Source organism: Monodelphis domestica, chromosome 4, assembly GCF_027887165.1.
Source record: "Monodelphis domestica isolate mMonDom1 chromosome 4, mMonDom1.pri, whole genome shotgun sequence".
In the NCBI taxonomy this organism is placed as follows: domain Eukaryota; kingdom Metazoa; phylum Chordata; class Mammalia; order Didelphimorphia; family Didelphidae; genus Monodelphis; species Monodelphis domestica.
The window spans coordinates 89,428,279-89,716,636 of NC_077230.1; the positions used below are offsets into that span (position 1 = coordinate 89,428,279).

The following is a 288,358-nucleotide window of genomic DNA, read 5'->3' on the forward strand; positions in this document are numbered from 1 at the left end:
CCAGGACATTTCTGTCCAGCAGCCAAAGAGAGCACTTCCTCCCTCTCCTGTCTAGGGTAAGGTGGGGTTGCCTATGTGGTATGAGGGTTGCAGTTTGGGCACTCAGTCTCTAAAAGGTTTGCCATCACTGGCTAGGTACATTCCATTCCTCCCTCCAATCCCCATCTTAGAAGAGTCAAATAGACCCATATAGAGGTAAAACTTTTGTTGTTGTTCAGCCATTTGGAGTTATGTCTGATTCTTCCTGACCCCATTTGGGGCTTTCTTGGCAAATATACTGGAGTGATCTGACATTTAATTCTCCAGCTCATTTACAGATGAAGAAACTGAGGTAAACAGGGTTAAGTGACTTGCCCAGGGTCACACAGCTAGTGAATGTCTGAGGAGGTGATATTTGAACACAGGTCTCCATGACTCCAGGCCCAACATCCCATCACTGAGCTTAGAACATTGGATTGTCCTCTTCTGATGCTCAATATACATGTGACCTTAGGCAAATCACTTAACCTGCCTTAGTTTCATCATTTGGAAAGGTGGGGGTTGGACCAGATATGTGATTTTTGAGACCCTTTATAACTCTAGACCTATATCCATTGAATATTGACCTTTCAATTAAAAAAGTTTTATTGATGTCTCTGGGTTTTTTTTTTATACCAGTTGCTTCCTGATAGACCCTTCCCCACCAAAGAATGCTCCATTATAATAAAGAAAACCATCTGAAATTAAATAAAACCATATGAAAGAAGGACCATATCTAAGACTATATCTAACGTGCAGTATCCAACCTTTCTCCTGAGAGATTTGTGTTTCATAATCAGAGTTCACTACATTTAATCTCCCGACTTTTAGTATTGATTTTCATTGAAATTATTGTAATCTTTGTGTATATTGTTCTTAATTCAAAACTTAAATGCTTTTAGATTTTCTGACAATGAATTTAAAATTCCTTAAATGACTTTAATGGATCTATACTAATTTCCTTTTTTTTTTTTAAGTGAAGCAGACCTCAATTCAACCTTTCCAAGTAGTTCCTTAGAGAAATTCAATTTACCTTCCTTGGAGTGTAACAAAACAGTCCAGGGCTCAAAGAACAACAGACAAAGGGAAATAGACCAACTGACCTGAGTTTAAGGAATTTCCTCCCCTAACTGGGCGCTCAAAAGACAGGAAAGAGCTAGCAGGAGTCTGCCTCTAAGCCATAGGCAGAAGGAAGAGGTAGAAGAAATAGACAGAACACAGAAGTGAGAAAGAGTAGAGGTCTTGTCCCTCCGGTGGTACGGTCAATATCACACCAGGTCTGGCACCAGGAAGACTCATCTCCCTGAGTTCAAATCTACTAGCTGGATAATCATTTATCCCTGTTGGGCTCAGTTTTCTCCCCTGTAAAATGAGTTGGAGAAATAGAAATGGAAAACCACTCTGGTATCTTTGCCAAGAAAACTCCAAACAGGCTCATGAAGAGTCGGACATGACTAAACCACAAGTAAACAAGAACAACTTATCTCTAACCCCAGTCTCAGATAGCTATAGACTAGTTCCCTCCATCTCTGTTTTGATGGGGATGCTGAGACTGCTAAGTGCCAGGCTGGACATTAAGAGTTTTCTCATCTAGACTATCTGCTCCAGATCCCAACCCTACCCCAAAGGGTGAAATATAGGTCTTCTTGAAAAGCCAGGGCATGGGGTTGCAGGCTGGCTCAAGAATCTGCTTTTTCTTTAGCTGATTATACATGGGAGCCAACTCCCAAGTTTCAGGGCTAACTTTGGGCATTAAAAAGGATGATTTCAGTGTCCTGTGCTTTTCAGCTGACTTTCAGCCTAAATGAAGATTCATTGCTTAGCTTCATTTTACAGATGAGGAAATAGATACAAAGATTAATACTGACCTGCCTCATTGGGTGAATTAACAATTAAATGACTAAAAATACTTTAAATTCTTTTAATCTCAAATCAATCCTCTCATGACTTTTGCAAATCATTTCTTCAAGCCTTTATCATTATTCTGCACAGAGGAGGGAAGCAAATGGCTAGAGTGAAGCCAGGAGCCTGGTGTCCAGGGACAAGTCACCCAACATCCCTGAGCCTCAGTTTGCTCGTTCGTAAAACGGAGACAGTAAAACTGTGGTACCTACCTCACAGGGTCCTCATAAAAATCAAATAAGCTATGTAAAAATACTTTCCAAACTTTGAAGTATTCGTGTTTATTAAATTTTTTTTATTTGTTCGATTCTACTCACCTGAACAGAATGATGGTCCTAGGCCCATTCTCCCATCCCTAGCCAAAGACTCAGGATCACAGATTTAGAGTTGGAAGAGATCTTAAAGGCCACCAAGTTATTTTGTTTTTTCTATTAAAAAAATTCATAACACCAATTAAAACCAACACTTCTCTCTACACAGTAGAACAAGCTAAGAACTAAGAAACTGTGACTCTCTTATGTATATAAGAAGTGGGGTGTAGAGGTGTTCAAGGAGGACTAGCACCTTTGGTGAAAGGGCTCACAAAGCCCTTTTCAGGGCTGCTCATCCACCTTGGTGTCCACCTGGCACTTAATTCTCACTTGTGGCTCCATTGGCTATACACCAGGAAACCATCTTCTCAGATGGACTAAACCAAGGTTGATGGTAACCAGTGAGTCACAAACCCATTGGTGTGTACGGGGTGTTTCTCCCCCAGGCATGTGAAGGATGAAGATTCAGGCAGAATGGATGGATAAATACAATTTGTTCCAATAGCTATGAAGGTGTCTGAAGTAGGTGCTGGGGAGTCAGCAGAGCTTGGTCAGACACCAAAGATGCCAAGATCTTTCACCACATCCCAGGCCATCACCAGGCTTGACTTTTGTCTTGTCTCTGGAAGAGAAAATGAGGCTGATGACTTTGTGCAATTCTGCCTCACTTCAATTCACCCACAGGTCAAGACATTCATTACCCTATGATGTCATTGGTCCTCTTTGAAAATGAAGGATGGGGGCAGCAAAATGGTTCAGTGGATCGACAATCAGGCCTAGAGACAGAAGGTCCTGCGTTCAAATGTGGCCTCAGACACTTCTTAGCTGTGTGACCCTGAGCCCCATTGCCTTGTCCTTATTGCTCTTTTGCCTTGGGACCGATGCACAGTATTGATTACAAGACAGAAGGCAAGCATTTTTTAAAAAAAGAAAGAAAGAAAAGAAAGGACCAATGATAATTTAATAACTATATAGATAAGTATAATATGTATGTAACATGTAAGTATAATAATATAAGTGTGTAATAATATATATTTACTCATGTATAAATTATATAATTTAACATGCAGTTTTCAAAGCTATCCTTTTGGTCCTTTTCCTGATGATCCTCTTTCTTTTCTATACATTAAAAAAGAATGCTTCACTGTCCCCTTTTTATCCTTTCTTTTTTTGTTTTGGTAGCCTTAATACTAACCCTCATGTTCTTCAAAAACTCTCTTCTATTAATGAGAGGAAAAACAAAACTTTTGTAACAAATACCTATAGGCAAGCCAAACAAATTTCTACATTGGTCACATCTGAAAATGTTTTATTCTACAACTAAGTCCATCATCTTTCTGGCTGGAGTGAGGATAGAAAGTGGGTAATAGATTTTATTATCTGTCTTATGGAATATTGTTTTATAGAAGAGGGGAGGTTCAGATGATAAATGATTGCCCAGGATCATACAGCCTGGTAAGCCTTTAGGGCTGGATTTGAATCTAGGTCCTCCTGAATCCCAGTCCAGTGAACTATTTATGACCACACCATGATGCTTCAATGACCTTATGAACATGTGAGAAAATATGAGGAGCCTTACATATAGAGAGGGGCTTGTGGGTGATAAGGTGGCTGTAGGGAAGTAGGAGATTTTCATTCCTTTCAGGAGAGGAAGCAGGAAGTTGGATCCTTAGGCTGCCACTTGAGCTTTCTTCAGAGAGGAGTACCCGGCTAGAAGAATATCTATCTGCTCCCTTAAAAATTATTAGTCTAGGGAATATAATTGGTTTTGCCTAATTTTTGATTTCTTTGTCATTTTTATGGGGAAGGGAACCCCAAGCACTATATCCTTCCCCATGAATACCAGTTCTACAATGACACAAATAGCAAAGAAATCCATTTATACAAATCATAAAAAAACAGAAATCAGAGAAGGTAATACATAGGAGAATAAATCCATGCTAGACAAAGTGAAGGAACTCTGCAATTGGAAGCAAGATAAGAGCTCAATCAGGAGAGAGTTCTAGATGTCACCCATGGGGAAACTCCCCACAGTCTGTAGTATAACAATAGGGACATGATAGAGACTGCTTCATCCTCTCCTGTTGACTTCTTCCCAGAATCTTTTCCCTCACAGCTAGAAGCCACCTTGACCCTCCATTGGAAGAAGACTCTCTTTTGGAGATCCTCAAAAGGAGATTCCCATTTGAAGGGTCCTCCAAGTGTGGACTGACAGAACTGAAGCTCTCATCTCTCATCAACTCTACGCCACCTGTCCTGCAGAGAACATGGCCTTTATCTCCACCAAAGAGAATCCTGGGTCAATGTCTTTGGGACAGGAATTACATATATAATTTATGTGTTTGTTTGTAAATGAGGGATTTCCTACTTATAAGACTGCATGTTTTCTCTACTAGCAGCAATGCAATGACCCAGGACAATTCTGAGGGACTTATGAGAAAGAACACTATCCACATCCAGAGGAAGAACTGTGGGAGCAGAAACACAGAAGAAAAACAACTGCTTGATCACATGGGTAGAGGGGATAAGATTGGGGATGTTGACTCTAAGCGATCACCCTAGTGCAGAAATTAATAATAAGGAAATAGATCTTGATAAATGATACATGTAAAACCCAGTGGAATCAGCTACGGGAGGGAGTTGAGGGGAGGGGAGGAAAAGAACATGGATCTTGTAACCATGGAAGATTTTTCTTAATTAATCAATCAAATAAAATTTTTTTTAGAAGACTACATTTTACCCAAAGTAGTTCTGGTCTTATGCCACTGTTGTGAAATAATTTCTTGACTTTTTTTCACTATCTTTACCTCATTCATCATAAGTAGCTTAGGAGGCAACTGGGTGGCTTAGTAGATTGAGGACCAGACCTAGAGAGGGAGGTCCTAGGTTCAAATTTGGCCTCAGACACTTCCCAGCTGTGTGACCCTGGGCAAGTCACTTGACCCCCATTGCCTAGCCCTTAACACTCTTCTGCCTTAGAACCAATATACAATATTGACTCCAAGATGAAAGGTAAGGATTTAAAAAAAAATAAGTAGCTCAGAGCAAGCCATTGAATCTGTATAGATGAAGGAGTTTAATTTTCCAAAGGGGAATTTTACTTTCTTATTTTACAAGCTTTTCTGGCATAGTGGATAGTTGTTCTTGTTCTTCAGTCATTCCAGTCATATCTGATCCCAGTAGGGGTTTTCTTGGCAAAGATACTGAGGTTGGTTTCTATTTCCTTCTCCAACTCAATTTACAGATGAGGAAACTGAGGCAGAGAAGTTAAGTGAAAAGATCAGGGTCACACAGATGATAAGTGTCTGAGGCCAAATTTGAACCCAAGTCCTTCTTACTCCAGGCCAGTACTCTATCAGATGTACCATCTAGCTGTCAGTGAATGGCTAGAATTCTGATTGTAGAAATCAGAGACAGGATTTGAAACCTAGAGTTCCTGACATGTCTTTGACCTTTCTGGGCTTCAGTTATCTCATCTGCAAAATGGGAATAATCATATCTCAGAGAGTTGGTGTGACTACTCCCATCAGATAACGTATGAAATATACTGAGTTATATGACCGCAGTCATCATTTCTTGTGAGGAGCCCGACGTGTCTCGGTTCTTAATCATTTGCCTCTGACTTCTTTGAGCTGTGAGCAGATGGCCGTGGTATGTGCGCAACCAATTATGAAGACTGAGCATATGCGAACAGTTTAGCGTTTTAATCAAATGAAACTTACAAGCCTCCATCCAACATTTAATGAGAGCCTTAATGGTTCTTGTGCTGTTGGTGATAATGCACAAATAGTTAGCAGCTCACGGAAATGATTGCAATTACTGTTAGGTTACATAGTCAAATAGCACTGCTGGGGTCAGCTAAGGAGAGAGGAGGAGCAACTTCCGCCAAGCCCTTGCTCGGACCGCTTTCACAGCCTCCAGCTGAGATTTATTGAGGGATCTTTCAGCTCACAATGTGTGTGTGGAGGCTCAGGACCAGCAAGGCCCAGCCTTCCTCATCCTACCTCGCTCCCTCTCTGCCTTATAGCCTCTAATCTCCTTCTCCACCCTAGTTATGCCCTTCAGTCCCTTCCACCCCAGTTCTTTCCCATGCACTGCTACGTAATCTGAACTCTGAACTCGCTCCTTCCTGGGGCAAAGTGATCATTTCATACCTCCCCTACTGATTGGCTACTCCCTCAGCACAGTGATTTCCCCAAACCTTTGCCTCTTCAAATCTCTCTTTGGCTCTGGTTCCCCTTCCCTCAGCCAACAACCTTGCTTGATCCTTCACTGAAAAACTGAGGCAGGAGCAGCTGGGTAGCTCAGTGGATTGAGAGCCAGGACTAGAGATGGAAGGTCCTCCTTCAAATCTGGCCTCAGACACTTCCCAGCTGTGTGACCCTGGGCAAGTCACTTGACCCCCATTGCCTAGGTCTTACCACTCTTCTTGCCTTGGAGCCAATTCACAGTAGTGATACTAGGGTAGAAGGTAAGGGTTTAAAAAAAGAAGAAGAAGAAAAAGAAAACCCCAAATGGGGTAATAAAGTGTTGGACACAACTGAAAAACTCTTTCTTCTCTAATCTAATATTATCCATTTACCATTTATTTTGTTCTCTTATCCTAAAAAGAACCCTCTTACTTGATCCATCTATCTGTGCTAGCTATCATCCTATAGGTCTCCTCCCTTTGTGGCTAATATCACTGAGAAAGCTATCTTCAGCTGGGGACTCCACTTCTCCTCTCACTAATTTCTCCACCTCATCACTCAATTGAGATTGGTCACTCTAATGTTATCAATGATCTATTAATTGCCAACATTAATGGCCATATCCTTCTGTCCCTTCAACCCCAGTTCTTTACCCTATAATAATTATCATAATTATCTTCTCGTCCTCCAGTTATCAGATCTGTGGTTTTACTTTACCTAAGAATTCCCTCCTCCAGACCTCATCTGGAATATTATGTTCAATTCTGGGTGCCACCGTTTCAGAAGGACCTTGATAAAAAGAGTTTCCAGAAGCGGACAACCAGGACAGGGAATAGCTTTAAGTCCATGTCATATGAAGATCAGTCACAGGAATTGAGGATATATAGCCTGGAAAAGAGAAACTGAGGACGAACATGATGGTAACTGCCTTCAGGTGTTTGAAGAACTGCTATGAATGAATGAATGAATGAATGAATGAATGTTCAAAAACATTTATTAAGCATTTATTATATGACAAGGGCTGTGCTAAATACTAGAGATACAGATACAAAAGCAGAGTCTCTGCCCTCAAGATTATCTTCTAGAAGGTGAAGACAACACCTAAAAGGGACTGGTGCCAGAGAGGAACATTTTAAAATTACACTGAATAGAGACATAAGGTGCTGGGACCCATCAAAGACCACACTGTTTGACATGGTCACATTTGGAAACCAGGGACTGCAAAGCAGCCTCCAGGAAGGATGAAACACCCACTGAAACCCTCTAAGTGACTTTCCTTATTAACATCCCCTTATTATTGGAATTGCTATGATTATTATTCTTACTTAGCCCCAGGAAAAATAGATGAGAACAACATTCTTGCAGGGTTAATATAGATGTAATACAAAATTAAACCTAAGGATTCTTATATACCCACTTAGATAGGACCCTCTTTTCTAGGCATAAATATTCTGGCAAATCTGTGCTCATAATACCCCAACCTAAATCTGGGTCACGTTGATTCTACCCTCTGACCCCACATTTAGCAACATTGTTTTTGTTGACTATCTCCTTAGGCTTTGCATCTGTTGGTAGGTTCTATGGAAACATGTATGTTCAGAATGAAATTGTATGCCAGAAAAGCATATCCTCACTGAAGCTATAAAATAAATGAAAACCCCATGCAATGCAGAACACTGAGTGATGCCTAAGCACAGGAATGAACACTTAGTCATCTCTTATCTCTTATTCACCTGACTGCTCCACCTAGTCAGAAGGACTCTCCATTTTGGAAGACTGTGGGCTTGGCTCTCAAAACTAAGAGAGTAGGAGGACATACCCTTTCCTGTAGCAAAGTTCAAGTTGCTTAGATCAGGGTTCCAAAACTGAAGGGGAAGGTAGGGTATATTTGGTGGCAAGTGGATGATGAGATGGCCAGGATAGTGGGGAGTAAAGTGAAGCATGGCTACTGCCTGAAATAGTGGGACAGGAAAAACACTTACTAATCAGAACAACAGGGTCTCAAGGTGGAAACTCTGGAGATGAAAGGATTAAAACTTTCAGCACATGATCTCTGGTACCAGCAGTGAGGCATCTTGTGAGAAGATGGCCCTAGGAGACATGTATGTGGAAGGAAATTAAATCTGTTCTGTTTGGCCTGGAGCAGTGATGGCAAACCTTTTAAAGACTGATTGCCCAAACTGCAACCCTCACATTGCATGTGAACCCCCTGCTTTACCTCAGACAGGGGAGAGAGGAAGCAATCCCAGTGGGCCGCTGGGTAGAAGGGCGGGTGATGGGAGAAATGTGTTTAGGCATTCATGAAGAGGGGGAAGGAAGAAGCCCCCCCTCCCCCAGTCTCATGTGCCATGGATTCACCAACACAGGCCCAGAGTATAGACTCATAAACGATGGATAGAAATCGCAGAATCAAATTTGAACTTGAGTTAGGAAAAATGCCATAACAATTATGGCTGTACAGAAATGGAATAGGCTACCTTGAGAATTGGTGGTGGGTTCCTCCCAGACCCCTGGAAGTCTTCAAGCATAGGCCAATTAATTATGCATGTTACAGTGAAGATCCCATTTATGCTTGGATTTACCTAGATAGCCACTGAATTCCTTTCTAATTCTCCAATTCTACAATTCTGTGATTTTCACATCAGCCTATCTGCTACAGGGAGCAGAAGCTGGTGAAACAGAATTTTGGGATAGAATTTTAAAAGTTGAGACCTAGGAATATGGGAGGGAGTGACTTAGTGGAGAATATATTATTTTTGATACTTCAGTGATTCTGCAATCTCTTCCATTTAGGGGCTGATTCTTCCTCCTACCACAATTTTGGCAACCCCTACCCTCATCTATCCATTTTGAGTCTCTTATTCACATCATCTTGTGAATTCTCCACAGAGGGTCTGCTCAACACACTGGAGATTTTTGTTGTTGTTGATGACCATTTAAAACCATTTTTGGTTATTTTTTTTCTTTTTTTCTTCCCCTCTTTTTTCTCTCTTCAATGTTAGTTAGGATTTGAACCCCTGTCACTTGGTTCTGATAGAGTTCCAAGTCTTGCCTTCTATATTCTATGTGACCTAGTCCTTTCCCCCAAGTCTCTTGAAATCATTAAACCTGTACTATCTCTCCACTCAAGATACAATTATGTCTTCCTGGATGTCTTTTAGCTCCTTTGCACAAGTTACTTCCTCTTCACTTCTTCTTGATCTCCCATCAACCTCAGTGACTTCAGCAAGCATTTGAAAAACTCTTCAGGCTACTAAGAATTATCTTTTCCTGCACTCAACTGACCTCCTTCTTCATTCCACGTTAAGCCGCCTATATCCTAGACATCTATTACAACTCACTACTTTACCTGAAAAAAAAATTGGGGGGGGGGGCCTTCCCCATCTTCCAATGTAATTTTCCCTGTCCCTGATCATACCTAGGTTCAAGTCATCAAAATTATGTTGAGGAGAAGATGGCAGCCTAGAAGGAGCAGAAGTTCAGACCTCTGAATACCCTTCCTAACCGATCACAAACTGAATGCTCCTAGGGGACTGAAAAACAAACTTAACAACAAGACAGAGCCAAGGAACCCTCCTGCTGGACTCAATTCAAAAGGTACGCCCCCCAAAAGCTGGAATCCGAGAACACTCGGGTTTAAGGGGAAGACAGAAGGAAGGTCCCAGGACCCATCCCCCCTCCCATCCAGAGCGCTGAGACTCCCAGACCCCAGCGGCAGCAGCAGTGGGAACTTCCGGGCGGGCAAAGGTGCTGGTCTGGAGGGCGTACATTGCAACGAGGGCTGTGATAAGTTCAGAGTCTCCAACACAGATGGCGGGGAAGGAGCTAGAGAGGGAGCATAGACCTGGCAGCCTGGCCAGAGCTGTGGAGATCCTCCGTATTTCCAGTTGTTGTTTTTCCATATTTCCTGCTCTGTTTCCACTTCTTGGCTGCTACATTAAGTCCTACTATATTTTGCTGCATATAGTATCTTTTTTTCATTATTTATATATAGAATTTTCTTCCAAAGCCTCCCTTTAAATAGTAAACCTAAATTGCTCAAAATTGTTACTTGCCTTAAAAAAACAAAAACCCATTTCTTCACAGGTTTATACAGGGTAACTAAAAAATCTCAATGCATTTTAAAGCCTGAATAGTGTAGAAGCTGTTGTTCATCCTCTGTTTTTTAAGATCAATAATGTCTTGACTTGCTCAGGAATTGGATTTAAGTGAGACAGAGCTGTATAGTCTTGACAGCCTCACTTTCTTCTGGTTATTGAAATCCAGTGGCAAGACAAAAGTCAGGATGACTGGCAACAGTCCAGGATACAGTAGGTGACCTTGGCGTCTTCAATGTCTGACCAAGTCTAAGTAATCCATAGCACGTTTTAGCTGCCTTCATGGCCTTGGAACACATGGTTCTCCTTTGCCTCAAGTTCTCAAGACTGCTGGGACAAGTCTTTACATGCTTGGGGTAGACATCCCTCTAACTCACTGACAGGCCTGAGGCTTATCTGTTACCCTCAACCCCCTAGTACCTAAGCTCATCTGCTGGGATGGTTTCATTGGAATGTAGCCACTGTGCATGTTAGATTCTTTGAGCCATAGGTGAATGTTGGGTGAAAGGTGGACCTCAAAGGTAGATGAGCATCCCTGAAAATGGCTTGGAAAGCCCTCACACCAGAGGTTTTTGTCCTCCCTGAACACCCCTCTTATACTGTATACTGCTCAAAGAATTGGAGGTATTTCTTTTGTAATTAACAAAAAAATGCCCTTTGTGAAACCAGTTTGAGGGTCTAAACTTGAATACCAAGCTCAATCCTTTTCCAGATGCTTAGTTCTAGCTTCTATTGTATTTCCTTCTCTGATCTGAGCAGGGAGAGACATTAAAGGGTCTACTTTTATATTATCACTTCTGCCTTTCCTTACACACCAATGTCAGAACCTGAACCAAGAGGGAGAAACAGATGAAGTGCAAGGAGAGGAGGAAGAGAGAAAGGGAAGGAAAAGAGGGAGTTAGGAGAGGGAGGGAGATGGGGGGGAGGGGGGAGAGAGAGAGATAGAGAGGCACAGAGACAGAGACAGAGACAAGTATGGAGGGATGGGGGAAAGAGAAAAAGGGAGAGATATAGAGCATTTATTAAGCATTTACTATGTGCAAGGTACTGGGCTAACTATTGTAGATACAAATACAAATATATGCAAGCAAGATATACCTGCCTTCAAGGAACATACTTTTATTAAATTTTATTTAATTAGTTGATTTTAGAATATTTTTCCATGGTTACAAGACTCATGTTCTTTCCCTCCCCTCCCTCCAACTCCCTTCTGTATTTGAAGTGCAATTCCACTGGGTTTTACATGTGTCATTGATCAAGACCTGTTTCCATATTATTGATATCTGCACCAGGGTGATCATTTGGAGTCTACATCCCCAACCATGTCCCCTTGACCCATGTAATCAAGCAGTTGTTTTTCTTCTGTGTTTCTACTCCCAGAGGTTTTCCTCTGAATGTGGATGGTGTTCTTTCTTGTAGATCCCTCAGAATTATCCTGGATCATTGCTGCTAGTAGAGAAGTCCATTACATTCGATTGTACCACAGTGTATCAGTCTCTGTGTACAATGTTCTCCTGGTTCTGCTCCTTTCGCTCTGCATCACTTCCTGGAGGTTGTTCCAGTCTCCATGGAATTCCTCCACTTCATTATTCCTTTGAGCACAAAGTATTCCATCACCAACATATACCACAATTTGTTCAGCCATTCCCCAATTGAAGGGCATCCCCATATTTTCCAATTTTTGGCCACCACAAAGAGTGCATCTATGAATATTCTTGTACAAGTCTTTTTCTTTATGATCTCTTTGGGGTACAAACCCAGCAGTGCTATGGCTGGATCAAAGGGCAGACAGTCTTTTATTACCCTTTGGGCATAGTTCCAAATCGCCTTCCAGACTGACTGGATCAATTCACAACTCCACCAGCAATGCATTAAATTTCCCTACTTTGCCACATCCCCTCCAGCATTCATTACTTTCCATAGCTGTCATGTTAGCCAATCTGCTAGGTGTGAGGTGATACCTCAGAGTTGTTTTGATTTGCATCTCTCTGATTATAAGAGATGTAGAACACTTCTTCATGTGCTTATTAATAGTTTTGATTTCTTTATCTGAAAATTGCCTATTCATGTTCCTTGCCCATTTATCAATTGGGGAATGGCTTTTTTTGTACAATTGATTTGGCAAGGAACTTACTTTCTAATGGGGGAGACAACATATTTGGGGAGTGGTGGCCAGAGAAGGGAGTTTTGCTCTGGGGAACCACAGAGATAATTTTAACTTAATTTTCTCTGCCTAGAGCATGAGGCAGAAAGGGGGTATGAACATGGCAGCCGGGCATACGGCAAGGTGGGGATAGCTAGATAGAATATGAAGCATTTGAGGCACTTAGATATAACAGTCTAGCTACATGTGCACTCACTCCTAGGGCATGAGTTTCAAAATAAAGTGATGCATAGATCTGTTAGGAAATCTATTCCAATATTCCAATAGTCAGTGACAGTAAAGACCAATACTGTGGTAATAGGAAGAGAAGGAATGTATAAGGCCTTAAGGGTGAGGAACAAGATAACCTAATATACAAACCTGGTAATCAGTCCAAAAAATGCATTTTTATATGGATTATACAGTATCCCACTTTGTGGATAGATCACAATGTACTGCAATCTAACCAGCAGGGGGAGTTCAGACTACATATCCTGACTAAAGCAACCAGCTCTGTTGGTTGTACCTAATAGTCAAAACGCATTAATGTTCCCTGTAGGCATGATCAACTACCTTAAATCAGGGACTCCCAAATTCTACTGTATTGATGGGCCAACCTTCATGTCCTCTTCTCTTCACCCCCAATATCCCCCAGGCTCAACTGTATGCCTATCAAAATGCTGTAAATCTTATGTGACTTAAGGAATGCAAGGAAAATCCATCCTTCCATGTACTCATGATATCTGAAATGCCACTATTCATGGATTTCCGTTAAGAGACTATGCCACTCAAATCTAATCAAGGGGGCAGCTAGGTGGCTCATTAAGAGCAGGACCCAGAGATGAGAGGTCCTGGATTCTGTGAAAGGAAATTTCTTGGTTCTTGGTCTAGTTTGAGTTTACACTTGTAAAAAGAGAACCCTTTATTCTCTTTGCCTAATTGGAGTTAACACTTTGGTTAATAATAACTTAAGTACCCCCTACTTAGTACCTTGCCAGACTGGACAGTATTAACTCTCCTTTGGCTACTCTCCAATCAACAAAAGCTTGAACATCCTACTTAGCACAAGGTGGAGGAGCTCTCTACACTTTCAACTCAATTAGCCAGGAATCTGTGAACCCTTTTGATGAGTATTCAACTCTCCAGGTGAGAAATGGTTCCCACAAACACTGCCCCATGGGCAGTGCTAGACAATTTGAAAGCTGTGATTGGCCCCTGTGAAGAAGGGAAGTCCAAAAAGGGAATGGGCTTCAAGAGTCATCTTCAGCTTGAGTCATAGTCTTGGTCTACCTCTTGGAGGGAACTTGGGTGAGTGAATGGCTGGCTTTCCTTTCCTGTCTTCTGGAGAGTTTAATCGCAGCTGAAGGTCAACAAGTCCTGGCTGAGTAGAGCACCAGAGTAATAATATATTTAAGATAGGCTAAATGTCTTCTCTAACTTTCTGTATTTCTCTACTTTCATTCTTTCCACCTCTTTTGTAAAAAGTTATTAAAAGTCAATTTGATTTTCAGCAATAATACTTTAATTGGTGACCATATTTATAATTTTCATGTTTTAGTCAAACCATTAAAATTTAATTCCTACAATTCAAATCTGATCTCCGACACTTCCTAGCTGTGTAACCCTGGACAAATCACTTAAATTCAGTTGCCAGAGTGACAAGGTCACTCTGTCACTCTTGTAGTCACTCTTCTCCCTTGGAACCAATACATGGTATTGATTCTGGATGGTAAGGGCTTAAAAAATCTAATCAAATTAGGGGCAAATAGGTAGCACGGTGGACAAAGGGCCAGGCCTGGAGTTGGGAAGACCTGAGCTCACATGTAGCCTTAGACACTTTCTAGCTGCATGATCTTGGGCAAGTAATATAACCCCAACTGCTTAGCCTTTGCTGCTTTTCTTAGAACTGATTCTAAGACAGAAAGTGAGGGTTAAAAAAAAAAAGTAATCAAATATGACAGTGAAAAGGACTTTGAAAACCTAGAATCCATAGCAATTATTTATATTCTACATGAAATTATTTTAATAAGATCTTAACCAAATAATATCTCTGTAAGGGAAACCTCATAAAAAGGAAGATTATTGAAAAACAGTATGCATCTGTAGATGTGTCATGGTGGATGGGCAGTGATGATGTAAAGAAGAGGTGGGAACACTCAAATGACTATTTTCTTCAGTTTGATCTAGGGTTGGTACTGCTTATTTTTTTCTTCTTCCTGGTGGTCTCTTGTCTCATCACGTTTCCCTTTTATTCTGCCCACCTAAGCCTCTCTTTTCCACTCTTCAACTAAATATATATTCCACTGTGGAATATTCATTCTGCTCTTCAGTTATGACCTTCCTCAGCAATTGTTTGCAATCATCTCTCCCATTCTAGTAGTCTATGTTGCTCAGCTGTCCTTTGGATAACTGAACTCTACATTTTATATCTTCCCTTCTTTCTTAGGCTACAGAACCAGAGTAGGACTGCTCACCCAATTTGATAGTCATGAATGGGAGAGGAGACATAGTACAGTGATAGTCCATCATCTCTAGGATTTTACGTAGTACTTTCTTCCTCACCTTACTTTAGATACCCCTTTCTCTTCCCTTCCATCACAACTGTTAGGTTTCCTTTGGTAACCTTTAGCCCAATTTCAATTCCATACTACATTACTTGAACCCTAGTCAATTGAGTTCTTCCTTTTAAGCTATTTTCTCACACAGTGGTAAGATAAGTGGCTCTGTGTCTATTCATCCTATATTAATGAGGGAGGGTTGGTCAGTTTGTACCTTTAAACACTGGAAATTTAGGAGAAGTAGTCCAAAACTGTCACACTCTTAACAAGACAAATCATTTTACATATGTAGCATCAAACCTCTGAACAATTGAAGAATCATCATCAAATATCTCAGATGGACAGTCTCATTTCCATTTCTCTGTCAAATATAAAGACCTACTACCATTTCCTCATAAGCTCAAACTTTCCTTAATTCTACAAAATCTGGCTGCCACCTCCATCATGACAGAAAATGTATTCTTAACGGTTACCAATGACATATGTATCAAGTTCAATGGAATTTTTTCAATTTTTTCCTGTATCCAAATCACAAGGTAAATTTGAATTTAATAATGAAACAGCTAAATGATGGACACAATTTACAAATCTCTCCTAATCAGGATACTTGTTCCCTTAAATATTAATTCTTTAAGATTACTAGATTTCATAAATTTCAGTGTCAAATTAATGCAATAAAAATTTTAGTTTATTCCATTGATAAATTAATTCCACCCATAATTTAAACTAATATAAAACACTCATTATAAAGACACTACATAAACAGAGCACAAAGTATCAAAATAACAAATGAAAAATGGACACACTCAGTTTTGTTTCCTTTTAGATTCATTTCTTCAGTAGACCAGTCTGTAAAGTTTTTTGTAGCCTAGTTATATTGGCATCCAATGCTGCAAGGCCATTTCTGAAGTCCTGTTCATCATGTGAGGTGAACGATGAGAGGGAAGACACACTCCAGTTAGACATTCTTGACATTAAATCAGTATTTAAAAAGCTGTAATCACAGAGAGTACTGTTTTTCAACAGAGAACTAGAATCTTGATATGTCATGGCACTCTGCTGACCTGAAACATTATCCCCAAAGTCAGTGGGGATCTTACTGATTACCTCCTTTATTTTCATCAGCAGTTGCTCATCTTCTACATTAACTGCCCTCATCTTTTCAGATATAACTTCTGTTTCCCTTTTCAGAGTGGAAGTACCAGGAAACATTTCAAAACCAGCCTTTGCATCTTCTGAGGATGCAAATAAAGAGATGGACTTTTCAGAAGTAGGGATTCCATTGTTGCTAGATAGTTTAGAGTTAGCAACATTGTTCTGTGGCAATGGACTTACTCTTTCAGGAGTGGATTTCTTTTTAGAGGAGCTTACAGCAAATGGAAGATAAATTGTCTCATCATTCAGTCTGGATTCATCATCTATTATTGTGTCAGTCTCACTCCCTGTTTCTGAAATGACTTTTGGATGATAAGGTAGAGTCCCTAATTCATGATCTAAACCCAGGAGTTTATGTTTACAGACTTCAGGGTTTAGGAAATTTTCATAAGACATAGCTGGCACTCTCCCTTTTCCATCTTCTTTTAAAAATGGTGATTCTGTTTGAGTATAAATTTGGTTGTTTTCTAAACTTTTAAGGTAATTCATGGAAAGTGGAGGTGGGGATGGTTCAGACTGTAGGTGTTCTTCATGAATGTCTAGAAGGGATCCGGTAAGCATTTTCTCAGGCTTATAACAAGCATTGTCCACACTGAAGTCTGTGAGGAATTGTGTCATGTTGTTCTGCAAAGTTCTGTTGGGAGAAATTGGGTATATTTGTTAGTTTTTTCTGGCCACTGTATATTTTTCTCTTGGCAATAGCTCAGCTCCATTTTGAATAAAATGTCACAGGTGGCTTAGGTTTAATGTTGAGCACATGGAATAATTTACTCCAAATACTCTAACCACCTGCACAAGTTAAAAGTATAAAGGAAAACACTGAATTTCTGGAATGTGTTTGACCTTGCTGGAGAAAGTAGTACAGAAAATGACTTTAGGCCAAATGTTAATTCACAGAAATTTTATATATTATATTTATTGACTTATTTATATGTGTGTGTATATATATATATATAGATAGACAGGAAGGAAGGAAGGAAGGAAGGAAGGAGGAAGTAGAGAAGAGAGAGGGAGGAAGGAAGGAGGGACGGAGAGAGAGGAGGGGATGTGAAAGTCAGCTGGAAGAGAATCCTTAGAGGTCATCTTGTTCAATTTTCTCCTTTTACACATTAGGAAACAGAAGCTCAGAGAAGTTAACTGATTTGTCCAAGGTCACACAGATGCTAAGTGGTTGAAATGGGATTTAAACTCAGGTCCTGGACTTACAGTTCAGTGATTGGCTTGTAATGATATATTTGGTTAAAATACAGAAAGTAGGAGGCTAGATGACAACTAGTCAGGTATGAGATAGAATTCATGCTTCAGGTAGAGGCTCTATAAGGTACCTTTCACTTCTAGGATACTACATATACAACTAATTTTTTCATAGCATCTCAAACTGAAAGCAAGTTCTTTCTTTCTACTAGAAGTATACATACAAAATTTATTGGCCTTTAGTGGTTATTATCAGAACAACATGGCTAGGGCTTACATGCAGGTGAACCTGGTTTTAACAAATTCCTATAAAAGTTTTTAACAATTAAGTCTTATTTAAATTGAAATATTTTCTGCTTGGTCTACATAATTTCAAAAATGCTTCTCCTTTAGCTCTGATCCATCAAAAAACAAAAAAACAAAAACAAAAAAAAACCCACACCTTACTTTCCAGCTTAGAATGAATACTGTGTATTGGTTCTAAGGCAGAAGAGCAAGAAGGGCTAGGTGATCGGATTGGGGTTAAGTGGCTTGCCCAGGGTCACATAGGTAGGAACTGTCTTGAGGCCACATTTGAACCCAGGACCTCCCATCTCTAGGCCTGGCTCTCAATCCATGGTGCCTCCCTGATCTATTTTTAAATAATAGTAATTTTCTTTTTCCTTACTTCATACCAAATGGTTAAAAATTTATAAAAAGGTAAATAAATTAGAGAAGCATATTTTTAAGATACCTTCTAACTGAAAAGGTTGGGCGTTTTGTACTACCCTGTTGGATTTTCTCAAAATAGGGAACACTTAATGTATATTTCCTACTAGTAGTCAAATGACAGCTTTCTAAACTTAAGAATCAGGAAGAGAGCAGGATACAGTCCTATCATTGAAAACAATTTATGGAAATATAATTTAATGGAAATCAGTAACGTTTTCTACTATGTAAGGTAACAAGAAAGAAATGTAAAGTAAAAAAATTCTATGTATTTAAAATGAAAGCCCCTAAATAATTGTAATGAAAATATTATTTGTATTTTTATCAACAGAAAAAGCTACAGATTTCTAAATCTAAAACAAACAACAAATGGATAATGGTCTGGAAAAAAAAAGCTCTTTCCATAATAAATCAATCCAAATCCTTCCCCCTACCCCCACTTATAAGAAGTATTACCATATAAATATCCACCAACAGGTGCAGTATTCAAGTGCTTAGAAAGAACACTTTCTATTACTACTGCTCCATTTCTTATTCCTTTTTGCATGATTTTAAACCACAGGTTACATAAAAAGAGTGATCATAATATCTGTAATTATGTAAAAGGTTATGCGGCACAGGAATAAATGAAATATGAGAGTTTGTGACATGTCCCAACCTTCACAGGTCAGTTTCTGATCACTGCAGACAAAGCTATGTGGTGTCATCCTCTATAGGTTAGTAAAAACAGAACACCTGTCTGCTTGGGGTCAGTTCTGACCAGAGGGATGGATGGAGGCTCAAGAAACTGAAAAAGGGTTTATACACTTATTCTATTTGACACACTTATTGCTGTTGTTCTGCCCATTTTTAATGTCTCAGTTTCCAAAAGTAAAACTGAAAAAAAAATCCTGATCATCAGTGTTTTTAAACAATTGGGGGGAGGAGGGTTGCAGCTGGGTAACTTAGTAGATTTGAGAGTCAGGCCTAGAGAAAGGATGTCCTGGCTTCAAATGTGCCCTCAGACTCTTCCTAGCTGTGTGTGACTCTGGGAAGTCACTTGACCCCCATTGCCTAGCCCTTACCACTCTTCTGACTTGGAACCAATACATAGTATTGATTCTAAGACAAAAGGTACGGGTTTAAAAAATAAAACCAAAAACTTATTTGTAGATCCAAGTCTCTTACCAAGATGACATTATAAAGTCACTGACACTGTTCTGAGATTAACATGAGTTAACCAAGACTCAAAAGACAAAAAAAGCTTCTCAGTCCCAGAATGACAAAACCTGCATTCAGCAACCTGTAATTTTTCTGGGAGTTGTGCCAAATCCTATGTATACCTGTACCTAAGCAGGTCTGCTAGTCCCTCGGGGTCATTAAAATGTCCAATTAATCAAATTAACATAGATTAACCTGAAGTCATGACGAAAATTTCATTAAAAGCAAAGTGCAAAAGGTTATTAAATATGAGGAAAAATAATTGAGACAAGCTCTGGCATCTCTTTTTGAGGTCTTAAATTCACAGAAAACTATTTCTGAGATGTTTTAAGTCCTTGAGGTTGGCTACGGCGGAGGATGGAGTGAGAGAAGAACCCTCATCTCCTATTAGGGGTATAGTGCCAAGGCAGTTATTGTGAAAAGGAGATGGAGCAGGCACAGAGACTGATTTAGGAAGAATTCTAGGAGATCTCACCTCCTTTTCTCGATGACAATACATAAGAAAGTAGAGGGCAGATATCAAAAATAACCTTGGATGGACTGAAGAGAAGGGGAAGGAAATAAAATACATGGAATTGGACGACAGAAGGATGCTGGGGATAGGAAAAGATATGCTGTAGGTATCAGACAGTCAAGATTCAAGATCCTTCTGAACTCTTAAATTTTGATAAAATTATTAGACAGGCATCACAACTTTTGTGTTAATTGGAATGTGAATGAAGCTTACCTGGTTAGTTCTTTTAGCCGGGTGATTTCAGCATCACGCTGATGTACTGTTAACTCCAAGATTTTATTTTCTTTTCTAGATGTTTCCAGTTTAAAATGGTAGGTTTTCACACTGGCTAAGGCTTCCTCCAATTCTAAAACATAAAAGAGTTTTAGTTTGAATTTTTAACAGAAATATGATCATTTCCTATAGTTTAAATACATACCCATTTTAATTTTTGTGGTCTCCATCTCAAAGTGCTGCTTATTTTCAAGGACTTTTTTATCTTGCTCTTGAAACAGTTTGACACACTTTTTGTACTCTTCTTTCTGGCTTTCAATCACTTTTAAGAGCTTGTCATTCTTAGTCTTCATTAGCTTCTGATTCCTTAATGACTCCTTCAACTGGGTTTGCAGGGACATATTCAGTGACTGAATAGAAATTACTGTAAAGACAAAGAGACCAAAATGTATCTCCTAAAGCTTAAACGGCATTTTGCCAAAATTATAATAAAACTTTAAATCCTTCCCACACACCAACTTGCTTCCCACTCCCTTGTAATAAAGATTAAAACCAATTGGTCTCTAAACCAACATAAATCTGGTCTAAATGCTTATAAACTTTATGTTATTCTCTTGGTTCTTACTTTTTTCTGTATTAGTACATGATTCTTCCCATGTGACTACAAATTTCCTCAGGTTCATTCTCTTACTGCACAAAAATATTCCAATATATTTATGCACTGCAATTTGTTTTGTTATTCTTCAATCAACAGGCATCTGGTTTGTTCGTAGTTGCTATCACCTGAAATGCTAACTTTTTAACCACAATTATGGTTTTTAAAAAAGTTATAGTGAAGGCCTCTTTAAGACCTTAGTCATTTCAAAATATACTCCCATATCACCCTCTCTCTGATGAACCAGTTCTTGTAACAAAAAAAAAAAGTTAAGCAAAACAACTGATAACAGTGACCTTATCTGGCAGCATAGGTAATATTTTAGAGACTTAGCAGTCCTCTCCCCAGTCTCCAAAAAGGAGATGCATTCCTTCTAAACTTTTCAAACTTGACAAATAGCAACAAATTAGAATATATAAATAAATTATACAATCATGAATCTCCACTATATGTCACTTTAACCTATAAATGTACACATATACAAAAACAAGTCTTGCTTATAATGTATCCTATTCTAAACTGCCTTCTGCTCTCATCTGTGTATTTTTAATATTTTGTTGATGTGCTTCCCTTTTAAAAAAAAAAGTGGTCAATATCATTACCTTTCCACTTCCCTCTGCAAATAAAAGCCTTTAAAAACACACACACACACAGACAAAAAAAAACCCTTACCTTCCATCTTAGAATCAATACTATGTATTGGTTCCAAGGCAGAAGAGTGGTAAGGGCTAGGCAATGGGGGTTAAGTACCTTGCCCAGAGTCACACAGCTAGGAAGTGTATAAGGCCAAATTTGAACCCAGGACCTCCCATCTCTGGGCTTGGCTCTCAATCCACTGAGCAATCCAGCTGCCCCCGGAAGTCTTTCTTTATAAAGACAAAGGTAAATAAGTTCACATATTTTTTGTCCAGAAATGTATGTTATATTTGCACCTCTCATCTGTTGTCTGTTACCTCTCTACCAAGAGATGGGAACCATGTTTCAACATCAGTCATTTGGAATCCTCATTGGTTACTGCTCTAATAAAAGATCTTAAGGCTTTCAAAGTTACTTGATCATTATAATATCATATTATGCATTTATTTATAAAAGTTTCTCTGAATTTACATCCCTTTCATCATTTCTGAAAGCAAAAATAATATCCCAATACATTTACATACTATATTGTTCAGTTGTTCCCAACAGATTTTGTTTCTTATTCTTTGCTAAACAAAAAGTGCTACCCTAAGTATTTTGTACATATGGGTCCTTTGCCTTTGACCTTTCTGGAGGGGATGCCCAGTAGTATCTCTGGGTCAAAATGTACGAGTATTTAGTGATAGACTGTTCCATCTCTTCTTAAGGGTGGTTGGTTATTATAAGTATTCAGTGTTTGACTTCGTCAATGTTCTTTTTATTTATTTTACTGTAGCCCTTGTGTTTTTTGTTCTTCTGTTTATCTTCCTCTGCATCAGTTCATATGAATCTTCCCATGGTTCTCTGATGTCAAAAACTTGTTGTTTCTCTAGCATGGTATTTCATTTCCATTACAGTTTGTTTGTCATTTCCCAATCACCACTTTATTTTTTTCTTTGCTACCACAAAAGTCTAGTCTAACTTTTTAAGAAACAAAAGTTTTATTTTTTTAAAATTATAATAAAGGAAGCAATTATGGATAAATTGGTATTCCTGTAATAATCTCAGGGTTTGATTGACTGCAACATTTATCAACTCATGGAAGATGTTTTTCAGCTGTATTTTTTTAGGACTGAAAAAAATCATATGAAATATGTACTCAAGAGATCAATATATACAAGTCACACACAGATGGTTATTGCCATTTAAATACTTATTTCATTACTTATGAATCAAAGACAATTCTTTTCTTTCAAAATCTTGGGACTCAGGCTTTAAGTTTGGCCACAGAAGCAATAGTCTTATCCAAACCATTTTATACTATCCAGGGCTTTACTATAAACAGGCTAGTAAGGATCTTGATTCAGATAAGACATAGAAAATACAGGAGCATTCTCTATACTTCAATATAGTTGGCCAATCACTGACTAATATTGCCAAGGTATATATAGTATTAAGAGATTGGAAAAAAAGGAAAATGAGAATATATACATATATGCATACAACTCTGACCTTGGAAAATTTACAAAGGATAAGACATATGCAAATAACTATAATTCAACTGAGAATATAGTAAGTACATAGTAAAACTCGAATACACATGACAGGTTTGAAGAGGTGACTTCTGGCTGAAAGATCTAGGTTAACTGGTTCATTGAAGAGTGTAAATCTTAAAAATTCTCAGACGCTACCTTAGAACATTTGGTTAGGACCATTCCCCATTTTAAAACAATGAAGGGACTTAGGTCAGGAAGGTAGGAACTCTAACATTACTCCACCCATACTTAGGCATACTTTAGGGGAAGATAAAGTTGTAAACTCCTTACTGAACAATGAAGAGTCCTCAACCCATACTTAAAGTGAAGCAAGAATCCTTAAGCTAGGTCTATTTTTAGATCTAATACAAAGGGGTGCTAAGTATCTATGAAGATCAAATTAATCAGGCAACTTGCAAAGGACAATATTAGTCTACTCAGGTGTGAATTACTCAAAAGTTTTAGTCTACTCAGGTGTGAATTAAGAATGGTCAGTCCTTAGGAAAACGTCTACTGTGATTGGTAGATGTGAAAACTTAGGGGAGGTGACATAGGAGAAAATTCTCTTTAAAAAGGAGGTCAGAAGGCCTCTGAAAGTTAATTTAGCTTTGGAGCTGAATTGGAGGTCAGGAGTCAGAGAAGGCTGCTGGGACTCTGAACTGAATTCAGCTTTGGTAGCTGAGTTGGAGCTCAGACTAGTTGGAGTAGTTCAGCTTGCCAAAGCTGAATTGGAGGCTGTTCTCTCTCGGTGGCTAAACTTGGTTCAGCTTCCTGAGCTAAACTGGAGGGTCTCTCTGAACACCAGAATCTTGCTTGGGACAAATCTTGTGGTGAGTGGATTAAAGACTGACTAGTCTCTCTTAAAGCTCAGACCTAGGCCAATGGCCTAGGCCCCTTTCCCATTATTTCCTCTTACCCTCTCTCTCCCTTTCCTTAATTCCTTATTTGTATTAATTAAAATCTCCATAAAAACCCAGCTGACTTGGGTATTTCATATTTGGGAATTTTCCCATGGCGACCACTTTATTTTTTAATATAAAATCAAGACACTAAAAATTATCTTTACAGTTTTGGCAATTCAAAGTCTTGAAACCATATTTTCATGGTCACAATTTAAGGCAACCACTCTTTTAACTGTTACAAGAGGGAGCATTAAGACTAGGCCTTGAAAGAGGGGAATGATTTCAATAGGTAGATGTGAGGGAGTGGAACAGTGAGCATACATAAATGAAAAGGCAGAAGAGTATGAGTCATGTTCAGGATCAGGAATGGATAAAAGTTAAGGCCAGCAGCAAAAACTATAAAACATCAGGTAATAAAACATTGTTTGACTTCAGTTCTGATGTCATTGATGTGGGGAATTGCTAGTAATGGAAATTCCCTCCACTGATTCAGATCAACAACCACTTTGTAACTTAAAACTCACAGGCTGGTTTGGGGCCCTGAGAAATTAAGTAATTTGCCAGTGGTCCCAGCATAGGACTTAAAATTGAGGTTTTCCTCCCCTCATTTCTAGTCCTTTATCTTCTATGCCATAAAAAAAAAAAACCTCTCAGACATGTTCTTAAAAATACGAGCAATTTCGAAAATAATCTGTTCAAAATTTTATGTAATTTTTTTTAAACCCTTACCTTCCATCTTGAAGTCAATACTATGTATTGGCTCCAAGGAAGAAGAGTGGTAAGGGCTAGGCAATGAGGGTCATGTGATTTGCCCAGGGTCACACAGCTGGGAAGTGTCTGAGGCCAGATTTGAAGCTAGGAGCTCCCGTCTCTAGGCCTGGCTCTCAATTCACTGAGCTACCCAGCTGCCCCCCTGTAATATTTTATCTAACAAATTATGTTTGATTTAATTGTGAACTTAGAAGAGTAAAAAAGAGAAGATACGGTGTACAAGTGATACAATCTATACAGATCTATATCAAATAAACGGATTTTGTGGAAAATTAGAAATTAAAAAGAACAGATGTTATTAATATTTCCTTAGAAAGTTTAACCCATTTACTATAACACAGAGTCTAAAAACTATCTTAGCTAGCTAGTAATCTTTCTCCTTGACAAATGGAAATGATAGTCAAAGACAATCTTTTATTTAGAATATAAACTTGTCTGTCAAACCTTACAGATGGAGAAAGCAGGTGATTATCAGTAGGCAAAACTTTATAAAACCCCAAGAAGCAGTAGGAAAATGTTGATAGAAAATTTGTCAAGAAATCAAATTAAGGCAGATGTCCTTTAAGGTACATAAAATGGAAAGTGGGAGGACAATAAGAGATAAAATGAAAAAGATATGAAGAAATTTTAAATCCTTTGATGGATCTGTGATCTCATCAATGTGGGTATTCCCTCCAACAGTAGAGATCCCAACCCTTCCATACCTTCTCATCCTAACATGTAACACCCAACATCAGGAGGCACAGCGTGGATAGCCAAGGGAATAGGCAGACTGTTGGCTGATCACCCTCTGATCTCTATGTTACTATAAGATTAAGCTCACTTCCTTTTCCAATTATATACCTCTTTAATGATTTTTTTTAATTTAAAAAATCATTCTCTTCTGTCTAAGAATGACTTCTAAGACAAAAGAGCAGCAAGAACTAGGTAATTGGAGTTAAATGACTTGCTCAGGGTCATACTGCTAGGAAGTATCTGACTTGCCTTGTACTCTATCCATTGTGCTACCTAGCTACCCATTTAATGATATTCTTCATAACACTGTTATGTGCAATTTTCTGATGGTAATTTTATACCCTACTATTTATGTCCACTATGCACCTCTCTATTGCCAAATGATTAAAATAATTATGATTGTGAAAAATATAAATGGAAAAAAAAAACTAAGAAGAATAATTAGATTCTGAGAGTCACTGTGAACAGTAGATATTCAAATTTTTGGACTGTTTTAATAGTTTTGGATCACGTGTAAACAAGTGATCTATTACATAAAGTGGTTTACAAGCAACACTTTGGAAATGATAAATGAAAAATAATCCTACCAGCATGGATTAAATATTCAAGTTTGCAAAAGCATTAAACCTTAAAATTTAAATGGACGATTCATACCTATAAAGGATTTATCCAACTGGTTATTTGAATGATAACAAAATGAGTGTAGTGACTTTTTTCAAAAGAGCCCAAAGGCAAACTCAGAATGGGTGAATGACCTGAATACAAAGAAGGAAACTATAAGCAAATTAGGTGAACACAGAATTGTATACTTGTCAGATCTATAGGAAAAGAAAAACTTTAAAACCAAGCAAGAGCTAGAAAAAAAATCACAAAATGTAAAATCAATAATTTTGATTACATCAAATTAAAAGGTTTTGTACAAACAAAACTAATGCATCCAAAATTAGAAGGGAAGCAACAAATTGGGAAACAATCTTCATTACCAAAACCTCTGACAAAGGTCTAATTACTCAAATTTAAAAAAAGCTAAACCGATTGTACAAAAACTCAAGCCATTCTCCAATTTATAAATGGGCAAGGGACACGAATAAGCAATTTTCAGTTAAAGAAATCAAAACTATTAAAAAGCACATGAAAGTGTTCTAAATCTCTTATAATCAGAGAGATGCAAATCTAAACAACTCTGAGGTATCACTTCACACTAACATGACAGCAAAGAAAAATAATGAATACTGGAGGGGGTGTGGTAAAGTTGGGACATTAATGCATTGCTGGTGGAGTTGTGAATTGATCCAACCATTCTGGATGGTGATTTGGAACTATGCCCAAAGGGCGATAGAAGACTGTCTGCCCTTTGATCCAGCCATAGCACTGCTGGGTTTATACCCCAAAGAGACAATAAGGAAAAGACATGTACAAGAATATTTATAGCTGCGCTCTTTGTGGTGGCCAAAAATTGGAAAATGAGGGGATGCCCTTCAATTGGGGAATGACTGAACAAATTGTGGTATCTGTTGGTGATGGAATACTATTGTGCTCAAAGGAATAATAAAGTGGAGAAATTCCATGTGAACTGGAACGACCTCCAGGAAGTGATGCAGAGCGAGAGGAGCAGAACCAGGAGAACATTGTACACAGAGACTGATACACTGTGGTACAATCGAATGTAATGGACTCCTCCATTAGTGGCAACGCAGTGATCCTGGACAACTAGGAGGAATCTATGAGAAAAACCACTATCCACATGCAGAGGGAAAACTGTGGGAGTAGAACACAGAAGGAAAATAACTACCTGAAAACATGTATCAAAGGGATATAGTTGGTGATGTCGACTCTCAATGAACATCCTACTGCAAACAACAACATGGAAATAGGTCCTGATCAAGGACACAAGTAATACCCAATGAAATTGCACATGGGTGGAAGGGTGGGAGCGAAATAATGTGATTATTGTAACCAAGGAATAATGTTCTAAATTGACTAAATAAACTAATTCAAATGGAAAAAAAAATAAAGGTACTGCCTACCTCACAAGGTTATTGTGGGGATCAAATGAAAAAATGTATGTAAAGCTCTTTATAAACCTTTAAGTGTAAAAAAAAGAGCCCAAAGGGTGCCAATCATCAGTTACAATTAAATTTCAGTGTTGGCATCATTTACATATCGCCCAACTTCTAACCGGAAAGGAAAGGATATATACCAGTGGTGTGACAGCAACACGTGACTAGAGGAATCAAGGATGACACTGAAGCCATGCACCTCGAGGACTAAAAGGATGATGGTACCTTTGACAGTAACAGGAAAAGTTAGGAAGAAGAAATGGCTTGGGGGAAAGATATTTCTAGTTTCTGTGTACTTTCCCTGAATTAATTAAACCAGCTTGTATGTATTTACTTATAAGAATATAAACATATTTATACATATGTGTATATATGTACTTTGTACTTAGAGTTATTTTGCATTTGCCATAAAAAAGCGACTTTTAGAGGAAAAAAAATTTTAGTAGTCAATAGATTCCACTAGCATGTTAGAGTGAAAGACTAGGATTTATAATCTAAAAACTCAGAAATTTGGTGATGAAATATAAATGACCATAGGAGAACATCTAATATGGGCTTTTGAATATGAGAATTAAGATTCCACATCTTGGTTAAGTTTTTCTAAACAAGAACTTTCTAATTAAGACAAGCAGAAAGAATATTGTAGGTATGAGTGAAAGCTAGACGCTTAACTTTATTTGGGAATCATTAATAGCAACAACAATAGTAATAAGTAATATTATAACAAATTATATAGCAGGCACTGCTAATCACTTTAAAACTATGATCAACAATGATACATGTAAAACCCAGTGAAATGTTGGCTATAGGGGGCAGGAGGGAGGGAAAGAACATGAATCATGGAACCCCTGGAAAAATATTCTAAATTAATTAATTTAATTTAATTTTTTAAAAAATCTATAAAGTTAAGTATCCCCATTTTACAGATGAAGAAACTGAAGCCAACACAGGTTAAGTGACCTGTCCAGATAGCTAATGAGTGTCTGAAGCTATATTTGAATGCAGGTCCTCTTGACTGGCTATATAGTATTCTATCCACTGTTCCACTTCACTGTCATATATACCTTCTACTGCAATTACCTTACCTTAACTTACAATTAATTTTTCTTATATGGATGTTTGGTTTGGATGATAGCATTAGGACATGGTATGTTGTACATGGATGAAAAGAGGACTCAAATGCTTAATGAGGAAAATCAGAATTTGAAAGGATACTGACATCACTGTGCTTACCTTCAGCTGATTAAAATTATATGATTATTGAGAATATAATCAACAATATATACTAATTTCAGCTCCCAATAATCTTCTGATTTGATGGCTTTTTGTTGCAAATAGTAATAGAGGAACATGGAAACTTATTGGTCTAAAAAGGAATTTCTCTGAAGAGGAAATTTATGTATACATAGAACTTTGTGTTTCTTTTGTTTGTATAGGCCCATGAGATACTAGGTATATGGTTCCAATGTACTGTTGATTATCATAAAAGGAATTACTCTTAATGGAAATAGAAATTCTTAAGACCTAATGAGAATCAAAAGAGGGATGGTGGCTCAGTAGATTATGAGCCAGGCCTAGAGATGAGTGGTCCTGGGTTCAAATCTGATTTCAGATACTGCTTAGCTATGTGACCCAGGGCAAGTCTCTTAACCCCAACTGCCTACCTTTGCTACTCTTCTGCCTTGGAACCAATACTTAGTATTGATTACAAGTTGGAAAGTGAGGGTTTAAAAGAAAACTGTGGTAGTAGAGATAGTTCTGCTCTGAGATAAATCTCCAAGTTGCTCTCCTTTATAGGAAAAGCAATGGCCTTTATGATTTTGGGGATAAAGGAAAATTAAAAAACCATAACACAACCCGTTACGAATTTTTATCTTAAAGGTGGGAAACAATAATATTAAAGCTGAGTTCAACAGATTTCACATGATGATAAGACAAAAAAAGACAATATGGGGAAATGATAAGACTATGGAAAATCCATGGTCCAGTCAAGAAACAATGAATAGAGATCTGAGGACTGTTGGAAAGCAACACTCTAAAATTTTTTGAGAACAAGTAATATTTAAAAAAAATTCTTTTTGAATTTTTATTTTTTATTAAGGTAATGCTTAGAAGATTGCACTAACTAGAGCTAGTCATTACTAACCGTCATTTATATAATACTTTAAGGTTTGGAAAGCATTTTATATTTATCATTTGAACTTAACATGACAACTTTGCAAAGCTGAGGCTATTAAATAATAGCATAATAATAGTATTTTACAGATAAGGAAATTAAAGACTTAATTTAATTTAAATGACTTGCCTGAAGTCAAACAACTAGTATTTTTTTTTGAACCCTTACCTTCACTCTTAGAATCAGTACTATGTATTGGTTCCAAGGCAGAAGAGTGGTAAGGACTAGGCAATGGGGGTTAAGTGACTTGCCCAGGGTCACACAGTTAGGAAGTGTCTGAGGCCAAATTTGAACCTAGGACTTCACATCTCTAGGCCTGGCTCTCAATCCACTAGGCCACCTAGCTACCTCCAGCTAATAAGTATTTTAGGCAAAATTTAGACTTGGGTAAAATCCTGACTCCATGTTTAGCATTCTTTTTCCTGCCAACTTAACTACTACATGCATATATATTATACATATACCTCAGCAACTTTTAGGGATGTGTTTTCAGGTCTATTAATTCTTGTTGAGGTTTAAAAACCCTTTTCTTATATCTCAGAATCAATACTAAGTATCACTTTTTTTTCTCCCTGACTCCAACTGAAAATTTTTAATTATTTAATTAATTTAGAAGATTTTCCCACAGTTACATGAATCATGTTCTTTCCCTCCTCTCCTCCCACCCACCCCATAGCCAATGAGCAATTCCACTGGGTTTTACATGTGTCATTAATCAAGACCTATTTCTATATTAATATTTGCATTAGAGTGATCCCACTAAGTATCATTTAAAGAATAGTGGGAAAGGCTAACCAATTGGGATTAGGTAACTTGCCTAGGGTCACATAGATGGGAAGTATTTGAGGCCAAATTTGAGCCCAGGACTGTCTGACTCCAGGCCTGGCTCTCTAACCACTGAGTCACCCAGTTGCATCCATGTCTTTTAAATTTTTGGAGCTGTTTGTCACATGATGTCTAGTGAGAAGGGGGCTACAGATCTAGACCAAAGAAAAAGTGATCATATCTTTGATGTGAGACTTAGGTAATTAAAATACTTCAGTAATTATATTCACACCTAAGAAAAAGTATCAGTCATGTTTCCTTTCTCTCCTCACTAAAAAGCAAGACGGAAATATCAGAAATACCATTTGCCTAGTTTTCATAGTATTTAGGTCAATTAAAAAACATGGAGGTGTATTAAGGGTAAAATTAGGGGTTATTGACTGAATATATCATATTAGGGGTCGCCAGGGATTAATTCAATCCCAATAAAATACTCATTAGTTTGGGATTTTTATGGTGGTTTAATTACAATAGAGGGAAGAAATTAAGAAGAGAGAGGAAAGAGAATTTAAACTGTTCCAGCCCAGGCTAAGCTAAGCAAGAATTCAGAGGCCTTGGCCAAGGGGCCTGCTCAATCTAGCTCCACTTCCAGCCAGGAGGCCTCCTCTGAGATGAGGGGACTCCTAAGAGGATAGCATTTTAGGAGGTAAAGGAAAAAGGAATCAGCCTAAACTACTCACCAAGCATGCTAAGAACTTCTCCCAATCACCTCACTGGCAAGCTGCAAAACACCAAAACCCAATAAGAGCTGCAACGCCAAATGCCACCAAGCACTCCCCAAGCTGCTGACAGAGACCAACATCTCTGTGGGTGAGAGATCTAGAGCCACGTCTCCATAAGAGGCCGGAGAGAGGAAGTGATGCAAAATATATAGACCGTTCTTTACATCACTTCCTGCGTCTCACATATACCAATGGTAGCTTAAGCTTGACTTAGTACAGCCCAGAGGGTCTGTCAGTTGATTCTTATTTGTCACTTGCTAGTACATGCCTGTCATAGACCATCCTCCTCAACACTTAATCCTTAAGTAGGGATGTGTATCCTGGTTGCTAGGATTTTAAAGACTAATCAGGTTGGAGAAAAATCTAAAATTCACAGGTGAAAGGAAAAAAAATAGGATGGCATGCTTCTTGCATAGTACAGATAAATTTCCTCTTCACTGTTAGCCCTTTTTTCTACTCAGAGAGTTATCTTATTAGTTTAGTACTTTGCCTAGATTATGCAATAGTCTCCTAATTGGTCTCTCTGGTTTAAGTCTCTATCCACTCCAATTCACCCATTGCACTACTGTTAAATTGATTTTTCTTCAGAGCAGACGTCTCCAGTCAACATCAGTGGCTCCAAAAAGTGCCTTTAAGAAAAAACAGAAACTTCTCTATTTAACATTTAAATAGGCCAGGCTTTTACAATCTTTTACAATCTGGCCCTAGCCATTTTTCTTTTAATGAAAACATTTTCAAGGGGAAAAAATAATTCATCTTCTCTATCTTTCATTGGGAAGGGAAAAAAAAAAGACAAACAGAAGCCTTTAACAAATATGCAAACAAGAAAATATTCTCATTAGCCTCATTCAAAACATGTTTTACTCTTCACTCAGAGTCCATCACTTTTCTATCAATGGGCAGGTAGCATGTTTTATCCAGAATCCTCTGGAATAATAGTGGTCAAGAGTTCCTCAAGTTTTACAAAGTTGTATGTTTTCAAACAATGTTTTTTGATGTTTTTTTTTAAACCCTTACCCTTCCATCTTGGAATCAATATTGTGAATTGGTTCCAAGGCAGAAGAGTGGAATGGGCTAGGCAATAGGAGTTAAGAGACTTGCCCAGGGTCACACAGCTGGGAAGTGTTTGAGGGCAGATATAAACATAGGTCCTCTCATCTCTAGGCCTGGCTCTCAATCCTCTGAGACACCCAGCTGCCCCTGATTTTGATATTATATAAATTATTCTTCTGATGGTGTTTACTATATTTTGGATCATATGGGTATTCCCAGATTCCTCTAAAACCATCCTCTTCATCATTCTTTACGGCAGAGTACTATTTATTACATTCATGTGCCATAATTTAATGTCATTTCCCAACTGATGGGTACCTTTTTAGTTTCCAGTTCCTTGCCACTATAAAAAGAGCTGCTATATTTTATTATACATGGCTGCTTTATTTCCTTCTTTGACCTTTTTGGGGTCCAGATCCAATAATGTTTTTGCTGGGTTGAAGGATATACACAGTTTATTAACTTTTGAGATATAGTTCCAAATTACTTTCCACAATGGCTGGACAGTTCATAGCTTCATGAATGGAGCATTAATGTATGCATTTTTCCACAGCCCTTCTAGTATTTTCCATCTTTTGGTCACCTTTGTTAGTCTGATGGGTATGAGGTAGAACCTTAGAATGGCTTAAATTTGCTTTTCTCTACTTATTAATGATTTGGAACCATTTTTTCAAGTCAATTGATATGGAAAGTAAGGAAACTAGGTCTAAAATCAAGAATCAACTACCAGCAAAACTGACTATATTCTTACAGGGGAAAGTATGGTCATTTAACAAAATAGAATTCCAAGCATTTGTAAAGACCAGACCTGAACAGAAAATTTGATGTCCAAACAGAGCTCAAGAGAATCATCAAAAGGTAATTAAGAAAGAGGGAAGAAAAACAAAACCATAAAGAAAAACAAAAAAATCAAACTTTTTTTTAAAGAGACCCAATAAGTTAAAACGATTTGTATCCCTATAAGAAAAGAGGTCATTGGTAACTCTTAAAAACTTTTATTACCACCTGGGCAGCTATTAGTAATTACACTTAGAGGGAAAAGTGGCAAACTGTACAGGATGAAATGCCAAGACGTAAATATGTAAATAGATATAGGTATGTATAAATGCATATATGTGTTGATATATATAAATATGTATATATGTACATACACACACACACACAACTAGAGCTAAAAAGAGGTTAATACTAAAAAAAATGGGACAAGAAACAAACGGGGTAAATTTATATGTCACAAAGAAGCTCATGGCAGGAGGGGGGAGAACATCAATACACTGGAAGGGTAAAGAGGTTGGAGACAGGAAATACTCAACTCTTATGTGCATTGAAATTCACTCAAAGAGGGAAGAACAATCAAATACACTGGGGCAAAGATTTGATTTGCTCCCTATAGGGAAGTAGAACAGTAACAAATGGATTGGTAGGGAGAGGAGCAGTATGGGGGGGAGGGGGGTTAGTTTAAAAAGAAAATAAGAGGGGAATAGGAAGGGGGGATAGATAGGGAAGTAAAATAAGGGTAGGAATTAGGGGGACTGATTAAAAACAAAACATTGGTGTAGAAGAAAATAGTGAAAGAAAAGGCAAAACTAGGAGTAGAAATCAAAATGCTGGGAAATACACAGCTGGCAATCATAACTCTGAATGAGAATGGAATGAACTCACCCATAAAACGCAAGCAAATAGCAGAGTGGATTAGAAACCAAAACCCTACCATATGTTGTCTACAAGAAACACACACGAAGAAGGTAGACACGCATAGGGTAAAAGTAAGAGGACAGCACCAAATCTATTGGGCATCAACTGATAAAAAGAAGGCAGGAGTCGCGATCATGAATTCCGACAAAGCCAAAGTAAAAATAGATCTAGTTAAAAGAGATAGGGAAGGGAATTTACATCCTGATAAAAGGCAGTAGAGACAATGAGGAAATATCAGTATTCAACATGTATGCACCAAATGGCATAGCATCCAAATTTCTAAAGGAGAAACTAGTGGAGCTCAAGGATGAAATACATAGAAAAACTATATTAGTGGGGGACCTGAACCTTCCTGTATCAGAACTAGATAAATCAAACCAAAAAAATAAATAAGAGGTAAGAGAAGTGAATGAAATCTTAGAAAAATTAGAGTTAGTAGATATGTGGAGAAAAATAAATAGGGACAAAAAGGAATACACCCTTTCAACAGCACATGGTACATTCACAAAGATTAACCATGTACTAGGGCATAAAAGCATTGCAAACAAGTGCAAAAGAACAGAAATAATAAATCCAAACCTCTCAGATCACAATGCAATGAAAATAATAACTAGTAAGGTTACATGGAGAGGTAAATCAAAAATTAATTTGAAATTAAATAATATGATTCTTCAAAATCAGTTAGTTAAGAGAACAAATCATAGAAACATTTAATAATTTCATTGAAGAAAATGACAATGATGAGACATCCTTTCAAAATCTATGGGATGGAGCCGAAGCAGTACTAAGGGAGAATTTATATCCTTGAATTCATATATAAACAAATTAAGAGAGAGCAGAGGTCAATGAATTGGGCATGCAAATCAAAAAACTTAAAATCAAACAAATTAAAAACCCTCAGATGAAGACTAAATTAGAGATCCTAAAAATCAAAGGAGAAATTAATAAAATTGAAAGTCAAAGAATTATTGATTTAATAAATAAGACTAGAAGCTGGTACTTTGAAAAAACAAATAAAATAGACAAAGTACTGGACAATCCAATTAAAAAAAGGAAAGAAAACCAAATTAACAGTATCCAAGATGAAAAGGGAGACCTCACCTCTAATGAAGAGGAAATTAAGGCAATCGTTAAAAACTATTATGCCCAATTATATGGCAACAAATATGGCAATCTAGGTGATATGGATGAATATTTACAAAAACATATATTGCCTAGACTAACAGAGGAAGAAATAGACTACCTAAAGAACTCCATATCAGAAAAAGAAATTGAACAAGCCATCAAAGAGCTCCCTAAGAAACAATTCCCAGGTCCACATGGATTCACAAATGAATTCTATCAAACATAGAACAACTCATCCCAATATTATACAAACTATTTGACAGAATAAGCAAAGAAGGAGTTCTACCAAATTCCTTTTACGACACAAATATGGTACTGATTCCAAAGCCAGGCAGGTCAAAAACAGAGAAAGAAAACAGACCAATCTCCTTAATGAATATAGATGCAAAAATCTTAAATAGGATACTAGCAAAAAGACTCCAGCAAGTCATCACGAGGGTTATTATTCACTATGACCAGGAAGGATTCACACTAGGAATGCAAGGATAGTTCAATATTAGGGAAACCATCCACATAATTGTCCATATTAACAAGCAAACCAACAAAAATCACATGATTATCTCAATAGATCCAGAAAAAGCCTTTGACAAAATACAACACTCATTCCTATTGAAAACACTAGAAAGCATAGGAATAGAAGGGCCTTTCCTAAAAATAATAAACAGTATTTATCTAAAACCATCAGAAACATCATCTGTAATGGGGATAAACTAGATGCATTCCCAATAAAATCAGGAGTAAAACAAGGATGCCCATTATCACCTCTATTACTTAACACTGTATTAGAAACACGAGCTGTAACAATTAAAGAAAAAGAAACTGAAGGTATTAAAATTGGCAATGAGGAGACTTCCACTCTTTGTAGATGATATGATGGTCTCCTTAAGGAATCCTAGAGAATCAACTAAAAAGCTAGTCGAAAAAATCAACAACATTAGCAAAGTTGCAGGATACAAAATAAACCCACATAAGTTATTAGCATTTCTATATATTTCCAACCCAGTTCAGCAACAAGAATTAGAAAGAGAAATTCCATTTACAATCATCCTAGACAATATAAAATACTTAGGAATCTATCTGCTGAGACAAACAGAGGAACTATATGAACACAACTACAAAACACTTTCCCCACAATTAAAACTAGATCTAAACAATTGGAAAAACATTGATTGCTCATGGATAGGACAAGCTAACAGAATAAAAATGACAATCCTACCCAAATTAATTTACTTAGTTCCATACCAGTTGAACTACCAAAAAAACTCTTTTACTGAATTAGAAAAAAACAATAACGAAGTTCATTTGGAAGAACAAAAGATCAAGGATATCCAGGGAAATCACGTAAAAAAATGTGAAGGAAGCTGGCCTTGCAGTCCCAAATCTCAAACTATACTATTAAAGCAGTGGTCATCAAAACAATTTGGTACTGGCTAAGAGACAAAAAGGAGTATCAGTGGAATACACTTGGGGTAAGTGACCTCAGCAAAAGTCTATGAGAAGCCCAAAGATCCCAGCTTTTGGAACCAAAATCCACTATTTGATAAAAATTGCTGGAAAAATCGGAAGACAGTATGGAAGAGATTAGATTTGGATCAACACCTCACACCCTACACCAAGATAAACTCAGAATGGGTGAAAGACTTGAATATAAAGAAGGAAACTATAAGCAAATTAGGTAAACACGGAATAGTATACATGTTAGATCTTTGGGAAAGACTTTAAAACCAAGCAAGAGCTAGAAAAAAAAATCACATAATGTAAAATAAATCATTTTGATTACATCAAATTAAAAAGGTTTTCTACATAACCAATGCAACCAAAATTAGAAGGAAAGCAACAAATTCAGAAACAATCTTCATAACAAAAATCTCTGACAAAGGTCTAATTACTCAAATTTATAGAGCTAAATCAATTATACAAAAAAACCCAAGCCATTCTCCAATTGATAAATAGGCAATGAACATGAATAGGAAATTTTCAGATAAAGAAATCAAAACTATTTATAAGCATATGAAAAAGTGTTCTAAGTCTCTTATAATCAGAGAAATGCAAATCAAAACAACTGAGGTACCACCTCACATCTAGCAGATTGGCTAACATGGCAGCAAAGGAAAGTAATGAATGCTGTAGGGGATGTGGCAAAGTTGGGACATTAATTCATTGCTGGTGGAGTTGTGAATTGATCCAACCATTCTGGAGAGCAATTTGGAACTATGCCCAACGGATGCTAAAAGACTTTTTGCCCTTTGATCCAGCCATAGCACTGTTGGGTTTGTACCCCAAAGAGATAATAATAAGGAAAAAGACTTGTACAAGATTATTCATAGCTGCACTCTTTGTGGTGGCAAAAAATTGGAAAATGAGAGGCTGCTGTTCAATTGGGGAATGGCTGAACAAATTGTGGTATCTGTTGGTGAATACTATTGTGCTCAAAGGAATGATGTACTGGAGGAATTCCATGGGAACTGGAATGACCTCCAGGAATCAATGAAAAGCGAAAGCAGCAGAACCAGGAGAACATTGCACACAGAGGCTAATACGCTGTGGTATAATTGAATGTAATGGACTTCTCTACTTGCAGCAATGCAATAATCCAGGATAATTCTGAGGGATCTACAAGAAAGAACACCATCCACATTCAGAGGAAAACCTCTGGGAGTAGAAACACAGAAGAAAAACAACTGCTTGATTACATAGGTCAAGGGGATATGGTTGGGGATGTAGACTCTAAATGAACATCCTAACGCAAACACCAACATGGAAATAGGTTCTGATCAAGGACACATGTAATAGTCAGTGAAATTTTGCATCAGCTACAAGAGGGGGTGTGGGGGGGAGGGAAATAATATGATTCTTGCAACCAAGGAATAATGTTCTAAATTGACTAAATAAAAAAGAAAATATTGTTAACTTTAATTTCTTCCTCTGAAAAAGGACTGTTCATTGCCTTTTACCATTTATAAATGGGGGAATGTCTTTCATTTGTCTTTATTGGAATCAGTTCTTGGAAATGAGATCTTTATGAGAGAAATTTGCTGACAAAATTGTTTTCCAATTTATCTTCTTCCCTCCTAAATTTAGCTGTATTTAGGGTTTTGTTTGTGTGAAGTTTTATATTTTATGCAATCAAAATTATCTTTGGTCTCAACCTATCTTTTCATCTTAATTATAAATTTTATTTCTACCCTGTAATATAGCTAAACTGGTCTCTTCTCTGTTCTTCACACATATCATTCGAACTGTCTTTATGTCTTTTACTGGTTATCCCTTAAGCTTGGAGTGTACTTCCTCCTCACCTGCATTTCACAGGATCTTTTTCTTTAAGATGTAAGTACTACATGAAGCCTTTCCTAATCTGTTCTATTTGAATTGCTAGTGTCCTTTCTCCCAAACCATCTGTATTTGTTTTGTTGTCTTTAGTTTTACTTTCCATAAAATGCACTTGCTGTTTCCCTTATGAGAACCTAAGCTTCTTTCAAATGAGGAATATTTCATTCCTTGTATTTCTGGCATTTAACACAGTGCCTGTCACTTATTAGGTACTTTATAATGACTAGTCTCATTTAATCTATTTGTAAGGCTGTATATATATCTGTTTTACAAATGATTTTTGAAAAATATTCTTCCTACCTACCACTAGCTATATATTTTTATGTTAGGAATCAATAAAAGCTAATAATTATATAGTTCTTTAAAATCTAAAATATGCTTTACATATTATCTCATTTGTTCTTTACAACAACCCTGCAAGGCAAGTGTTACTATTATCCTCATTTTATAGATGAAAAAAATCAAAGCACAAAATAGTTAAGTGATTTGCCCATGGTCACACAGCTCGTAAGTCTCTGGGGCGGAATTTAGACTCAAGATTTTCCTAATTCTAAATATGGCATTCTATCTAATAGTACACCTGGTGGCACTGATAAGCTATGTATTATTACTACACAACTTTATTTATTACAAATTCTTGCTGTGTAGGATATTTTGTAATAAATATACAATGTAACTTTTGAAATACAATTATATAATCTGCTCTTGTTATTTTGTAGCTTCTCAAATTTGGTCAAATAAAACCTATCATTTTATTAATAAAAACATATTCAAAGCACTGAGAAAAGCTACTAAAGAAGCAATTCTCCCCTCACTTTTTTCCCCTGTAAATGAGGTCACTTTTAATTCTTCAACACATCCAGAGACATACATATATCATTGGACACAATTTCTTAAAATCACACCACTTACATTCAAAGTTGCAGTCTAGGCAATTGGATGACTTCATTATCTTTTCTTGTTCTCTGAGTTGGTGGCTTAAAGATTTCAATTTTCTAGGTGAAATAATGAAAAAACATTTTGAAAAAGTCTAGGCTGGAAGAATTTATTTTTAGAAAAGAAATGAAATACATCTAGGAATATATGTGAGGCTGTATATGTCAACCCAACCCAGATCTACCTGGTTTGCTTTTAAGTCAGTCAGCCAGCCAATTGGTCAAAAAACAGTCATGGAGGTCCCACTAGATGCTAAGCCCGATGATAAATAATGAGGATACAATGAAAAGCCAAAATAGTCCCTATCTTTGGGGAGATCCCATTCTAAAGGACATGAAAATATGTGACTACATAGGCACATGTAAGATGTATACAGAACCCACAGAAAGAAATCTCAGAGAGAAAGGCACTTACTAGCAGCTCCAGGAAAGACTTCCTACAGAGGGTGGGGTCAGAGCCAAAGCTTGAAGGAATTGAAGAAAACTGGGGAAAAGTGAGGAGGGAGAATATCTCAAGCTTGGAAGGCAGTGACTGCAAAGGCAAGAGATGGGAGGCGGAGGGTCATGTATAAAGAACACCAAAGCAGCCGATGTAGCTGCATTAAAGGGAATAAAATATAAGAAGGGGGCATGCTAAAAAGAACTTTAAATGCCAAATGAGAGTAGGTACATAGTAGGTGGTCTACCAATGCTGAAAGTCACCAGAATTTATTGAGTTGGAGAGATGTCAAAGTCATATCTACATTTTAGAAAAGTCTTTAGTACTTGAGAGGAGATATATTCAAGGAGAGACCAATTAGGAGATGAATGCAAAGGTCCAGGCAAGAGGTGAGGAAGGCCTAGCAAAGGTGGTGGCCATGAAGATGAGAGAAGGGAATATGTAAAAGATGTTGTGAAGGAAGGTGCAAATAAAAAAATCTCACAGGAGACTGTTGAATGAACATGAGGAAACAGATGAAGCTAAAGCTGGGAGCCTGGGTGATGAGAGAATGACACTGCACTAAACAGTAAAAAGAGAAGTTTTGGAAAAGAGGAGAGTTTCATAGGAAAGAAAATGAATTCTGTTTTGAACATGTGGAGTTTGAATTGCTGGAACATTCACTTTGAGACACTGAAAAGGCAAAGTTGATGCTGCATGCCTGGAGCTCAGAGACTAGGACTTCAGAGAGATCTGAGAATCATATGCATATAGGTGGTAACTGAACCCATGGAAGCTGATGAAGTCACAAGTTAGGAAAAATTTTGTATTTCTGTCTCTGCAGAACAGGATATATTTGGAATAAAATCCTCAAGTTGGAGGGGAAAAAAACACATTAAGGGTCAAACCCTCAAGGATAAAATGGAGCTTCTCTCAATATTCCTTTCCTTCTTGGGGACTCCAAAACAGTTTTTCTGTTCCTCTAGAATGTTCAATTTGATGTTTTGTTTTTTTTAAAAGTCTATCCCAAGCAATGTAATGGCTGAAATGCCGTCTGACTACTGCTATGATGTTTATCATAATTTTATAGGTATTATTCTTTGGTCTCTATTTTTCATGCTTAATTGATGCCCATTAAAAAAAAACAACATCTCTGCCACTTCTCTATAATTCTCTCTACTCTCAACAGAAGCTTCTCATTGCAGATATTATTATGAAACAAGGTAAGGGAGGTTAAGCTGCAATCTAAATTTCTTCCCTATGTTGAGTTTATGATTCTATAAAATTTGTAATCTGGGTGAGCTATTTTTGTCCCCCTTTTCCATCCCTCATTGTAAACTGAGTCAAAGGTCACAGAAAAACAAATGACAAATTGGGTTGTCAAAAAAAAATCTGGGGGGCAGGTTGGGGGCAGCTGGGTGGCTTAGTAGATTGAAAGTCAGCCTAGAGATATGTTCTGGGTTCAAATTTGTCTCAGACACTTCCCAGCTGTGTGACCCTGGGTAAGTCATTTAACCACCATTGCCTAGCCCTTACCACTCTCTTGCCTTAGAACCAATACACAGAACACAGGTTCTAAGGCAGAAGATAAAGGTTTAACAAAAAAAAAAATCTAGTTTTTCATGAAAACAGAATGCAATGAACATTTACTAATCACCATTTACTTCAAAGATCTGCGATTTCATCCTTGAACTTCTTGTATAAATCATAAATTCTTCATGCCTTAGAAACTCTTATTTAATGAGATGCTGTGGTCAAATACATGAAGCATCTACTATACCTCCCCACCCCCCAAATTCACTCTTCCCAGGTTTGCTAGGTCAATCTAGCCTATCACTTTGTTCTATCAGAATCTTGTCTAATTTCAGTTCCTCAACTTACTCACTTCCCATCTACACAAAGATGGTCATACCTTTGATCTTGCAATCACCCACAAGTATACCACCTCTATGGCCAAGAATTCAAAAATCCCTTTGACCACAATCTAGTGTCTTTTCACTTTCCCTCTGCCTTTCCTCACAAAATGCTATGGGTGAATCAATTCAACTTTACCTATACTGTTTTTCCTTCTGAATCCCTGAACCTAATATAATGATGCTAATTATGTCCAGCCAATACTCAACCTTAGATCATTTTCAAAACCGAAGCCTTCATCCCCACACTGATGCTGAATAAAGAGGGAGAAAAGCATTCAATCATTCTAACTGGATCAAGACTAACTTATGTTACACAACCTCGACTGGACACACTGATGCCAGGTAATCCTACTCCCTTTATCTCCCAGTACCTGATTCTTCATAGAGGCTCTTCCAAAATTCTTCATCATTCAGTGCCATATCAATCACCACTACCAAAGATCTGGGTAGTATTTACATTTTCTCTCTTATACAATCTGGCTTCTGATCTTATTCTATTGAAATTGCATTTTTTGAAAGTATCTAGATGCCAAATCCAAAGGCCTTTTTTCAATCCTTATTCTTTTTTATTCTGCAGCCCATGACACTACTGACCACTTTTTTCTTCCTTGATATTATATACATATATGTATGATACTACATATACACACACATATATACATACATAAAATCTTCAGGTTTTTGGGACCTTGCTCTCTTTGTTTTTATCCTACCTATCTGATGGCTCCTTTTCTGTTTCTTTGAATGGATCCTCTTCCAAGTCAAACCCTCTAATTGTGGATGTCCCTCCAGGTTCTGTCCTGGGCCTACTCTTCTCTCTTTTCTCAATCACTTCACTTGGGGAAGGGGATCGGCTTCAGAGGCCTTAAATATCTATGTGGATGATTCACAGATTTATCTAGTCTGCCCCAAACTCTCAGCTGACTTCCAATCTTGCATCTCAGTCTTTCAGACATCTAGAACTCAATGTCCAATACACCTCTTGAATTCCCTGTCTCCACACCCAGTAACTTCCCTTTTATTCCAGAGGACAAAATCATCCTCCCAGTCCCTCAGGCTTGCAATTCAGGAATCTTCCTGGATTCCTCATTATCTCTCACATCCCAGATGCCTTTCAATTTCCCCTTGGCAACCTCTCTAGAATATGCCCCTTTTCTCTCCTTGGACCTAGCTATTACTACTACTTCAGTGTTTCCTCCCAGGATAATTGCTATAGCCTACTTGAGGGTAGGCGGTGGGTGGAATCTGCTGGCCCAAAGTCTCAGCCCCATTCTTATTTCATCCTCTATTCAAAGTGATTCCCCCTAAAGCTCAAATCTTATCTTCCAGCTCTTCTTCAATGAATTTCAATGTCTTCCAATTGCCTCCAGGATCAAATATAAATTGCTCTATTTGGCATTCAAAGCCCTTAGTAAAGTAGCTCATTCCCACTAACCACTCCAGTCTTCTAATACCATACTTTCTAACATATACTCTTCAATCAAGTGACACATGGCCTCCAGGCCATTCCAGGAACAAGACATTCAATCTCTTGGCTTTTAGCATTTTGTTTGACTGTCCCACGTGTCAGAAAAGAATTCCCTCCTCTACTGATTACCTACTGCCCAGGCTTCCTTTATTTATTTTTTAAACCCTTACTGTCCATCTTAGAATCAATGTGCACTGATTCTAAGGTAGAAGAGTAGTAAGGGCTAGGCAAAGGGGGTTAAGTGACTTGCCCAGGGTCACACAGCTAGAAAGTATCTGAGACAAATCTGAACCCAGGACCTATCTAGGCTGGCTTTCAATCTACTAAGCCACTTAGCTTCCTCTAAATCTCAATTAAAATTCTACCTTCTACAGGAAGTCTTCCCCAACACCTTTTAATTTTAGTGCCTTATATATAGACCATTGCTCAACCAAACTGGCTTATGTTAGGCATGAAAAAAGCATAACTCAAGTCTTCTAGAAATGTGTTACTTCTTTTCTGTCTTCCCTTCTGTTTTTCCTTCACCTATCCCTTCTCTGGTTTCTTCCTCTTCTTTTCCCCTTTTCTTTACTTCCCTCTCCTGTTCTCCCTTTTTTGCTTCTTTCCTTAAAGTTAGCTTTCTTTTCTTTCCTTTTTTGCTGTGTTAGTAATTACATTTTATTATGTTCTTTGAAGGCCCCATCCTTCTGTCCCCAATAGCACCACCTCCTGATCATGGAACATATTCACATGCTTCATATGTCACAATTTAGAATTCAGACGTGTAGCATAGAAGGAAAGAGGGCAGGGAACAACGATTCAGACTTTTTACTACTGTTTTCTTTTCCAAAAAGGCAAGTCATTGACCTTATGCTTAATAACAATATGGTCTTTTAGAACAGAAATTCTCTGAATATGTAGTGATGCCACTTGAGGAAAAATATAGTTTTTTGCTCTAGGAATCTTTCCTGAATTACTAATTCTCTGGCAACTTAATTATGTAAGTAAAAGAACTGATGTTAGCTTTAATTAAATTTAATTAAACTTTCAACAAAAAGGTCTCTCATATCTGAGAAGTTCTGTTATTCTGTTATGGTTGTTACCTTTTAAAACAAATGTTCCCAAGTATGGCATGGAGAACAGGCACAGGGGCACAGATCAGTGGGTGACCAAACAGGTCACTTCATCACTGTTTGTTTTGTTACTTCTTGAAGAAGTAGATGTAGGGGTTTAGGGAAAGAAAGTTCAATTGGAGGTTGAGTTAAGGGGCCTCAGATATTTACTAGCTATGTGTCCCTGGGCATGTGACAAATTCTCTGGATTTCAATTTAACATCTGTAAAAGACAAGGGGTTGGTGAAGATGACCAATAAGGTCCCTTCCAGGTCTAAACAAAGGGCACAGAGAAAAGTGTGCCAGATTTAGATAGCAGGACCTGTGTTTGAACTCTAGCCTTGCCACATATTATTTGTGTAAAATTATTTTTCTTCTGTTTTCTCATCTCTAAAATGAAAGAAACTGGACTTGATAGCATCTCTGAGGACCCTTCCAGCTCTATATATCTGATCCTATGGGCCCCAGGAATGGACAATGTTAACAGCTGAGACCTGGGCTACCTGTTCCCTGAGGAACTTTTCTACTCTAAAATATCTACATGCCAGATATTCTGGGGTTAATAATTACTTTGTGACTGGTGATCCCCATTCCTGCTGTGGTTCTTTAATTTTGAAGCTGCTGGCTACCAGTGAGGTAGAAACAAACCAGGAGCCAACAGGTCAGAGAATGTTAAATAAAAGAGTCTTCTCTTAACTATATTAATTTCACCATCTTTAAACTTTGGTATCTTATTTTGCTTACATACTTCAGCATGTAAAGTTTTCCAACTTTAGGCCATGTAACCAGGTCAGGCATTGATTGGTAGCAAGAAAGACAGAGTGACTTCTATGACACCTCCAGCCCACCCTGGACCTCTTCTACTATAGAATAAGCTGCTGCCACCAAAGCCCTGTTGTTTCTGCAACAAAACCCCTTAACTCACACCATGGCTATTCCACCTTGTACAAAAGGCTTAGGGATTTGGGGTAAAGGGCCAATTAATACAACTTCAATTACAATATGGATTTTTGTGGGTTGTCCTGGGAACTTAAAACTTCATTTATATCCTTGGCTACAAGAAAATGCACTCTAAATCTCAGATCACCAATTTATATTTTAAATTATATTTAAATTATAAATATAAGTAATATATTTATATATTATATATTAATAAGTAATAAAAATATAAATATAAATAATAAAATAAAAAATAATACAGTAAGTTAAATTATAAACAAATTTCCACAATACAATCTAGTTGTTAAATTGGAAAAGACTCTACTGACAGATTATTCTGAAGTTACTGGCCACAAGATAGTCATTCCATATAACAGCACTTGCACTAAATTGATATGGTGGCTAAACAGTTGTCTTTCATTATGTAAAAAGTTAGAATGAAAGCTATGCTGCTCACTATTATTTTTATATTCATATTGTCTAAAATCTAATGCAATAAAAATTGCTATGCAATGAAATCATAAGACTAGCTATATAATACAGCTTGTTTTAAAAATGTACATATTTGAAAACAGGCTTCTTTTTGGATTTGACATAATCAAGTTGTATTTTCATGCTCTTAAGTAAGAAGTTAAAAAAAAAATCTAATTTGGAAAGCAATGTTAAGAACAAAAAAACCAGAGAACTTGGGAGTCTCAGGACCTGAGTTTAAATGCTTGTTCTGCCAATTCCCATTAGTGTGATCTTGGCTATGGAAGTTAGCCTTTCTAGGTCTTGGTTTCTCATTTCCTAAAATGAAAGTGTGGGATAAAATGACCTTGAAGGTTCCTTCCAGTTCTAAATCTGTGATTCTGTAATCCAATAGACAATATATATTCTTGGAATTCACAATTTTATTGGGGAGGTCTTTTCACCAATGAGACTGCAATACCTTTATGCTTTAGCAAACAATATTTCTGAGTTACCCTGATCAAAATGTTCATCAGCTTGGGTCAAGCCTTTTGATGAGGAACATCTCTGAACTTAGCTATTCCTTGAAGATGAGAGGGAAAAATCACAAATACACAAATACTAAGTGTCTTTGGGCTCATAATTTGCTTATCAAACTAAGTATGACCAACCTGAATTTATGTTCCTTTGACATTAATTTTTATTACTTTATTCAGAATGAGAGAATTTGTTCATATAGAATATTAAGAAAAAATTATTTTAAAGTTTCCAAATATAAGCTCTAGTTCAAACTTCTAATGAAGTTCTATTTTTAAGGAGGATCTCCGGAAGTTGGCTTTCTGAATTGGAATTTGTAATTAACACTATCCACTTGTAATCAATGATTATTCTAGAATCTCAAGTATTTAGCCAAGTTGCATTTATGTGGTCTTGCCCTCTTGTATCTATAGCTATATCTCTAGCACAGAGTAAAACTGCTATTTATAGAGACCCCAAGGGCTAACCCTTTAAGAAAGACAATGCACTATTTTAGACAGATAGCATAAAAAAAAAAAAAAACTCAAAAGTTTTGATACTTAAGTCATTAATCCTCAATTTTAGTTTTACTTTTTAAAAAAACTGTTCTATCTAAATGTACCTCCCAAGGCTACATATCCAAGGCTTTCTTATAATGAAGTTTTGACTGTATTCTGGAAACACTAAAAAATCACTACAGAAAAAAAAGTCATCTTTCCTATTACATGATTAAGTCTAAATATGAAACAATTATTTTGCTAACAAAATAGGATCTAGAGTTTGTTTTACTTCCAAAAATTATCATTTTCCACAAACTACAAAAAAGAAGGGAAACAACTCTTAAATACAGGTTCTTTATTCAAATGCTCCATTTTTAATTAATCGTGTCAGCTTTAAAGATGGAGAGGCCACTAGCAGTGCTCATCAAATCATCCAATGCTAAAAATAGAAGGAATCCCTCTCAAAGAGAATATTTTAAAGATGGGGATTTTTGTGAGGTAAAATCTAGTCACTAAAACCTAATGAGGTAAAGTCACATGTTTAAAATTCCCAATTTTTGGAATTTGGTGGCAAAACTAGGCCTGGTTAGGCCTTATTCTTCTGGAAGTTTCTTCAATAAAGTAATTAAGTTAACATGCATATATTAAGCACCTTCTAAGTGCCAAAGGCAGGGCTAAGCCCTGGGACTACCAAGGAAGATAAAGGACAGTCCTTGTGCTCAAGGACCTCACAGTCTAACAGGGAAGACAACATACAAACAATTTTGTATAAACAAACTATATATGCAAAGTACATCGGAGACACTCTCAGAAGAGAGGCACTAAGATGGAGGAGGGTTGGCAAAGGCTTTGTGCAATAAGTAGGATATTGGATGAGACAGGAAGGAAGCCAAGAGGGAATTCCAGTCATGGGCAACAGCCAGTGAACTTGCCAGAGTTGGAAGCTTTACGATTTACGTGACACTTTCTTTGAATAGTCTCATTAGTTGCAAATCTTTGGCTTTTTAGGGTATTTTCACTTTTATTTTTTAATTTTTGGAAGTAGCCAAAAGAAATATGGAAATCAAGCTAGTGGAAAAGGTAAATCATTAAAATGAGAAATAAATTTTTTCAAGATAAAAAAAGTTAGGTGTGACCAAAAAGGATTTATTCTATTTGGAATGCTTTCCCCATTTCATTTTGTTGAAATTCTACTCTTCTTCAAGGCCTAATTCAAATATGAGCCTTTTGTGATGCCCACAAAAGGAATTTCTTCTTTCTCTGAACATCCATATCATTTTATTTTTTAATAATACTAATCACTGTATGTTGGAATTATCTATATATATTTTATCTCCTACTACTTAATGCCCTACTAGGTATTAAGTTCTTTGAGGCAGGGATTATGTTATTGTACTCATCTTTGTAGCTTCCCGTCTCTTCCCCACTACAGTGTTACATTCAATAAATGTTTGGTGAGTCAAAGAAACCCACTAACCTGTGTAACTGAGTATTTTCATGCCTTAGGGTCTGCAAAGTTAAAGCTATTTCACTTTCCATGTGAGTGTTTTCGGTTATGTCTGGGAACAGGGATATGCACTCTCCCACTTCTTTAATCAATCTTTGAATTTCAGAATCCCCTATAAAAGAAGTAAAGCAGAAAAAGCAGTATTATACCTACCCTACTAAGATATTTTGAAATTGAGTACTTGTCCCTAAAACAGGACATTTCATAAATATACACAAAACTGAGATACATAAATGGAACTCATTATTTCAGGGCTAATTATCCAGGACTACTATTCCCCCTCCCCTTTGGGGCCTATATGTGTCCTCTCATCATAACTTTTAGAAGGTGTTAAGCAGAGTTGAAGGAAGGAAATGACACAAATCAGTACATTTTGATCTTTGTGATCACCTTAGATAAAAACTATGATAGGTGTTTCACTGGAAGGGGCCTATTTCTTTTCAAATGTTTTTATTTTGCATTCTTTTATTTTCAAAAGTTTTTCAATAAAACTACTTGGAAAAAAGTCTGGTAGGAAATTTATACTAAACCTTTTCCCATTTACACCTTTGAGAAATGACTATACTGAATAAGGGTCAGAGTATATTTACCTTTACTCTATATTACTGATTCACAAAGCATCCTTCAAATAGTCCACAGTCTAGTCTCTTATGCAATTCATAATTATGTCATAATGACAACTTTTGTTTCTGGTATGAATTAATAATTTACTCTAGATGATCTCAAAGGCCCCTTTTAGCTTTAAAATTCTATGATTCTATGATTTAATAAAAACCAGCCATCACCTCATTGGTATGTCATCAAAAGCAGCACCATTTCCCCCACTAATTCTGTTGCCCTTTTTATCCAACTCATTCATTATCACCCATGGTATCTGTGAACTGAAAAAATATGAGAGCCAGTACACTACCTATCCAATGTCTGTTAAGAAGTAGGAAATATATTTTAAGCATCAAAACAATTCTGAAAAGCTATGGGGATTTTACAATAGTCACTCTAAACAGACACAATTAGATAACTGTGCTATATTAGCAGTATACCTACTGGTTGCTTCAGTTTAAGAGAAATATGAATTGATAGATTCAACAGTATAATAATTTTGTCACACTGCAGCATGCAGAGATTAGACATTATTCTGTGTTTACTACAATTAAGTAAAAAGGGCTATTTGAGAAAATGCATAAAAGAACTAAACATATAATTACAGCAACTGAACAAAGTCTCATTGAAATAACAAATATCTCTAAGCCCAACTTCATTAGATATGAATGAAAAGTATTTAAAAAGATGTTTTAGGTGAGGAAGTTCTTTTGGCAATGGAATTCCATAAACATTTACTGAAAGGATGGAATGGAATTCTGGGGCTTAAAAATAGCTCAGAGAACAAACTAGTTTTCTATGGGAGATAGCCACAGAAATTCTTCCCTTTATCAATTTATGGAATCATAGAATTTAAGAACTATAAAAGAATCATTAGGGACTTAATAAGCATTTGCTGATGAATCATATAATTCTAAATGCTATGTGGTCCTAAAACATTTGAAATAGAAATAGTATTAAGATTTAATTTCTTTAAAAACAAAATTTTCTGTGATACTGTACAGTATATCTTGTCATGATGGCTAAAGACACATTTCTACCAATATCTTATTCACAGAATTAATTATTTTTAACTTTAAATAATTACTAATGCTAACAACATGAAACTGACATTTAGCCTTGTATATTCTGTACCTGTTGCCTTAGAATTATACTAGGTTATCAGTTCCAAGGCAGAAGAATGGTAAGGGCTAGAAAATTGGAGTTAAATAACTTGCCTAGGGTCACACATCTAGGAAACATCTGAGGCCACATTTGAACCCAGGTCCTCTAGACTCTAGCCCTGGTGCTCTAACCATTACACCACCTCACAGTCCCTTGACCAATAAAGTTCTAAAAGAAAGGAAGTACCTACCTTGTTCTGCTACCAGTGCCTTGAGTTCTCCCAACAAGTACTTAAGCATTCTCAGTTTTGGTGATGCTTCTTCTAGACTCATACTTTTTGCTTTCTGCATGTTCTTGACAGAGCTTAGGTCTTGCATGGCTGCTACTTCAACCATTTTGAAATCCTCATCATCACTTAAAGATTCCCAAATATGTTCTGCAAAGTCTTCTTCAGTGGTTACACCTGTAGGTTGCTCTCTAGGGTCAAGGTTTTGGTGTTCCTCATGTGCTTTTATTTGATGAGGATGTAACTGATCCAGATATGCCTGGATACACTTTAGCAAATTTATTTCCTTACCCAGTTGCTCAGAGATTCCTTGTGCTGCTAGAATTCCATTATCATGGATTAATGGCTGCACTACTGGAAGAGCTGGGTTATTTTCCCTAGCTGCTGGCAGATAAGATACATGAGAAGGATTAGTGGTGATGGTTTGCACTGGAACATTAGTAGTGGTTACAGAAACTGCTCCACTTTGTGGGGGAACCTGAACCTCCTAAATGGAAAAAAAAGAAAAGGATGTATAAATGAAGCTTTCGAAAATTAAAAGCAAATTATAATCGCTTGCAGGAAGTCATTGAAATGAATCCAAATCAGAATTATTAGAAACTACCTCTCTGTGATGTGCTTAAATAGTTCATGCTTTACATAAATCTGCATTATACACATTAGACATTCAAACATAAAGCATTCTGAAAGAAATCTACATTCTTAAAAAAATCAAATGTTAACTTTCCTGTGTGGTACTGTATTCTTTCTCTCCACTCCTGCCCCTCTCCTTGGCAGGCCACAACCTCCTATCTCCCCACCAAAAAAAAAAAAATCCTAAAAACAAAAAACCCTAAAAAACTCAGCTCCAAATGAATGCACACAGACACCCAGATTGCCACCAAAGGATTGGAGGCTTAATTTGAGACCTCTAATGCTGAGGCATTTTCACCCTACCCATCCATTCCTGTGTCTGTCTTCTGTCTGCATTAGGGTAATGTGTGTCTGCCCTTAACTCTGTCACTTGTCCTCACATATCTGTGTCCATGTCTGGTCCCCATGTGTTCTTCCTCTTGGTTTGAGTCAGACCCTGAGATGGCTGGCTACAGACCTCACTTGTCCCTTTTCTGGATCTTGCTTCTTACCTCGAGCCCCAACAAGTCTCTGAACTGTGAGCCACCCCCCCCACACACACATGGGTGTGAGACCCTGTTGTTCCTGCTTTCCTCACTTTTCCACATCCATGCACAATTTTATTTATGTAAAAACTGCTTTATGTAAAGGTCTGCAGAAAGGTCTCTTTATATAAAATGAGTACTGTCTGTATAAGCAGATGTGCAAAAGCTGGATTTTTCCATGGTACAAGAACTCCTAATTTGAATTTGACTCTTTACACACTGTATATTATAAAACTGATCGAAGTAGAAAATCTATAAACACCTTTCATAGTCTGAAAGTATCAAGGGCTTATTATTAAGACACAAGCTCATGAAATCCCCTGTAGGACAAATGCTATCTATAAACAGACAATTGATGTTTATGGTAAAATGAACTGTACTTACAGATTGAACTTCAGAAGGTGGAGTTGGATCAGGAGAAGAGAGAATTGGTGTGGAGGATATGCCATGAATAAAGCCTGGAGGACCTTGACATTTTAAAAGACAAAAAGAAAGGGAAAAAAAATCTTACACTGTTTTTAGAATTAAGAAGACAGTTTAATTATAGTTCTTACACTTTTAAAAATGTGTCACTCATACTAACCAGAATCAGAAATGCTGTGAGAACTTTGGGCATTGATCAGAGACATCTGCGTCTGCACATGCTCATAGAAGGTTTTGTACATCGCGGAAAAGTCTAAGTTGGAAGGTACCTGGGCTGGCTGAATCTCTTTTGTGCGGGAAGGATTTTTTTCATTTTCAATAGAAACTCTATTAGGTGGGTGTTTCTTAGGACCTGAAGACACTGATGGGAAAGGAAACAAATATATAATTCTTCTAAACAAAGATTATGCCAGTTTTGATACCATTTGATTCTAAGGCTAGATGAGAACTCTAATAATTATTTGTTCCAAAGTTGGAGAGGATGTGGAAAAATAGGTATAATTTTGGCTGAACAAGTTGTTGTACAGGATTGTGATGAAGTAAGATTGTACTCTAAGAAATTGTGAAGAGGATAGTTTCAGAAAAACCTGGCAAGTCCTATATGAACTGATGCAAAGGGAAATGAGCAGAACCAGGAAAACAATGTACTCTGTAATAGCAATATTTTAATGATGATCAACTGTTAAAGATTTAGCAACTCTGATCAAGATAGCAATCCATGACAATTTAAAAGGACTTCTGAAAAAAATGCTACCCACCCCTAGAGTTCAGATTGAAGTATATCATTTATTGTTCACTTTAAACATGGCTAAAACAGAAATGTTTTACATGGTATCACTTGCAAAATGCATATATCTCTTGCTTTCTCCAAATGCTTGGGGACAAACTAGATGGAAGGAGAGAATTTGAAACTCAAAATTTAAAAACATTAATGGTAAAAAAAATTAAGTATTCATAGAATACTAAAAAAAAAAAATCCATTCTGATTTATATACTCTTTAATATCTCCAAAAAAAGAGATTCTACAATTTCCTAGTGATATATCTTGATATGTTATCACACTTCAAATTAGTTTTTTAAATCCTTTATGGTTCCCATTTTTCCAGAATGGGAATATATAGAGTATCCCAAAAATGTTAGTGCAATTTTAAGACAGACACACACCCACACATGCGTGTGCTTATTGTGTGTCAAGCACTAAATTGCCCTCATGGAAATTATGTCCATATAAGGGGAAAAAATATAAAACTAGAAAGGGGAGGGAATAAGCTATGTGTTTGGCCCAACTGTTTGGAAATATTCTGGAAAGGGTGTGCTTCTAGGCAAACTCAGGTGAAACCTCCCCCTTATCAGAATCCATAATCATTAAGAATATCTGAAGATATTTAACCCCACTAGTTATCTTGAGCTAATCCTGGCATGTTAGTTTAGAGTTTAATTTCATTTTCATATCTTTCTATATTCAGTCTGGCATATATCAGAATGTGAATACAAAATGTTGGGAAGATAATATACTGGGGTAGACAGGAAGTGACACTAGCTATGAATGGTGACATTGGAGGACAACATATATACAGATAAGCAAATATGAAACATACAAGTAATTTGGGGAGAGCACTAAATACTGAAAAGCCTTAAGTGTATATCTGAGCTTAACCAACAAAGTAAAAAAAATATGTATTCTGTTAATGTTTCATAAAACATTTTAATGTTCTAAAACCCTGGACCACACATTTTCTGTTGAGAAAAGCTTCAAAATAATGTGTGAACATTTAATATTTGTTTTTCTTCCAAATTCATTAGAAGGACCCTATGTAGTAAGAGTTCAGCTTTGAAGGGTATTAGAGACTCCAAGAAATAGAAATGAAGAGAGAGAATTTTAGGATAGTTAGTACAAAGGCCTGGAGATAGGAGGCAAACTGGTGTAATGGGACCTGAAAATAAGCCATTTTGTCTGAGACACAGTATATGAAGGAGAGCAAGGTGAAATGATGGATAGAGATTGTAAAGGGCTCTAAATATCAAAAGGGAGTTCATATTTTATCCTATAGGATATCACCTAAATTTCTTGAACATGAGAATATACCTAGAGATAAAAACATGGATTCTTGAAAATCTGGCCATAAGGCACAGACACACATATGTGTATATATATTGTAAATATATATATATACATACATATGTATATGTGTATCTGTTGAGTCAGAAAGCACAAAAAAAGCAGGTATAACAAAGGAAAAATCACAGAAATCAGAGGGGCCTCATAGGTGGAAATGGTGTCTTGGCCTCTTTATAACTAGTCTACACAGTTAGCCTAGTTTCCTCCAACTATGAGCTCAGTCTTAAATCTAGTTCCAAGTCTTAGATAGGAAAGAGACAAGGAATCGCCTTCCACAAGAGGTCATCAGTCAGTCAATAAGAATTTATTAAGGGTCTGCCATGTGCCAGGCACTGTGGTAAGAGCTGAGGGGTACAAAAAGAAGCAAAAATAGGGTTCCCTGATCTCAAGGAGCAGTTAGTTAAGCATCAGTCTTGCTGATGGTATTTCCTGTCTTATTCAAACATCTCTAACCTTATTCTTTGCTTGAATCCCTGGTTCTGGGAGGTCCTGATCTTTTCTTTAATTCATTTCCTACACTTTACCACTTATACATCTATCCCTAAAATACCTGTTCCCTAGTTGACTTTTTTGCTTTGAATTCTGTCTAACCCCACCTAACTATCACACCACCTTCCACCCCAATCCCTTATTTAGGGCAATTCCCATTTGGGCTTGCACTGTCCTGTCATTAGATTATGCTAGGTTGATATAGGTACATTCTTTCACTTAGTAAATTCAACAAATATTAAGAGTTCTCTAACTGATCATGCATTTAGCCTGATAATTTTTTTTTAATCTGCCTGAACCCAATGCCACTCAGCGGCAGGCCCTCTTTCCCCAGAAAGTCTATTTAGATACAATTCATCATTTCCTCTGTTTCATGTACTCTCTCATCTAGCCATGTTTAATGAAAGTACATTTTCTGGTGGATGTGTCTCATTAAAAGAAGGGAATTTAGGTAGAAATGAATATGTTTATATAGTTAAAGCAATTTAAGAATACTTTAAATCAATTGTACAAAAAATCAAGCCATTCTCCAATTGACAAATGGGTAAGGGACATGAACAGGCAGTTCGCAGCCAAAGAAATCAAAACTATCAATAAGCACATGAAAAAGTGCTCTACATCTCTTATAATCAGAGAGATGCAAATCAAAACAACTCTGAGGTATCACCTCACACCTAGAGGATTGGCTAACATGACAGCTATGCAAAGTAATGAATGCTGGAGGGGATGTGGCAAAGTGGGGACATTAATTCATTGCTGGTGGAGTTGTGAATTGATCCAACCATTCTGGAGGGCAATTTGGAACTATGCCCAAAGGGCGATAAAAGACTGTCTGCCCTTTGATTCAGCCATAGCACTGCTGGGCTTGCACCCCAAAGAGATAATGGACAAAAAGACATGTACAAGAATATTCAGAGCTGCGCTCTTTGTGGTGGCCAAAAATTGGAAAATGAGGGGATGCCCATCAATTGGGGAATGGCTGAACAAATTGTGGTATATGTTGGTGATGGAATACTATTGTGTTAAAAGGAATAATAAAGTGGAGGAATTCCATGGAGACTGGAACAACCTCCAGGAAGTGATGCAGAGTGAAAGGAGCAGAACCAGGAAAACATTGTACACAGAGACTGATACATTGTGGTACAATCGAAGGTAATGGACTTCTCCATTAGTATCAATGCAATTTCCCTGAACAATCTGCAGGGATCTAAAAAAAATACTACCCACAAGCAGAGGATAAACTGTGGGAGTAAAAACACCGATGAAAAGCAACAGCTTGACTACAGGGTTGGAGGAGATAAGACTGAGGAGAGACTAAATGAACACTATAATGCAAATTCCAACAACAGGGAAATGGGTTCGAGTCAAGAACACATGTGATAACCAGTGGAATCATGCATCGGCTATGGGAGAGGGAAAGAGGGGGGGAGGGGAGGAAAAGAAAACGATCTTTGTTTCCAGTGAATAATGTATGAAAACGACCAAATAAAATAATGTTTAAATAAAAAAATAAATAAATAAAATAAATAAAAAAAGAATACTTTAATATTTATAAAAATAGTGTCTAGAGCAAAAAGAAAAACTGAAATCTAGATATCCTCAAATCTCATTTTTGTCTTGTCCCCAACTAAAAACATTTAACCAAAGCTGTTTTTATAGGAGTTGTACTGGACATATTTTATTTGGGGTATGTGTGTGTGAAGAAACATTCTGGTTAATAAGCATAGAAATAGTGAACAGTTGAGAAGCAAGACAGAGAAAGAAAAGAATCACTACTCCTTCTCCCCAACTTTGAGAATACTAGTTATAGAATGCATTACAATACATTATCAAACAAAAAAGGGATTTATTGGCACCCAAAATGAGCTTTGGATTTTAAAAGGTTTAATATTAAGTTACAACTCTGCTTCTTACCCCACAATCTGGTTGAATAAGAACGAAGACAAAGCCTTTTGTTTATCTATAAACCAGCCTCTTAAGATAGTGAGGTAGAGGAATGATAGTGGGGTACAGAAAAAGGGATATGCACACTCTGCACCCATTCTAAGTCTCCAGGCTCCCAGATGACTGGAAGACCCACCTCTTGCCCAGAATGAGGTTGGAACTCTTCACGAAGAAGGGCTTTGGAAAGGGAAAACATGAAGAGCATAAAATAGAGTACCAAGAGGAAGTGCGGGCTTTATCCTGGGAATCCAGAGCACTTTATGCCCAACTTTCAGAGGATAATTGTTAAGGAAATGGCTGGCCACACAAGACTAGATGCCTTTTCTTTCTTTGGCCTGCTTTTTAGTATTTTAATAAATAATCTTAAACTCAGGAAAAAGAAAGGTGCTTACAGATTTCTTTACGGACACATGGAGGAACGGCATTTTTGAGGTGTCCTTTCTTTTTTAGTTTATTTCCTTTGTTTTCCAAAGGTCTGGATCCAAGCTTCCCAGAAGATCCTTTTCCTGGATTCCCACAGATTGCCTCTGAAGATTAATTTAAACCAAAGGTTACTAAAATACACAAAACAACTTATGCAACAAAAAATGACCATTAAGCATTATAAAAATAAAATCTGAACCTCCATTTTGCAAAATTTCCTGGAGTAAAGATGAGCAGCGTTCAAGCCCCTGGGGTACTGTTCCAACCTGTAAATAGACTATCTTTTAGAATAAGGCTCATATAGGTTTCTAGTTAAAGAAAATAAACACATAAGATGATTATGAGTACAATGGAGAAGACAGTACCAGGGTATTTATTATATGCTAAGAACTCTGGGATTAAAAAAAAAGGCAAAAACAAACAGTTCCTGTCCTCAAGAAACATACATTCCAATGGAGGAAGAGAATATGTAAATAACTAGGTATACACAAAAGACACACACACATGCAGTAGATGGAAGGCAATCTCAAAGGGCAAGGCACTATCAGTTATAAAGGAAGGACCAAGAAGGGCTTTAAATGCCAGAGGATTTTACATTTGATCCTCAAGAGTAATGGGGAAAAACGAATGCTCACTGAATAAGGCTTGAGAGAGAGAGAGAGAGAGAGAGAGAGAGAGAGAGAGAGAGAGAAATTGTGTGTGTGTGTGTGTGTGTGTGTGTGTGTGTGAGACACAGACCTATACTTTAGAAAAATTACCTTGGCAGCTGAGTGGAATATGGACTGGAGTGGGGAAAGGCTTGCCCAGGGAGACCAATTATAAGGTTACTACAGTAGTCCAGGGGAAAGCTGACAAAGCCATGGTCTAGAATTGTGGCAATGTGAGAGGAGAGAAGGGGATGTATCCAGAAACATGACAGAGGTAGAATTGTCAATTTTTTTGGTAATGGATTGGATATGTGCAGTATGAGTGAGGATGATACTAAGTAAGGCCATGAATCTGCAAAAATGACAATCTCCTGTGTATAGGAAATTACTTTTCTGGGATCACACACTTAACTTCAGCTCCTGCCAAACATATGACCCGGAAGCCAGGATAGGGTGAGAGAAATCACTGGGTAAATTAGGTCACTTGAGTCTATGTCAGCGTGCTTGAGTTTGTGTCACCTACGTCACCAGGTATAGATCACAGGATGGTGACCCACGAACTTGATCTGGATGCGACTCTGAAACTGATCAGGGTGTAAAGAGAAGGAATAAAAAAGAGGATCCAGGAGTGCTATCTCTCTATCCATGTGTTGACCAAATGGGAATTGCTGTAGTGACCAGGATGAGACCACCCACATGGGCCTCATTTATATTAGGTTATTTTACTTTTATCCTTTTACCAAATTCCGATCTGTTACCTATCCAAGTAATTCTAATAAACTTTATAAAATTCTAAGGATCCAAGTCTTTTAAATTTAACTCTTACAGTCCTTAACAATTATAAAGTAGTTGGGAAAAAGGGAGGGTTTGTAGGGGAAAGATAATGTTTTCTGTTCTATACATGTTGAGTTTGAGATGCTCCTGGGACATCCAGTTAGATATCTAAGAGGCAATTAGTGATGCATGCTTCACTCATCTTCCTGAGTTCAAATCTGGTCTCAAACACTTCTATGTGACCCTGGGCAAATTACTTAACCCTGTTTACCTCAGTCTCCTCACCTGTAAAATGAGGTGGAGAAGGAAATGGCAAACCACTATAGTATCTTTGCCAAAAAAATCCCAAATGGGGTTATAGAGTTGAACATGACTGAAAAACAACAACTGTGTCTCAAACCAAGTTACTATACTGCCCTGGGGGCTAAGTGCAGTAAACACCATTAGGGATTTGGTTTGTAATGACTCTGAATTGTCAAGATTCAGGATAAGCTGTTTATATGATGACTAACTTTTGTAACCATTCACTTTTTGGAGCATGTTTGGTAGGTTAGAAATGAGACAAGGGAAGAAGCAATAGTTTCTCACTATGTAATTACTAATAACAAGAAACAAATCAAAAAGAAACAATCATGTTTCCTAGTTATCAACTAATATTTCAAGTTATTATTTCCATTAGGATTTATAGATGGACAAATTAAATGAACTTTCATATCTACCATAACAGAATATTTTTCTTTTTAATTCTTACCTGCTCATCAGAATCAGTCGAATGGAGTGAATAACCAGAATCTGTATCAGCCCGGGCTATTTTTCTCATATGAATCCTGGAAAAACAAGGGCATTCATTTACTGGGTTTCTTTAATAAATTTTAAAAAACATATTTTTTATCTCCAAATGTCATAAAGAACAAATGATGCTTTAAAAACTTGCTATCTTAGCCATCTTTAAAATCTTTTTGAAGGTTTTAAATCATTAAAACTTAAAAAATATTAAAGGGGCTGGGAAAAGCCAGTCTATAGATTGTTAGCTTACACTCAAAAGAAATCTAGATAAATGAAGAGGCAAAAAATGAGGAAGGAGAACATTCTAGGCATGGGAGAAGTCAGTGAAAATGTTCAGAGACTGGGGATATAGACTCTAAACAATCACTCTAGTGCAAATATTAATACTATGGAAATAGGTCTTGATCAATGACATATGTTAAACCCAGTGGAACTGCATGTTTTCTACAGGAGGTGGGGTGGGAGGGGAGGGAAAGAAAATGAATCATGTAATCATGGAAAAATGTTCTTAACCAATTAAATAAAATTGTAAAAAATAGAATGATGTAAAGTAATAGAGGATAGAGTAGGCATTCTTGTGTATATTCCTGTATTTGTGAAGTAAAAGCTTTTATTGTATCACCACTTAAAAACGCACAAAATAAAAATTTTAAACACACACACACAACACAAATAACTTTAAAAAAATGTCCAGCTGTAAAAGATGGAATATGTTGTTCAAGAAATAGTAAGGAGGCTGCCCGTTGACCCAGACACACCACTGCTGGGTCTGTACTCCAAAGAAATAATAAGGAAAAATACTTATACAAAAAATATTCATAGCTGTGCTCTTTGTGGTGGCAAAAAACTGGAAAATGAGAGGTTGCCCTCCAATTGGGGAATGGCTGAACAAACTGTGGTATATGTTGGTGATGGAATACTACTGTGCTCAAAGGAATAATGAACTGGAGAGATTCCATGTGAACTGGAATGAACTCCAGGAATTTATGCAGAGTGAAAGCAGCAGAACCAGGAGAACATTGTACACAGACTGATACACTATGGTACAATCGAATGTAATGGACTTCTCTACTAGCGGCAATGTAATGATCCAGGACAATTCTGAGGGACTTATGAGAAAGAACACTAACCACATCCAGACAAAGAACTGTGGGAGTAGAAACACAGAAGAAAAGCATTTCCTTGATCACATGGTTTGATGGGGATATGACTGGGGATGTAGACTCTAAATGATCATCACTCTAATGCAAATATTAATAATATGGAAATGGGTCTTGGTCAATGACACATGTAAAACCCAGTTAAATTGCTCATTAGCTCCTAGAGGGGGAGAGGGAAGAGGGGAGGGAAAGAATACAAATCATCTAACCATGGGAAAATATTCTAAATTAAAAAAAAAAAGAAAGAACAAGGAGGCCAATGTCATTGGATATACTGGATACTATCATGGATACATATGGATATATATGGATACACTACATACTAGCTTGGAAACTCACAAAATCTTTGCTAGGCATACTAAACAGTATTAAAAAATTTCTATTTACTACCCTTTAAAATTTTGTTATAAATCTGTACTTTGTTGGATATAAATCATTATTGCTTATTGTAATTTAAAGGTGTTTGAGACTGTCTTTCTCTGACAAATGCTGTAAGTTAACCTGAAAAGATGCAAGTAAAATTAGCATTTTAATGTCTGAGAGGACGCGGACAAACTTTTTACAGCAGGCAAAATTTAAAAAATGTTATAAAATTTACTAGAGACATTATTTTGGACCCCCAACTGAAATATAGCAAGGAAAACTCAGAGCCAGTCCAGAATACTCATTTTAATTGGAGGCTATGAGGAAAAACTAATGTAATCTGGTTCTATACTATGAAAAGGAGAAGGCCAAACAAAATAGTTTAGTAACAGTATTTCAATCTGTTAGTGGTTATGAAAAGAGTGACAATAAATAGCCAGATATGAAAAACTGCATTTACAATGTAGCAAGGTTTTCAGATCAGATATTTAAATACACTGATTATAAAACTTGTGAAACAATGAAACATTAACAAGGGCTATGGAATCTGCTGAACCAGAGGTTTTTAATGAAATGAAAGCCATCTTTTGAAGGAATTTTAGTCTGTCAGAGACTGAGTAACCTATTAAGAACCCTTCAAGTCTTTTAATTATGTAAATTCTTACCCTTTTTTTCCATTTGTGAATTTTGTTGATCCAGTTTGTCTCCCAGATGACACCTGCTAAATATTAAAATAATTGTCCAAATATTTCTTATCATAGCACATTAATAACATAACTAATTACATTTAAATGAATTAAATCCACACAGAAGTTTGTAGTTTTCACATATATGCAACAATCTTTTAAGTTATTTTAATAAAATTTTTGTTCTATATGAGAAAACTTTTTTAAACTTAATATTTTCCTTTTAGAATCAACACCATGTTTTGATTCTAAGACAGAAGAGCAATAAGGGTTAGGCAATTGTGGTTAAGTGACTTGCCCAGGGTCGCATAGCTAGGAAATGTCTGAGGTCACATTTGAATCCAGAACCTCCCAATTCCAAGCCTGGCTGAGTCACCTTGCTGCCACATGTAGTACATGAAAACTTTTAACCAAAACTCTGCATTCTGTACATGGTCCTCTACCAAACAATGCTGTTCATAATTGAGAAAAGAAGGCTCTTAAGAAGTCTTATCTTTTCCCCTCAACATTTACCTAAAATTACCTGCTCTCTCAATTTATGAAACACCAATTTGAATGTTGTAACACTTTATAAAAGCTTATTCTCCATTTTAGAACTCAGGATCACCTCTACGCTTTGATAAAGAATGATAGCAAAAATTTAGTACAGAAGTATTTTGTTGTTGTTGTTAATAAGAATGTAAAATAATACACACATAATTTCCACTGCAATAGGTCATGCACCCAAGGGGATCAGTTAATAAAAATTAAGTGTCTAGCTAGGTAGAACAGTGGATAGAGCATTGCACTGGAGTCTGGAAGATCTGAGTTCAAATCTAGTCCTAGACATTTAGTAGAGGTCTTACTCTGGAGAAAACAAATTTAAGTTTGCCTTAGTTTGCTCATCTGTATAATGAGCATAATAATAGCACTGATCTCCCAGGCTGTGGTGAGGCTCAAATGAGATAATATTTGTAAAGTATTTAGCAAAATGTTGGGCACTATATAAATACTTACTACTACTATTACCACCACTACATAACTTGGAATACAAATATAGGCAAAAAGCCTGTGCTCTCAAGAATGTCAAAGTCTGAAGGGGGAGGAGCTGTGCAAATATCTGTGATATTTGAGCTATATGCAAGATAATTGAGAAATAAATCATTAGAGGGAATGAACCTGAATGAAATGGGTTCAGGAAAGGTTTCCTATGGGATTTTAGTTCACACCTGAAGAAAGCTAGTGAAGTAAGGAGACAGAGATGAAGTATGGGACACAAAAATACAGACAGAGATGAAGAATGGGACACAAAAACCCCATCTACAATAATAGGAAACCCAGGCAGAATGGCAGAACTCCAAGCATGATCAATTTATTAGAGACTGGTGATTTCTAAGCAATTGGATCCAAGATGTTCCTTGGTCAAAGAACCCTCTGCTTCTGAGCTGGGCACTCTGATGTGATAGTGGAGATAATAAAAACATATTTTCACTCCAAGAAAACTAGAAAACCCAGAAAGGTTTAAATAAACATGTATGGTCAATCAAACCAACTCCTACAATAGATATGTTCAAAAAAAGGTATGTTTCAATTTGCACCAAGTCTACCACCTTTTTATCAGGTGAGTAGCATATTTCACTGTAAGTCAACTTGAATTGTAGATGGTCATTGCACAGCATTGATCATTATTCTCAAATCTTTGAAAGTTATTTATCGTTACAAAATTTTTATTCCTGGTTCTGCTCACTTCCCCCTGCATAGTCCATACTTCTTCACATGTTTTTCTTAAAACCACACCCTTTGTTATTTCTTATAAAACAATTGTATTCCATCCCATTCACATACTATAACCTGTTTAACTATTCCCCAATTGACTCCTTTAGTTTCTGGTTCTTTTGACACCATAAAATGATGTTATAAGCAGTTTTAATATATAGGTCCTTTTCCTCTTTGATTTTTGTGGGTTACAGACTGTTACCACTGGGTCAAATGGCACCTACAGTTTCAAAGCTTTTGAGGTATAATTCAAATGAATAAGTCATTTTGATGTAAAAAGTGGAGAGCCTCCTAGCTACTACAAATGACTGAACAGTCACTTAGAAACAAATTCTGATTTGATTTTTTTTCTTAAATAGGGTATTATTAATGGATACTGTACAAGCAACAGAGTTTAAGAATGTTTGGTTAAAAATGGAATACAGACGACTGATAAGGAAACAATATAAGCGAAAGAAAATTGTAGAGTGAAGTATTTTTACAATACTTTGTGAAAGAGGAATTCTTGAGTATGCTCTGTAAGAATTGTAGCATTCAGACAAATGAAGAGGGGGGGAATTTGAGATAGGAAGAACTGAAAATAGAATCAGGAAAATGCAGGGCTGGTTTAGGAGAGCTTTGGAACAGTAGACAAGGCAGGAGACAAAAGAGCTACTTGACTTCGGATGGGGTCTGCCTCCCACCTGAAGTGGATGTCTATTGTCTGGTGAAGAGGGACCTTCCCTCAGGGGGAAACCTCTACTTTGACAAGGTCAAAACCTGGGGTTTCTACACTCAAACTAAATAAACTGGGGGTTTCTATATTTCCATAATATAGAGGTGATGTGACTGAATGATGGTGGTGACTGAAAATGGAAAGAAATAAATTCTGGAAAATAATCAATAAAACACAAGAAGAAACTTGATAAGAGGTGGTAGAGGCAGAAACTATAAGATATAAGGCTAGATCAGGTGAATGGTAGTAGAAATGAATCCATTCATAAGAACAATTTTTAATAGGAAGATAACTTCAGTCTTAAACTGAGTTTGACAAGAAGAGGCAGCTGAAAATGTTCTGTTGTAGGCAGTTGACATTATAGGAGTTAAGTGCAAATGAGAAGTCAGAGATGCAGATTTGGGAATCATTAAAAATGATGACTGTATAAGACCTTTATAATTTGGAAATGGCAAGATGAACTCTGTAATGACATGTGTAAAGAGGAAGGAAAGATGTGAGTTCGCCAAGCTTTGCTTTGCATTAGAATGCTAGGAAGAGGAAGGAAAATCATTTCAAAAAAGACCCATGAGAAAAGTCAGAAAAAGGGAATAAAAGTTTCAAGTAGAGGGTCACTGTGTGTCCAAGCAGCAGAAAGTCTATAGAGGAATAGGACTGGGGTAGAGGGGAGCGGGGAATGACAGAGGATTTAATATTTGATTCTTGAACTGATAGGAAAACTAGTGGAGTTTGAGTGAGGGGGAGGCAACATGTCAGATCTCTGTGTTAGGGAGATCATTTTTACAGATGAGTAGAGAATGGACTCCAGTGGGGAGAGACCTGAATCTACTGATATACACACACACTGCATGTGTGTTTGTTTTTATCTATATATGTGCAAATGTGTATAAACATTATGAGCATATACACAAATATATTCTTTTCAAGGAGTTTAGTCACAAAGAGCAGAAGAATGGGATGATAGCATAAAGTGAAAGGTTTTTTGAGGTTGGGGAGATATGGGCATGTTTTTAGGCTGAAGAGAAGCATGCAGTAAAGAGACTGAAAATAAGTGAGACATGTATAATTGGTATATTTCTTGCTTTCTCAATGGGAAGAAGGGGGAACCCGGAGGAAATTGGAAAAAAAAAAAGAATGCTAAAAAAAGGATAACTTTTTTTTAAAGGAAAAGTGAGAAGAAAATAAAACTAGGTGGTGGGTTCTTCAACCTCGGCAACTCTCAAAGCCGTTACAAGATATCAGAGACCAACTGAGAAATCATGGATTCCGTAGGGGTCATCATTACCTCGGTGAAGGACAACTATTCCTCATGGTCACTTCCCCGGCTCACACCGTGGACCCAGGCTGAAAGCCGGGTTTCCTGACTACCAGACCAGGTTCAGATCTTTGCTCTCAAGTTGCTGAGAGTCTGGCCCGACCGAGCTCCATCCCTCACCTGAGCAAGCCGAGGCCCAGGTCTCACCATCTCTCGGGCCTTGAGGCGTCCATCTATCCTCCGGCCAGAAGGCATGCGGTTGATCGAGTTAACGGCCATGGGAACGGTCACCACCTCTCCCATTGACTTCCTTGGCTCTAATGACTTCCGCTTCCGGTTTGGTTCCCGCGAAAACTGTGCCTAGATTTTCAGAGATTAGCCAATCCGGTCTTCCCCCTCCACGGCTTGTGCGCAGGCATGAATTTTAGGACATGCGCAGTTAGCCCCGGCTCTACACGTTACTTCCGCCAGGAGCTCCGGTAGTTTGTAGAGGTGAGGAGAGCCTGAATTTCCAATAAGTTTCCCTGAGGCGAGGGGCAAAGTGATATGAAGGTCACTGACGATCGGCAGGCATCCATTGAGGATCTGGGTTCGAAATCAGATAACTTCTCCCGATCTCAGTTTCTTTCTCAGCAAAATAAAGGTGCTAGACTCAATGAAATATCCGGTTCCTTCTTTCCTGCCCCAGATCTAGGATTTTCGAATCGTATTAAACGTCCAAGCAGAAAGACACCTCTCACCTAGGTTCTTTTATTCTATTATCAAATGAAATGACCTAGGTAAAGGTTGGAAACCTTAAAGCGTGATATAAATGTTAGTTATTGTTTTTGTGTACTGAAGAAAGTTCTGGTCTCTATGTGGCTTTCCAGGCTCTGCAGTCCCACACCATCCACCATCTTACCTTTCTAGCCTTATCTTCTGGTGCTCACTTTGCCTTCTAGCCTTGAACCCAGGTTTTTTTCTGGCTTAGAAGCTTTTTTTTTTTTTTAATGGAGGCCAGTTCACTTTCCACCCCTATATGATTTTTTAGGCAACAGTGGATATTAGATTTATGGCCTTGGGAAAGTCATTTAATTTCAGGCTTCCTCTATAAAATTAGTGGAGGAGGATAATACTTGTAAACTTCTGCAAACTTTAAAAATATATAAACACTTGCTTTTATTATATGCAAGTATTAACTCCACTTTGTAGATGAGATAATTCAGATTCAGAGAGATTGTCAATTGCTGGATCACAGAGTACTTGGATGTACTGTAGAGAATGAAAACTGAAAAATTTAAATAGTTTTTCCCCCCAGTTTTTATATATCTTCTCTCAAGTGTTAGACACTGTTGGCCATGCCCTCCTGCATATTTTTTTCCCTCTGGGTTTTAAGGACATTGCTTTCTTGTTCTTTACTTGTAGGCCTGATCTCTTTGTCTTTGTAAGTCCATTATTTCTGTCCTCTTATGCATGGGTGTACTTCAGGATTCTCAATCCTAGACTTTCTTAGGAGTCTATACTAAGATCCTTATAGTATCTCTAGATGCTGAGTTCGCCACTGTCTACATGGAATCTAAAAGTCCCCAAACTTGTTTAGCTAAAAGGTGAAAGCCCCGGGTTTGATCTACTCACTGGAGGAGAGTTCCTCCCTGAGGGAAATTCCAACTTCACTAGCCTCAGACTAACAATAGACTTTCAAGTAGTTTAGTATCTCTTTTGTCCCAATCGTGTCTCCCCTTAGGCCAAAGTCATTTATCTAGGTGGCCCAGCCCTTGGCTGGGTCTTTCCCATTTGTGTCCATGGTTGAGCATCAACCCCTAATTGTGATTCCTATCTAGAATTCATTTTCCTTTGTTACCATTGTGAAGCCAATCAACTATCCCTCTCATCTTCAGTCCCAAAATTCCCCTAGAAAGGTATTTAAACTTCCTAACTTTAATGGCTCCTTGGAATTGTCTAATCTGGCATGGTTGGCATTCCTAGGAGTCCAGTGACCAGAACAACCAGAGCTCAATCCTCAGACTCTGAGGAGGCTTGTGACACAAGCTCTGTGTGGAGGCCCGATTTAGCACTGTACCCCTTTCCTTAGTTAGAGTGGTTTTTCTGACTACTTAATAGTTCTTTGTTTTTTTCCCAATCTATACCATGAATGCAGCTATGCAGATGACTCCCAAATCTACATATCCAGCTCTTATTTCTAAGCTCTAATCCACTATCTCTGAACTGCTTGTTCAACATCTCCACCTGTATCTTAAACTCAACATGTCTAAAACAGAACAACACTCTTTTTCCCTAAACTTGTGACTTCTCATAACTTCCTTTGTTCTCTATTGAAGTACTGCTATTTTTCTAGTCACTCAGGTTCACAATTTAAAAATATTTCTTAACTCTATTTTCACTCATCCTCCATTCCCATAGCCAATTAGTTTCTAAACTTTCCTGGCAACTGTTGTCTTTTTTTCTATTGGTCCTTTATCTCTTTTCACATGCCTGGTCTCCTAATTGGTCCCCATATGTTCAGTCCCTTCTCTAATTTAACTTCTACACAGCTGCCAGATAGATATTCCAAAAGAATAGATCTCTGACAGGACAACTAGGTAGTTCATTGATTAGAGTGTCTCGCCTAGAGATGGGGGGGACCTAGGTTCAGATGTGGCCTCAGATACTTATTAGCTGTGTGACCAAGGACAAGTCTCTTAATACCAACTGCCTAGCCCTTAACTTTCTTCTGCCTTGGAACCAATACTTAATATTTTCTAAGACAGAAGGTAAGGGTTAAAAAAAAAAATAGGTCCATGTCAGAAGCTATAGAGGCTCAATATAGTTTTGGGGATAAAATACAGACTTCCTTTAGCATTTAAAGTTTGACTCTAACCCATCTTTCTAGATTGATGTCTTCATAAATCTCAAACAGTCAGCATTCCACAGGGGTGTACCCCATGTACCTGCTATTCCTCCTCATGAGACATTCCATTTCCTATCTCCATGCCTTTTCACTACCTGACCTTTCTGGAAAGTTCTCCCTCCTTACTTTCCCCTCCTGAAACTCCTAAATCTTTTGAAGACTCCCTTGGTAGCTGTGTGCCTCAGTGCATAAATTGTGAGACTCAACCCAGGAGACCATAGTTCAGATCCCATCTCACTCATTTATTACATGTCACTTGATCTTTCTCAGCCTCAGTTTCCTCATCTGTAAAGTAGGGATGTTAATAATACCCACCTTGCAGAGTTTTGAAGATCAAATGAAATGATATAACTTCAAAAACCTTAAATCATAATATACTGTTATTAAAGCTGAAGTATACTTCCTTGTATGTGAAATGTGTTCTTAGTATTTTTAGATAAGCCAATTATATAAGTTTGAAATATATCCTGAGAAAATTGCTGTTAGATTACTTCACTTTTGTCAATTTCATCTTTGTAATATCTCATATATGCCCCCTCTGACATTACCTCTACTTGAGTATAGGCCTTCAACACCTCATGTGTGGGTAATTGAAATTGCCGGCTGGTGAGTCTGCTTGCCACAAGATTCTTTCCCCCTCAAATCCATTCTCTGACATGGGCACCGTATCCCCAGAAACCCAGGGGAACTATTATCAGGGAAACTCCCTTGCTTTGCCTCCTCCTGACTCTTAACCTAGAAACACCCAATGACCCCACCTAGGGTCCTGAGATGTTTACCCTCTTTTGTCCTCTAGATTTAGGATGGACAAAGAAATGAATCTTTATGCCTCCAGGCCGACCCCAGTCAGATGACCACTTCACCCCACCAAATGCCTAAGGAACTAAAACTCTATAAGTCAAGTCCACACCATGACATAGCATCTGTTGTAAAGAGTATAAAATCCCCAGAACTGATGCCGTCTGGGGGACAGCCTCTCCATTCATGCTGTCCCCATGGAGCAACAGCCTTTCCATTTATGCTGTCCTCCCAGGAACTGTTCCCCATCTTTCTGTCCCACCTTGCTATCCTCCTGGCCATCCTCAACATTACTTTCTAAATGAATAAATTTCTCTTTTTGTTTTTAAGCTAAGTTTTGGAGTCTTGCATTCTTGCAAAAGGTATCCTTCCTGAACTCCAGGGGTATCATTCCCGCCCATAACATTCTCCATTTAGCCACTAAAATGATTTTCCTAAAGGGTAAGTCTGATCATGTCACTTGCCTATTCAGTAAACTCTAGTGTTTTCCCACTTTCAGGATCAAATACAAAATACTCTATTTGACATGTCTTTCATTGTTAGCGCTCTCCTACTTTTCCAAAGTCTTCTTATACCTTACATTCTGCTACACACTCTTCAGTCCAGGGTCACTGGCCTCCCAACTATTCAACTAACAAGACACTATCTCTTGGCTCCTAGGCATTTTTTCTAGTTATTTCCCATACTTAAAATGTTCTCCCTCCTCCACTCCAACCTTTAAGTCCCAACTAAAATCCTAAGTTCCATAGGAAGTCTTCCCCATCCCCTTTTAATTCCAGTTGTTTCTCTCTGGTAGTTATTGCCTTAACAAAAATCAGTAGAAAGACAGAAGAGCAGTAAGGGCTAGACAGCTGGGGTTAAGTGACTTGAGCAGGGTCATTGAGCTAGAAAATATCTGAGGCAAGATTTGAACCCAGGTCCTCCCAACTCCAGGCCTTGCGCTCTATTCACTGGGCTACCTAGCTGCCCCTATTTATCTTTTATATAGTTTGCTTATATATATTTGTGTCATCTTCTCTATTAGATTGTAAGCTTCTTGAGGACAACTTTTTGTATCCCCAGTGCTTAGCATCGTGCTTAGCACCTAATAGGTGTTTAATAAATGTTGATTGATCATAGGGCTAATGTTTAGTGCTACCGTGTCTCAGAACTTAATTCAGTTTAGATCTCAGATTCTGTCTCTATTTGCTGAGTGTCCCAGGACCCAGATCTATTATCATCTTTTAATGTTTATAATCATATAATCATAGAATATTGTAGAATGGGAAGAGACCTCAGGAAACATCTGATTTAATTCATTGGAAAAGGAATTCTTTTACAATATGCCTAGTCATACAGGATCTTAGAATTGTTGAAAGTTTTTCGACATCAGCCTTAGCTTTGCTTCTTAAATCCATTTGTTCCTAGCTTTTTCCTCTCGGATCAAATAAAACAAGATATATTTCTTCCATAGGACAAACACTTGAAGACAATTATCATGTCCCCTTGGCTAAATATCCCCTTTTCCTTCCATTAATCCTTTTTGACATGGACCCAAGACCCGTTACTATCCTGGTTATCTTTGTCTGGACATGTTTCACCTTATGAATGTCCTTTTTCTAAACTGTGTTGCCCAGAACAAAACAGAATTAAAGTGTATTTTAGGCATGAGCAGTACGGTATAACTATCATCTCTTTATTCCCAGAGGCTATTCCTCTCTAAAAAAAATTCCATCATCAAACATTTTTTTCACTTACCTCAAATCCCCACATTGAACATGTCCAAAAATCTACATCTCATCCTGACTATTAGTCTATTTTACCTCTCTATCAAGATTTTGGTAGCATGTTTCATTGTCCCCTTGAATTCTATTTGATCATGTGATAAGTCCATACATCTTTCAAATTGTGTTTTACAATGTTAATGTTATAATAGAAATTGTTTTCCAAATTCTGCTCACTTTACTCAGAATAAGTTTATATAAGTATTCCTAGATTTCTCTTTCATCAGTTCTTAGAGCACAGTAGTATTATGTTACAGTTATTTACCATACTTTGTTCAGCTCTTTCTTAGGGCATCTCTCCTTTACAAAAGGAGCTGTATTATTTTTGCACATGTGTATTGTAGCAGTCCTCCCCTAGCTATGGGCAAGGGAAACAGTATGTACAGAGTGGCTTAGAAGAGAGCATGCTCAGTCTTGCACATGGCTAGGAAAGCCTCTGACCCTTGACCCCAGCTTCCCCAGGTTAAGCTGGAAAACAGGTTTCTTTGTGTTCACCTGGCTAAGAGAAACTACACCTATACCTTGTCGTTAACCAATGATAATCATCCCTATGTATCGTGTATATTTGCATATCAAAGACATTAAAAGGAGCCACAGCAATCTCCACCCTTCTCTTGGATCTCAGCTCTCACTGATGCCTGTCCTTTCTGGAGTTTGGCCTCTGGCCAAGCTCCATCTTTAATTCCTTTCCTTCTCTATCTCTCTCACCTGGGACCTGGCCTTCAGCCAGGCACTTTCTTTTCTCTATCATGTCTCCGACCTGTGTGGTATTAAATTTGGATCACTGGACAGGATTAGCCTTTCGGAAAGACGTCCACTGATTGGGATTCTGCTGTGGCTCCAATATAATCAATAAGGCCTGGTTTCTGACTCATTTCTGCCACCTCATATCTCTAACTTGACTCCGCCACACCCCTCGCGGTATCCAAAATTCTATCCTTCCTCTATCTTTCTACCTTGTGGCTTCTCGTGGGTTTGGGAAGCCTCATGTATTTTTCTTTATTTGATCTTTTTAGAGGCATAGGTCTAGATATGGTTTTGCTGGGCCAAAGGGTATGCATGGTTTAATAGCTTTTGGGACTTAGTTGCTTTCCAACTTAGTTATACCAATTCACTGCGACACCAGCTATGTATCAACATGCTTGTTTAATCATAGCTTGCTGCATCACTGATTATTTTCCCTTTTTTTTGGCCAGGATTACCAATCCAATGGGTGTGAGATAACATGTCAGAGTTATCTTAATTTACATTTCTCTAATTGTTTTGGAACATTAAAAAAATATATGTTATAGAAATATATATCACTTGAAATTCTTAGAAAATTGCCAGGTCAATTCCAAGTCTTTTAAATTTTAATAAGTTCTTTATATATTTTGGAAATGAGACCTTCATCAAATAAACTTAACAGCCAAAAATTTCCCCAGCTGTTTCCTTTGTAATCTTAGCTGCAGTGGACCTATTTACTGAAGTAAATTAAAAAAAAAATTTATGTGATCAAAATTGTCCATTTTTATCTAGTGTGGAAGTTTAATCTTTTTTTGAGTCAGGAACTCTTTCCCCATCCATAGATCTACAAGGTAATTTCTTGTTTTTCTAATTTATCTATGATGTCACCTTTTATTTCTCAGTCATATCTATTTAGAGCTTGTCGTGGCAAGTGGTAGGTGAAATTGCTTTGTACATCTTAATGGAGATTAAAAATCTCATTCACTTTTCTGGATACCCTGCTATCACATTGTTGATTCATTGACTTTTCAAGTGACTGAAAACTCCCATTTTTTTTTCCTTCAGAAAAATTGCCATCTAATCATGCCTTCCAGTTTTGTGAAGCTGGGTTTTGTTTTGTTTTGTGACCAAGTGTAAAATTTGACCTCTATTCCTATTGAATTTGACCTTATTGGATTCAACCTAGTGCTTTGTAATCTAAAGATTTGGACTCTTGACTCTCATCCAGTGCCCTAGCTATTCCTCCAAAGAGTTGGTAAATATACCATCTTTGCCTTTTTTTTTTAATCATCGAGATGAAAATGTTAAATAGTAGTGGACCTCCTGCCAAGATAACATTCAGTCTGTTCAGAATCCATCCAATTATATTATCTAGTCCATGTTCCTCCATCTTTTCTATAAGGTGTATATAGAGGTTAATAAAATTGTCAATATTATAGATAGTGCAGAAGTAATCAAATGAGAAGATAAGCTAAAAATTGTGTTTGGACATTGAAAAATGCCACTTATGTCATGTTGATACAACTTAATAAAAATTATGCTCATCATTAAAAGTGTGAAATATTCCTTCTTTTATGAAATCTAACAAATCTTATCTCATTGTATTTTTCTAGTCCAGGCCTTATATTATCTGTTTTTAGATCTGGGCAAAGCTGGGCCCTCCTTCCCCTACCCCCAACCCTTTTTCACTTGAAAACAAAAACAAATTTAAAAAAACATTTCACATCAATATTCATATGAGAACTTCTTAAATCCACATACGTTTGTAAGCTAGCATGTTTGCCTAATTGTTTATTAGTGTACCAGTTGTACAAGAAAATTGACATTGGATGTTGTATGGGGTGCAGTCATTATGAAGCACAATTATCTCTGTATCTTCCTTCCTTTAAAATTGCTGGAGTTGCATTTTTATTCCAGCCGTACCCTGGGATTTTGGGTAAAGTCATTCACCTTGATTAAACCATCGGGACCAATTCTGTTTGGGCCAAAAACATAATCTTAGTTAGTTCATTTAATAGACTCTTTTTTTTACCAAGAAGCATAACATATTAAAATACTTCTCCATTTCAACATGACTTCTCTAGCCTACTTATTCTTGAACACCTTTTATTTTCATCACTTCCTGTTTTTCCTTTGCTAATCCTATCCTATTCTTCCTATTTCTTTGTTTTCCATGATATTCCTTATTTTTATAGCAGCACTTAACTTATTATGTTTCATCATGAATCAAAGACTTGCTACAATCTCTTCTCCATTATCTTTCTGCTCAGCTTATGAAAATGTACTTACACTTCCTGTTCAATGTAGTTCAGCATTCGACTGACATGGGATGCTGAAATCTCCCCATCCACTTCAGCAATATATGTGTAAAGAAACTGAAAAGTGCTAAAAGGGATTCGGGGAGGTCCGCCATCATGTTCAGATGATAAAACTTCACATACAATCTTGAGGGTTTTGGCTATGGTCTATTAAAAGTAAGATAAAAATAGGTGGTTAGATTCTGAGACCAGCTTAGACATAAGAAAGGTAATAACAAATAGTATCACTTGTATTCAAATGGTATGGGAATGAAATCATAAACTTGAGCATGAGTTCTTAACCTTTTTTTGTGTCATGTACCCCTTTTGGCAGTCTGGTGAAACCTATGGACCTTTTCTCAGAATAAAGTTTTTTAAATGAATAAATCAAATACATAGGATCACAAAGGAAACCAATTATATTGAAATAATATTAATCAAAAAAATTTTAAGTACACAGATCCCAGGTTAGGAATGCCTATTCTAGAGAGATTATAATCCTGATATGAAATAGTTTCATTCCATTTTCACATTTAATAACTATAACATACTCCTTTATTGGCATTCTGAAAATGTAGTTTATAATTACAAATTATAATTAAATTGTATTATAATTATATTTCATATATTTTAAAAGCAAACCCTAGATACTATTGCTAAATCAAGTTGTGTACCAGTTGTACAAGAAAAGGGTAATACCCTTCTGTGTTACCAAGATTCAATCACAAAACAATTGGAGAGGCAGCCCATTGAAATAAATAGTCCATTTGTACTTCAGACTTGGACAAGTATTACAATGAACTGATTTCAAAACTGAATAGGAGAATGGGCTAGATTGCATTTGAAAAATTACACATTGATTCCAAGCTGATCCCTCACACAAAAATCACTTTAAAAAAACACCAATATTCTGATCATGCTATATGGCTGAATGTGGGAATATCAGAATTTCAGGAGAACTGAAGTTGTGGATGATCTAAAGGAAAATGAAGAGACATGGTAGGTTTAAGAAGATTGTAACACATTATCAATGATTTTTTTTTTTTTTGGCAAAAAGTGGTATAAAAACCAACAACAAGGCAACCTGTGACCAGAAAAGGTGGGTGTATTTTATGATGAGAGTAACAGATTAAGTACTAAATGGAATGCAGCAGATTTTTAAAAAGACTCAGGGGGCAACTAGGTAGCTCAGTGGATTGAGAGGTAGGCCTAGAGATGGGAGGTCCTAGGTTCAAATCTAGCCTCAGACACTTCCCAGCTGTGTGACCCTGGGCAGGTCACTTGACCCCCATTGCCTAGCCCTTACCACTCTTCTGCCTTGGAGCCAATACACAGTATTGACTCCAAGACAGAGGTAAGGGTTTAAAAAATAAATAAATAAAAATAAAAAAGACTCAGATGACTTAGGTAGGTCTCTGGAAGATTTACAGAAGGATGTAGACAGTAATCATAGAATGAGAAGGCAAATGTGGATTTGCCAATTATATACACATTTGTAAGATTACTGATCTATTAAAGGATCTTATTTGCCATAGGGAGGAACAGGGAGGAACTTTTCCTTGAATTCCCACTTCAGTGCTTTCTTACTCATTACTCTCCTACCTTAGCCAAAGGAAAATGCCATGAAGAGAGCTAAAGGGATCAAGTACAAAGTATCTACTGTGAGCAAAGCACATAATATTTATAAATATAATTTCATTCATTATACAGCCGAGCCAGTATGATTATTGAGTCATCTATGACAGAAAGATGAAGGGTTACTTTTCCAGGGGATAATAGCTAACCCTTAAATAATGCTAAAAATTAGGACACAATTCATTAGAGGTACTATGCACTAATTTAGTAGTATCATTTATAACCAATTATTTCTTCAGTATTTTTACTAAATATAAACTTTTATTTATTTATTTATTTTATTATTTTTATTTTTATATTATTTATTTTTAAATTATAATTATTTATTAAATATAAATATAAAATTATAAAATATAAATATAAAAAATAAAATAAAAAATAAAAAAATAAATATAAACTATATTTATATATATATATAAATGCTGCCCAATGAGATGCTGCACCAGGTTGTATACCTGGGAGTAAAAACCTAATAGAAAATGATTTTGCCAGAATGAATGGTTAAATTTCCATAAATGGTTAAGTGAAAAGTTGTTATGTTAGAGTAAAACTTTTTTTCTTCTTCAGTTTGATTTTTTAAAAAACTTTTTTATTAGAGAAAAAAATTTAAGTCTGTACAGAGTTGGGACTATTACTGTATTTTTATCTTTTCAGAAAAAATCTAGAGCTTGATTTATGAATAGTCTCAGAATTTTGCAAATGAGAACTATTACTAAAGCAAGAGTTGTGAAACAATGGGATAAGGGGAAGAAATGTTAAAAGAAAATGTGTCCAAAGTATGACTCACCCAGGTTTAGCAAAATGGTTAATATATACTGTAAGGTGGTGGTATACTTATTAAAGCAGATGTGCAGATTAACACATTTCCCTCATCTAGGGATAAGCAAAATTGTATCCATACTGAGTGATTAGCTGGATAACAGGTTAAATGAAAATAAAAAGCTGATAAAATGTTAAAATTATCTAGAAGATTGGCATCATTTCCCTTCCCAGGCTTCTGAAATGATGTAAGTTCTTTTATATAGGTGAGTATGAAACTGAATGAAATCTTAGTGGGAGAGCAGACAGGGCAAAAGAAGAGGAAGATATAGAGTTGCAGGCAGGATAGATTAAGATGATGGCAGGTGTGATTCTATCTGATTGGATGTTAGGTAACCTCAACTACATCATTTTCTTAAACATCTCACTAGTTGCTTTTTGGGGGTTCTTTCAAACAGACTTAATTAATCTCTTGCTTTTGTCCAGTTGCTTCACTCTTCTAGCTGTCCTCAAAAGTCATTCCTTCCATTATTTCACTAAGCTTCATTTTCATCATTCAAGTGATTCCTTTAAATGTGCAAAGTCTACTATTGGTGGGGTTGTGAACTGATCCAACCATTCTGAAGTGCAATTTGAAACTAGGCTCACAGGACTCTAAAACTGTGCATGCTCTTTAATCCAGCAATACTACTACTAGGTCTGTATGCCAAAGAGATTAAAAAAAAAAAAGATGGGGAGAAAGAGGAATTCATACAAAAATATTTATAACAGCTCTTTTTGTGGTAGCAAAGAATTGGAAACTAAGAGGATGGCCATTAATTGGGGATGGCTAAACAAGTTGTGGTTAATGGTTATTATAGAATGTTATTGTGCAATAAAAAATTATGAGCATCATGATGGTTTCAGAAAAACCTAGAAAGACTTATATGAACTGATGCAAAGTGAAGTAAGCAGAACCAAGAAAATATTGTACACAGTAACAACAATATCATGTGATGTTCAACTGTGGATGACTTAGCTATTCTCAGCAATACAGTGATCCACGATAATTCCAAAGGACTTCTGATAAAAAATGTTATTCACATCCAGAAAAGGACTGATGGAGTCTGAATGCAGATTGAAACATACTATTTTTAACTATTTTCTTTGTGAGTTAAAAAAAATATGTATCTTCTTCCACAACATAACCAATGTGTAAATATGTTTTGCATGATATCAAATATATGACCTTTATCAGATTGCTTGCCAACTTTTTTTTGTAAACCCTTACCTTCTGTCTTGGAATCAATACTGATTCCAATGCAGAAGAGTGGTAAGAGCTAGGCAATGGGGGTTAAGTGACTTGCCCAGGATCACACAGCTGGGAAGTGTCTGAGGTCAGATTTGAACCTAGGACCTTCTGTCTCTAAGGCCTGTATCTCAATCCCCTGAGCTACCCAGCTGCCCCCAAGATTGCTTGCCATCTTGAGGAGAAGAGAGGGAGGGAGGAAGAGAATTTGGAACTCAAAATTTTAGAATACTAATGATTAAAAATTTTTATACATGTAATTGGAAAAATCAAATATTGTAAGATTTTTTAAAATGTGCAAGGTCTAGTACAATGTCTTATACATGATAGGTGTGCAATAAATGTTAAAATTAATGATGAATAGAAGACTTCTTGTATTGAAGCTCATCAATATAAAATACATTAGAGTGTGTGTGTATAAAATACAATTTATACTCACTCCCCAAAAAAACGGTATGTGATATAATCTCCCAGGGCAGATTGTAGACTCAGTCTCCAGCCCAAGAAAGTTGTACACTGGGGTCTCTCAAAGAACCAGGGTCACAGATTCAACTCTCAAATAGCTTTCCTATTAGGCTAGTAAAAAATAGATGGCCCTAAGCAGATCCTTGGAAGAAGAACTAAATAAACAGAAGATAAAGAGCTATTATAAGTCCAAATGATATGATAGGCACAAACCTCCAAAAAAGAGAGAAATCCTCAAACACCAACAAATAATGCATCTAAAAAACCCTATTCACTCAAAAGACCAATCAGAGCTTTTAGAAGAAATTATATATGTGCTAAAATGGTATTATAAATGACATTAGAGAAATAGAGGAAAGAAATGAAAAGAAATGAGAGCTATGGAGAAGGAGACTTGGGATGAGAATGAACAGCAAGGCACTAGATGTACAAAATGTTATTCAAGTAATAGATTTCCTGAAAATTAGAATGAATCACATAAAAATGTTGTTTATGAATTAATGAGACCAAAGGGGTTAGCACAAAAGACTGAAAAAAAACCCCAGACTATCACATATTTAAAAATGAATGATCTAGAAAACAGATTAAGGGAAAATAATCACTGGGCTTCCTCAAATCTAAAAACACTACTGCTACCACCACCCCAAAAATTTTAAAAGCCTGGATATCATTTTACAAGAACTCATGAAAGAAAACTACCTGTACCTCTTCAAATAAGAAGACAAAATGAAAATAGAATCTATTGCTTACCTCCTAATAATAACAACAAACATTTTTATAGTGTTTAAAGGCTGACACAGTACTTTACAAAAATTACCTCATTTTATTCTCATGACAATCCTAGTAGGTAGATGATATCTACCTCTATCTCTACCTCTATCTATCTCTATTTTATAGATAAGGAAACTGAAGCAGACAGCAGCTAAGTGACTTACCTATGGTAATATAGCTAGTGAAGCCAGATTTGAATTCATTTCTTGACTACTAATCCAACACTTTACTACATTATCTAGCTGCCTCAAAGGAAACTGACATGAAAATTCCTAGGAATATCAACCAAAATCCAGAACTTCCAAGTCAAAAGGGGGTTGAGGGAGAAGTACTATATCAAGCTGCTAGAAAGAAATAGTAACCTTAAGTATCATTTGCAAGCACACTGGCTCGGCTGCATAATGAATGAAATAAATGTTTATAAATATTATGTGCTTTGCTCACAGTAGGCACTTTGTACCTGATCCCCCTTTATCTCTCTTCATGGTATTTCCCTTTGGCTAAGGTAGGAGTGAATGAGTAAAGAAAACACTGAAGTGGGAATTCAGGGAAAAGTTTATCCCTGTTCCTCCTCCACCTTTCTTCCTTGGTGTGGCTTGGAATGATATGTTACATCTTATCTTCCAAAGAACTAACCGGGAATAATATGTGCTATAAGAATTTAGTGTAGGATTTCGTAAATAATTACTTATAATATGAATCACCAATGAACACACCATTTTTATTCCTATAGTGCCAATCATAATCATTGACTGTTGAGACAACCTGGTACCAAAGGCTCTGTTGAGAAGACTCAGTTCTAGCATATGGTAAGCACTCAAATACTTTTTAAAATTCATTCATTTCATGACACAGGAACATAAGAGTTCCTATTCCAATCATAATAATCATAGGATCATTGTTTTGGAGTTGGAGGAAGCCACAGAAAGCATCAAAATCAGTTCTCTCTTTTCATATGAAGAAACTGAGGCAGAGAGAAATAGTGACTTGCCTAAGTTATGTAGCTATTAAGTATCCATAGCAAGATTTGAACCTAGGTCTTCCTAATGTCAAGTCCCTCATTGGAACTGTGCTTGGTTTTAAGGTACCACCAATAGACAATAGTTCAGTCTTGGATGACCACTTTAAATTTTCATAATGGTGGCCTAGATCAAGTTTCTTCTTCTCTTTTTCCCCTTCTGGTTGAGCTGAGCACAGAAACAAGCTAGAAATAGGAGGTCTAGTACCTGGACAAATCAGAATTTATTGCAACAGCAGCCTCTAGTTGGAAGATCAGGAACTGATAGGATATACAGAAAATATTAAGCCTCAAGCCTCCTTTGTCTTCTTTTACTTATTCCCTTCCCTCTAAACCTTCCTGGCATCACCTAGAGAGGAAGTTCCCACCCTTTCCAACAAATAAAAGGAGAAAGGTAACTTACAACTCCAAGAGAACTGCAAGCCAGAGCTAAAAACTTGAGCCATTCAATCTCTTCAGTGAAGCGTCCGACATTCATCACACTGTTAAATAGATCTGTTGGGAGACTCAGCACCTTCCACATCTGGGCCAGTTCATCAGCATGTATAATCAGCCTTCCGGCCACCTGTGGGGAAGAATAACATACAGAGAACGAGGTAGGTTTCCAAGTCTAAGGTCCAGTGACTTAGAGATGCTGTGCCTCACTCCTATACCCCCCTCCCACCTTCCCCACCTTCCCCCCAAGCTGTCTACCTGCCTTTCATCAATTTGAGGATTCAGGGGTGGTAGTCTGGGCCTCTGTATATCAGGAAAGAAGGAAGAGAATACCTTACTGGACTTTGCTGTAGCTTGGTGAAGAGAAAGCTGGGTGATGACTTAATAATGGTGTCTAGACATGATTAGAAAATGTTTTGAAGCTTTTCTACCTCTCAGACTACAGAAGGGAGATGGACTTGGCAGCAAGAACTTCCTAAAAGGATATGAAGTCTTGGACTTCATGGGAGGAGGACTGGGAGACCCCTCTTGGGGGTGAATAGTCATGGAGAAGCTTATTCATCATAGATATTTCAATTGGGTTTCAAAGCTCAGGGCAAAGGAAAGAGGCCTGTAAAACAATCTGAAAGCTATTTGAAATCCTGTCAAAATATCAACTCATGGATGCTAGCACCCCCTGGGGAAAACTGGGGTATCCTTTACTGAACCATTTCTGTGTATGTACCTTTGTGTAGCAGGTTAACATGAAAAAACAGAGTGGGGATGTTTTCTCACTTGTAGGCAGGTGGGCTATTTTCCCAACATAGGTTTATTGGGACCTTTTTCTGTTTGATTTCTAGGTCAGGTTTTTTTTTTTTTGGTATTTGCTGAGGGTTAGTGGGTGAATCTGCAAGGCTACTAAGAATTCAGGAGAGGTAGCTTCATATATTATAGTGGGACCTTTTGGAAGCTGAGGCTCTGTTGTGGTCTGTTAGTAAAGAAGATAATACTTCTAGACAATTGTTATACCACATAAAATTGTATTCTTAAATGAAGACAGTGTGACATACTTAGCCAAAGGGATCTAAGTTGTCATACATTATGATCTCATTTAAATGGTATGGATGTTGAACAAAGCCATCTCTTTCTAATCTTGTTTCTCCTACTTCTAATTTCTCTGCTTATCTTCTTCTAGAGAGGTATTAATGGAACTCGCGACTCCCCACATGTTTTAACTTGTTGTCTCTGAGTCTTTATTCCTGTGTCTCTCCCTCTAACTGCATTATCTATTCATCCATTTTCCTCTAGTCTCCATTCTCCTCAGGTCACCACCCATGAGTAAATTATATAGGAACAGCAGGCGGTTCCTATAATTACCCACTTTTCTTTTTTTTTTTAAACCCTTACATTCCAAATCTTGGAATCAATACCATGTAGTGGTTTCAAGAGTGGTAAGGGTCAGGCAATGGGGGTTATGTGACTTACCCAGGGTCACACAGCTGGGAAGTGTCTGAGGCCAGATTTGAACCTAGGACCTCCTGTCTCTAGGCCTGGCTCTCAATCCACTGAACTACCCCAGCTGTCTCCCTTACTTATCTTTTTAAACAGAACTTATATAACATTTTACTTATTGATGATTCTCAAGGACTGGGATTATAAACATTTGTATTGTGAATGAACAGTTCTATTTGTCCTTTTTAATCTCCCTTTATTGTACTTTTTAAAAATAGGACCACCTTCCCTGTTTTACCTCCTACTATGGACTGGGAGACCAGATAACCAAATTGATAATTATATATCTTGAACTGGATAACTTCATCTTTACCAAAAAACAAAAAACACTTCCCTATTACTGTTGAGGGCACTATTACCTCTCAGTCTCCCAGGTAAGAAACTTAGGTGTTATCTTCAATTTCTCACTCTTTTCTCAACTTCCCCCTAATGCTACTTAGTTCATTGCTAAGACCAGTTGAGTTTATCTTGATAGCATCTTTCTTATACTCTCACTTCTCTCCTCTGACACTTTTGCCATTCTTTAAAAAAAATTTTTTTATTTAGTTAATTTAGAACATTATTCCTCAGTTACAAGAATCATATTCTATCCCTCCCTCCCACCCGCCTCCCTTACCATAGCCCACGCGCAGTTCCACTGGGTATCACATGTGTCCTTGATCAGAATTTATTTCCATGTTGTTGATGTTTGCACTAGGATGTTCCTTTAGTGTCTATATCCCCAATCATATCCCCCTCGACTCATGTAATCAAGCAGTTGTTTTTCTTCTGTGTTTCTACTCCCACAGTTTTCCCTCTGAATGTGGATAGTGTTTGTTCTTATAGATCCCTCTGGGTTATTCAGGATCACTGCATTGCCACTAATGGAGAAGTCCATTGCATTCCATTGTACCACAGTGTGTCAGTCTCTGTGTATAATGTTCTCTTGGTTCTGCTCCTTTCAGTCTGCATCAATTCCTGGAGGTTGTTCCAGTTCCCATGGAATTCCTCCACATTATTATTCCTTTGAGCATAATAGTATTCCATCACCAACATAGACCACAATTTGTTCAGCCATTCCCCAATGGAAGGGCATCCCCTCATTTTCCAATTTTTGGCCACCACAAAGAGCGCAGCTATGAATATTTTTGTACATGTCTTTTTCCTTATTATCTCTTTGGGGTACAAAGCCAGCATCTAGTTTTTTAGATCTAGTTTTAAGGGTGTAGAAAGTGTTTTATAGTTGTGTTCATATAGTTCCTATATTTGTTTCAGCAGATAGATTCCCAAGTATTTTATATTGTCTAGGGTAATTTTAAATGGAATTTCTCTTTCTAATTCTTGCTGCTCAGATGTGTTGGAGATATATAAAAATGCTGATGACTTATGTGGGTTTATTTTGTATCCTGCAACTTTGCTAAAGTAGTTGATTATTTCCACTAGCTTTTTTGTTGATTCTCTAGGATTCTTTAAGTAGACCATCATATCATCTGCAAAGAGTGATAGCTTGGTCTCCTCATTGCCAATTTTAATACCTTCAATTTCTTTTTCTTCTCTAATTGCTACTGCTAGTGTTTCTAGTACAATGTTGAATAATAGAGGTGGATAATGTTGGCATCCTTGTTTCACTCCTGATCTTATTGGGAAGGCTTCTAGTTTATCCCCATTGCAAATGATGTTTGCTGATGGTTTTAGATAAATACTGTTTATTATTTTTAGGAAAGGCCCTTCTATTCTTATACTTTCTAGTATTTTCAATAGGAATGATTGTTGTATTTTGTCAAAGGCCTTTTCTGGATCTATTGAGATAATCATGTGATTTTTGTTGGTTTGCTTGTTGATACAGTCAATTATGTGGATGTTTTTCCTGATATTGAACCATCCTTGCATTCCTAGTATAAATCCCACCTGATCATAATGAATAACCTTCGTGATGACTTGCTGGAGTCTTTTTGCTAGTATTCTATTTAAGATTTTTGCATCTATGTTCATTAAGGAGATTGGTCTATAGTTTTCTTTCTCTGTTTTTGACCTGCCTGGCTTTGGAATCAGTACCATATTTGTGTCATAAAAGGAATTTGGTAGAGCTCCCTCTTTGCTTATTATGTCAAATAGTTTGTATAATATTGGGATTAGTTGTTCTTTGACTGTTTGATAAATTTCACTTGTGAATCCATCAGGCCCTGGTGATTTTTTCTTAGGGAGTTCTTTGATGGCTTGTTCAATTTCTTTTTCTGATATGGGATTATTTAAGAATTCTATTTCTTCTTCTGTTAATCTAGGCAATTTATATTTTTGTAAATATTTATCCATATCACCTAGATTGCCATATTTGTTGCCATATAATTGTGCAAAATAGTTTTTAATGATTGCTTTAATTTCCTCTTCATTGGAGGTGAGGTCTCTCTTTTCATCTATGATACTGTTAATTTGGTTTTCTTCTTTCCTTTTTTTTTTTATTAAATTGACCAGTACTTTGCTTATTTCATTTATTTGTTCAAAATACCAGCTTCTAATCTTATTTATTATTTCAATAGTTCTTTAACTTTAAATTTTATTAATTTCTCCCTTAATTTTTTGGATCTCTAATTTAGTTTTCATCTGGGGATTTTTGATTTGTTTGCTTTCAAGTTTTTTGGTTTGCATGTCCAATTAATTGACCTCTGCCCTTCTTAATTTGTTTATATATGAACTCAAGGCTATAAATTTTCTCGAGTACTGCTTTGGCTGCATCCCATAGATTTTGAAAGGATGTCTCATCATTGTCATTTTCTTCAAATAAATTATTAATTGTTTCTATGATTTGTTCTCTAACTAACCGATTTTGGAGAATCATATTATTTAATTTCAATTTAATTTTTGATTTGCCTCTCCATGTACCCTTACTGATTATTATTTTTATTGTGTTATCATCTGAAAAGGTTGCATTTATTATTTCTGCTTTTCTGCATCTGTTTGCCATGTTTTTATGCCCTAGTATATGGCCAATCTTTGTGAATGTACCATGTGCTGCTGAAAAGGTGTATTCCTTTTTGTCCCTATTTATTTTTCTCCATATATCTATTAACTCTAATTTTTCTAAGATTTCACTCACATCTATTACCTCTTATTTGTTTTTTTATTTGATTTATCTAAATTTGATAGTGGTACATTCAGGTCTCCCACTAGTATAATTTTACTATCTGTTTCCTCCTTCAACTCCACTATTTTCTTCTTCTTTAGAAATTTGGATGCTATACCATTTGGTGCATACATGTTGATTACTGATATTTCCTCATTGTCTATATACTGCCTTTTATCAGGATGTAGTTACCTTCCCTATCCCTTTTAATCAGATCTATTTTTACTTTGGCTTTGTCAGATATCATGATTACAACTCTTGCCTTCTTTCTATCAGTTGAGGCCCAATAGGTTTTGCTAAAACCTTTAATTCTAACCTTGTGAGTGCCTACCCACCTCAAGTGTTTCTTGCAGAAAACATATGGTAGGATTTTGATTTCTAATCCACTCCCCTATTTGTTTTTGTTTTATGGGTAAGTTCATCCCATTCACATTAAAAATTGTGATTGCCACTTGTGTATTCCCCAGCATTTTGATATCCTCTCCTAGTTCTGTCCTTTCTTCTTTTGCTATATCCTTTTAAACCAGTGGTTTGCTTTTAATCAGTCCCCCTGATCCCCACCCTTAATAAGCTTCCCATTCCACTCCCTCCCTTTTTGTTACTTTTGCCATTCTTGATGTTGAATCTCATCACATCATACCTACATCATGTCTAGAATCAAAATAGGCTGCTGGATGCTCTTTCCGCCCATAAGTGTTTCCTTCCTCTAGCCCATCCTTCACTCAGGTGGCAGAATGATCTTCTTCAGGTTTAGGTTTGACAGTGCAAGGAAACCCCATAAACTCTAGTAGCTACCTATTGCCTCTAGGCAGATAACAAATACAATTCTCTAATATTCAAAATCTCTTTCTAATCTGTTCTCCAGATCTTTCCAGTCTCATACCTTATTACCTCTTCCCCTCCTCCACCCCATATATTCTGTGATGCAATGGCACTGGCTCTTGAACAAGACATTCCATCTCCTAACTTTAAGCATTTTCAGTGGCTGCTCCCATACAGGAAATGCTGTATCTTCTTATCTCCCTCTCTTGACTTTCCTGGTTTCTTTCAAGTCTTGTCAATTCTTTCACAACATCTCTTGTATTTTCCCCCTTTTCTACTCTAACACTCCTTATACCCTGAAGTAGTCCCTCATCACCTCATATTTGAATATCTGAAAAAGCCTATCCTGCCCCAAGCTTTTCTCTGCTATAGTTCCTTTGCCTTAACTGTCAAAGTGATCTTTCTAAAGCTCAGGTCTGATTCTATCACTCACCTCCTATTCATTAAACTTCAGTGATCTCATGCTATTTCTAGGATCAAATATAAAATCCAGTTTGGCTTTTATAACCCTTTATAATCTAGTCTATTTTTATTTTTTCTCACCTCACTGTATTTATTGTACTTAGTAATCCAGTGACACTGGCCTTCCTGTTTCTCTTGTAAGATAATTCATCTCATAACTCTAGGCATTTTCACTGAACATTTCTTTTCTCATTTTTGCCTCCTGGCATTCATTCTTTTTCTTTTTCTTTTAAACCCTTACCTTCCATCTTGGAATCAATCAATACTGTGGATTAGTTCCAAAGCAGAAGAGTGGTAAGGGTAGGCAATGGGGGGTTAAGTGACTTGCCCAGAGTCACACAGCTGGGAAGTGTCTGAGGCTCAATTTGAACCTTGGACCTCCCATCTCTAGGCCTGGCTCTCAATCCACTGAACTACCCAGCTGTCCCCATCCTACTGGCTTTCTTGATTTCCTTGAAATTTCAGTGAAAATCCTATCTTTTGCAAGAAGCTATAGCTGGTTCCCCTTAATGCTAGTGTCTCCCTTCTGAGATTATCTCTACTTGTCCCTGTATGTATCTTGTTTCTACATGGACATTTGCAGATTTTTGCTGCCATTAGATTATAAACTCTTTGAGGGAAGAGGCTATTTTTGCCTTTGCAAGTGCTTAAAACAGTGTCTTACATATTATAAACACCTGAGAAATGCTTTTTGACATTTCTTCATCCTATGGACAGTCAGTATCCAAATGTCTTTATTAATATCTTTTCTAAAACAAGATATAAAGAGCTGAACATGCTATTCCACATGAGGGCTACTCAAGACAAAGCAGGCCTTGGACACAAACAGCAGATCTCTCAATGCAGCCTAAGATCACATGACCATTTTCTGGTTATCCTATCCCTTTGTTCATGCATACTGAGCTTGCAGTCTACTAAAATCCCTTGATCTCTTTTTGTATGGATTGCTATCTTACTATGACCTCCATCTTTTACTTGTGAAATATATTTTCTGAACTTGAGTGTAAGACTTTATCACCATTAAAGTTCATCAGTTTAAATTCAGTCCTATTTTCTAGCCCAGTGATGGTGAACCTATGGCACAGTTGCCAAAGATGGCACATAGAGTGTCCTCTGTGGGCACTGTGAATCTTAAAAATTCTCAGACCCTACTTCATAAGATTTGGTTAAGACCATTCCCCATTTAAACAATGAAGGTACTTGATCAGGAATGTGAGAACTCTACTTCACCCATACTTAAGCATACTTTAGGGGAAGATAAAATTGTAAACTCCTTACTGAACAATGAAAAGTACTTAACTCATACTTATAGTGAGGCAAAATCCCTTAAGCTAAGTCTATTTTTAGATCTAATACAAAAAGGTGCTAAGTAGCTATGAAGGTCAGACAACTTGCAAACTTGCAAGGGGTAAAGAGGTGTGAACTTACTCAGAAGTTTTAGTCTTCCCAGAAAAGTTTAGTCTACTCAGGTGTGAATTACTCAAAAGTTTAGTCTACTCAGGTGTGAATTAAGAATGGTCTGTCCTTTGGAAAAGTCTACTGTGATTGGTAGATGTGAGAACTTAGGGCAGGTGACATAGGAGAAAATTCTCTTTAAAGGGAGCTCAAAAGAGGTCTCTGGAGATTCAGCTTGCCAGAGCTGCCTTAAAGGGCTTGGTGGCTGAACTTAGTTCAGCTTGCCGAAGCTGAACTGGTGGGTCTCTCTGAACACTAGAATCTTGCTTGGGACAAATCTTGTGGTGAGTTGATAAAAGACTGACTGATCTCTCTCTTAAGGCTTAGACCTAGGGTGGCCTAGGCTGGCCTAGCCCCTTTTCTCATTGTTTTCCTCTTACTCTCTCTCTTTCATTAATTCCTTATTTGTATTAATTAAAATCTCCATAAAAACCCAGCTGACTTGGGTGTATTTCATATTTGGGAATTTTTTCCTGGCGACCACTTTATATTTGATTTAACTCAAGACACTGTCTTGAAATGATATTTGCGCGGTCACAATTTAAGACAACCACTCTTTTAAATATAACAGTTTATGCCAAACACTACTTTAAATGTCACAGCACACAGCCACCCTTCCCCTGCCCGGAGTTTGTTACTTGAAAGACTTTTGGACTTGGGCAGAGCTGCTCTTCTCCCCCCACCTGTGAGGTGAGCAGCTCACAGGCAGCAGAGCTGTAGGGGAGCAGAGAACTTGGGTCATTCCCCTTCCCCACTCTATACTCTCTGAGTACATTCCTTACTCAACCTGCTCTTCTGCCCAGCAGCCCAATGGGAGCACTTTCTCCCCTGTGTGGGGTAAGGAGGGGGGCAGGGCACCCCAGGTACTTAGTGGGTGGGAGGGGCAGGGTACTCTGTCTAGAGGGTGGGGTAGGGGAACCTGGCACACTCCATCACTAAAAGTTTTGCCCATCACTGTTAGCCTGTTGAGATCTTTTCAGATCCTGTCTGACATCTGGTGTGTTAGCTATTTCTTTTAGTTTTGTATCATTTGCATATTTGATAAGGATATTGTGGCTTTATGGAAGGCATAGATAAAAAGTTCAACAGCATAAGGCTAAACAAAGCCAGATCCCTGGGGCACTCAACTTCAGACTGCCTTCTGAACTGATATCAAATGAATAGTCCTTAGATCCAACAACATAATCAGGTTCTGAATCCTTCTAACTGAACAACTGACTAGTCATCATCTCACCATTTTGTTAAAAAGAATATAAAAGAATTTGTCAATATTTTTGCTAAAATCTATGAAGAATTTCCAGTTACTCTAGTAATCTTCTCAAATTAGTTCATTGCAATCACTGCTCCCTTTTCTAAGTATTCACTAGCCATTTCTTTATCATGACCAAGAATTTTGCAAGAAATCAGATTCAAGTTCATTGATTTTATAGCCTACCCTCTCTTCCCTTTAGGGAAGTTTTAGGAAAGTGAGATAGGATTTGCCTTTCTCTAGGTCTGTGACTCCAGTCCTATTTGCCATGATTTTTCTAAAACCATCAACTGTGGTTTGAAATAAAATACCCACTATTCCAAATAACTACTCCAAGTTGTTGTTCTTCTGGGTCTGGTGAGTTGGGCTCTTCAAGGTGAACAATTTTGCCTTGCTACCTATTCCACATTAGCCATTTTGCTCTCTTAATTCAAGTCCAAAACTAATTTCCCTTTTTTCTACAGGAAACAAACAAAGTAAGAGTAGAATAATCCTGTCTGTCATCTAATATTCTATTCAATTCAACAAACATTCATATATATCTTCAAGGTACTGGAGATACAAGGGCATAAATAAATAGACCATGGAATCAAAGAGCTGACATTCCTATCTATCCTGATCAGGACTACTAGATCTTTCCCTTTCTTTTCACTCATATATAGTTTATTTATTTTTAAAAACCCTTATCTTCCAAGAAGTGATCCTAAATTATCAGTTCCAAGGCAGGAGAGCAACAAGGGCTGGGCAATTGGCGTTAAGTGATTTGCCCAGGGTCAAACAGCTAAGAAGTGTCTGATTTCAGATTTGAACCCAGGACCCCCCATATCTTCGAGACCTGGATCTCTATCTAATGACACACCTAACTATCCCATATATAGTTTATTTTTAAAGCACCCCTTTTTGTTGTCTTCAGTTTTTCCTGGCTAACCTTAGCTCATTTTGAACAGTTATGTTCTAAATTAATGATCTTGTTCTTGTATGCATTTGTGACCACATTCTGTTACTTGCCCTCATTCTGGCTTCTGTGTTTGCCTTTTAGAAGTATAATTTGGCTGAAGTTGTCTTTGGGCATTCACATCAGACTCTTTAAAGAACTTTCCCTTTTCATCAATAGAATTGTTTTTCTTTGTTTTCACAAAATTTCATTCTTGAGAACTTGCCACCTTCCTGAACTGACTTCCCCTTTAAAGTTTTGCTTCATGAGATACTGCAGCTCACCCTTTCTCTGAGTTTTTTGAAATTTCTCTTTAAACTAGGGTGTGACTGTCATACTTTACCTAGCTTTTTTCTTGATCAAAATTTTTAAAGAAGGAACTCATTTTCTCCCAAGATTCTCTTCATTTTTACCTCCTCAATTAGTTCCACCTTTATAGTGTTAATATGATCTGGAATATAATTTTCCTTTATTTGTTCCTCTGTCTTTTAAATGATGAAATTGTTATTATTGTAAACCTAGAATTTATTAGCTGCTTTGCTTTGGGGCAGAAAGAGCTTCAGATGATGTCTATATAATTGAAAGGTTCTCCTTACTACCCTATCACTTTTCTGTGCCAGGTTTGTGATTTGTTTCCTAAATTCATTTCTTTCTTTCCTCTTTCTGCCCAGGTGGTTTGTAGTACATTCTAATGAGATTTTTTCTTTTGTTTTTGCTCCCATTGTCTTTACTCAATTTATTTTCATCATGCTTCCCCAATTTGCTTCCTGTATTTCCTCTGAAGTATAGCTTTGTAAGATATAATGTGTGTGTGTTCAGAGACCTGGGGAGTAATAAATATGCAGATAGTTTGCACTGTTTTTGTTGTTGCAGGAATGGGAGGTAGGGAGAGGGAAGCATATGGAGGAGGGAAACCATAGTTAGATCAGCTGCTGGGCAAGCTAACCCAATGACTTACATCATGCAAAAGTGCCTAGCCTGCTTTCACCTTATTCATGAATACCAATAGCTTGGAACAGGACCGACCATAGCACTGCTATGCCATCAGTTCTGTTTTGAACATTCCCATTTGTAGCGGAAGGATTTAGTCATAGCTCGTGGTCACAGCTTTTAGAATTGTGATTCACTAGCCCAGGTTCTTGGACCCACACAGCTTTTAGACAGTTGGTAAATTTTCCTTCCCATGGTGCTAGGGACCTCTTACCCGAGAATGAAGGATCTTTAGCAGTTCAGGTGTGAGTTCAGCCCAGTTAGACAGTGGGATTCGCTCAGATCGCTCTCTCACTGGAGGAATCTCTCCTCGGGACATGGCTCCAAAATAGCTATGGTGAAAAAAACAAGCATTCCTTACTTCAGTGACTGATAATTACTTTAGGAACCTATTAAGTTTAATAAACAGAAAGGCTGGCTGGCTCTCAGGATAAAAGGATGGAGCCAGAGTTGGTTTAGAACTCACTTGGTGCATATAGATGTGATTTTAGTCAGCCCTATCCACTTTTCTTAAGACTTACTTTTGTTATTTGGAAGGGATTTTTCCCTGCAGAAAATTTCCTTATTGGTTAACCAGGGGCCCAAAACTTCTGCTCTCTTATTTTTATTTATATTATTTGACTCTTTGTGATAAGTAATACTATAGAGAGAAGGAAAAACCATTCTCCACCCCAACCCCTCAAAAAAATCTTGAGGACTAAACAAGAAAGGAATAAAGTCCTGAAATAAAGACACTAAAAGCACTGAAACAGGGATAGAACACACCCTTTGGACATCTAGGGGTACTGCCCCATTTAGGAAAGTACCCTTTCCTCTATCTGTGCATGTGGTATATGTACAATAAGCAATGCTTGCTTGCAACAAATGAACTGTAAATGTTTTAGCAAATATTTTCTGTTTGTATGTCTTCTAAAGTACCCCAGGTCTTTAAGTAAAAATTAATCACTTCTAAAGCATTTTTCACTTTTTACATGTCAATAAAGTTCCATTCTCTTTTGTCATATTTAAAGTACACAATGATTTCCAGAAAATCTCAAGCAGCCAAAATATATGATATAGTACAAATCAAACTGGCTACAACAGAGGAACAATTTCTGCTGTAAATGTCAAGAGACAATAGGAGGAATGCAATTTATTATAGAACAACAACACAGGTAAAATAGAGTATAAAGCTACTATATAATACATAACAAATATTTTCTGATTATGCCAGGGAAAATTTGTTTCCTGGAGCTAAAAGTTCCGACCTCAGTTATCAATTTAGGTTGGAAAAACTAAATAGTATTTGTTATTGATAGATGAGACCTCTTGAGAAAATATTATTGGCTAATTTATTTTATTTGGAGAAGCCTGATGCCAACACAGGAACATTAAACCTATTGGAGCACTTTGAGGCAGTGGTCCAAAGAATCCCTAAGGCCTAGGTTAACCCCAAGACCTCCTCAAAGGTGCCTTTAGAGCACCATTCTTCCCCTAACCAGCACTGCCCAATTCTTCCTCCCATTCCAAGTATATTCATACTCCTATACCTAATGGAACCCCCACTCACAAATTATGCTATCTCCCTACCCCACACCTGTCAGTCCCTCCATATCACCTAATAAAATAAGACATTCATAGCCTCTGGACCTTTCCTTCCACAATATTTTCTCATATCTGTCAACAATGAAACACTACAAAAATATTCTCATTAGGCATCAAAAACAGTCAAAATGTTCCAGGAAACAAAATCCTCCTAGTATACTCCAAACACTTACTACCAGATCCAGCCTCATAACTGAGTCTAAGAAGCACTTATTTCAGAATAGAGAGGACTTCTTTATGAAGCTATGTCCACAATAGCTATTGTATCTGATAAGCTATCTGAGATACCGCTAGTGGTCTCTCCCTGAAGGAAGTTGAGTGAGTGTTCATAGGATCGGAGAATTTAAAGATCAACTATAAATCTCCTTATTTGAAGATGAAAAAATTGAGACTTAGAGAGGTTAAGTGAATTTCCTAATGCTACACAGGTTAGGAGGAGAGTCAGGTTTTGATTCTGGTTCCTCCCAATCTAGTCACTGCTCTTTCCACACCATCCCGATGCCTTCAAAGTGTTCTGCTCTTGGTATGGCCTTTGGCTGGCTCAAGTCTAATCAATTTTGCTGTCTAAGCCCAAACTAGGTTACATGCTGTTTGGGTATGTGATATAGGATCAAATCATGATTAAGAATGATCAAAATGAATTTTAAAAACCCAAACAAAACAAAACAAAAAGTCTCTCTTTTCCCCACCTAAACAGGAGTTGCAGCTGAAGTAGAGAGAATGCCTGGTTGGGATGAGAGGAATATACTGGACTATTCTTTGCTACTCCCACAATCAATTTTCCTATTCCCCCCTGGCATTTAGTGATGAATACATTCTTCCCAATACTCTCTTCTGGTGTAAAGCTGTTAGATATTGCTGGTGGATAGGGAGAATGAATTCATGGTGAAAATGAAAGTCTTTTAAATGAAGGTGCTCAACACAGAGAGCTATAAAGCTCAAGAGACATTTCCATCCATGTGTTACTCTCCCCTCCCCTCTTCAAGAACTGACTTGTAGAAACTGGTAGAGGTAGCCTGAACTTTTCTGAAGGAAAATGTAATAGCAGTGGTGGCCTGAGCCTTTGGACACAGCCTCCTAGCCTAGCATCTGGAAGTTACTCCCATATGTCACAACATATACACCCATATGCAGCTGGCTTCAGAGAATCCCCCACCACACTCATCTTGTTACTGTTTCTGTAATTTTTAAAGATGGCGACATCTGAAAGCCATTAAGATTGTGGTAATGAATGTTGCCCAACTACTGAATTTCTAGTCCCTGCTGGCCTGCACCCTCCTCAGAAAGTTGCCCATAATCTCCAATTTTAGACCCTGATGTAACAGATGACTGATAGGATAGGGTCTATAGGAGAACAAAAACCTACTCAGCAGCCCATTGGATCAGATCCGTAGGCTGGGTCCGGATGGCAGCTTTGGTAAACTGCTTCAGCAATTCTGGAAGCTCCGGAGGGATGCATATTTGCTTGTCTGTCTGAGGCATGGTTACTTGACCTATTAAAGAGAAACAGTTAATCAATGGAAATATATTGAATCTATATTTAAAAATCCATTTGGCATGAGTAGAGAGTTAGTTGGTACTTTCTGAAATACCTTTTTGAAATTAGGGAGCAGTTGTTTATATATACTCGGTGGGAAAGTCTCCTTCTTTTAACCAGCGTGGGCCAAGTAACTACTAGGCTCTGGGGACCCAAAGATAGAAAATAATCACAGTACATGACAAGATAAAAAATGGCAATAGTTTGTGATAAGTTCAGGGATAAAATCCAATGAACTAAGAAAACTTGCAGTTAGCATACAAATTCAGCAGGCAGATGATGCTTCTGAAAATGCTGACTTATTATTACTTCTTTGAGGTGGGCCACTTCAATTTCAGTTATCTAGCAAACAAAAGGTCCTCATTTCTTCTCATGTTGGCTTCATATGTCTTGATTGGGAGGGGTGGTGGTGTAGGTTTTCTTGTTATTTTGCAGTCATTTAGTCTCTTCCTAGTCTGAGATCTCCTACAACTTCATATAAAGATAGCCCCTCATGAGGACCTATCTAACCTAGTTCTCAGTATGTCCAGATTAGCCCTGGTTACATTTAGTAAAGTAGGGAAAGAAAGAAGACAATGAACAAAGGATAATGTGGAGACCTCCAAAATGACATGTTATGAAATTGTAGATTCTCAAAACTGGAAGGTACCTTAGAGTACCATCGAGCTTGTTTTACATTTGCATAAACTGAGGTTCTATATATAACTGACTTCATAAGATCACTTAGCAAATTAGCAGAGCCAGCACCAGAACCCAGATCTCCTGATCCCTAGTTCACTGGGGGTTTTTCCCCATAACAATCCTGATGCTCTCTCACTTGTGCTCCAGGCCCATCTTTTCTACAGCTTAGAACCTCGAAGATACTGAGGAGGTAGTATCATACTGTGGAGAGAGTAATAGATTAGGAGTCAGAAGACCTGGATTAGAATCTAGACATCTGTGAGCTTGGGCAAATGACTTCACTTCTCTGATTTCCTTTGTTTCCTCACCTGTAAGATGAGGGAATACTACAAGGTGACTTCTAAGTGCCTTGCAATAAACTGATAATCATATTGTCTAAATTTCAATGATTTATTTGTACTTTGCTTAGAAATCTTAAAAGATTTCTCATTCTTTTAACCAAATCTGTTACAAAATTCTAAATATTTCTCCTTTGAAAAAGATATTAGATTCCTCGCTTTATTTCAATTCCCATTCATATCACCTGTTTAAGTCCTTGATCCCCTTGACTTCAAATCTGCATTTCTACTTAGTACACTGCTTTCTGTCCTCTCAACTCTCAATCTCTAGCTGTTTTCCTCTCTGAATGTCATCATCCTGATTAGCCACAGTCCTGACAACTATCAAACTAATTCTCCTAAAACTCTGCTTCAATCACATCTCTGTTCTGCTCAATAACTGCTAGTGCTTTTTGTTGTTATGTTCAGGAAAGGGTAAGTCAAAACACTTTTACTTGGTTTTCAAAAACCTTATGGATATGACTTATCCAAACTACTTTCTTAATGCTGGGCAACATATACTGTTCTTCCTCAAGGGGTCAGTCCACTGAATACATCATATTCATGCCATTTTCCCTCTATGTTTTTTGTTTATACTGTTCTTCCTTCTGAGAATTTCTTTTCCATTCCTGTACATCTATACAATTTCTATCTTTCAAGGAATTACTGCCCTCATGAAACTTCCTCAGCCAAATCATCACTGATTTTTCCAACCTTCTTAATATCTATGATCTATATTATAGATTTGGGCCCTTAATTAGATTCCATGTTGTTCTGTTCCATAAAGTTTCACATAAGTGGGCTTTGTCTCCCTGTGGTGAAGACACTTTATCCCTGTTTAAAAAAGAAATCCACCCAAAAAAAGCCTTGTTAAATTCCATTTAAATGTTGTTTTTTAAAAGCTTGTTCTGGAAACTGGCCCTTTGAGAAAAGAGTTTCTGCTATAAACTGAAATTATGTAACTCCAAAGCACTCTTTATCAGAAAGGAGGCTGTAAAAGTACTGGTTGCTAAGGGAACAATTAAATTCAAATTTCAGTTCACATTAGACACAGTAAAAGTATTGATCAGAAGGGAGGGGGAAAGCCTTTAAGCAAGTTAGAAAAGCAGCTGAGAACTTATTTTGATTGCAAAGAAAGTAGCAACCATGGAGTTTCAAACAGAATACATAGTGGCATCCTGGTGCTAAGTAATTTTCCTCTTTCAGGAGGAAACAAGAGCTGAGAGTTTGATAAGAAAAGAAGCCTAACTCCTGGCAGGAAGGAGCCTTAGAAAAGCCAAACCAATGCCTGCCTTTTGATTAGTTCACATGCAGGCAGTTAAATCTCATTTAATGGATGAGTTATAGAGGCTGGTTTGCCCAAGAAATAATACTAACTCACATTTGTGTAACACTTTATTGTTTACAAAGGCTAAAAGGCCTCTGAAATCTAGGAGAGTTATGGAGCTATACAGGTCCTGGGGAAGTTTTTTTGCTCTTAAGAAAAACAAAGTGAATGAAAAAGAAAGGATTTTCTTAAGAAGAGAAAGAGATTAGGTTAAACTAATAACTATTAGTATGAAAGGTGCCAAATTATATCCATGTGTCAATTAAAAAAAAACTTCCTCCAATTTAAATTTCTTCTAGTGAGGATTTTCTTGCACTCTCTTCCTTCCTTCCTTCCTTCCTTCCTTCCTTCCTTCCTTCCTTCCTTCCTTCCTTCCTTCCTTCCTTCCTTCCTTCCTTCCTTCCTTCCTTCCTTCCTTCCTTCCTTCCTTCCTTCCTTCCTTCTTCTTTCCTTACTTTTTCTCTCCCTTTTTGCTAGGAGCCTCTCTCTCTGAGTCCCAGGGTAGGTGTTCTGGTGTTAGTTTTGGTGAATTTTCATTGGTAATGATTTCCAAGATCCCTTTCTCAGAGATTCTATGATTTTACTTATAACAATAAATTTTAAATCGGTTACATTTTAGTCCCTTTGGTGAGATTAGGAAAGCATCCTAGTTTCAGTATAGTGATTTTCAAATCATCTCAGAGGGAATGCTTTAAAATTTTGCCTCCAAATTCTTGTATATAAATATGTGTCACCAGGTCCATATTTGGTGGCTTTTTCATCTTGTTAGGACCTGTAAGAACTTGCCTTTCTCTGACATTGCCTTTTGAGAGCCCAGAGTTACCTCTACCACCTAGTGAGGCATGAGATTGAGACTCCAGGGAGGCCTGGGGAGGTATAGAGACCAAATAAAATGGGGCAGTCATTGTATACTGTATACATTGTCTGGAAAAATACATTTGACTAGGAGTCAAGGAGTCTAGCTTCCATTTCCTTCTATCACTAATATCTGGTTAACTCTGGGCAGGTCATTGAATGTCAATGTTTTAATTTCTTCATCTGAAAATGTAATTCTCTGCCTATTTCATAGAATTATGTAAGGATCAAATGAATATACATATGGAAATGAGGTTAAAATGAATAAATTATTTTGTTTGTGGAATTTGGGCTCAGATCTTTGGCACTGCTACCAGTCCCAAATTTAAGGAGACCATTTTCCCATTGATCTCTGGGCATGATGTAGCAAGAAATTTTGAAAACATTGTTGGGCCAGGCATGACCAAATTCACACCAGGGGACAAAGCTAATTCCACTTCACATGCTTCACTGTGGGAAATGCAAGTTTTCTCTTAGCCTCTGCTTGAATCTCTGTGTAAAAACCAGGAGGAAAGAGAAACATTTCATGTCTCAGAAGTAAAAGCAAAATTAAAACTCCTATTTCTGATCAAGGCCTCATGACAGAACTAGCAGGTTTACATATAAAGAAAAACCAATTTACTATTTCATAGGGAGTAGACTCTTTTCCCTGAGACACCTTGGTGACTGATTCTAGTCTTAAAAAGAATAAGGATGAGATTTGGTGAAAGTTTGTCTGTGGTTGTGGGGTTTCAATAGGCTGTGAAGCTTTGAGCACTACTGCCAAGGTTGTCAATCAATACAATTCTCCACTAGCAAAAACTGAGTCAGTTATTTCTAAAAACTACAGAGCATTGATGCTTTTTAAACTATAGGACATACTGATTTATTAGCCAGTACACATTGCAATAGGGCCCTAGTCAATATTTTCACCTCTAGTCACCTAACCCTTCTAAATCAATCAATACACTGCTGCCTGATTTTTTTTTTTGACCAGTCTTGCAATTTCTTGTTTCCAGAGAGGAAGCTCATCTACCAATACTGATTAGCACCTAACTACAATTTATAGTCTTCATTGTCTGGAGTACTAGAGGCTAATGATTTGCACAGTCTTACAGGCAGTGTGTCTATCAGAGTTGGGGCTTGAGCACAGAGGACTAGCTCCTTTTCCCTATCTTTCTAAGCAGAACTGACTGACTGAAATTTCTCCTGGTTGATTTAATCTTCCTTAGTGCAAAACTTTGGTGATATCCTTTTTACCAAGCATCAACCTGACCATTTAACCCTCAGACATATATATATATATATATATATATATAGGGTTGTTTAGAAGATTTGGAACCAAGATGAAATGTAAGATGCCTAATTAGTAGTTTTGTAAACTGGTTTAAGTTTTCATGAGATTTAAGTGTCAGAATCCTAGCAGAGCTTAATGGTAGTTATAAATTACTGAATGTATTTCGAATTATTCTGTTAATACTCACTGTGGGTTTTTTTGTGTCTAGCATTTCTTTTGTATGTAGAAATAAATTACTTTTCTTATATCTGACTTATATTGTGTGTTAAGTAATATTCTCTTTTCTCTCCAGAAAACTCTAGATGTGAACATAACCTAAACTATAAGTAAACTTGCTTGGGGCACCAGGTTGTGGGTACTTAATGAGCCAAAGAATGTGTGAAAAGTGAATTTCATCTCTCCTTAGAAGCTTGGCTTCCTAGGACTCATTCCAGTCCAAATTTCATGACTGGTAATTGAGCAGGTAGTGAACAAAGTACCCTCACCCCTGTGTGACCAGTGGCAGTGCCTTAATATTAGGTAGGCACATATTTTATCTAACATTTCCCTTAAAAAACACATTTCCTGTTCCATTTTGTTTTTGCTTTTAATCTTATCACTTTAGCATTATCATTAGACAGATCATCATTATCACTAGGAAAGCATTAATTAAGCAACTATTTTTGGTATAGCAGTGAATTAGCTTGTTAATTTTACAGTGGGAATTAAAGAAGCAAAGATCTAGTTATAATACCTTTCCTTACCACCCTCATGGACCTGAGTTTACCTTTAAAACATGAGAAAACTGAGCTCAATCTTTTTTTTATTTAAATACCACATACTTAAGTATATCTTTGTGGCACTATCTATGATTCAGAGCATAAATATCTACATATGTTATGTCCTACTTGCAAAACATGCTTATTGGTACTTTGGAATGCTAGTTAAATGTACTAAAATTTAGAGGAAAATATACTCAAAAACAACTAAAGCATTAACACACTTTGAAAAAAGCAATGAGTTAGCCTCAAATGAGCTAACGCATTCTAAATAAAAAAACGAGTCCATTATAGAATAGTACCTTAAGAAATCATATATGTAGTTATTTTAAAAACATATTGTTTCCCTTCACCTCCAGTAGATATAAGCTTAAGGGAAGGATTGACTGGTTTTGGCTTTTTTAGACAACATCTAACATGTTATTTGTTATATAGTAGGATCATGTTGGACAGGATTGGATTAGATTGGGTCATATTCATATTAAGCACAACAGTGATAGATGAAATCTGTGGGATTATTTCAGGGGCAATGATATGAAACCCCCAATAACAATGACCCCAAACCCTACAAAGTTATAAAATTACAGGATACACTTGGAAAATGATTATGTTTCTTCTAGGTCAGTAATTATCACCTTCACCATAAACCTAAATATGAATTGGCTGATCTTGGTTCTAAATCTTTTTCACCTCCCTTTTTTCTTTCATTGGTTTCAATTTGTTTGTAATTTCATTTCCCATACCAGATATCTTAGTTTGGTTGGATTTTCTTATTTCTGGGCAAGATGATCATTCAGTTCAGACAACTACATGGAATCAGGGGAGTTCTTTCTCAAATTTGAAGATCTCCAGATTCCATGCCCTTACCCAGTCCTTTATTACAGTGATTAGCAGTTCTTGAATCAATCCTTTAAAATCAATACATTCTCTCTTAAATCTAATCTATGTCCTTTCTCACTGCAGTCTATAACAACAGATATTTACTGATACTGTTATGTATCTGGTGGTTAGCAAATTTAGACTGTTCTCTACACACAAAATAGACCTCTGTTTGCAAACTCTCCTTTAGTCTAGAAGTTCTCTGTGTTTATGTGTAAGTAAAGACTTCTAGCAATAAAATCGAAGAAAGAGAAACAGAGCCACAGACTAGACCATGCTCTTCAGGTTGCTATTGGAGATAACAGAGCCTAGAAATGTTCATCTGACATGTAGGACAAACTTTCCCAAGACATCCTATGCAGAGATGGGGGTGGGCACTAGCTCCTATCTGCAGAAACTGAAAAGCCAGGCCACTGATGGAGAGGAATATATGAAGGAGCTCATCTTTGGTGGTGGTGGTGGTGGTGGTAGGGAGTGTAGTGTGGGAGGGAGGGGATAATGAAGTGGAGAGAGAGCTTCCTATTTCACTTAATTGTTCTTATTAATGTATTTCATGAATTGCCATGACCAAAAACCCCCACCAAAACCCCAAAAGATTAAAATGGGATCAAGAGTAGAAGATGTCATTAAAGAATTATATAAAAACAGAGTGATGATAGATGGGCAGTCAGAGTTCATCATTGTTTCTTATTGTGTCAAGAGAAAATGAGGAAGGTCTCTGGCACATTAGGTGGGCTCTCTTAACCTCATACTTTCGGGAAGACTTGGATAAGAGACTCACACAGAATGAACTGTGGTCTGTACTGTAAAAGTGACCTTCTAAACCAATGAGATCACAGGTCCATTGAACTACCTTTGTTAAATGAATGTTGTTTTTAACTACTGAAAATACCAGTACCAGTTCACACCTTTCAAATTTTAATACTTTGGGGTAAGACCTAGTTATAAGTCTGGGAGTTATATCATATATATGAAAGCGTCTGTGTGTTTTACGTCTGGAAGAACTGAGTAATAACCATAAACAATGTAGAGAACAGTGTTAGCTATATTCTCATATCTAAAAGACAGCAAAATAGTTATGGTGAATATGCTTGATATATGTTTGTCTAGCCTTAGACAGTCCAGGCTAATGAAAGGTATTAGTAGATTGGATGATCTAGAACACTAATCCATAAACTATGTAGTGTCTTAAATGACTACTTATTTTCTGCCTCCTTGATTGGCTCCTCTCTCTCCTGCTATCCTCAGCAAGGTCTGCCTTGTTTGATATTCTCTCCCTCGTTGGTATCATCCATTCTCATTGCTATTCAGATGACTTCCAAAATCTTATCTCCAATTCCTACATTTCCCCCTGAGATTCAGAACTCATATTTACTCATATTTTCAACTGTCTGCTATATATATTGACAAGTGGATGTCCCATTGACACCCCAAACTTAAATATCCCAAGTTGAATTTTTATTCCCCCTCCAAAATGTTTCACACTTCCTTTAAACTTCAGTCACCTTTTATTTCACCCTTTCTTTTATGCTCCTTATGTAATACAGTGTTACCATGTCTCACTGATTCTAACTCTGCAATCTTTTTCTTCCATCCTCTCCTTTTTTTCCCCACTACCATGACCCTAGTTAAAGCCCTAATTCTGTCCCTGATGGACTACTGTTACATTTTTCTTATTCCTGCTTCCAGTCTCACCTTTATCTTTTTGATGTACTACATGATGCTATGAGGCTAATCTTCTTAATTAATATCTAGGGTAACAATACCCCACTCAGCTCAAAAACATTCAATTGCAACCAACTACATACAGAAAAAAAAGATCTAAATTTCTCATTGGGAATTTATATTATCATTCCTATCAATGCTTTGTATATAGTAGTTACTTAATGTTTGCTCAATTGGATTTGACTCTGGAATGGTTGTCTATCCATTCCATAATGGATGTTTATTTAATAACCTTTGGCTCCCTATAAATATAGAGAGAGGTAGGATTTTCATCACTGCTCTCAATAAAAGGCAAAGATTTCAGATGAAAGGGACAGATTTGGGAAATAAGTCTGGTACCTAAGATTAGAGATGTAGTCAAAATCTAGGAATGATATGGTCTTTATATTAATGAAGACTTGTGCTATTTTTGCCTAGTTTAAAAAAATCTAATAAAATGATTTTAAACCCAAAAGTAAGAACAAGAAAACTGTCTACATGTAGAGAATAGCTACTTTATAGAAAGATGATCGGTAACTCACAGGACAAACAATTCAAGAAAAAATCCTGTCATAAAATACATGGACTCAGAAAGCTATAGAAAAAGTATAGATAACAAGTAAGGTGAACTAAAAGTCTTAATGCAGGTAGGTAAATTTGAACTCAAAGTTATCACTAACATGTAGTAAGATGTCACTCACTGCTCTGGAAGAATATATCTCCTACAAAAACAATGGAAAAGATAAAGTACTCTGAAGCTAGGGGTGAGAATGAAGTGAGAAGATGGGTGGCAATATTAAGAAGATATGCTTGTGAAGAAATCTAAGAACCAGAGTAGAAGAAAAACAGTGAAGAAAATTTAGTTAAAGATCAACAGAGGGAGGAATAGAAAAGATATTGTTGAGAGAGATTGCTAGAGTGAACCCAGACAAGAAGAGGTAAAGAGATGAAGAATTTTGGGAAAAGATAAACCTGGTATGGAGCCATATTATAGTAGTAATGGAGGATTTCAATTATCTGAACCTCCAAAACAAAGTGCAATTTACTGTGTTCAGTTTGGAGAATCCCAGGGATCTGTCCTTGGTTCTGTGCTGCCTAGCATTTTTATTGGTTCTTTGGAGATAGAAGACAGGAACTATGGGGCATATGGTTTAAGAGGCAGCCCAGAAGCTAGGAAGACCTGTGTTCAATTTCCACCTCTGGTACTTACTGACTTTGTGACTCTGGTGGCAAATTAGTTAGCCTCTCAGGGCTTCCTGAAACTTCTCTAAAAAGGGTCAGTTGGTTGACTCAGTGGATTGAGAGCCAGGCCTAGAGATGGGAGATCCTAGATTTAAATCTGACCTTAGACACTTCCTAGCTGTGTGACCCTGGGCAAGTCACTTAATCCCCATTGCCTAGCCCTTACCACTCTTCTGCCTTGGAACCAATCACAGTATTGATTCTAAGATGGAAGGTAAGGGTTTAAAGAAAAAAAAAGACTAAATTGCCTAGAAGGAATCATTAAGACTTATAATGGCTAAGACAGTACTGGGAGGAATATCTGTCAGATTGGATGCTAGTCAACTTAAATATTAGCTATTTTCCCCATAATAGTATATTAATTGATTGGAACTTAGTAAAATTATACTTAATAGGGGCTAATATAGTTTTACACTGGGTTAAAAAAAATCAGCTTCTTAAGTATAAGACAAAGGGAGGCAAGGCTAGACAGCAGTTTGCCTGGAAAGATCTGAGGTTTTTGAGGACTGTAGCATCAATATCAACAGTGTGATATGACAATCAAAACTATTCATGTAAATTTACGTTCCAATGAGAGATAGTTTCCAGGATCAGGAAGGTAAGAGTACTGCTGTAGTCTGCTCTCTGGTCCAGCACTGCCTGGGACACTTCATTTGTAAGGGTCACATTTTAGGAAGTGTGTTTGATGACCTGGAGAAAGTCCAGAGGACAGCAACCAGGTGAAGGATTTTGAGATTGGGGACAGAGTAGAACAAGATGCAAGAGGTAGAAGTGATAGAGAAGTAGATTTAGATTCAACAGAAGGAAAGACTTCTGAATCATTACAGTCATACAGAAGTGGGTAGGGCTGCCTAAACGGTTTTCCTTAATTTCTTTAATTAAGTTTTTCTAATTTCCTTTCACTAAAGGTTTTCAAGCTAAGGCTATATATACCAGTTAGGTACAGTGTAGAGGGGATTCTTTTTCAGAAATGGGGGTGGGGTGGGGGATTGGGGAGGTGGGGTCATTTTAGATTACAAATTCTTAACCTTGGATTCATGGCCCCCCATGGAGACTATGGATAGATTTCAGAAAATCTAATTTCAGAAAATAAAGATGTATTTTTTTTCCTCATCCAAGTTCACAAACCTTAAGTGGGGAAAAAAATACATCTTAATTTACTATCCCTTAATTGAAATTTAGCATTTCATTCAATTAAATTAGTTTAAAATATTCTAGAAATGGATCCATAGGCTTCATCAGACTGTCTCTCTCTCATACTCTCTCTCTCAGTTCTAAATGGCCTTTCAGGTCCCTTGCAAGTCTGAGTCTGTCTTATCCTGAACTGTTTCTGAGTTTGTAAAGGGCTGGCTGTGAATTCAACATGTGAAGAGAGGAATGGATGACCAGTATGACCAATGGGATGCAGATCATGTTTTGGAGCAAAGAGCAGTTCATTTTAGGGAGGGTATAAGCTAAAATATGAAGAGGGAGTAAACTAAAAGGCTGAAGAAGATAGTGTGGTGCCAGATTACTGAGGGTCTTAAAGGCATTTTAACCTTACTTGGTAGAGAGTAGGGAGTCACTGAAATATTTGAGTAAAACATGACCATATTTACAATGAAGAAAGCTTATCATTGAAGTGGCAAGTCTATCTTGCAGTGGTATGAAGACTTGGTTGGAGGATAGAGAATGTAGAAGTTGACCCTATTAAAAGTTTGTTGGAATTTTTCAGATAGGTGGTAATGAGATTTGTTGTTCAGTAGTTTTTAGTCATGTCCAACTCTTCATGACCTCAATTTGGTGTTTTCTTGGCAAAAATACTGGGGTGCTTTGCCATTTCCTTCACCAGTTCATTTTATAGATGAGGAAACTGAGGCAAACTGAGTGACGTGATTCATATAGCTAGTGTCTGAGACCAGATTTGAACCCATGAAGATGAGTCTTTCTGACTCCAGGACTGACACTCTATCCACCCAGACGCTGTGGTAACCAGATTGTCAGGTTAACTGGGAAGAGAGAAAGGGAGTGAGGGCTTGTCTAAGAAGTTGAAAAGGAAAACCTGACAGTATTTGTGAAGTTTTGTACATGAGAAAGGAGGGACAGAAGAGCCACCGATAACCCCAAAGTTTCCAACAGGGAAATCAGTGAATGGCATACTGATATCGGAGAAATCACAAAGGCGGGAAGGGAGCGTTTGGGATAACTTGAATTGGAGTGCTGGTGCCACATCCAGGTGGAGATATCCAGTAGGTGGTTGGAGGTTCGGGCCTGGAGCTCAAGAGAGAGGTCAAAACAATAGAAAATTAGTATTAAAAACATCACAATAATCGGACACCCATTCGAGCTGTCTTCTGTCCTACCAACTAGGCTTGACTAGGGGACCTTCTCCCCAGAACTCATTCCCGGGGGCGCAAGCCCACAAATCGATCTTGATCTTGCAGACCCCCTTCGGCAGCTCAGTCCATAGGGTAGGCGCTCCATCGCACCAGGTGCCTGCCGGGAAGCTGCCGCCCATGCCCACCCCCGCCCCTCCACGGGGTAGCTACCTGAGGCTTGCTCCCAGACGGGCTCAGTCTCGCTCCTGGCGGCACGGGCGCCAAGCCACGGGCGGGGTGGGGGGGAGGGGAGAGACAGGCGCCTCGCACCCAAGGCGGAAGGAGAGCAGCAGGACCTTAGAGGGAAGGGTGGCGCAGATGGGGGTGGGGCGGGGAGGGACCCCTTTGTTTGCGCCTCTAGTTTGCTTGACAACCAAGCGCGGGGGTTCGTCTGTCTTAGCAACCGGTGGGGGAGGGTCGAGGTCTGTCGGAGAAACGTCACAAACACCCCAGACGTCGGGCAGGGCTCTGATAGGCTCGGGGGAAGAGGGGAAAATGGAGGATGCCCTCGAACTCTGGGCCCAAGAGGGAGGGTTGAGGTAGGGGAGCCTGGAAACCACCTAAGGTATTGGTGTTGGGCTGGTTAGTCAAAAGGAAGGGTTTAGGGGAGTCTGAAAACCGTCCTCGGGAGTTTGTGGCTGGAAAGGACCAAAATACGACCGAGTGCAAGGGCCGAATCTGGGCAAGGGAGATCTTCTGGGAGGGGCCGAAAGCCCAGAGATCTGCTAGCGGATCCCTGGCTTTAGGGGAAGGAGGGCGGGGAAGAGGTAATAGTTTTCTGAGGTTTGTGAGGAAGGGGAGTGAACCTAGAGGAAGGGAGTCACCTGCTTAAAGGTGAGAGGGCCAGTGGTTAGGGGCGGACAGGCTGCCCTGGATGGCTTCTGAGCCCCCACTGCCTCAGAGATTCCACGAATCTGAATTCTCAGAGCGTAGATAAGAATCCAACTGTCAGAGGTCAGATAAAGGGACCCACGGGGCTGCTAAGGGCGTACTGGTAAATGTTTAACAATCGTCTCTGGGGATTTAAAAAAACACAGACCTACCCTCCTGACGACACACTTTTAAATTTAATTCGAATTCCTAACACTTACCTCTTGGCAGTCGACACAATATATATTAACTAATGTTGTCTTGGTAAATTAAAACGATGGGGTTAGAGCCACCTTCAGTATGATCATGGCCAATTGGCATGGAGGCAGGAGAACCGAGGACAGGATGTAGGGCAAGTCCAGGGCCTTTTAAACTGTTTAAATGGAAATGGATAAAAATTTATTAAGCATTTTCTACATGTTAAACACCCCAACAAATAGAAAATCATGCTCCCAAGGAGCTCACATTTTAGAGTATGTTGAAGGTGGTAGGTAAATATGATGAGTTAAAGGGTGGTAATGGGTGATGGCACACAGGCCTGGACATAGATGAGATATCCTCACACTACCTTTCCCCCTTCCCTCCAATCCATCTTTAAAGAGGATGTTTTTTCTCCTTCCTCCTCTCCAGCTGTCTCTGTTCAAACTGGCTTTCAAGTCATTTATACTTTCGTTTGAATTTAGTGGAAATCCATTTCTATTTTACCCCAGAGTATTTTATATTTTAAGACTCTTCTCTAATGTGGAATTTTAATTCTTTTTGGACCTTTGTGGCAGGAAGGATTTAGGCTTAGATCTAAGTAAATTTCTTGACAGGAATATGAGAAGTTGAACTAAGCTGGTCATCCCTTTAGACTGTGGTAGGTTTTTTTGGGAAGAGATGATTCTTGATCTGTCTTCAATGAACAAGGATTTATTTAATGCCTACTATGTGCCCATATTGCTCATACACATGCATTTATTGAGCAGCCCCTGGAAATGCTAATTGAATTTATAGTTTTGATAAATGGCATTGAAATGGGAGTTGTGACCAAGTCCTCCTCTTCATAGGCACCATATTCCAAGAGTTATATCTCATTTAACACCATATTTATAAGAAATGAGGTTTGTCAGGTCATAGGATCATAAACTTCCAGCTAAAGGGACTTTAGAGGAATCATCCATTGATTCTTTTCCCCTCCCACCTGCATTTTACACATAAAGAAACTGAGACTTAGAAAGTACTGAAGTATCACAGTTAATAAGTAGCAGATATGAAACTTGAAACAGCTTTCTGACTCCAAATATAGTCTCATTTCTACTATACCAAGAGACCATCTGAATACCCTTCTCTTGATTCTTAATATGTGGGTATTCCTTAAAGTTATCTGTTCTAAGTCTTCTTCTCTTTTGACACTTTCTAGTCTAAGATTTCATCTAATTCAATTGTCATTTCTTTATAGATTTACTCCTACATCCAGATGTAACTCCTGAGATTCAGCCTTAGTGTATCCTTGCTTCATAGGATCTTAGATTTAGAGAAAGAGGAAACCTTACAGGTCAGCTAGTTTAATTTGGGTATATTGAGATGAAGAACTGAAGACCAAAGAGTAATTTAGTTTGCTCAAGGTCACATAGGTAATTGGTAGGAAAGTCAAGATTTGGAACAAAGTCCTCTGATTACAAATTTCCTGCTTTTTTTTTCACAGTACCAGTCTTTCCAACTTGTTGTCCTGCCATTGCCTCAGTGTAGACATGAATAAAAGCAAACTTATTTGTCTTTTCCCCTAGATCAGCTCCAAACTTCCTTGTTTCTGTCACTGGCATTATAGTTACCCAGGCTTAAAGTCTTAGAATCAACTTCTTGCTCTCTGTTTTCCTCTACCTAGTCTAATATAAAGTTCTAATTTTACCTCTATCTCATCTTCTCATAGCCATCACTTGGTGATACAGCCTTTCACGACTTCATTCCTGAACTATTACATTAACTTCCTAAAGACCTTCTATCCTTTATTAACATGTATTCATTAAATACCCACTATGTGTCAGGCATTGTGCTAAGTGCTGGGAATATGTAACAATGGTGAATTGGGCTCTGCCATCAAGGAATTTGTAATATCCCAATCCATTTTTCTACCTGCCAGATTAGGAAACACAACGTAATGGTTTATATTGCCTATGCCTTCTCCATTTCCCCCCAAGAATTACAATTATTCAAGCATTCATTAAACACCTACTTGTAAGGCATTTTTCTAGGTGCTGGAGATATACAAATAAAACCGGAAGCAGTAGCTATCTTAAAGAAATTTATACTATACTGAGTATATATACTGAGATGCAACTTGTACACAAACAAAACTTAAATTATATATAAAGAAAAATTTGGGGGCAGGGAAAGAGAAGTAAATAACAACTGGGAATATTAAGAAAAGGCTTCAATAGCTTTCCATACAATTAGCTGCAAACTCTTGAGCCTGGCATTCAAGAGTGTTTTCAACTACACCCAACTCTTTTCTTCTACCTTTTTCCTATACAAATAGCTGAACACAATCTATTCATTATTCTTGAATAGATCATTCAAATTTCTAACTCTGCTTTTTGGCTTCTAGTCTTTTTCTTGGCCTAGATTGTCCTCTCTTCCAACCCTTCAAAAAAATTCTCTTTTTAAAAAATCTTTCCATTGAGGTCCCAAACTTAAATACCACTTTCTCTAAGAAGTCTTCTAGGATCTGCCAACCCCCATCAGTGCCCATACTCTCTTTTAAACTTCTAATCTTTAATGTCAACTATTCTTGACACTTAGCATATGCTAACTACTTTGTGCTATGCTTTATCTGTTTGTGGATTGGATGATGCAGACTCATAGCATCTGAGCAAAGAGACCTTAGAGATTAGATAAATCCTCTTTCCTTAAGACTAGATGCTTTAGCCATCAGAGAAAACAAAGTCTCAGCCCTCTGTCACCCATAGTTAGCACCACCACAGGTCCCTTTGAAGATTTCAATGGAGAGGAACATGGTTCTCCTAGTCAATCATTCAGAATGTCACCTTCTTATTCATGTGAACTTTTTGACTACCAATGTCATTGATCTCTCCTATTCTGGACAGTTGAGCTATCTTGATCAATTTGTATTCACTTTATCCTATGAGTAGCAAGTTCCTCCAACCTGCTCCCCCTAAATCTGTTATTTCAGGGACACTATCTGCCAAAGTATAGATCCCTTTCCATGATACATCTAGCTTGCTTCTATCTTGTTCAGCACTACCCTTGCCAAATCCCTGTCTTTGTCTACTTTCCCCTTCCATTGTGCCTTCTGAAACCCTAATGATATCCTTAATAAATTCCTCCTTAGGGCTCTTATACTCTTTTCCTCCCTACTGCCACTTCAAGGCTCTTCCTATGTCACCCATACCCAACAACTCTTCTCCTTTTAAATGAACTCCATCTATAGCATCTTATCCATATTCTTTGTGCTTACCTTTATGAACATCCATGTCTCTATTTCTTTTTCTCTCGAGGTGTCAGTCACAGTCTTTCTCTCTAACCCCAACACTTTTATTTGTGTTTAGAGACTTCAGTATTTACATTATGACCATAAGCACTCTGGACTCCAAACTAATAGCCTCCTTGTATCTTTTGAACTTCATCTTTACTCCATTACATTTACACCTTACATCAGCCACCCACTGGATTTTAGACTTCACCAATACCCAAATGAAGATAGAGGCACTGTGACAGGAGATGGAATATTAGGTTTGGAGTAAGAAAGATCTATAGTTGAGTCCTGCCTCAGTGCTTATCAACTGTGTGACATTGGGCAATCACTTTGAGTCTCAGTATCCTCATCTATAAAATGGAGATAATGCTTCAACCAACTCTATGGGGTTGTTAAGTTATCAAATAAGATAATACATGTAGAGCTCTATGTAAACTTTAAAGTACTATGTAAAGGTGAATCTGCTGCTACCTCTATCTCCTACTATTCCAGTTTCATTATTTGAAACCTGGAAATGCACTACTATTATCATAATATCCTATCCCTCCACCTCTCTTTGTGCCTTACTTTTCCTAAAACTAATTTTCCTCAGTGCTGTGGCCTCCAGTTCTTCTAGTCTGATGCCCTTCCCCTGGGCTCACTTTTCTTCTTTAAGAATCTTTATCATGTAAAACTGAACTGTATTTTATCCTGCTGTTGTACACACAGAACAGGTCACCATCTTATCTGCCTCTTGCCTCCTACTTCTCAGTTGCTGAATGAATACTACTGACAGAAATCACAAATTCATGTTGGTTGGACCCACTGGAAGTTCATTTCATTTCATCTCAATGGGGCTCTCACTGTTGCACAGCAATCCTTTTATATTTCCCTGATTGATCATAATACTACTGGCAGTAGCTATCTCAAAATTTCACTTTTCTGAAGGTTTCAACACCAGCCTCAACTCCCTTCTCTGAGAAAATCAAGGCCATCTTTCTTAGACTACCTAATTTCCTCTGGGCTACATCTCAGGACACCTTTAAATTTTCACTTGTCCCATTCCTTCTTATTTCCTTTGTACTCTCTATTTCTGCCTCTGTTTCTATCTTTCTCTAATTATCTCTCTTTTCTCTAATTATTTCTGCATTTGTCTTTTTGTTTCTCTGATTCTCTGTTTCTGTTTCTGTTTCTCTCTGTGTCTGTCTCTATCTGTTTCTCTGGCTCTCTCTTCTCTATGCCTGTCTTTTTAATCTTACCCTGCTTAATTTGTCTCTCCTGAGGCCTACAAACAGAATCAGTTCTTCCCAAGCCTTAAAAGTCATCATGTGACTGTGACATCCTCTAAAACTATCTCTCTTTCATTGATAAACTCCTAGAAAGAACTGTCTTTACTCACTGTCTCAATGTCATTTTCATAGTCATCTATCCACTTATCAATTCCTTGCAATCTGATGTTTCAGTCCTTTCACCAAACTGAAATCAATTGTTCAATCTAAACCATTAAAAAAAAAAGCCCTTACATTCTGTCTTAGAATAGATTTTAATGCAGAAGAGCAGTAAGGACTAGGCAATTAAAGTTAAGTGACTGGCCTTGGGTCACGTAGCTAGGAAATGTCTGAGGTCAGATTTGAACACAGATCTTCCTGACTTCAGATCAAGTGCTCAATGCATTGTGCTACCTAGCCTTTTTTTTTTTGGTCTTTGTCCTAATCAATAGACATTGATTTTTTTCCCCTACTCTTCCTACCTACGCTCTCTTCCCTCAGCTTACTTGACTTTTCTCCTGATTCTCCCCCTACCTTTCTGAAAATTCCAAGCTTTCCCCCCCCTTAATTCTTATCCATTTCTTTTTTGCTCCCAAAGTTTTGTTTCTAGCCCTCTTCTCTACATTTTCTCCCATGGTTATCTCATCTGCTTTCTTAAGTTTAATGATCTTTATACATAAAATTCCAAAATCTAGCTGTATGGTCCAAATTTCCCATTGGAATAACACTCTAGCACTGTCACTTCTTGCTAGTCATATCCTCCTGCCCGCCCCATTAGAATCTCAAACACAACATATCAAAATGGAACTCAATGTCTTTCTTTCTTTTAAATCTGTGCTACCTCCCAAACTTTCATACTTCTTTTAGAATAAGTATCATCATCCTTTGAACTACCAAGGTAATAGATCTTGGAGTCATTCTAGTATTTCCCCTTGTGCCTCATCCTCCCCATCAAATAAGTTTAAAAAAATCTTATCTATTCCTACATAATGAGAGACATACATCACTTGAACTATTGGAATAAATGTCTAAATGGTCTTCCCAAGAGTTGTCTAGCCCTTCTCCAAACCATCTCTCAAACTGTCAAATGATTTTCCTATGGCCCAAGTCTGAACAAATAACTCCCTTGGCCCAAAATCTTCAGTAACGTTCCCTTATTTGGAGCATAAAATGAAAATTCCTAGATTTGATATTTAAGGCTCTTTACCATGAGGCTTCAACCTACTTCTCTCTCCCCATATATCTATATATATTTATTTATGTATTAATCCTTTTTACAAACTGTACTTCCTTGCCACATTGGAAAATTTGATGTTTTCCAAACATTTCCTGTTTCCTTTAGAAAAAGACTATTTAGACTGTTTCCATATCTGGAATATTGCCCCTCTTCATATTCATCTTTCATAATTTTTCTTACAAGGCTTAGCATAAGTACAAAACCCACCTTCTTTGGAAAGTCCTTCCAGATCCCTGTTTTCCTACTTCCCAATTTCCCTCAAATATTTTATACTAACTTGTATTCATTTAGCAGAATATATAGTCCTTGAGAGCAGGGGATGGTTTCTTCCCCCCTCATTTTTTGTCTTTGTATTCTTAGCATAGTTTCCTTCTGTATTCTTACCCTCATGTCCTCTCTTATCTTAGCTAATATTCCCCGTTTCTTTATAATCTTTGAATGACAGCAAGTTTCTTCTCTTATTTCTACTCAGGAAATACTCCAGTTTGTTGAAGACTCTCCTGAAATGTGGTATCTTGACCTGAACAAATAGATGAGTACTGACCAGGGCAGAATAGTGTTATTTTCATCTCCTTTATTCTTTTTTTTTCTTTTTAAACCCTTACCTTTCATCTTGGAATCAATACTGTGTATTGGCTCTAAGGCAGAAGAGCGGTAAGGGCTAGGCAATGGGGGTTAAGGGACTTGCCCAGGGTCACACAGCTGAGAAGTATTTGAGTCTAGATTTGAACCCAGGACCTCCCATCTCTAGGACTGGCTATCAATCCACTGAGCTACCCAGCTGCCTCCTCATCTCCTTTATTCTTTAACACCATGTCTCAATTCAGCAAAAGATCACAAAAACTTTCTTTTTGTCTGCAGAACACTAATGGTTCATACTGAGCTGCTAGTTGATTGAAACTCTCAAATCTTTCCCACATAAACTGTTGTTTAGTCATGTCATCCCTATATTTCAAGTACAAGTCAAACTTAAAACAAATACTCAAGTATAGGAGGATTCATTATCCCTATTAATTTTTATTTTACTAGACTCAGCATGCCATTCTAGTCTTTCAAGGTGGTTTTAAAAATGCATATATTGTTATTAGTTTTCCCATATAGCTTCATGACATCAGATATTTGATGAGCATAACATTTATGTCTTTATCTAAACCACTGATAAAAATATGGAACAAACCAAGACTCAGCACAGATCCTTGTGATTCATTAGAGATTTTCCTTCTGGTTTACCCTGATTTATTTTTCAGTATTCTTTGGGCCTGTAATTTTTATTGATATCTTTTCTTTTTAAATCTTATAAATTTTCCCATGTAGTTTTCCTCTTCCTCCCATCTTAGAGAACTATCCCTTATAACAAATAATTGAAAAAGAATTATGGAAAAAATTGAGCAAAATGAATTAACTCATGAAAAAAAACCCCAATATTATGTGAAATTTTCCACACCCTGGCTTTTACCTCTGCAAAGGAAGTGTCTTCTCATGTCTTTTCTTTGGGGGCAAATATCCAGTCAATTCTGAATTCACTACCTGCTTTATCTTAATATAGGCTATATCTGTCTATCTTGCCCATATGGATATCCTGATATATGCCCATAAGGATAAAATTCAGATTTATTAGTTAGGGCATTCCCCTTATCCACAAGTCCAGTAACCAAGTTCCACAATCTAAGATCTGGAAGAGAAGCCTTCTGGTCTAACTTGTCTGAATATCAAGCTCTCTAAAACATCTTCTCTGCCAAGTGGGCATCCACTTTGGGCTTGAAAACATCTACCTCCCAAGTCAGCCCATCACACTTTTGTGTAGTCATAATTGATAAGAAGTATATATCAAGCTGAAATCCACCTCTCAGAAATGTATAAAAAATGAGTGAAAAGCCACTGGCTCCAGTGCTGCCTCCTCAAGCCATGCAGAAGTGAGCTTTTTGGATGTGATAGACATTCAAATACTTGAAGAGGACTCTTATCTTTCCCAGACCAAACACTCCCAGATCCTTAAACTGATCCTTGAGTGATGTTTTCAAGGTCTCTCACTCTGGTGGTTGTCTTTTTCTAGTTCCATTGCGCCTCAATAATTTTCTTCCTAAAATATGGTGCCCAGAACTGAACAGAGTACATCCATGATGAGGGTAAGTACAATAGAGAGATTATAATTACTGTTCTCATTCTAGCCTCTCAGTGCATATCAGGGTTATTATTATTTTATACTTCTTTATATTTGCCACACTTAGCACTGTACTCTCTGCTTTAGGTAGACAATGTGTATGTACTTGTTAATGATAAAAAGGTTTATTACCCATTTTTCCTGCCTTCGTAAACAACATTTTTGAATATTGTGGGCCTTTTTCTTTAAGTCACTAGGCTGTTTTTATGAGTACCAACTGAATCAGTTGCAAATCCTGTGAATTTTGCCTTTGTAATGTCTCTGTCCTACATCCTCCCAGCCACCATGAGAGAATTGAGGGGATTAGGACAGCACGTGTTTACTTGTGGGAAGTGAGTGAACCACACTGATTCCATCTTGTGACTCAATTCTAGAGTTAGTTCAGTTCCCTTTCTATTCAATTATGCGTCTAGTCCAAATTCTGTCTAGTGAGAAAATAGGATTCAATTGGGGGAACTGGGAGAAAATCTTATTGCACTAGTTGAACCTAGTTCTGGTGGCAGGGAAATTGGATCACCTCTATCTGCTGTTTAGAGACCTTTAGCTGAGGATTTAGGTTATGCTGACCAGAAACCAGTCAGATCTGAAGACTGATGTAAAGAGTTTTCTCACAATTGTACACCTCAAGAAATTCACATTTCTCATCTGGAAACTGGTCCTACATTGGCCAATCCCTCGTTGTTTTCATTTTCCTTTGTTTACTGACACTTGGGGGCTTTTTCTGATTTCTGATTTTACTTGTTATGAATCTTCTCCCAACTTGGAAAGTCTCTAATCTTTCCTCCAATAAGAAATCACATTACCTAATGTTGTATTGTTTCCTTTTAATGAGTTGGCTTTATTTGATTGTTTTTAGGACGGAAACGTTCATCTCCCCCTATATTTGGGGTCCAGCCTTAAGCTGAGGAAGGGGTCTGCTCTAAATTTGTTAGGCAGTTGTATGCATTGCTTAATAAATCAAAATGCTCAGAAAGCTCAAATGTGTTTCCTTAGTCATTTCATCTTTCTCCCACCACTCCACTTGGGTATAAGTTCGAATCCCCCCATATCTGAGCTATTATAATAGCCTTCTAGTTGGTTTCTCTGCCTTAAGTCTTGACCCATTCCATCCTCTACTCAGCTATCAAAGTGATCTTTCTAAAGCTTATATCTGCCCATATCACATATTCAGTGAACTCTAGTGGCTCCCTATTACCTCCAGGATCAAATATAAAGCCCTTCATATTCTGTTCTCTTACTAGCTTGTCAGTATTCTTACACTTTATTCCCCTTCTTCACACTTTGCCATCCAGTGATACTGGCCGCTTTCATGTTTCTCAGATATGACACTCCATCTCCCAACTCTGTTCATTTCCATCGGCTGTCTTACCTGTCTGGACCTTTCTCCCCATCTGTCTCCTGGCTTCCCTGGCTTCCTTCAAGTTTCAGCTAGTCACTTTCTGAAAGAAGTAAGTCTTAAATGTCGCACCTTCCCTTTGAGAGGATCTCTAATTGATTCCCTGTCTGTTTTGTTCATATTTAATTCTTTGCATGTTGCTTCCCTGTTCCTCCCTGCCCCATTAGACTATGAGTGCCTTGAGAACAATGGCTATTTTTGCTTTTCTTACTATGTCCCTGGCACCTTTGAGGCACCTAAAAATGCTTGTTGGCTTGTTGATTTGCACTATGTAACACAGCAGTGATCCACAGAGAGGCTCTGAGATAGGCTACTGAGACACATAGATAAGTTTTCCCTTTATGCTAAATGGCTGTTGACTCCTGTATTCTTAGAATTCTTATGCCTGCTTTAAAATTTAAGTTCTTTGAGAGCAGAAACCCATCCAAAGCACATAGAAAAATAGTAAGTTGTAATTGTTCTCTTGTATCTGACCTCATGCCAGCCCTTCCAACCGGAGAGGCTCATGTCATGTCTTTTACCATTTTTTAATACTGTTCATGGGGTTTTCTTGGCAGACACTGGAATGATTTGCCATTTCCTTCTCCAGTTTTATGCTGGCAGCTGTTAAGTGACTTGCCCAGGTTCACACAGCTAGTAAGAGTCTGAGATCGATTTGAGCTGTGGTCTTTCTGACTTCAGGCCCAATACTCTCTTGTGTCACCTGGCTGTCCCCAAAATAGTAGGCACTCAATATTGGTCAAATGGAAAATTGGTTTTTCTTTTTCTTCCTTGCTGTTAGGCTGTTCTCAGTACCCATGTTTAATAATTTACCTCTTCTTCCCACCTTGGGTCCTTTGAAATTGCTGTGTAGTCAGACATCAGATAACCAGACTTTTAGGAATGAGTCTCAGGCTCTGAAAGAGTATGAGAGGCCCTCCTAGGAACAAAAGGATTGGATTTTAGCATCACTTTTTTAGAGGTTACAAGAACTTTCTCCACTCTTCTTGGTCATTTTCTGGGTACTGGCAGAGCTATAGGCACCCTATTATAGTTATGACTGTGACTTCTCATTAAATGAAGTGTTAGGATAGTAACTTCACAGTAGGGAATCAAGACACTTTCTCTGCTCTTCAGAGCTCTTGATTGGATTATGACAGTGATTATTTGCAGGAAGAAAATGTTCATTTTGACCTACCCTGCTCTCTACAAATAATTATAGCACCACAACCAATAGGTGCATAATATATTTTTTGCAATAACGAAATAGTAAAAGTGAGTGCCTTCTTTAGAGATCTGGAGAAAACCCTTGGGCACAACCAACACATTTGCAAATTGCCTACTATTAAAATGTACTATTATTGTAATGAGGCATTGGTCAATCATGTAAGACTGATGAGCCTAGGCAGAGTGAGTGTCCTTCTGATATAATCCCCACATGAACTTTGGTAGCATGTGTAGACCTTCTATGTTTGGTTTCTATATTCTCACTATGTGGTAAAGAGGAGCCTCTTTGATTGACTGCATACCAGAATTTTGTTGCATTCCAAAGATACTACATGACCAGATCTTTTCTAGATTTGACTTCCTCTTCTGTGGCAATGTTCTTGTGAGAGAGGAGAGACATAAAGGGAGAGGCCTGAGCCCTTCCCTATCGAAGGCCAACATATAGCCTATGCATATAAGCCCTGGTTCCTTCCTTGGGCATATGTCCTTTCCTTTTAGATGATGGATATATTAAAATAGAGTCTTGAGGGTTTTGAAAGGCCCGGAGAGCTGACCACCAGGAGGTCTGGGAGGAGAGTACATGCTGGGGTTTGTAGCCATCCAGCTTTGAGGTTCCCTGGATCAGGGAGTGACCTTTGGACTCAACTAGAGTACTTAATTTACATGTAGTTTAGAAAGTTGGAATCCTCCTTTTGGTCACTTCACTGAAATCTTAATCTGAAAGGAGAAGGAAAGGAGGGGGGTGGAAAAGGCCATTTTATTTTCTCTCTATGTTGTTTGTGTTTGTATTTGAAAGAAAAATCTCTTTTCCGTGAACCTTAGGACGTCCTCTTTCCTGAATACCTGGTTAATCCTTTAGTTCCAGTCTGGTGTTACTGGCTTTCTAGTTTCTTCTCTATCAAAAGTCACCACCAACATTATTATCTCTAAGCAAGGCAGGGTGGAGAAGACTAGTAGAGGCTGCAGGAGATAGCACATTTTGCAGAAGAGACTACAGTACTGTCAAAGGTTGGACTGGATAATGTGGAATTGAAACTTAGATGAGCTAATGTAAAATTAGGTGTACTATAGATATTTTAAATACATACTTCTTGATTATGGTTCTAGAATATGGTTCCTTAGAATATGGTTCCAGAAATAAGATTACTGAGTAAAAGACATGATCATCATATGACTTGTAAAACTACTCTCCAAAATGCTTATACTAATCTATAGGGCTACTAATAATATAATAGTATTTCTACTTCCATAGAACCCTCCTAACATTAAATTTTATCTTTAATTTTTAATTATCTTTGCCAAGTGGATAGATACAAAGGACCAATATTGTGAAGTTTTAATGTCTGTTTCTTTGGTTGTTTAAAGCTTTAAAGGCCATTATAACACTTTTCAAGCAATTATTAACAATTTTTATTTCCTACTCAAAAATGATCTGTTTGTGGGGGCAAGATAGGTGGTTCAGTGGATTGGGAGCCCAGGCCTAGAGATGGGTGGCCCTGGATTAAAATCTGGCATCAAATACTTCCTATCTGTGTGACCCTGGGGTAAGTCTCTTAACCCCCATTGCTTAGCTCTTAGCAATCTTCTGCCTCAGAACTAATACACACTATTGATTCTAATTAGGAAAGTTGGGATTTTTTTTTAAATTATATGTTCATGTTCTTTTACTAATACTCCAGTGATGAAAATTTCCTATCAGATTCCAAATGTCAGATTTTTATCATATGTAAACACTTTTTTCTTTTTTTAAATTTAATTTTTCATCCTGAATTCTTTAATTAAATATTTGAAAATTTTTATTTAATTAATTAATTTAGAATATTTTTTCATGGTTACATAATTCATGTTCTTTCCCTCCCCTCCTCCAACCCCCCTCTTATAGCCAACAAGTAAAAACACTTTTTTCTACTACAAAATTCTTTTCTCTTTGCATAACAAAGTCCTTTAAATTTATCTTCTATAATTTCTTCCATTTGTTTTACAGATGAATATTTTTCTCCTCCCCACAATGGGATGGGGTCATGAGTGCTTAGAAGCTGCTTTGTTGACATGTAGATTCTTCATAAATATCACTTAACCGAAAAGATAGGAGTCAAGGAATTGATTGTAGGAATATTATAGAGAACTGGCCTATTTAAAAGTTCAGAGGCTCATCATCAAGTAGGCTATCATGAAGATAATCAAGTCTTAGAGGAGTTGTCATCTATGGATAAATCATGGATCTTTAAAGTATAAATATATCTAAATCATGGGATTCAATTAGAGTTTATGATGTGATAATTATTCTATATTATATTTTATGTGATAGGAATCTTTTTTCCTTTTCCTGAGCTTCCATTTTATAGGTGAGAAAACTGGCCTGATGAATTATCTAAGGTTATGGAGATAAATGGAAACCAAGGTGGAACTAAGAATAAGAATCTTTGTCTTTTTTTTTCTCTTTGCCTTCTTTCTGTTACTTGTCATTGGTTATAGGATCCCAGATATTGATCTGGAAGAGATGATGAAAGCCATTGAGTCTAACACTCTCATATTATAGATGAGGAAAACGAGACCTAGAGAGATTAAGGAATTTGTTCAAGATCACTCATAAAGTCTGATTAGGGACTTGAACCTAGATCTTCTTGACTGAATCTAGCATTCTATCTATTATACCATGCTATTTCTCTACGGATATAGAAGCGATTCTTGGTGAGGTATGAGTTGAACTAAATGACCTCTATGGCCTTTTTCAACTCTGAGATTCCACTCCTTGGTGCCACTTGTCTACTATGGAATCCTGACTTTGCCTGCCTTCAAGTGCTCTGTATTATATAAGTAATTCTTCTTCCTTTTCCATTAAAATTCCCATTAAATCAATGCCTCATTTCAGCTTTTCTTAGAACAGATAGAAATCTGAGACACTATTTCATGTCACATGATTACTGACCTTTTAAGAAAGTTGAGAGAAGCAGTGCATTTAATGGTGGAATTTTAGGCAGTATGTCAGGATGAGTTGAGGGATATCTTTGGGGACAGAAGTTGGGGGTAATCTTCTGTGTTCCAAGTACAAAGTACTTGGAGGAGGGTAGTAACCTTTCCCACTGGCATATGAAAAAATCATTTGTGTAGGTCTGAGACTGGCAATGGGTTTTCCATTTATTCCCCTGAAAACACAATTCAGTCCTTCAGTTCAAAGCAGAAATACAATAAGTATAAGACAATTATGGGAAGTAACGATTGAATAGTTATATTACTCTGCAGAAGATGTGGATTAGATATGGATCCTCTATGAAGGAACCTTCTCTTTTGGTTCCAGAAAATGCAGAAGGGTGGAGATGAGGTGCTGGAGGACAACCAAGGCTAAGAACATAGAATCATAGAATAGAAGGACTGAAAGTTCATCATCTCCTAAGAAGAAAGAAGCCTAACTCATCTCAAAGATATATAAATCTTCAGATAAAAAGAACTCCATGGCCTCCCTTAGTTGCTTAACCCTCTAATTTGCAATCCATACTCTTGGGAATTTCTTCCTCATGCCATAGTATCAGCCCAATAATTTTGTCTCTTGTCTTAAACTGACTTTATCTTTCTTCCCAAATGTGTTTTGTTCATGTTCATAAACATTTACTAAGTGTCCACTATGTGCCTAGGTATGGTACTAAGGGCTGGTAATATAAAGAAATGCAAAAAGAAGCAAAACAAGTCTCTTTTCAAAGGGCTCATAGTCTAATGGACTTTTTGACTTGTCTTCCTATCTATAGTATCACTAAAAAATTGGTGTAATCTCTTGTATCCTCCTCCTCTTCCTCCTCTTCTTCCTTCTTTCCATTTCCACTACCACTAGTTTCTCATTTTTTACTTTCTGAACTATTACAATACCCTCCTAATAACATACTCCCTCCTCTAGCCCCTATTCTTGGAATGTGGGCATTATTGGCCGGTCTAGACATTCCTTTTCTCCTACTGATGGAGAATTGATTCTCCTTTATCATTACCCTCTGCTCCAACAGCACAGAGGACTTTTTCCAAACAGATATATGTGGTGGGGGGAGGGGAGGGGACATCTAGAAAGGAACTAAACTTGATAGTCTAAACTCCTCCCAGATAGCAAATTGTAACTGAATTCATTATAGTCAGAAGAACTCTGGGGCCAGCTTGACTGGCTTGAGGATATTTATAAAAAATTAATTCATTTAAATAATTGGAATTCTTTCTCTCATTTAGCTTGGAATACCTAGTTAGGCTAGAAGCCTGGCACTTTGAATTGTAAGGGAATTGAGGGGTTTAGGGCAGCAAATGGTTAATTGTGGTAATTGAGGGAACCACACTGACTCCATCTTGTAATTCAATTCTGGAGCTAGTTTAATTCTCTTTCTCATCAATTACTGGGCTAGTCCAAATTCTGTTCCTATGAAAGAATGTTCTTCAGTTGTGGAAATTGGAAGAAAACTATATTGTACTGTTTGAACCCAGCCCAAGTAGCTGGGAGATTGGACCACTTGAACCAGTTGTTTAGAGACCTTAACCAAGGACTTGGGTTAAATTGAACAGAAAGGCAATCAGATCCCAAGATTGATATAAAAGAGTTTTCTCATAATTGTACACATCTAGCAACCAACATATCTTACCTGAAAGCTGGTCCCATATTGATTGATCAGTTATTGTTTGCATGCTCCTTTGATTGTATGTAGACACTTGGGAAGAGTGGAACACCTCTTTGCTTGCTCTTCCCCTCCCAACTTGTAGAACTCAGATTATCTAATGTATCATTTTCTTTTAGTTAATTGGTCTTATTTAAGTAATTGTTTTTTACTGTGTTAAAGTCTGTCTCCTACATTTGGAGTCTGGTCAGAAACTGAGGAAGAAGCCTGGTCCCAATTTTTTAGCCAATTGGTATGGATTGCAAATGGATATGGACAGAAGATTAAACCTTTGTTTCCTCAGTTATTTTATCTTTTACTTGTTATAGAGCCAAAGTTTGAATCTCTGTCTTTTAAAAAAAAACAAAAACACCAAACCAACCTCATTTATGGAACCTTCCTTGAACCCTTTCCCCCCAGGTTAATGTTATCTCCTGCCTCAACTTACAGTGTCTGTACTTATCTGTGTGTACATTTTATATCATCCAGGAGAATATAAACTTAAGGGCAGAGCCCATTTCATTTCAGTATTTCTGTCCCTCATGCTTTACACATAGCCTTGAAAAGGAGACAGGTTTGATTTTTTTTAAAGACACAGAAACAAAAAATAGTTGTGATGATTGAACAAATTGACAATGTAATCAACCTCCTCCAAAGTCACATGACCTCTTCTAGAAGTCCCAATTTTTGAGTGTTAGATTAGGAAGGAACTTTAGAGGTTCGTCTATACCAACCTCTTCATTTTACAGAGAGGAACACTGAAACTTGGTGAGGTTTCTAAAATGTTCACAGATTGTGGTTGAGCTGATATTGGAATCCAACTTTTCCTCTCTAGTTTTTAAAAATATATATATATATTCATCACATTCAAGAAAAAAACCCTAAAATTAGTTTTTGATGGAGATTTTTTTAGATGCTTAGCTAACTTTCAGTTATCTTATCTCTTGGTGTAATACCTCTTTGTAGATAATTAGTCCTAACTAGTTCCTCCAAATCAATACCCAGTTTATGTCTTGATCAACTACTATGCCATTTAATCTTTGTACTCAGGGACCCAAATTAACTTTAATCCAGATCTAATCAGAAAGGGAAGTATGCTGGCAGAAAAAATATAGTATTGAAGGTCCAGGGCAACAGAGAAATGGCTCAGCTACCATCTATGATTCTTCTCAAATGCCAGAAGAGAAAGCCTTGTGGGAAATGTCTGCCATGGAAAAGAATCCTCAAGACCTAGCTTTGCCTCCCAGATCCTCATTCTGGAATCATATTTATTCTGGGAATGAAGCAGAATGCTGTGTCAATCTGCTGTGAGGGAGGCAGAGTTATAAATAGGAAAGGTGCTAGAAATAGGAAACAGGATGAAAGTTGACATTTTAGGTATTTAAACTTTTTCATCTCAAGCAAAAGAAGAAAGACATCAGGCTTGGTAGAGGGTAGAACTCAGAAGCCAGTGTACCTAGAGAAAAGGAGAGAGAGAGGAAGTGGAAAAAACAAAAATGGTAGGAAGTAAGCTAGATAGAATGAAGCAGAACCAGAAGGAGGACTCTGAGTGCAAGGCAGATAGACCACTGGGCAGATCAAAGGTAAATATTTAGTGCCATGACAAAGAGGCATAATTTTAGGCATCTGGAAAGAAGTGAAAGTAAAAATGACATTGGAAGAGAGAACAATGGCACTGGGGATAGAACAGGGATGCTTAAGTCACATTTGGAATCAAGAAAGGAATAACAGGATAACTCAAATTCGTGAGCTAAATTACTAGATTGGATGTGGAAACATAGTAGTGTATCATTGGGTCAAATTTGCCCTTTCTTAAGCCTGCTAATAGTGAAATTGGTGAATTGGTGCAGGGACTCAGCTAGTTCTCAAGTCCTATGATCCCTCTACTCTACCAGCCAGATGAGGTGCATTGGCCAGGACCTCATTATTTCTTACCCGGATGCTTGTGATAAATGGTCTTCTAACTGGTTTCCCTATGGCTCCTTTTCCAAAAATTAAGAACCCGATAAAATTGTTAACTCTTGGAAGTCAGGGGCAGTCTTTTCTTGGCCTTATCTTTATGTTCCTAGAATTCTGCAAAAGGTATTTGCCCAGAGTATGTGCTTGACAAATATTTGTTGAACTGAACATAGGATTTTCATAGCTCTGATGCCAGAAGGGATCATTTGCTCCAGATCTTTCATTATGTAGATGAGAAGACTGAGGCTGGGGAGGGCAATGAGTGATTTGCCCTGATCACCCAGGTAGTGAACATGAGAGTTTTGGTTTGAAACCAAGTCCTCTGACCCAAGAGTCATTCAGAGCCTGGCCTAGGACTCTGATCTCACTTACATTTGACAGGATGAACTTTAGCTTGTTGATGTCACTCTTCAAATGTGGAACCCCACAATGAGTACAATGGTATTGACCAGCATAGCACTGCTACAACTTTCCTTTAGGTAGATAATGCTATAGTTAAGAAGAAATACCAAGAAATGAACAGAGGTTGGTTTTTTTATGTAAAGCATCTCAGCATGCCTGAATCTTATTGGGATTGATACAGGTCTGAGTCTGTTTCTCAGCTTTTCAGGTTCAGAAACTATTTCTTTTCCCAGTTCACTCAGAGATTAGATTCCGGAAGACTGATTCATGATTATCAAATTAATAAATGGATTTGTAAATTAGAATGCCAATTCTTAAATTTACAAGGAAGGGAAGATATGCCTTTCTGGAGAGTGAAATTCTTATGTGTGATATCCAGGGAAACTATTCTTTGATAGATAAGTTTATGGAAAACTAGTTCACTTTCAGAACACTCTTCTTTGAACAAAGGGAATTGAATAGGTTTATAGAATATTTCACTTTTTTGAGCTGTGGTCCATCCACAACAATTGTCCACAGCAATTTTCTGCTGAAGAAGACATCTTTCCATTGATGGGGGGGGGGGGGGAATGGAGGAAAAAAGTATGTTCTAAATACTTATAAGTTTAATCTACATTGTTAATATTTTCTCCATTGCTTTCTTATGCCTAGACAATCAAGAGAATATAAATCAAATGTCGATTTGTAGCACTTGCTGATTTCCTAGGTGTAAGTGATCACACTCAAAATTGAACAATTAACTTTTACAAGTCCTTGGAGATGTACACTCCTGATTATAAATATATTCTTTTCTCTATTCCCCCTGCCACTTCCCCTCCCCCTAGGTCTTCCTGCTTCCAACTTCTCTTTCCATGCACCAAATAATCTTCCTAATTTCACGTTCTGACAATGTTCTTCTCTTTGCCTAAATGTTCCTTATTTCTTAGGAGGACAAAATGAGACATCCTTAATCTAGCCTTCCACAGTCTCCTTCCAATCAACCATTCCAGCCTTTTTAAAAATACTTCTTCTCTTCATGCACTTTATGTTCCAGCCAAATTGGACTACTAAGTGTTCCCTGAACTTGACGTGCTGTCTCTTGCCTCTCTGCATCGATGCGGGCTGTTATGCACTCCCTCTTCTTCCCCACCTGTTAAAATCTTTCTCTTCCTTCATGCTTAGTATGAGTGCCATATCCTCTGTGTAGCCTGCCAGAATCCCTGCAGCTGAAAGAACTCTCTCCTTTCTCAAGTTTTCCTAGAGGATTTTGTCTGAATTCTCTTTCTCACACTCTCTCTCATCTTGTATGTATCTATGAATGGGTCTTATTCCATCTAAGAGATTATAAGCTTTTACCTTAAAAGTAAAGATTAAGCAATTTTTCATCTTCTCATCCTCTAGGTCTTACACATTTCAAATGTTTAATAAATGTTTATTGTGCTAGGAAGAATATTTACCAGGAATTCCTTCTCTATGAGTTAGGTGAGTTCTTTTCCTTAAAATGTATTCAAATGATCTTGGAGACCTGATTGACTCAGGGGACTAAAGACTTGGCTATTGATATAGATTCCTGGTTACCTGTGCACCAAAAGCATTAGGCGTCCCAGCCCCTTCCTGATTCTTTTGATGCTAAGATGGAAAGTAAGGGTTAAAAAAAATATTTATTTGTTTGTTGCATTAAAACACCGTCCCAGAGGCAGCTGGGTAGCTCAGTGGATTGAGAACCAGGCCTAGAGATGGGAGGTCCTAGGTTCAAATCTGGCATGAGACAGACACTTCCCAGCTGTGTGACCCTGGGCAAGTCACTTGACCCCCATTGCCTAGCCCTTACCACTCTTCTGCCTTGGAGCCAATACACACACAGTATTGACTCCAAGATGGAAGATAAGGGTTTAAAAAAAAATACCCTCCCATTAAAGAAGGCATCATTTGAGAAAAAGATATATGTAATATGTGAAACCATGTCTTATTTCTGTCCAAAAATTTGTTCATTGAACTAGAAAAAAATTATAACAAAATTCATTTGGAAAGACAAAAGGTCAAGAATGTCAAAGGACTTAAAAAATTAAAGGAAGGTATAGCAGTAACAGATTTTTGAACTATATTATAAAGCAGTAATGATCAAAACTATCTGGTACTGGCTAAGAAATAGAAAAGTAGACCAATGGAACAGAGCAGATATGACAGACAATTGTAAAAGATTATAGTAATCTTGTATTTGTTGAAAGTAGAGAACCAAGTTTTTAGAACAAGAATTTTCTATTTGTTAAAAATTGTTGGGAAAACTGGAAAGCAGTTCTGGCAGAAACTATATGTAGACCATTATCTTACACCATTTATTTTACCAACATAAGATCAAAATGGATACATGACATAGACCTAAAAGGGATATATCATAAGCAAATCTGAAGACCAGGGAACATATTACTTATCAGATTTATGGATAGAAGAATTTATGAATAAACAGGAGGTGTAGAAGGTGTTGTGAGATGTAAAATGGATTATGTTAAATACACTAAGTTAAAAAGGTTTTGTATAAATAAAACTAATGAAATCAAGATTAGAAGGAAAGCAGTCAAGGGGAAAACATTATATTTATTCATTTATTCATTCATTTATTTATTTATCCATTTACTCATTCATTCATTCATTTATTTATTTTTATTTATTTATTTATTTATTTATTTTTAAAGCCCTTACTTTCCATCTTGGAATCAATACTGTGTATTGGTTCCAAGACAGAAGAGTGGTTAGATTTAGGCAATGGGTCTAGGTTTTGCCCAGGGTAACACAGCTGGGAAGTGTCTGAGGCCACATTTGAAGCCAGGACCTCCCGTCTGTAGGCCTGGCTCTCCATCCACTGAGCTACCCAGCTGCCCCCAAGGGGAAAACATTTTAGACAGTTTGTCTAATAGAATTCTTCTTCCTGATTCTTTACCCAGAAACTTATATGGACAATACAGAGGGAGGGCAGTTATGCTTAACAGTATTCCAGCTGAATATCCTTGTTGAAAATCCTCCCCTTGCTATGTAAGTAAATCTTTTTGTTAGTCAGACATTCTTCGAATGTTTTCTATTATTCCATTATCAAACTAGAATTACCAGAGGATGGCCCCAAGTCAGATCCTTATTAGAACATTTATGGAACTGGATTAAACAGGGAGTTTTGGCCCGGGAAAGGAAAGACAGGCCTGGAGAGTTGTCTTTAAGTATCTGAAGGACTCTCATGTAGGGTAGGGATCATAATTATTCTGTCTAGCTCTGGGGAACTGGGACTTGGAGAAAGAGTAATTCTAGAGAAAAAATAAATTTATCTGTTTCTTTCCAGTTACAAAGTATTTTGTATATGTATTCTCAATAGATAGAAATTCTAGAATGGCAGACAGATTTTAGTTTATTATAAGCATAATGTGTGCCACAGGTTCTTTTGGGACAAGACTGCCCTAGCTATAGATATATTTTATTTATTTAAAAATATATTTTAGTTGTTTTAATCAGCCAAAATCTGCCTTCTTACTCTTCAACCCCTACCCCAACTGAGAACACAAAATTCATCACAAACATGTACAATCAATCAAAACAACTTTCCACATTGGCCACGGATCAAAAAAAAAATTGTCTCCTTCTGTGCTCTAAGTTCTTCACTTGCCTCTCTATCAGGAGGTATGTAGCAGGTTACATATCAGTCTCCTTGAATTATTCTTGGTCATTATAATGATAAAAGTTTGGCACTATTGTAATCCATCACATTTATCTGCCATAACTTATTCATTGACTCCCCAATTTATGGGTATCCCTTCAAATCTTCATTCTTTGCCACCTCAAAAAGAGCTATACATATTTTTATATATCCTTAAAGTTGTTTGCTTAGGACTAATCCCTCCATTAACCTACCCTTCCTCTAGTTCCCCTCCCTACTTTTCCCCCTTTTCTTTTATTTTCCTTATTGAATAGAATGTTATTTCTGTAACCAATTGTGTATAATCATAACAACCAATATTTATGTAGTGCTTATATGTGCCCAGCACTGTGCTAAATGCTTTAAATTATTATCTCGTACATATGTGTGTGTATGTATTCTTCCTGCTTTTGACTCCTTTAAATGAATGAGGTTCAAGTGTCAGCTGCTGCCCCCAGCCCCTTCCTCTTTGAAAAAAATGTCCACTTGGCCACTCTGATGATGTGAGATAATTTTCCTTAACCTTCCTTTCCATTCCACCCCCTGTATGTAGCTTGATCTTTGTTCAGGCTTTTATCAGTGTTCATTCATATTTACATTTTTTATGTTTCTCTTCACTCCTCTGTTTGAACTTCAAAGTTTCCCTGGCTCTCCTCTTTTCATCAGGAATGCTTAGAAGTCTTCTATTTCATTAAAGATTCATTCCCCCCTGTGCATTATATTCAATTTTTCTGGGTAAATTATTCTTGGCCACAACCCTAAATCCTTTGCCTTCTAGAATATTGTATTCTATGTTCTTTATTATTTTATAATTGTGACTGCTAAGTCATGTGCATCCTCATTGTGGCTTCTTGGTTCTTGAATTCTTTTTTTTTTTCTGACTGCTTGCAATATTTTTCCTTGACATGGAAAACTCTGGGTTTTGGCTGTAATGTTCCTGGGAGTTTTCACTTGGGGATTTCTTTCAGAAGATGACCAGTGGATTCTTTCTATTTCCACTTTACTTTCTGGTTCTTAGAGTGCTGGCCAGTTCTCTTTTAAGATTTCTTTAAATAGAGGCAGGTAAGGTTGCTGAATGGATAGAGAGCCAGGCCTAGAGATGGGAGGTCCTGGGTTCAAATCTAACTGGAGACACTTCCTAGTTGTCTGACCCTGGGCAAGTCACTTAAATCTAATTGCCTAGCTATTATTGCTCTTTTGACCTAGAACCATTTCTTAAAACGAAATGTAAGGTTAAAAAAAAAACAACACTTTTTTTTGGTAAAGAGATTTTATTTTGCCAATTACACCTAATCACAATTTTCCACCTAATTTTTTTTTATTAAATGATCCAAATTTTCTTCCTCCCTCTCTTTCCCTCTTCCCAGAAATGGCAAGCAATTTGATTTGGGTTATACAATGTATTATCATCCAAAATATAGTTTCATATTGGTCATTGTTGTAAGAGAATACTCATATAAAAAGAAACCCCAAAAGAAAAACTCCAAAAAACTAAAGTAAAAATTGTATGCTTTAATTTGCGTTCTGACTCCAATAGCTCTTCCTGTGGAGGTGAATAATGTTCTTTGAAAAGACTTCTTTAAATAGGATGTTTAGGCTTTTTTATTTAGTCATGTAATTCAAACAGTCCAATGACTTAAATTTTTTCTCCTTGATCTGTTTTCCAGATCAGTTCTTTTGCTATGAAATAACTTAGATTTTCTTTTTTCCCCCCTAGTCTTTTGACTTTCAAAAAAATATTTCTTGTTGCCCACCAGAGTGACTGACTTTTATTTGGTCCATTTTAATTTTCAGGGAGTTTGTGGCTTAGAATAGGTTTTGTATTTTTTCTACCAAGCAACTAATTCCATTTTCAATTATTTCTTTCATAGCATTGCTGTCATTTCTTTTCCATTTTTCCCCATCAAGTGCTCTCATTCCATTTTATTAAAACATTTAAAACTCTTTAAAAAATCTCTTCTAGGAATTCTCATTGAGTTTGGTCCAAAATGAGTTTTTTCTCTGAGATTTTCTTGTTGACGTTTTGGAGTCATTTTCTTTTTCTAGGTTTGTGTCTTGAGTTTCATTGCTACTATATGGTGGGATTATTTATTTTTTTTGTTTGTTTGCTCATTCTTCCAGCCTATTTCTTTATATAAGACTTGAGATTAGAGCTGGGATATATGGTATTTCTGTAAGAAAGGCCTGGGATGCTCCTCTCACTGTTTTCTTGGGGTATGGAATGAGCTATTCTAGAATCTCAGTGGCAGGCTGGATAATAATTTTAAAATTCTTTGCAAGTCTTAAAATGTTATGAAAATGATAACATTTGTTAAATATTTTGCAAAGCATAAAATATTATATACATTATTGTTGTTGCTTTTGTTATTGTTAATCACGTGCAGATAAGTTTGCTTATTTGGAAATTGTAGAACATACAGTCTTTGATTGCTGGTGCCTGTGTGAGCAAGTGTGTAATAAGTGGTCCATTGGGAGTGAAGGTGTTGGTGGTGGATGCCATTGATGCTACTAGATTAAGCCTGTAGGGCAGGGTGGACATTAGCACTTTGTTGTGTCAGGGCCAGATCCTTTGGCATGTTACAATGATACACACCCTGGAAGTTTACCACCAAGGGACACACAATTCCCTTCCCATGGGGGGAATCTCTGGTCTTTTGGTGAAAATTGTTGTCCTGATCTTGGTGGATTTTCTTCTTTTTCTGCTACGGCTGATAAAAACCTGCTTGCCTTCCTGAGCAGCTGCTACTGTTCCATGTTCCACAGAAAGACTCCTGGGACGCAGAGCATGGTGATGGCATTGCTTTGTCATTCCAGCTTACTTTTTCCTTTCATGGAGAGTATAATTGAGCCCTACATAAGGCTTGTTCAATCTTTTTACAATGGCCTATCCAAAGTCATATTTTGTGTTAATCTGGAGACAAACACAACATAGTCATAGACAGAATCATAGATTTAGAGCAAGGAAGGCACCCCAGAAGTCACTTAGACCAAACCCCCTCATTATAGAAATAAGGAAACTGAGGTCCAAACTAGTTAATTAACTTGGTCTAGATCATGCAACTATTAAAGTAGTGCAGCCAGAAATAGAACCCAGGTTCTCTGACTCCAAATTTAGCACATATTCTGTTGTATCCTATTGTCCCTATATTTTATCTTGGGCTTTGAATATAACCCCAGTGATGGACTGACTGTATGTTTTTCTTCTGAGGAAATTTAGTGAAGGTGGCCTAATTAGCCTACCTAACCCATTACCAAGATGGCAACAGGGTAATGAATTTTTCATCCATAATGACTCATGAAGTCATTTTTTGACTCATTTTTTGACATAATGACTCATGAAGTCATGATTTGTCATAGTGGAGCTTTTCGTTTGGGTTAGGGTATGTGGAATATCCTTACCCACAAAGTACAGATTCTAGAAGTATGGAAATAAGTCCTAATTGGTTTTACCCTGGAATTACAAGCTTTACTAATTACTAATTGATGTCCATGTCAGCTTGTTTAATATTTTACATTCTGCTAGTTACAGCATTTACCCCAGAATACCAGAATCCTTTTGACCATTCCTTTGCTGCCTTTCTTTGAATCTCCATCCCTTAGCATATTTCCAAGTACATAATGAACAACTACTAACTAAATGGAGGAAGGGAATTCTTCAGAGGATAGGGTTCTGAATGAGAGTCCTCTTTGTAAAATAATCTCACAAAATTCCTCTTTTACAATAATCTCTTTGCAGCAAGATGAAGAAGATAGAAGATTAAATTACTGTAATTGTTCTCCCTGTGCCATGTCTCTCAGGTCTTTGCTTTCTCTAGATGTTCCTACAATATATATAAACTTTTCTGTTTATGATAGCTCATAGGGTGTGATTTTAACTAAGTACATTTCTATTTCCTCTTCCTTCCCTTCATTCCCCTCTCCCTCCCTCCCTCCCTGCCTCCCTTCCTCCCTGCCTCCCTTCCTCCCTCCCTTCCTCCCTGCCTCCCTTCCTTCCTCCCTTCCTTCCTTCCTCCCTCCCTCCCTTCCTTCCTCCCTTCCTTCCTCCCTTCCTTCCTCCCTTCCTCCCTTCCTCCCTTCCTTCCTCCCTTCCTCCCTCCCTTCCTCCCTTCCTTCCTCCCTTCCTTCCTTCCTTCCTTCCTTCCTTCCTTCCTTCCTTCCTTCCTTCCTTCCTTCCTTCCTTCCTTCCTTCCTTCCTTCCTTCCTTCCTTCCTTCCTTCCTTCCTTCCTTCTTTCCTTCCTTCCTTCCTTCCTTCCTTCCTTCCTTCCTTCCTTCCTTCCTTCCTTTCTTCCTTCCTCCCTCCCTCTTTCTTTCCTTACGTTTTCTCTCCCTTTTTGCTAGGAGCCTCTCTCTCTGATTCCCAGGGTAGGTGTTCTGGTGTTAGTTTTGGTGAATTTTCATTGGTAATGATTTCCAAGATCCCTTTCTCAGAGATTCTATGATTTTACTTATAACAATAAATTTTAAATCGGTTACATTTTAGTCCCTTTGGTGAGATTAGGAAAGCATCCTAGTTTCAGTATAGTGATTTTCAAATCATCTCAGAGGGAATGCTTTAAAATTTTGTCTCCAGATTTTTGTGTATAAATATGTGTATGTGGTCTATTTGGGGCCCATATCCCTATCCTCAATGCACTGACTACAGACACTTTATTTTTTATCAGCGGCCCTATCATGTAATTTCTTTGTACTGAATTTGTAGTTAATGAAAAGCCCCAAATATTTTCCACACAAATTGCCATTATATATAAAGCCTCTCTCATAATTTTATAATTGATTTTTGAAACCTATATATAATTCTTTACTGTTTAAATTCATGGGGTTTATTTTGCTTAATGTTCTACTCTATCAAAATATTTTTGAATTTTTATTTTATTATGTTGAATAATAGCTCTGGCTCTTTATGTCTCTGGCTCTATGTTTCTCTTACAGTTTTTAAAAAAATTATCTGCAATATTATATAGGACAAGATCATGGACCAAGTAGAGAGCATCTATTTAGTACAAGGCATTTTACTAAATACTTTTCTCCAGAATGATACAAGGTATTAACCTGTTAGGAAAGTGGTATGATTTTTCAATTAAATTCACCCAACAAAAATATCATGTAGCCCAGTAATCACATTTTTATTATGATATCCTTTGTCAACTTTTGTTTTAATTTGTTTTTGCCTGGACTACTGACTTCATTATCTTTGGAAACTCTCCCTTCCAAGCAACTATCCCACAAAGTAGTTTTACAGAGTTATCTAGAGCCCTTAGGAGTCGAATGTTTTATTTATAGGCCCAGAGCCAATATTTATCAGAGACAGGATTTGAACCCAATTCTTCCTTATTTAGAGGTAGGTTTTCTGTATACTCTGCCATGTTGGTTCTGCAGATGATTTGTGAAAATTAAGATTATACCCTATGTGTCATTTTCCTGATATAGGAATCTAACCCCTAGAAAAAGGTAAATGGACTTAGTTAATATGACCTGTTCTTTTCGAAAAGTATATTTTATTGGTTGTCTATATATCATAGTCATTTCAACTCTCTTATTCCAGAGTGAATCCCCTTTTGTGTCAAAGGAAAATAGTTAAGCAAAAACATTCAAGGCAGTGACAATATATACAATATTCTGTCTTGTAGTCTTACCTTTCTGGTGTAACTTTTTCTTAAACAAATTGTACTGATTACTTATTAATTACCACTTTCTTTTCTAAGTGTTTGTAAATAGCTTGTTTAATAATCATCTGTACTAAAATTTTTCCTCCTGGTCTGACTGTCTAGAATGCATCCTTTTTTGAAAATCAGGGGCAACATTTACCTGTTTCTAGTGTTTTGGAACCTCTAATATATATGTATATATGTATGTGCATATGTCCCTATATACATATATACATGCATATGTTTTTTATTCAGTTATTTCTGTTGTGTCTAATTCTTCATGATCCCATTTGTGGTTTTCTTGGCAAAGATACTGGAGTGGTTCGCCATTTCCTTCTCAAGCTGATTTTACAGATGGGGAAACTGAGACAAACAGGATGAAGTGACTTCCCAGGGTCACATCATTAGGAAGTATTTTGAGGCCAAATTTGAACTCATGAAGATGAGCCTTTCTGACTACAGGTCTGGCATTCTATCCATTGCACCCACTAACTGTCCTTTTATATATATCTATATCAATATATATATATATATGTGTATAGATGTGTGTTTGTATATATACATATGTATACACACATATAATGTTCATGTACCCAAAATGCTTAGTGTGATTTTAAGTTTCAGTAGCTTTTTATATAACATATAATATGTATTATCAATAGTATAATGTTATATTATATGACATATATATGTACATATATAACATTATAAATATATAAAGCTACTAAAGCTTGACACCATACTAAGAATTTTGGAACATCTTGTTGTATAGGACTATAAAATTTGCAAAGTTCTTTCCCCAAAACAACTCTGTGAAGTAAAACCTATACCTATTATTCTTCTGATTTTAGGGAAACTGGGGCCCAGAGACATTGCCCAGAATCACACATCTATTACACAGAGTCAGAACTTCTGACTCCAAATCCATCACTTCCTCCTGCTCCCCCTTATCACATAACCTTTAAAAAAAAAAAGAATTCCTTCTGTAAGATTTGCATTCTTAGACATAGTAAGCCTGGGATACTATTTGAGTAAGTCAAGAAACATTAATTTGTTAAATGTAAATAGCTGCGTTGTTCATATTCCTCTGACCTTACTAGTTAAATCTTAAAAAAAGGAAATAAGATTATTTTTTTGCATGTTCAGATATTCTTAATGAAACCATGCTGGCAGCTAGTGATGACTGTTTCCCTTTCTAAGTGCTAATATACCATCCCTTTAGGAATACCTTTAGAATTTAATAGGAAGATGATACAATGGATACAGTGTAGAGTCTGGAGTCAGGAGGACGCATCTTCCTGAATTCAAATCTTGCCTCAGACACTTACTAGTTGTATGACTATGGGCAAACCACTTAACCCTGTTTGCTTTAGTTTCCTTATCTGTAAAATAAGCTGGAGAAAGAAATGGCAAACCATTCTAGTATGATCCAAATGGAGTCATGAAAAGTCAGACAGGACTGAAAAATAACAAAAGCCAAGTTCACTGCTCTGTGGTTTAAAGAATGTACCTTTCCCCTATTTTAAAAAATAAGAACCACCTTAGCTTCTCTTCTGTCATGTGCCCTTTTCCATATTTTTCATGATTTCTCCCTATCTACTCCGGTCCCATTTTACAGATGAGGAAGGTGAGGCAGAGAGAAGTTTAATGACTTGCCCATGGTTACACAGCTAATTAAATATCTAAGGATTTGAATTCAGGTCTTCCTGACTCCAGGTCCAGTGCTCTATCTACTAAGTCTCCTAGCCTCACATAGTACACTCTCTGTGTGTCTTTTTTCAATGGGAGTTAAGTGACTTGCCCAGGGTCACGTAGCTAGGAAGTATCTGAGGCCAAATTTGAACCCAGGAAATCCTATATCCTCATCTGGCTTTCAATCCACTGGGCCACCTAGTTGCTCCCTTTATTCTTCATTTTTCTTCTCCCACCTCCACCAACCATACCCATTTGCAAAGTTCTGTCCATCTTGCCTCCACAATATCCATCGTCTTCTGTCCACTCACACAGCTACCCTAGTTCAGGACTTTCTCATTTCTTGCCAAGACTATTTCATTAGTTTTCTGGTTAGTCTCCTTCCCTCTAGTATTCTTCCTCCTTCATACAGCTGCAAAATCCATATTCCTAAGGTACAAGTCTGCTCAATGAGTTTCTGTGACTTCGTATCATCTCTAGAATAAAATGCTAACACTGTTTAGAATTTAAAGTCCTTTACAATCTGCCTCCAACATCTCTTTCCTGACTGATTTCATCTTACCTTCTCTATAGTCCAATAGAGGAACTCTTATTTTAACCAAACCATGTCTGCCAAAAAAATCCCAAATGGGGTAAAGAAGAGTTAGACATGACTGAGGAATGATTGAACAGGAACAACAATATTTTGTTATATTTGTATGCTTTATTTTCTTCAATTACTGGATAGTACATTGTCTCATTTAAAAATATTAAAAATATTACAAATGAGAATTTTGGTACATAAAGATCTTTATTTTTATGCTTCCTTTTAGGTTAAAGGTCCTAGTAATGAAATTATTGAATCAAATTAATATTATTAGTTTTGTGACTTATTGCTTATTTTCATATTATTCAAAATATTTGGGTCACTTTATCATCTGAATGTTTGCATGTTGACAGTTTAGAATATATTAAAGTTTCTATTTATCTATAACCATGCAAATATAGAATTTTAGTTCTGATTGGAAGTTGTCTAATTATTAGAGGATATAAACATTCATTCATTGATTATTAACAATTTATATTTTCTTCTTAAACTTATTTGTTGATATCCATCATTTCTTTATAGATTCTGAATGTCACACCTTTATAGTATATACTTACTGAAAATAATTTTTCCCAATATGCATATTTTCTTTCTTCCCCCTTTCTTTTCTTTTTTCTTTTTACTAGTGTATGTGATTGCAATGAGTCTGGGTAGGCCACAGTGGTGAATCAGAACCATGGACAAGGGTGTCTGTCAATTAATCCCTTGACAGGAGTATGACATTCAATTAACCTTTAGTGCTTCCATCTGATTAGCCACTCTCCTTCAATTCCTTCCCAGTCTGTTGTGACAAATAAAAACAGATACACAAGTGAATACCTTCACTGGAGTAAAAATGTAATAGAAGACAACTTGTATAGCTCAATGAGAACCTTTCTCATTGGTTTTCTACAGAAGGGTAAAAGAAATAGAAAATTTAGGCTTGATGTAAGCTTTCTAGCTCTTGCTAGGGACAAGAAGGCCAGGAATTGAGAGAATATATAAAAGAGGAATTGAAGGAAAAATATTAAGGACTGACCCACATTGAGAATGGATCAGGGAGTAAGAATAGAATTTTGACTACACTGGAATTCTGTTTGGGTATCAGTAAAAACTACATCTGGGTAATTGCTTGCCTAAAAGAAAATCCGTGGATTCTAGGGCAATCAATCAAATCAAATCATCTCTCTTTTAAATCTTTTCAGGAAGAGTGTGATGAAAGGCAACGTGACTTGTTGTACCTATGCTTTTTTTTTAAATAAAAAAAATCATTCAAGAAGGCAGTTCTTACTAAGAGCTAGTTTTCTTCTCTGAGCTAGAATGGCTACAGAAATCTTAACTTACATGTCCACTTGTCCTCTATATTGTTGGCACACCAATTTTATTGGACAAGAGTTTGCTTGTGAACATCAGTGCTTACTTACTTCAAGGTTATCTTCACTGTAATATAGTTATTCATTGCAATTTTCCAACTTTGGGGAAAAGAATATCTCCAGGGTGAGGACTTTCTCCCTATTTCAGTTTTCCCTTTTAATTTACCTGACCTTTACCTCCAAAGTCTATGTGCTGAGTGCATGTACTCCTCTAGCATAACCTTGGGAAGTCACTTTTAAGACTCACATACTCTTTGCCTCAAAACCTTCTTGGAAGTTTAGGAAAAGCAAGTCCTCAGGCTCAGCTCTATCATGTCAGATATTACCGTTTGTTGTATAAAATCCTTTTATCATTATGTAATCAAATTTATTCTTTATTCCATTGAATGGAAAAATGTTCCTTTTCTCTTAGCTAAACTAAATATGCAACTCCTAATCTTCCAGTGATTTTAATTGAAGATTTTAGGCTATTGAAATTTGACTTTACAATTGTTAATTTTATCCTTTCTTCAATCAAAAGAGAATACATATTTTGTTATTCTTATTATTAGTGTATTTAACCTGAACTTACCCAAACTACTCCTCTGTTATCTATTAATAAATTGGAACATTTATTAAATTTTCACTTCTCCTTTACTTGTCCTTGTCCTGCTATTCTTACTTCTCTTGTTTTTCCTTTTTCCTTTTGTTTCTTTGAAATATGTAATGATTTAGCCACTACAATATTCTGAGATATTTCAGATTTTGTTATTAATTACATTATCTTAATTTGAAAGGTTTAAATTGTTTTATTTAAATACTTGTTTTTAGGGGCTGACAGTTCAAAGACTTCCTTGAAGTACATGTCTCTTTGTCAACTTTTCAAAGGTGAAACATTGGTAAAAATCTATTTCTTGTCTTGAACCAGCATATTGAGTTTTTCTGGGTAGATAGTTTTGGGCTCATTTGTCTATCCTACTTAATTTTTTGACATAGGGACATGAGTTTTTGCCTTTGTGGAAAAGTTACATCTATTAATTTTGCTTTTTCTGTGCTGAAATTTCTAGTGATTTCTTAGTGATTCATTGAGACTTAGGACAATTTGCATGATCAGGATCCATGATATGGGATTATGGGTAGAAATGACAAGATAATTTATTTTTTATGCCTTCGAAATTCTTTGTTGGAAGTACCAATCAAGTGGGATACCATCTTGCTTAAGTATGGAGGAGAAGAGATGAAGACACCCAGGCTATCCTAACTTGGCCAGAAATTTGAAGGTTTGATTTTTTTTTCCCATGGCAATTTAGAGATTTTCTTGATCTATCAGTTATTCATTCATTAATTTGACAAGAATTTAATATGCACTAGGGACTGTGTTAAATACTTTAGATACAAATAAAGGCAAAAACCTGGTCCCTGCCTCCAACAAACATCATTCTAATATCAGACAACATGCAAAATAACCACATACAAATTCTTTCTGTCTCTGTCCCTAGCTCTTTCATAATGGGAAGGTAACCTCAGAGAGAAGGCTCTAACAGCAAGGTGGAAAGTAAAAGACCAGAAAATCTCATAGGACTTTGTTGCCTCAATTCAGAAATTCTAAACTATTTTCTTGTATTATATTACATTACTGTGTAATCAGTATAAATATATCTGTAAACTAAATAAATTAATGTAAATAAAATAGTTAAATTTTTATTCAAGGTTTTAACTGTTCCATATTCTTCTGTGATATTTTTGATCATTAAGTTATCTTGTTTAACAACTTTTTTTGTCTTTTGTTTCTTTTACACAATATTTTCCTTTACTTTTTTGGGGTATTCTAATTCTGTTATTTTCTCAATGAAAGCTTTGACTTTTTTGGCAAGATTCTCTATAACAAATTTTTTTTCTACTTTGTTGGATATACTTTTAAATTCTGATGAGAACTCTGATTTTTAACTTAAACACATTTCTAATATTTTAAGAGTTTTATTTATTTTTTTGAATCATCCTGGAATTTCTTGCTATTATATAGGATTTTGAGTTATATACATATGGTTTTCTTTGCTCAGTTAATATTTTCCTTCATATAATAATTGTTCAGGGTACTTTGGTTTGTTTTTGAGGTTGTACTCATTTTATCCTTCTGTTTCCATGATCTCTTTATTGGTTTCTCTGCTTGTGGGATGGCTTTTTATTTATGTTTTCTTTCTTGACTTTTGATTTTGACTTTTTTGATTTTGATTTTTTCTTGACATGAGATTCTGATAGTCTCATGTATTCTTCTTCATTCAACTGTGGGAATCCTTCCTTTCTTTCTCCTGCCCCTCCATTGCTACCCAGACACCCTTCCATCCTCCAATGCTGGACTGCTATGTGGCCTCAGTTTCCTCCCTTCGAGAGACAGGAAAGTTCAATTGGCTCATGTCCCTGCCTTGAGTAATTGGGGAACTACTATTAGCCCTACTCGAATTTCTAGACCCCTTTCCATAAAGCCAAATGTGTTACCTGCCCTTCTCCAAGACTTTTGTCAGCCTCCTCTTCTTTCCTTAATGTGGGTGGGCATAATTAGTGTCTTTCAGGGTCTGGGTAGAAGAGGTTGGGTAGAGTCACTGCTTTTGGAGATCCTTACAGCTGGATCCAGAATCAGAGGTTGCAGAGTTGCTTATATTTCTTGTGAAAGACTCATCAAGATGCTGAATGAAATTCCTAAGTGTTAAAGTTCTTTAGTATTGATTAATCTGTTTTTACATTATTACATTATCTCTATATCTGGTACATAATTCCTCCTCCTGCTTTGGGATTGAAAATTTTAGAATATAAGTGTTTGGGCATGTTGATCACTGAATAAGAAGAGAAGGAATATGTCAAATAGTTCAAGGACATATTGGTCCTACATGTTGCATGTAAAAGAGCTGTAAATCCTCCTTAAAGAACACAGCAGCCTGCAGTGAGCAGGCAACACAAAAGATGAGGTGGGTTCTGCTACATTAAGTGGTAGATAAGTGGCAAAGTGGAAGGAATGCTTGGCCTGGAGTCAGGAAGACTTGGATTCAAGTGTGACCCCAGACATTTACTAGCTGTGTAAACCTGGATAAGTCACCTGACCCTGTTTGCCTTAATTTCCTCAATTGTAAAATGAGCTTGAGAAGGATATGGCAAGCTACTCCAGTCTCTTTGCAAAGAAAACCCCAAAAGGGGTCATGAAGAGTCAGTCATGATTGAAAAGATTGTAGAAAAAAATCATAATTCAAGAACAGAATTATAGGATCATAGAATTTAGAGCTGGTAACGATCTCCAAGGCCATCTAGTCCAAGCCCCTCATTTATAGAGGACGCTGAAGCTCAAGGTGGTTGTGGTCTGTTTGTCAGAGGTGAGGTTTGAACTCAAGTCCTTTAAGTCTTTCCACTGAGATTAACAATGAATTTTAAAGATACATGTATAATAAAAATAAAATTCTCAATGTATAGTTCCCAGTCCCCTTGTGGTACTCAGAAGACAATAACATTCTTCATCTCCCAAGTATCCCCTACCTGGTTTTAGGATTTGTATATCTAGTCTTTCTGGCTAGAGCACATTCATTCATTCAGAAATCCCTGAGAAATCCCAATAAAGAAACTTCCTTGTTATTGTGGTTTTGGTGTTCTAACTAAATTGCCAACTAACTCTCATCCCATAGTTCACAAAAGAGAATCTATGTTCTCCTAGAACTTATCCTCTCTTTTAAAAACTTTTTTCTCTAATAAAAAGCTTCTTTTTGGGCAGTTAGGTGTCCCAGTGGATAAAGAGCCAGGCCTGGAGATTGGGATGTTCTGGTTTCAAAATTGACCTCAGATACTTCCTGTGTGATCCTGGCGAGTCACTTAACCCCAATTGCCTTAGCCCTAACTGTTCTTCTTCCTTGGAACCAATACTTAGTTATCTATTCTAAGACAAAAGGTAAAGCTTATTTTTTAAAAACATGCTTTCATTTTTTATATCAGATTAATTTCTGAACATATTCCTTCCCTTCCCTACCCAGCAAGCACTTCATTGTAACAAAAATTACAAAAATAAAAACCAGTTAACAAAATCATCTAATATATCCACTGTTTCTGGCCTGATAAACCAACATCACACATTCATAGACCCCCACATAGCCAGTGAAGGGAGGAAGGTTTATTTTTTCATCTCTTTCAGACAGCAAGTTTGGTCACTATAATTATGCAGCATTCAGTTTTATTTTATTATTCTTGCCATTTACATGACTATAGTCTTCATGTACCTGGCTCTCTAGTTCTCCATGATTCAATCTGCTTCAGTTTATATACATATAAATATGTCAGGTGGGTACTGACCAGTGAAGGTCCAATTTGTCTAATATGTTCTGTCTGGCACCAACCCACATGGAAACTTGGTGAGTCAACTTCTGGAAATAAGTGATGGTGGGTTCTTTCCCCATCTGCTTGAGCATACACAGGGATTTGACTATTTCCTGTCATCTTACTGTATGGTGATTAAAAAACACCACCACCTTTTAATTGGCTACTAAGTGAGAAGTGAGCATGCACATAAAAGCCTCCAACAGATGAAATCTCTCCTCTGGCACTTTTGAGAGAAGAAAAAGAAGTGCTGTGAGCCTTGGGGGGGAGGGAGAGGGAGAGGCAGTGGCAGTAACAAGTGATGCTGTGGTGGCCTTATCTCCCCACTCAGCAGCTCTAAGGTTGTGAATGCCACTGCTTCTGACTCTTGTGCCTATTCTTTTCTCATTGTAGGCAAATGAGTGTCAGAACAGATCAGGTTATATATAACCTGTGAACTTCAAAATTTGGAAGAGCCTCCCGAGATGCAGCAACTCCTGAAGTCCAAAGCAGTGAAGCTGGTCTGGTGAGGGGCCAGCCCTAAGAAATGAGTGACTTGCTTGACCCAGCTCAGTAGCAAATTCACCCAGAAGCCCAGCAAGAGAATGACTTTCTTCAGCTATGCCCCACCCAGCAAGTTCACTTGGTGGAGGGAATATGGTAGTCGCCATTTTGAATCCACTTTTCCTAGGACTGACTGGGTGTAGAGAAGGAACAGTGTGCTTCAGTTAGGGGGGATGCTTCTATAGTGTGTGGTAGAGGCTTGGAGGGAGAGAGAGGACTTGTAAGCCAAGATGTAAGAACCAAGGCTGGGGACATGTTTGTCAATCATGAAGAAGGTTCCAAATGGAATGTTCCCAGGAGGAGAGGCAGTTGAGCTGGCCAGGAGAAACTGAGAAACTTTGACTTTGTCTTTCTCTGGGAGTTGATGGGTAAAGGACTTAAGGACCCTTGTAGGGCTGCCTTGGCTTTTTTTTTTTTTAAACCCTTACCTTTCGTCTTGGAGTCAATATATATTGGTTCCAAGAAAGAAGAGTGGTAAGGGCTAGGCAATGGGGGTAAAGTGACTTGCCCCAGGGTCACACAGCTGGGAAGTGTCTGAGGCCAGATTTGAACCTAGGACCTCCCATCTCTAGGCCTGACTCTCAATCCACTGAGCCACCCAGCTGCCCCCTGCCTTGGCTTTTTGACTCTGACCAAGGGAGAAACTTCTCTGCTCTCTCTCTGAGATTTGACTGACCAAGAGTTAGAGGAAAGCCAGGCAGAATGAGAGACTTTTCTTGGTGGCTCTGTGAAGAAGAATTTAACTGTTATCCTCCATCTCTGACTGTCCCTCTGTCATAGTTGTGACTTCCCAAGTCTTCATGATCTTCATTTTAGATTAGGGACACCTTCATCCTTCTTACCTCAATTTCCCATCCTGTTTCCCAATAAACCCCCTGTCTTGAAAAGGAAAAGAAAAGAGTATCTTTATAGTTCACTCAGGGGGGAGGGAAGAAGCCGAAGACTTCAAGAAGAACTGGGAAGTGAGGGAGACAGGGAGAAGAGGGTGAAGGAGGAAGGGAGAGAGAGTAGGAGGAGATTAGGAGAAATATTGATCCACTCTATTCATCAGTAGGGATCAGTAGGCAGACCTCAGAGCATTCCCCTTTAGCAGTATCCCCTGTGGCTCCATATCTATCTCTGTAGTATCTCTACCACCATAGCAAATAGGCAAGTGTGTCCCCATACTTAATAGCAGCTCTCTCTCTAGTAAGCTAGAGCATTCAGTCACTGCAGCAACAAATAATAGTGTCACAACAGATTACCAGAAATAGTTTCCACAGATTTATATTTCAAGTGTCTATCTTTGCTATCATCCCTTTGTAAAAAATAATAATTGGTACTGAGGAGAAATGAACTAGCCAGATTTATATTGGAGATGTTATCTAAGGGAATGATATTGGAAGAACCACATCAGTTAATATTTTAAGTGATAGCATTAGGTAACCCATCCAAGTCATCAGATTTATTCCTAGAACTCTGAGAAGAAAAGAAGTAGTCAAGTTCTGGAAATCCAATATGCCAGTGCCAGTGAATCTTGAGAGAAGGAGTTCTAGAATCCATGTACTACTTTGGGGGGGGGGATCCTCTTGAGAAACACTGGACCCTTTTAATTTGCAAGCACCCATTGAAGATATTTTTAACAAAGTTTCTTATTATCGGTTATCCTGTTTTTAATATGTACTAGAGGAAAATTGGCAATTTTTTCCTTTACAGCTTAGTAACAGATAGAAGATATTGCAAATGCACTAAGGTTTGGGGTCTTGTTACAGCTCCCCTATTACATAAGTTTAGAACAGATTCTGGGAGGAAATGATATCACTTGGTGAGAGGAGCCAGTATAGACAAGGGGAAAATCATGAACAAGGGCAAGGAGGTTAAAATGAGTTAAGTTGTGTAGGGGGCATAGCAAAATAACATTGGTATGGCCAGAGTAGAGGAATTATAATACCAGGCGAGACGTGGGGTTATGGAACTATGGACTGAGGATTTTCAAATGACAGGAGGAAGAATTTAGATGGGATACAATAGCCTGGAGAAAAATGCTGCAGGTTTTTGAGCAGTGGTATGACACAATTATGATATCTGAAGAAATTGTTCTGGCAGAGAGAATTGGCATAGGAAAATATAAAAAGTAGGGGGAGCCAATTACACAATAATCCAGCTATGAGATGATGAGGAATTGTGCTAGGGATATGGCTATGATAGAAGAGAAGAATGGGTAAATATGAGACTTGTTGTATAGGAAGAACTGGGACCAGGAAAATGATGATGGGAATATGATTTGCCCATATGGCAAATCTGTCCCCATTGCATGTGATATATCCTTCGTGTGGTGTTGCTTTCCTTTGGTTCTCTGTAGTATCATATTAGATGACTACAGCTAATTGTTAAGAGCTAATTATTAGTAATTTGCTCATACAACTCCCTGCACTTGTTGAAATCCTGCCCATTCTCTGAAATTCAGCTTCACTCTCCCCTTTTCTTTGAAGCCTTCTCTCATTCTCTTGGGTAGAAGTGATTTTTTCCCCCTTCTCAATATTATCAGTCACTCTTTCAATAAGCATTTATCAAGTACTTACTATGTGTTAGACATTGGGCATACAAAAAAACAAAAACAAAACCAAAACAAACCAACCTCTGCCCTAAAGGAGCTTACATTCTTTTGGAGGAGACAACATGTATCTGGATAAGAATATACAAAAATATATACAAATTAATTCAGGGTAATTTTTTTGGTTGTGAAGATTCCTATATTTGATCCTAGGTGCAAAAGAGAGTTTATTGAGAAGAGAATAATAGTATTTACCCCTCTTATATACTTGCCATATTGTATTTTGTATTTTAGCTCTTCATATATCTGGCTCACCTTCCTCGAGAGCAGGGACCCAACTTATTTATTTGGACCTTCTCTAGTCCTAAAAATTGTGCTTTGACACAGTAAGCACTTTATAGGTGGTTGAAGGAAAGATTAAACAAATGAATGTATGAATAAACTAGATATGTGTCTAGTTAATTTCATGAAACACAAAAGGTGAATCCTTATTTTGCCATTGCCAGGGAGGCAGCCTTTACCCTCACCAATTTAAGACTCAAGGGGCTTCCAAGGACCATGGCCTCTTGATGATAACTCTGAAATCCCTTTCACAATTGAGTCCTCAGCAACAGCATACTTTCAACTCAACAGTTTCAAGTCTGATAAATCCTTTTAAATGCAGGTATGATAATATTAGGAAGGATCAAAATTCTTATTAATATTATTTAAATGAAATTACAAGTATATACATTCCAGCCAAACTGGACTATTTTCTACCCCAGGAGGGAGGTCCTAATGCACCAAAGCAAGTCAAATCAACATAGGTTCAAGGTCTAAAAGAAATCAGATGGTAGACAAATGTCCTCATTCTTCTTCAGGCAACCTATATTCCTGACTGATTCATTGACTCAGTTAAATGTGTAGAAATCTAAGAGATAGAGGCTCGGGCTTTTGACTTGTCATCAAAATTGGTTCCTGGGATTTGTTCCTCAAGCTCTAAGATATCATTGCTTTACAAAGAAATGGATAGAATCCTTCCTTTCTTATTTCATTTTCTCAATTAGATACAAAATGTTTTAATATTAGTTTTTTTAAAACTTAGGGTTCCAAATTCTCTCTCTCCTTTTCTCCTCTTAGAACCCTTGAGAAAGTGTCTATAGATCTCTGAGTTTTTAAATTCAAATTTTCTTTTTTTATTACAAACCTAATAACAAATAAGCACTAAACATTTCAATGTGCAAAGAAACAAAAAAGGGATTAAATATTAAATAGTGAACTTTTGTGGAGTTAAAAAAAGAATATTGAATTTAACAAGCTAGTGACAAAATTGTCATTTGTTTGTGTGTCCTGATTTTCTTTTTTGTTTGTTTTTCTCCTTTGTACTCTGAATATTTTATCAATATTTTTCCTTTCTTTGCTTTTTTTTTTAATATCCACACTACCCATTAAATCTCCCACTGACAGAAGTCCTCTTTTGTATCAGATAAGTAGGGTCAAGCAAAACATTTCAATTCATTGGCCTTGTGGGAAAATGTATGTCTCATCCTGCCCCTGCAGTCCATTACCTCTCTGCTAATAAATGGGAGTCATACTTTACTATCAGTTATCTGAAGTCCTGAGTAATCACCTCATTGATCAGAGTTCTGTAATCTTTCCAAGTTGTTTTTCTTTACATAATTGTGGTTATCATATAAATTGCTCACTTAGTTCTGCTCATTTAACTTTATATCAATTCATTCAAGTCATTCCAGGTTTCTCTGATTTAATTTATGGTGAAATTCACTTATGGTTATGATGAAATAACATTAATTAATACAACACATTTTGTTCAGCCATTTTCTAATCGATGGGTCCTTAATCCATTTTCAATTCTTTGCTATAACAAATGGACTGTAATAATTATTTTGTACCTATTTCCTTCTGTTTTTTTTTTTTAAATACTTTAGGGTATATATCCAGTTAGTACATTTGAAAGAAAGAATATGTACAGTTTAGTGACTTTTTGAATAGAGTTTCCAATTATAACTCCGTCAGGCATTAATATGCTTATCACTTGTCATTCAGTTGTTTCATTTGTGTCCAACTCTTTGTGACCCTATTTGAGATTTTCTTGGCAAATATACTAGAGTGGTTTGTTATTCCTTTTCTAGCTCATGATGTTCTCATCTGATACAAACTGGGTTATGTGACAAGGAAATCACTTTTAAAAGACTGATATATATTAATTTAAGGTCGCCAAGGAATTCAGCTATGTAATTCCTAAATGAAAACTCAAGTCAGCAGTCAACCTTTTATGGAGTTTTAATTACAAACAGGAGGAAGAAAGGAATTAGAGATAGAGAGATAGAGGTAGAGAGAAAGGGGAGAGAAGGGAATAGGGCTTAAATACCCCTTCTGTTTAGGCTGGGCCAAAAGGCCCAAGCCCTTAGATAGCTGGGGCAAAGAGAAAGGAGATCAGTCCCTATTACTCACGTGACCAAAATGGAGAAACAGTCTCAGAGCCCCCACCTTCAGCCTCCTTCAGAGCAAGCTTCTCAGAGCACCACTGCAACCACTCCGACAAACTCCTAAAACACCACCCCTGAGTCTTCAGACCCCTCTCTCTTTAAGGAAACCATCCAAGTTGCCTCCCCTCAGTTCTCACATCTACCAATCGCTGTCCATCAATTTCCCTGTGCCAATGGAGGCTCTAGCTTAACCCAGGACCGCCCAGAGGTCTCTGGCTTTGCACATGTCTGTTGAAGGTCATATTTTCAAATAATTAAATCTTTGATCCTTTGCTACAGCCCTTCCTAAATCCTGTTAACCTGAGTAGGGTAGAGATTGGAATAATTAAATTTTGATCTATGCTGCAGCCCTTCCTCAATCCTGTTAGGACTGAGTAGGGTGGAGATTGATTCCAAGTATCTCCATTGTATCAATTCTAAAATCAATCATGACTCAAAGAAATTCCTGTTCTATGCTTAAGCATAGGTCAAAGTCCTTTCCATTGTTCAGCAAAAGGTTTCTGTCCTAAAGTAATCTTAAGAAGGGAGGAGGGGGAAACTCTCATGCCAAAGGGGTTCACATTCCAATAGCCAAGACCCACTATCAATAGGGAGTTTTTCAAGTATGAAATTTCCCAATGGTGAAATTTCCAACATTTATAAGTCTAAGAAATTTTGAGGTTTACAGTTAAATGACTTGCCCACAGTCACAGAGCTAGTCCGTGTCTAAGGAAAATGGGTCTTCCTAACTGCAGATCAGCACTCTACTCATTAGGCCACCTAGCTGCCCCTGTCATTCTACTACCCCTCTAACAATAGTTATTTCCATCTTTTGCCATCTGGTGAGTGTGAGGTGGAGCTTCACAGTTATTTCAATTTGTATTTCTCTTGTTAGCTATTTGGAGCATTTTTTCCTCATAGTTTTTGATAGAATGTTTTTCTTTGAAAACTGCTTTTTTAAATATCCTCCGATCATTTACTATTTGAGTATTACTCTAAAACCTTGCTTATAGTTGGCTTAAAAATGTTCTAGGAGAGCTAAGGAGAAATGAGAGAGTCTTTGAAAGGAACAAACAAAAACACGCAATACAAAATCCTTTCATTTATTGTAAGAAATGACTGAGAGGGAGGGAGGCAGCTGGGTGGCTCAGTGGAAAAGAAACAGGCCAGAGACAAGAGCTCCTGGGTTAAATATGGCCTCGCACTTTCTACCTGTGTGACCCTGGACAAGGCACTTAAACCCTTTTTTCTTAGCCCTGCCTTGGAACCAATGTACAGTATTGATTCTAAGATGGAAGGTAAGGGTTCAGAATTAAAGAAATGATTGAAGAGGGTAGGATAGTGGAAGGGAGAAAGGAGGCTTATCCAGAGTTGCTGTAGGGAACACAGAAGGAAGGAAACAACCATTTATTAAGCACCTATTATGTGCCAGGCACTGTGAAAAGCACTTTTCAAATGTTATCTTACTTGATCTTTACCACACCCTTGTAAGGTAGGTGCTATTATTATACCCATTTTAAGGGTGAAGAAGGAGGCAAACAGAAGTTAAGTGACTTGCCCAGTGTCACACAGATAGTAAGTAATTCAGGATTTGAACTCAGATCTTCCTGTGTCCAGGCTCAGGGGCTTTATCCACTATGGAGCCTAACTGCCTCACATAGAAAGTACATCACTCCCTCAAATCAGATATTAGAATAGGAGGCAAACTGTCATTTCCCTGTGCCTGATATGGTTTTCTCCTTAGTGTTACCTGGCTAACTCCAGGCCTCCCTCTCTCTCTCTCCCATCTCCCTTGGATTCTCCTTTCCCTTCCTCCTAATCACAACTTTGACTTGGACCTCTGAATCTGCTGACACTGGAGAATTCTTTGACTTGTCATAATTTGTTCAGTGATCCCCAATTGATGAGCAGAATACTGTTAGTCATTAATTGCATCGTATAACACTCAAGCCCTGGTCTCAGCTACTTTCTCTATATAAGAGTATGCTTCTAGAGTTTCCTGAGAACTTGGGGAGATTCAGAAGAATTCTCACTTTTTTTGTAACTTGGATTTTCTCTCTGGGAAATAATAACTCATATTTATATAGCTCTATGAAGGTAGCAAAACACTTTTATGTATGTGACTTCTGATCTTCAATCCTATAAGGTGAGTACCGCTGGTAAAATTATACCCACTTTGCAGATGAGCAACCTGAGGCTTAGAGGAATTAAATTATTTGTCTAGGATCACACAACTGATGTGTCCTCCTCTTCTTTCTGCTTCTTCTCTTCTTTCCTCATATATTGAAAGCTAAGCTGGGGTAGAATGGATCCTCTCCTTCCTTCTCAGTGTAAGAGAGGCAGACACCATCTCATTTTCTCAGAAAAAAAAAAGCAGCACTGACTAGTGTCTGAGACCATTCAATGGTGTCTGTTTCCTTGAAGATTCATGCTGCTCTCAGTAGTGGTAGCTGTCTGGCTGTACATCATCATCATCATCATCATCATCATCATCATCATTTGGGGTAAGGGGGACAGTGCTAGAAGTCAGGTGGCTTCTGGTAAGAAGCTTCGTGCAGCAGATTCCACAAACTCTTTATGGACATAAAGCATTTTCAGATTCTTAGGACTGACTGCCAGACCATGTGCGCTTGCTCATGCGTCAGACTATTTGATCTTGGTCTTGCTCCTTGTCTTTGCTTTGAGCAGCATCTCCTGCCTCTGGCTCCCTGGTCCTGACATGGGCAATCCTATGCCTCTGCTCTCTTCCTGAGCAAGAAACCTTCTGCTCATAGCCTTGATAATGCTCCTGCCCCCGAGGGTCTTCCTTTTGTGCCATGGGACGTACGTCATTGGAACTTAACAATCATTAACTATTTACCAGGTTGGGGGGGGGTGGTAGTAATTGCATTTTTACTCCCTTGTCAGACAAGGGAGCCATCACTGTCTTATTTCTCCCTCTCCCAGATCTGCTACAAGGAAAGCACGTCCCTTGGTTCAGCTGAGAAAGTCAAATCCTTCCCATAAGCTGAGTCTATCACTGAACAATTCCTTTCTGACCCCAGAGTTCTATCCTGTTACTCTTGGAAAAGCTAATGTGTGGCAGCTAGGTTGCTCAGTGGATAGAGAACCAGGCACGGCCAGGACACGGGAGGTCCTAGGTTCAAATATGACCTCAGACAGTTCCTCACTGTGTGACCTTAGGAAAATTTCTCAGCCTCAGTTGTCTAGCCTTGACCACTCTTCTGCCTTGGAACAAACAATCAGTATTGGTTCTAAGACAGAAGGTAAGGATAAAAAAAAGCTAATCTGCCTGAACAAAAGCCTACTAGCTAGGAAGGTTTACTTGGAACCAAAGGTTTTTGGGGAGGAGGAGGAGTACTCTGAGGGCAAGACTACCCAACATTCTAGTATCTTAAATAAAGATATGGAGTCAACATCTAAGCTTCACTATCAGACCTAGAGCACAAGATAACTAAGTTTCTTTTTTTTTAATCATCAAATCCTTATTTATTTATTTATTTTTACTTTTTAAACATTATTTTATTTGGTTATTTACAAACATTATTCATTGGAAACAATGATCATTATCTTTTCCTCCCCCCACTTCTCTCATAGCCCACGCACAATTCCACTGGGTTTCACATGTGGATAACTAAATTTCTAATACAACACTGTGAAGTCAAATCATTTCTTGGTTTTTGAGACTAATTAGTATTATTGATTAAAAGGCAATAATATAAAAGCTAAGATTATGGGTTTAATCACTGCATACAGTACAAAGTGTGCCCTCAAGTTTAGCCATTCCACAATACAGCTGGGATCGATTAATCAAATAGCAAACATTTAGTAAGCACCTACTATATTCCAGGCACTGTGCTAAGAATATGACTGGATCAATAAAAATCTATCCTGACTCTTGGGAAAATAGGTCATGTAAGGCATGTCATACCTTATTGAGATGGCGAAGAAGAGATGTCGTTGTCTAAAGGACATAATCCTTTAGTCTGGTTAATCGTTCTTCATGATAATTGCAAGAGATTGACACTCAGGACTTGGACTAGGTGTTCTTCTGTATATCTTTAAGGCCTGTGGACATGGATTAAGCTGTATGTGTGCTTTTGGGGTTCCTGGGCACTTAAGAAGACTTAGTTAAATTCTTATGCTGTTTGTAGCTTGGATTTTCTTTTTTCTTTTTATTTCCTTATTTTTTTTTGGCTTTTAAAAATATGCTTCATTTATTTTCACATTCATTTTTAAAATGTGTGAATTTCAAATACTTGCTTTTCTTCCAGCCTCTTCCATATCCATTGAGAAAGGCATAGCCTAGATTTTTTGAAACTTAGCATCTGACAAAGTCACTATGGGAAATGATCTTGACTTAAATCATCTTCCTAATAAATAATACTCTTTTTTTTAGTTTTTATACATTATTTTATTTGGTCATTTTCATACATTATTCATTGGAAACAGAGATAATTTTCTTTTCCTCCCCCCACACCCGTTCCCCAAGCTGATGCGTGATTCCACTGGGTATCACATGTGTCCTTGTTCCGAACCCATTTCCTTGCTGTTGGTATTTGCATTAGGGTGCCCATTTAGCGTCTCCACTCAATTATATCCCCTCAACCCCTGTAGTCAAGTAGTTGCCTTTCCTCGGTGTTTTTACTCCCACAGTTTATCCTCTGCTTGTGGATAGTGTTTTTTAGATCCCTGCAGATTGTTCAGGGACATTGCATTGACACTAATGGAGAAGTCCATTACCTTCGATTGTACCACAATGTATCAGTCTCTGTGTACAATGTTCTCCTGGTTCTGCTCACTTCCTGGAGGCTGTTCCAGTCTCCATGGAATTCCTCCACTTTATTATTCCTTTGAGCACAATAGTATTCCATCACCAACATATACCACAATTTATTCAGCCATTCTCCAATTGAAGGGCATCCCCTCATTTTCCATTTTTTGGCCACCACAAAGAGCGCAGCTATGAATATTCTTGTACAAGTCTTTTTCCTTATTATCTCTTTGGGGTACAAACCCAGCAGTGCTATGGCTGGATCAAAGGGCAGAAAATCTTTTAGTGCCCTTTGGGTATAGTTCCAAATTGCCCTCCAGAATGGTTGGATCAATTCACAACCCCACCAGCAATGACTAAGTGTCCCCACTTTGCCACATCCCCTCCAGCATTCATTACTTTCCTTTGCTGTCATGTTGGCCAATCTGCTAGGTGTGAGGTGATACCTCAGAGTTGTTTAGATTTGCATCTCTCTGATTATAAGAGATCTAGAACACTTCTTCATGTGCTTATTAATAGTTTTGATTTCTTTAACTGAAAACTGCCTATTCATGTCCCTTGCCCATTTTTCAATTGGAGAATGGCTTGATTTTTTGTATAACTAGTTTAGCTCTTTATAGATTTGAGTAATTAGACCTTTGTCAGAGATTTTTGTTATGAAGATTGTTTCCCAATTTGTTGCTTTCCTTCTAATTTTAGTTACATTGGTTTTGTTTGTACAAAAACTTTTTAATTTGATATAGTCAAACTTATTTATTTTACATTTTGTGACTCTAAGTCTTGCTTGGTTTTAAAATCTTTCCCTTCCCAAAGGTCTGATATGTATACTATTCTGTGTTCACCTAATTTACTTATAGTTTCCTTCTTTATATTCAAGTCATTCACCCATTCTGAGTTTATCTTGGTGTAGGGTGTGAGGTGTTGATCCAAACCTAATCTCTCCCACACTGTCTTCCAATTTTCCCAGCAGTTTTTATCAAATAGTGGATTTTTGTCCCCAAAGCTGGGGTCTTTGGGTTTGTCATAGACTATCTTGCTGAGGTCTTTTACCCCAAGTCTATTCCACTGATCCTCCTTTCTATCTCTTAGCCAGTACTAAATTGTTTTGATGACCACTGCTTTGTAATATCATTTGAGATCTGGGACTACAAGGCCACCTTCCTTTGTATTATTTTTTCATTATTTCCCTGGATATCCTTGATCCTTTGTTCTTCCAAATGAACTTTGTTATGGTTTTCTCTAATTCAGTAAAAAAGTTTTTTGGAAGTTCAATAGGTATGTCACTAAATAGATAAGTTTGGGTAGGATGTTCATTTTTATTATGTTAGCTCATCCCACCCATGAACAATCAATGTTTTTCCAATTGTTGAGATCTAGTTTTAATTGTGTGGAGAGTGTTTTGTAGTTGTGTTCATATAGTTCCTGCGTTTGTCTTGACAGATAGATTCCTAAGTATTTTATATTGTCTCGGGTGTCTTTAAATGGAATTTCTCTTTCTAATTCTTGCTGCTGAACTGGGTTGGAGATATATAGAAATGCTGATGACTTATGCGGGTTTATTTTGTATCCTGCAACTTTGCTAAAGTTGTTGATTATTCGACTAGCTTTTTGGTTGATTCTCTAGGATTCTTTAAGTAAATCATCATATCATCCTCAAAGAGTGACAGCTTAGTCTCCTCATTGCCAATTTTAATACCTTCAATTTCCTTTTCTTCTCTAATTGCTACTGCTAGTATTTCTAGTACAATATTAAATAATAAAGGTGATAATGGGCATCCTTGTTTTACTCCTGATCTTATTGGGATGGCTTCGAGTTTATCCCCATTGCAGATGATGTTGGCTGATGGTTTTAGATATATACTGTTTATTATTTTTAGGAAAGGCCCTTTTATTCCTATACTCTCTAGTGTTTTCAATAGGAATGGGTGTTGTATTTTATCAAAGGCTTTTTCTGCATCTATTGAGATAATCATGTGGTTCTTGTTGGTTTGCTTGTTGATGTGGTCAATTATGTGGATGGTTTTCCTAATATTGAACCAGCCCTGCATCCCTGGTATGAATCTTACCTGATCATAGTGGATAACCCTTGTGATGACTTGCTGGAGTCTTTTTGCTAGTATCCTATTTAAGATTTTTGCATCTATATTCATTAGGGAGATGGGCCTAGTTTTCTTTCTTTGTTTTTGACCTGCCTGGCTTTGGGATCAGTACCATGTTTGTGTCATAAAAAGAATTTGGTAGAACCCCTTCTTGGCTTATTCTGTCAAATAGTTTGTATAATATTGGGATTAGTTGTTCTTTGAATGTTTGATAGAATTCATTTATGAATCCATCAGGCCCTGGTGATTTTTTCTTAGGGAATTCTTTGATGGCTTGTTCAATTTCTTTTTCTGATATGGGGTTGTTTAGGTAATTTATTTCTTCCTCTTTTAGTCTAGACAATTTATATTTTTGTAAATATTCATCCATATCACCTAGATTTCCATATTTGTTGCCATATAATTGGGCATAGTATTTTTTAATGATTGCCTTAATTTCCTCTTTATTAGAGGTGAGGTCTCCCTTTTCATCTTGGATACTATCAATTTGGTTTTCTTCTTTCCTTTTCTTAATTAGACTGACCAGTACTTTGTCTATTTTATTTGTTTTTTCAAAGTACCAGCTTCTAGTCTTATTTATTAAATCAAATAGCTTTTTGACTTTCAATCTTACTGATTTTTCCTTTGATTTTTAGGATCTCTAATTTAGTCTTCATCTGAGGATTTTTAATTTGTTCACTTTCTAGTTTTTTAATTTCCATGCCCAATTCATTGACCTTTGCCCTCCCTAATTTGTTAATATATGAACTCAAGGATATAAATTTTCCCCAAGTACTGCTTTGGCTGCATCCCATGGGTTTTGAAAGGATGTCTCACCATTGTAATTTTCTTCAATGAAGTTATTAATTGTTTCTACGATTTGTTCTTTAACTAGCTGGTTTTGGAGAATCATATTGTTTAATTTCCAATTAATTTTTGATTTATCTATCCATGTACCCTTACTAATTGCTATTTACCTTGTGTTGTGATCTCAGAAGGTTGCATTTATTATTTCTGCCCTTTTGCACTTGTTTGCAATGTTTTTGTGCCCTAATACATGGTCAATTTTTGTGAATGTACCATGTGCTGCTGAAAAGAAGGTGTATTCCTTTTTGTCCCTATTTATTTTTCTCCACATGTCTACTAACTCTAATTTTTCTAAGATTTCATTCGCTTCTCTCACCTCTTTCTTATTTATTTTTTGGTTTGATTTATCTAGTTCGGATAGAGGAAGGTTCAGATCTCCCACTAGTATAGTTTTTCTATCTATTTCATCCTTCAGAAATTTGGATGCTAGTCTACCATTTGGTGCATACATATTGAGTACAGATATTTCCTCATTGTTTATACTGCTTTTTATCAGGATGTAATTACCTTCCCTATCTCTTTTAACTAGATTTATTTTTACTTTGGTTTTGTCAGATATCATGATTGCTACTCCTGCCTACTTTTTATCAGTTGATGCCCAATAGATTTGGCTCCATCTTCTAATTTCACCCTATGTGTATCTACTTTCCTCATGTGTGTTTCTTGCAGACAGTATGTGGTAGGGTTTTGGATTCTAATCCACTCTGCTATTTGCTTGCATTTTATGGGTGGGTTCATTCCATTCACATTCAGAGTTATGATTACTAGCTGTGTGTTTCTCAGCATTTTGATTTCTACTCCTAGTCCTGCCTTTTTTTTCTTTCACTATTTCCTTCCACACCAATGTTTGTTTATAATCATTCCCCCTAGTTCACACCCTTATTTTACTTCCCTTTCTACCCCTCCCTTCTTATTCCCCCCCTTATTTTTCACTGTAGTCTTTTAAAAATTTCCCCCCCTCCCTTTTACTGATTCCCTCCCCACCAGTCCATTCTTTATCCTTCTACTCCCCTATAGGGCGCAAGTCTATTCTCTGTCCCAATGGATTGGATTGTTCTTCCCTCTTTGGGTCAGTTTCAAAGCAGTAAGAGTTGAGTATTTCCTATCTCCAACCTCTTTACCCTTCCAGTGTATAGATGTCCTTCCCCTTCCAGCTATGAGCTTCTTTTGATTGGATTAAAGTCCAGCAGTCAATGAGGATGGGTGTGGAGCCTGGGCTTCCCTGAGTTCTGGAGACTTTTGATGGGATTAAGTTCAGATTAGTTGGGCTAGGTGTGCTCTGAGTCCAAAACTTCCTGGAAGCCTGGAGCAAATATGGAGGATCTCCACAGCTCTGGCTAGGCTGCCAGGTCTATGCTCCCTCTAGCTCCTTCCCTGACATCTGTGTTGGACGCTCTGAACTTGGCACAGCCATGCTTGCAAGGTATGTCCTTCAGACCAGCACCTTTGCCTGCCCAGAAGTTCCTGCTGCTGCTGGAATTTCAGTGCTCTGGGTGGGAGGTGGGATAGTCCTGGGACCTTCCTTCTGTCTTCCCCTTAAACCTGAGTGTTCTCGGATTCTGGCTTTTTGGAGGGGGGGGGGGAGTGTACATTTTGAATTAAGTCCAGCAGGAGGGTTCCTTGGCTCTGTCTTGTTAAGTGTGATTTTCAGTCCCCTGTGTGCATTCAGTTTTTGATCGGTTATGAAGGGTATTCAGAGGTCTGAACTTCTGCTCCTTCTAGGCCGCCATCTTGACTCTGCCCCTCATAAATAATACTTTTAAAGTTTGACTTGTGTTCAAATTTTCTCTTAGGCTTTTACAAGGCATTTAACTTCTCAGCCTCAGTTTTTTCACCTATAAAATGGGGATAATAATATCTCCTTCATAAGGTTTTTGTGCAGATCAATTGAGATAATATATGTAAAGTATTTTATCCATATAAAGGTCTGCTGTTCTAGATTATTATTATTACAGATATTACTCTCATTTAAAAAAAGAGGAAGCTAAGACTCCAAGGGTTAAGTAATTTGCCCATGGTCAGATAGCTTGCAAGTATCAGAAGTGAAATTCAAATCAGTCTTCTTGACTCTAAGGCCAGTATTGACTTGACTATATTGACTATACATGAGTCATTCAATCATTATGACCCAAATGAATGTTTCATTTTCTTTTAAATTTAGCATTTGTTGAAAAAAAAATGAACCCCAAACCATGAAGATGAAATCTATTCCTCACTCTTCTTGTGGCCAATCATCTAAGTTTTAGATAAACTGTGCAACTATAACTCTTCCATAAACTCCAGACAGTCATTGAAGGTCTAATTCTTTATTATCTGTTATCAAGTAATCTAGGTTGTTTCCTCCATTATGTTCCCCAATCTTTGTCCTAAACAAAGATTCCAAAGAAGACAATGCAGAGCCAGATGAGTAGAACCCAAAGGACAATGGAAAAGATAATCACAGTAATATAAAGCACAGCATTAAAAAAAATTAAAACTCTGATCAATATGGTGACCAATTGGGACTTCAAAGTACTCATGATTGCCCTTTTTGCAGTCAGGTAGTAGGCAACAGGGGCAGAAATAGGCATATATTATTACCAATGTTTAGATCTTTCTGGCTTGATTATATACCTATTGGTAATAAGGGAGTGGTGGTGAGTGAGTGAAAGAGAATCACTAGAAAGTGACAGTGATGTTTTAAAAAATCAATTAAACATTAAAAAAGGAAAAGAACACGAGATTCCATAAAAAAGCAAGATACCTCATGTACATATCTTATATATCTCAGTGAGATTTATGAAGGATATTTTTTTACAGTTAGCCAAAGCCTTTGATAAAAGATCAAAGGTTGAAGATCTGGACAGTCTGAGTTTTTTCCCCTAGGAAATTCTAGGAAAAACATGTTTGACTTCAGATTGATTGTTCAAGCCTCACACCAACCATCTATGCTATGTGTAATGGCATCCTTTTCCTATTAATTAGTGAGATACAACAGTACAAAATGTCTTCTCAACTTATGCTTTACATATAAGAAAGGTCTCATCTTTAGTCTGTGTTAATGATTTTTCAATAATTTTCTTTGATTCCAGGAAAAAGTCAGTGATTGCTGGGGAAAGAAAATGCCATCTGTTGCCTCTATTCCCTGATCTTTGCGTTGTAGTATTTTTACCTTATGAGAGGAGAGAAACACAAAGCCATGGTCAGAGGACCAAAGTAGAGAGGAGGGATAATATATGTAGCTACCAGGGACCAGCAGCTCTTCCTTGGTAAAGACCAGAACACAGACCAGAAGAGCAGTCACTATACATTTCACAGGATACTACCACCTTGAAAGTACAAAAACTAGGCTGGAAAAATGAGCACAAACTTGATCATAAAAATCTCCCATGGTGGCAGGGAACACCAAGATATATGCTCAGAAGAAGATAACAATGTGAAAACAACTACAAATAAAGCCCAAAAGAAAAATGTTACCTGAATCCAAGCCCAACCAAATTTCCTAAAAGAAGTTAAAGTAAGGAAAAAATGGGAAAAGAAATGAGAGTGATGCAAGAAAATTATGAAAATAGAATTAACAGCTTGGTAAAAGAGGCACCAAAAATAGTGAAGGAAATAACACTTAAAAAACAAAACAAAACAGAATTGACCTAGTGGTAAAAGAGGCAAAAAGAATCACTGAAGGAAAGAACTTCTTAAAAAGCAGAATTACCCCAATGGAAAAAAGAGTTATAAAAGCTCACTGAAGAAAATAATTACTTCAAAATTAGAATTGAGCAAGTGGAAGCTAGAGACTCCATGAGACAAAAAGAAACAATAAAACAAAGCAAAAAGAATGAAGGGAAAAAAAAGAAAAAATGTGAAACATCTCATTGGAAAAACAACAGACCTGGAAAACAGATTGAGGAAAGAGAATTTGAGAATGATTATAGATTTCTTGAAAGCCATGATGTAAGAAATAACCTAGGCATCATATTTCAAAAAGTTATCAAGAAAACTGCCCTCATATCTTAGATTTATGGTATAAAATAGGAATTGAAAGAATTCACTGATCACTTTTTGAAAAAAATATCCCAAAATGAAAACTCTCAGGAATATTCTTTATAGCCAAATTTCAGAGCTCCCAGGTCAAAGAACAACAAAACAGAAACAAATGAAATACTGTAGAGTCACATTCTGGATCACACAAGATTTAGTGGCTTCTGACTTAAAGGAGCAGGAGGATTAGAATATGGTATTCTGGAAGGCAAAGGAGCTAGGTTTACAACCAAGAATGACCTATGTAGAAAAATTGAGTAAAATCCCTCAGGGAAAAAATGGATATTTCATGAAATATAGGACTTTCAAATAAATATTCCCAATATTAAAACCATGAAGAAAAATTGACATTCAAAGAAAAGACTCAAGAGAAGCACAAAAAAGGTAAATATGAAAAAATAGTCATAAGACTCAAAGCTTTAAAACTGCTTACATTCCTATATGCGAATATCATATATGTAAGTACTTATCATTACTATTAGAGCATCACTATTAGAGCTGTTAAAAGGAGTTTATATAGACAGAAGGTATGAGTGTGAGTTGATTATGTTGGGAAGATCTCAAAAAAGGGGGTGGAAAAAGAAAGATGCACTGGGGAAAATACTCTAAGTCATTATTGATTAGAGAAAAGCAAATTGAAACAACTCTGAAATACCACCTCATACCTACCAAAAATGACAAATGCTGAAAGGTTTTGGGGGAAAATAAACTGGTCCAATTATTCTGGAGGAGAATTTTAGAAGTATACCTAAAGGCCTATAAAACTATGTATACTCTTTGACCTAGCAATACCATGATTATGTCTGTATTTCAAAGAGATCAAAGAAAAAGGAAAAGCACCACTATGTACAAAATATTTTAGCAGTAATTTTTTGTGGTGGCAAGGAATTGGAAATTGGGAGGATGCTCATCAGTTAGGGAATGGCTGACCAAATTATGGCATATGATTGTGATGGAGTATTACTATGCTATAAGAAATGGTGATATGGGTTTCAGAAAAACAAAGGAAGATTCATATAAACTGATGCAAAAGTGAGGTGAGAAGAACTGGGAGATCATTGTGCACAATAACAATGTTGTAATTATGATCAGCTGTGAAAGACTTGGTTACTTTGATCAATACCATGATCCAAAACAATTCCAAAGGAATCATGATAAAAAAAATGCTATCCACTTCCAGAGAGAGAAATAATGAATGCTGAAAGCAAATTGAAGTATAATTTTCTCACTTTATTTTTCTTGCTTTTTGGGGGGAAATATGGCTAATATGGAAATATGTTTTGCATGATTTCATGTGTATAAATGATAATATTGCTTGCCTTCTCAATGGGTGGGAAAGGGCATGGGAGGGAGGGAGATAATCTGGAACTCAAAATTTAAAAATAAACAAATGTTTAAAATAAATAATAAATTTAACGAGAAACCTATGCCAAATTGTAGACAAAAATAACTCCTCCTTCCAACTTTGTAGTACAAGGATAATGTTCAGATGGTCATTCCACTGCAATTCATGATCTCGTATCTTCTCAGATCTCGGGCCAGAGATTTCTCTATTAGTGTCATGGGAGACCTTTAGCTTCAGTTCACACCAAGGCCTGTCTCTGGATTCACTCATGAGGGGTACTGGGAAGGAAGATAAATATATAGGGGATTGGCTCAAGACAGTTAATTGACCAACTTTAAGTATTTACAGAATTTTTTTTTTGACCCAACATAGAGGGCTTTATTGAAAATTCGAGTGGTGCGGAGACAAAAATCCCTGTAAAAGGGTGGGCGGGGGCGCCAGGGAACTTGTGAAATCAGAAAATTAGACCTCATGAAAGACAAATACACTAATGGAGAAGTAAAAACAATGGAAGGAGGGCTTAATAAATCACAAGAGAAAATAATAAGAAAGAAGATCCTGAATAGTAGCAATTAAGCTCTTATAATTCTTGAGTATGAGTAAAAATGAAGTGACTATGAGATTGTAATGCACTCTAGGACATTAAGGATCAATAATTTTGTTAGTGTGAGTTTTCTCTTTATTGATACAGATCATGACCCTTCTCTGACTTTGACTTTCACTATGTCCAGTTTTGTAATGGGAGAAAGGACTATTTTCTCTATGAATTTTTCTTTGATTTTAAAAAATGAATTTCATTATTCTTTGAGAATCGTGACAAAATTTTTTAAAATTTCATTGATGCTCTTTTAAAAAGAACATTGTTGTCACTCTCACTTATCTCTTAAGTGCCTATACCTTGTAATAAATAAGTACAGTCCAACAAAAAAAAATCAGCACATTGATTGTGTCCAGAAATGCATGTCTCTATTCCAAATGTTTATTCTACCACCTCTCTTTTGAGAAAGAGAAGACATGTTTCATCATGTTTGTTGTTCACCATGTTGATCAGTGTGATTTTCCTTTACATTATTGTGGTCATTGTGTAAATTCTTCTTCTGGTACTATTTAATTTTTTCTTCATCTCTTTGTTTTCATCTTCCCATGGTTCTCTGAATTCTCTTTATTTATTTCTTAGCACTCAAAAATATTTCACAATATTTAAACACCACAATTTGTTTTACCATTCCCCAGTCAATGTGTCCACTTTACTGCTAATTCTTTGCTATTATAAAATGCCTTGTTCTACATTTTTTAAAAAATGAGACTTTTCTCATTGTCCCTAACACTTTTGGTGTAGATGTCTATTAGCAGTACTCTTTCATTAAAGAATATGTGTCACTGTGACTTTTTGGTTATAGTTTCCAATTGCTTTTCAGAATTGTTGGGATAGTTCATAGCTCCACCAACAGTGAATTAATCTGCCTGTCTTCCAACATTTAGCATTCTCATCTTTTTTCACATTTGCCAATCTGATGATAAAAAATTAAATCTCAGAATTACATCAATTTCCATTTTTCTTAATAGTGTGTAACCTACTCTCATATGGTTATTGATAGCTTACAGATCTTCTTTTTAAAAAAATATTTTATTTGATCATTTCCAAGCATTATTCATTAAAGACATAGATCATTTTCTTTTCCTTCCCCCTACCCCCCATAGCCGATGCGTAAATCCACTGGGCATTACATGTTTTCTTGATTTGAACCCATTGCTATGTTGATAATATTTGCATTAGAGTGTTCATTTAGAGTCTCTCCTCTGTCATGTCCCCTCAACCACTGTATTCAGGCAGTTGCTTTTCCTCCGTGTTTCTACTCCCACAGTTTATCCTCTGCTTATGAATGGTGTTTTTTCTCCTAGATCCCTGCAAATTGTTCAGGGACATTGCACCGCCACTAATGGAGAAGTCCATTACATTCGATTATACCACACTGTATTAGTCTCTGTGTACAATGTTCTCCTGGTTCTGCTCCTCTCACTCTGCATCACTTCCTGGAGGTTGTTCCAGTCTCCATGGAACTCCTCCACTTTATTATTCCTTTTAGCACAATAGTATTCCATCACCAACATATACCACAATTTGCTCAGCCATTCCCCAATTGATGGGCATCCCCTCATTTTCCAATTTTTGGCCACCACAAAGAGCGCAGCTATGAATATTTTTGTACAAGTCTTTTTGTCCATTATCTCTTTGGGGTACAGACCCAGCAGTGCTATGGCTGGATCAAAGGGTAGATATTCTTTTGTCGCCCTTTGGGCATAGTTCCAAATTGCCCTCCAGAATGGTTGGATCAGTTCACAACTCCACCAGCAATGAATTAATGTCCCTACTTTGCCACATCCCCTCCAGCATTCATTACTTTCCTTTGCTATCATGTTAGCCAATCTGCTAGGTGTGAGGTGATACCTCAGAGTTGTTTTGATTTGCATCTCTCTGATTATAAGAGATTTAGAACACTTCTTCATGTGCTTATTAATAGTTTTGATTTCTTTATCTGAGAACTGCCTATCCATGTCCCTTGCCCATTTATCAATTGGAGAATGGCTTGAATTTTTTGTACAGTTGATTTAGCTCTTTATACATTTGAGTAATTAAACCTTTGTCAGAGGTTTCTATGAAGATTTTTTCCCAGTTTGTTGTTTCCCTTCTGATTTTAGTTACATTGGTTTTGTTTGTGCAAAAGCTTTTTAATTTGATGTAGTCAAAATTATTTATTTTACATTTTGTGATTCTTTCTATGTCTTGCTTGGCTTTAAAGTCTTTCCCCTCCCAAAAGTCTAACATGTATACTGTTCTGTGTTTACCCAATTTACTTATGGTTTCCTTCTTTATGTTTAATTCACTCACCCATTTTGAATTTATCTTGGTGTAGGGTGTGAGGTGTTGATCTATTCCTAGTCTCTCCCACACTGTCTTCCAATTTTCCCAGCAGTTTTTATCGATTAGTGGATTTTTGTCCCAAAAGCTGGGATCTTTGGGTTTATTATATACTGTCTTGCTGAGGTCACTTTCCCCCAGTCTATTCCACTGATCTTCCTTTCTGTTTCTTAGCCAGTACCAAATTGTTTTGATGACTGCTGCTTTGTAATATAGTTTAAGGTCAGGGACTGCAAGGCCCCCATCATATGTGTTTTTTTTTCATTATTTCCCTGGATATCCTTGATCTTTTGTTGTTCCAAATGAATTTTGTTATGGTTTTTTCTAAATCAGTGAAGAAGTATTTTGGTAGTTCAATGGGTAGTGGCACTAAATAGATAAATAAGTTTGAGTAGGATGGTCATTTTTATTATATTGGCTCGTCCTATCCATGAGCAGTTAATGTTTTTCCAATTGCTCAAGTCTAGCTTTAGTTGTGTGGAGAGTGTTTTGTAGTTGTGTTCATATAGTTCCTGTGTTTGTCTTGGGAGGTAGATTCCTAGGTATTTTATTTTGTCTAAGGTGATTTTGAATGGGATTTCTCCTTCTAGTTTTTGCTGCTGAGCTGTGTTGGAGATATATAGAAAAGCTGATGATTTATGTGGGTTTATTTTGTATCCTGCAACTTTGCTAAAGTTGTTGATTATTTCAATTAGCTTTTTGGTTGAATCTCTAAGATTCTTTAAGTAGACCATCATGTCATCTGCAAAGAGTGATATCTTGGTCTCCTCGTTGCCTATTTTGATGCCTTCAATTTCTTTTTCTTCTCTAATTGCTACTGCTAGTGTTTCTAGCACAATGTCAAATAGTAGAGGTGATAATGGGCATCCTTGTTTCACTCCTGATCTTATTGGGAATGCGTCTAGTTTATCCCCATTGCAGATGATATTAGCTGATGGTTTTAGATATATACTGTTTATTATTTTTAGGAACGACCCTTCTATTCCTATGCTTTCTAGTGTTTTTAATAGGAATGGGTGTTGTATTTTATCAAATGCTTTTTCCAGGGTGATGAATTTTTGACATGTCTGTATCTACAATAGGATTGCCTCCCATATTCTTTTGCTTTCCTTCGATATAGAGTATGGTGGCATCTGAAAGCAAACAAACAAACAAAACAGCTAACATGTTTCCATTACCAAACATTTGAACATCCTGGTATGGCTATTGTAGAGCAATTATAGTAGCAACAGCAGAAGAGACAGTTCAGACTGAAAAGAGACAACCTAAAAGGAGTCCACTTAGACAACTCAGTAGAGATGAAATGTAAAATAACTAAGTAGCAGTTTCAGAAATGAAACTGTGCCAATGACCCAAAGAGACCTGAATATTTGCCTTGATTGTATGAGTAGAAGTAAGTTACTGAATTCTTTTGTAATCATTCTATGATTTTTTTTATTGCTTAGTATTCCCTTTTTGCCTGTGCAAATAAAACTACATCCTCTGAGTTCCAAATGTGGGATTCTCAGAACACATCCTCCTGGAAGAGAAGGCTATCATGAGCAGTGTCAAACTCTTGGAAAATGGAAGAGGATTGTGCATGTGGTTCTGAATCTGGAGAAGCAGCAGGGGAGCTTGAGATGAGATGGAGAACAAAAGACCCAGACTTTAGCTGCTTAAAAATATATTATGAACTATATAATCAACAAACATGTATTTATAAAGAAAAATGAGAAAAAAGATTGCACATGAGATGAGTCTATACTGCCTATTATTTTTCAGAGGTATATATTAAGTTTAACATGATCATTTTGTACCAACATTGACTTGCTTGACTACCCCCTTCTGAACTTCCTGCAGCTCACACATATTTTTAAAAAACAAATTTAGTTCATCTTATTTTCTCTTTTCTCTCTCTCCCTCTCTCTCTCTCTCTCTCTCTCTCTCTCTCTCTCTCTCTCTTTTTTTTGTGAAACCATCATTATCCCTGATCCTCTGTTATCACTATGAGTTATTTGGACAGTGCAGATCCAGTGGAAGAGAGGGTTCCTACCACAGCAATCTCAAGTTCATTTCCTTCCTCAAGTCCAATCACCTTAAAATGGAATCATAAGATTACATGCCTATATGTCTCAAGGGTGAGAGGGAGGATTCACTGGAATGCTATGGAGGAAGACTGCCTTCCCTGGAAGACCCAAATTTGTTTCCCTTTCAAGGAAAGTCTGTGACATACAATGTGCTATGAGTATAGAGAACTTTAGGGTCACAGAGAAAGGTGGGATTTATCAAGGAAAGGAAAACCGTATCAATTTTCATGTGTGTATGTGTGTATGTGTGTGTGGTGGAATAAAGGATGCCTCATGAGAAATTTATACATGATTGCTTTGAGAACTTGCATGGGATCTGGGGACCTTTTAATCCAATATTTGGGGACCTAGACATGAGAATTACTTGAATTATATGGTCTGAGACTTCCCAAAGGCAACTCTGAATTGGGGCAATAAAAGTCAAAGGCGATGATTTGGAAGTTAAGCCTTAAGATTGAATTTGGTTTGTAAATCCAGAGATAAGGGATTCTGGGACACAGGCTACTAAGGATAAGCAACAGATGGATAAACAGCCTATAATGTAATAGCTACCTCGAATTTATATATCACTTTAAGGTTTGTAGAGAGTTTTATGTATGTTATATCAGTGGATACTCATAACAACCCTAGGTCTTATCCTCATTTTATAGATGAGGAAACTGAGGCTTTCCCTACAGAGGGTTACATAAGAACTGAGGCAGTTTTTGAAGTCAGGTCTTTCTGACTCTAAGTCTAGTGCTCTATTTGCTATGCCACCTAGATGCCTTTTGTATTGTTTTATGATACAAATTCTGTAATAAGAATTTACATTAATACTTTAAGGTTTATAAAGTGCTTTCCCAACAACTTTGGGAGAGAGATTACAATTATTATTGTCTCCATTTTGTAGATAAGCAAACTGAGGAACAAAGTGAGTGGTCCAGATGACCAACCTTTCAGACTTTTTGTCATTCCAAATACACAAGGGAAGGTAGGGTCTGAGTAATGGAAAGATGGTAATTAGAAAAAAAAAATTACCCTGTAATAGCCATATTAATATCTGGATACTAGATTAAAGGTCTTCTCTAACTTCATCATTAAAGTATCTATTGTTTATATTCAAAAATTCTTTCCACTGATGGTATTTTGGGGTCTAGAGGCCAGTCTAGTGGTTCATTTTCAGGTTTGTTATGTAAAGAGGCACTTGTGGACCATAAAATGTGATTAAAAAAAAAAAAACTTGTTGCAAAGGATTAAAAGGGTATAATTACTAAGATGAAAAAAAGACACTACTTCAGATAAAAGAATTACTCCCCTCCCCCTCCACATTCTCCATGGCAACCAACCAGTACAATCAAAAATGCATTCTGGTGGGACAGTGGGAATTCTGTTTAAAACCGCTAGTTCTAATTCCACATACACTGGACCTTTTATGCCTTAAGTATCAAGGAAGGCAAACAATCTCCTCAGTCTCTGAAAGGAGTTGTCCAGTTTACACAAAATAGACACCTCTCCAAGAGTCAACTTCAATTCTCACTATGATACTGTGGAAAGAACAGGGGTTCCAGACTGGATCCCAAGAACCCTGGGTTCTATCTTTGCTATGGAGTGTCTCTGTACCCTTGGACAAATGACTTGATTTTCTGGGCCTTCACTTCCTCCTCCTCCTCTTCCTCCTCCTCCTCTTCCTCCTCCTCCTCCTCCTCCTCCTCTTTTTATCTTGTAAATTTAGGAGCAATCCCCCTGCATTGACTTTCTTCTTTCCTCTTCACCTTCCTCCTTTATCATCATCATCATTTCTTCCTCCTCCTCCTCTTTCTTTCTTTCTTTCTTTCTTTCTTTCTTTCTTTCTTTCTTTCTTTCTTTCTTTCTTTCTTTCTTTCTTTCTTTCTTTCTTTCTTTCTTTCTTTCTTTCTTTCTTTCTTTCTTTCTTTCTTTCTTTCTTTCTTTCTTTCTTCTTCTTCATCTTCTTCTTCTTCTTCTTCTTCTTCTTCTTCTTCTTCTTCTTCTTCTTCTTCTTCTTCTTCTTCTTCTTCTTCTTCTTTTCTCCTTCTTCTCCTTCTTCTCCTTCTCCTTCTTCTTCTCCTCCTTCTTCTCCTTCTTCTTCTCCTTCTCCTTCTCCTTCTTCTTCTCCTTTCTTTCTTCTCCTTCTCCTTCTCCTTCTCCTCCTCCTCCTCCTCCTCCTCCTCCTTCTTCTTCTTCTTCCTTCTTCTTTCTTCTTTCTTCTTCCTCACCCTCCTCCCTTTTCTTCTCCTTACTGAGTTAATAATTTATTATTTTTCAAGTAAAGTATATTTTTAATCTGTCCCTCCCACTACCCCACCTCTATTGTTCACTCAAAAAAAGAAAAAGTCCCCAAAAACAAATTCCTTGACACATTTCCACATAGTTTTACAAAACAAATATTCCCATTAGCTACATCTGATATTGCATGTCTCTTTATGCAGTGTGAGTTCCTTACCTCTGTCAGGAGATGAATAATATTTCATATTAATTCTTTTGGACTCGAGGTTTATCATTAAAATGTTTTAATGATTTTTAAATTTTAAACATTTACAGGATGTAGCAAAGTAAAACAGTTAAGCAAAACTATTATTATAGTGCCTTCATCTGAAAATGCATGCAACATTCTACATCTGCAGCATATGCTCTCCTTCCTTTTTGAAATTATTTTTAACACTCATCAGATTGACAAGGAGGATAACTAAAATTAAAATGATTACTATTGGAGGGACTTTGGGAAAATGGATCCACTGATGGTACACTACTGGTGGACCTAAACATGGGAACAATCATTCTGGAAGGTAATTTGGACTTGGACATAAAAAGTTGCTCAGTAATTCATGTCCCTCCCTCATTTCCTCCCTTACCCTCCCTTCTTCCACCTTTTTTCCTTCCCTCCCTCCCTCCCTTTCTCCTCTCTTTCTTCTTCCCTTTCCTTCTTTCTTTCTTCCTCTTCCCTTCCCCCCCATCTGTCTTAGAATCCATACTGTATATTGGTTCTAAGGCAGAAGTATAGTAAGGGCTAAGCAATTAGGGTTAAGTGACTTGCCCAGGGTCACATGGCTAGGACATGTCTGAGGCTAGATTTGAATCAAGAGTTGCCTCTCTCTAAGCCTGGATCTCTATCTGCCCCTCCAAATTTCTTTCTGTATATGGGTCAAATCACAGCTCTATAATGTGCAAAGGTTCTATATGTGCAAAAATATTTATTGCAGTTCATTGTTTTTAAACCAAAAATTAGAAGCCAAAGGAATATAGGAATATCCATCCTCCTATTGGGAAATGTCTAATAATTGTGGTATATAAATGTAACAGAATATTATTGTACCGTAAAACATGTTATTTTCTTATTTTGTCTTCTGTGTCAATCTGATATGTGTAAGGTAGAATCTCCAAGTTGTTTAGTTTGAATTTTTCTAATTATTAGTGATTCAGAACAGTTAAAAAATCTGATTGTTGATAGAGCTCAGATTTCTTCCTTTGAAAACTTCCTGTTTATCAACTTTGGTCATTTATATGTCAGGTAAATTGCATTTGCCTTAGCTTTTTCACCTAAAAAATGAAGCTGCTGGATAAGATAATTTTGGAAGTCCTGTCTAGTTCCCAACATTCAATGCTCTGATTTTACCGTCTTCTAGAATCTCAGCATAACAACAGTGACAGTGTCTGGGTTAGAGAATAAAACTTTTAAGCTCTCTTTCCCTCAGGACTGAGACTCAGTGATAAGGCTATCAGGAACCAGTTACAAATAGCAGATTTCCCTATTCATCTGAGGCATCTTGAATCTTTCCAAGTGTGTCTTCAGGTCATATTGGTTCTATCTGCTATGACAAGTTTATTGGAAATCGAGGCTTTGTTTTTGTTTGTAGAAAAATTCCCCTTAGAAATGCTATTCTGAAAGATTATTTAAATTAGCTTCTTTTTGCTTTGAAAAATGGGTATCTACACTAAGCTAATTTAAAAAAATCTAATACAGTACAGTAGAAGAGGTTCTTAGTTTTGGACCCAACCTTAATATACTGTGAAAAGGGAGTCTTAAACAAAACTTGAAAGAAGTTAGTGTTCCAGCCTTTCCTCTCATCCATACCTATCTAATGCTACCATCCTGTAGTCTCTTTCACACCACTATATCCAAATTTAGGCATTCAATATTTTTGTCTCTAGAGCAGGTAGGTGGCTCAATGGATAGCATGCTGGGCTTGTGGTAAAGAAGACCTGAGTTCAAATCCAGCCTTAGAGATTAGCTGTGTGAGTCTAAGTAAGTCAAGTCACCCTATTTTCCTTGGTTTCCTCTTCTGTGAAATGAGCTGGAGAAAGGAAATGGCAAATCATTCCAGGATCTTTGCCAAGAAAACTCCCAATGGGATCAAGAAGAAGCAGACATAAGAAATGACTAAAAAATGAACCTTTCTCCCACCTTTTCCTCCCTTCTCCTCCAGCATATCAAAATTCCTATCTCAGAAAAGAATCTGATATTAGTAATTTACAGATTACAGTATAGAGCTGAAGTCTTTTTGTTGCTCTTCCACGCTCAATTGTGGAATGAAACTCTCTTAAAAGTTTGTCACACAACAGAAAGGAGGAGTGTGAGGGAAAAGGTTCTTCCTGGTACCTCAGAAAACACATTCCTAATTAGCAAGTCTCTTTGGGCTTGTTCCTGTGAGGGTCCCAGTCTCAGCATTTGTACAATAAAGAAATAATCCCACTCCTATCTCTGGACTACATTAGAGACACTGAGAAGGCAGCCTTGCAGGGACCCAAGAGTTTAGACTCCTGGCACCAGGCAAGAGGAGTTCCTAATGAAATGGCTTGAGGGAGTATAGACTAGCGGAGGGTTTTCTCCTTTCTATGCCAACTAATTGTATGGCTCAAGATAAGCTATTTAATATTTCTGACCCTTACATTATCTCATTTGTAAAATTATGGAAAATAATCAGAAAAAAATTTTTGTCTCTTAAAGTTGTTAAGAGAATGAAATGAGATGATGTGTATTAAAGGACTTCTATAACCAGACAAGAGGGGCAGTCAGGTGGTTCAGTGGACAGAGCTCCAGGCCTGGCGTCAAGAAGATCTGGGCTCAAATGTGGTCTCAGATACTTCCTAGCTGTGTGACCCTGGGCAAGTCACTTACCCCCAATTGCCTAACCCTACTGCTCTTCTTGTTTTGGAACCAATATTTAGTATCAATTCTAAGACAGGAGGTAGGGGATTAAACAAAAACCACATGAAGGGTGTTCAAAAAATCTTAGTGCAGTTTTAAGTTAAAACTGTTCAAATCCTATCTCCTGACCACCTCCTCCTCTCCTTGTCAATATTACTAGAGTGTCAGCATAAAGCAACAATGGGAAGTAAGACTGAAAAGGAGAAAACTTAGAAGTCACAAATGGTCCCAAAGATCAAAGAAGCATAATTTACAAATTCCATCACAGGTTAACCAAAAATCTTATCTTCGTAATGCGTGCTGAATCAGGGGAAGCCATCTAGTTACTGCTGTCAGGGCTTTTTTGGCCTTAGGATTTGGAAATCTCAGACAAGTTCCAGACATCCACAGAAAGACCACTAGAACATCCGATGGCTCTGATAATTCTGATATGGTGTGGCTAGTTTAACTTTAATGTTTTATCTTCAACTTTAGAGAGTCTGGATATGTTAATGAACTAACCCCAACGTGGCACAGATGAGAGTCTCCACCCCCAGACTATATAAAATGAGGACCCCCAACTCCTGCCTTTTAGGCCCCCTCCCATCTCCATTGGGTCCATGCTGCCAAGTGCTCCCAACTCCAACCCATGGGTTACCTGTGCTTCTTCCCCTCCCCTCCCCATTATTTCCCTCACAGCTCCCTGCCTTCCTTCTCCACTCTATTCTCCATCTCTATGCCATCTGCCTCTGTATCCACTTTTGCCACTAGGCTCTGGACTTTCTGTGCTGCTACATATATATACCTCTGTGCTTATTAAAGCGTGGTTGCTGCCTTGCTTCCCACAGCCATAGTGATCTCTCACAGCAAAGTACCCAAAAGAACCAGGTGTGCCGGCTCCATCTCACAATTTCATAAATTAATTATCCACTCAAATTACACTCAGACTTTTGGGATTCTGTATATATAATATGTGTGTGTATATATACATATATATATATACATAGTGAATATGTCACTATGACATATTCATTGACATATTGACATATTGATATGACATGACATATTGAATATGAACAAACAACTATAGTAAGGGTAAAAGAATGATTTCTAGCATTGAGCCTGGTATTTGGATATATACAGGTCTTAGGGTGCTGGACCATAGGTGAAAACTGTGAATGATGATAATGATGGTGATGATGATGATAATGATACTTGGTACTTAGCTGGATCCATGATTTTAACAAAGTGGGGACTTTCTCCTCTGGAGCCAAGAACAAGTCTTCCCTGTTTTTCTCATACCAAGTACTATTCTTTTCTATGCTTTTTTGATAAATCATTAATTGAATGTACTGAATGTCTTCCTCTGGGTTATTTAATATTTTTGAGGAAACAATGCACTAAGATGTTGGCATTTTAAATAGAGAATCATTATAGTTAGAAAGCCCTGGTTTCAAGTATTACCTCTGGAAGATACTAGCCACAGTACCATGGGAAAATCATTTAACTTTTCAGAGACTTTGGCAACTCTTTAAAATTATAAATGGCAGAATAATTAACCCATCTGTATTGGGAAATAATTTTCCCAAATAAAATTCCTTATACTGATAAAATCATGGAACCAGACCCTACCATCTCCCCCAAACCCCTGCTGATGGTCTAAATAAATGGGATAGTCTTGGAGTAAACATGCACATTCATGTCATTAGCAGAACTGGGAATTAGTGTGATCTTTTGGAAAATAACTTAGAAATAGGTCATTTGAATTACCAAACTTTGACCCAATAATCCTTCTACAAGAGCTGTATTCCAATGATCTTATTAAAAGTAGGAAAAAAGACCTAACCATAGAAAAACATTCAGAGCAACTTTATTTGTAATAGTCCATTGTTTGGAAAATGACTGAATAATCTGTGATATATCAATGTGAGGGAACCTTATTGAGCCATAAGAATAAATGGATATGCAGAATTATGCAAATTTATAGATAGGGAGGTAAAGATAAAAATGTCAAAAAAGAAAATTTTGACTATTTAAAAATTGAATTTTTTTGCATGAAAAAACTAGTTCAGCTAGAATAATGAGAGTATAATTGGGAAATTTTTTTTTAAAATATATTTTATTTGATCATTTCCAAGCATTATTCGTTAAAGACATAGATCATTTTCTTTTCCTCCCCCCCACCCCCCATAGCCGACGCATAAGTCCACTGGGCATTAGATGTTTTCTTGATTTGAACCCATTGCTTTGTTTAGAGTCTCTCCTCTGTCATGTCCCCTCAACCTCTGTATTCAGGCAGTTGCTTTTTCTCGGTGTTTCCACTCCCATAGTTTATCCTTTCCTTATGAATGGTGTTTTTTTCTCCTGGATCCCTGCAAGTTGTTCAGGGACATTACACCGCCACTAATGGAGAAGTCCATTACGTTCGATTATACCACAGTGTATTAGTCTCTGTGTACAATGTTCTCCTGGTTCTGCTCCTCTCGCTCTGCATCACTTCCTGGAGGTTGTTCCAGTCTTCATGGAATTCCTCCACTTTATTATTCCTTTTAGCACAATAGTATTCCATCACCAACATATACCACAATTTGCTCAGCCATTCCCCAATTGATGGGCATCCCCTCGTTTTCCAGTTTGGGGCCACCACAAAGAGCACAGCTATGAATATTCTTGTACAAGTCTTTGTGTCCATTATCTCTTTGGGGTACAGACCCAGCAGTGCTATGGCTGGGTCAAAGGGTAGATATTCTTTTGTCGCCCTTTGGGCATAGTTGGGAAAATTTTTTTATCAAACTTTTCTAATAAAAATCTGACATGATCTGATAAATGATTTTTATATGATATGTAAAACTAGAAACTATTCACCATTAGAAAAATGAGAAAGTTTTCAAAAGATAGCATGTAAAAATAATTTGAGTCTCGAATTAAAAGGGAAACAAATTAAAATACCTTTATAAAACCACCTCACACTTATCAAATTAGCAAAGAAGATGAAAGATGAAAAAAAATCAATGTTGGAAGGGCTATGGGGAGCTAGAAACACAAATAGACTGTTGATGGAGACTGATCGCTTTGTAATTATGTAAGAAAAGTTACAAATTGCCTATATTCATTGATCCAATTATGTTAATGGAAGGAAGCCTTGGGGTGAGGGGAATGCTGTATATACTAAAATATTTGTAGTAAAACTCTTGGTAGCAACAAAAATCTGAAACAAAGTGAATATTTATCAATTGTGAAATGGAAGAACCAATTTCAGAATTTCCATTAATGGAATACATATTATATTCCTGGAGCTAGGAGGCCCAGTGGATAATAGAGTGCTGGGCCTAGAGTCAGTAAGACTCACCTTCCTGAGTTCAAATCTGGCTTCAGACTCTACCTTGCTGTGTGAACCTGGGCAAATCACCTTTACCTGTGGGCCTCATTTTCCTCATCTGTAAAATGAGATGGAGAAGGAAATCACAAACCATTTCAATATTTCTCAAGAAAACCTCAAAGGGGTCACAAAGAGTTGTACACAATTAAAAACAACAAAATAATAACAAACCTATCATCTACCTATCTTTATTGTCTATCTACATTTATCATTTCTGTGTGTCATCTATCTGCATCTATCATCTATCCTACATCACAGAAAAAAAAGAGCTTACTCATGTATTGTTTAGTCTTTTATTCTGTAGGCTAAATATATGTTTGTTTAAAATTTGATTAACTCCCAGTATAAGTAAATGATGGCTGTTTTTTATGTGGAATAAAATGCAAGGATATAATTCCACTTTTATAAATTAAAGACTAACAATGTCCATAGACAAAAGCATGTTCTACTTAAATAGAGAATTGGAAACTGAGGGGATGCCCATTAGGTGGGGATGGATAAACAAGTTATGCTATATGGATATGATGGAATATTATTGTGTTTTAAAAAATGATGATGAGGAGGATGCTTTGAGAGACACCTGAGAAGAGCTGTATGAACTGATGCAAAGAGAAGCAAACAGAACCAAGAGATAATCAGGTCTGAAACACTTGAGAACCCTAATGAACAAAATTCCCATGCTATTTTTTCATAAAGAGAACTGATGGATTTAAGAGTACAGATGGAAACATTTTCCTTCTAGTTCTTTCTTCTTTCCTTTTTATCCTTTTGGAACATGGCTAGTGAGGAAATTTATTTTGCATGTCTATACATATCTGTAATAGTTTTTATTTTTATTGCCTTCTCAATGAATGGGGGAGGAACAAGAAAGGGGAAGAATTTGGAACTGAAAATAAAAATAAAAATGAATTAAAAATGAAAAAAAAACCAAATAGAAGTAATTTAGTGGAAAGAGAGCTGGGCTTTGACTTAGGAAGAGGTGAGTTCAAATCCAGCCTCAAAAATTGATCCTTGATGTGACCCTGGGCAAGTTACTTAACCTTTTACTGCATCAGTCCCCTCATTTCTAAAATGAAAGAGTTGGGCTTAATAGCCTCTACTATACCTTCCAGCTCTGTTTATGACCCTGTGGCAAAAAAAAAGTATAAAAAGAAACACCATTAATAAATTTGTTCTTTTTCTGGAGCATGGTCCATATCTATTAATGTTGGAACTGGGCAGCTGAAACTGACCAGCAAGAATATCAACAACAACTGTAACCCCATGTGGTGCTTTATAGGCTCAATTTGAGCTCATCCTCATTGGCTTGTACTGGAATAATACTGGAATTTGGTTGAGAGAACCTACATGGGATAGCAAGATCTCCTCATTCAATCCTGGAGCTCCAGTAGGCTGAGCAACACTCGGAGTTCTTAAGCAGCTTTTCATTGAGATACTGATACAGGCAAGGCTGACTGAAGTCTCATCCAAAGAATGGAGTGACAGCTCAGGCTGACTCCATTGTGAAGAAACAAGCTTTATTATTAGAGAATATAGCGATAGAGTAGCTAGTAAAAGAAGAAGCAAGTAAATAAGGCACCACAGGAAAGTAAAGCAGACAAAGATAAAAGATGGGTAGGGTTTCTCTGGAATGCTTTTTATAATTAGTTACTAAAGAAGAGGCCATTTGCTTGGGCAGTTGTTGCCTTGTGTCTCCAGGGAATTGATGTCACTTTACTTACAGACCACTTTGGTCTGTGTGGCTTTACCCATGATTCACTCTGTCTACTTGGGGTGGGGGGCAAACTGCAATGGGATGCTAATGATATGTTAAGTACCCTGGGGCAGCTTTCTGTCAAATTTTGCTCTTTTCTGCAGACTCTAAGGAAGGCAGTGATTATGGAAATTGAGCATCATTTGAACCTAGTTCTGTGTGACTGGGAAACTGAAAATCCTGTACTAGGGGTTTTCTCATAATTGTGAATCAAAGCCACTCATATGTCTTATCTGAAAGGTAGCCCATTCAAATCAACTAGTTATTGTTTCTATGATCTTTTGATTGTTCACAGCTATTTGGCAAGGTTCATGAGACATTTTAGCCCACATCAATAGGACTGCCCCATAACCACTTTGGGGAGAGGGAACAAAGTCCTGTAAAATGGTCAGAAATTTTTGGGCAACTTCTGTCTTTCAAAACAGTACCTCTTCTTCTAGTTACTGGCCACAGTGAGAGACAGAACATACTAGGAAATCACAGAACTCAGGAAACAGAGACAGAGTAAAATTTTTAAAAATAAAGCTGTCATATAGGATGCACATAAAAGTAGCAAGGTTGCACATGGGTAGCATGCTGAACCTGGAGTCAGGAAGACTCATCTTCCTGAGTTCAAATATGGCCTCAGACATTTACTAGCTATGTGACCTTGGGCAAGTCCCTTAACCCTGTTTGCCTCAGTTTCCTCATCTGTAAAATGAGCTGGAGAAGGAAATGGCAAACCACTCCAGTATCTTTGCCAAGAAAATCTCAAATGGGGTCCCAAAGTGTCTGACATGACTGAAAAATAACTGAACAACGACACATACATTCACAAATTGAGGTGAAGGATGAAGGGGTAAAGGTAGACGAGAGCAGAAAAAAAGGATGAGTGATGCCTCTTGGTGAGGCTACTAGAAGACATATTTTTTGGAAGGGGTGGGGATGTTAAGTAGATATTGGTGGGTTATTTTAAGTGCTTTTTGATATCTGATTTCTGCAAAATCCTGAAAGTTTCAGGATGACTCAATAAGATGAAATTATTTCCTACATGGATACTAAAGACAAAACAGGAAACACTATTCTATCCTTGTTGGCTGAGAAGAGGGGTGGGGGATATTCTCTTTTATCCTAACTCCTTGGAATTTTGCATCTATCTCTCTGTAAGAGGGAAAACTGGTTTTAACTGATTTTGACAAATTCATTGATCCCTGGAGTGGATACATATGCTTCAGTCTATGATTTGGTACTCCATTAAAAATGAAGTAGATGCTGATATCTTCTTATATATTACTCTCCTTTACCCACTGTACCCCTCATGCTTGGCTACCTCAGTTCCTTACATCTCCAAGCTCTTTATACTGACCCCTCATGCCTGGAATGCTCTCCTTCCTCATCTCTACTTTTTAGCATCTTTCTTTTCGAAGCCACTTCTTGTCCCTTACTCCTACTCCAAGACACTATAGCTTTCCCCTGTACAGTTGCCTTCCATCTACTCTGTAGGGGCCTTGTATGTTTCCTCCATTGTCCATTGTACCATAAGCTCCTTGAAGGAATAGGAAAGGTCTCAGAAACTCACTGGTTGGTTATTAATACCCCTTGCCTGTGAAGCACCTTCCTCTGGTTGGAGAAGGTGGAACATGGACATCTAGAAGCGCCTTCTTGATCCTCCTCTAATTAAAGAGAACCCTAAGGGAATTCTCTTCATTTCCCACCTGGTACTTTCCTGGACTTCATCATCTCCAGAAACTCATCATTCTGCAAGATGGAATAAACTTGGAAAGTCCCACCACTTCAGATCACTTACCACCCTGGCTTCAACATGTACTTGTGCAGGACAGCCTCTGTTCCTCCTTTTCAGTTTCTTTTTAATGCATTGCCTCTCCCATTAGATTATAAATTCCTTGAGGTCATGGATGGTCTTCTGCCTCCTTTTATTTATTTGCAGGGCTTGGCACAATGCCTGGCACATATCAGCCACTTAATAAATGTTTACTCGTGAAGGAGATAGCATTTGAATAGATCCTTGAAAGGACTGATGCATTCTGTTTCAGGTGGAAGGTAGGGGAAGATATCTTTAGGGTCATGGACAAGACCTTATGCTCCATTATGGGGTTACTTGCTCATAAAAGTGGATCCTGAACTCGTGGTCCCGCTAGGGTAACACCCTCTCCCACCACATGCTGTTGGTCCTTTGCTTCCAGAAAAGAAACAGTCCCTCTCTTTGTACCTAGAGCCATGTCTTATATAGAGAGTTATTGTTTAGTCAATTTTCAGTTGTAACTGACTCTTGGTGACCCCATTTGGGGTCTTCTTGGTAGAGATGCTGGGATGGTTTGCCATTTCCTTCTCCAGCTCATTTTACAGATGAGGAAACTGAGGCAAACAGGCTTAAGTAACTTTCCCAGGGTTATACAGCTTTTAAGTGTTTGAGGTTAGATTTGCACTCAGGAAAATGAGTCTTCCTGACTCGAGGCCCAGCATTCTGTCCACTGCAGCGCCTAACTGTGCCTTGCACATGGTAAGTATTTTAAAAATTTGCTCAATTGCAAGGGTCAGCCATCTCAATGGATGAAGTTGTCTCATCTTACCACTAGATGGCAGAGAAATGCTGGGCGAATGCACGATTTGGAACCAGAAGCCAGGAGAAAGGATGCCTGGGCTGATTCACCTTGGCTAAAGCAAGAATTCAGGTTGGGATCGGTTCCTGGAAGTCAAAGGACAGCGCAGAAGGACGAGAGGAAATGTAAAATCAACACAACCAGAAGGAGGTGGGAGATAGTGCTGGGAAATGAGCAAATCCAGTAGAGAGGGAAGCACATCCGGCTATCTGGAAACTACTCGGGAGTCCAGGAAGTCTCCGGCCAGAGCCAGAAGCAGATGTTTCATGGGGGTGCCAGAGAGAACCCGGGCTGGACTCAATGTCCAAAGCAATGGTCAGAATCGAGAGTCTGTCGAAGCTGGTGGGCGCGGACAGTTGTAGCAAATTGCTTCCACGAGGTCTGCACGCAATCTGCCTTCGGAACGTGGACCCTACAGGCTCCAGGGGGCTGGATCGAAAGGGATCTTGTTCCGGGAAACAATAACGGGCTTGACACACCGTCCGAAATTCCCACTGTTCCTTCTTTGACTTAGACACGGCCTTCTGGGCTGTCTCCAGTGGTACCCTAAACACTTAATTATGTTAATTAATTATTATTAATTATTAATTAATAAAACAATAACCATTTAATAAAGAAACGTTTTAAATAAATAATAAATAAACAAAATTATTTAATAAAATAAACAATTAATATGAATGGATCAAAAGAGTCAGCCGACACCTAGAGTCAGTCACAGAGACCCAAAGAGATGGCACCGAATACTATTGAATTTGGATGGATGTGACAGATTTTTAACAGAAATGCCATACACTTGGGGTAATCTCTGGAGAATGTGGCCACTGCTCTGGGGACTCTGAGGGCACCCAGGTCAGGGAGGAACATGGCAAGAAGAAAGGCCACTGCCAAGATGGGAGCTATGAAAGACTCCCTTTATCTGCATTTCCCCCTAGACTGACCCTGCTTAAAAGAGAGGATTGGGGAAGTGTCTACACTTGGAGAGCAATCTTACTGCCCCTTTGAAGTACGACAGGTTGTATGGTAAAATGAGTCCAGGGTTTCATTAAAACTGAAGGTTCCCACCCATGTTCCCTCTCTTTTTTTTTTTTTTAACCCTTACCTTCTTAGATTCTAAGGCAGAAAAGTGGTAAGGGCTCAGCAATGGAGGTTAAGTGATTTTCCCATGGTCACACAGTTAGGATGTGTCTGAACCCAGATTTCCTATTTCCGAACTCGGCTCTCTTTCCACTGAGCCACCTAGCCACCCTTGTTTCTTCTACTTTTAAAAAGGTGTGACTGGTGAAACATGCTGTATAGGTATGAAGACTGGGTTTATTATTGAAATCAAATTTTAAAAAGCTTAGAACAAAGTTAATTAGATACATGTAACACTAACATAATGTTACATGGCTAGCATGATAATTGGGCATCAATGATGTTTTTCAGTAAATGACTCTAATTACCATCACTTTGGGACAGCTAGGTGGCACAATGGACAGAGTCCTGGGTCTGGAGACAGGAAGACTCACTTTTATGAGTTCAAATCTGGCCTCAGACACTGATTAGCTGTGTGACCTTGGTCAAGTCATTTCACCCTGTTTGTGTCAATTTCCCCATCTGTAAAGTGAGCTGGAGAAGGAAATGGCAAACCACCCCAGTATCTTTGCCAAAAACCCCCAAATGGGGTCACAAAGAGTCAGGTATGACTAAAAAATGACTCAACAATAATAACAACACCATGGCTTTTACATAGTGTGTCTGGATCAGTTGCAATTCATTTTAGTTCGGTTTTGCTAATTAAGTTCAGTATCTAGGTGAGGGCATCCTGTAGGCATTTGGAAATGAAGGTTTGGAGCTGAAGCAGAAGTTGGCACTAGAGACAGAGATTTGGGAGTCTTCTATGAGAAGGTGATTTAAGTCATGGAAGTGAATGAGGTCTTCTAGGAAAGAGAGAGAAAAGAGAATGCCAAAACATAGAATCTGGGGTAACATTTATCTTCAGGGATCAGGCAGCTAGGTGGTGCAGTGGATAGAATGTGGAACTTGGAGTCAGGAAGACCTGAATTTGAATCCTGACTCAGACACTAGCTGTGTGACCTGGGCAGTTAATCTCTTTTGATCTCTGTTTCCTCATCTGTGAAATGGTGATACTAATTGCACCTACCTCTTAGGGTTGTTGTGAGGATTAAATGCGACAATATACATTGAAAGCACTCTGTAAACCATAAGGTACCATATAAATGCCAATTCTTAGGAAAAAAACAAGAAGCCACTGGAGATGGTAAAGGGGAAAAGCAGAGAGGAAAGAAGAGAACCAGGAGAATGTGATATCTGGGAAGCCAAAGTCAGAGAGAGACTCTAAAAGTAGGGAATTTATTTGAATTTGGAAGGGACCTAAGAAATCATCTAGGACAATGCCCTCATTTTACAGATTTGGAAACTGAGTCTTTGAGAAGTTTAAGTGCCCAAGAGCACATGGATAGAAAGCATTTTAACCAGAATTTCAATCTAAGTCCTCTAAATCCAAATCCAGTCCTTTTCTCATTGCTCTGTAGTGTTAAATGCTTCATAAATGTCAAGCACTGGATTTGGAAATTAGGTGGTCATTGAGGGACTTTGAGACAACAGTTTTAGTAGTTGGTGAGGATGGACACCACGGATGATGTCAAGCAGGCTCTGATTCTGCTCAAAGTACTTGACACTTTGGGGAGATTATTGTAGAGGTACCACAAGGTGGGGGAACCTATTGTTGGGCTTGAGGATGTCAAGTATGCATTCTAGGAGTTATTACAGTACTTTGTAGAGTCCCTAGCCAAAGGCCTTGAGTTTGGTATAAGGTTTCTCAAGAATATTGTTCTATGGACTCCTTAGCTATGGGAAAATGTTATCACCAATGAGTGCTGATCAAGTTTCATCTCTACCAAGGCCCTAACTCCTCACCATGTGAAGAATCTGAGACAATTTTCAATATCCACATAAATAATGCTGCAGTGGAAGGAATGATGGACTTGGAGTCATGAAAACCTACATTCAAGACTTCCTATCTGTGTAGCTATGGCTAGGTAATGTAGCCCTTTTGGACCTCAAGTTCCTAATCTGTAAAATGGGGATTATAAAACCTTTAACATTATTTACTGTGAGTGTCAAGGCAAAACATTTTGTCAATTTTATAGTGCTATAGAAATGTCAGTGTTTTTTATTTCCTATGCTCTCTTCAAATATGCCCATCAAACTGCCCTATGTGTTGCTTTTATTGATGGAATGGATTCCATTCTTCAGTCTGAAGATGACAACATTAAGGATGGCCAAAGACTTCTTGGCATCAGCTGGAACCTGACAGATTTGGACTTCATGTCCTCAAAGAAGACTCTATTCCTCCATCAGCTTAAAAAGAGGATCCACAGGGTGGTAAGAAAACAGAGGCACCAATACAGACCTCTTGAAGAAGTTTGGCATTGAAGAGGAGAAAAAGTAACAGAGGCTGAATGAGGTAGAAAGCTCAAGGGAAGGTTTTCTTCAAGTTAGAGAGACTGAGCTTGCTTGTGGACAAGATGGCAAAGAACCAGTAGAGATAAAGGAATTAAAGAGAGGGGTGATCACCAGAACAAAATTGGGAAGGAGGCAGGAGGGTATATGATCAAGGGCAAGGGCCTCAGTAGGAGGATGAACCTTAGTAAGGCGTAAAGGAGATCTTCCTCTAAGAAAAGAGAAAAAGGGGATGAATGGAGGATGCTGCCAAATTATCTGTAGTAGAAGAGAGAAGCTGATTGATCACCTATCAGATAGCTTCAGTCCTCTTAGTAAAATGTATATTTGCTCTAACTTGTGGTCTAAGAAGCTCTGGACTTCTTTGCATTCAAATACATATCTTGGAGGCTTATAAAAATGAATATTCTCCTTGACTTTGTTCTCACTCAGAATTTCTTTGGGAAAATCAGAATCTGGCTTGTTTCTAGTTCTATTTCTAGCTCCAAGTTAAATTTTCTTCCTGTAAGCAAATCAAAGCTTCTAGCAATATTTAAACATGAAGCATATTTATTGTAGAAATTATGTGGGCCAAGGAAATGGGGTAGAAGGCTAGCCCCCTTCACAAATGCAGTAGGGCAGGATAATCACCAGTCTTGATGACTATTCTTTTTCCCATCCCCAATAATCACCACATTCCCTATAAAAGAAGGACACCTTGCCAGGAGGGGACATCAATACCGCATGCCATGCTAGCAAGGATTCCAGGAATCAATTAAACACTAGTTGTGCATTACATGCTTCTCATGTCCTTCCTTCTAGGGTCATATGTGGTGCTAGTTGCTGGCATCGAGGGATTCCTTGATGAAGGTATAATAAGAGCAGACTTCCACAAAGAATATTTCACTGTAAGCCACATCTTTGCAGTCTTATGCTTGAAAGGTGTAGAGAATAAAAGGTCCCACTGGGTTTACTATTTATTGATGGCTACAGAAAAGCATTTTCTTTTTCAGTAGAACAAAAGGCTTCCTTAAGGATTTTCCTCCAGTGGAGTTTCTCCTATGTATATGTGAAAATCATAGGAGGTCCTTGAAACATCTAACAATGGAGAAAATTGTGACTGACCATTTTCTGATTATGAATATCAGCTGAGACGTAAAACAGAGAGATATGACACTTGCCAGTATTGTTTGCCACTGTCATGGAAGATGTCCATGGTAGTGTCCAAATGGAAGAGGGATTTCTTACAGATAATGGGCTCTCCTAGATGTTCCTTTTTACAGATGTCATCTTGCTGGTTGCATCCAACAACAGAATATCACATTACCTCCTATATCAGATCAATAATCTTTCAGGGGAATTAACTGTCCACATAGGAAAATCCAAGTGCATGAAGAACATCTATTGCCTAGACTATGATATGTGAAAAGATGGATAACCCATAGAGCTGGTGCTTCAGATCATATATCTTCTTTCCCCCTCTAACCCTTATCTTTTGTTTTAAGATTGACACTAAGTAGCAGTTCCAAGGCAGAAGAGCTATAAGAGCTAGGCAAGTGGAGTTGAATGACTTGCCTAGGATCACATAGCTAGAAAGTGTCTGAGATTAGATTTGAACCCAGATCCTCCTGCCTTCTGAGCCATCAAGTTGTCCCAAGTCATATATATTTAAAGAACATCAGACATGGATAATGGACTGTGTCCAGAATTGTCAAGGAAGAGGGGAGAGGACAGATAGCTTTTGGGAAACCCCATAGTTGTTTAAAGGACCCCAAGGTTCTCCCTGAAACAAAGATCCATATTTTAACATCAACATATGGGATACAATCTGCATTGATGAAGGGAGAACTCATAGAGTTGATGTATTACATTCATCAGTCATTTGGAGTACAGAGACCTTTTTATTTTGATCTTGTTAAATAATGGAAGTTGTTAAAGCAGAAAGCTAAAATGGAGAGGACAAAGAGCTGGAGTACTCATGCAACAATGGGGCACAAATCAGCTACAATTTTTGTAAACTATGAAAAGGAATGTAATAGCTTATTGTCCCTATTCCGACATGTAAAATCACTGGGCGCAGCACATTTAGCCATAAATGTGTTCAAATGGGGTTATTTGACCATTCATTGCATCTTATGAGATGTTGTATGATAATAACAAATAATGATAAATCTGCTGGCAAATAGCTGATTAATTGATTTGGTGGAAGAAGAATGGATGAATTTTGAGTTATATTCTACAATAGACAAATTATCTCTATTACAGAACATCAGTACCATCATGCCATATACAGAACTGTAGTGAATTTCAGCAGTATACAAGCTCAGTAATAGTGTTCACCTCTAAGTGGAGAGAGAAGCTAATAACTAGGGATAAATGAAACTGAATTACAAATCTATAAATCATGAGACTTTCTTTGCAGTTTAATCAAAGTGCTTTTCTGACATCTACAACTAAGAGAATTGGAACCTGGAAAGTGATGGCATTGGGAGATCAGGGTGCAACTGGCAATTTTGGAAAATGGAGAACACTTTAGGGGAATGCAAGCCTGGGTAAGACTCAGTATCAGAGCTTGAAGGGAGTATAGAGAACATCTAGTCCAATCCCTTTATTTGACAGATAAGGAAACTGAGTCCTGAGATTACAGAACTAAGCAGTGTCACAGCCATCTTTAGAATTCAGCTCTACTGGCTCCTTAAAGTGATTTTTCTAATACACTACATAGCCTTTGGACATCCAGAAGGCAATAAATAGTAACAGACCCAAGGCAGGAAGAGTGGGGCCAGAAAGTTTAGAAATGGAAGTAGCAAAGAGTTAAAGTCTATGTCTCCCCCTTCTAGACAAAAAGGCAGCTGTCATTTATCTCTTCCAAGGTTCTGCTCCATCTACTATCCACTCTGAACTCCATTCTGCCTATGGCTTTCACTGCCTGGTGTGGCAAAATATGTGAAGAAAGTTAAGATTCTCCCTCAGTAACAATTGTTTATATTTGCACATTTCTTAGCATACTTGGAAGTGTTTTCATACATATGGAAAGACCATTGGCTTTGGAATCAGAGGACCTGGCTTCAAATCCTACCACTTCTATTTATATTTCCTGTCTGACCTTGGGTAAATCACTTAATCTCTCTGGGTCTCAGTTTCCTCATTTGAAAATGAGGAGAGCAGACTAGATCATTTCTAAAGTCTCTTCTAGCTCTAAATATAGGGCCCTTGGACATTAGTTTGCTTTATTCTAAAAAAGAAAAAAACAACAACCCTGTGAGGTAGGCAGGAAAGGTACTATGATGTCCATTTTAAAGATGAGGAAACTGAGACTTAAGAAAGCTAAATGACCTGCCTGAGATCCTAAAGTTAGTGTTTTGGGTATCTGGATTTGGAGTAAGAGTATCAAGGTCTATCCCTTATTGAAACTATAATATTAGAAGATTTACTTTTCCTTTCTGGGTCTTATTTTATTATTCTGTGAGTGACACTAGCTTCAATAGCCTTTCAGTGACTATTGATGCTATTGCTGAGGCAGTAAAAGTTTGTAAAATGGTGGGTAAAATGACCTTTAAGGCTGATGTGGGCAAGGCTATTAGCATCTCATCCAAAGAGTTGATTGACATCTCAGACTGACTCCATGGCAAGGGAACAGGCTTTATTACAAGATAATATAGTGATAAAGTAGCTAGTAAGAGGAAAAAGAAGGAAGGAAGGAAGGAAAGTGAGGCGAGGACATAAGGTAAACAGGCAATTAAGGTGGGTAGGGGTTTTCAGGGGTGCTTTTTATTTTAATTAGTTACTAAGGAAGGGGCCATTTTGTTTGGGTGGTTGTTGCCCTGCTATTTCCAAGGACATGATGCCACTTTACCCATGCTCCACTTTGGTCTGTGTGACTTTACCCATGATTCACTCTGTTTGTCTACTTGGAGAGGAGCAAACCACAATATAAATGGGATGCTACTGAGATGTTAAATACCTCAGGGCAACTTTTGGTCAAATTTTGCTCTCTTCTGTGCAGACTCTAAGGAAGGCTGTGAGCACTGTTTGAACCTAGTCCTTTGTGAATAAGAAACTTCAGGGACCTCTAACCAAGGATCTAGGCTGTGTATGAGAGGAGTTTTCTCACAATTATAAATCTAAAAAACCCATATGTCTTCTCTGAAAGGTGACCCTTTCTAAAAACTAATCAACTAGTTATTGTTTCCATATTCTTTTGATTGTTTACAGCTACTTAGCAGGATTTATGGGACATTCCAGCCCACATCAAGGTCACTATCGGCTTTATATCTATGATCTCATGAAGTCAAAGAATCAAGATTTGAATTCAGGTGTTATGACTTCTAGTTGAATTGCTTTCATGCCACCATATTACTCCTTATCCTAGTTAACTGACTTCTATCCAAAGTATAAGCAAGACAGGCCATGTATGGGGTCTTTTATGTCTCCCAGCATCCCCCACTGGCAACTTTGAGAGGCCACTTCCTTTCCTTCCTCCAACATAGCTTTAGAACTTAACCTTGAGACTATGGCCTTTCCCAATTATTCCTCCCCAACATCCTCCTTTATCGTGGTTCTAAGCTTAGATAACCCCTAGCCAACCCTGCTGAAGGGGGAAAAAACCCTTTTATTACAATGTTTAAAGGTCTCAGAATGCAAACTTTGTACCTCTAATTACTGGTATCCAGTCTTGGTGTTCAATATAGCTTGGCATTGTTTAAAAGAATGATCAAGATTTTAATAATAATGATTGATCATCATTGTCATATCTTAATTTATGCTTTACAAAGTGTTTTTCTCATAGCAAGGAGTTCCTGTAAGTGAACAACCAAGAAATTGCTTATACTTTCACTTGCTAGTTTATCATTCACCATATTTTTCCCTTCTAGTCCAGTGATGGTGAGCCTTTTAGAGACCAAGTGCCCAAACTGCAACCCTTACTCCTCATGTGAGCTGCCTCCTTACCCCAGACAGGGGAGGGAGGAAGTACTCCCATTGGGCTGCTGGGCAGAGGGGCAGGTAATGTGAGAAATGTCCTCAGGCACAGTGGAGAGGGGGAGGGGAGCAGCCCCCTCCAGCATGAATGCCATAGGTTCACCAACACAGCTCTAGTTGATCTCTCTGGTCAGCTTTCTTATTTTAAGGATGTAGAAAATTATTTCAGAAGAGACTAAGGGTCAGATGAAGAGGCAAATGAAAGGTCAGACCTTTCCCAGCTGTAAATCTGATATTTTCTCTTGTTCTTTACCTACATATTTGCTGTTTATCTTATCCCCATATGCTGATTACCACCTCTACTGAGTGTCTTTCAATGTATTGAGAGAGGCAAGATGCTTAGATTATCATGGTAGTTGCTTGGGAATTGATCTCCTCAGAACTGACTGAGGTGACTCTTACTATCCGTTTGGTGCCTTTCCTTTTTACCCTATTCTAACCTCAACTGATCTCTGCATTGATTTGCTTTGTTAGAAGAGTCCTTTTTCCCTGGGTAGCTCCTTGCCTTAAAATGCCAAACCCTTAGCTCTCTTGGTCACTGAAAGATTTCTGAGTTCAAGTATAGTGGATAAAGTAATTTTGCTTGTGAGTCTAGAGAAAAAGTAGGGCAAAGATCTCTAGCTTCATCAGTTTCACCAAGCCCTTTTCTATCTTACTCTAAATTTGATTTGCATGACAACTAGGGGCATTATAAGGGTTGAAATAGTATCCTTGTCCTAGTTTCAACCAGCTCCTTTGCAGTTTTACTAACTGGATTCCCTGAGATGATGTAGAGGGAACCTAAGATAGTGATGTAAGAGATTGATAGAAGTTAAAAAGAATCTTGGACCATAATCAAGATAGTGATTGAACTGAGAACATCAGAGCAGCAGAGAAAAAGAACAATTCAAAATAGACTTAAAGAGCTTCTCTAGCTGTTTGGGGTCTGCATCACAAAAGAGCTAACTAAAGATGGCTTAGTGGCAACAAAGTTGTTGTTCGGATACCCTCAACTTAGTTTAGCCCATCCAGAATCTTTTTTAACCATTCAAGTATCTTTGCCAAGAAGACCTCATAGGGGACCACGAAGATTCCAGACATGACAGAAAGGAATGAACAACAACAATAAAATAATCATAAAAGATAGCATTAAAGGCAATAATGTAAGGGGATACAGACCCTCTTCCTATTTGGAAAAAGTTGCCTCATCATTGAAAATCTAGAGATGGCTGTGAAGAGTATAGTAGCATTTCAAGAGGTCCAGCAGTGAGCTCACCCAGCTCACACACTGTAGATCATGTTCTTTGGTTCCATACCCCATTAAATGGTGTGGTACCCTGTGAGACAGTGCGTGTCTCTGTGCTCCATTCATACCTAATGGAGCTTTCTGGGAGTCCCTGGTCTTTCCCTGCAGTGTACTTGGCATTCCTACATACTGATCTTGGGAATAGATCCTAGAAAATGCACTTCTGTTATCTAGAGTGTATTATGATGGTACAGAATATCTGAGTGTGAAACTGGTCCCCAAGGACCAATGGAAGCAACAGAGGAAAATGCCATTAAATAATTACAAACTCATTCTTAGCCAATCAGGAAGTTTCTGGCTGCTGTCAGGTTTTAACATTTTCCAATCATATTCCTGCTCCATTACTTACCCTCTCTCTCTCTCTCTCTCTCTCTCTCTCTCTCTCTCTCTCTCTCTCTCTCTCTCTCTCTCTCTCTTCCAATCAAAAAGCAATAGGGGAAAAGATCTCAAAATACAATTAATATAATTATATTAAGGGGGCAACTAGGTGACCCAGTGGATAGAGCACCAGGCTTGGAATCAAAAAGACTCATTTTTATGAGTTCAAATCTGGCCTCAGTCACTTACTAGCTGTGTGATCCTAGGCAAGTCATTTGACCCTGTTTGCCTCAGTTCATCATTTATAAAATGAACTAGAGAAGAAAATGACTAACAGCTCCAGTATTTTTGCCAAGAAAACCTTAAAATAGGATCACAAAAAGTTAGATATGACTGAAATGACTGAATAACAGCAATGATAATAATAATATCAAAACAAATATTACATTCATGTCAGATTACCCAAAGAAAAACACTAATTCAGCTTTACAGTCAGTCTACCCTCAAAATCCCTAATATACTTCCTTTTTTTCATAGCTAGCAGGTTTTTTACCCAGGACAAATGGTGTTGATTTTTGTTTTGGTTTTGGTTGAGATCTGTCATTTATATTGGGGGAGAGAAATTCTTATGAAGAAACCTTCTCTACTAATGTAAATCAGCAAGTGATCTGAAATTTAAAGTCTTAGATCAGTGGTTCTTAATGCTTTTCTGTGATATGAACACCTTTGGCAGCCCGGTGAAGCCTATGAACCTCTTATCAGAATAATGTTTTTAAATGCATAAATAAAATTCAGAGTTACTATAAAGAAAACCAAATATATTGAAATATACTTATTTATATATTTAAAAATAAAATTGGGGGTCCCAGGTTAAGAGCCCCTGTCTTAGAGAGTTGCTATGATATGTCTGGGTTCATATAGCAAGTATATATTAAAGGCTAGGCTTTAAATCTGATCCCAGACTTGGGTTTTTTTGTTTTGTTTTGTTTTGTTTTTTTGTTTTACTTTATTTACTACCATTTATCAAATGCCCAGGACAGATGCCTGAAGCACTCATTGACAGGAAAGCCCTCATTTGAATTTATTTTCTGTGTTTCTGAATCTTTAATTTATGTGTAGAAACCCCTCAATATTTTTTTTGACAAATAATAATTGTCAAGCAATAAAGTCAGGTTTGTTCTCTTTAATTAATAGTAGTTCCACAGGAAAGGAGGAAAATCAAAATTGTATGCCTTAACCCTCTCCAAATCAAAAGGGTCTCCAATTTCAGTTTCTTCATATGTAAAACAAGTAGGAAGGATTCAGAGCTGTGCTGGTAAGTGTTTAACAACAGGCCCCCCGAAAAATAAAAGACGTATGAATAACATACGTTTACCACAGTTTCTCCATCATGTTCTGAAGTCTAGAAATCAACAGAACAATAGATCAAGCTCTGATCTGTGTATTTGCCTATTTCTGAGGAGTAAATGATGACACTGACAAGTTAACAATCAGTTCTGCTGAGCTCATCCGAGCTGGTTCCAACACGCTCCTGGTCTTCTGATTCTAGCCTCGGACTGTCTAACTGGGTAAATAGTTTAGCTTCTCAGCGCCCAGGCCAGCTGCCCAAGACTGTAGGTTGTTAAGCTGCATTTTTAGAGGATTCCTCCCTTTCTTTTTAGTTCCCCAAGCCAAAAACAACCTCCCAGAGTTGGATTTTCTTCCACCCCTTCTTCCCCTCAAAATGGCGCACTTCAGCTCTTAACAGTTTAAGGATCCATCCTTCATCGGTTCTTTCATCTTACCTGTTTCAGCCGACTCTGCCAAAAAACGACAACATTTGTATTTCTCAAATGGACTTTCACATTGGATCCCTTCCCCTCCCCTCCCCTCCCCTTCCCCTCCCTTCTCATCCACAGAAGAAGGAGGGAAGTTCTGGCTTGGCTACCGAATTCTGTATCTCTGCCTTCTCTTTGCCCTTGGCAGCTACACGGCTCTGATCCTCGCCAGTATTGAATCGGCATCATTTCCTCCCTTGGGGCTCTGCCTGTCCCATTCAGAGCTGAGCTTTGGAAGGCAACTTCAAGGATAAAGAGCAGTCAAAAGAACTACAAATAGTGATTAATCAACTCATTTTGGGGGGGATATTGCTTTCCCAGATTTGTCTATCATCCAATTCTCCCTTTCTGCTGAAGGCACCACTATCCTTCAAGGCATCTAGGCTAGCAATCTTGGGGTCCTCTTCCCTCATGCACAATGGGTTGCCAGGTCTCTACCGAAGTTCTTGTTTCTGTCTCTTTCTTCTCACATGATCACAACCCTAATTCAGGTTTCCGTCACAAAGCCTGTTCATTGGTCCCCATGTATCTCTTTTTTCCCTAGTCCATCTTCTACTCAGCTGCCAAAATAATCCTTCTAAAGTCATGTTACTCCCCTGCTCAAGAATCTTCAGGGGCTCCCTATCACCAATCTTCCAAAAGTACATGTCACTTCTCTGCTCAAGAATGTCAGGGATTCCCTATCATCTTCATGACAAAATATACCAACTCATCTCTTGCCTTTTTAAGCCCTTTGAAATTGAAATAGAGACTACCTTTCTAGAATTATTTCACATTATTTACCTTCTTTTTATATTCCAGTCACACTGGCCTACTTGCTGCTTCCTGAACCCAGCATTCAATCTTAGCTTCTAAGTCTTTGCTTCCCTCACCTTCCCCCTCTCATTTTTTATCTCATCATTTTGTATTTTTAAGAATCCTTAGCTTCCTTCAAGGTTGAGCTCAGGTAACATCTCCTACAGGAAGTCTTTCCTGATTGCTGCAGCTGTTAGTCAGCTCAAATTAGCTTGTGTTTATTTATTTATTTCCCTCTTGTTTTTCCCCACTAGAATTTAAGTTTCCAGGGGGTGGTAGCCACTTTCCTTTTTCTTTTTTGCCTTTATAGCTACTGCATTTAGAACAATGTCTTGTATTCAGTAAATGCTTAACTAATGTCTGTTGCATTGAATTAAATGGAAAAGTCAGGACTCTACAGAGATGCATTGAGTTGGGAATTCTGAAAACTGAAATTGAGTTGAATTGAAGAGGAAGGAATAATCAGTGCTAACAGCTCACAGAAGGGACAGCATCTCTCTCTCTCTCTCTCTCTCTCTCTCTCTCTCTCTCTCTCTCTCTCTCTCTCTCTCTCTGTCTCTGTCTCTGTCTCTCTCTGTCTCTCTTTTATTTCTTTTTCTTTTTTAAAATCCATGCCTTCCGTCTTACAAATGATACTAAGTTTTGTTTCTAAGACAGAAGAGTGGTAAGGGCTAGGCAATGGGGGTTAAGTGACTTGCCCAGGGTCACACAACTAGGGAGTGCCTGAGGTCAGATTTGAAACTGGCACCTCTCATCTCCAGTCCTGGCTCTCAATCCACTGAGCTACTTAGCTGCCCCATGCCTACTTCTTTCCAATACCCCCTTTCTATTTTCTATTTCTATTTCTATCTTCCTTTCTCTGTCACGTTCTCATTTTTTTCTGTTTTTTCCCCCTTCAACTTATCCTTTTTTTCTTTCCCTTCTCTGCTTTTCTCTCTCTTACCAGTTGTCAAATGGAATCAAAGTACAGGCTTGTGTTCTCTAATATTTCCATTCAGAGGGGGAAAAAACATAATTTGAAACAAGGATATTCTAGGAAGTCAATTGGATGCCTAGAAACAATTTTATAAATCCTATAAATGGATGATTGTCTGAGAAGGATGACCACAGGATTTGGTAACTATATGGTAGAGATTGATCATTAGGCATTAATAGTACTTAATATTTATTCTATGACAGAGGGCAAGAGTTTTTATTTTTATTTTTAAGCCCTTACCTTCTGCCTTAGAATCAATACCATGTATTGGTTCCAGGGCAGAAGAGCTGTAAGGGCTAGTCAATGGGGGTTAAGTGACTTGCCCAGGGTCACACAGCTGAGAAGTGTCTGAGGTTAGATTTGAATCCCAGATCTCCTGTCTCTGGGCCTGACTCTCAATCCACTGAACCATCTAGCTCCTTGTAAAAGTTAAAAAAAGATAAACAAATGAATTTTAAAAAGCATTATATAAATACTCTTGTTACTATGATGCTTCCTCTTCTTAATTTAAATTTGGGTGTTTGAAATAATTAGATTTATATTTCTTTTGTCCACCCCTTCCTCAAGGAGAAGTTGATTTTTGTTTATGTAAAACTCTCACATAACAAAGTCTTACACTTAGTGGACCCTCTAGAAATACTTGTTGAATGACTGAATGAATGACTGTTGTGAGGTCCTGATTGATCTTCTAAAATGAATCAGTAATTTTAAATGGAAACAAAAACCACCTCCTACTTCTGATCTAAAATGAAGCAGAATGTAAAACTCAGTGGAATTGCCCATCAACGATGGGAGTGGGGTGGGGGAAGGGGAGGGAAAGAACATGAATCTCGTAACCATGGAAAACTATTCTAAAGTAATTAATTAAATAAAAAATTCCTAAAAATAAAAATAAATCAAATGAATCAGAGGGTTATAATAGAATTTACAGTTTACATTTGGGGAGTTGTCTATTTCTCAGTAGCTTGAAAATATAAATGGGTTTTACAACATGTCCTGTCTACTTCCTCTCCATCCATTCTCTTCTTAATTCTGTGAAATTTGGATTTATTCCTTTCTTTCTTACTTAAAAAAACAAACAAACAGATTTACCTTTAGACTTATAATTGATACTTATCACCACTTCTAAGACAGAAGAGTGGTAAAGGCCAGCCAATTGGAGTTAAATGACTTGCCCAGGGTCATACAGCTAGGAAATCTAGATTTGAACCCAGGACCTCCTATCTTCTAGACCTAGTGCTCTATCCACTGACTTACCTAGCTGCTCCTATTCCCTTCTAAGCAAAATAGATGTACAGAAATTGGGAGATTCTTGTATGTTAGCTATGGAAAGGGGTGGGGGAGAGGAGGGAAAGAATATGATTCTTGTAACTAAGGAATAATGTTCTAATTGACTAATTAAATAAAAAATTAAAAATAAAAAAAAAGAAATGAGGAGATTCTGGATCCATAAAGGGGCTCTAGGAGTATCTAGGGATGTTTTGGAAGGGTTATCTCCCAACCTTCTGAGACTGACATCAGGGAAGCCAGTCATACCCAGCACTTAATGAACGTTTGTCAAATTGAATTGATTTGAAGCATACCTCTCGTGCCCCTAGACTTGGTAAATCGAAATCAGAGACAAAATTCTGGGCTGCAGGAACTGTGGGTTTGGCCCAGCATGGCATTTCTTGGGTAACACAAGCACTGTTTTAGCATTTTAACTACAGGATTTATTCTGGCTTCCTGCCGCTTTGACTTTCTAGAATGCCTAAGAGGAGGAGTTTTCTTCTAAAATGTCACTGGAGACCAAAAAAGAGCATTTTTCCTGCATCTGCCGCACCATTCTTTTAGGTCTTCCAGCCCTTCTTCAGTCTTTGGGCATGAGAAGGACTGATGCCATGACGTCTTTTGTACATCAGCTATCCTTTTCACACTGGCCACTTCCCCAGACAGGACAGATTGTTTCTGCTCAGACACAAGACAAAGTGGAATGGGCTTGGGATGCAGTGGGAAGAAGGGGATGAGAGCACAGAAAGAACTTCCTCATGTATGACGTCCAAGAGCATGATGGCAGTGGGTTAAGAAGAGAGGGGATGGATGGATGGAGGGATGAATGGATGGATGGATGGATGGAGGGAGGGAGGGAGGGATGGATGGATGGATGGATGGATGGATGGTTGGATGGATGGATGGTTGGATGGATGGAGTGGCTCCTGGGAATTTTTACACCAGCCTACTGTACGTCTCTGGCTAATCTTAACAGAAAATAACGGGGTAGAGGAAGCAACTTCATGTTTGAAATGTCCCGGGCAGTTCAGAGCTGACACCAGGTCAAGATTTGGGATCTGTATCCTAAATGTCTCTCACTCAGCTTCCTACACTGTGCCCACATGGAGATTTCCGTTACCAGGTAGCATAATAGTAGCATCAATCTAGCTAGCCTTCCAGACTTTGGGTGGGAATGAAAGTCTTCTTCATTCCTAATCTTCAGTATCTCCCTTTGCCTTGACTTGTTTCCATCTTCCCTCACACAGACAGGTCTCCCTTACAGGGTTAAAAAACAGATGAAACGGAACCATCTTTATTTGATCTAATCCGCTCCAGTAGCTATTGCCCAGTTTCTCTCTTTTCACCACCAGACTTCTTGAGTGGCCACAAACTATTTTCCCCACATGCTTTTGCTTTAACTCCCTAAAGTGCAGTAGTATGGGGATAACTATTTAACAACCAACTCTCTGAGGGAAAATATGTTTGCATGACACACTTTAATCTGCATTATTAACATTTTGTCCATCAGTATCTTGAATTCTGATACCCAACAAAAAGAAAAAAAAAACCAAGCTCTGATATCTTGACTTCCAGGTATAAATGCTCACCCTGAAAATTTAACAACTGGCTTGGTTAGAGCTAGTTTGAGCTGGCTCCAGCACTGCCCCTGAGGAAACTGACTTCTAATATCTCTATTCTGAGGAAATCGATTTCTTGGTCTCCAAGGACCACCTAAGAGCCAAATCAATGAGTGACCCTAATTTTTTTCAAAAAATTAATTCTATTTGTGTATCCATTAAAAAGTACAGGCATGCACATGTATGAGCAAAAGCCCAAAGAGAAAATAAGAAAAAAGAATAGGTTAAATGAAACAAAACAAACAAACAAAAAATAAAATCTGTTCCTAGAGTTATCTCTCTTCATCTCTACCTCCTGGCTTCTTGGCTTCCTTCCAGTGCCAGATAAAATCTCACCTTCTATAGGAAACCTTTCCAGATTCCTCTTGATGTTAGTGCTTTCCCTCTATAGTCTATATCCAATTTATCCTGTTTATGGCTGATTTACACACAGTCATTTGCATGTTGTCTCCCCTTATTAGAAGATGAGCTCTTTAAGAGCAGAGACCTTTTTTCTATCTTACTTTTTTTGTCCCACTGATGAGTATGATGTAGGGCACATAGTAGGCACTTTATAAATACTTATTGACTTGACTTGACCTTCTAGCATTTGTAATTGATTGTACATTTACAGATTGTTAACTCCATTTCAAAAGACATGTTAAAGTCAATGAACTTTAACATAATAGAGCCCACATAATTTCTGCTTTCATAGTCCTTTTTGACCTTCCATATTGAGTATATAAAATGGATTTTGGGGGTAATTTGCTTTCTTTAATTACATGACTGTAGTCAATGTGTATATTATTCTTTTTCTTTGTTCACTTTTCATTTCTTCAGGTAAGATATCTCATCTTTCTTGGAATTCTTCAAATTTATGATTTTTTTTATGGCATAGTAATATACCATATACCATAACTTGTTTAGCCACTCATCAATCAGTGGTCACCTGGAATGCTTCCAGATTAAAAAAAAATTACAAATTGTGTTGCCAGGACTATCTTCATACAGATAAGACTCTTTTCCTCCTCCTATTAATGATCTCCTCGGGAGTATGGTCTCAGTAATGGGACCACTGGGTCAAAGGGCATATACATATATTTTTGTTGTTCTTATTGTGAAATTCCATATTGTTCTCCCAAAATGTTAGAACAATTTACAAAGTAACCAGTAATAAAATGGCAGGTCTTTTTTAACCAGACATATCAGCATTTAATAGTGTTTTTTTTTTAAACCATCTTTTCTAGTTTAATTGGCATAATATAGAATCTTGGAATTTAAAAAAAATTATATTTCCATAGCAGAGATGCTCCAATTTTTTCTGTGATTCTTGATAACTTATGCTTCTCAAGAGACTTTTTTCTTGGTGCTTCTCATCTTGGACTACTTTAGGCTATTTGGTACAGTTGACTACTCTATCTTTCTTCACACTCCCTCCTGCTTTCTGTGAAATATTACATGATGTTTTTCTCTTCTATCTCTGACCATTGCTCCATCCTTCTACTATCATCTCTTTCTGCGCCTTATGAGATTCAGTAATTTAGGCGTGAGATGATGAAGGTCTCAACCAGCAGTGGTGCTAAGGTTGGAGAGAAATGGAATAAATCTGAGAAATGCTTAAAAGCTAGATGTATGTCCTGGGGCAAGTCACGTTAATTCTCTGGATCCCAGGTTTTTTCTCCATAAAATGAGATGGTTGAATGAAATAATCTCTAAGGCTTTGACATTCTATATAACTAGGATTTAGTTACAGCTTTCAGTGAAGGAAGAGGGGAGTTACAGGTGATTTTACATCTCATTTGGGAGACCGGGATAGGGGACACAGGGAAGTTGGGAACAAGGTGAGACCCTTTTTGATGGGGAAATGATTTAAGGATGTGTTGAAATGGTTTGGGGAGAAGAAAGAATTTTCATCTTGCTAACAGTTATGATTTCAATGAGTATATTTTCCTAGGGATGACTCCCAAATTTCTTTCTAAGTCCTACCTCTTGCCTTTCTAGCTACTTGCTCGCTATTTTCTCCTGCATGTCTTAATATTACTTTGAACTTAACATGTAAAAGAAATGGTATGGTACATACAGTGTAAAGAATATCAGATTCTGTAGAGGACCTGGATTTGAATTCTCTCTCTTTTACATATAACCTTGGGTTTCCTTAGAAATAGATACCTAGGTGACTCAGTGGATAGAATGCTAGGCCTGGAGTCAGGAAGACTCAAATTTCCTGAGTTCAAATCTAGCCTTATGGAGCAGCTGTGTAGCTTTAGTGGATTGAGACAGGAGGTCCTGGGTTCAAATTTGACCTCTGATACTTCCTATCTGTGTGACCCTGGGCAAGTCATTTAACCCAGTTTGCCTCCATTTTTTTATCTGTCAAATGAGCTGGAGAAGGAAATCTTTGCCAAGAAAGTCCTAACTGGGTGAGAAGGATAAGATATGACTGAAAAGACCAAAGAACAACAAAGCTTAGAAAAATCACTTAACCTCCCCAGGACTCTGTATCTCATTATCAAGATGCAGAATGGGACATATACTTTTAACCTATAGTGGGAGTTTAGTTAGCTTGACTATGCATTTGTCATATTTTATTTTTTTCTTTTTTTCCCAATGGGGAAGGAATAAAAGGGTTAGGGAAAGCGTATCTTTTTCCCCACTTCCATTCTCAGTGAGGAGAAAACAGAAGAAAACTCATACAGGCAGCACAGCCTTAAAAGTTACCCGCCAAACTTATTACATATTTTAAAATAAAAGTAAATTCTACATAATAGTAAAAAAATTCTGGACATGGAAACATTAGAGTCAAGAGGGTTCTACACTGATGAAGTCATAGGTCTGGGTCAAAACCATTGTTTTTTTTTAGAAATTTGTCAAGGAAAACCCACACCTTTTCTTAAAACCATATTCCAGCCAAGTAGATATCCATTGATAGGGAAATGGGTAAAGAACTTGTGATACATAAGTGGGATCTTATTGTGCTATAAGAAATTATGAATATGATAGTCATAAAGTATAAGCCTTCCTATATTCCCATAAAAAAGTACAGGAAAATTTATATGAACTGATACAAAATGAAGTAATCAGAACCAGGAAAACTATACACAATGACTATAATAATGTAAATGAAAAGTGCAACAATAAAACAACTTAAAGGGAATGTATACTATGAAATTTAAATGATCAAACTTGCTCCAAAGAAGAAATAGGAAAATGATATTTCTTTGCCATAGGTGGGGGGCTTTGGGTACAGAACACTGCATGTAATGCCTGAGTCTTTTGAGTCATTGGTTGGTTTTGTTGAACTTTTCCCCACTTTTTATAGGCAATGACTGTCTGAAATACATTGGGGAAATCTAGTTATTAAAAAATGGTAATATTCCTATTTTGTATAAATAGCTTACCTGCAAATAAGAAGTTCTTCCTTGTATATAACCACAACCAAATCTGCTATATACAAGGCAAAAGAAAAGGGGTTCATGATTTCTAAATACTGCATTGGTTTTTACTGGATCATTCTACATCTTGTAACGTAGCATGACATAGAAGACTGCAATCCGGATATAGAGCCAGAAGGACCTAGGATCAAATCTCACTTTGCATTCTTACAATCAGTGTTGTTTATCTATAAATGCAGGATAGAAATACTATATAGGATTGTCTCAGTTTTGAAATGAGACAATGTCTGTAAAGCAATTTGCAAGTATTAGATACCCTATATACTAAATATTAAATTGTTCCCTGGGAGAGTAAAGGTCAGCCAGACATGGTGGAACACATGCATGAACCCTCCTGTTGATTGGGATTGGTGGATCTCTTAAGTTTAGTTCTGAGCTGTGGGAAGGCTAATGCTGATTGGGTATCCATGATAAGTTTGGCACTGTTGGTGAGTGGAGGGCCACTAGACTGCCTAAGGAGGGGAGAACCAGTCAAGGGAAGAAACTTCTCTGCTGCTCAGTATTGGGGTCAGGCATGTGAGTGGCTGCTGTATTTCCAGTCTGAGTAAAATAGGGAGATCTAATCTTAAGAAAAAGAAAGAAAGGAAGAAAGAAAGGAAGGAAGGAAGGAAGGAAGGAAGAAGGAAAAAAGAAAGAGAAAAGCAAAGCAAAGCAAAGATAGGTTATATAAGAAATGCACAATATTCAGAGAGCAAGGATACCTGGCTTCATTCATACATTCACTAACATTTACTATTATATATTACATATACATATAATATTATATATTTACTATTATATATATTTGTTTCTTCCTCCAAATCATGCTATATGAAAGTAAGCATATCTTTGTCCTTTGCTTGGCCTTAATTTTATCATTTTGTACAACAGAGGTGCAAGTACAATGAGGACAAATTAAAGCAAGCTTTACTTGCAGGATGAAATAGTAAGGGAGCATCCAGTTTCCTTAGTTTGAGTCTCCAGGTCCAGATGAATTATAAGTAAAAGTTAGCACTTGCACATGTAATGTCAAAACTATTATATATGATCTTAAAGAAACTTCTGAGAAAGGGAAAAAGGGCCAGAAGACAAGAAAGATTTCCTTGATTTTTTTGGTTACTTTTATTTTTATTTATTTATTGTCAATTAATGTAATACATTTCCACATAAGTTTTCTGAAGTTATGTGATTCAAATTGTCTCCCTCTCTCCCTTCCTTCTCCTATTCCATAGCTGGCAAGCAATTTGATCTGGGCTATACATGTATTATCATGCAAAACCTATTTCCATATTGTTTATCTTTGTAAGAGAATAATAAAAAAAACCCCAAATAAACAAGTGAAAAAGTATATGCTTTCATCTGCATTTCTACTCCAACAGTTCTTTCTCTGGAGGAGGATAGCATTCTATGACATAAGACCTTCAGAATTGTCCTGGATCATTCATTATACTGCTGACAATAGTTAAGTCTATCACGGTTGATCATTCCACAATATGTCCCAAGTCTTTTTATTAAGGGGATTACAAATCAAATTGTCCTGATTTTTTAATAGGGAAAAGAGTAGATTATAGAAACTCTTGGCTAATAAGTTTATGTCAATTCCCAACAAATTTCTAAAATGAGCTATTAAATAGATAGTGATGTGTAAACACTTAGAAAAGAACATGGTGGTCACTGGCAACCAAATGAATTCTCAAAGTATAAAGTAACCAAAGAAACCTCATTTCTTTTTTTAGATAGGATTTAGATAGGGTTGGTATATCAGGTAAATGATTGAGTAGGCATGTATTAATTTCAGCAAAGCATTTGAAAAGATCTTTCATAATGGCCTACTGGGTAAGATGGAGAACTATGGAGGTACAGTTAAGTTGATTAACACTTGGTTGAAGAGCTGGCCCCAAAGAACCTGGAACATTAGTAGATTAGTGTCAGTTTAAAGCAGTGTGGTAAACTCAGAAGTAGATCCCTGAGGGTCACATATTGCCTCAGAAAACTCCAATCTAATATTATCCACGGCTGTGCTATATTCTATTTTTATTTCTTTTGTTAAACATTTTCCAATTACATTTTAATGCAAACTCTAGAATTGTTCAGGCCCCATGTTGTGAGTTTGACAATTCTTGTGGAGTCGGATGTCACTTTTGTGGTGCCACAGGTCTCTCTCTATCTTTATCCTTTTCCAGTTCAATATTATATAAATCAATAATGTAGATGATGAAGACATATAAGGCACGTTTATCAAAGCTGTGGGTGATACAGAACTTCAAGGGGTAGCTTGTATCATAAATGGCAGACTCAAAATTTTTAAAAATGATCTCAAGATTGAAATTTTAGTCTAATAAACTAAATGTAAAGTTCTATATTCTGGTTCAAAAAGTTAGCTGCACAGTCAGCTTCAGTAGGAGAGGTCTAGCTTAACAAGACATTGCATGAAAAAAGTCTGTTGGGATGGGGATGACGGGTGGGGTTGGTTGATAGGGTTAATTGGCCATGAGTTTAATGTCAGTTGATGGCATCTCATGACCACTTAATCAATCAGTCCACAAACATTGATTGAGCACCAATTGTATGCCAAGCTTGTGCTAGGTGCTAAGGGTTCAAATACAAAAGTATGACAGTCCCTTTTATACTAATGGTAAGGCTACAGTAGTAAAAATATAGTGTCCAGAATGAGAAAAGTGAGTCCAGTTATGGTCCTGGGTGATCTCTGAAATGCAATGTTCTTTTATAGGAGCCACATTTAATAGGAAGTTTAACAAACAGGAGTGTGTAAGAAGAAGGACAATTAGGATGGTGAAGCTTTTAAACTGCTATGAGAGGAATGTTTGGAGGAAATGGGGATACTTGGAAGACTCATATAGAAGACAGAATACACATTTTTTTTTATTGTTTTACAGGTCAGATCTAGGACCAATAGGTGGAATTTATAGAAGAAGATATCTTAACTCTTTCTTTTTTTTTTTTAATATATTTTATTTGATCATTTCCAAGCATTATTCGTTAAAGACATAGATCATTTTCTTTTCCTCCCCCCCCACCCCCCATAGCCGACGCGTAAGTCCACTGGGCATTAGATGTTTTCTTGATTTGAACCCATTGCTTTGTTGATAGTATTTGCACTAGAGTGTTCATTTAGAGTCTATCCTCTGTCATGTCCCCTCAACCTCTGTATTCAGGCAGTTGCTTTTTCTCGGTGTTTCCACTCCCATAGTTTATCCTTTGCTTATGAATGGTGTTTTTTTCTCCTGGATCCCTGCAAGTTGTTCAGGGACATTACACCGCCACTAATGGAGAAGTCCATTACGTTCGATTATACCACAGTGTATTAGTCTCTGTGTACAATGTTCTCCTGGTTCTGCTCCTCTCGCTCTGCATCACTTCCTGGAGGTTGTTCCAGTCTCCATGGAACTTCTCCACTTTATTATTCCTTTTAGCACAATAGTACTCCATCACCAACATATACCACAGTTTGTTCAGCCATTCCCCAATTGATGGGCATCCCCTCGTTTTCCAGTTTTGGGCCACCACAAAGAGCGCAGCTATGAATATTTTTGTACAAGTCTTTGTGTCCATTGTCTCTTTGGGGTACAGACCCAGCAGTGCTATGGCTGGGTCAAAGGGTAGATATTCTTTTGTCGCCCTTTGGGCATAGTTCCAAATTGCCCTCCAGAATGGTTGGATCAGTTCACAACTCCACCAGCAATGAATTAATGTCCCTACTTTGCCACATCCCCTCCAGCATTCATTACTTTCCTTTGCTGTAATGTTAGCCAATCTGCTAGGTGTGAGGTGATACCTCAGAGTTGTTTTGATTTGCATCTCTCTGATTATAAGAGATGTAGAGCACTTCTTCATGTGCTTGTTAATAGTTTTGATTTCTTTATCTGAGAACTGCCTATCCATTTCCCTTGCCCATTTATCAATTGGAGAATGGCTTGATTTTTTGTACAATTGATTTAGCTCATTATAAATATGAGTAATTAAACCTTTGTCAGAGGTTTCTATGAAGATTTTTTCCCAATTTGTTGTTTTCCTTCTGATTTTAGTTATATTGGTTTTGTTTGTACAAAAGCTTTTTAGTTTGATATAGTCAAAATTATTTATTTTACATTTTGTGATTCTTTCTATATCTTGCTTGGTTTTAAAGCCTTTCCCCTCCCAAAGGTCTGACATGTATACTATTCTGTGTTTACCCAATTTACTTATGGTTTCCTTCTTTATGTTTAAGTCACTCACCCATTTTGAATTTATCTTGGTGTAGGGTGTGAGGTGTTGATCTATTCCTAGTCTCTCCCACACTGTCTTCCAATTTTCCCAGCAGTTTTTATCGAATAGTGGATTTTTGTCCCAAAAGCCGGGATCTTTGGGTTTATCGTATACTGTCTTGCTGAGGTCGCTTTCCCCCAGTCTATTCCACTGATCTTCCTTTCTGTTTCTTAGCCAGTACCAAATTGTTTTGATGACTGCTGCTTTGTAATATAGTTTAAGGTCAGGGACTGCAAGGCCCCCATCATATGTGTTTTTTTTCATTATTTCCCTGGATATCCTTGATCTTTTGTTTTTCCAAATGAACTTTGTTATGGTTTTTTCTAAATCAGTGAAGAAGTATTTTGGTAGTTCAATGGGTATGGCACTAAATAGATAAATAAGTTTGGGTAGGATGGTCATTTTTATTATATTGGCTCGTCCTATTCATGAGCAGTTAATGTTTTTCCATTTGTTCAAGTCTAGTTTTAGTTGTGTGGCGAGTGTTTTGTAGTTGTGTTCATATAGTTCCTGTGTTTGTCTTGGGAGATAGATTCCTAGGTATTTTATTTTGTCTAAGGTGATTTTGAATGGGATTTCTCTTTCTAGTTCTTGCTGCTGAGCTGTGTTGGAGATAAATAGAAAAGCTGATGATTTATGTGGGTTTATTTTGTATCCTGCAACTTTGCTAAAGTTGTTGATTATTTCAATTAGCTTTTTGGTTGAATCTCTAGGATTCTTTAAGTAGACCATCATGTCATCCGCAAAGAGTGATAACTTGGTCTCCTCCTTGCCTATTCTGATGCCTTCAATTTCTTTATCTTCTCTAATTGCTACTGCTAGTGTTTCTAGTACAATGTCGAATAGTAGAGGTGATAATGGGCATCCTTGTTTCACTCCTGATCTTATTGGGAATGCATCTAGTTTATCCCCATTGCAGATGATATTAGCTGTTGGTTTTAGATATATACTGTTCATTATTTTTAGGAATGACCCTTCTATTCCTATGCTTTCTAGTGTTTTTAATAGGAATGGGTGTTGTATTTTATCAAAGGCTTTTTCTGCATCTATTGAGATAATCATGTGGTTCTTGCTAGTTTGCTTGTTGATGTGGTCAATTATGTGGATGGTTTTCCTAATGTTGAACCAGCCCTGCATCCCTGGTATGAATCCTACTTGATCATGGTGAATGATCCTTCTGATCACTTGCTGGAGTCTTTTTGCTAGTATCCTATTTAAGATTTTTGCATCTATATTCATTAGGGAGATTGGCCTATAGTTTTCTTTCTCTGTTTTTGACCTGCCTGGTTTTGGAATCAGTACCATGTTTGTGTCGTAAAAGGAGTTTGGTAGAACTCCCTCTTTGCTTATTATGTCAAATAGTTTGTATAGTATTGGGATTAACTGTTCTCTGAATGTTTGATAGAATTCACAGGTGAATCCATCAGGCCCTGGGGATTTTTTCTTAGGAAGTTCTTTGATGGCTTGATGGATTTCAATTTCTGATATGGGATTATTTAAGAATTCTATTTCCTCTTCTGTTAGTCTAGGCAGTTTGTATTTTTGTATATATTCATCCATTTCTCCTAAATTGGTGTATTTATTGCCATATAATTGGGCAAAGTAATTTCTAATGATTGCCTTAATTTCCTCCTCATTGGAGGTGCTGTCCCCCTTTTCATCTTTAATGCTGTGAATTTGCTTTTCTTCCTTCCTTTTTTTAATTAGATTGACCAGTACTTTGTCTATTTTGTTTGTTTTTTCAAAGTACCAGCTTCTTGTCTTATTTATTAAATCAATAGTTCTATCACTTTCGATTTTATTAATTTCTCCCTTAATTTTTAGGATTTCTAATTTGGTTTTCTGCTGGGGGTTTTTAATTTGATCGCTTTCGAGTTTTTTCAATTGCATTTCCAATTGATTGATCTCTGCTCTCCCTTGTTTGTTAATATAAGCTTTCAGGGATATGAATTTGCCTCTGATTACCGCTTTGGCTGCATCCCAAAAGGTTTGAAAGGATGTTTCGCCATTGTCATTTTCCTCGATGAAATTATTAATTGTTTCTATGATTTCTTCTTTAACTAAACGGTTTTGGAGTATCATATTGTTTAATTTCCAATTGGTTTTAGATTTGGTTTTCCATGTACCATTACTAATCATTATTTTTATTGCCTTGTGATCTGAGAAGGCTGCATTCATTATTTCTGCTTTTTTGCATTTGTGTGCTATGTTTCTGTGACCTAATGTATGGTCAATTTTTGTGAATGTGCCATGTGGTGCTGAGAAGAAGGTGTATTCCTTTTTATCCCTATTTATTTTTCTCCATATGTCTATTAATTCTAATTTTTCTAAGATTTCATTCACTTCTTTTACCTCTTTCTTATTTATTTTTTGATTTGATTTATCTAAATTTGATAATGGTTGGTTTAAGTCTCCCACTAGTATGGTTTTATTGTCTATTTCTTCCTTCAATTCTCCTAGTTTCTCCATTAGAAATTTGGGTGCTATATTATTTGGTGCATACATGTTGATTAATGATATTTCCTCGTTGTCTATAGTACCTTTTAACAAAATATAATTACCTTCCCTATCCCTTTTGATCAGGTCTATTTTTGCATTGGCTTTATCAGATATCATGATTACCACTCCTGCCTTCTTTCTATCAGTTGAGGCCCAGAAGGTCTTACTCCATCCTTTAATTCTGACCTTGTGGGTGTCAACCCGCCTCATGTGTGTTTCTTGAAGACAACATATGGTAGGGTTTTGGATTCTAATCCATTCTGCTATTCGTCTACGTTTTATGGGTGAGTTCATCCCATTCACGTTCAAAGTTATGATTGTCATTTGTGGACTCCCTGGCATTTTGATTGCCTTCCCTAATTCTAACCTTTTCTTCTTCGGCTCTACCTTTTAGTCCAGTGATTTACTTTGAATCAGTCCCCCTTGTCCCCTCCCTTGATGTTTCCCTTTTTAGTCCCTCCCTTTTTCTTCCCTCCCCCTCCCCCCTCTCTTTCCCTCCCTTTTTGTTCTCCCTCTCCCCCTCCCCCCCCTGGTTTTCCCTTCTCCTTACCCTTGTTGGGTAAGATAGAATTCAAGATCCCAATGGATCTGGATGTTTTTCCCTCTCAGAGTTGATTTCCCTGAGATTGAGGTTTAAGTAAACCCCCCCCCTCTTCCTCTCCTTCTTTTAGGAGTTTTCTTCCCCTCCCCTTCCCAGGTGAATCTTTGTGTGAGAACCATTATTCTATTTGGTCTTTCTTTACCCCCTATTTATACATTACATTTTCCCCACATGTTAGTATACATGGGTTGATATAAATGTAGTCCTTATAGAAGAGAGTTTGAGTAAAAGAAGAAGATAACATTTTTCCCCTTTCCTTAATATTTACCTTTTCAGGTATTCCTTGCTCTTTGATTTTTGGTATCAAACTTTCCACAGAGCTCTGGTCTTTTCTTTGCAAAAAGTTGGAAGTCTTCTATTTTGTTGAATGCCCATACTTTCCCTTGGAAGTATATAGTCAGTTTTGCTGGATAGCTGATTCTTGGTTGGAGACCCAGCTCTCTTGCCTTTCTGAAGATCATGTTCCATGCCTTACGATCATTCAGAGTAGAACTTGCAAGGTCTTGTGTGACCCTGATTGGCATTCCTTTATATCTAAATTGTCTTTTTCTGGCTTCCTGTAGGATTTTTTCTTTTGTTTGATAGCTTTGGAATTTGGCAATTACATTCCTGGGAGTTGTCTTTTGGGGGTTTAGTGTAGAAGGTGTTCTGTGAGCTCTGTCAGTGGCTGTATTGCCCCCTTGTTCTAGAATCTCTGGGCAATTTTCTTTGATTATATCTTGTATCACCATGTCCAGTTTGGTGTTTATTCTTAACTCTTTCTAAGAAAAACCTTTCTAGAGTTTGGAGCTATCCTGATCATTAGAAGACTCTAAACAGAGGGACACACTATCATTTGTCAGGTGTATTGTAGAAGGGATTCTTGCATTAGGTGGGGAGGTAGACATAATTACCTCTAAAGGTCCTTCCACCTTTAAGATTTGGCAGTTATATGGCATTAGTGTATAGAATATTGGCTGTGGAGTCAAGAAGACCTGAATTAAAATCCCAATTCAGAAAGTTATTGGGCCATTACTTGACCTTCCATGCCTCATGTTCCTCATCTATAAGATGGGGTTAATAATAGCACCCACCTGCCAGGATTGTTGTGAAGTTAAAATGAGTTATTTGTAAGGCAAACTTTGCAAACCTTAAAGTACTATATGATTGTTAGCTATTATTGTTGTTATTATTTTATGAAGGCAATTAAAGAAGTTCAGGAAGTGTATTGTATCAAACAAGACAAAGAGAGGAACCTAGGATAGGAAGATGTTTCTCCTCCATATCTACGGGGATTACTCTTTCATATTAAGAAGGAGGGCTAATAGCAGAGATGTCTGGGCAATAGACAAAGGCAGTCAATCTGAGTTTATTTCCATTCCTTGGAGTTTTTCTTGTTGTTGTTCAGTTGTTTCTGGCATGTCTGACTTTTTGTGACTCCATTTTGGGTTTTCTCAGCAAAGTTATTGGAGTGGTTTGCTATTTCCTTCTCAAGCTCATTCTACAGATGAGGAAACTGAGCCAACAGGGTAAAGTGATTTGCTCAAGGTCACACAGCTAAGGTTGAATTTGAACTTAGGTCTTCCTGACTCCAGGCTGATGCTCTACCTATCTCTCACCTAGTTTATGAAGCGCCTTTGGGTATTTTATAAATAATTGGAAAAGACTCTGATTCTGAGAGTCTCTTTGAGAAGACAGAACTTGGGCAAATACAGATTTTAAGAGCTCACTTTACAAAGAACTGTCCTCATAACATTTTGAGTTAGGTAGTGCAAACTTTATTCCCATTTTACAGAAGTGAATTCTGAAGTTGAGAAATGTTACATGGCCTGTCACTGATGGTTATTAGGTGTCAATGTTGAGACTAGAACACTGATCTCTTGACTTTTCCCACTGAAGCATATTTCCTCTCTTATTTCAGGACATTTCTTCCTACAGAGCTCTAGAACTTATATGAATAGAGACATTTGGATATCTTGGGGAGAGTGGCAAGGAAGGTTGCAGATTTCTTGGTTCCCTGGGGGAGGTGGAAACCAGGAGGACTAGAACCCAATAGGCCCCAAGGATGGTCTTCTGTTACATTTATGATCATGGAACATTACTTTTCAGCCAAGAGTGAGTAAGGGAGCATGCAAAATGGGGTCAGCATCTATCTAATAGGTAGGGTGAAATAGAGGTAGGTGTTTCCTCTAAGTACTCAGGTAGGGATACCCTTTGTTCTCTAGGCTCCCATAGCCTCTTAAACTGTAAACAGAGCACTGGCTAATTATTGTTTAATTATTGTTTAAAAACCAATTGGCACAGTACAATCACTGCATTAATTACCCTGCCAGCATCTGCTTTCACTCCCACCCCACCCCCTTACTCCTCCACCAAGTCCCTCTCTCCTACTTTAATTCACATTCAGCTTGAGAGAACATCTCCTTTCTCCTGCCTAACTTGATCTCATCTACGCCAGGGAAGAGGAATAAACCATAAAAGCCCACCAGAGATTTGGGAGTTTTGACAGCTGTCCAAGATAGAAACTATCCACCTACAGAGATTCAGGATAAGGCCAAACATCTTAGAGCTGGAGGAGAAGGGGAAGAGAGTTTGGAAGAGAGAAGAGAGACATACACAGAGAGACAAGAGAAGACAGAAAGAGGGGAAAGGACAGAGGTAAAGAGAGGGGTCAGAAGTGCATGGTGGAAGTATCCACATTAAAGGAGAACTAAAAAAAGAAAGTGAGAGAGACTGAGAGTGAGAGAACAGGAAAGCAAGAAAGAGGGAGAATACTAAGAGAAGGGGAAGGATGTCGAAAATCTCATGCAGAGAGGAGGAGAGTAAGGAAAGGGTGAGGAGGAGAAGAGAGGAAGGAGGAAGAGGAAAAGGAGACCAGGGAGGAAGAGGTAGGGGAAGGAGATTGTATAAAGGAGACTCTAGAGTAAATAGATGTTAGAAAGTCAATGCCAGAGTCAGGAAAAGGATAAGGGAACCTAACGGGGAGGAATAAGGGAAGCCAGTTCAGATAAGCTTGCTCCGGGTCAGTCCTTTCTCTAAAGGGAAGGCGAAAAGCTCAGGGACACCCCGGGAAAAGAGGGCAAGCTACCCTCTGTGCTTTTTGGGGGTCTGAGCCAGAGCGAGGAGCAGTAGGAAAAAAAGAAGGAACACATTCCCTTTACCCGCCTGAGAAGACAGCCCTCCCCACCCCAATCCACCCCATCCAGACTCTGGCGCACCCCAGGCCCCAGCTCCCCCTGGCTCCCCTCGCCCGTGCCCCGCCCCCCTTCTCTCGGATGCTTCCTTCACTAGAGCTTTTCCTGCGGGGCTCAGGAAGCTGGCCTAGCACAGCCACAAACAATAGCTCGGGGCTGTGCTCTTGTCTCGTTCCTCCGGCAGCTCCTCCCGGTGAGGCAGCCGGCTGGACCCTGGGCAGGCAGGGGCACAGAGGAGCAAGCATTTCCCGGAGTCGAGAGGGAACCCGGCTAGGGCAGGTCCGGACCCCCTGCACCGGCGGGCGCAGCCTGCAGCCAGCAGCCCGGGGCATTGTTGGCACCGAGTTGAGGGAGCAAGATCAGGAGCCGGAGGAGGAGCAGGAGGAGGAGGAATAGGAGGAGGAGGAGGAAGAGGGAGGAGGGAGAAGAGAGGAGTAGGAGTAGGAGGAGGGAGGAGGGAGCCAGCCAGAGTAGGAGGGAGGGAGCTAAAGAGCGAGCAGGCGAGGGAGGGAGGTAGAGAGAGAGTGAGAGGGAGAGAGAGGGAGGGGAGGGAGGGAGGAGGAGGAGGAAAAATAAAGAGGAGAGAGCGGAGCAGGGCTGAACAATAGAGACAGGCAGACGGGAGAGAAGGAGGACCAGCTGCTGCTGTTGCTGCTGCTGCTGGAGAAGAACCGGAGGCTGAGGCAGCTTGGACCCCTGTCCCCGAGGCAGAGAGGAGGCGAGCAGCCCCGCGGAGGGAACGGGCTACCATGGGGGAGCCGGCAGAAGGCTCCCCCAGCCCTCTCCGAGCCTCGGCTTGAAGCTGGGCATCATCTCCCCCAGCTCTGTTGCCCCCATCCCGCGCCTGCCCGTCTCGAAACCCCAATTCCTTGGGATCTAATCGCTTCAGTCTCTGGGCACCGGGTCCCCGCCGCCCTCGCCCTCGCTCCCAAGGAGGAGACGAGACGCCGGCCCTCCGTTTCACTTCCCGGGGGCTGCCCGCAGAGCCCCCTCCCCAGTCATGAACCCCCCGGAGGGGGTAGCGGAGGAAGGAGGAGCCGCCGACTCGGACGTGGATGCGTTTTTTCGGACAGGTAAGACTGGAAGAGGGCGATGGGGGTGGGGTGGGGGCGGGAGGAAGCCTTCCTTTGGGGCTCTGGATTGCTTTGCTGGGGGCAGCATTGCCCACAAGTTTGGAAAAGGAGGGGAGCTGCGCCGAAAAGGGGGGAGTCTCTTCCCCTCCCCCTGCAAACCCTCTCCCTCTTCAGTTCCCCTTCCCCCCAACCCCCACCCTCCTGCTCTACCACTCGTTGTCTGGGTTATAGTTACTGTGATTATTTGTTGTTATATCAAAGTCCGAGACACTGTTGGCGCTTTGGTGGGGGTGGGGGCTTGTGGGCGGGATGCGGGGCTCGCTCTCTCCCCTTGCCCCCTCCTGCCCCTCAGTATTAAACCCCATTCGCGCGCGTGTGTGCCCGTGTGTATATATGTGTGTATCTATGTGTGTATGGGTGGCAGGGGGAGAAGGGGAGGAGAGAAGGTGGGGAGCTAGAGGTCTGTCCACTTCAGCTGCCTTCCCAGGCGCCAGGAGATGGGGCGATGTTGCCTCACTTGGAAGCGTGCGGCTCCTACAGGCACAGATCTTACCCGCCCCCGACCTCCTCCTGTACCCCTTCCCACTCTTCATCTCCTTCTGCCTATCCCTTCAGCGACGGTCACTAAGGACACTTGGTTAGCAGAGCGCAGGATCCATACTGAGAGAGAGGGGCATGGGGCTGGGGGCTTCCAGTAGGGGCTGGTAGCTGGGAATTCGATGTAGAGAGTAGGAACCGGGAAAGGCAAAACGGGAGCTGGGAATCTCTGAAAATCAAGAGGCTGAGAATCAGAGATTAGGAGCTGGGAGCTGGGAGCGGTGAGTCACGATCTCACTGCTGGGAACTGATAGCCAGTACTACTTGCAAGAGGAGAGAACTGGCACTAGCTGGTGTCTGGATGGAGCTAGAGACTCAGACTTCAGTGGGAAGCCTTGGCCAAGGAGCAGCGGGGCGGAGCACGCCTCTGTTCTCACCTCTTTCCTCCTTTAATGGGAATGCAGAATTAGCACTAGCAGGTGGAGGGCATTTCGTAACAATCACAGCTCATTCCTGGAAGTCAGAGTTAGCATCCCCAACCTCCCACCACCGTGGGGACCGAATCTTTGCTTTCCCGTGGCAGCCTGGGGCAGGATGATGATTAGAAATCAGGGAAGCTAACACTCCTTAGGTTCTTCCATTTCCATGATTCCAGCCCCCAGTATATAGAGTCGTTTGTGCATTTCACATATGCATTCCCTATATCCCTCAATGTCAGTGGGCCAGGTGCCTGTAGAGGCCTCTACATCACATATTTCTCTCTCTATTATAATCCTGTCTTTCTCCACCTGTAGACATCTCTCTCTCTCTCTCTCTCTCTCTCTCTCTCTCTCTCTCTCTCTCTCTCTCTCTCTCTCTCTCTCTCTCTCTCTCTCTCTCTCTCTCTCTCTCTCTCTTTCTCTCTCTCTCTCTCTTCCTTTCTCTCTCTCTCTCCTCTCCCCCCCTCATATGTATATGGGTGCATATAGATTTTCACACATATATTTGAAAAGAGAAATAGATAATGGAGGGATTCCACCTCCTCTCCATATTTAGCTTCTATGTTCTCCATAGCTGTTACCAGTCTCTGCATTTACAGTTATATATTTCCCCTGTATCTGGAATCATCTCATCTGAAAATAATAACCCTAAGGATCTAACTGTTCCCCCAAGAGACTTGGCTTAGGGGGCATGGACAAGAAAGGTCATGAGGTCAGTTTACTCCGGACACACTCTGCTTGTACATCTGTTTCCAAACCCCATTGCTTTGCCCCCTGGGTCATCACTTGGGAGGGAGGTGGGAGAATTGTCTGTAGACCATGTGACTTTGGAGGCAATGACCAGACTGCCATATGTTCTATGATTGGGCAAAAGCGAAAGCTGCGAGAGGAACTCCCTTATATCCTGATAGATCCCCAGACCCAGATGAAAGAGATAAGATTCTTTTCCATTTAAGTCTGCTTCCCAGGGTGAAATCTCTCTCCCCTCAAACTCTACTCTCCCCACATCCTTAGGCAAGCATGAATTCTAAAAAGGAGCAGGAAAGCTGACTTGTGTGGAATCTGAGGGAGGGAAGGCTTCATCTGCTTGGAGTGCTTCCCCAGAGACCTCTCCTCTTCTTCCTTTCTCATGTCCAAGGCAAATTATGAAGTGAGGAAAGGTATCTTCGAGCCCTGCTTTTTTTGACTCTTACCCACTCCCATCCCTACTGAAGACATCCAGGAATCTCATGCTCATGGTATCTCTTGTTTGTCATGCTCCAGATCTATTGATTTATTTCTCTTTTTGATTATCAATACTCACCTGTTTATTTAGGAAGTGAGTCAGTCACCCAGCAAGCTTTCTTTCAGGGCCTCCTGGGTCATTAACTTGATAATCCCCAATAAACAAATTCACATCATATTAAAAGCAATAATGGCTCATCTTTTCCAGGGTTCTTTGGATCATATCCTGTAGGCTACAATCTAGTAAAACTGGCCTTGCCCAGATCATAGTAAACAGCAGTCTTGGGTCAGATTCCTTAGTGAAGTCTCTATGGGACTTTTCCTTTTGAGAAACCTGGGTTTGACTTGGAAATAATCAAGGCAGGAGTAAGTACTTAATGCATAACTGAAGCAAAGAACTGCAGCTCCAGAGGGAGATTAGGGCAAGGTGCAGTCTGAATGTGGCTGACTTTGTTTAGGACCTACCCTCTCTGTATGCTTCATGCCCCTCCTCCCACAACTGTCTGTCATCAGCTTGAGGCTGATCACCATCCTCATTCATAGGAGATTCATCCTTGTCTCCATACCTGGGCAAATGATTTATCCACTCGTTTTTCTTATCTATAAAATGATGGGGTTGGACCAGATGACTTTTAAGGTTTTTCTAGCTCTAAGTCTATGATGAACCTATGAACCTGAGGTATTTTGTACCTCACCCTACACAAAAGTTCTATTTTAACTTGTTTCCAAATGAAAGATTAAAAGAATTCCTCAAACATTCATTTAATGAATTAAAAATTTTATTATACTTTTTATTTTATAGCACCTTTTCCCCCCAAACTCTTTCTCCTCTTTTGCTCTCCAAAGATCCATCCCTTGTGACAAAGCAAGAGAAAGAAAATTAGTCTAGCAAAACTAGCCAAAGCAGAAATGAAGTCAGATTCCATACTTATAGTCCTTCATTTCTTGGAAGAAGCAAGATAGGTACATTTAATCCTTCTCTCTTCTCTGAGGCCAAACTTGGTTATTATAATTGCACAATGGTTTATTTGTGTTTTTGTTGCTTCAAAAATATTTTTGAATCCATACTGACAGGACTAATTCCATCTTTGGGTACCTAACCTGTGATAAATGCTTAGATGATCACACACAGGACTATGGTACACCTTGGCTGACACCTGTACATGGCAGTCAGTACAAAGTCAGAGGTGTTGAGGGAAGCAATTCTCTCACAGCCCTATTATTTGAACTCTTCTTCCTCCCCCCTCCCCATTTTCATGAATGTGCCCTGATGATCCAAGGTGATAGATCTTATCTTAGGATTCCTTATCACTTCATGCCACATCTCTAACCATCTCAGTTTTGTTAAAATAGATGGATCTCAGAGCATTTTCCTATATGTCATTTGTTTCTAGTTCAGAGGGAGTGTGAGAATAGTTTTCTTGATCACCGGGGATGGAGAGGAAAACAGCTGAAATCAATCAGATAATCAACAGGCCTTTTTTTTGGAGGGGAACATTGACAATGTACTCAGCCATCTACTAGATGCTATGGTGATTACAAAAGAAAATGGCAAGACCTTCAGTCTGCAAAATCTTATAAGTAAAGAACAACTAACATGATAGAGAAAAATAAGACTGAAACAAGAGCAAAGTCATTAGAAAGGCAGCAGAGGCCTGATTAATGGGATTGGGGTGGTGGTGGAGAAAGGACATCCACAATAATGAGTAGAAAGAGAAAGAGGAACCACCAAAGGACTCAGAGAAGGAATGGCCAGAGCAGTAGGAGGAGGACAATGAAAAAATTGTTAGTGTTTTTCATCCTGTTATTTTACCTTTCAAGTGGGTATATCTCTTCCTCTGAGTGGGATCCAAAGCTCCTTGAGGGCAGAGGGCATATTTTTATAGCCCCCTAGTGCCTAATAAAGCCAGTGGCTAAAGAAATACTTGTTACATTGAATTCTCGTTATCATTCCTCACCCTTCTCCTACCAAGGGACCACAGGTTGGGGTAGATGAAACAGCAGCCAGTTGTGTCTTTGCCACAGAAAAGAAGGTCCCGGAATAACAACAGAAATCAGAGAGGGATATAACACTGAGTAATGAGTAAATACCACTCAAGCATTTGGAGGGAGATGTGTGGAAGGAAGAGGATGCTCTCCTCTCCAGACTTGTTGGTCAACAAGGAAAAGGAGCTTTTTTGATATTTATTTTTCATGTTTCAAAATTTAAACTTAAGTTCTTGAATATAGTTTTTCAACTGTTCCTGTCTTCCATCCCTGCTTATCCAAGAGAAATTCCCTTACAGAGAATTAAAGTCTGAGGATGGATCATATTCCTTAAGAAGGAAATCTTTGGAGGATGCACACACAAATGGCCCCATGATAAGACATGGAGTAATTAAAATATTTCTATTACTTCTTTTGAGAGGCAAGGCAGTACACTGAGTTTGAAGCCTAAAACTGTTGCTTATTTGTTGTAGTGCCTTGGAATAGTTAGTGGACTTCTCTAAACCGTACATGCAGTAAGGTGGCATAATGGATAGAGTGCTGGGCTGGATTGAGGAAGACTCATCTTTTTAAGTTCAAATCTGACCTCCAACATTTACTAGCTACATGGCCCTGGGCTGGTCACTTAACCTTGTTTGCCTCAGTTCCTCATTTGTCAAATGAGCTGGAGAAGGATATGCCAAACCACTCCAGTATCTGCCAAGACAACTCCCAATGGGGTCATGAAGAGTCAAACATGACTCAAAGGACTGAACAGCAGCAACAACAAAATGATGATACCAGTACCTGGGCTCTGCACCTTCAAAGCAGTTGTTGGGCCCAAATGGAACAGTAGTGCTGTGTAGGAGAAAGGGCACTGAGCCTGGCATCCGAAGGCCTAGATTTCCATCCTGGTGTCACTGTTGACTCTTTGTGAAGTCCCAGGAAGGTCTCTTAACCACCTTGAGTGTGTTTCACCACCTGTAAAGATAAATGAAGATAATAACAGCTGCCCTGCTTACCTTGAAGAGTTGGCGTGAGGCTTAAGTGAGAGAGCAGATGCAAACATGCTTTGTAAACTGTTAATTGCCATCTATCTGTAAGGAATTATTATTTTGAAGTCACAAGATTGGAAAGGAGATAGCTGCTATTAACCTTTTCCTTCCAGTCCACCACTGGGAAATGTTCAGAGGATGGTGCCCTATTCATTACTGCGTGCTGCCTCTCATGCCCAATAAGTGGTCATCCAGTTTTTGTCTGAAAACCTCTAGTGAGAGGGGGGACACATAGCAATGCTAATGCACAGAGGGCTACCTTTGGGGTTGAGAAGATTTGGGTTCAAATTCTGCCTCTGACATATTATGTAAGCGAAAATGAAAAAGTTGCTTCATTTCTCAGTGTTTTAAGTTACAAAGTTGCGAATCTGCATTAGTGGAGTTTCTACACCAGGACCTCCGAACACTGATGAACACTCAGGTTTTGGACACCCTCCCACTCTTCCCTCTTCCTGAAAAAGTAAAGTGGCCCCTTACCACAATTCTCTGTGATACTGTGTTGCAACTGAGACAAACAGGGGCAGCTAGGGAACTCAGTAGATAGAGCACTAGGCTTGGAGTCGGTTTCAAGTCTGACCTCAAATACTTCTTAGCTGTGTGGCCCTGGGCAAGTCACATAACCCCAGTTGGCTTGCCCTTGCCACTCTTCAGTCTTAGAACTGATACTAACACAGAAGGTAAGGGTTATTTTTTTAAAAAGAAAAGAAACTGAGCTAAATATAAAGTGATGCAGATGATAGACTAGTGAGATTGGAATCAGAAAGATCTAGTTCAAATCCTGTGTGACCCTAGGCAAGTCACTTAATCTCTCTGCCTCAGTTTTCTTAACTCTAAAATGGGAGTCATAAGAGCATCTACTTCCTGGGATTGTTGTGAGGATCAAATGACACAATATTTGTAAAGGATTTGTCCTTTGCATAGTCATTGGCATATAGTAGGCATTTAACAAATTCTTATTTCCTTCCCTTTTCTACTTTCTTTGTGGAGTGCCTGGAATGTAGGACAGGCTGAGGAAAACTAGGATTTGTCCCTATTTTCTTGAAGAGCAATGAATCGATCAATAGCATTTATCGTATTGCATGCAGATCCCTGGCCCTGGCGGCAAAGTGAGATGTTCCTCCCAGAACTGCCCCTAAATGCTGCTATTTCTCCCTCTTCATTAAAAATGCAAACTTGTGGGTCAGTCATTCATCCTCCAAGTGGCATCTGGGTCATTGAGTGTGAGGGAGTCCAGCCCTGTATGGGAAGGAGGAAGCCCACACTTCTGCCCTGCCTCAGGTGGGTGTAATGAATCATCTCCTTTTTCCTTTCCCTGTCTGTTGCCATTCGGAATCCTTCTGCCATGCTTTAGTATTTCAATGACTGGCAGCTAAGCAACTTGGAAGTGATTGACAGTCACAAGGCTGTTGGATCAATACAAGCCCTTGAAATCCTCTGCCTGCCCAGGAGTGAAGGCACAGAGTATCAGCTGGGAGGACAGTGGAATTGATTTGGAGACGCAGCGCGGGAAGACTCTCGCTCTGAGGACAGAGGGACCCACTGCTACCACCAATCTCCTAGTGGAAAGAGGGGAAGGGGAGCTTTGCCCCTTCCCCTCCTGCTCCCCAGGTCTCAGTAGGAAGGTCTAGCGGCCAGTTCAAAAGCATTAGGGCCTGCTGGTGACAACTGGCCAGGCCAGGTGGAACCCTAGGAAGTGAAATGTGGAGGACCAACCCTGTCACTTTCCTGATGATGGCATCAGGACGTCAAGTGGGCTGCCCCAAATCACAGAGAGCTTGTGGCACAGAGAGCTCTGGTCTCCAGCCCTCTGCCCTTTACACTTCTCCTTCCTCTAGAACCTCTTGAGGATTTTCTCAGAGGGGAACAGGGGATAGAAACACCTGGGTAACCTGCATCACTGGTACTATTTGGAGGAGATAGGGCAAATGAGTGCTCTGAACACTTTAGCTGAATAGAATGTAAGCTCCATGAAGGCAAGAACTGTTTCATTTTTGTCTTTATAGTCCCATGTGCCTAGGACAGTGTCTAGCATACATTTTTTAAACCCTTCCCTTCTGTCTTAGAATCAATACTATGTATTGGTTCCAAGGCACAAGCTCGGTAAGGGCTAGGCAATGGGGGGTTCAATGTCTTGTCCAGGGTCACACAGCTAAGAAGTGTCTGAGGCCAGATTTGAACCCAGGACATTCCATCTCTAAGCCTGGCTCTCAATCCACTGAGCCACCCAGCTGCTCCCCATAGCATACATTTAATAAATATTTACTGACTAGTTGATTAATTGAGTGCTATCTTGTATTCTGGGGTCCTGGGACATATTTATTTTACTCTGAAAATTATAGCTTTCCCCTCTACTTTAACCTTCAGGTTGTATAGTGATTAGTGCACTGAGTCTAGAGTCAAGAAGAACTGAGTTCAAATCTGGCCTCAGACATTTACTAGTTGTGGTACTCTGGGGCAAGTCATTTAATCTCTGCCTCTGTTTTCTCAACTATAAAATGAGGATAATAATAGCACCTAACTCAAAGGGTTGTGTGAGGATCAAATCAGATACTCTGTAAAAAATGCTTAGCAGAGTGCCTGATGTAGTAAGTGCTGTATAAAGACTTATTCCCTGCCCCCCTCCCCAGCCCCGGTAAGTTTTCTGAGAGTCTTGGAAGACTAGCATTATTTAATTGCAAAGTTTACTCTTTTTGTTATTTATTACAATTTTGGGAGTTCAGGCTCTACTTCGATCCAAGAAGGACACCAGCCAAAATCACATTCTTCACCTACTACCATAAAAACAACCACATCAGTCCCCTTTGGTTAGGCGTGTGTGATCTCTGCAGGCAGACTTTATTAAACTAGAGAGCCCCTTCCAAGGCTGCAGAAGTTCTTTGAACTGTTTATTCCTTCACATCTGTGAGTCAGGCAATAGGAGGGATGCCTGGTGTGGAGTTTACTGGTTCAGATCAGCAGCTCACCTGTAAGTGACAGAGTGTGTAGGTCACTAGCAGGACCCGTGGCTTTCCCAGGATCCCACAGCCAGTGTGGATCAGAGATGGGGATGCCACTTGGGTCTTCCAGACTCTGAGGCTACCTTCTATCCATTGTAAAGCTGTTTTTCAACTCATAAATTGAAGTTTCTTCACAAATGTTATTTGAATTGAATTCGAAAGTACTTGCTGATCAAATGACTGAAGAACCAAGACAAACCCCTCAAAGAATCTCTGTGTTTTGATGGGCTTCTTTGTGGGATAGACTGTGGGACTAGTAGACCAGAGGATGGAGAGAGAAAGGTTCTTTTGTGGCCTAGATATGGGCCTCTGAGACCTTTTTCTACCTGAATGCTTCTGGGTAATGGAACTGGGATTGGACCTGCAAACCACTCAACCTGAAAGGCCCATATGAGAGAGGAATAAAGTCTCTCAGTAAGAATCAAGAGATCTAGTTTCAGCCCTTCCTTAACAGGCTCTGTGACTTTAATCAAGTTTATTTCTCTGGACCTCAGTTTCCCCATCCAATTCAATCCAACTAACTTTATTAAGCACCTGCTGGATGAAAGGCTGAAGCTGTAGGTTAGAGGTGCTTTTGGTTGCCATAGGCTTTGCCCTTGATATGGAAATTCTAGCACAGTGGTCCTGCAGCCTGGGTGGGAATGGACTTTGTATTCATCCTCTAAGTACCAACCTATCTAAATTGCCTTATTACTATACTAAGTTGGTTCTAGGGGAATGGGTTTTTTTTTCCCCACAGAAATGACTCTATGATGGATCTTTTTAACTTTTTTTTTTTCCTGTTTCTCGGATCCCTTTGGCAATTTGGTGATGCCTATGGACAGACTCCCTCCTCAGAAATGCATAAAATAGGAGGCAGCTAGTTGGCTCAGTGGATTGAGAGCCAGGCCTAGAGACAGGAGGTCCTAGGTTCAAATTTGGTCTCAGATACTTCTCAGCTGGGTGACCCTGGGCAAGTCACTTGACCCCCATTGCCTAGCCCTTACCACCCTTCTGCCTTGGAGTCAATACGCAGTATTCCAAGATGGAAGGTGAGGGTTTAAAAAATGCATAAAATAAAATTCATAGGACTACAAAGAAAACCAATTCTCCTAAAATAGTTATCTCTCTATGGATATATTGAATATATGTATATTTTATAGATTTTACTTATGTTATTAATATTATATATCCATATCTATCCATTTGTCTTTCTATTTCTAGCTCAATCTTTACCTGAGTCTGTGGGTGCCAGGTTTAAGAATCCATGAAAGATATCACATAGGTAGAACAATCTCATCTGTGGCCGTGGAAGGGATATATTCCTACTGATGGAAACACAGATGCTGGAAGCATTGAACTGTGTACAGGGCACTGTAGTAGGCACTGGGGATACAAAGGTTTTAAAAAATGACAACAACCCCTTTCCTCAAGGAGCTTGTATTCAATTGGCAGGGGAGAGATGCTGCGACAGGTACATTGATAAGTATTATACAAAGTTGGGTAGATGAGAGAGAAAAGGAGATTATAGAACAAGGTGCGACAGGAAAATGTGAATGGGAAGAGAAAAAATTTTCAACTCTTTGGTTCATGGCAAATTTCAAGGAAGAGGGATAACTCAAGAATAATGTATAATATACACTATATATGTATATGTATGGATGTATCATCTGTCTATAATATATTAAAAATTTAAATTATAATATAATTATAGTATATATAATATAAAATAAACTATAAACGATAATAAATATATATAATTTTGAAATAAAATATAAATTGATCAGGATTGGCCTGATCCAGAACTTTAACTAGAAATTCTGACAGATGGACAAATTTGGTTGCGTAGTAGCATTGTAAGAGACAGTGGAGGACCAGTAGGAAGAATCTGAGGATGGCAGACTTTGGACCACAGTGGAGAGGAAGTTAAGCCCGCCCCCTCCCTAATGTAGATGCCTAGAACAATACCCTATCCACATCACCCCAGTTATGATTCTTTCAGGATGAGTGCTAAGCACCTTTTCTGTGATGTGATATGTGACACATTTTGGCTATGGAGGACTGGTGTGGCGATTTTCTGGTGCAGAGGAGGGGGGAAGAGACAGCTATGGAACTTGGGACTCTCCATAGCCCATAGCCACAGACTGTTCTCTGAAATAGATCAACCTCATACTGGCAGGGCAAAAAGGAAGCTCTAAGCTTAGGGGAAAATTCATTTCAGGTTTTGGGTTTGATTAAGATCTCTCAGCTCAAGTGAGAAGGCTCCACATCACTGACATTCAAGATACTCAGATAGTTATAGCATGAGGGCTTGAAAGAATGGTGGGATGGATGCATCAGGGAAGGGATGGGGAGGAGAGAGCTAGGGAATGAGTTCTGTAGACAGGGTTTGCAGCTGATGCCACAAGTTACAAATGCTCTCCCTCTCCTCATCACGAAATTTTCCCTGTTTGACTTCTATGCACCATTCATACTTAAACTTGTGTGATAGTTACTAATGGACTTATCTTATTCCCTGACTGGACTGTAAGCTCTTCAAGGGTGAGATCTATGCCATTTTCCATTTTCCTAATTCCCTCATTGTACTGCACATGAATAGTTCTGTTAACTTGACCAGATGCCATGACCAGATGCCTCTTCAAGAGTTTCATTTCAGCAGTTGTGGTTTCTTAATCTGGGATTTTTTACCTTGTTTTAAAAATATTTTTGTAGTTATATTTCCATATATTTGGTTTCCTCAGTAATACTATGTATTTTATGTTATGCATTTAAAAATGTGAGTCTGAAAAAGAGTTCATGGGCTTCACTGGACTGTCAAAGGGCTCATGACACCAAAAAGGGTAACAACTATTAGATAAAGAGCCAGGTTTGGAGTCCAGAAGTTATAGGTTCAGCTCTTTCTTTGACACGTCCTGGTTGTGACTTTAGGAAAGTTGCTTTAATCTTTCAGTTCTCTGAACAAACAAGTTTCAGTTGGTTTATCTGGGAAGTCTCTCTAAGAATAGACATTGTAGAGAAGTTGCTGACCAGCATTGGGAGAGGAAGTTTCCTTACTGGTCGATTTTTGGACCAATGAAGTTACAAATTGATATGTGTGCGTATGTGTATATGTATATATGTACACATTGATATAACATATGATTAATATTAATAACCATATAATATAAATATCATATATTACATCACAATGTGTTAATATTAATACATTATAGCACTATATGTGTTCATGCACATATTCATTTGTACCACAATGAGAAATTTTCAGGTTCCCTATTTCCAGTTAATTTACATCTTAAATGTAAAATCCATGTCCTGGTCCCTAAATAGCAGTCATTTTCTTTTGTCTCAGAGGCAAACTCAATTCCATAGATTGGTGAGAAGTTCTGGGTTGCGTAGACTGATAGAGATTCCCTGAGAGAGAGTCCAATATTGCTTTGAGAGATTCCTTGGAGGCTGGCGATTCAGATGTCTCTGATGGGTGAATTATATGAAAGGTAACATAGGAAAAAAAAAGGATGACAGAAGAACAGAGCACCTCCTTTGTTTTAGAAGCTACAGAATTCTTGCCTGGGCTTACTCTGTTAAGTATAATCTGGTAAGTATGGCTGCCTCAGTCCAGGCAAAGCCCTTGAATCATAGATGTTTGACATGGAAGGGACCTCAGGTATCATCCAGTTCAAACCACTCATTTTACAGAGGAGAAATATAGGACCTTTTAATAGTGTACATTTTGAAGTGATGGAGTATAGCAGAAGGATATCATTTTTGGCAATCCTGCTCTAGAATAGGACAGGAAGAGCTAGGGTGAGTTGGCCCAAGTCCCAGCTCCATGTATTCTTGCCCCCAAACCCAAGGACAATGGGTATCTATTAGGGGTCTGAGGGAGTTGGAGTTGGCAGCTGGACAGTGGGCCTAGAGGGAGGCCTTAGAGCCTGGCAGATGGCTAATTGGATGTGACAAATGGTGTTGAGAGGGGGGAAAGAGGGGAAAAAGGGGCTCCCTAGGGATTCGCAACTGTGACTGTCTATTCTTTGGCAAAGGAGAGATAAGAAGGGAGGAGAAGAATGTCTTTAAGAAGGTTTGGGGAAGAAGATTCAGTAGACTTTAGTAATGATTCTAAATTCTAAGGAAAGAGTCAGCAAAATAGATTATAAGGTATTCTTCTCTTTCCCTCTCCTTCTCCCTCTCCCTCTCCCCCCTTTCTCTCCCTTTCCCTCTCCCTTTCTCTCCCTTTCCCTCTCCCTTTCTCTCCCTCCTCTCTCTCTCTCTCTCTCTCTCTCTCTCTCTCTCTCTCTCTCTCTCTCTCTCTCTCTCTCTCTCTCTCTCTCTCTCTCTCTCTCTCTTCCTCTCCATCTCTCCTCTCCTTCCCTCATTGGGAAACTGAGATATAGGATTATTCATACTATGTGGTTGCAGCTGATACATAGACAGGGTTAGTTACTTAAACACAAGGAGAATGTGAAATGGGATATTAAAATAATATTTTATAAATTCATTTCCCCATAGCCCCAACCACTGATGCTTAATTAGTTTTTGTTCAAGAGAACAGAAATAAATTAATTTGGAAAGAATAGTTCCATCCAAGAGTTTGGGATTGTGTCTAAACTGCAAGGCATTAGGGAAGAGTATGGGTAAAGAAGTTGCAAGTGTAGACAATTTGGTTTTAAATGTTTGGCTGTTCAGGAAACAAGAGAAATAGGAAGGAGGTTAGAGGGAACTTCAGGGTCACATGACTTTTTTCTTTCTAGAAAGACCTGTTCATGTCTGAAGGGGAAGGCTGGAAGAAGCCAAGGGAGAGGGAGAGATTAAAAATAGAGAGGAAAGACATGGGGACAGAAACCCTCATGAGTTAGGAAGCAATGGATTCAGGATCACAGGTGAAAGGATTAACTTCATAAGGTCACGCTACTAGGAAGAAAAACTATACTGGATCCATCATGGGTAGATGAGTTTACCTAGCATTAATGAAGATTTTCAGGCAGGGAAATTCTTCTGCCTCCTCTTCTTCCTCACTGAACAGCTCTTGGATTTTTCTTATGTCTAAACTAAATCCTCATTATAATTTCAGCCTATTTGCTTTCTGCTTCCATCCTCAAGGGAGATGGAGGACAGCCAATTCCACTTTTCTAGATTTTTCATATGCTATTTAGAAGGTTTTTTTTGATAGTGACATTTAAACCATTATTGGGCTTATAATTTTATTGTTTTTTTAATACTGGTTGCAACATGGTCCTCCCAGGTATGTGACTAGAACCCACATTTGCAATGATTATTAGCCAAAAGAGCCACATGAGTACTATATGTTCTATGGAGTCTAGAATAATAATGTTCTAACAAAATATAATACAGTATAATAGCATATTAGTGTAATAGTATAATGTAGAGTTTAGTATAATAATTTTTCAACACAGAAATTAGAGGGCTTGGTGAGTGGCAGGTTGCATATAGAATCATAAATGTCATAACTAGGAAGTACTGTAGGATTATCAGAGACCAAATTATGTTTTACACATGGGGAAACCATGACCCAGAGAAGTTAAGTGATTTTGCCTAAAGGTTGTATTGTTAGCAAAGAATCATTTATGGCTTCAGTGCCAAGGTCTGGGGATCATGGTTTTCAAAACAGGGTTAGGGTAGATAAAAAGATTTTTAGTTCCTAGTCCCATCTACCACTAATTAGCTCTGTAACTTGGAAAGTCAACTAATCTTTCACTTTTTGGATTTGAGGTATTTCTTTTTCCTTCTTTATAAAGAGGGAAAATACTTGCCTCTATGTAGCCAGCTGGGATAGTGGGAGCCAGTGATGGCAAATGCGATTAAAAGATTAAAAAGCAATGTACCTTTGCAAGGAATTGATATCAGGCCTTCCCCTGGGTCTTTTATCACTTTATTCTGGGTTGAAAGGGAACTTGTGTAGAAATTCTAAAGTTATTGAGGTGCTTGAGAAGAGAACTTTTTTTTTTCATGTCTGGTCTGAAAATGGCAGCTCTAGAAATTGAGTGAATACTTCATGATGCATGCCTTTGGCTTTTAAAAAAGAGATGTGTATAAATGTTTGTGCCTCAGCCACCTGTTTGGAGTAGTTGAGGTTTTTATCCTAGTTGTAGTGATCTATTTTGAAAAAAGAAAGAAAGAAATATTCAGAAATGGGGGTTTTCTGTCTCTTCCTTCAATGAAATTCCATTTGTATGCATGAGTACTTCTAAGTGCATATCTATATGGAAGAGTGTGATTATTGGGGTCTATCTTTAATTCATCAGTCTGATAGAGGGGAAGCAACACTGGAATTGGAATTAGAAGACTTAGGTTTGAATTCTGACACTACTTGTTGTTAACTATGTGGTCTTGGTTGAGTTCCTTCACCTTTTAGATACCTTTATTTCTTTTCCTATAAAATGGTGGTAGGAATGTTGAGATGAGTTAAACTTCTAGGTTCCTTCTAGCTCTGACAGTCTAATGATCTGAATTGCTAAGTAGCTTCATCAATAGCCTCTAAGAGTTAAGGTACAACTCTTGGTTCATGTTCAGTCATTTCAGTTGTGTCCCACTGTTCATTACCTCATTTGTGATTTTCTTGGCTGGAGTGGCTTATCATTTCCTTCTCTAGTCCATTTTACAGATGAGGAAATTTAAATTTGCCCAGAGTCATACGGCTAGTAAGTGTCTGAGGCCAGCTTTGCACTCAGGTCTTCCTGTATGGTTTTCTATTCACTATTCCCACAATTCTTAGAGTGTTACTGTTATCTAAGTTAGTTGACACCACATACATCCTTATTAGGTAAATAAAACTTGTCTTACAAGTCCCTTTTAGTCATTGATTTCTGAAGATCATAGGATTTTGAGTTGGAAGAAACTTGCTAGGAAAATGAGGTGGAGAGATTAAATGATTTGTCTGAAGCCACATAGTACTAGCAAAATGGTGATTTGAATCTTATTTCTTCCCATTTTGAATCTAGTACTCTTTCCATTATGTCATACTCTTTTATTCTACAGTTGTCTTAATCTACCCCCAATTTTGGCTTCCCCACATAAAATCAACTAGGATTAGGTTATAAGATTCATGCAAATACCATATAGTAAAGTACAAAGTAAATATTTATGGATTTAAAAGCCCCAGAAACATAAATCTCAGTAAATGTATACTCCATAGAAAGATATAGCAAATAACTGACAATTTAAAGCAAGAATAAAGCACCAAATCAAGCTCAAACCAGGGTCTATGACTTTAATGGAGAGTCAGTATGGTGTGGTAGGGGAAAGCATTGAATCTGGAATCGGGAGGCTTCAATTTTAATCTGGGCTCTGACCCTTCTAGATGTGGGACAGTGGGGAAGTCACTTCTCTCAGAGCTTCAGGTTCTTCATTAGTAAAATGAAGCTAATAGGGGGGCAGCTATGTGGCTCTATGAATTGAGAGCTAGGCCTGGAGACAGAAGGTTTAGGGTTCAAATATGGCCTCAGATACTTCCTAGCTGTGTGTCCCTGAGTAAATCACTTAACCCCCAATACCTCACCTTTGCTGCTTTTCTGCCTTGGAACCAATACACAGAATTGATTCCCAAATGGAGGGGAAGGCTTTTTTTAAAGGGAGCTAATAATATTTGCATTATTGATGTCACAGGGTTGTTGTGAGAAAAGTGCTTTGTACACTTCAATATATTACATAAATGCGAATTATTATTTAATAGATTTTTTAAAACCACAAAATTTCTAGTGAATTGTTAGTCATTTTGGTAATCTTATTTTAACTCCCATTCATTTAGGGTCAGAAACCTCTGGTGTTTTGTAGTGCTGTGCTCATTTTGGGATGCTGGTAGTTTTCTAGAGTGAATTGGGATCCTTAGTCCCAAAGGCAGAGTGGACCTGGAGAGAGAGTATATACAGGACAGGGCCAGAAATGTCCAAGTTAGGAAGAATTAGGCACAGCCAGTAAGGTTGAAGATATCCAGAAGCAAACAGGTAAGAGGTAAGTCAAGCAGGATAGTGGCAATTGATTAGAAGCACCAAGCTGAGACCATCTCAGGACCATGGATAGCTCTAGAATCACTTTCTTTGAGAAGATTTCTTTTTCTGAGGCCTTTTGTCCCTGGAAATCCAGGCCTCCTCAGTTGCCCCATTGTCATAAGTGGAGACTCTGTATGTCAAAGGCCTTTTGGAAGTCTACTCTGACTCTCTCCAGGCAGGGAGTTACCTTGTTAACCAGGTCAGCTTTTATTATTGTCAAACAAAGCTTGACTAGAAGGGGGTGCTCTGGGGTACCAAAGTCTTAGGACAGTTTTATACTTTAATAGCACTCAGGTAGCAGTTTATTCCCCCACCTTTATAATTGATGATTGCTCCTACCCCCATGGTCTTCATATGTTTGCGTACTCTATGTATGTGCGTAAACATAGTTGTTCATGCTGGCTTGTGCTCATTTATGCAAATTCATCTCTGAGTATGAGTATCTCTGGGTACTAAATCCTACCATAATATCTATGAAAATGAGTGTCATAGTAGACTGTGCTCTTCCCATAATATCATTTTTCACCATTAAAATTAAACTTCCCACCCCCTTCCAAAAGTGTTCCTGTAATAATCTGCCTTGCCTGGCTCAGTGTGAGTAAATGTTCCACTGGAGCTGATAGCTCAGTGTCAAGTTAATTATTTTTCCTTTGACAGAGAAATGTCTTCCATATACAGACAAATGGGAAACTCTGTGGGCCTTTGATCAATTGCAAAGCTCATACAGAGGATGAAAACTTTCCCAAAGAGGATCATTGGTCAGGCCACTTCCACTTTCCTAGGCACCCAGCTTTCCTAGATTTTTAACAAGGTTGAGGGATAGCTGGTCTTCCTCCTGGCTTCCTAAGGGATTGGAAGCTGAAAGATTTGTGTGTTGGGGACAGGGAGATGTAGGACTCTGAGTATGAGGAACACATGTTGAACAAAGGAAAATAACTCTCCTAGAGTACTTTTGGCCCAGTTTCCCAGGACCATTCAGAACACATGTCTAAAAATAAATTGACTTTTGGTTATCTAGGTATATACTGTCTTCTATGAAGAACATCTAGAACCATTCCCACTGCTTAGAATGACCATACCTAATAGGACATGAGGCACAGGGCCAATCACATGTATTCCCACATGTATCAGTCCTCCCAATATTTTTATAGGGGCAAAATGTTGTTAAAATAAACATTACAAGGACTTTTCAGGGTAAAAGAAGAGGATAAAGATGTTATAAAAAAGCAACATATAGTGTTTCTCTCTCTCTCTCTCTCTCTCTCTCTCTCTCTCTCTCTCTCTCATAAAGAGGGATGGAGTTGCCAGCACTCTACCTCAGTCTCAAGATATCAGCTGGGAGCTCCATTTTCCTCTTCTAACTTGCCTTGTTGCTATCTTAATTTAAAAAGAGCAGAAACTCTGACATTTATTGGAACAACTATTGACTCGAACAAGTTCTGAATACCAGTAGACCCTAACCTTTAGAGTAGAACTTCTTAACATTGTGTGTGTGTAGAAACCCATAGAGCCCTTCTTAGAACAGTGTTTTTAAAAGGCACAAAATAAAATAACATAGGATTATAGAGAAAGCCAACTCTATTAAAATGCTGTTGTCTATATAGCATATAACTAAAATATTACTATAATAAATATAGAGATAATATTTATCATCTATTTTAGGATTGGTCTACCCACCCATCTTAGTGTCCATCTATCTATCTATCCATTTACATATCCATCTATCTTTCTTAGTGTCTATCTTTCCATTTTTCTATCTCTCTCTTGCTATCAGTGCCTACCTGTCTGTCTACCTGCCTACCTATCTACCTGTCTGTCTATCTATCTCTCTATCTATTTAAAACATTCACAAATCCCAGATGAAGAGCTCTTGCTCCTGCCCATGTCATATAGACCTCTTAAATATTAGCTTAGATTCAATATGTTGGATATGGATTCAGAAGACCTGGATATGAGCCCACTTGCTAGCCATAAGACATTGGGTAAATCATTTACTCTGTTTGTACCTCAGTCTTAGTTCCCTTATCTGGAAAATGAGGACAATCATGTTTATGACCTCAGATGCACAGGGCTGTTCTGAGGAAGATGTTTTGTACATTCCAAAGTGCCATGGAAATATGAGCTATATTCCTTAGATCAAGGACTATGTCTCATTACCACTGGTTGTTAAAAATTTGGCAGCACATTCTTGTAATAATAGTAGATCCTGTAAACTGATTAGATATAGGAGTAGATAGAGTACAGGACTGGGAGTCAGGAAGACCCGAGTTCAAGTCCTGACTGTGAGTAAGTCCCTTAACCTTAAAAAACAACAACCTTTACCTTCTGTTTTAGAATCAATACTAAGTATTGGTTCTAATGCTGAAAAAAAAATTAGGGCCAGGAAGTTCGGATTAAGTGATTTGCCCACATCACACAGCTAAAAAATGTCTGAGGTCAGATTTGAACCAAGTACCTCCCAATTCCAGACTTGGCAATCTTCCACTGAGCCACCTAGCTGCCCTCACTTAACTTCATTCACTTTCAGTTTTCTAATCACTAAAATGGGGTTAATAATAGCACCTGACTCAGAGTCATGGTGGATCAATGAGGAAATATATGTAAAGCGCTCAGTAAACTTAAAAGCACTCTATAAATGTTAGGCCTTGTGGTTGTTGCTATTGTGGCTATATGTTACTATCTCACAAATCTGACCTCTGGAGGGTCTACAATAACCTTTCCTAGGTTTGGTCGTCAGTCCACTCTATCTTTACAGAGTACACTCAGCACTAGTCGTAGATGATTTACCCTATGTTTTGATAGGCATTTCATCACCGTAGCCTATGGCCGATATCCTTGCCCTACTTAACAAACCATTAACCTGTCTTTGGAAAAAGGCAGACGCATTCCTCTTTTCAAAGAATAAGTTTACCCATTCTATCTGGCTTTTTTTTGCTGTTTAGGGCCTGGATTGCATTTGCCAAAAAAAGCCTTTATATAAATCAATAGTAGAAATGATTTTAGCATTTCCTAACAGATCTAATAAAGTAGCAAGCCTAAGAAGATACATGTCAGCTTTGGTTGTAGAATTTATTTTTCTGTAGTCCACACACACAGTCTAATTGGACCATCTGGTTTGGGAGCCAGGAATCTCAGGAGGTTAGTAGACACCCAGAGACATAGAATCCTGGACCACTAGAGTTGAAAGTGATCTTAGTTCATCTAATCTAGCTTTCATCTGAAGCATGAATCTTTCCCAACATATTCCCATCCAGTGGTCATCTTCCACTTCTTCCTAATGCCACCAGCTCCTGACCATTGATCCTCTAAGGTGGCAAACTTAATTGTCTTGTCTCAGAACACTATCCCATTCAAAGAACAGCTGGGCATTCATTAAAAGACAGATAGAATTATGTCCGATGGAAAAGTATTCACAGACTATTTGAATCCTTTCATGCTACACCCCTCTATGCACATTATCGACCTCTTTCTCACATCTTGGCTTTCTCTAATTGGAAAGTCATGGGGCCTTGAAGACATTAGTCACTTTGTGCTAACCTAGTGTCTTAACATATTTATATTTCCACCTACTGTTTCACTGAAGACATCTCTAAAGCAATTGAGAAGGCAACTTCCTGTAATCTAACTCTTAATTTTGTAAGGCCCTTCATATTCAGACTCCATGTTATCTCTACAGAGAGGCAGGATTCCATCACTTCCAGGCCTGGATGACAGCCTGTGAACTGTAAGAAGGCCAGCACTGTTAAATCATCCTGTAGGAGAAAAAAGTAAGAAGCCCGGACGGTCAAGAATGGGCCAGATTGCAAATGGTTTTAAAAGTCAGACAGAGGATTTCACATTTGGTCCTGAGGTATCAGGAGCTTACTGAGGAGGGAGTGACATGAGGAGACCTATGCCTTAGGAAGATCACTTGGACAGATGAGTAGAAGATGGATTGGAATGGGGGAAGACTTGAAGCATCCAAGGAAGAGTCTTCTGAAGGATACATAATAGTATTTATTTGTTTGGCCTCACTGTACTGAAATTTATCACCGTGTTTGTAGGAGATCACAGACAGACCAGCCAGGAAGTCTTTATTAAACTTATTATTATTACTATGTGCCAGGCACTGTACTAAGCCCTTGAATACAAATACAAGCAAAAAAAGACAGTTTTTGTCCTCAAGCTTACATTTGAACAGGTGGAGATGATACATAAAAGAAAGCTGAAGGAGGTGAGTAGGAATGAAAGTTCCTGGGGAGGGAGCATAGGAGATTTGCTGCAGAGGGAGAGGGTACTTCCAAAGTATCTTGTGGTATAATCCATACCTGTACAAAATCTACTTTTCCTTTTTGAGCATGGGTTGAAGAAAGGACCTACTATGCCTGTTCTTCATCTCTCCAGGCTCTGATGTTTCTTCTGTGATAGATAGAATATGTATTAGAAAACTGGTTTCCTTTCTTCTCTTTACTACTTTCTAAAATACCTCATAGGATTCATAGTAATCTGCTCCCTGCTATTGTTTCCTAGATGCTAATCCCAATAACCCTAGACTCTCTTTTAATGAGATAAGAAAGGGCTTATGGGATTCATAGGAAAACACCTAGTGAGAGGTGAACAAGCTTTTACTAAGCTCCTACTATGTGTCAACACTGTGCTAAAAACCTTTACAAATATTATCTCAATTTATCCTCTCACACACTTTGACAGGTAGGGGTATTATTGCCCCCCATTTTACAGTTGATAAAACTGAGACTGGCAGGGTAAATGACTTGCTCAGGGTCATATAGCTAATAAGTGTCTTAAACTGGATTTGAACTCAGATCTTTGTGATTCCAGTCTCAGCACTCTACTCTCTGCTCTACCTAGCTGTTTGCTATATCAATTAGTGAGTTTGCAAAGTTTGCTTCATCTCTAAGTGGTAAAAAAGGAAAAAACCCCTGGATTTGGAGTCAATTTAAACATAGGTTTAAATCCTGGCTTTGTCACTTAATGTTTGGGGGTTGTTAGGTAAGTCACTTAACCTCTGTAGACCTCAGTTTTGTCCTCTGCCAATTGAAGGCATTGGACTAGATGACCTCTAAGATCCCCTATTAGCTTTGTGATCTTTGATACTTCCTGTGTGGTAAAGGAGGTCTCTTTCGGGAGAGATAGCTTCCTTAAAGATGCCAACCCCAAATCCTTGAGGAGTTTCATTTAAACTGTTCCAAATTCTCCATATTTTTAAGTAGGTACTCTGGAAAATGTGTTCCATCAGAGCTATCCATCTTGCTCTGTGACAGCTTCCCCCTTGCTACTAGAGGGAGTTGTTACAGCTATTGATTTCTCCCTTACCACGTTTTGCTTGGCAAATGTTTAGGGCCCTCTGAGATTTCATCTTTATCTGGAGAGGAAGCCTGTAGGTCCACATCCTGTCTTTTTTTATCCTGGGGCATCTGATACCTGTAGGCCTACTCTTTTTATCCTAACTTGCTTATATGTTATGTGAAGTCATAGGGGGTGGATTATGAGTGCAGGAAAAGGAGCCGGGACAGGGGAAGCAGAAATGAAGCCAGGAGGATAAGGTAGGTACCAGGGATTAGACATCTTTTTGGAGTAGGTCAGCTGGAGCTCAGGGATAGATGGATAGTGAGGGCAGGTAGAGCACTGGCTACTAGATATATAGACAGGAACTGAGAAGAAGGAAATACTGGAAGACAGAATAAAGGAAGAGGTGAAAAAATCCAGATCAAGTCATGAGATGGGGTATCTTTAGGATTTCTGACAGACTGTGGGGCAAGGAAAGGCAAGCAAGAGTATAGATATAAGATGCTAAATCATAAGAAGATCCTAACCATCAAGGCATCCCTTTGTCTCAGTGCTAGAACTTTTAAATCATTCCTGTTAAGGCAGAAATACTGCAGTCCCCAAGGAAGACTAACAAGAGGTTTGTCTGGCAAGAAGTGAGAGCATTGGACTGGAGTGAGGAGTGAAAAATTGGACAAAGGCAGTTCCTTTCTTCATCAGAACATCAGGATTTATCTTCCATCCAGACAATCATAAGTAATAGCTATCACATGGGACACTATCATTTGTGGGAGGTGGTGTGGAAATATCATTGGTTTGGCATCTGAAGACACAAATTCAAAGACTGACTCTTGCTAGTTACCCACTGGGGGACTTTGGGCAAATCAGAATTCCTTGGTTCTGTTTCCTCATCTGTAAAATGGGAGGTAGGTGAGAGATTGGTTTAGATAGTCTTGGAGGTCTCTACCAGCTTCAGATCTATGATCGTATGATCAATTCTTGCTTCACATAAACCCCTATCTACCTTTGTATTTAATTAAATTGACATTGGAATAACAAGTATTTGGAAGGATTAGTCTTTCCAGATCTTAGATTTCAATGAACAAAAATCTAGAACAAAATCTGAAGAGAAGGAGAAGAGAACAAGCATTTATTAATGGTCTACTATGTGGCAGGCACTGTGGTAAGTGCTTTTCAAATATTATCCTTTCAACAACCCTGCAAAATTGGTGCTGTTCTACCCCCATTTTAGTTGAGGCAGGTAATAGACTTGCCCATACAGGGTCACACAGCTTCTAAGTGTCTGAGGCTAGGATTTGAACTCAGGTCTTTCTGACTCTAGGCAGAGGGATCTCTCTTCACTGCACTACTAGCTGTCTCCCAAGTTCAGCCTGTCCTGATCAAAATAAGAACAGTGAGATACTGGCCTCCAATACTTCTCAAGTATATTTATTCTGTTCCTTTTAAGCATGGTGTTTTAGAAATTCCTGGACCTGGATTCTTAAGACTTGCATTCAGCATACAGCTCTGCCTCACTAGCCATGTGAATTTAGGCAAGTGTGTCCTCAACTTTCTGTGTCTTAGATGTCTTTAAAAATCTGGAAGATGAAGATAACAATATTTGGACTCCTTATTTCCTCGAAAGGTTGTAAGATCTCAGGCTGATGAATGTAAAACATTCTATGAGTGAAAGCTATGATTTTAAAAATAACAATAATTTTCTTAACAGCATGGGAAAAATTAGGTTTAGATCAGCATCTCATATGCCATACCAAGATAAATTCAAAACGGATAAATGACTTAAATATTAAGAGTGAAATCATAAATAAATTAGGAGAACATAGACTAATATATTTGCCAGATCTATGGGAAAGGAAGGAATTTAAGATCAAACAAGAGATAGGGAACATTATAAAATGTAAAATGAATAATTTTGATTATATTCAATTAAATAAGTTTTTGTGCAAATAAAACAAATGCAATCAAAATTAGAAGGGAAGCAACAAATGGGGAAAAATTTATAACAAAACTCTGACAAAGTTCGAATTTCCAAAATATATAAGGAACTAAGTCAAATTTACAAGAAATCAAGCCATTCCCCAGTTGACAAGTGATCAAGGGACATGAATAGGCAGTTTTCAGATAAAAAAAAATCAAAACTATCAATAGTCACATGAAAAAGTGTTCTAAATCCCTCCTGATTAGAGAAACACAAACTAAAATAACTCTGAGGCATGACCTCACACCTAACAGATTGGCCCATATGACAGTAAGGAAAAATAATAAATAGTGGAGGGGATGTGGTAAAATCGGGAAACTAATACATTGCTGGTGGAATTGTGAATTGATCCAACCATTCTAAAAGGCAATTTGGAATTATTCCCAAAGGGCTTCAAAAGACTGCATGACCTTTGGTCCAGCTTTACCACTACTGGGTTTGTACCCCAAAGAGATTAAAAAATGTGTGTACAAAAATACTTATAGCTGTGCTTTTTGTGATGGCAAAACATTGGAAAATGAGGGGGGGTGTCCATCAACTGAGGAATAGCTGAACAAATTGTGGGATATGATGGTGATGGAATACTATTTGCTGTAAGGAATGAATGATGAACTAGAGGATTTTCATATGATCTGGAAGAACCTCCATGAACTGATGTAGAATGAAATGAGCATAACCAGGAGAACATTGTACACAGAAACTGAAACCTTGTGGCACAATCAAATGTAATAGATTTTGCTACTAATAGCAATGCAATGACCCAGGACAATCCAGAGGAATTTAGGAGAAAGAACACTATCCACATCTAGATAAAGAACTGTGAGAGTAGAAATGCATAAAAAATATGACTTATCATGTGGTTCTATGCATATGTGATTGGGAGTTTTGATGTTAAAAGATGACTCTTACAAATATGAATAATATGGAAAAGATTTTGAGCAATAATATATGTATAACCCAGTGTAATTGCTTGTCATCTCCAGGATCAGGGAGAGAAGAGGGGAGGGAGAGACCATGAGTCATGTAACCATGGAAGAATATCCTAAATCAATAAATTTAAAAAATAATACATTTCTCAGTTACTACTATAAGAATGAGACCTGTTCTTTCTCATAACCTATAAAGAGGCATTGCTGGGGGGAGGCAGCTCAGTGGATTGAAAGCCAGGTCCAGAGATAAGAGGTCCTGGGTTCAAATTGGCTCTCAAACATTTCCTAGTTGTGTGACCTTGGACAAGTCACTTAACCCCCATTGCCTAGCCCTTACAGTTCTACTACCTTGGAACCAATACACAGTATTGATTCTAAGATGGAAAGTAAAGATTAAAAAAAAAGGCATTGTGACTCAGAGGTTAAGGAATAGACCTTGAAATTGGGAAGCATTGGTATCAACTCCAACCTGAGACACATATTGGCTATGGGACCATGAGCATGCCATAATCTCTCACTGCCCCAGGCAAGTCTCTAAGATAAGATGCAGAGAAGGTACTTATCTACATTGATGGAGAAGTTTTCATGCTGTAAATTCTTTATTCCAATGAAATTATGCATTTGTGTTTTTTTTTTAATGGGTTAAAATGGCTTCTTCTTAGGCTTCTCGGTGGGGGTGTGGCCTTATAGTAAGTTTTGACAGATGTGGCACATGTCCTTCTCTCACCACAATCCTAACAGCTTCTCTCTTTCCACTGAAGAGGTCTTTGTACTTTTTTCTTTGGTCCCAGAAGGCACCCTTCTCCTCCTCCCTCTTCCTCCCTTTCCGGTTACCTTTCATCACCTCCTTGGACTTGGTAGCTTTGAAGCTAATCTTCTAGTGCATCAAGAGCTCATTAGCCACTTCTGCTGCTTGGGCCATTGCTGAGGTCTTCATATCCTTGACTGTAATTGGATTTCTCAGGGAACTCTATAATAGAATTGATCCAGCCCAATTAAGCCAAGGACTGGCTCTTGAGCATCTAACTTCACACCTTCCTCTCACAGATTCCTGATTTTCATCAATGTTTTTCCAAATGATGATTTTAGGTTTTGGGAGTTGAGCTTTGTAACATTCCATATACTAAGTGGTTTCTTTTAAGATAGCTGTAGAAACCTTCTACGTCCTATGTACCCTCACATGTGTGGGTAGGTAGTATTGTGGATAGTGTTAGACTTGAAATTCACAGGTCTTCAGGTCAGATTCTGCCTTAGACACTGGCACCATCTCTCTGGGCAAGCCTCTATGTGTCTTATCTACCTTATAGAGTTGTTGTGCAGAACAAATGAAATGATATTTTAAAAGTACTTTACAAGTTGTAAAGCACAATAAAAATTCTAGTCATTTTCATTACTATAGTCTGTTGTTCAGTTGTGTCTAATTCTTTGTGTCTCCATTTGGAGTTTTCTTGGCAAAGATATTGGAGTGGTTTGCCATTTCCTTCTCGAGTTCTTTTGACAGATAAGGAAAATGAGGCAAATATGATGAAGTGGCTTTCTCAGGTCTGAAACTAACTAGCAAGTGTCTAAAGCCAGATTTTGAACTCAGAAAAATGAATCTCCAGACCTGGGACTCTATCTGTTATGCCATCTAGCTACCCACAAATAGTCTAGGCAAGTGGCAGCTAGGTGGCTTAGTGGATAGAATGCCAGATCTAGAGATTAGAGGTCTAGGGTTCAAATCTGAACTTAGGTACTTCATAGTTGTGTGACCCTGGGCAAATCACCTAACCCCCTTGTCTACCCCTACCATTCTTTTGCTTTGGAACCAATTCATACTATTGAATCTAAGATGGAAGGTAAGCGTTAAAAAAATAGTCTAAGTAAATACATAAAAAAAAATCCTTACCTTCTGTTCTAAGTATCAATTCTGAAGCAGAAGAGCAGTAAGGACTAGGCAATTGGGGTTTACTTGCCTTGGACCACACTGCTAAGGGGGTGACTAAAGCCCGATTTGAACCCAGGTCCTCCCAATTCCAGAAATGGCTCTCTAACTACTGTGCTACCTAGCTATCCTTGGTAAATATATATAGACACTGGCCAAGTGCACCTTCCTTTGCCGCTCACTGCTAGGCGGTTTTTTTCAGATGAGGACAAGAAGGGTTGGCATATGGTAACAAACTTTGAAAAAATCTGTTGGGCAGTCTTGAGTGGTTTTTGTTATTTTAGCTGAATCATCTCTCTGATGTTCTCTTGATTCAATCTTGTGCTGACGTTGCTCTGTTTAGAGTTGCCACCAATTCTTGGGGATAGAGTTTCTCAGTTTTCAGTTGGATTAAGCTCTTGTTTGTGGAGATTCAATTTCTTGATTTCTCTTTTTAGGCTTCAGCACCATAATCCCTGGATTCTGTTATTGCTAGGTACATTTCCGAATCAACTGGTGCTTTAATAAAATCTTTGCCAAGGCAAAGATTCTAGGTTTTAATGTGTGTATTTGTGGGTTGGGGGAGAGCTTCTGAGTTTCCAAGAGTGAGGCATGCTGGTCAATCATCACAGTGGACATGACGGTTCTGGGAATCAGAGCTCCAAGAGATCGCAGAGATCATGTCTTCTTATGCCCTTCATTTTACAAATGGCAAAATGGAGACGTGAAATGATTTCTCCAGAGTAGCACAGGTTGCCACTGGAACTTGAATTTAGGTTCTTTGTCTCTTTCTACTAAAGCTCACTGTGAAGTCAATCTTAGTCCTGGCTTTGCATTCACCATCTATCTGAGGGGTCACTTTGCCTCTTTTAGTTCCATTTTCATGGTGAATAAGTTGTGAGTACTTCAAGTCTCTATTGTGAATAAACTAAAGGAATGATTGAAGAAGCCTTTTTTAAGTATGTGCCACACATGGGGCCAACTTCTGGGGATACAGATAGAAAAGCAAGACAGTCCCTGCTCATGAGGAGTTCACACTCGGATTAGGGGAGGCAGCATGCATAGGAGGGTTTGACTTCAGGGCAGATGGAGACGCCCAGTGGTCCCACTGAAAAGGGCCCTTTGGAGGCACCTAAACGGAGGAGAGAGCAGGACCTCTCCTCTTCTCTTACCTCCTGTCCTTCAGCCCCACCCCAAGACTTCATCCAAGAACTAATTGTTCATTAAGCTTAGATTGGATTAACCTACAGATGAGATATGGGACAGAAAGATGGCATAGTAGAGTGCCAGACCTGGAGGTGGGAAGACTTATCCTCCTGAATTCAAATCTGGCCTCAGACATTAGCCTTGTGACCCTGGACAAGTCACTTAACCCTGTTTGTCTCAGTTTCCTCATGTCCTCAGAGAAGGGAATTGCAAAGGATTCCAGATATCTTTGCCAAGAAAACTCCCGATAGGGTCATGAAGAATCAGACGTGACTGAAAATGACTAAACAAAACAATGAGATCTCAGAAGTGGATTAGGGCTTGGTGCAGAGCACTTAATGAAGAGTATCATCTAAGGGGGATTCATGAGTTCTGTGTAAAATAGGTACATTAGAATATTTCTATTTATGTGTATATTTGTGTGTGTAGGTGAAAAAGGGTACTGTGGGAGGTCAGATGGTCAGATGGCTTTGCTTAAGGGTTTGGAAGGCTTATTGATCACCATTTAAAATATCCACTTTTTAGTGTTGCTTCCATTACATTTTTGCAGTCATTTGTGTGTGTGTATCTATCCATCTATCCATCTATCTACCTACCTACCTACCTCTCTATATTAACCTTGCCTTCTATCTTAGTATCAATTCCACATCAGAAGAGTTGTAAGGGTAGGCAATTGAGGTTAAATGACTTGGTCAGGGTCACACACCTAGAAGTGTCTGAGACCATATCTGAACCCAGATCCTCACATCCAAGCCTGGAGCTCAATCCTCTGTGCTACCTAGCTGCTCCTCCTAGGTAACTTTCTAAGATTATACATTACAGAGAAAACTTCCATCTGAACTGGTGAAAGAAGTTTCCTTATTGAGGAGCTCCTTATATCTAGAAGTCTTATGCCTTCATACAAAGAAAAAAAATCACTTACCCTTACTGAGTTGTGAGGCTCACATGAGACACTACACAAAATAAGCTTATATGTAAGTCCAAAGTTTTTCAAATGCTATGTAACTTTCAGTTACTATAATCTCATAAAGCCGTCCATCACAAGTCTGAGAAAGGCTTCTTATTTCCTCCCATATACTATAGTTTACTAACTTCTGTCATTGTAAATACATCCTGAGATATTGGATCTGCTTGGGCATTTGCTCGGAGTGTAGAAAACTAAGTAAAACAGGGATATGAGACTCAATAGTCCACCAATACTAGTTAGGGGAAAATGATTTTTACCCATCTATGTAGAATATAAGAATGAGTATTTTTTAGCTTTACTTTCTGAGCCATGAAACAGACCCTGGGAAAGCAAGAATTTAAAAGAAAAAACATTCTAAGAGTAAAGAGTATATTTTATGACAACTTCAATCAGACCAAAAACCACTTAAGAAAGAGTTTATCACAGTTTATCCTTTTCCCATCTACAGGCTGCCCCGGGCCTTTTTCACAGATCTAGCCCTATTTGTTCCAGATGATTTTTAGCCATTAGAGTATAGGTGTTAAGCACCATGTTTACAGCTCTTCACTTATTATAGGAAGGGCCAATTCCTTAGCCAAATCAGTTGTTCTACCCAAATTCCCTTTTTCTTATCTTTTAAAGCAATTCACTTACTTCCAAATCTTTGTTCTCTCTTTCCTTCTTAGTGGCTCCAAGCTGCCATTTATAATGTAGGAAACTATTCTTTCACAGCTGTTCTTAATTCCCTCCAATGCCTCTGTTAAAGGGCCTCAGCTTTTAAAAAACGGACAGGCCCTTGTTCCTTCTAAACTTTTTTTTTCAATGAAACCAAATGTAGGTTAAACCATTGAATGTAACAAATCTAGGTTAGCCAAATACTACACAGTTTTCTTTAATTAGACAAGAAATGATGAGGGCCTGGATTAAGGTGACGGAAGTGGGCATGGAGAGGAAAGAGAATCTGTGAGAAATTTAGAAGACTTCATGGGACTTGGTGACATATTAAATATAAGGTTAAATGGAGGGGAAGACTCTTGGGGGGGGTTGAACTCTTAAATTTCTAGATTTAAATGACTAGATTCAATGACTAGAAGAAGGGATTTTTTTTTTGTCTGTAGCTCCAGAGCCTAGCACAGTGCTGGCACTTAATAAATATTTGCTGATTGATTGGATAGTGCTGTGTTGGAAATAGATTGGGTCACCGAGGAATGGAAGTAGTTTTTTGGGGAGAGGTAGGATGCTAAGAAGACTTTCATTTGTTTGAGGTGACAGCAGGACAGGGTTACAGGACTCTAAGGCAAAATTAAAGGACTAGAAGGCAAACTGGAGGAAGGACTAGAATTGTAGAGTTGGGGGTCATTGGCCCAGAGGTGGTCATTGAATGTGTGTGAATATATGAGCTTTTTGTGTGAGTGTAGCTGGAGGGCAGAGGAATAAGCCTTGAGGAAAATGACTACAGTTAGTAAAAAAATCATTTGATAAATACTTAAAATGTGCCAGGCATTATGATAAGCACTAAGAATACAAAGACAAAAACAGTCCCTGCCTCAAGTCACTTCACTGTTTCTGCCTCAGTTTCCTCATTTATAAATTGAGCAGGAGAAAGAAATGACAAACCATTCCAGTATCTTTGCTAAGAAAACTCCACATGGGGTCAGGAAGAGTTGGATGTGACTGAAAGGACCAAAAAAGAAGAAGAACAACATTATTTTTATAGAGAAGAGAGGCTTATATGAGATAGCCTTTGAAGGTAGAAAATTAGTTTCCTCATCTGTAAAATGGGGATAATAATAGCACTTACCTCCCAGGGTTGTTGCAAGAATCTAATAAGATAATATCTGCAAATTGCTTAGTGCAGCATCTGCCATGTAGTCAGCACTCTCTACTTGTTAGCTATAATTATGATTATTATAGAGAAGGGAGGCTTATATGAAAGATAATATGAAGGTTGAAATGACAAGGTTTGGCAACTGATTGATTGGATATGGGTTTGTGAGGTGAGTATTAGAGAGGAGTCAATGATGATGCCTAGTTTGGGAGCTTGAATGACTGGAAGGGTGGCGGTGCCCATGACAATAATGGGGAAGTTTGGGAGGAGGAAGGTTTGAAGGAAGATAGTGAGTTCTCTTTTTAGATGTGTCAAGCCTGCGATACCTACTGGACATCTAATTCAAGATATCCAAGTTGTAGTTGGAGGTTAGCTCAGGACAGTGATTAGGATCAATCAGTAAGGGGGAAGTCAATTAAAGAAGCAAGAGAAAAAAGTGAGCAGCGTGGCAGAAAGGGCAGAACCAGGAAAGTCCAAATGCCTTGGAAATCAAGAAAGAGACCTTCAAGAAACTTGAAATGGTCAGTAATCGTCGCTTATATTTATACATTCATTGCTTTAGAGTTAGAAAGTGCTGATCTGTTTTCATCCTCATATAGTAATCCTGTGAGATATGTCTTGTAAGTCTCACTCACTCACTCTGCTTTACAAATTAGGAAACAGAGGTTCAGCTAAATGAATTAATTTGTCTGAAGTCACAATAAACCCCAGACCTGGGTCTTGATTCCTGGCATCCTATTAGATGCCAACTTCAAAGATTTTTTTCCTATTCTGCACTGTCCAACAGTGGCAAAAGCCACAGAATGGTTAAATAGGATAAAAGTAGGGGAAGGTTTGTTGAATTTATTTATAAAATGGTTAATGGTATCTTTTAATTTTAACCCTTACTTTCCATCTTAGAATCAATACTATGCATTAGTTCTAAGGCAGAAGAGTGGTAAGGGCTAGGCAATGGGGGTTAAGTGACTTTCCCAAGGTCACACAGCTAGGAAATGTCTGATATCAGATTTGAACCCAGGACTTCCCATCTCTGGGCCTGGCTCTCAATCCACTGAGCTACCTAGTTGCCCCTCATCCGTATCTTTTGAGGGCAGCTAGATGGAGCAGTGGTTAGAGTGCTGATCCTGGAATCAGGAAGGTCAAATCTGGCCTCAGATACTTATTAACTGTGTGATCTCGGGCAAATCTTTATGACTTAATCTACTGGAGACGGAAATGGCAAACCACTTTGGTATCTTTGCCAAGAAAACCCCTTCCTTACTTCCAAATCCAACTTCCATCATCCTAAGTCTAAGCAGTTTCTGCCTGGTCTCAGCTCTAAATATAGTCTTATGGGGAAATGCCCCCCCCATCTTATATTCTTCCAAATATCTTTTTATTTTTTTTGCATTTACCTATAACAATTTTTAACAAACATTTTCCAAAACTTTGAGATCCAAATTTTTCCCCCTTTCTCTCTTCGCTCCCTTTCATGAAGTGGCAAGCAACTTGATACAGGCTAGTATGTGTGATCAGGCAAAACGTATTTCCATCTTGGCCTGACTATTTTTGCTGTGTAGTATGTTTATATAATAAGCCTGCTACGTGAATGTATTCTCCACACTGTCTCTCTAGGTGATCTCATCAGTCCCCATGGGTTTAATTATCTCCATCCAGATGACTCCCTAGTCCATATATCCAGCCCTAATCTTTTTCTTGAGCTCTAGGTCTCCATTGCCAGCAGCCTGTTGGACATCTCCACTTAGATATCCCATAGATATCTCAAACTTATCATGTCCAAAAGGGAGCTCATTATCTCCTAACCCCCAAACCTGCCCCTTGTCTAATTTTCCCCACTACCTTCTGTCAAAGAAGACAGTGATATAAAGTGGAAAGACCACTGGATTTGGACTCTTCTGACTTCCTGCTCAATTTCCAGCTCACAGACTTAGTGTGACCTTGGGAAAGTCATTCTCTGCATCCCTTTTTCTCATCTGTAAAATGAGGAGGCTGGGTCAGATGACCCCTGTGGTCCTTTCCAATCTAGATCTAGCATCCTAGGATTTTTTTTTTGTCAACTCAGTTTGTAATTATCAATATTCTATATCTTCCCTCTCCCTCACCTCTCATATTTTGTCATTTGTCAAGTTTTGTCAATGTTACAAGCTCTCCATCTGACTCTCCCACAGCCCCATACAATAGATACTCTCAAACAAGCCTCATCTCCAATCCAGCTCTCTCATACAGTTGTAAAGTTAGGATTTGAACTTAAGTCCCCGACTCCAAATCCAGTATTTTTTTCCAGTGCCTCTCTTGGTATTTCACAATCTGGCTTAACCTATCTTTCCAGACTCATTTCCCATTACTCCCATTTGCTTACTTTGTGTCTTAGCCAAATTGGCCCAATTTGCTGTTCTTCAAACTTGGCACTATGACTTCTGCCTTCATGACTTTGTAGTCTGTCCCCTAGGTCTGGAGTGCTCTCCCTCTTCTTGAGTTTCTTGTCAGATTCAGGTCAGGCGCCACATCCTGTTGGAGACCCATCCTTGGTCCCACTCCCAGTTGTTAGCACTTTCTTCATGCATAAATTAATTTTATGTCTGCTTCTCTGTTTACGTGCTATATCTCTCGGTGGAATGTAAGTTTCTTCAGGACAGCTGCTGTTTTTCATTTTTCTGTTTGTATGCTTAGTACATTAATAGTAATAATAATAAAGCACTTAAATAGTCCTTTAAGGCTTGCATGGCCTTTTATAAATATTATTATTTTCTCACAACAACCCTGGGAAATAGATAATGTACTATTATCATCCCTATTTGATTTTTATTTTTTAAACCCTTACCTTCATTTAGAATCAATACTAAGTATTGGTTCCAAGAGAGAAGAGAGTTAAGGGGTAGGCTCTATCCACTGACTCATCTAGCTGTCTCTATTTTCCCAATTTTATAGATGAGGAAACTGAGGCAGACAAGTGATTTCCTCAGAGAGTTATTTAGGTAGGAAGTATAAGGCTGGATTTGAACTCAGATTTTCCTGACTCCAAGTCTAGTCCTCTATCCATTGTGCCATCTATAACAAAGATGTTAAGGGATGATATGTAGGCTAAATTAAAGTACATTAATAATTATAGTAGATATTAATTTGTAGATAAAAAGAGGAGACCTTTCTATCTCCCCAAAGAGAGACTGGTGGCTCTGGCTTTAGAGAGTAACAAGAACAAGGATGATCCAGGTGTCATGGCTGGAAGATTAGGGGAAACGATTTATTTTTCTCATTTAAAATCTATTTTATCAATATACTTAGAAGGCATTTAGAATATATTTATTGAAGTTGAACTTGGTTAAGGAGAGGACTTTGAAGAATCAGCGACATCTCAGATAGTTAATAGCTGAACTCAGGTTGAACGACTTAGAAAAGACAAAAGCAAAGATTTCTTAGGGAGCTTGTGGAAGAATATGAGCTGGCAGAACTCTCTCTCTCTCTCTCTCTCTGTGTGTGTGAGACAGAGAGACAGAAAAAGAGAAAAACAGAGACAGAGACAGACAGAGACACACTGAGACAAAGACAGAGACAGGAGAGACAGATTCAGAGACAGAAATAGAGATAGAGAGGAAGAAAGGGAAAGAGAAGAGAGAGAGAGACAAAGAGGGAGAAAGGGAAGGAGGGAGAGAGGAGGGGAAGAGAGAGAGAGACAGACAGACAGATAGACAGTAGCAGGAATCCATCACTGTGTGTGTGTGTGTGTGTGTGTGTTTAAACAACACTGAATGATGCTTGGAAGTGGCAACAGCATCTCAGCAGATCCAGGGGCCTGAATGTTACTACTGATGAAGAGGGTGAAGATTAAAGGGGGTAACTCAGAAGCCCCTCTAAGAGTAAGAAGGTGTCTTAGGAAGGGCAGCAGACAGGTCAGGTCTAAGAAGGAAAGTGCTGAATCACCAGGGCTGGGTGGAGAAACCTATGGGAGCCTGTCCTGCATATTGAGTATCTAATTGAAGAGCAGAGCCAGAAGCTAAGCTCCTGTGTTCTTTTTTCTTTCCACTGTGACCTGAACAGGAAATTTTGTAGAAGGGCATGAATGGGGAGATAGAGAAAAGGGAAACCTCGGTTGCCCTCTGGGAACTTGACTGCCTTAGGAAAAGTCATGGATGCTTTTGATTCACTTGGTAGAAAGATCTTCAAGGTGACCATTCCATGATGGCACTGAGACAACCCAAAACATAAGGGGGAGAAATCAGTGAGAAATTGAGCCATTGAAAAATTATAGTATTTGCTATGGCATTCAATCTGATGTATGGCTCCTCTAAATTTCCTGACACTAATGTGAGAACTGAGATGACAATGGGTGGGGTCAGGAAACGTGTCAGTTAAAAAAATAGTTAATGTTGGTCACAGCCTTGCTGAGAAGTATATTTTGCATAAACACTGAAAAATTTAAAAGATTTCAGGGAGTCTATGAACTTAGTTGGGAGGAAAAATTAGATTTTGATTTCAATATAATTTTTCTTTGTATTCCTATGTATTTGATTTTGTGTTTTTAAAAACATTATTCTTAAGAGTCTGTAAGTTTCACTCGATTGTCAAGGGGGTTCATGACATAAAAGAGGCTAAAGACCCCTGTCCTAAAGCTGCCCCTTCATTTTTCAGAAACCACTGACATGGGTAGGTAGAATAACTTTCCCAATTCTATAAAGCTAGTTAATGGCAGAGCAGTGCTAGAATCTAGCTCTCCTGACTCCTGGTAACTCTTTCTGTCAAACACTAGCCTAATTCTAACCCCCAAAGTAAAAAGATCTCTTTACTCCCAAATATATGTATCTTGTGTCTGCATGCTATGTAGCTATTCTTTCTTTATGTACCTCAATTTCTAGACTTCAGGGATGAATGCCAGCTGATGATATTTATTCTCAAAGGTAGACAAAAGGGATAATTTTAGCTCAAATGTATTTTTTCAGCATCATCCTTACTGATTTTTACAGCTTATTGCTTTTATACACACCACACCACACACACACACACACACACACACACACACACACACACACACACACACACACTTTGGAGGAAAGAAACCTGCAACACAGGCTCCCTAAAAAGTCTTTTTTAAAAAATTATTTTTAAGTCACTTAACCTGAGCTCACTGTGTCAGTTGTCTGCGATGTCATTGGTTCTTTTTTTTAATTCTTACTTTCTAACACAGTAAGGCAGAAGGGCAAGAATTAGGCAATTGGGGTTAAGTGACCTGCCCAGGGTCACATTGCTAGGAAGTGTCTGAGGCCAAATTTGAGCCCAAATCCTTTTAACTCCAGGCTTGGCTTTCTATCCACTGAGCTATCTTGCTACCCTGATGTCATTATTTTCTTCAGAATCTTCTCATTAACTAAATTCAACTTCAACAAACATATACTACGTTTCTACATGTTTCTAAGTGTCTACAATGTGCAAAGCATTATTATCTGGTTATAGTATCAGTGTAGGAATAAAATGTATTAACTGAAAAATCATAGCTCATCCCCAATACCTCTAGCTATGACACCAAAAGCATCTTTGTTCTTGTTTTTCTCTAAAGCCAGAGCCATCTAGTCTCTCTTAAGGGAGATAGAAAGGTCTCCCTTGTTTATTTGCAAAGTAATATCTGATATCTATATTCAGACATATACGTGTGTGTATTATATTATTTATACACACATCCTAGATGTTATCACATCTGTATGTGCATATAATGTATACATTATTTGTCCTATTTATTTTGTTATGTATATATATCTTACATATAACATGTATGTCACATATGCATAGTCACCTATATATTTTTTAAGAATCCACCTATTCTTATGAATATATGACTACCCATCAATAATCAGCAGGGATGTTTCTAGATTCTGGGCCAATTAGCTTATTTGGTTTATATAGAGTATTAATAAGGCTAGGGTGGCAGGTTTGATCCCCATGTGCACTAGGGGACCAAAGGTTTAGAACTAGAACAGACTTCAGAGGCCATCATCCATTTTAACTCCTTCTTTTACAAAAGAGGACACTGAGTCACAGAGAAGTTAAATGACTTGCCCAGGAGCCACAGTTTATGTTTTAAGGCTGAGTTTAAATCCAGATCATCTTGGCTCTTAAATTCAATGCTTTATCTTCCTTTTTTTTATCTTAAAAAGTAATTTATATTATAATTCATTTTAATTTAATGCCTTTAAAATTTTATTTATTTAATTAATTTATAATACTTTTCATTTAAATTTCTAAAAATCATTTATTTATTTATTTATTTAAGAATATTTTCCCATGGTTACAATATTCATGTTCTCTCCCTTCCCTTCTCCCTCTCTCCTCCCAGAGCAATGCTTTGTCTCCTAATGGCATTTGTCTACAAATAGTTATGTAGTAGTTAAAAATGATATTTATCAGGGCAGCTGGGTGACTCAGTGGATAGAGATGTAGGCCTGAAGATGGGAAGTCCTGGGTTCAAATCTGGCCTCAGACACTTTCTATCTATGTGGGCAAGTCACTTAACTCCCATTGCCTAGCCCCTTACTGCTCTTTTGCCTTAGAACCAATACACAGTATTGATTCTAAGATGGAACGTAAGAGTTTTTTAAAAAAATGGTATTGATTTGAATCCAGATTTTCCTGACTCTAAGAGCTAGTTCTCTACCTTCTAATAGCATTTATTTCCATGTAATTAATATGGTAATTATATATGATATTTATTAGATGGATCTCCTCAATTCCCAAAGGTCGGTGCCTCTTTTTTTTTGCTTAACTACAATGCCTCTCAACCAGTTTGCTTTGTACATGAAAAGATGACTCCTTATGCCTAGCTGGCATCCCTTAGTTCAAGGCATTTATTTAGAAAATCTTTTCTATTGGTCGTTCATAACGGAGGAAAGAATAAGCAGGTTTGGGTAGTTGGGGCAAATATCATCATTATTAGGAAAGCCAGAGCTGATTGTGTATCCTCTAAAGGATGGGTCCAGAAAGTCACTGAGTTACCTGAAAAACACCACTGGCAAATATCCAGAGAACTAAAAGGAAGGACCGTGTCCATCCATGTTGCTCAATCGTCTGCCTGAGCTTTCTTCCTACCAAAGACTGGAGGTCCCTTAACCGTGGAACTTGAAACATGGCCCAGTGCATCTATTCTCAAAGTGTGGTCCAAAGACCCCGGGGAGAGGGGAGGGGTCTCCTTGAGACCCTTTCAGGGTATCTGCAGGATCAAAACTATTTTCATAATAAAATTCAGCTATTATTTACCTATTTAAATACTCCTCCCTATCCCAGCTACACATCTATTGGATTTTCTTCATATATTTCAATCAGAACATCATATCACAACAGATTGAATGCAGAAGTAAATATGAGAATCCAGCTGTCTGCTATTAAGCCAGATATGATAGACATTTACCAGAAATATGGAAGACAACGCGACTCTTCTTGCTATTTTTTTTTAAGCTTTGGAAAACAGTTGTTTTTCATAAAAATGCTATTGAGATTAATATGTAATTAGCTTATTAATATTACTCTAAATGTGTTAGTAAAATTTAAAATGCATCAGTTTTGACTTCTAATAAATTAAGAAATGGTAGATAGAATCCACACAAACAAGAGCTCTTGGGAGGGGGGTCCTCAATACTGTTTTTTTTCAATAATGCTTGCCTTCTGTTTTAGGATTGATTCTAAGTTCTGAGGCAGAAGAGTGGGGAAAGCTAGGTGATTGGAGTTAAGAGACTTGCCCAGGGTCACATGAATTGGAAGGGTCTGAGGACAGATTTGAATCCAGGACCTTCTGTCTCCATGTCTGGTTCTTTATCTACTCTCTTGCTGACTCTCCTCACTACTTATTAAGAAGATAAAATATTCCCAAGACCAAAAAGTTTGAGAATTGCTGGTATAGTGGACCAAGTGTGGGAGCTGGAGCTAGGAAGACTTGGGTTCAAATCTTACTTCTCATACCTAGTAACTGTATAACCATGAATGAAGTAGAGCCTCTCTGAAGTTCAGTTTTTCACTCTGTAGAGTAGGGCAAATAATACCAGTGGCATTTATCTCTTATAGTTTTTGTGAGGTTTAAATGATAAAATGTTTGTAAAGTGCTTTGCAAACTTTAAAAAGTAGTCTAGATGGGGTGTCTGGGTGGATTGAGAGCCAGACCTAGAGCTGAGAGGTCCTGGGTTCAAATCTGTCCTCAAGCACTTCCTAGCTGTATGACCCTGGGCAAGTTATTAAACTCCTTTTGCCTAGCTCTTGCTGCTCTTCCTTTTTGGCACCAAAACACAGTACTGATTCTAAGATGGAAGGTAAGGGTTTAAGAAAAAAAGCACCCTACAAATGTCAGGTGCTGTTGTTATAGAACAATGAGGTCACATCTAGATAATATTGTCTGGTTCCAATTAAGATTTAAAAAAAATTATTCAGCCCAAGTCCCAGTGGCAGGCTGCGTAGTGCAGTCTGAGCCCCTGAGACATCTCTTGGATAATGCCCCTGGGTCGTAGAACTATAAGTGACCTCCACAATTCACCCAGTCCATCCCTCTGCCTCCCTCTTAGACAGTTCAGAGCCAAGTGCTCAGGCAGCTAGAACACAGCTTTCCAAATCAGCATTTTTTTTTTCTTTCAGAAAACGTTTTTTGTTTTTCTGTTTGTGAGCCTTCTGTTTCTCCCACCCCCAGTCACAGATGTCTGAATATGGAGAAGTCTGGTAGATGTTAAGTATTTATTGATCTATTCCTTCCACTTTCCCATTTGAATAAGGGGAATAATAACCATTTAGATCAGGTGTTTTTCCTAAACATCAACAACCACAAACTATTATGAAGCTTAGAGAAACCCATCGTCTGATAGGTCGTCTGCGAGAAGAAAAAAAATGTGGTGTTTCCCTCCTGTTATTATGAGACTGTGAGACATGGAACACACGGGTCTCCAGAGAATTGAAAATGAGTATCACACAGAAGGCAGTGGAGAGATACGTGGCGGGTGTGAGCAGGCTGCTATCGATAACAAATGAGGAACGTTATAGAACTAGAATAAAATGGAGGTTATGAGAAAATTTATGATTGAAGAAGAAGGTCTGAGTGTTACACTAGTATGCTCTGATTTTAGGAGAACTCAAAGAAGGAATCAGCATGTTGAGTGGATCCCTTCACACAGGATGGATAGGCAGAGAGAAGTTGTGATCTGCATGCATCATTTAAAGGAACAAGGAGGTCACAGATCCCCAGGAGTTTCTTTCTGCAATAGATGAAGAGGTGGTAGGATTTCAGATTTCCTTTAGCTGTGAACAGCTCCCTGTTGCTCCTTATTTTCTGCATAGGAAGTAAATATTTTTGGGGCAGTGAATGACCATTGAATCTTCTAGTTTCCAGTCCCTATCAAACGTCTTTCCCACAAGGTTCTAAATAGAATCATAAGGGGGTGGGAGTGGGTGCCATGTGTATAAATGGAGATTTTGAACCCTAGACTTCATTCCCCAGAAGTCCTTGGTATTTCCCAGAATTCCCTATAATCTCTTCTGAACCTCCACCTTGGCGAGATCACAATCGGTATTTAACTGGCAATAGTGCCTCCCATGATCTCTTCCTTTGCAAATGATGCATCAAGTATAGTGGTAAGCTAAGTGCAGGGATTTTAAATGGGCTAATCAGCCCTGGGCACATGGTTTTTATTTTGTATCTTCTTTATTCCTTGATTTCTAATAATCCTTAATAAACCTCATAAAATACAATATTTTTATTATTAGATATATAATTTAATTTTTACACATGAACAGAGTCTGAGGGAAAGCACTCTCCTAAGGAAAGAGAGTCCAAGTCATAAGCTAAAAGAATCCAGACTCAATCTAGAATTCAAGGATGAACACAATCTAAGGGGCTAGGGTTAGGTGGAGAAAAGATTTCATAGCAGTGATCCAAAGTTGAGGGAGTTAGTAGAGAAGATACAAAAGGGGAACAGTTATCATCACTGGCAAGATGACTATCTGTCTCAAGCAATTTCCCTGCTAGAGATAGTGTTCTTTTTTGGGGGTGATGGGGGGAGGTGATAGTGGTAGTGGTAAAATGGTGGTGGTATTCTGGCTATGCCTCCTCCTTTTTTCTAGGTGGCAGTATTTCCATGGCTCCAGACATCACTAAACCTTTCCACCTAACTACTAGACTTCCAAGTGTCTTCCTACATGCCCTAATGGCGGGTAAGGGCAATAGTGATGTCAGAGGTTATAAATCAGCAATGCCATTTTTGCTGAGCCTACAGCATACTCTCATCACAAATTGCCCCCTATTTCTGCAGTGTATATCTGGAATCTTGGGGGATTCAGTGGCAGCAGCCTAGCCACCCATACGTCACTTCCCACTCAAGTAGGAGGACACTTGAAGTATAAATGAACCCACTACTCAACAAAGAAGACACGCTTAGCATCTCCCCCAAATACCCGAAGCCATACTCCTCTTCTTTGATGAGATTTCCCCTGTCTCCTTCCTGCCTCTTCAAACATGGGGTTATGAGGGCTGGTTTCCAATCATTAACAATGGAAGTCCTTGCTTCCTTTTTGCTTAAATGTGCTAGCTAAAGGAGGGTCAATTGTAGAGGAAAGGGTGTTGAGATCAGTGTCCAGAGCTGCTTCATTCCTGACGCTGATAACCCAGTGGCACTGCCTTCCCCTCTGCTCATAATTTGGATCCCAGTTTTCTTATATGAAAATGAAGGAATTAGACCAGATGATCTCTAAAGCTCTTTGTAGCTCAAACCTTCTATGGTCCTTTACTTTTTAAAAATCCTGGGCCCCTCAGTCAGCAGGGCTCTGGCTTCTGGCCACTTGCCTAATTTCATCTTCAGAATTTCTTTAGCTGGGGGTTGGGACCCACTCTCTGCAATTCAGGGGAGGGCATGGGAGCAAGAGAGCATGTCGAAACAGATGAATGACAGAATAAAAACACTGAACAGACTGACTAGAGGTCCCTCAGGGCAGAGCCCACGCCTGCATCACTTAATGTATACAGAGCTCAGCGCAGTCCCAGCACAAAGAGGCACTTAAGAGAAAGCTCGACCTCCCTCCCCATTAGTCAGGGAAGATTTTGTGGGGGAGAGAGGATTTCAAGGCCCTTAATATGATCACCATTGCACAGATGGGGAAACAGGACCTGCAAGCGTATGGACTAAGGATGGCCAGCTCAGAAGGGAACTCCAGTCTCCCATCTTTCTGCCCAGGACTGTGATCCTGGAGGGAGGAGGAAAATGAAAGAGGTGGCAGGCAGCAAGGGGCTACTGAATAGGGCACTTGTGAGCAGTCTATCGAATTCAGCAAACATATTGAGTTTACACTGTTGCTAGAGCATGGTACCAGGCCCTGGAGTTGGAAGCAGGACAAGAGTTATGGTAGACATTGTTCCTGACCTCATGAAGCTCACACTCTTTTAGGAACAAATAATTACAATAATATTTATAATTATTAATTAATAATTAAATTCTAGCTTGCATTTGTATATTTGAGGTTTGAAAGGTGATTTATATATTGTCTCTTTTTATCCCCACAAAAACCCTCTGAGACTATTGCACTCAAAGGAATAATAAAGTGGAGGAATTCCATGTGAAATGGAACAACCTCTAGGAAGTGATGCAGAGTGAGAGGAACAGAACCAGTAGAACATTGTACACAGAGACTGATACATTGTGGTACAATCAAACGTAATGGACTTCTCTACTAGCAGCATGAGAAAGAACGTTATCCACATCCAGAGAAAGAACTGTGGGAGTAGAAACACAGAAGAAAAACAACTGCTTGACTACAGGGGCTGAGGGGATATGACTGGGGATGTAGACTCTAAATGAACATCCCAGTGCAAACACCAACAACATGGAATTGGGTTCTGATCAAGGGCACATGTAATACCCAGTGGAATTGCACGTCGGCTATGGGAGGGGTGGGGAGAGGGGAGGGAGTATTAGAAAATTATTTTTGTAACCAAAGAATAATGTTTGAAATTGACCAAATAAAATAAAATTAAATTTAAAAAAAACCCTCTGAGAAAGGCACTGTTATTACTTCTATTTTACAGATGAGGAAACTGAGACAGATATAGGTTAAATGACTTGTCCAGGGTCCCCTAGCTCATAAGAATTGGAGGTTAAATTTGAACTCAGGTCTTCTTAATTCTAGGAAGACAGTGCTATATGTACTATCCCACCTATTTGCTAAATAAGAACTAAATTTATATAATGCTTTAAGGTTTAGAAAGTCCCCTCCTCTCCATATCATGATAATACAGTACAAAACAGTTAATCTGACACCTTAAAACAAAGAATCATGTAAAATCAAAATAACTCTTAGCAAAATACTCTTGGTGTAGTTGCTAAAAGATAAGGATAGCCAGTGCTAAAGGGGCTATGGAGAGAATATGAAGTTGGGATTGGTTAACCATTTCAGGAAAGCAATTTGGAATTATGCAAAGTAACCCAAATGTCCATATCCTTTGACCCAGATATTCCATTGCTAGGCATGTACATTTTGAGCACGGGGAGGGTAGCAAAAAACTGGAAACAGAGTGGCTACCCATCCCTTGGGAAGTAACTAAACAAATTGTGGTACATGAATGTACTAGAATATTACTGAGCTATAAGGAATTAATGAGCATGGAGGCAGCTGGGTGGCTCAGTAGATTGAGAACCAAGCTTAGATATGGGTGGTTGTGGATTCAAATCTGCTCTCAGACATTTCTTAGCTGTGCGACCTTGGGCAAGTCACTTAACCCCCATTGTCTAGCCCTTACCACTCTTCTGCCTTGGAACCAATACACAGTATTGACTCTACGATGGAAGGTCAGGGTTTGTGTGTGTGTGTGTGTGTGTGTGTGTGTGTGTGTGTGTGTGTGTGTGTGTTTTTAAAAGAAAAAAGGAACAATATGTATAATGAATATAGAGTAGTATAGAAAGACTTAAAAACTTGGTACAATGTAAAGTAAGTAGGGATGGGAGGACAATATTCACACGACTCCAATGATATAAATGGAAGAGAACCACCACAAAATAATGAAAATGATTATTGTAAAGTGAAAACCAATAAGACTGGTCCCAAAGGAGACGTAAGAGAATACACCACTCCTGCTCCTTTGTCCAGAGGCTAGGGTCCATGGGTGTGGGACATTGTATATATCAGATTTCTTTTCCAATGTATTATTCAGTTTTGCTGAACTGCTTTTTTTCCTTCTTTTTTAAAAAATTATGTGTTTTAAGCAATGACTCTGGAAGTGGGAAAGAAGGATAGAAAGGAAAATCTGTGCAAAAATCAAAGTAAAAATAAAACTATATCTGTCAAACAACAACAGTGACAACACCAAAGAACTGTATGAGTGTTATCTGAAGGTGGCGAAGTCTGTCTGATCTCCTGGGTCAGGCTGATGGGAAAGGCTGATCTTCTTTATGATGGTTTCTTTCACATGAAACTGATTGACTATAAATCTGATCTGATTTCTAGACCTCAAATGAAATCATGGGATATATTTCAGAAAGAAACACCACTGGTAAAGAAGCTGCATGGCGAGGGGGAGAAGAGCCCAGGATTTGGTACCAGACGACCTAACTTCAGATCCTGGTTCTGCTACTTAGAAAAGTTATTCACCCTTTCTCTGATCCTATTTTCTCATATGGACAATGAGGAGGTTAGATTATCTGTCCTTTAAGTTTCCTTCCAGCCCCCAAGTCTGATCCCAAGTGAGACATTTAAGATAGGATATTTTTCAACCTTTTTAATATTCAGTATGATTCAAGGGTTATATTGCCCTTCCCACTAGCTTTTCAAACATAATCAACATCATTACTGTCATTTATATGGCCATTTATGGCTTCCTAAGCATTTTAAATACATTATTTCATTCATCTTCATAACTATCTCATAGAGGGCTCAGGTATTATTCTTGTTGTTCAGTCATTTTTTAGTTGTGGTTGACTCTTTGTGACCCCATTTAGAGTTTTCTTGGCAAAAGGTACTGGAGTGGTTTGCCATTTTCTTCTCCAGCTCATTTGACAGATGAGGAAACTGAGGCAAATAAGGTTAAGGGGATTGTCCAGGGTCACACACCTAGTGAGTGTCTGAGACCAGATTTGAACTCAGGAAGATGAGTCTTCCTGACTCCAGACCTAGAGCTCTATCCATTGTGCCACCTAGCTAATAACCCACAGGTGTTATTAGCCCTATTTTGTAGATTTTCATAAAATAGATATTATCAACCCAATTTTACATATGAGGAAACCGAGACTCAGAGATTAAATGGCTTGCTTGTGGTCACACAGTTTACTAAGTTTCAGAAGCAAAATGTAACCTAGGTCTTCCTGACCCCAAAGCTAACATTGCTTTCCCCCATGCCACAATGCAAACATTGACTCATCAAATGCTCTTCAGACTGTCCTGTCTAAGAGTGCTGAAGTACAAAATGATTTTGGGGGGTCTGATACTTGGACTTTACAGGCTTCTCATCGAAAGAGGCAACTGAAAAAAGCAGGTGAATAAGGAGGGGAAAGAGGAAGGGAATGCACAGAGATAAATACATTAGAGACACAAATCAGAAACATGGAAACAAAGACCGAACTCAGAGCAACTGTAAAACAGCTAGAGCAGAGGATAGGGAAGAGGTCTTTGGAATGCTTGCCGTAACCAAGCCTGGAGGAATTATCTTGGAGAGTCTACTTCGGGGAATTGATTCTGGAACAGAAAAATGGGACAGTTTTAGCATAGGGGAAGAAGAAGCAGGTATCAAAAGAAAAGCTACCTCATGTGGGGCACACCATTATATTTTTCACAGAAACTAGCAGTCCCTCAAAATCGAACATTTCCCAGATTTTGGCACCAAAAGGACCCCATATTTCAGGATGAGAAAGAAGGGACCAGGACACAGACAATAGCATATTAAAATGAATATTGGTTTCCTTGAAAAACCTGCTGTGAGCTCTCTGTTACCCAGACTTGTCTCCTTTCAGTCCCTGGAACATACCATATTGTTTGGACTCTGGAAGAAGGAAGGCAGCAAGATTAAGTGGAAAGTACGTTGAATTTAGCATCAGTAGCTCTGAGTCTGATTCCTGTTCCTCTACACATATTCATAAAAACTTTAATATCTTCATTTATCATAGCCAAACTCCTTGGGGGAAAAAAAGCTGACTACAGTTGGGGAGAATAGGTGCACTGATAAACTATGGATGTAGGAGTGAACTAGTCCAAACATTTTGGAGAACAATTTGGAGCTAGAGATATTAAAACCTGCATATTCTTTGACCCTACAATACCATTACTGGGTTGTATCCCAAAGAGATCAAAGAAAAAGGAAAAAGACCTATATGTAGAAAAATATTTACAGCAATTCCTTTTTTGATGGGAAAGAATTCAAAACCAAGGGAATGTCTATCAACTGGGGAATGGCTGAATAAGTTGTGAGTGTGATTGTGATGAAATGCTCTAGTGCTGTAAGAAATGACAAGTTGAGTAGTTTCAGAAAAACATCTCAAGACCTAGATGAATGGATGCAAAGCGAAGTGAGAAGAACCAGGAGATCATTGTGTACAGTAACAGCAATGTTATTGTGATGATTAGCTGGGAAAGACTTGGCTACTATTGGTTCAAGACAGTGATTAAAGTAAATTCCAAAGGCCTTGTGATAAAAAAAAATGCTATCCATTTCCAGAGAGAGTACTTATGTACTCCATGTACAAATCGGTGTAATTTTCTCACTTTATTTTCCTTGCTTTTTAAAAACTATGGATAATATGGAAATACATTTTGCATGATTTTATATGTATAATCAATATAATGCTTTCCTTCTCAGAGGGAGAGAAGGAAAGAATTAGAACTCAAAATTTGAAAAGGAAAGAATATTAAAAATAAGTAAATAAATTTGTTGTTGTCTACACCATGATTTCCACTTCCTCTCTTCTCAATACTTCTTCAGTTTTTTTGCAATCTTTCTGAACCTTATTGCTCCAAAGTTACTGCTGATCTTTTAAAAAATATCTTGCCTTCTGTCTTAGAATTGATATTATGTTAGTTCCAGGACAGAAGAGTGGTAAGGGCCAGCCAAATGAGGTTAAATGACTTGCCCAGGATCATAGAACTAGAAGTGTTTAAGGCCAAATTTGAATCCAGGACCTCCCATCTCCAAGCTTGGTTCTTTATCTACTGAGCCACTTACCTGTTCCTCTGATGATCTCATAATGGCCAGATTAACAGTCCTTCTGCTTCTAGATTTTTATTTTGCCACATTCAACACTTTTTTGTAGGTTTTCATGACACTGCTCTCACCGGGTTCTTTTTCTTGTCTGACTGCTCCTTCTCAGTGACCTTTGCTGGCTCAGCTTCTTTATCAAATGGCCATTCCAGCTCAAAATCTGTATGAACCTAGGATGACTGGAAGACCTAGGTTCATCTCGACACCTACTATCTGTATACCCATGAACAAGTTATCTGGACCTCTCTGAGACTCAGGGAACTTTGTAAGACAAAGTCACACACTAGTGGAGGGAATTCCCACATCACCAAAACCACAAGTCCTTGAGTTACTGATGCATGGTATAGTTTGTAGTTCTAGTCCTTGTTACGCCTCTAACCAGCTCTGAGGTTTTGGGCAAGTCACTTACCCTCTATAGTCCATAGTTTATTTATAAGTTGTAGTATGTGAATGTGATAGAATACTATTGTGCTATAAGAAATAAGGAGTCAAGTCAAGTCATGCATTTTTTAAAGCACTTAAAAATGTCTCAGATGCTGTGCTAAGTGCTAATGGGGAAGGACACCAAATAATGGGAGCTGAAATGGGTGTGTGGGTGAATCAAGACAAAGTTCTGGGGACAGCCTATGAAGTGACAAAGACATGGTTTACCTGACCTCCTTCTTAAAATGGAAGTTCTGGGAGGAACCAGCCAGTCAGAGGCAGAGACCAAAAGGAAAGAGGGTATATCCTTTGTGAGGAGTACATGTGAGAAAGAAATGATTTTGAAGAGGCAGGGAAAGACTTATATAAGGAGATGCAGCATAAACTAAGAGGAATGAGAAAAACAATTTATCCTATAATATCAATATTATAAAAATGAGCAATTTTGGAGATTTTAATAAACTGATGAAGAACAAAATGAGCTTGACTAGTAGAACATTTTATACAATAACCAACAATATTGCTTTGAAAGCTCTGAGAATTGTGATCAGTACACTGGCCATTGGTGATTTCAAAGGATTAATGATGAAAGGTTTTATCTTCCGCTTGACAGAGAGGTTATAGATTTGGGGTACAAAATGAGACATGTGTATTTATATATAGCCAACGAGGGAATTTGTTTTGCCTGACTATGCATATTTGTTATAAGGCATTTCCTTTTCCTTCTCCCCCACCCTAGGGGGTTGTGGATGGTGGAGGAGAGAAAATAGATTTGTTAATTATAAAAATTTTTTTAAATATAGAGGTTGGAGGTGCTATAGATGTGGAATATTGCATGCGTTTTCAAATGAAGTTGTTGGTTTTCCTTTATTTTTCTTACAAAAGTTGTCTCACAGAGTAGGAGTAATCTGTAAATGTTTATAATGCAAAAACAAAACACATCAATAGAAAATTAAAAACAAATAAATAAAACAAGGAGGTTAGCCTAGATGAGTTTTAGGGTGCTTCTTTGGCTGAAGTTAATCAGGGTCATTTACTCTTTGATTTCTCCTTTTTCCTTCCTTGCCTTCATCCCCATTTCCTTGTCCCTTCTCCCCCATTTATGAATGTTAATACCTGGCTTTGACTGATTTTTCATCCTAAAAAGGAACCCTGAGTCAAAGCAAGGTTCAGAAAGACAGCATTTCCTTGTGGGTAGTGAGAATGAATGCAGTTGGGAGAAGGCAGCCATACTCCAGGTAACACGTTTTAGGGGGCTAAGTGCCAGCTCACTTGGGATGTTTTCTGGCCTTTCAAGAACAATGAATACTCTTTCAAAGATACTCTTAGGGCATAGCTGGTCCTAAGGTTCCCAAACAAACAAATGAAAGGCAAATAGAAGATAGTGAACATATCTACTAGGTCTTGCTTAAATAGCCCTCCAAAGAATCTATGGAGTCTCCTTTGTTTGAGATTACTTTTGAAAAGTGGTATTTGGAAGCCAAGGTGGCTGAATGACTCCCAGAGTTCCCTTGAAGCCTATGGATGCCATATTTTAAAAGAGTAAGCAACACGAGGCCATTCTGAAAATGCCATCCTCCCTAAAGTGGAAATGAAACATTTCTCCAGAAGCTATGAATGAGGCCAGGAAAGGAGTTATCTTAATCTGAATTAGAATTAGGGTCTGGATTTTAATTTGTCTAAATAGCTAAGAGGAAGTTTAAAAAAACACTTGGGAAAATGTTTTGCTTTCTTTCCTGCAAATCTTCAAATAGACATCACTGCTGTGCCTGCTACCTAGGGTTTTGGTTGAGAGGATGAATTCATAGTTGGAAAACTGAAAAATGGAAGACTTCCATTGCTAATCCTTGACAAAAGGGGGCGATTGAGAGGTGCTTTGGGTGCATGGGTAAGAGTGTTGGATTTGGAGTCAGAGGTCTTGAGTTGAACTTCCAGTTTTGCTACTTACTATAATCCACCATCAGGGAAATTGTCATCTCCCCAGCCTCAGTTTCTTTATCTGTAAAATGAAGAGGTTTTGCTATTAGCTTCATCCTACAATACTATGTTTGCCTGAAGGTATCTAAAGTTGAATACCTGGAATGTTAGCTGTCTTCAGATGACCAAACCATCATGTCCTGGGTGTCACTTACATTTCTGCTATTGCTGTTGTTCAGTTATGTCTGGCTCTTCATGACCCCAGTTGGTGTTTTCTTGGCAAAGCTACTGGAATGATTTGCCTTCTCCAGTTCACTTTATGGATGAGGAAACCTAGTCAAGCACAGTTAAGTGACTTGCCCAGGGTCACACAGATAGTAAGTATCTAAGGCCATATTTGAATTATTCCTGATTTCAGACCTGGTGCTCTATCTATTTTACCACCTACTATCCCATAATTCACAAATATGTATGCATTCACCTCTTTTGATCTATTAGTCATTGGACTCTATTACTTGTGAGAGATACTCAATGATGGCACTCCTGAAATGGTAGCTTCTTTCCATAAGATCTTTCTTTCTTGTGATGAGTGTTTTTCGGTCATCCTTCTCCATCTGGTCTGATTTTTCTTTGGAGGTCATCTTTCATTCTCTTTACCTCATCTCTCATCTCCTTTGCCTCATCTTTCATCTCCTTTGCCTCATTTTCAAGCTGGTTGATTTTGGCTTTCAAAACTCTATTTTCTGTTTCCAGATGACTTATCGTAGTTTTAAAATTCTTGTCCCAATTGTCTTCAGCCTCTCTTAATTGTGTTTTGAATTGCATTTTGAATTCTTCCAAAGCCTGTGTCCAGTTCGCTGGGATTTGTTTTATTACTTGCATCCTCCTGTGTATTTTTTATTCTTGGTTTGTTGCCTGTGCAGAAGCTGTCAATTGTAATTTCTTTCTTCTTTTTCTGTTGTTTGCTCATATTTACCCCTTCTTTGCTCCCCGTATTTGTCTGTGCTCTTGCTCCTCTCATTTTTTTGGTTTTGGGGCTTTCTGTCAGTCTCCCCTCTTGGAGCTTTGTCAGATCTCTCAGTTCAGTCTCTGGGGGAGGAGTGTTGGAGTTTGCCCTTCCCTGTCCTCTGAAGGCTTTTGATTGGATTAAAGTCCAGCAGTCAGTGTTGCAGCCTAGGCTTCCCTGAGTTCTGAAGACTTTTGATGGGATTAAGTTCAGCTGGGTTGGGCTAGGTGTGCTCTGAGGCCAAAGACCTCTTGGAAGGCTGGAGCATTATGGAAGATTTCCACGGCTCTGACCAGGCGGCCAGCACCCTCTCCAGCTCCTTCCCTGCTGTCTGTGCTCAATGCTCTGAGCTTGGCACTGCCCTGCCCATAAGGTACACCCTCCAGACCAGTGCCTTTGCCTGCCAAGAGGTTCCTGCTTCCATTGGAGTCTCAGCGTTCTAGGTGTGTGTGGGGGGGATGGGTCCTGGGACCTTCCTCCTGCCTTCTCCTTAAACCCGAGTGTTCTCAGATTCCGGCTTTTGGGGATGTGTGTACCTTTTAAATTAAGTCCGGCAGGAGGGTTCCTAGGCTCTGTCTTATTGTTAGGTTTGATTTTCAGTCCTCTGGGAGCACTAAGTTTGTGATCGGCAAGGAAGGGTATTCAGAGGTCTGAATTCCTGCTCCTTCTATGTGGCCATCTTGACTTCACCTCTGATAAGTCTTTTTCCATTCTCCCTTACTAATGTTCTTTTATTTTTTCCTTTTTTATTCATGAAGATGTATTTCATTTTCACCTCTCCATCCATCCATCCATCCATCCATCCATCCATCTATCTATCTATCTATCTATCTATCTATCTATCTATCTATCTATCTATCTATCTGTCTATCTGTCTGTCTGTCTGTCTGTCTGTCTGTCTGTCTGTCTGTCTCTCTGTCCATCTGTCTCTCTCTCTCTCTAATCTAACATCTATACATCCATCCATCTATTTATTCACTTCAATCTATCTCATAAGATCATAGATTTAGACCTAGAAGGGAGAACTTAGAGGCCATGTAATCTAATGCACTCATTTTACTAATGAGAAAACAGGCTTGGAGAGATTAAGTGACTTGTCCAAGGTCACACAGATAGCAAGTGAGAGAGGCTGGTTTGAAACTAGGTCCTCTGATTCTAAAGCTAGGGCTTTTTCTACTGTACTACTCTACCTACACTATTTACTTCTCTTCATAACAACATTTAATTGCTGCTTCACTCCTAATGTGTCTCAATACTAGGTGCTATTTCATAAATGCTAACCTAGTTTGTCCCTTTCCTCTCTTAATACTTTTATATTTTGAAAGATACAGGATTTTTTTTTCAGTGTGGGCGCTCTCCACTAATATAGGTCAAAACCCAATAAGAGTTTTTGTTGCTGAAAAGTCATCATTTAGCAGCTATCCTTCTGGAGATGAGCTTTCCCACAGTTAGGATGGTCCTTAGACAACAGTCTCACAGTCTGCATTTTGTTTTGTCAGCTCTGTTTCCTACAAGCTGAGAAAGGACCTTTTAGGAAGGATTGACTCTGTCAGTGGCTTAATTGTTATTCTCTCATCTCTCTCCTTCAGTGGCTCAATTGTAACAGCACAGGCTTGAAAAGCAGTCTCCTTGCTAATTAGAAGCATGCTTCTGAAGCTCTATTCACATAGCCAGTCACTACTATTGATTCGGTGCCCAATGTTTGCAAAGACCAATTCTAGGAATTGTAGGAGGAACATAAAAGATTTAGAAAAACTTTGTTCCTGCCCTAGAGAACCTTAAACTTACAATGGGGAAATAGGACATATACTCAAGGAAAAAAGACTTCTGTGTTTACAAAATAGTATGTGTTAGCAATAAATTGTAAACTGAGTCCTACAGGTTGGGGGCACTGGGTAAAGTGAATTTAAAAAAAGTGGTTTAAAAAATAAGATTCAAGAGTAACAAAGGAGGTTGGGGAAGATGGTGTGATGTTAATTGATGAGAGAAGGCAGAACTACTCAACTCATACTGTGAGTCTGCCTTTTCCATGAGAATAATATTCAGACTTCAAAAGGGTAGAAGCAATATTTACCAGGGTGCCTACCATGTGGGCTACATTCATGTTTTCTCTCAAAAGGCCAGGAAGCTATTGCCAAGGCTTGATTGCTTAGGGCGCTGAGACTCCAGCCACTGGCCTGATTTCCTGGCTGCTTAAGGCATAAAAGAAGCCAGCCCTTGAGGAGTTCAGACTTCGATGATGCCGCACTGCCCTGTGAGTCAACACTCTGCCAATTGGATGTGTTTCTGAAAGTAGAAAAAGGAGAACAGCATCTACCTGAACTGAACCTGGATCCTTACTGACTAACCTTTCCTTGCTATGGCTAAGAAATCGCATAAGTGTTATCCTGGGAGCGTATTATTTTATCTTCATTCTGGAATAGTTTGAGTCAGTCTTAGCATCCCACCCAAGGTACACATAGTGGAAAAGGCATTTATTTAAGCTTTAGAAGACTTGTGTACTAATCATCCCATATCTTTGAGTCAGTTTCTTTACCTGTAAAATGGCACTTTAATTGACTACCTTACAGGACTGTTGTGGGGATCAGATGAGATGGAAAAGTAAAGTTTTTTAAAATATATATGTATATTGCATATATATAATTTATTCTCATTCTTAGAAGAGCATATCTGTACATAAAGATCTGTGATGCATATTGACTCAGAAAACTACATGTTAACATTATCTATGTTGTGTTGTGCTTTTATTTGTATTTTTCAGTTACATTTTAATCTGGTTCCCCTGCACTGGAGATCCCATCCATTGGGTTTGATACCCCTGCTATAATTGATAGGATTGTGTTGCAAAATGACCTCAAAAGACTCGGAGATTGTTCTGACATGAAAAAAAGGCTGGGGGTCTAAATGTGTAATCCTGACATTTGGACTTTTGGAAAAATTAGTTGTCCAAGTAAAAGATGAGGGAGTTTTAGCTACTCAAAAACTTATATGAGGAAAATCTAGGAGATTTCTAGTTGGCCACAACTTTAATCTGAGCCAAAAGTAGGAGGTGACTACTAAAAGCAAAGCAAGGGCAGCATTAAGAGAAGTTCTAGATAGTGCCAGAACCAGGAAGGAAATATCCCTCCACTGTATCCTTGCCCACTACACCACATTGGGGATATTGTCTTAAATTCTGCCACAATTTAGGATCCATATGTCAGGCCTAACTCTTCATGATGCTATTTGGGGTTTTCTTGGCAGAAATATTAGAGTTATTTGCCTTCTCCATCTCATTTTACAAATGAGGAAACTGAGGCAACCAGTGTTGTGACTTGTCCAGAGTCACACTGCTAGGAAGTGTCTGAGGTCAGATTTGATTTGAACTTAGGTTTTCCTGACTCTAGGTTTTCCAGTGCTCACGACCCAGATCACCCTATCATAAATTAGAGGGCCCCAAACTTAAAGCCAACAAGACCTAGTTTCAAATCCTGCCTTTAGGTACTAGCTGAGTGATCCTGAGTGAGTTGTTTAACTTCTCAGCTTTTTAGTTCCATCGTTTTTGCTCTCTGTCTTAATAACTATCTAAGACAGAAGGACCAGGGTTAGGCAAAGGAGATTAAATGACTTGCCCAGGGTCACCTGGGTAGGAAGTATCTGGGACAGGATTTGAACCCACATCCTCCTGACTCCAGGCCTGGCTCTCCATCCACTGTGCCACCTAGCTGCTTCCAGTTTCCTCATTTGAAATATGATGAGCATCCAACTTGGTGGCCAGGGTTTCTTCTAGCTCTAAATCCATGGCTTTATGATTACTGAGGTATGATAGAGCTGTTATGGAGATAAGGACAGGAAATTAATCTCTACTTGGGCCAGGTAAGAAAGCTCAGAAATGGGGCCTGGGGCATGGGTCAGGAATGCTTGAAGTTCTTTGGGGCTTATATCATGTGACTTTAACACGCTGAAATTCAATTGACACCTTTAAAAAAAAACAGACGTACTCACATAGTCTCATAACATCAGTTTATCCCCATCAGCCTTGAAAAGGGCCATAAAATTGTGTGGTGTGATGGTTATCAGCTCCCTCCCCCAACTTTCTGGAAGAACTTAGTGTCATCTGCAAACTTGGAATTTCACTGTATGAAATTCCTTCATATTATTTTTAAAAATGTTAAGTAACATTGATCCCGGGGGAACCTCGCTGTTTACAATCTTCCATCGAGAGTATCAAAACACTGATGATCATGGTTTACATTCCATAAAGTTTTATGTTGTGTTATAAAGTACTTTCACATCCACTAATTCATTTGATCTTCACAATAGCCCTTTGAGATAGGAAGGGCAAGTATTATTATTCCCATTTTACAGAGGAGATAACTGAAGCTCATTGAGGTTAGGAGATATAGTCAAGGATAAATAGTTAATAAGTAGGAGAGATAGAGGACAGCTAGGTTGTGCAGTGGATTGAATGTCAGCCCTGGAATCAGGAGGACCTGAGATCAAATTTGGCCTCAGATACTTACTGTGTGACCCTGAATAAGTCATTTGTCCTCATTTGCCTCAGTTTCCTCAATTGTAAATGAGCTAGAGAAGGAAATGGCAAACCACTCCAGTATCCTTGATAAGAAAACCCCAAATGGAGTCATGGAGAGACAGACATGACCAATTAACTAAGCAAGAAAAGCAGGAATAGAGCCAACCTTTGAATCGACTCTTGACTTTGAAGTGGGAAATATCAGTTTATCCCTACCTTGTTTAAGCTTTCTAGTAGTTTCTGTCCTTAAGAAGGAAAAAAAAGTTCCTTAACTGAAGCAGGACTGAATTTAAAAAGAAAGCTGTTATTACAGAAACAGTCAATCAATGTAGAATCTCATTGAAGGTTTTTTGTTTTTGTTTTTGTTAAAGAAAGGAAGAGAGAGTTCTTGAATGCTCTTGGAAAGGGGAATGGCTTGATGAAATGGATGTTTTTTGGATAACTTGTTTGGTAGCCATACACAAGAAGAATGGGATAGAGAAAAATGGGAGTCAGGATACAGCCCATGACAGACATCCTTAGCTAAAATGTCAAAGACTTAGATTTAGGTAGAAAATGGGGAAGAAGAATAAGGAAAAAGATGTTTTGTAGGAAGGAATGATGCTTGATGATTCTCTTACTCAAGAACCTATAATGAGCTATTGGATCAAAAGAAAAGGTAGTGCAGGGTAGTGGTGAGAGCCCAGAATTTAGATTTGGAGGTTTTGTTGTTCAGTTTTGCCCAATTCTTTTTTTATCCTATTTGTGTTGTTGTTGTTGTTTTTTGCAAATATACTGGAGTGGCTTGCCATTTCCTTTGCCATCTCATTTTATAGATGAGGAAATTGAGGCAAACAGGGTTAAGTGACTTGCCTAGGATCACACAGACAGTAAGGATTTGAAGCTGGATTTGAATTCAGGTCTTTCTGACTCTAGATCTGCTGCTCTATCCATTGTGCCACCTAGATTTGGAGTAGCAGGGCTCAAATCCTGGCTCCAAAAGTCAGCTCTCTTTTTTTAGGGTTCAGTTTCTTCTTGAAAATGAATAGGTTGAACTAGATGACTCCTGAAGTGCCTTGCAGCTCCAAATTTCATTTTAGTACACTTTAAATACAAACTCTTTCACTACAGAGTCAGTTGGGTAGCATAGAGGATAGAGTATTGGGCTTGGAGTCAGGAAAACCTGAATTCAAATCCTTCATGATATCCTGGGCAAGTCACTTAACTTCTAGTCTCAATTTCCTCATTGATCAAGTGGGAATGATAGTGCCACTTGTCTCACAGGATTTCTGTGAAGATCAAATCAGAAAACACATATGAAATGCAAACTTTAATGCACTGTAAAAATTATAGCTTTTATTATCATCATTATTATTATTTTTATTATTTTTATTATTTTTATTATTATCCTGGTTTTCGGGGACCTCCATAACAGCCCATCCAGACTGCCTCATTTTCTCATTCACTTTCCATAAGAAAAATTTCACTCTCATCTTTTTGCCTCTGCTTTTGAGTATTTTGATTTAATCAGACACAATGGTTTCCCTTAATTTATATGCATGTGTGCCCTCTTCAGATAAGTCCAAATAGGCCAGTTAGGTGTGATCCAATCACCTTTCCAGGAAATCAACTTTCCCCAGTCCTAACAGAGGGCTTCACTGGCTTCCACATTCATGAATCCGGCTCCTTATTATGCATTCTACCAACTCACTTGGGTTGGAAAGGAGTCCCTTGACTACAGTTCCCAGAATCTCCTCTAGAGCCTGCCTTATGAATGGATACTACCCTGGCAATTTTCCAGTCCCCTGGCACATTTGTGGCCTTTGGTAATGGGAGGTTACACTTTTTGGCCAGTGACGGCAGCCCCACAATTTCACACTTGAGCTTCTTCAGGACTCCAGGTGGGAGCCATCTGGTCTCAGGGAATTTGTCAGTGAGGTCTAAAATATCCTCCACATGGACTATAATATGATCTTGGACTTCTCTAACTAGTCTATTCCAGGGGACAGTGTGGGTCTGGGAATTGTCCTACTTAATAGAGGCATAGGAAACCCCCTCTACCAATGTAGGTCAGCACCTTCTCTGCCCATTATAGTCCAAGAGGATTGCCCAAAGCACTGGGAAGTGAGTGACTTGACTAGGGCCATTCAGCCAGTGTGGCCCAGAAATTGGACCAGAATCTAAGTCTTTTTGGCTTTGAGGCCAGCTCTCTATTGACTATGTTATCTCTGTTTTTTTGTATAGTCATTTTCAGTAGTGCCCGACTGTGACCCCATTTGGGGTTTTCTTGGCAAAGATTCTGGAATGCTTTTTCCATTTCCTTCTCCAGCTCATTTTACAGATGAATAAATTGAGGCCAACAGAGTGAAATGACTTGCCCAGGGTCACATAACTAGTAAGTGTCTGAGACCAGATTTGAACTCAGAAAGTGGAGTCTTCCTGACCCCAGACCTGGCACTCTATCCTATCCTGCCTTTTAACTCTAATAATCACTCACAATTATACAAAATTTTTACAGTTGACAGAACTATTTTCCATTAGTAACGTGAAGACTAAATCATGTAGTGTCACTATCCCCATTGTACAGGTAAAGAAACAGACTCAGAGAGATTAAGTGGCATCCAAAATAATAGCTATTAGATGATGAAGTCAAAACTTGAATCTCCAAATCTAGTGTTCTTGCCTCTTTTCTTCTGAAAAGAGAAGTAAATAATTCTTATCATCTTATCTCCCCAACTATGATCATGTAAACTCCTGGAGAAGCAGGAATGGTTCATTTTTTTCCTCTGTCTTTCTATCAATAAGTCCTGGTACTTAATAAATACTTATTAATTGATGGATCATTACATTGTTCCTCTGATAGTCTAGGTGGCTTTCTTCCTTTCATATTCATAAGTTCATAAGCTTTCATCATCTTTTCTTTCTGGTTTTGGAGGAAGTTGTGCCTCAGATTTTATTGGAACCCACCAAATTTCATGGGCTTCCATTGTTTTCCTTACTTGGAACATCTTCCCTTTTTTTTTAATATGTTTTTTTTTCTCTACTTAAGCCTCTGACTTTTCTAGGTAGCTCCCCAGGATTTCTTTTTGAAGTAGCTTGGCATTTTCTGATCTTCAGGACACATTTATTTTGGGTTCTTTTTTAAAATAGCCTCCAGGCATCCAGTAGGTTATTGACATTAAAAAAGTTTTGCTGATGTTAGTTTTAACAATTTAGTTTTTTTTTAAAACATAAGTTTTAATATCAGTAGCAATTCCAGGGATGTTGAGAAAAAGTTTGCGCTTTCTCATTTCTGAATATACTTTCCTTGTCCTCATTCCTTTTCCCTACTTAAATCTTACCTTGTAACAAAAGAAAATAGTTAACTAAAACAAATCCAAGCAACCTAATTTGATGCATGTAACATTTCGTATCCATAAACCCTCACCTTTTTACTGAAAGAAGGTTGATGGAGTTCTTTGTTTCTTCTCTAGGGATAATTCATCATTATAATTACATGACATTCAACTGTTATAGAGGTTTTATGTATAACATTATAGTCACTGGGCGTATTCTTTTTCTTGTTATACTTATTTTACTCTGATTCAGCTCATACCCAATCTTCTCATGTTTCTCTGAATTCCTCATTCATATTCATTGCTTCTTATGCTGTGACAATATTCCATGACATGCTTACACCACGGATTACTCAGCCAAGTCACTATTGATGGGATCCTATTTTTTCCAGCCCTTTGCTACCAAAAGAACTTCTGCTTAAATATTTTAGCATAAATGGGACCTTTTTTCCTCTTTAAACTCCTAGGATATATAGTTGGTAGTCTAATCTTTCAGTCCAAGAGGATGAACATTTTGGTCACTTTTCTTGCATTGGACCAAGATTAACCCCAACAAACTTTGTCTCTTTTTTCCTTACTAATGACTATTTTATGATCAGTTACCGTTCTAAAACATGGCATTAGTCTGCGAGAAGGCTTTGAGACCAAATGAAATAGTTGGCTGAGTGGGCAGGCTTGGGTATTCTCATGATTAGTTACCCAGCTGGAAAGCTGAGAAGGACATTTGTCATGGATCAGTGCAAGCTTAGTTCCAGAAGCTGGCTGGGGAGATTGAGCTTCAAGAGTATGGTTTGTACAGCATGACCCCTATTCTGTATTGAAGATTTCTCAACAGCCTTAGTGTTGTCACTGATATTAAAACTTAAGTCAAAAAATACAAACTATATTTTTAAAACTAAAATTTAATTAAAAAATTAAATCATAGCCTTAGTTTTCTAATTTTACAAATAAAGAAAGCAAGGCCCATAGAAATGAGCTGACTGGACCAAGGTCACACATCTGTTTAGTGCAAGAGCTAGGACTAGGGCCTGGGCTTGGTATTCTTTTTCTTCTACCATCCTGCCAATATTAGTCAATTATCATTTATTAAGCACATACGAGTGCCAGAGACTATGCTGTGTGACCTTTGTAATGTTTCTTGTCCTTCTAACAGCATGGCCCATGTCCATGAATGGGAGTTGGGATGAGTATGGAGATCTTTTTTAATGAGGACAGAATAAGAGATAAGCTAGGTTAGAAAATAGTGATGTTAGACTTTGAATCCAAGGATTTTGGAGTTAGCAAAGTAGTAAGATGTTGGCTGGCTAGTCCAATCTTTTGTCCAGGTTTCAGAGGAACATGGCGGGGGTAGTGGTGGGAAGGAGCAACAGGGAGCATGATATAGTGGTGAGAGTGGTGGACTTGGAGTCTGGAAGTGCTGCGGTTATTGGTACATAGTGGTTTTGTGATCCTTTTGGAAGTTCTTCCCGAATCTGTTTTCCTTTTCATGAAATGGAGATCGTTATTTTTGTGGTTTTTGTGCACCAGAGTTTTCTAGAGGCTTAAATGAACACCAAGAATTTTGCAAAACTTTAAGTGTAATCTGCAAATCTCCATTATTATTTTCAGGCAAAGAACGATGGGATAAGAAAAGACGTTGGAATAAGCAATAAGGGAAGAGGTAGAATTTCCTTTGAACCCCTCTACAGATTTTGAAAGGTATACTGCATCTGTAGTATACTGCATCACAAGCTGTATATATTGGACATGAGATCTAGAGTAAGGAGGGATCATATAGTTCAGTGCCCTCATTTTATAAATGATGAAGCTTAGAGAGGAGAAATGATTTATTCAAGGTTACACAAGATTGTAAATGGAAGAGCGAAGATTTGAACTCAGGTCCTGTCCTTCTAAATTAAATTCTCTTGACACTGGATTGGACCTCAATTTCCTTATCTACAAATAAGGGGATTGATCTAGATTTCTTTAAAGACACGTCTTCCTTAGCTCCAAATCTATACTCCATTTAAGGAATTAAGGAGAGACTTGCCAGAGTCAAGGGAATGGCTAAGGTTGATCTGCTATATTTGAATTGCTAGTTTTCTTCCCAGCCAAAAGGGGTCCAGGGGTCATATGGGGGCTTCTCAGCTAAAGCTGCCACTGATTGGCGAGGCTCCCCTGCTGCCAGTAACAAGTGCCTGACCAGTGTTGTTAGGCTAATTGTTAAATTAGAGTGGCCAGGGAAGCAAATTGCTTCATGATGGGGTTTCCGTGACTGTGTCCAAAGCTGATGTCATCTTTCCTTGCTCTTTCTTGAGGGAGGAAGTTTCAACATGCCTCTTTGACTTGAAGGGTGTTAATGAACCTTCCTTGGCTGCTGCCAGCTACTGCTCCTCAGAGAGCACCCACTCCCCCGTGCACACACCTCCACTTCCACGGGGAAGCCTTCCCAGCCTGGATATAGTGAGTGCTTCATTTGGAAGACAAGACTCTTGTTGGCGCCTTGGAATCCTGGCTCTTTCCTTACCTCACCCCTTCTAGCCCCCAGGCTAATGGAATTGTAGTGTGTTCTTTTGGGGAGGAAGGGCGATCTTGAAGAGGAGAAGTAGGAGACTGACTGCAGTGAGGGGCTACTGGGGAAGGCTTTCTGCCTTTGTACTGGTACTGCCTTTGTAGGCAGAGGTGGATGGATCTGACTCTCTGCTTATGATTCAGGGGGTCCAGGGACAAGAGTCAGGAGTATTAGATGGAGGTCATAAAACTTGGGCAGGTGTGAGCCATGCTCCTGACCAGTTGTTGGATGCCTCTGTACAGTGGGAAGAGGGCTGGGCTTTGGAGACAGAGGACTTGGGTTTGAATCCTAGATTTTAAAATTTATTCTTTGTGTGACCTTTGGTAAACCCATTCTCCAGGCTTCAATCTCTCAATTATGGGCAGGTAGGTGACCCAGTGGATAGAGTTTTGGGTCTAAATCAGGAAGACCTGAATTCTGCATCAGGCAACTACTATGTAACTAACCCTGAATAAGCCACTCTCAGCATCAATTGCTTACCTATAAAATAGGGTTAATAATAATAGCATCTACTTCAAAAGGTGATTGTGGGGGCAGCTGTGAAAGCCAGGTCTGGAGGTGCAAAGTTCTGGGTTCAAATCTGACCTCAGACACTTCCTAGCTGTGTAACCTTGGGGAGGTCACTTAATCCCTATTGCCTAGCCCTTGCGACTCTTCTGTCTTGTAACAAATATATAATATTGATTCTAAGAACGTAAGAGCTTAAAAAAGGGGGTGGTTGTGACAGTTAAATGAAATACTCTAGGGAAAGTACTTTCTAAGACTTCAAAGTGCCACATCAATAGTAGTTATTATTTACTATAAAATGAGGGGCTTAGACTAAAGGACCTCTGCAGTCCCTTCCAATTTACAATCTAGGATTCCATGGTGCTCCTCAGAACTCAGGCAGCCTCTGCTCCTGGGAGTGTACAGATTCTCTCCCATGGGTGTTCTTCATGACCCTTAGTCACTCCTTCTTTTCTCTAAGCCTACATACCTATTTATACACTACTCTCATATGCAGAACCGCACACCCGCACATATTATGCTCGCAGATGAAGGGTGTACGTCCCCGTTTCCACTATGCATTCAGGACTCTATATGCCAAAAGCACAGATGCCTCTCTTGAGTCTCCACAAAGCATTGGCCATTGGCCATGTCCTTAAACCACAGAGTGATGAAACTACTTTGTCTTTGTTTTAAAACCTTGTTTTGTTCAGTCGTGTCTGACTTTGTGACCCCATTTGAAATGTTCTCGGCAGAGATACTGGAGTGGTTTGTCATTTCCTTCTCCAGCTCATTTTACAGATGAGAGAACTGAGTTAAAGAGGGTTAAGTGACATGCCCAGAGTCACATAGATTGGAAGCGTCTGAGGACAAATTTGCACTCATAAAGAGGAGTCTTCCTGACTACAGACCTGGCACTCTAACCACCCTGACATTTAGCTGCCCCCTAAACTTGTTAAAAACTACCCCAAACATCAATAACAACAACAAATCTTTGTTTCAAAATTTTTGCATGGAAGTTAAGATGAGAGTCCACACAATATAATGGATAGAGCTGGTCTGGAAACCAGGAAAGCCTGGGTTCAAGTCCTACCTTAGATATGTATTGATTATGTAACCTTGGGCAAGTTATCTAACTTCTCAGTATTCTAGATTAGTAGAGCAGCTAGGTGGCATAGTGGATGGAGTTCCAGGGAGACTCATCTTCCTGAGATCAAATCATTTAGTAACTGTGTTACCCTGGACAAGTCACTTGATCCTGTTGGCCTCAGTTCTCTCATCTGTAAAATGAGCTGGAGAAGGAAATGACAAACCACTCCAGTATCTTTGCCAAGAAAACTCCAAATGGCATCATGATGATAACACTCTAGACCAGTAGTATCAGACTCAATAAAAACAAGGGGCCAGTGATTCTGTACATAGGGATCCCTTTGGGGCACATATTGACTTAATTTTAAGCTATATCATTATCTAGGTTTTATTGTATTTTTATTCATTTTGTTCCGTATTTCCCAATTATATTTTAATTTGTTTTCTGATCAAACTGAGTAAATAAGGGCCCTGTGTTTGACATGTCTGGTCTTGGCACCTCTGTGCCAGCCTGTTTTAGTGATGGGACTTTCTTCACCTTGTATATCATCAAACTCTCAGCTCCAAGCCCTTTCCCTGTTTGTTAAACATACAAATTGCTTTAGAAACCTGTTCAAAGAGACCCCTTTGCTAGGGTAATTTTCCCCTAAGGCAATTGTAAAAGGGATAGGAGATGGGCTATTAGGTTCAGCATCACGCTTAGCCAGGTTGGAGTTCCTTGTCTTGAGGCCTCTGTTGGTAGAGATTTCTTCCCCAACATTTCCATGGTCCTAAATTGATGGTGAAGAATGACCACAGCTTCAAATTAGGAAAAGACAGCCATGCAGTCTTGCTGTTGGGGGCAGCTATAGACTTAAATCTAATGGCACCCATTATTTGCTTCTCTGCTGTCCTTTGTACCACTCACAACTTGAATGCTTGGGAGATGGAAACTATGAGGGCTTTAATCTCAAGGGAAAATGAAGAATTAGGAGGAGGCTTTTAAGACCAAAACAAATAGACTCCTTGTTTACTGGCCATCATATTTGTACTCCAAGACAACCAAAATGGCATCACTATGTTGGGGTCAATGCACGGGGTGTCTAACTGTGACTGATTAGACCAATACCAGCTCAGAAGGTTCCAGCACAGGTCAGGCACAATGGAAAGAAGATGTGTCTAAATTTGTAGATCTCATGTTTCGTTAGAGCATCTGCAATTCTGCTTTGCTCATAAGAGCACAACACCTTCTTTGATGCAGGCTTGCCGTGAAAGATGGCCCTGGGCCAGTGTCTCCCACATCTCACAATCCATGCCAAAGTTCTTCAGAGAGACCTTGAGAGTGTACTTGCATCACTTCTTCTGACCTTTGTGTGAGTGCTTTCCTTGTGTGTGAGTTCTCCATAAAATAGTCTTTTAGGCAAATGTGTATTTGGCATTCGAACAATGTGGCCAGCCCATCAGAGTTGTACTCTCTTGTAGGAGAGTCTGAATGCTTGGCAGTTCAGTTCCGACAAGTGATCTTCATCTCGTAGTTTAATAAATGTTTATGGAGTGAATGAAGTCAGGAGGTGAGAAAGAGAGCTAAGGTTTTCCCTCTTTGAAGGTATATACAGGAATGAATTAAGGATATAATTATTAAGAATAGGAGAGACAGAGTTTTAAAGAATGCATGCTCTTTGATCCAGCAATACCACTATTAGGTTGGTACCTCAAAGAGATAATAAGGAAAAAGTCTTGTACAAAAATATTTATAGCTGTGCTCTTTGTGGTGGCAAAAAATTGGAAAATGAGGAAATATCCCTCAATTGGGGAATGGCTGAACAACTTGTGGTATATGATGGTGATGAAATATTATTGTGCAATAAGGGACAATAAACTGCTTGATTTCCACACGAGCTGGAAAGAACTACATGAACTGATGTGGAGTGAAATGAGCAGAACCAGGAGATCATTATACATAGACACTGAAACATTTTGGGATGATATGTAATCAACTTTGCTACTAATAGCAATGCGATGATCCAGAACAATCCAGAGGAACTTATGAGAGAAAATGCTATTCACATGGAGAGAAAGAACTGTGGGAGTAGGAATGCAGAAGAAAACATTTGATTTATCACTTCTTTATATGGGTACAGGATGTGGGGTTTTGGTTTTTAAAAGATTACTTTATTACAAAAATGAATAATATGGAAATAGGTATTGGGTGACAATACATGTATAACCCAGTGGAATTGCTTGTTGGCTCTGGGAGAGGGAGGGAAAAGGGGAAGGAAAGAATCATGTAACCATGGAAAAATACTTAAATAAAAAAATAAAAATTATAATTGCTAAAAAAAAGGATAGGTGAGAAAGGCTCTGAGTTGTGCCCAACTATTATAAAGCTTGGATAGAAAATTAATTTTTAACTCAGTTCAAGTCCAGTTGTTTTAATGAAAAATAATATTTTTATTTAAAAAGGGCAAAAAGTGAGAAGTCTGGAAATCTCTTATACTTATGGCATAAGCTTGGTGATTTGAACCATGAATGCAAGGAGCCTACTTTTACCTTGTAGTGGAGCTCATCAATTACAGGGTCAAGTACTGATGAGTGAATAAACCTTTTAAAAGTAAAATGAATTTAGAATTCTAGACTGCTAGAGTTGGAAAAGGCTATAAAAATCATGTAGTTTCAACTTTTGTCCAAAGAAGAAATCTTTTCTATGGTGTCCTTGATTTGTATACTTTCTGTTACAGAGAGCTCATTACTTTTTAAGGCAGTTCATTCCATCACTGGGTAGTTCTAGCTATAAGAATAATAAGAACACTTTTTTTCTTATGTGGAAGCAAAATTCCCCTGCCTATATCTTCCATCACCCACTTGCTCTAAGTTTCATCCTCTGGAACAATAAAAAACAAATCTACTACTCTCTATTTAATATGCTTCAACCAAATACTTGACAAAAAAAAGGTCATTATTTATTAGTTCCTTCCATCCTTTCTCATATGACTTGGTTTCTGGATTATCCCATTATGCTGGTTGCTGTGCTTTGGATATAGTCCAATTTATATTGTTCTGCCTAAATTGTCCAGAATTGCCTGTTGACTGAATGAAATACAATGCTCCTGATGGACTCACATCATCGCAGAGTGTCATGGAACTATTGTTTTATGTGATCTGTCTGGACACCATTCTTGGATTACTATAATTGAAGAGTACAAAAGTAGAGTGGTCTAGTGCATAAAAAGCTGGTCTCGGAAGGAAGGGAGGAAAGAAGGAAAGAAGGAAGAAAGGAAGAAAAAGAGGGAAGAAGGAAGGAAAGGAAGTAGAAAAAGAAGGAAGGAAAGGAGGAGGGGAGGGAGGGAAGAAGGAAAGAAAAAGGGAAGAACAGCAAAAAAGAATGAAGGAAGGTTGAAAAGAAGGGAAGAAATGAACATTTGTTAAGTACCTACTATATGTCAGGCACTGAAATAAACACTTTATAAATAGCATCTCATTTGATGCTCATTAACAACCCTGGGAGATAGGTACTTTTATGATCCTCATTTTACAATTGAGGAAATTGAGGCAGACAGAAGTTAAGTGACTTACTCAGAGTCACATAACTAACTAAGCATCTGAGGCTGGATTTAAACTCAGTTCTTCCAGACTCCAGGCTGACATATCCTGGCTGTCTAACCCTGGGCAAGTCACTTAAACACTCATCATCCACATCTACTCTCTAAGACTGGTTGAAGGAAAAATGCTGAATTGGAGCTCCATACACACTGATGAAATGACAGGTCTAGTTTAGAATGAAATCACAGTTTGTAAGCCATCACCTCTCACCGCTGGGCCACATTAAGCTGCTAGTGAGCCAAAAAATGTACATTTTTTAATATCCTTGAAAAGACAGAACTCCCTTATCTTATACCTATTTAACTGATTGCATAATACTAAATGCAAACTTTATATTTCTGTCGTGTATAATTGGTCTCGTTGCTTATAGCCAAGCCACCTGGTCTACTGAGATAATTTTGAATCTTTATTTTGGCCTGAGGGTTTTCTTGGCCTGAAAGCTTAATATGAGTCAACAGTGTGATATGGCAGCCAGAAAAGATGCCTTGATCTTAGGCTGCTTTTAAGAGAAGCATAGGCTCCAGAAAGAGTCTCTCTGTGTTCTTCCTCAGTCAGACTACATCTGGAGTACAGTATTGTGTTTAGTTCTGGGCACTGCATTTTAAGAAGGACATTAACAAGCTGGACTCCATTCAGAAGAGAGTAACTAGGCTGGTGAGTGGACTTGAAACTGTGCCATCGGAGAATTAGTTGAAGTAACTCAGGATGGTTAGCCTGGAGAAAAGAAGACTTGGCGGTTTGGGGGGGAGTGCACATGATGTCTGTCTCGAGATATTTGAAGGTCTGTCATGTGGAAGAGGGATTAGACTTGTTTTGCTTGGTCCCAGAAGAAAGAATTAGGAGTGATGGTTGAAGAGCGACAGTTTTCAGCTCCATATAAGGAAATAATTCTAGCAATTAGAGTTGTCCAAAAGAGGAATGGACTGATCTGAGATGTAGTGAGTTTCCCATCACCAGAGGTCTTTAATCAGAAGTTGAAGAATGACCACATCTTGGGGATATTTTAGAGGAGGTTCCTAACAAAGGTAGGAGTTGAACTAATTGACCTCTTAGGGGCCCCACCAGCTCTGAAGTTCTAAGATTTTGTCTCTCCCAGATTTGTGCCTTTTGCAGATGTCCTAAGCATACTCTCTTCTGTCTTCATCCAAGTCAATGATATAATTGTTGGACTGGACAGAATCAAAGACAGCGTCATGTGGAACTCTGTTGGAGATATCCTTCTTGGCTGACACAGAGCCATCAATGGATATTCTTTGGATAATTCTCATTCTGTGAGAATGTGTTTGCTTCCTTTTCACATTTCTCACTGTTCTTTGTTTTGAATTGCTTTTGTATTGATCACACATTCTTTTATACCACGCTTTTGTGTGACAATATATGGGTAGCCTTGCTTCTAGTAGAGTTGATTTCTTGAAGGCAGAGTTGGTGCTGTAGCTATTTTTGTATCCCAGTTGTTGGTGTTGGATAAGTGTTTATGGAAAAATGCTTGATGATGCTTGGTGGTCAGAGTACTTTAGATTTCCCTTCACTATACCACATTTCATCCTCTTATCCACAAGACCTTCATAGGAGCTTTTCCCCTGCTAATTTTGTGAAATTGAGCTATTTAAACCGATTGCACTATTCCCTGATTTCCCCACCTAGTAATACAATCATAAAGGGGGAAAAGGTCAATATAAAATAGTAGCAAAAATAATCGTTCTGAATTTTTACAAATATAGGATAAATCATTCAAAATAATTCCTATTAAGGCTTTAAAGTTAAATATTTATCTATGTATATGTCCAGGTATCCCTTTCACATTATGACTTTCTCTACCACATTTTGTTATATTGTGGGTCAGCATAAGAAATTAAATGGGAATATTTTTGGAGTTTGTGGAAGCTGCAGAGCAGATGACATTGGAAAGCCAGCCAACGACACAGAAAAATGACACAGACAATGAAACAGAAAAGGATGAAAAGCTCAGAAATGCATAAAATATATGTATAGTGTTATATAATATCAATATCTTTTAATAACATAAATATACACAATTCATTTTACTGTAAACACTCTTTAAAAAAAGAAAAATTCAGACTTTTTTCTCTGATAGGAAGGGAGGGCCAACAATTTTTCCAGATTACAGGGGTGGGGTGATGTGGAGAGGGAGGTACACCCTTAAGATGTGGAAACAGAGCCAGGTCTAGAGACAGGAGGTCCTAGGTTCAAATCTGACCTCAGACACTTCCTAGCTGTGTGACCCTGGGCAAGTCACTTGAACCCCATTGCTTCGCTCTTACCACTCTTCTGCCTTGGAACCAATACATATTATTAATTCTAACATAGATGGTAAGGGCTTAAAAAAAGATATGTAAGGATCTCTCTCTCTCTCTCTCTCTCTGTATATATATATATATATATATATATTATATATATATATATATATATCCTTGCATATGTAGTCTCAGATATAGGTACTGTAACCCAAGAAGGTATTTTGTAATTTTGGGGCCTTGGGAGCAGAGGAATAATGACAAATAAGAATATAGGCAAGGATGACTCTCTTGTCCTGCCTGTCTCCACTAATGTCAATGGCTAGATGAACTGTCAATTAGTCAAGCTAGTCACTGGTGGCTTTTATTGGTTGTTCTACCATGATTTAGTGGCCTATGATGATTGATAACTCAGTCAGCTATTAAGATAGGGGACAATGGATACATCTTTCTTCTCCTCTAGATCCCTCAGCTAATTCAGTATAAGAAGATCCCAGGCAGCAATCTCAGGGTGTAGAATGTTGGTTTCTACTACTGAAATGATGGCACAACTCTGAACACTGCCCAATCCTCAGACTTGCTCTTGCTGTTGCTCTGTCTGCTGGATGCGGCTGTTTGGGAGGGAGGAAGAGAGGAGAAAGAGGGGCTAGTATTTCCATTTGGGGACCAGTTCTCTTCATGTTGGGTGATGGCCTCAAATGCCCCAGTGTGGTGATGGTTCTGGGAAGAGAATACAAAAATTATTTTTATTTTGTTTTGGAACACATTACATCACATGAAGCAGATGGGTAGTCCATATGTGAGATTGCTTACTGTACCCCTCCATGCTGGTGGTAGTCCTGGTCTGCTCTAAGAATATTCCTCAGTGGTGCAGATGTTTGGATGGGAGTGTCCCCAACTGCACTGTTCACTGTGGTTATTCCATAACTCCCTTCCTCGTTTGTGATCCCAAATGCATGTGTTTGTTGGGGTAGAGAGCGAGCCAATAAAGAGTAGTGGAAAGGGCACTCACTAGTTTTGGAGTGAGACAATCTGGGTTTGGAGCCTGCCTTTAATATTTACTAGCTATGGATTTCTGAGGAAACCATGTCCACCTCTCTGAAACCCAGTTTCTTCATTTATAAAATGGGAATTATATATATTATGAATAATATGTATATGTTACTCACCATACCAGGTTGTTGTTGAGAAAGCACTTGATACCCATTATATTGTTATGCTGTGCCAAAATGGATGTACTTGGATTTTTCATTGAGGAAAAATGCCTATATGGTCTCTCTGTTTTTCACTTTCTTTGAGAAATTGGGATGGAAAACATAACCTCAGGTCCCTATGATGTAATCTCCAAGGGAAAAGTTGCTTCAGCTTTTTCTTGCTATAAGTAGAAATTGTGTTTCTTTATTTTTTTTCTGTGAGTCTGAGCTTTTGAAGGTTTTTGGCAAAACTGCATCCAAATGGATCTTCTCCAAAGCCCAACAGTTGACATTTTTTTGGCGAGAAAAAGAGAGAGAAAAAAAGGAGAGACAGAGAAGGACAGATAGAGAGAGGCAGAGGCAGAAGAGAGAAGGAAAAGGAAAAAGAGAGACATGGTGATACAGATGAACAAGCGATTTTAATTCCTCGAGTTCCTTTAAAACACTTTTTAAATGTCCAGCCTGTAGTCCCTGATACTGGAGAAGCAGAGGCTGGTGGTCCAGAGTCCTGAATTGCATTAGTACGCGAAGCTTGTTGGGTGTCTATAAATTTTGGCACCAATATGGTGAACCCCCGGAACAGAAAGCCATGCCATGTAGCTTAAAGAGGGGCAAACTGGCCTATGTCAGAAATGGAGCAGGTGAGAGCTCCAAAGTGGATCAGTACCAGGATTGGGCTTCTGATTAGCCCCTACATTGGGGAGAATGATGGGCTTCACCAACAGGGAATCCCTCAATCTTGTAAACAAGACAAGGACAGCACCATCTAGGTAGTAGAAATGGTCTCTGCCAAAAAAATTTTCACCTTCCTCCATTCCTTTCAAAATGCCCCTAAACAGTGAAGTCCTATGTATGAAGTAGAAAAACGTGTGATGGAAGAATTAATAAGAAATATTTGAATTGCCATTTTCTCTCCTTGTATTGGTGAAGATGTTTCAACTTTGAATACTGAGAAGAGATTGGGTTAGGGAGGACTAACTTTTGACCAAGATTGGGTTGATCACTTTGTCTACCCCCCACCCCCCACTTCCATAAGGAACGATAGGATGAAGTTGTGGGGCACTGAGGTTGACTCCCAACTTCCTTGAGGCTATGTTGAGGTTCCTGTGAATTTGGAGTGTCTTGAATAATGTCTGTCAAGTGATCCATTAGAAGAAACTACTTTCCTAGTTTTCCCCATGACTTCCTGTAAGGAAAGACTACTTTCTGCTTTTCTTGAGGGTTCTCTCTATTTGGGATGGATTCCCATGATCACCTCAGCACTTGTCTGCTGATAGAACCTTAAACAAAGGGTCACAGTCACATTCTCAAGGATTCCACACCACTTGGAACTGCTATAGACTCCTGGAGTTGGTTCAGTCCTATTGGAAAAATACCTAATGCATATACCGAATCTAAGCCTGTCTCTTTCACCTTATCACCTTATATTGACTTATTCTAGGGTCACAGAGGCAGACTTTTAGAGCTTGAGAGGTGTCGGAGATAAACTAGTCCGGTTTCCTTATCATTTGTTGTTCAGATGTTTTAGTTATGTCTGATGCTTCATGACCCATTTGGGATTTTCTTGGCAAATATACTACAGTGGCTTGCCATTTCTTTCTCCAGTTCATTTTATAGATGAGGAAACAGAGGCAAACAGGGTTAAATGATTTGCCCAGCATCACACATGTGTGTGGCTAGATTTGAACTCAAGAAGAAGTCTATCCAACATTCTTTTTTTTTAAACCCTTAGCTTCCATCTTAGAATCAATATTGTGTATTGGTTCCAAGGCAGAAGAGTGGTGAGGGCTAAGCAATGGGGGTTAAGTGACTTGCCCAGGGTCACACAGGTACAAAGTATCTGAGATAAAATTTGAACCCAGGACCTCCCTTCTCTATGGCTCTCAATTCACTGAACTACCCAGCTGCCCCATGTAGAACATATTTTGAAGGTATGGTTTGTGTGCAATTTTAAGAAAGGAAGCTGTGATCACAGAGCCATCACAGTTCATCAAGAACATGTTAGGCCATATTAACTTTATTTTAACTAGACTGATAGGTAAAGGGACTTCTGTAGACATCTTTTACTTAGATTCCAGAGATTTTATTTCTCTAGATTTCAAAGAAGTATTGACAGTGTCTCAAAATATTTGACATATGCCTTGGGCAAGATGCAAAAATTTGGGGTAAATGATAGCTTCAGAACCGCTTCAATATCCAGCTCCAAATTGCAGTCATTAATAGGTCTGTGTCAATCTGGAGGTGCTCTCTAGGGAACATGGAGCTGTCCAGGACCTTCCTCTGATTAGCATTTTCATTAATGACTTAGATGGTATACTTATCATATTTGCAGGTAACATAAATCTAGGAGAGAGAACTAACACATTGAAAGACCAAGTTGGGATCTAAGACCTAAACAGGCTAGAAAAGTGAGTGCAATTTAATAATTTTAATTTATTTAACAATAATTTAATATTTAATACCAAATTTAATAAATTTAGTAGGGATAAGTGTAATGTGTAGTAGGATATAGTGGTTAGGAAACTAGTCTTGGAATAAGTAAGTTCTGAATTCAGCTCTTGCTCCTGACATACTGGCTACGTGAACCTGGACAAGTTATTTAACCTGTCAAACAACTTTGTAAGCCAGACAACTCTTTAAGAATGCAAGTTTGAGGAAAAGTGCTGATTTGCATTGATAGAGGGAATTTTCTCATTGGAATCCATAAATTGTATTTTGGATGAAAAATAATATAATATCTATTCCTGTTTTCATGCCCCCCCCAATTTTTTCTCTCTGTTAAACATTCCAACTCCTTCAATTGGTATTTATATGTCACAGTTGCAGGGTTCCTCTGGATTATGAAGATCAACTTTAAAAGATAGATAAATGTGATCAGATTACAGTTGGAGTTGAAAACTGTCTGGGCTTTAGTGGAACTCTAGCTCAAAATGAGTAATCAGTGTATCATGGTTATCAAAAGAGCTAATGCTATTCCAGTCTGCATTAAGAACTATATAGCATGGACACAGTAAAAAAAATACATGATGATTAACTGTGAATAACTTGATTATCAACAAGGCAGAGATGCAGTGCAACTCCGAAAGACCCATGACAAAGAAAAAGTTATCCACCACCATATAAGGAACGGAGGGAGTCTAAATGCAAATTGAAACATACCATTCATTCCTTACTTTATTTACTCAATGAATTTTTCTCTAGTGTAAGCAATATGTGTCTTCTTTCACAACATGCTGAACATGGACATATGTATTACATAATAATATATGTACAATCTATTTTATATTACCTGCCATCTTGGGGAGGGAAGAGGGGTAGGAGGGAGAGAGAGGACATGGATTTCAAAATATCAGAAAATAAATATTAAAAATTATTTTGACATACAATCTGGAAAAAATAAAAATGGATAATATTAATAATAATAAAAAGAACTATATAGCATCCTGAATAAGGAAGACTTTGGTCTCCTATTATTTCTTGGCTGGACCATGTCTGAAATATTGTGTTCAGTTCTGGGCACCATGTTTTAGGGTAGACTCTGATAAAATAAAAAATGTCCAGTGATTGACTCTTAAGATTGTACATTTCATTGCAAAGAGCATGGGCTCTGGGAGGTGTTCTTGCCTCTGACTTGCACCTTCTATGATCTTAGGCAAGTCATTTAGCTTCTGATTCCTCATGTGTGAGGTTGGGCTTGATGGCCCCAATGTCCTTTCAAATTCTAAACATTTCATATAATGACTATTCTATAAGAATACAATTGAAGGATACAAGGATGCTTATAAGGGAAAAGAAAATATTCTTGGGGAAGCAGTAATAATATTCAATCATCTGAAGAACTAATATAATATATAATAAAATATAATATAAGAATTAATATAAGAAAAAGGATAAGACATCTTCTTTGGCCTCACAGGACAGACATAGAAATAAGGGGTAGAAATTGAACAAAGGAGAAGTTTCACTCCCTGTTATGAGATCACCCATCAGTGGAAATCTTCCATCAGCAGTTGGATGATCACCTGTCAGTGCTATAGAGTGATTCTTATGCAGGGAAGGGTTTGACAATGGCTTTTGGAGTCTTCTATAACTCAGAGTCTAGGATGCTCTGAAAGTGGGGCACTTAGAATTCAATGTGATTCCATTTCACACACATTTTCTTAGCACTTACTATATGCAGAGTGCTGTGCTAGGTCCTGAGGAATGTATAAAGATGAGTAAGCTGTGGTTTTAATTTTCATAGAGCTTATAGTCTAGTAGGGGATATTAGATATATAAACACAGATACAAAGAATTTATGAGAAAAGTATGAAAAAAGTGCTATGAGAGTTCACAGGAAAAAGATATTGGGGAGCCCCATGAAGGAGGTGGCTTTTAAGCTGCGTTTCAAAGGATAGGTAGAATAAGGGAGCATCCCACATCCATTAAACTGGCAGAGATTGTAAGACTCATTGTTGGCATGTTAATTCACTGCTCATCAAGCTGTGAATTGCTTCAAACATTCTGGAAAACCATTTGCTAGAAAAAAAAAGTGTAAACTATTCCTCCCCTTTGACTCAGAGATTCTACTACTTAGGCCCAAGGAGGTGCTGACAGTAAGAAGAGGACCATGTGTACAAAAATGTCCATGGTAGCATTATTTCTGATAATAAACAGTTTAAAACAAAATATATGCCTAAGGAATAGGGATGCCTGAACAAATTTTGCTACATGTTCATTATGAAATAAGGGCAGCTAGATGGTACAGTGGGTAGAATGCCAGGCCTAGAGTCAAGAAGACTCATCTTCCCGAGTTCAAATCTTGCCTCAGACACTTACTTGCTCTGGGACTCTGGGCCAGTCAATTAACCCTGTTTGCCCCAGTTTCTTTATCTATCAAATAAGTTGGAGAAGGAAATGGCAATCTACTTCAATATCTTCTCCAAAATAACCACAAATGAGGTACCAAAGAGTATGGTGTGGCTGAAACAACTGAACTACAACAAAATATCTATCTAAATAACTATGATTGCGATGGAAAGAAAGATGAATATGAGGAACTCAGTGATGCATGGGAAGACTTAAGCAATGTAAGATGATGTAGAATGAGGAAAGCAGAGTCAAAACAAGAATGTACACAATAATGACAACAATGTAAATAAAGTCAACTTGGGGAGCCACAAAATTTCTGTCCAAATATAATGGTCAATATTAGTACTATGCTGTCAAAGTTATAGGACACATCATTATGTTCTGTTACTTCTCTGTTAGGTCAGGTGAGACCATGTCTTCTCCATCCTCTCCTGCGTTCAGGATGCTCCAATGGCTTTTTCTTACCTTCAGGATCAGTAGAAGCTCTTTAGTACGGCTTCCTTCCTAAATTGCTCACATACCACTCATTCAATAATATTGTTCAAAATATTGAACAATATTGAATAATATTGATTGAATATTGAACAATAATATTGTTCTAGAATTTTGCCAGGAGTCAAAGTTAAATTCGCCAACATACAGTTTACACTCTTCCTGTTCAGCCATTCTTTAGTAGTGTCCCACTCTTTGCATCTCCATTTGGGGTTTTCTTGGCAAAGATGCTGGAGTGGTTTGCTATTTCCTTCCCTGGTTCATTTTACAGGTGAGAAAATTGAGGCCATCATGGTTAAGTGACTTGCCCAGGATTGCAGATCTAGTAAGTGTCTGAAGTTTTATTTGAATTCAGGAAGATGAGTCTCCCTGACTCCAAGCCCAGCACTCTAACCACTGCTAAATTAATGTGTGGTAACTGTCTGACTTATTGTTGATTAACTGATAAAACAAGCTTTTTTTTTTTAAAGAAATTATTTTGCAATGCATTTGTTTGGGTGTTTGCTAAGGAGATATTCTTTTGCAAGAAAACCAAATGTATCTGTAAATTATAAACTTTTTAAAAAGGATGGGTGAAAAGGAGGAGCTCTTGGAGTCTGAAGATCAAAGCATGCCATCTTCCACTCTGTTTCTTTCATGAGATTTCTATTGTACGTGTAATATGTGTCTTCCATCATGACATGAGCAATATGGAAATATGTATTACATGAAAGTACAGGTATAACCTATATCAGATTATTCACTGCCTCAGGGAGGGAAGATGGGAGGGAGGTAGAAAGTCCTAGTTCTAAAGTGTCAAAAAACAATTGTCAGAAATTGTTTCTACATGTAACTAAAAAAATAACTGAAAAAAAGAATGGGTGAGATTTCAATGGTGGAGGCATGGGTGCATGTGGGGGAGAGTTGAGGAAGAAAAAATATTCCAGGCAGAGCAAATGGAGTGACAAAGTTCCTAAAATAAGAAAACATGGACCATGATTTGCCTATGGTCATGTGGCCAGTTGGTGGCAGTCAGGACTAAAACTCAGTTCTCCTTCCCAATCCAATGCTCCTTCCACTAACCTCTGTTTTCTACTATGGAAGTTCCATGCAAGCAGCGGCTCTGACACAAAGCTGGAAGTCATGACTGCTCCCCAGCTGCTTCCTGATGCTCTGAAAATTCACCCAAGCCGCACACCAGTGTTTGGAAAAATTAATGCTTTCAAGATGAGCTCCGCGTGGTCTTGGTGCATCTGTCTCCTTCCTTCACCAAACCGAAAGAAAAGAAGCATTCTTAGACAATTACTCCCTGAGGGAGCCAAGGGGCTGGCTTTGTTTATGTACAGTGTTTTTAGTTACAACACGTGCAGTTCTGGGGTTTTCTGGGGACCTCCCAAATTATCGGAGAACATACAAATCAAAGAACTGGGAGGGATGTAGGACTCCCCATCAGTACTCCTTCAGCCTTGGGTAAAGCTGGGCACAATAGCCAGGACCTGAGCTGAAGCCTGAACTCACCCCTGCACTGGGCCCAGATGTTCAATGCCTCCTCTCTGCAGCTGTCTTTGGGGAAACATCTGTAGTACCTGCTGCCCCCCATTTCAGATGCTTCCTTCCTGTCCCCATACCCTTGTACTCCCAGGTTGCCAAATGATGACCCACCATTTAAAGCAAGAGTGGTGATAAGATTGTTTCTCTGTCATGGTCTGCCATTCCAGCTTCCCTAGCCCCAAAGTGTAAGAGTGCAGATGAGACATCCCGAAGGTCAGAAGCCATCCCAAAAGGTTACAAGTTTTGATGCTCATGTCATTAATCTCATAGTCTGACAGTGCAATAAAGGATTTTTTAACTGAAAGATCATCTCATAGGACATCTGTAAGAAGGGGACTGGCTTTGATGATCTTTAAAGTTCCTTTTGGAATTTTAATTAATACTACAGCCCTATAAACCTGTAAAAGCATTTTCTAACTGCAAGATCATGTCATAGGAAGCTCATAAGAAGAAGTTGGTCTAGATGACCGTTAAAGTTCCTTCTGGAACTTCTCTAACTACTCTGGTCTTCAGTCTCTTGGGGCATGTGATATGGATCCCTTTGGCAGTTTGGCAAAACCTAAAGACCATTTCTCAAAATAACATTTTTAAAATTTGGAGAAAAATGCTAAATTTTAGTTAGCGGTTAATGAAAATAAAGATGTATTTCCCCCTCCCCCCCATCTAACTTCTCATACTTTGGAATCTGTCTGTGGACCCACAGTTAAGAACCATTGCCAAAATGCTTCTCACAGATGAGAGTACAAAGGAGAAGTGGAAGAAAAGAAGACATCAGAATTATCTGGACTTTGGTGATCCATGGAATAGAAAAGGAAGCCAGCCCCTTCATTTTATAGATGAGGAAACTAAGGCCCAGGGACTGCAATTTGCCCAAATTCTCAGAGGTAATTAGTGACAGAGCTGTGACTATGGAGGATTCATGCTTTGGGGAGGAACTGGACTAGATGAGCTCAGAGATTCTTTCTAAGTCTAAGACCCTATGATTCTACGTACCTAGGGGTCCCCTAGACTACTTTCTACTAGATGATGCTGTTTCCAGTGATAACTCTTCAGATGTTTGAAAAACTCTAGAGAAGAGACAATAATCTTTTTTTGTATTGCTTTGGAATAGAGCCAATAGGTGTAAATGTCAGAAAGGTGTATTTTAGCTCCCTATGAGGAAAAACTTCCTAGTAAGTAGAACTGTCTGGAAGAGTTTGCTTTGTGAATTAGTAAATTTCCCATCACTCGATATAGCCAAGGAGAAGATGCATGGCCAACTCTCTAAGAAGTTGTGGAGGAGGTTCCTAAATGAGGAGTATGTTTGTATAGATGACCCCTAAGGTCCCTTTTCCTACTGAGATTCCAGAATCATAACGGGAACATGAGATCATTCCTCCAACACTTGGACAGACAGAGGCAGTTCTGGATTTTAAAGCAACTTGTGGCATCCCCGACAGTTTCTAATCTGGGCTCTCTAGAAAGGATTTGGAGGTCAGATGTGCAGAGACTTCTGTCTTTGGTGCTGATTGAAGACCCTATTCATTGCCTAGATAAACCTGATGCTTCCTGGGGTCTATTGTGTCCACTACCCTCTTTAGGCTTATCCCTTACTGGCCTTTGAAGGAAAGAGAAGCATTTGGTTTCATGGGATGATCCAACAGACCCTCTAGACATCACATTCTCTCAGGGCTTGGGTTTAGATAGAAATAGTCAAGAGATTTTCATGACTGAATTTCTCTTGGAACTTCTAATATATGAGAGTGAGAAGGAGGGAAGCAGTTAAGTTTGGTCTTACTTTCCATGCTGGAAATGAATTAATTCATTAAATGTCTACTATGTAGAAGTATTGTTATTTCCACTTTATAGCAAAGGAAGCTGACATGAAAGAAGTTGGGTGATTTGCCCAATGTCACACAGCTGACATTATGGCAGATTCACAACTTGAACTCAGGTCTTCTGGGGAAAATGAAATATAAGCCTGTATCTCATAGAGAGATGGGGAAGAGAGGCATGGGGATCAAGGAGTGGTTATTTGTTTACAGCAATGTCTTCTTTGGCCTCTCAGTCTTCCTAGAATTGCCTTCAGTGCCAGAAATGCCTTTATCTTCCCTGTGATCAGTAGATAAATTCTCATGACTTCACTGATTCAGATTCTGTGATAACCTAAACTGCAGACTGGCTAGTTAGCCTCCCTTTGCTATTTCCTCTAAAGAAAGGCTCTTAGAAACAAAAGGTTGTACAGAGAATGTTAAAATTATTTAAGAGAACCAATTCGTTTAAAGATCATTTAGAGGTGAAAGGACTTTAAATTTCATTGGGTTCAACTGCTTCATTTTACAGATGAGGAAAATAGGGCCCAAAGGGATTAAATGACATCCAATAACTCTCCTTCCAGTCACCTTGTTGTGACGTGGCTGCCATGAAATCTTAGCTTGAGCTACTAAAGGCATCACACCCCAATGGAGGCGGGAGTTCCTTTGCACTATTGTCAGAGAGGCTGTCGAGGCGCTTTCTGGTTTGTAGACCAGGGGCCCTCTGAGGCCTTTTCCAAGCTTCGGGTTCTGGTGTTCTTGGGGTGTGCTAGGTAAGTGCTGTCAGCAGAGAAGGCGTAAAGGCCTGAAGGCTTGAGGAGCCCAGAAAGGCAGGCCTGCGGAGATCGGGCTCTCTATGGAGGGGCTCAGGAGTGCCAGGTGCAGACTGGCAGCCCTGGTTGCTTGGCCTGATGAGGGAGGGAGAAAGGTGCTGCATGGGGCCATGGAAGAATTTCTGGGTCTTTTGCAATTGTATTTTGGGCTAGCCCCGACTGTCATTGTGGGAAGTATTCCCCCTCCCCATAGCTGGATGTTTGCTCTGCCCAGGAAGACACTTGGGCAGAGGCGGATAATGAGCTTCCACCTTCTCTTCCTTCACCTGGCCTGATATTGGAAGTGCCATTTAAAGCAGTGGTGCTAGACGCCATAAAAATGGAGTCTTTTGAAGCTTGGAGATGGTTGGAATTCATTTCTTTCTTGGTTATTTAGTCAGTCAACACTACACCTCTCCCTCATGTCCCACAGGAACTCCAGTGTTCCTGCAGAGAGAAGGAGGGAAAAGAGAGAGAGAGAGACAGAGAGAGACAGAGACAGAGACAGTGACAGAGAGAGAGAGAGAGAGAGAGAGAGAGAGAGAGAGAGAGAGAGAGAGAGAGAGAGAGAGAGAGAGAGAGAGAGAGGGAGAGAGAGAGAGAGAGAGAAATAGTATAGAAGGCAGAAAGAAATTCAGGAGCCAGTAGATTAATGGCCTCCTTTTTTTTGGGGGGGGGGGAGGAGGAGAGAATGCCAGAACAACTAAAGGGCTTCCCTTCTGCTAATCCATGCAAATGGCCAGGCTTCCCAGATGGCTCTGGCTTGAACAATATTTCCATGTGAAAGGTGCCCCCCCAGCAATGGCTTTGAGGAACAGCCCTGCCATTGTTGCCCCACAGAGAAGAGCAGGAAAGGCTTCAGAGATGACTTGTGTTTGCTTTCTGCTCCATACACTCCCGCATCCAGTGGGCGACCAGGAACCGTGTCGGACCCTCCTTTCCCCACTTACAAGTTGGAAGTGGAGAGGAGAGAAGTGGGGAGACAAGGCCAAGAAAGACAAGAAGGAACAGTGAAGAGACGGGAACAAATTATACATTGTGTTCCCAACGAGCTGGTGATTATGAAAACAGGAGACTGGCCCCAAGTGCGTGTTGGGCTAAAGAGTCTCTCCCTGGCCTGGCGGGTAGCAGCTGTTTAGCGATGCTTCTGAGTGGGCCTGAATTGGTCTCCATATCTTGCTGGAAGGGTGGGGGTGGGGGAGGTCGGAGCCAGCTGGAATAGCTCTGTTTGCTTTGACTGAGAAGAAAGAGTAAGCTATTTTGCTAACATTATTTAAAAAAGAAAAAAGAGAAAGATCCCTCCTGGCTAATGTCACAATCCTTTCTAAAAGTAACGCAGCATCTGGAGCCGAAGGACCGAGTCTGTCTGACAAACTGGGAGAGTTTACTTCGATTCTGGGAGTTATGATTTGAGCATGGTTTGGTTTCTGTGGCTCTCTGAGAGGGGCAAAATGAACTGCTTTAATCTGGGGGACTTGGCAGAACCCTGGCCTGGGTCAATCAACCATGCCTCTGACCAACTTTAGCAGCTCTTGT

General features: G+C 38.4%; 3 protein-coding genes and 1 long non-coding RNA gene across 24 annotated transcripts in view; 2 read left to right on the top strand and 2 right to left on the bottom strand.

Annotated features, from left to right (window-relative positions):
• Positions 1–11,615: 11,615 nt before the first annotated feature.
• On the bottom strand, positions 11,616–65,160 carry CCDC14 (coiled-coil domain containing 14). 7 transcript variants are annotated; one of them, XM_056793551.1, is made up of 13 exons: positions 65,009–65,160; positions 61,083–61,138; positions 58,860–58,935; positions 56,887–56,953; positions 56,657–56,791; positions 51,873–52,073; positions 51,674–51,756; positions 50,097–50,619; positions 48,113–48,254; positions 39,315–39,397; positions 20,409–20,627; positions 20,204–20,336; positions 11,616–17,008 (listed from the first exon to the last, which is right to left on the bottom strand). In XM_056793551.1, the coding sequence occupies exons 1-13, from the start codon at positions 65,129–65,131 to the stop codon at positions 16,048–16,050; spliced, it is 2,802 nt and encodes a 933-aa protein (XP_056649529.1). In that variant the 5' UTR covers positions 65,132–65,160; the 3' UTR covers positions 11,616–16,047. The 7 variants fall into 7 exon arrangements, with proteins under 7 accessions (XP_056649529.1, XP_056649530.1, XP_056649533.1 ...); XM_056793552.1 differs by having other exon boundaries at positions 61,083–61,135; positions 65,009–65,157; XM_056793555.1 differs by having other exon boundaries at positions 61,083–61,135; positions 64,859–65,155.
• A 7,604-nt stretch (positions 65,161–72,764) lies between these two features.
• LOC100014247 (ropporin-1) lies at positions 72,765–113,166 on the bottom strand. Of its 4 annotated transcripts, XM_007493816.3 has the most exons (8): positions 112,976–113,166; positions 105,782–105,933; positions 104,473–104,589; positions 93,124–93,250; positions 90,388–90,505; positions 79,639–79,800; positions 73,292–73,467; positions 72,765–72,977 (listed from the first exon to the last, which is right to left on the bottom strand). In XM_007493816.3, exons 4-8 carry the CDS (start codon positions 93,237–93,239, stop codon positions 72,911–72,913), a joined length of 639 nt encoding a protein of 212 aa, XP_007493878.1. In that variant the 5' UTR covers positions 93,240–93,250; positions 104,473–104,589; positions 105,782–105,933; positions 112,976–113,166; the 3' UTR covers positions 72,765–72,910. The 4 variants fall into 4 exon arrangements, with proteins under 4 accessions (XP_007493878.1, XP_007493879.1, XP_007493877.1 ...); XM_007493817.3 differs by lacking the exon at positions 104,473–104,589; XM_007493815.3 differs by lacking the exons at positions 104,473–104,589; positions 105,782–105,933; positions 112,976–113,166 and adding an exon at positions 104,862–105,491.
• Positions 105,298–163,804, top strand: LOC103100669 (uncharacterized). 9 transcript variants are annotated; one of them, XR_008911123.1, is made up of 7 exons: positions 113,324–113,645; positions 115,001–115,128; positions 126,187–126,274; positions 140,922–141,167; positions 144,111–144,268; positions 156,863–158,192; positions 163,519–163,804. It is a non-coding gene; the product is annotated as an uncharacterized LOC103100669 (long non-coding RNA). The 9 variants fall into 9 exon arrangements; XR_008911130.1 differs by having other exon boundaries at positions 140,922–141,033; XR_008911126.1 differs by lacking the exons at positions 113,324–113,645; positions 115,001–115,128 and adding an exon at positions 105,298–105,684.
• Positions 163,805–207,943: 44,139 nt separating this feature from the next.
• Positions 207,944–288,358, top strand: part of KALRN (kalirin RhoGEF kinase) — a 1,009,634-nt gene continuing 929,219 nt past the window's right edge. For 2 of the 4 annotated variants that reach the window (XM_056793558.1, XM_056793562.1), the window contains exon 1: positions 207,958–208,518. In XM_056793558.1, the coding sequence (XP_056649536.1) occupies positions 208,446–208,518 (73 nt within the window). In that variant the 5' untranslated portion in view covers positions 207,958–208,445. Of the gene's footprint in view, positions 208,519–288,358 lie in introns of all 4 variants that reach the window. The other 2 variants (XM_056793564.1, XM_056793560.1) reach the window with 2 other exon arrangements.

What these genes read in the sequence shown, in the direction of transcription:
- CCDC14 (XM_056793551.1), bottom strand. Translation starts at nt 65,131, where the DNA reads ATGGGAGAGGTGGTGACCGTTCCCATGGCCGTTAACTCGATCAACCGC. An exon ending in CACCTTCTGAAGTTCAATCT is followed by an intron (nt 50,620 to 51,673) that starts GTAAGTACAGTT and finishes TTTTCCATTTAG; the next exon opens with GAGGTTCAGGTTCCCCCACA. An exon ending in CCTAGACTGCAACTTTGAAT is followed by an intron (nt 20,628 to 39,314) that starts GTAAGTGGTGTG and finishes TTGTCTTTACAG; the next exon opens with TAATTTCTATTCAGTCACTG.
- LOC100014247 (XM_007493817.3), bottom strand. Translation starts at nt 93,239, where the DNA reads ATGCCTCAGACAGACAAGCAAATATGCATCCCTCCGGAGCTTCCAGAA. An exon ending in CTTGCAGTTCTCTTGGAGTT is followed by an intron (nt 73,468 to 79,638) that starts GTAAGTTACCTT and finishes TACTTTTAATAG; the next exon opens with ACCATAGCCAAAACCCTCAA. An exon ending in AACTACATTGAACAGGAAGT is followed by an intron (nt 72,978 to 73,291) that starts GTAAGTACATTT and finishes TGGCCCAAACAG; the next exon opens with AATTGGTCCCGATGGTTTAA.